This window comes from Myxocyprinus asiaticus, chromosome 1, assembly GCF_019703515.2.
Source record: "Myxocyprinus asiaticus isolate MX2 ecotype Aquarium Trade chromosome 1, UBuf_Myxa_2, whole genome shotgun sequence".
Taxonomy (NCBI): Eukaryota; Metazoa; Chordata; class Actinopteri; order Cypriniformes; family Catostomidae; genus Myxocyprinus; species Myxocyprinus asiaticus.
In genome coordinates, this window is record NC_059344.1 from 31,761,225 (window position 1) to 31,981,088 (window position 219,864).

Here is a 219,864-nt window from a genome sequence, read left to right on the forward strand (position 1 = left end):
TGTACAGTCAGCAAGTAGTTATCGCAGAATAAGCCCCAACAGGGTGATCAGGACTCCGACACGAAGCAGAAGGGTCCTGTATCTGCCCGATGGAGTTTATTTTGCGATTAAAATCCTGCTGACTGTACATTATTCCGCTTATTACACTGCTACTAACCAAATAAATACATGGACATAAAATATTGATTTGCATTGAAATTATGTAGGCTAATTATGTGAGAAAGAAATCATTGAACAGCTGAAATCTAGTTCTGTTGGTGTTTGTGAAAATGACTGTCTGACATATTATCCAGCCTATTACAAAGCTACTTGCCAAATAAACGGACATGAAACATTTGTATTGAAATTGCATTGAAATTATGCAATGATGGGAGAAGAAAGAAATCGCTCAACAGCTGAAATCTACCTCCGGTTTGTGTCAGAGTTCTGTTGGTTTATTTTGTAAATAATTAATGTCTGACTGTTCTTTTTCCAGCTCATTAAAAGACTACTTGGAATAAATAAATAAATAACTGCAAATGAATCATATATTTGAGCTGAAATTATTTAAATAACTTGTAGAGAACGCACAGTGATCCGAGAAGCAGGAAAGATGGTTCGCAAATACCGGAATGGCTTAAAATGAACATGCATTGCATGCGTTAACGCCTTAATTTCGACAGCTTCAATACATACAGTATATATACAGTATATATATATATATATATATATATATATATATATATATATATATATATACACACACACACACACACACACACACACACACACACACACACTTGAAATATTCATACAAAAACATTTCTGTTCCACTCACTTACTGTTCTTGCCTTTGGGAAAGTCAGGCTGAAATGGGGGCCAGTCTAATTGTCTCCCATGCCTGGGCCAGTAGCCCAGAGGCCTCCTACACAAACCATTACATTAAATCTGTTATCCAACCAGCCACAGTGCGCTGTGGGGGCATCTTTAAACAGATCCTCCATTTCCACACGCACATAGACCCACCGCTGCTTCTTACAAACCACATTACACAACCAGACCGACTGAGCCAAACCAATCAGTGCAACCAGACCAAACGCTGTTCTGATAATTAATATATCGACATTGATTTTCAGGTACATTAATGGCCAACAGGGTAAGAGATTCTGTCCACAAAATATCTCTGGCATGGACTGCGAGTGTTATGTTAACTGCAAAACTAGAAGAGGTTTGTGTGGTTTTGTAAAGAGGAAATGTTCTGAGGGTGGTTACTGTGGCTTGCACTCTCAGGGCTGAAGACGGGCCAGTGGAAAGAGAAGTTGGGTGTTTCAGAGCATGAAAAAAGTGAGGGGTGAGAGTGTAATGGTGGGAGGAAAAGAGGAAAAAGTAGAGAAAGGGAAGGAGGGAGGGAGTATGACAAAGAAAGAAAGAGAACAGCATGATACTGGTGGAGACAGAAAAGCAGAAGAGTACAGAAAACAAATGTCTATGGTCTGCCTAATATTCAGGGTGGGGCAGAGTTTGTGGCTATTGTGAATTGCACACGGAGACATAAACTCAGCAAAAAAGAAGTCTTATCACTTTCAACTGCTTTTATTTTCAGCAAACTTAACGTGTAAATATTTGCATGAACATAAAAAGATTCAACAACCCTCCACCTCCAAACTGATCCCGCTCCAGAGTACAGGCCTCGGTGTAACGTTCATTCCTTCGACGATAAGCGTGAGTCCGACCATCACCCCTGGTGAGACAAAACTGCGACTCATCAGTGAAGAGCACTTTGCCAGTCCTGTCTGGTCCAGCGAAGGTGGGTTTGTGCCCATAGGCGACTTTGTTGCAGGTGATGTCTGGTAAGGACCTGCCTTACAACAGGCCTACAAGCCCTCAGTTCAGCCTCTCTCAGCCTATTGCGGACAGTCAGAGCACTGAAGGAGGGATTGTGTGTTCCTGGTGTAACTCGGGCAGTTGTTGTTGCCATCCTGTACCTGGATGTACCGATCCTGTGCAGGTGTTGTTACACGTGGTCTGCCACTGCGAGGACAATCAGCTGTCCTTCCTGTCTCCCTATAGCACTGTCTTAGGCGTCTCAGAGTACGGACATTGCAATTTATTGCCCTGGCCACATTTGCAGTCCTCATGCCTCCATACAGCATACCTAAGGCACATTTATGCAGATGAGCAGGGACCCTGGGCATATTTATTTTGGTGTTTTTCAGAGTCAGTAGAAAAGTCTCTTTAGTGTCCTAAGTTTTTATAACTGTGACCTTAATTGCCTACCGTCTGTAAGCTGTTAGTGTCTTAATGACCATTCCACAGGTGCATGCTCATGAATTGTTTATGGTTCATTGAACAAGCATGGAAAACATTGTTTAAACGTTTACACTAAAGATCTGTAAAGTTATTTGTATTTTTACAACATTATCTTTAAAATACAATGTCCTGAAAAAGGGACGTTTCTTTTTTTGAAACTTCTCAGGGAGTTGTAAGATACATCATATTGTCATGCCCACTGACTCATATGAAAGTGAGAGGCCTGAAAACAACAAGCAGACAACCCGTTTGTACTGTAGATGTGCAGAATAAACACAGACCACCTTTACAAAAAAGCCCTTTAAATGTAATTTGTTTTATTGGAAGAATTCTGGCTATGTTGAAGGATTTATTTATTTTATTTTTTTTGTAAAGAAAAAGGAATAAAATAAATTGTGTTCACGCTTCAATTAAAGGGTGAACAATGAGTGTGTAACACATGGTTCAGATATAAAGATGGTTACTGTTACGAACTCAAGGACTCCTCCTGCTCACCACCAGAGGTCTCCCTCGCACGAGTTTGAGGGCACCATGAACTACAATTCCCAGCATGCCAACCTGGACTGATTACACTCACACCTGTTCCCTATTTCATAGACTATTTAAGCACTGTTCAAACAAGTCATTGCGAAGTCTTGTTTTGCTCCTGCTAACATTTCTGAGCATTTCTCTCCATTTATGCTGCCTACATTTGACTTCTGCCTGTTACCCACCGTTTGATACTCTGCTGACTGACTTGTTTACCTATCTTTTACCTGGACTCTTACTGTGATTTTTTGCTGCCTGCCCTGACCCTTGCCTGTTTCTGACCACTTCTCTCATCTGCCTACGCTGTACTGGTGATTTACCCTGCCTGTCTGTTTATGAGTTGCACATTTACTATTAAACCGCATATGGATCTTAACCTCTGTTCTCCGGAGTCTGATTCAGAAGACTTCCAGATCCAGCGGCTCTCCAGCAATTGTCTACTGAAGTTTTCGCTCAAGCTAATTTGTTGGCTGCCCACCAACAGCAACTCACCCGGCTGACTGCTTCTACGGAGGAATTAGTAAAGATCTTGCAAAACCTCCGCATTCATGCATCGGACCAACAGCCACACACATCTCAACCCATTCCGGTGAATAACCCTCATTCTCTGAACACCTTCACCGCCAACCCATGTCTTGCTTTTCCGGGGGGTTTTTGATGCAGTGTTCGATGTTTGTGAAGCAGCAATCCATGCTATATCCCTCTGATGACAGTCGCATCTCTTTTGTCTGCTCCCTATTAACCGGAAGGGCTTTGGACTGGGCTACCTCTATATGGTCTTGTGAGGGTTCGAGGTTCACCATCTTTGATGACTTTCTCCAGCAATCCCGAGAAGTATTCGAGCATCCTGAGGGAGGAAAGATCACTGGTGAGCTGTTACTCTCACTCCAACAGGGGAAGGACACCGCTACCGAGTATGCGCTTACATTCCGCACTCTTGCCGCTCAGACTGTATGGGTAGAGGAAACCCTCAAGTTGCTTTTCCGAAGGGGACTAAATCTGGAACTGCAATCCGAGCTGGCATGCCGCGATGAAGGGAGAACCCTGGGCCAGTTTATCGACCTAGCCATTCACCTCGATAATCTCATCCACTCTCAAAGACCGGTCCACTTCTCTACTGTCACTTCACAGACCACATCCAGTACTGGTGGAACTGAACTCATGCAGATTGGGCATGCTTATCTGATGTCGGAGGAGAGAGAACGCCGCATGAAGCTCCATCTGTGTTTATACTGCGGTCAGGCCTGACACTCATCTAAACTGGTGGTGAGTGATGTCTTGACTCCGCTATTCACTTCTTCCTTTATTAAGGTACCCCTGACTATAACTGGCTGTCAGAAAATAATCACCACCCAAGCCATGATCGATTCTGGTGCCGCAGGCAATTTTATTGATGAGGGCTTAGCCAAGAGGTTCGAGATACCACTAATCCCTTGTGAATCTCCTTTGGCAGTGGCAGTGTTCGATGGACACCCCCTGGGAACCGGCCATGTTCACTTCACCACTACGGACATCACCCTCCAAACTGGCACTATTCACACTGAAAGAACACACCTCTATATCATTCATACTCCTCATAACCCTGTGATACTTGGATTACCGTGGCTTCAACAACACAATCCTCAAATCTCTTGGTGTGAAGGACAGATTTCCCGGTGGGACTCAACTTGCTGCTTCAGCTGCCTAAAGACCATTTCACCTGTTTCCATCGGATCCACTACTGTCACGGAGGTTCCCTCTTCAGTGCTTAACCTACCCTCTGAGTATGACGACCTCTTTGAAGCCTTTAGTAAGGCCAAAGCCTCTCAACTTCCTCCTCATTTTTCCAGTGATTGTACTATTGAACTGTTGCCTGGCACTAAATAACCAGGTGGTAGGATCTTTCCTTTGTCTGAACCTGAGTCTGAGGCTATGAAAAACTACATTGAGTAAGAATTGGCAAAGGGCTTCATCCGACCATCCACCTCACCCGTGGCAGCTGGGTTCTTCTTCGTTGGCAAGAAGGATGGTGGTCTCCATCCTTGCATTGATTACCGTGCTCTCAACAACATTACGGTAAAGTTCTGTTATCCTTTACCTCTGGTCCCAGCAGCACAGTTACGCGCCGCAAGATACTTCACCAAGCTCGACATCCGCAGTGCATACAACCTCATACGCATCCGGGAGGGGAACGAATGTAAGACAGCATCTCCACCAGCAGTGGCCGTTACGAATATCTGGTCATGCCTTTCGGGCCAACAGTCCTTCGGTCTTCCAGTCATTCATTAATGGTCTTCAGAGACATGCTTAACCAGTGGGTTATTGTCTACATCGACGATATCCTCATTTATTCAAACTCCCTGGAAGAACACATCACCCATGATTGAAAAGTCCATCAGTGTCTGATCCACCACCAACTCTACACCAAAGCCGAGAAGTGTGTTCCATCAGACCTCTGTCTCTTTTCTTGGCTACGTCATCAGCCTAGAGAGGGTCGCCATGGACGATAGTAAGGTATGTGTGGTACTAAACTAGCCTCAACCCACTTCCATGAAGGAGTTGCAATGCTTCCTGGGGTTCGCCAATTTCTACAGGCGATTTATCCGAAATTTTAATTCATTCACTGCCCCACTGATGTCCATGTTAAGGGGAGGGGGCTCCAAACTGTGTTGGTCTGCAACGACCCTCCAAGCCTTCAAGAACCTGAAGTCTCGCTTCACCTCCTCTCCAATCCTGCACCATCCTGACCCCAACACTCCTTTCATGGTTGAAGTGGATGCCTCTAACACGGGAATCTGAGCCATTCTCTCACAATGTCATGGAACGCCCCTGAAACTCTACCCTTGGGCATACTTTCCCTGTAAGCTATCTCCTGCTGAGCAAAACTATGATGTGGGCAACCAAGAACTGCTGGCTATGAAAGCGGCTCTAGAGGAATGGCAACATTGGCTGGAGGGGGTGAGACATCCTTTTCTTGTGTTAACAGACCATCGAAACCTCAAATATCTACGCACTGCTAAAAGACTGAATCCAAGGCAGGCTAGGTGGGCATTGTTCTTTACTCGATTCAGTTTAACCATTACCTATCGTCCAGGTTCCAAAAACTCCAAAGCCGTTGCTCTCTCTCGTCTGTTTGAGTCTGACACTCAGAACTAGACATCTGAACCCATCATCCCCATGTCACTAATCTTGGCTCCGGTTCAATGGGATATTATGACCGAGATCACCCAAGCTCAGATTCAGGACCCGACTCCCCCTAACAGCACTCCTTAGAAAACCTACGTTCCACAACTCCTTCGGGAAAATACCTTATAATGGGTCCATACTACCACCAGTTCCAGACACCCAGGTATCGCAGCCATACTACAACTGCTTCGGAACAGTTTCTGGTGGAACACTATGCAGGTGGAAACCATTGCTTACATCAACAACTGTCCCACCTCTGCAGCAAACAAATTCTCCGGGCAACTTCCTGCAGGACTCCTCCAACCTCTGCCTATTCCCCATCATCCATGGTCTCACATGGCCATCGACTTCATCACTGATCTCCCTGTCTCTCAAGGTAACACCATTCTTACGGTCACTGATCGATTCTCTAAGTCATGTCGATTAATCCCTCTGCCCAAGCTCCCCACAGCCTTCGAGACTGCAGAACATCTAATGCATCAGGTGTTTTGCTTCTACGGACTACCTGAAGACATAGTCTCTGACAGGGGTCCACAGTTTACATCCTGGGTCTGGAAGGCATGCTTTCAACAACTCAACATCAACATCAGTCTCACTTCAGGTTACCATCCTCAATCAAATGGCCAGACCGAACATTTAAACCAGGAGATCACGTGCTTTCTCAGAATGTATTGACACCAGAACCAGGCTGACTGGAGCCGTTACCTGCTTTGGGCCGAGTACACCCAGAACTCCCTTCAGAAGCCATCCACGGGCATGACCCCCTTTCAGTGTGTGCAGGGATTTCAACCCCCTCTGTTCCTCTGGTCTGGAGAACCCACAGAGCTACCGGCCATCAATGACTGGCTTTGGCGGAGCGAGGAGGTGTGGGACCAGGCTCATGTCCATCTCCAAAGAGCTGTTAGGACGCAGAATGAACAGGCTGATCGCCATCGATGTCCCAATCCTGTCTACACTCCCGGCCAATGGTTTTGGCTTTCCACACGTGACCTTCGTTGCCGATTCCTTTCAAGAAACTCAGTCCCAGGTATGTGGGTCCTTTCAAAGTTCTTAGATAAATTACTCTGTTACGAACTCAAGGACTTCTCCTGCTCACCACCAGAGGTCTCCCTCACCCGAGTACTGAGGGCACCACCAACTACACTTCCCAGCATGCCAACCTGGACTGATTACACTCACACCTGTTCCCTATTTCATAGATTATTTAAGCACTGTTCAAACAATAGTCATTGCGAAGTTTTGTTTTGCTCCTAATATTTCTGAGCGTTTACCTCTGTTTATACTGCCTGCGTTTGACTTCTGCCTGTTACCCAACATTTGATACTCTGCTGCCTGCCTTGTTTACCTATCTTTTACCTGGACACTTACTGTAATTGTTTGCAGCCTGCCCTGACCTTTGCCTGTTTATGACCATGTCTGTCGTCTGCCTACGCTGTTCCATTACTGGTTATTTACCCTGCCTGTCTGTTTAAGAGTTGCATGTTTACTATTAAACTACATATGGATCTTAACCTCTGTTCTCCGGAGTCTGTGTTACAGTTACAGTAAATTGTACAGAGAATGGGCAAATGGGACAGGTAGGGATACAGGCCAACTAATTACAGTGAGTGCTAAGTGACTCAAATAACTGGAAATTTGATTTTAAAAAATTCGTCGGCAGAATTTTTGCCCAATTAATTTTCCTGAATGTCGCTCTCTCTTTTTCTCTCTTCAGAGCAAGACAGGCTGGCAACCTTTTGTTTCACATGCCATGCTGGGGTACAAACACAAAACACAACTTAAGCTGGTGACCAGCAATGCTGGATTTTTTTTAGCAGGGTTGTTTTTGGGAGAGAAAAAAAAATCCTCTTCTAAAGCACTAAACCTTGTCCAGTCAGCACTGTGATATTTAGGTTTTTGCAACCCATGTACACTTGCCTTTAACTGATACTCCACCACTCCTATGCCCTTCCATAAATACTTTATAACAAACTACATAAAACTCTTTTCAGTTTGGCTATTTCTACATTGCAGCTGGTCCCTAGAGTGCTGTTCTGTGTCCATGCTTTCTGAAGCTCCGTGTAGCATTGGAAATCACCTGGATGGACTCCAGACTGCTTATCTTCCGCCTGTCTTCACACCTGCCTGATGGACTTGTCTGAGGACAGAGAACATGGGACAGAATGAAATATATGCAGCTTGACAGTGTAGCAGCTGTCAGAACTATACGAACATTGCAAAGAGAGCCAAGAATGACAAGAGATGGAAGTGCACTAGATTAAAGTCAGACATTGTCTTCTGAAAGAAAAAGACTGACAACAGGATCATATTTGTATGCCAGTGATCACCAAACTAATTCACATTTGAATAATTGTTGTGATCCCTGAGGCTGACAAGACTTTAAAGTGGTTCCATACATAGGGTGGCCAGATGTCCCGTTTTTCCTGGAACAGTCCCATATTTAAACACTTTTTCTAGTGTCCCGAATTATTCTGAAAAAATCTTTTGTCCTGTATTTCCCCTCTCCTAAAATTTCTCTATTGCCTATGCGGCTTTCTCAGTCACGTGAGTATTCTAATCAAAGGTAGCCAAGGATACGGCTAGTAAAACCAATAAAATTACATGGTGTTATTTGAAGTACATGATTGGATTAAACTATCCAATCACAATCCCCTATCAATACACATCCAGTTAGTGAACTGATTGAAGATTCAGTTTGAAAGAGCACACAGATGAAATTGTGGCTGGAAAAATGTCAAAGCAGTGTGCATGTAAATTTTATGAGGATCTTCAAAAAGAATTTATATTTCTAAAAAAGGAGTCACAGACAGAGCCTAGTAAAGTGAGGTGTGAGATTTGTGGAGCTCGAGTTTCCATTGCCCATGGAGGCCGCACCGACATCACGCAGCATGTTCATACAAAAAGCATGTGGATGCTGCTAAAATTAAGTGTGCCATACCAAGTGTTAGCAATTTTTTGTGAATCACAGTTCCAAATCTGACAAGGTGCAGGCAAGTGAAGGACTTTTTGCTTGTCATTCTGTTATACATGGCCATAGTTTTCGGTCGGCTGACTCCACTGCGAAATTGATCAAGAAATATTAGAATCCGAATTTTTCTTCTGCCAGTACAAAATCTGAAGCTGTCATATGCAACATACTCACTTCTGTGCAGCTGGACTATCAGAAATTACTGCAGCATGGGAACACATGTTTCCTCTCTCTTGGTCCAGCTCTTGAAAGAATACTACACATTTTCAGTGGTCTGCGTGCATGCTTTCTCAAGAAAATGCCCAAAGTTTCTAAGAGATTTTTTTCAGCGATCCTTGAACTAAACTTTGGATTGGCTTTGCACTCAAGCAAACAGCCACTTAACCGTGCACTGGAGACAGTAGAGCAAGACCACATAACAGCAACAGAAGTGTTTTTGCACATTCACGACCTGAGAAAAGTCTTGCTGGCCAGGCTGGAGGAATCATTCATACCCTCTGACATTAAAAAGCAGTTGGATGCCCTGGTTGAAGCTGGTGACTTGTGAGTGGATGATTTCTTTTGTGCAGTGAGAAACTTTTATTCAGCATTGGTGGATTACCTCCAAAATTGGAGCCGCTCATTGGAGAACACAAAAAAACTTGAGTGGGCCCTACTGAGAGACATTACTTTTATGCTGCCTAAATATGCCTTTTGGACCGTTCAAACAGCCAGAAGCCAGATAGCACCCGTTTACATGCATTGTATGGACATAAATAAATCTCACCTCAGTAGGTCCTTAAAATGTGATCTGACTTTTGAAGCTCCAAAAATCACAGTCAGCATAAACGTCATCGATATGACTTAAGTGGTTAAATTAATGTCTTCTAATGTGACATGATCAATTTTGGTTCAAGTACTTTTAACTATAAACCATCTTCTGGTCAGCAGCATTATACACATTCCTGAGTGGGCAAAGTTCACGCGGTCTCTTGTGTGACGTATTCACGTTACCATGTTTCAGACGTAATCTCACATTTTTCTTTTCGGTTGAGACATACAGGATAATCACACAAATGCACCCATTGTGAGTAAACAGACAGATACAAATGCAGATCTAAATCAAAACCAACAAAGCTTCAATACAGCATTTCTCCTTCTCAGTTGTAAACAGCGCTGCTCCTCTGGGTGTGTTGCACGTGCATCAGTTCTCGCGTATCTCATACCGCTGCTGCCCGAAAGCAACAGGTACTTAAATATTTAAGTACCTTTCAAAATGTAGTTAAAAGGTACTTAAATATTTATCTTCTTTTTACACCAAAAGCGATCGTGATGCTTTTGAAGACATTAACTGCTGGATTCGTATGGATGACGTTTATGCTAACTGTCTGTTCTTTTTGGAGCTTTAAAAGTCGGATCACAATCCGCTTGCATTTTAAAGTCGGCATGAGATGAAAATTCACCCCATCTATTTCCTAAATGCATGTTATTGATCTTATTGTGAATGATTCATCCATGTTTTTTTTTTTTTGTTTTTTTTGTTTTTTTTACTTCGTAATCTTTTTAATCAAGATGTAATGACAGACTTCACTCTGGTGACGTATGCATGACTTCTCCAATAATTTAGTCTGCTTAAACCCTGCCCCTTTCTTATAAATACCACAACCTTGCGTAGAGTTGACCAAAGTGTCAATCGCATCTTGAAGATGGCAAGGTGTATTTTCATCCGTTTTCCTTCAAAACTATCGTTCCTTAACCCAAACTTCCTTGGTTGCGGGTCAGCTGGCTTGAATTTACATTTCAAATGAGGAATAACGGCAAATTCATGGTTGTGTTCGAGACATTTTATGCCTGAATTGCAGAGGAGATCAATAATGAATACAATGCTTCAGATGCCTCAGGAGTTTATTTATTTTTTTTTTTGAATGCAGTTATCTTGGGATGCACAGCACGAGTGTTTTTTTTTCCTTTATATTTAGTGTATTGTGATTCAAAACGTTAAAATACAGGTGCATCTCAATAAATTAGAATGTCGTGGAAAAGTTCATTTATTTCAGTAATTCAACTCAAATTGTGAAACTCGTGTATTAAATAAATTCAATGCACACAGACTGAAGTAGTTTAAGTCTTTGGTTCTTTTAATTGTGATGATTTTGGCTCACATTTAACAAAAACCTAGAATACAAAGAATCTAGAATCTCAAAAAATTAGAATACATCATAAGACCAATAAAAAAAACATTTTTAGTGAATTGTTGGCCTTCTGGAAAGTATGTTCATTTACTGTATATGTACTCAATACTTGGTAGGGGCTCCTTTTGCTTTAATTACTGCCTCAATTCGGAGTGGCATGGAGGTGATCAGTTTGTGGCACTGCTGAGGTGGTATGGAAGCCCAGGTTTCTTTGACAGTGGCCTTCAGCTCATCTGCATTTTTTGGTCTCTTGTTTCTCATTTTCCTCTTGACAATACCTCATAGATTCTCTATGGGGTTCAGGTCTGGTGAGTTTGCTGGCCAGTCAAGCACACCAACACCATGGTCATTTAACCAACTTTTGGTGCTTTTGGCAGTGTGGGTAGGTGCCAAATCCTGCTGGAAAATGAAATCAGCATCTTTAAAAAGCTGGTCAGCAGAAGGAAGCATGAAGTGCTCCAAAATTTCTTGGTAAACGGGTGCAGTGACTTTGGTTTTCAAAAAACACAAATGGACCAACACCAGCAGATGACATTGCACCCCAAATCATCACAGACTGTGGAAACTTAACACTGGACTTCAAGCAACTTGGGCTATGAGCTTCTCCACCCTTCCTCCAGACTCTAGGACCTTGGTTTCCAAATGAAATACAAAACTTGCTCTCATCTGAAAAGAGGACTTTGGACCACTGGGCAACAGTCCAGTTCTTCTTCTCCTTAGCCCAGGTAAGACGCCTCTGACGTTGTCTGTGGTTCAGGAGTGGCTTAACAAGAGGAATACGACAACTGTAGCCAAATTCCATGACACGTCTGTGTGTGGTGGCTCTTGATGCCTTGACCCCAGCCTCAGTCCATTCCTTGTGAAGTTCACCCAAATTCTTGAATCGATTTTGCTTGACAATCCTCATAAGGCTGCGGTTCTCTCGGTTGGTTGTGCATCTTTTTCTTCCACACTTTTTCCTTCCACTCAACTTTCTGTTAACATGCTTGGATACAGCACTCTGTGAACAGCCAGCTTCTTTGGCAATGAATGTTTGTGGCTTACCCTCCTTGTGAAGGGTGTCAATGATTGTCTTCTGGACAACTGTCAGATCAGCAGTCTTCCCCATGATTGTGTAGCCTAGTGAACCAAACTGAGAGACCATTTTGAAGGCTCAGGAAACCTTTGCAGGTGTTTTGAGTTGATTAGCTGATTGGCATGTCACCATATTCTAATTTTTTGAGATAGTGAATTGGTGGGTTTTTGTTAAATGTGAGCCAAAATCATCACAATTAAAAGAACCAAAGACTTAAACTACTTCAGTCTGTGTGCATTGAATTTATTTAATACACGAGTTTCACAATGAGTTGAATTACTGAAATAAATGAACTTTTCCACGATATTCTAATTTATTGAGATGCACCTGTATGGTTCTTTTCCTCACTCGTTTTACAATGCTACAGTCTCTTCGTAAGCAAAGACCGCGATGTGCATTTATGTTGTCAGTTTGATAATAAATGTGTTGAGTTCGCTGCTCAATTTCACCGATAACCGGCTCTGACTCAAGCACAGTGATAGGGGTGTGTGTGTCCACTGCAAACTCTCATTCAGATCTGCCTATGTTCTGCTATGCAATGCCCATATTTTCACAATCCAATCAACAACCAATGGATAAACTCAAATCCCCGCCCTACATTTTTTTCTTGTTTGATAAGCTGTTTCACTCGGAAATATGTCACAATACGGAAATCTGTCTTTAACTAACCCTTTAAAACAACCTATTGGAACAATCACTTCCTCCAGTCCCTTTGCATTCTTGCTCCCTATTGGTTGACTTGTGCTACCCCATCATACCATGTTCAAATAAGAATTTCACCAGTCTGTGAGGCAAGACTGAATAACTTTGAATCCAACTTATGTCAACACTGAGCCTTCCTTGGAAGGGAAACAAACAATACTGTATGAGTTTTACTATAATGTGAAAAAGAAAAGGGATGTAGAAGTTTCAATAAGATTAGTGGCTTTTTGACAAGAACATCAACAATGTTGTCATTGATTTGCTCCATTAAGTTAATTCTAATGAGTTAATTACTTAATGCAATGAACCCCACTAATGCCTACACTGCGACCGTGTATGTTTCCTTAGTTTGGTCTGTTAAATAGTACCATGCTCAGACCATTTGCACAGGAACCACACATTTGTAACTGTCCACTTACCTTTAAAAATGTAGTTATTGAACTATTTAATCTTTTTGAAGAATGTCAACTATGACATTTGACAAAAAAAAAAAATTAAAAAAAAATAGGAAATTGGTCCATTCCTGAACAAGGAAGAAATGCATGCTTTGGTATGCAGCTACATGTAAGAGAAATTAAATAAACTGTGAAATCTCATACTTAAGACAGGTTGACCCCCCCCCCAGAAAGCAAATGTCAGGTGGGGTCGAGATCTAACAGCCACCTGGGATCCATTAGGGTCTCCCATTATATCTGTGCTTCTATTTCTTTCCCAGCTCGCAAAGCCTCTGAAGTGTGAGAGAGTGCCGAGATCACATGCCTGCCAAGGTTGTTAACCAGCAGATATTTGTAATGTCGAGCGGGAGTTGCTTTATTAGCCGAGTGAAATAATCTCTACCAAAGTGGTTGAAATGATGACAGACCCAGATTTATGACCGCTGTAAAAGTCCCAACATCGTGGCTGCTCCAGCATGCATCATGAAAACTAATAAGATGTGGGACTCGCTGCCAATGGTATTAATTCATGCAGATTTTGATCTCAGAACATCTGCAAGGCTAGAATAATTTATGTCATACTCTCCACGAAGGGGTTTACAAGGCCTCTGCTAACTTGTTTTGGTCTGTGTTGTGAAGAACGGTGAGGCCTCAGGTAATCCTCTGCCTCAGGGACAATACCTGTCAGAAACCAATCCAAAAACCACAGAAAACGCACATCAAAAGCCATGAATTCAGAACCGTGCTGAATAGATGCTTGCTTTTCTTTCTAGTGTGTGATGGGATTCTTGTAGCAGAAGGTATCTAATGAAACCTCCTACGATTTGAGTGAAATTATGAATGAAATGCTTAATGACAAAAAGAAACTTGTGCAAATCAGCCAGGAACACTTTCTTTAAAATAATTCTAGTGCATTGAGTCATGAATTCTGCACAAACACCTAGCTTCCTACAGCAAAAGAGGTACAGATGTTGATCAAGCAATTTTGGGAGTATTTACTAGTATTCACACTGCTAGCACTGATCTTTTACAAATAATCTGAGTAGTCTTAATGCCCTACCAAATTACAGCAACTCTCAATCACATTTCTGCTTTCCAAAAAGCTGTATTACTCCTTAATACACACATTTCGCTCCATGTCCCTATCCTTCATGACACCTCTGTGGCAATCTTGTACCACTCTATTTTCAATGCAGTCTGGTTGATTTGAGGATCTCTGCTCAGACACAGTAAATGGTCTGGTATTGGCATTGAAGTTTAAAGGCAACTACAACCCCAGTGTCACTAATTTAACGGAATAGTTCACCCAAAAATTTAAATTGTCATAATTTACTCACCCAAACCCACATGACTTTCTTGTTTCCGCAAGAAACATTAAGGATATATTTCAAAGTATGTTGTGATGTTAGTTTTCATACAGTAGCAGAGGACAGTGCCTCACTTTAAAGCTTAAAAAAGCACTGAAGTGTCAAAAATGTAGTCCATACCACTCGTGCATCATATACCAAGTATGCTAAAGGCATACAATCACTTTGTGCGATGAACAAACTGTAATTTAAGTTGTTAATCACACTCAAATCAATTTAACTATGGTGACACATCAATGAAATTACACCTCACCTGGTCACTACCAAATATTGCATGAAGATAAGCATCACAACATTCTTTAAAATGTATCCTTTTGTATTCAGCAAAAGAAAGAAACTCATATGGGTTTGGAAGAACATGAGTAAATAATAACAGAATTTTCATTTTTGGGTGAATTATTCTTTTAAGACAAGCAATATTGTTTATCATATGATGACCCCTCTCAAACACCCCCCTCATTTCATAGTCCTCATTGATTTTAGGTCAAGTCAGCGTTGTATGCTCAGATGCCCCCCCGCCCCACCCCCACCCCCCTTATTTCTCTGTGGATGCTTTACAATCATTTTAGCAGATGTGGCTGCAGGTGAGCATGTGTAAATATTCAGAGACATTATGACACAAGCTGGCATGCTATTGCCCATCTACAAAGGGGTAGAGTGGCCATGACACACCAGTGCATTCTGTAGATCACCTGCTAACACCTCAGCCAATGAAAACTAAGCATTAAATCACACAAATATTTGGTGATTTCACCTGTGTAAACAGAGATACAGGGCCAAAATATTTACTGCAAAGGGAGCATGAGCTCAGTCTGTACTTCAAGGACACACAGATTAATATCCAAGTATTTTCAAGGTATTCTTTAAATAAGAGCCAACTGCAATTTTAAGGTCATCAGATGGGGAGGAAATTGCTCAAGACGCTGATCCAATTTTTTGTCAAGTCCAAAAACAAGAGGGCAAAAAAATAAAAGATAAATAATGGAAAAATTCTATAAGCATCTAACTCCCTCTCAGCAAATCATTAAAATTAAGAGGTCAAAAAGAAAAAGAGACAAGAAAACACTGAGACAAGAGCCCCATAAATGCAGTGACTCCATGATATGCAGTAGTGACTAGATAAGGGAAAGTTAGAGAGTGAATCTTTGAGAGAATTCTTAAACTCTGTCATTAAAAACATCAAATCTCTGCATAAGATAAATATTTAACACAGGATAAAGCTGAATTCCTAAGAATCCAAAATACAGTGAAGAATTATTTTAGTGACAGATTGACAGATTGTGTGTGTGTGTATACGGTATATATGGATTACAGAACTAGTCAATGCTTGTTTTCTAGAGGCATCACCCACTGTTGCTACACCACCTTCAGTCCTTGCGAAAGGTTTGAAACATAGTGTCGGCCTGCCCTCTTGGGGATGGGAGTGGAACTACATTATAATCTTGCCTCACAATGAAGATATATAAACTCCACAAGGGAGTGCCTTTACATTCATAAATGAATACCGAGGTGTCATTCTGGACCCTAATTCATGCTTGCTCAGATATTACAAGCTCAAGCAGTGATTCAGAGAAGAGAAGTTTACTACCAATAACACATGCATCTCTTGACCATTTAGCCTGCAGAGGCTAACGAGGCATTAGATAGAGAAAATTTAATGGACTGTGCTGGCATGGTAATTGAGGGCAAACAGCAGAATAACGTAGCAGGCATAATGGGGCCTGCCCAGTTATAATCACTTAATGCGATCGAGATCATTATCAAGCCATAATATCTAAAGCCTAAACAAAGGGGGTTAAAAATATTAGGATTAGGTTGAAACTGTACACTAGGAGAAGTGTTACAACTAAGAGAAAAACACTATATAATTTTTTAACATAAATAAATGCATGTTGATTCTTGTATTCCTCAAGAATAACATTAGCAATTGCTTACAGTCGTTATATCATGATCTTTTTTCCTCAACGTCATGCATGTGTCACTCTGACTGGAGCATGTCTGTGCATTGCACTCATCCAATGGACTATACTTTATAGAGCCTGTCAGTCCACTGACTCTCTCTGTGGGTACTGACACTCAGGTTTCAGCTGACTGTTGTGTAGACGACTCAAAGTTTCCTTTTATTTTACTGAAGCAGGTCTGAAAGGCAGAGAGATATGAAAGGCTGGACTGAAACGACCATCCTACAGAGACCCAGTTCATCAGATCTATGCCCCCCACAGGATCCTACCACCTTATCTGGAATCATTCAGACCCTTACCAAATGAACTGGAATCTATGCAGTAAAAAGTGCAGTTTTGTGTAGTACTGCACAATGACAAACTGTACTGCACTTACAATGCTTTTTAACTGCAGTATAGGACAGTGTAGTAGTAGTACTACTACAGTTCAGTAAATCCACATTCCACACTACTATACAGTAACTGCAGTGCATTGCAAAATAATAGCAGTTCAGTGTAGTGCAATTTCAAATCAATGTAGTGGAGCTGTAGTTTATGTAGTTACCTGCAGTTCAGTGCAATTCAACAGCTGTATTGCAGTATAAATTAAGCTGCAATTGCAAATGCAGGTTTCACACTGAACAAAACTGCAGTTCTAAAGAGTCTAACCTGCTTTATATTTCATAAACTTATACAGCAGCATTGTAGTGCACAAACATTGCAGATCAGCAGATCTAGACTACTATGCTGTGGTATCAAGATATTCATGGGATTTACGTTGATTCAAGGCGAGCTGCGATCATTAAATTGCAATCAAAGGCAGACTACTCCAGCAATCGCGGCAACACAAACCTGCAAGAACTGCAGCTGAAAGGGGCAAGATTAGAGAGATTCAAAGGACATTAAAAGGCGTTAAGCCAGTACCTTGCCCTCTGAGAGAAGGGAAAAAGCAATTTAATTAACATCCGGGACAGCAAGCTGAAGGCATGTTAAACTAACACTCCTATGCTAACATCAAAAGAACCTGTCCTTGATTAAAGACAACTTAAAAAATAAAATTCCGTTAAAATTCTGGTATATGAAGATAGGTAGGAGTATTTTTTTTAATCCATTTAAAATTGAAATTTTTCTTTAAATCTGACATTGTAAGGTAACTGGCAATTTGGTAAAAATCACAGATTTCTTACATTAACAAATTAAATGATTAGAAGAATGATCTTGCTTGTTTATTAAATTATTTTAATTACGTTTTAATCAGCCACTCTTTTTCACACCCACAAAGATATGAGCTAGACCGTTTCTACACCACAATAAACTTCTTTGCAGTTTCCAAATCACATAGTATAAATTTTGCTTTCCTTGTTTCTTCTGAAGTGTTCAACGAGGGGTTTGTTAAAGCTTGCCAAATGTGGCTGAATTTCAAGGAAAGACAATACAGATGTAATTTTTCCATTTTACAGCCTGTTTATGTATTGTGAATTCCTTCTTAGGAGAAGGGGGCTTTTATGTCTTAATTGGATTGTGACTCTGGCTTAGACTAGCATATGCATATTTTTGATGCTAATGATCCAATGTCACATCCCTCTGTATTTGCCTACAGCACTTTGACTGTGAGCCTAAAGAGTAATGAATAAACTAATACCTCATGTTCTGTTTGCAGGAAACTGTTCACGAACATTTAACTTTTCAAACACCTCTAGAGCAGCACCTTTGCCCTGCTGCTGGCTACCTGCAGTAAATGTTCAGTGCTTGAACAGTAAATGGCACTCTGTGGTTACCACAAGCAATGTAGCAGAATATAGACTATTTAAAAAAGGGTTCCTAGATCAATAAGCAGACTCTGAGCCCACATAGAAGCAACCCAGTGTTTTCTCTATATAACAGAATGAAGTCACAAATTGAAGTCCTTAACAAAACAAAGGAATGGCAAAAAAGGAAAACATGATGCTCTCCTCACCTTTTCCCTCAATTTACCTCTTAACAAGCCTGTAAAGAACCACAAGCCCTTTCCACAGAGCAAGAAAAGCAGACAAACCATTTGCTTTATAATATTAAAAAAAATGCATTGGTTTTGGCATTGTTACCAAGCAGTCAACCATCAATTCCACTGGCTTATTCTGTTAAACCGCAGACACAGCCACATGTCAGCCCTTAGCAGACATCTGAAATGCAGCCAATTTTCCATTCAGGCCTGGGGAATATTAAGAGCTTGAGTTTGGAAAAGAGGACCACCACATGTTTCTTGTTGAGTGGCAAAGGGGTTGGGAAAAAAACCTAGTTGATATACAAGGCATTAGTGGTTAACCAAGAGCTAATGAGAGAAAAAGAATGACAATGAGCTCAGATGAAACCTTTTAAATGTGCAGTTTAAAATGTCAAGCAAAGATGGCAAGCTTTGGAGTGCAACACCCCCTCTCACATAATTACTTTGCGGTTTAAGAGTCCATTTGAAATTTGCTCAGCAGTATCAAATTTGTATGCTTGCATGATCTAATCAAACTCCATGCCCTCACTCGCTCAAATGAGGACGTTTACATGGACACTTTTTAAAGGATTGTTCTAAGTTTAATACAAGTTACTCTCAATTGACAGAATTTGTGGCATAACGTTTATTTGAAAATAAGAAACAGAAAAAAAGCAGCAGCAAACATCGCAGTTGCAGTTGAGCCTCTAACAATCGAGAAACTTGACAATTCGAGAAATGAGTTGAAATCATTTTCTTTGGCAAGCAACATTGACACAAATGCTGTCGACTGAGATTCGCTTGTCTTGAACCCGGAGTATTCCTTTAAACACCATTTGAATTGGTGTCTATTGTTTATTATAGGTAAAAAAATTTCGAGGCTCATGGGCCACAATGTATGGAACACAATCCTATGTTCCATCTTCATAAATAAAAAAATGAATAACTGATAGAGAAAGCCGTGGCATGGTCCTGAGACTCTCCTGTGGCCAGCCAATAAATCCTATAAAATAAAAGCAGTCTTAATTTTTTCTAACATCTTGTCCTCATCCCAGGTGTTAGATGATGGATGATGAGGTCAGGGAGGCAAGGATCAGAGGAGCTTGGCAGGGTCATGTTGAATCCATCTAGTCAAAATCAACCCCATGTGTCTTCAAGAGCTCTTTTATCCTATAAATGAACTTTATAGACCACAAAGTGCTGGAATCTCTGCAAAAAAAAAAAAAAATGTATGAGGTGAGCAGAGGTGACCAGAGAGGGGCTCGATCCAGAGGTGGCTAATGAGTAAAGATGGAGCTTTCTATGCCATTTTTCTAAAGGTAACATGTTTGTTAATGCAAAAATCACTGAGTACAATCCATTGAGAAAACATGTGAAATAGGTGCAAAAGGAGAACAGCAACAGAGAGCAAAACATTTGCATGAATGTGGAGGAGTTTGTGGCCATATATATTTTAACAAAGTGTGTGAATCATGACTTCCAAGTGAGCAACTAACCACATTAAAGCAGCCTGAACAGGGTTTGCAACCCCGCATAATTAAATTATTTTTATATGACCTTGAATAAAACCTTTATATGAAGTAAAATTGTGTTTGCATTTGTAGATCTTGTTTTGTTTTAAAAGCTATTTGTGAGTTAAACATATGAGAGAGAAAATGGGGCTCTCAATCTTGATCTGATTGTATTTAAAGTAATAACAAATGTGCTCACTTCAAGGAGAGTTAGAGGGTCTGGAAAAGGCCTGCCAAAGGCAAGGTTCACATCAAGACACTCACACTGCTGGGGTTCATCTTTCTTTTTTTTTCTTTTTTTTCACTTGAACAGAGCCAGTTTAGTCTAAAAGAGGCACTTTTATTGATGTTAGACTCAAAATTTTGCAAAACAAAAAGGAGAGATATGTCCATGTAGGAAAACACAAACTAACCAAATCATATGAGCACTGTAAGAATGTAATACTAATAAATAATGAAACTGTAACATTAGTTATCCCCGACAGAAAGAACCAATAGTATCGGTTATCACTCGAGTCAAATGGCATTAGGTAGTGCTTTTTTAAATAAATTAATCAATACTAGCAAAGTCATGTGGTTGGAAGCTCAGTGAGTGCTGTAAATGTTAGAATATCTGATTACGAAATCAATAGGAAACAAGAATTGTCCGACATAGATTTAAAAAAAAAATTGTTGGTAACACTTTACAATAAGGTTCCATTCAGTTAGTTAATGCATTAGGTATCATGAACAAACAATTAACAAAATATATTTTTTTACAGCAATTAATCTCTGGTAATGTTATTTAATAAAAATACAATTGCTAGTTTATGTTAGTTCATAGTGCATTAACGTATGTTAACAACTACAATTTTGTATAGTATATTTTATAGTATGTTAATTAAAATGAACCAAGATTAACAAATGCTGTAAAAGTATTGTTCATTGTTAGTTCATGTTAACTAATGTAGTAAACTAATGTTAACAAATGGAACGTAATTGTAAAGTGTTACCAAAATGTCTACAAAATATAAAGTCTGTCAGTCTACAGTCATGTTCTGATACCTGAACAGTTTGTATTGTGCCATTCTACTCCAGTCCTGCTGAGTTTTGTAATAGTAACCACAAACATGGTGTTCATTAATCAAAAGTAGTACAAAGCCATGAAAAAATATTGATGTATCAGATTCTGGAAGCATCAAAAGGGAGAATTCCAATGCATCACATTCTCCTACACAAAACCACACATCAAACTTGGCCAGCCAAGTCACACCACTAGATGGCAATATCAGCCAGGATAATGAGGACAATGCGAGATAGAGAGTATAATTAAGAGCCTTCAATAATGTTAAATGCTTTGCTTATTCAATTTCATGAGATGTGACCGGTGATGGCTACGGTTACAGGCTCTTATCACTGCAAAGCAATGTAACATATACTAAACACTTCAAAGAACAAATCCATTCTTTATCACCCAACCCAGTAGACACAGACTGACTCTAATACATCTTACGCAGTTGAAACAAGCCATAAAAGTACATAGACATGGTTCTTAGCAAAACTATGGTAAAGCTGCAAAGATATGCTGTGATCTTTCATGATGACTGTGGACCACTAGAATTGTGGGACCCTCTCACAATAAGTGTGTGCAAATGATATTTGTGAAGGTAACAAAGATGAGATGAGAGGACACAATAAAGCTGGTCTGAGATCAGTATTGGTTAAAAGCTGTGCAAGATTGCTCTTATATGAATGTAATAATAGTCTAGTGTTATTCTTTGTATACTGCAGGATATTGAAACAGTATGCAAAAAAAGTGTCCAGGCATTTCATAAAACGTAGTTGGCCGAAGAACAATCTCTGTACCCACCAGTATATTAGAGCATTTTCCAGAGTGATCTGAGAACAGCTTCCTCTAACCAAGTCATTACTGTAACCTTAACAGAGGACACACTAAGACTGGTCTGATATCAGCATTTGTTAAAATCTAACTAAAGGGAAGAGTCCCTCATTAATACACTGCATTCTTAGCTCAGAAGACGAGAGGACACAATAAAGCTGGTCTGAGATCAGTATTGGTTAAAATCTCACTAAAAGGGAAGAGTCCCTCATTAAAACACTGCATTTATAGCTTAGAGGATGAGACTAAAACAGAGGCCATGAGGGTAGAGTGAAGGAATGTTCTTCGCCATCTTTAGAAGACTATAGCCAGGTTATTTCAACATAAAATGAGGAAAATGATTCTCCATCACCGAGTGTGCAGTTTAAATCCATATAGCATACAATATTACTCAATGCCATTAGCTTAGGCCACTAAATCAAGACCTTTTAGCAAATTATAAGAACATTCAGACCACTCTTTACCACCATTATAGCTCACATAGTTAAGCTAATAAGCTGTTTATGTGTGATATAATCTAAATGAATATCTATTGTTTCTCATGTTTACCCTGATCAAAATGACAAAATTTTGTTTGTGTTTGTAGTACTAAGGCTTTAGCGAAACTCTTCTTGCAAGCACTGTCACTGTGCAAACCTATATAAAAGTTAAACACTATTACTTCAAACCTAATCAGTATATTTCAAACTTTTGGACCAAAGCAGTCCAGAGCAGTATCAAACTGCACTGAGCTGAACTGAAGGTTACTGTGTGAATGATGAATTAGAGTCAGTGTAGTGTCAACGTGTTGAGTTCAACACACAAAACCCTGTCTCATTCGGATGATCTGCAATAAGGCAGCCTGGACATCTTCATCCATGTGACCCTGAAAGAAATGACCAGAATTCAGTCTGGATAAATACATTTTCAGAATTCAAATCAGAAACTACAGTTTCTATGCAGCTACAGGCATGTAACGTATTATTGGTGACTATAACAATACTGTAAATTTTTTACGTTATCTGTAGTACCTAGACCACCATACACTCTACATAATAATACACCTGGCAGGTTTTAATTAATGGCCTTGATTTCAAGGGATAGTTCACCCAAAAATGAAAATGTCCTCATCATTTATTCACCCTCATGCCATCCCAGAGGTGTATAACTTTCTTTCTTCAGCAGAACACAAAAAAATATTTTTAGAAGAATATCTCAGCATGTTCATACAATGCAAGTGAACAGTAATCAGACTTTATAGCTCCAGAAATCACATAAAGGATAGGATACATAGAAGTAATCCATAAGACTTCAGTGGATAAATCCATGTCTTCAAAAGTGATATAATAGGTGTGGGTGAGAAACAGATCAAAATGTAAGTCCTTTTTTTAACTCTAAATCTCCACTTTCAGTTTTACATCTGAAAGTCACATGTGGTGCCCATTTAGTTTCACCTTCACATCTGAAAGTGAAAGTTAAAGCAGAGATTTAGAGTAAAAAAAGGACTTAAATATATTTTCTCACCCAAAAAGGACTTAAATAGTTTCTCACCCACACCTATTATATCACTTCTGAAGACATGGATTTAAACACTGGAGTCGTATGGATTACTTGTTTCCTTTACGTGATTTCTGGAGCTACAAATGTCTGAACATCATTCACTTGCATTGTAAGGACCTAAAAACCTTTGTTTGTGTTCTGCTGAAGAAAGAAAGTCATACATATCTAGAAAGGAATGAGGATGAGTAAATTATGAGAGGATTTTAATTTTTGGGTGAAATATCCCTTTAAGTGCATAATAGATGGCAAAAATGGTTTCAACACACATTCAAGCTCAATTACCTGTGCAGCACTAAGAAGATGAGTTCGATAAATTGAAACCACTTCTCTGTGTTGCCTCTCAGCGTCCTGTGTACAAGAAAATGACAAGACATAAATGTATCACGCAGTGTTTTTATAAGTGTCATGTAAAAAGATCTGACAGTGATTAGTGGTCAGTTAGATACTAAAAATTAACACACAGAGCACACAAAATTGTCCTGGAAGTGAAGGTGCAGGAGTTTTCATTTTCAATCCTCCTATAAAATGTTTACACTTTTTATAGTGTTACAGTTCATTTATATTGTTTTTTATTATTATTGTTTCTATTTATGTAGTGGCTTTTAGCCTTTTTAGCAGGGACTAAAAACTAAATGTTTTTCATTTCGGTTCGTTCTGAGCAAAAACTGTATTTTTTCCATTCCGGTTCAGATGTTCCGCAGCCTCTATTCCAAAAGGTTACCGGTTAGAACAAAATAAAAGAACGGTTAATAATGTTCTTTTTAAAATGACAGTACTAAGAGGTGGGTGAAACGCCAATTGCAGTGTTGCCAGATCTTGCAAGAGAAACAAGCAACCTAGTCTGGAAAAACAAAAACAGAAATAGGCCACTTGCCTCAAAAAAATAAGCGAAAATATGCAATTAATGTTTTCCTGTGTGGTAGATTTATCAGCTTAGAAATCATAAAAAGCATACAATTAATTAACAGTAAAGTATCATTTTAATTACAGATCTGCTTCTCAGTCAAAACCAGATGGCATCAAATCTGTGTTATTGCATCATATCTAACAAAAATTCAGTAAAGACTTGGAAACAACTGAGAAATGTACTTTTTACCTCTAATAATGTTTTCCTTGTATCTGGATTAACAGTGCATGTATATGTAGTAATTATACATAGCTGTTAAAAATCAGAACAGGCAATTAAGAAATGTGTGATGCAGCCGTTTCTTTCAGGATCAAAGCACGTGTTTTTACGGGCAACATGAAGTCTTCTAATTCCAAAAATTTACTGTGATAAACCCTTTGTCCTTTGGTTTCTTGAAAAAAAATTATTGGTAAAAAATTAAATGGTTATAACCACTTACCAGCATTTAAAAATAAAGTTTTCACTCCGGAACAATTGAAAATGACTTTGTTCCCATTTTCAGTTACGTTCTGCAAATACATTTTTTCCGTTCCTTGAACCATTTTTAGTCCCTGCTTTTTAGTCTTATAGTTTTATAGTCTAGTTAGACTGAAAAGTGGGGAATGGTATTGGGATAAGTTGCTTTTTTCCATATAATCCTGTTACTGCTGAGATAACCTGAAGGGGAAGGAAATCTGTCCCTGAGGTCATTCTCTGTCCTAGTTTTTTTTATCTTTGTATTCTTATTTATAGGAGAAAAGGGGTTAGGACCCATTTTAAATGCAAGTAACACAGAATCTGTGCAAGCAAAACTCTGCAAACTTAAGCAGAATTGAAACCTCTGTCATTCACAAAGGTTTACACACCACCCACCCCTTGAATCTTTGTTTATTACATGTTTTGGCTAATTGGGGTAAGTTTTCAGTTACCATTAAGACCACATTACTCTCAGATCCATTCAACATTTTCAAAATTTTAAAGCCCTTTTGCAGAGATTTGCAAATTTCCTCTAAAAATAAGTGCAGAAAATGTGGAAATAGTCTGCAGATTCTGTCTGGGCCTGGCTATGGCCTGCTATGTTTGTAAGCAATTAGAGACATCTACTGGTATGAGCCCAGAGCTACTCACAGCCAGCTGCTGCTGGAGGCTCTTGACCTGGGCTTGGAGTGTGTCAATGTGTTGAGTCTGTCTCTTGTTGGGCGTGTTGCCAGCATAAGCCAACTGGGATAAGCCATTAAGAGCCTGTTTCAGCCTTTCAACATCTGCCAAAAGCTCTGCGATCTGAAACAGAAAACACCTTGCTTTTAATCTGACAAAATATCAGACACTTACCGAAAAGGTTCTTTCACATAAATTATCAAAACAACTATCTTACCCTTTTGTCTTTGAGCTCAGTCTGCTCAGAGGAAGCTTGAATCCTCTTCTGCAGTTCTCCAATGGTGCCGAGCGATTTGTCGTATCTCTCTTTCAGATCCCTGATCTCCTTCTCAATGGAGGCACTCTTCACCTGCTGGGCCTCGGTTTCCGCTCTTGCTCTCTTTTCACCCTCTCTGGCCTGGGCTGATTCCCTGTACAGCTCCTCATATTGCTCATCCAGCCCTGATAGCCGGTGGCCAAGTTCATGCACCTCCTCCTCCAGCCTGTGCTTTTCGGCTTTGAGCTCTGTCATTTGCCCCTCCTGGCTGCGGAGGTTATCCAGAGCATGTGTGGCTCTGAGAAGCTCAGTCTGCAGAGTGGCTACGTCCTCAGCCCTCTGCGCACTGGTTTCCTCTTCCTCCTGCAGTGCTAAGCGAAGCTCATTGACCTCATGCTCCAGAGCCACTTTAGCCTGACTGTATTGGGCATTTAGAACATCATCACAGCTGTGATTCTGGAGACGTTTCTCTAGATCATGAACACGCTGGACCTCTAGTCTATGAGCTTCACGGAAGTCCTCACACTCCTTCTGTGCCTCCTGCAGTCTGCCACTCAGAGCGTGCTGCATTGCCTCAAATTGCTCCAGATGGATATACTCATTGTCCAGTCTGTTCTGGAGGCTCTGGAGCTCAGTGTTGCACAAAGCATTTTGTTCTTCGAGCTCGGCTCGTTGGATTGTAACCTCTTTATATTGCTGCTCCATTTCCACCAACTTCAGACTCCGTTCCTCCAACTGGCCCTTGTAGTGATCCTCTAGTTTCTGCTGCAGAGATGCCACTTCTTCTTTAAATTTTTCGTTCTCTTGCCTCTGGCATTCCCCTTTGGTCTTTTCATCATTGTACATCTCCAGCATTTTGGCAAGTTTATCTGACAAGTCCCTTTGGGCAGTGCTAAAATTCATCTCTTTTTCCTCCACAACAGCCAGTGGCACAAACTTTGACTGAAAAGCCTCTTGAATAGTATCCAACTCTTTCTTCTGTGCTTCGATTTCTTCATGGAGCTTTGAGGCATTCTCTCGGGCAGACTGGTACTTTGAGTAGGCATCTCTGGCTCTTCCCTCTGCTTCTGATAAATCATTGCTCATTTTGCTTTTGATCACCTCGTGTTCCACAAGGCTGATATAGTCATTTTCTAACTTTGCCTGCACATTCGCAAACTCCTCTTTCAACATAGCATTTCCTTCTTTAACCTTCTGCAACTCCTCTTCCCGAACTCTACAATCTTCCTCCAACTTGGCAATTTCGATCTTTGCTTTCTGCAAAGCTTCACCTAACTCTGTCTGCACTCTCTCATACTCAGTCTTTAATGATACATTTTCAGCTGCTGCTATCTCAAGTTCATTCACTTTCTCCTGGTATTTATCATGGAGGCTCTCAAGGCCACTCTTCAGCTCTGCGTTATGTCCCAAGAGTGCAGCTATCTCGCTCTCATACTGCTCACAGGGGATGGATGTGCTCCTTAGACTGGTGATGTTCTCACAGAGAAATGCCTTCTCCTCCTGCAACCTTCGCAGCTGCACCTCAGCCTGTTTACTCTTCTCAGTCTCTTCCACTAACCTGACTCTCAACTCCTCCACAGCCAGTCCCATAGACCTCTTCACTTCCTCGTGGTTTTCCAAGGCCACAAACTTGGTCTTTAGATTGTTGCTGAGTTCCTGCAGCTCCTCTCGGAGCAGCTCTCTCTCATCCTCACCTTCCTCCAACTCGCAGATTAATGACTGACACTTTGCAGTAACATCAGCAAGTTTCTTCTTTAGGGATGCACTCTGCTCCTCTAGTGTGGCTCGGACTCGCTCATGCTCTTGAAGGGGGACAGATTCCCGGTCATCCATAGCACGGTGGAGCTCTGCAACTTCTTCCAGCACACGATCATAATCGTCCCTTAGCTCTGCTAACTGTTGCTCTTTCTCATCCACAGCATTGGTGAGAAGGTTCTTCATGTTGTCAAATTTCTCCCCTGGAACCATTGAGGCCAACCTGACCTCTGCCATTTTCACTTGACCTTCCATGTTCAACATAGTCTCTTCCATGTCCTTGTGCTCTTCTTGCATTTCACTCAGCTCTGTAGTAAGCTTCTCAACCTCCACAGCCAGTAGCCCCTCACTTTTCTTATACTCTTCCAAGGCTTTCTCACTCTGCTTCAGGTGGTTCCTGACCCGTCCTACCTCAGCAGATGCTCCCTCATACTTAGCCTTGACCTCAGTTAGCTGTGCTTTGAGATCTTCAACAGCTTGGTTATTTAGATGTTCTTTTACTGCCACCACATGAGCCTGAAGCTGTTTTACCTTTGCCTCAGAGTCTAACATTCTCTTCTGCACATCTCCCATTGCTTCCTCCAGCTCATGTACCTGCTGGTCTGACTCACGCTTGATGGTGTCGCACCTTCTGGTCAGCTCCTCGCACTCCTGGGACTTTCGTGCTAGAGCCATTTGAAGATGGCCTACCTCCACTTGTGCAGCTTCTTGCTGTCTCCGGACAGATTCCAGCTCTTGACGTAATGTCTCGGGATCCCCAGCTATTGGACGTGACAGCTCCAAAGGCCGAGTCACAGATTGAGATGGTACTCTAGGCTGCAAGATCTGAATTCAAATCCAATGACGCATTTACTATTCATTGCATAAAACATTTGAACAGAATTTTCTAGTCTTTTTGCATTCTAAGAGTTTACTTAGCACAATTGGATCATATTGCTTTATAAGAGCCTTACTGTATATGCCTTATATGATCATTTCAGTGTAAGGAGTGTTAGAATATAATTATTTCACAGCTAATACCAGGGATGCACCAATACTGGTCCCATACTGTGCTTGTAATTTTATTTTATTTTTTTATCCCCTTTTCTCCTAATTTGGAATGCCCAATTCCCACTAGTTCGTAGGTCCTCGTGGTGGCATGGCTACTCACCTCAATCCAGGTGGCGGAGGACAAGTCTCAGTTGCCTCCGCTTCTGAGACCATCAATCCGCGCATCTCATCACATGGCTCGTTGTGCATGACACCGCGGATACTCCGCATGTGGAGGCTCACGCTACTCTCCGCGATCCACGCACAACTTACCACATGCCCCATTGAGAGCGAGAACCACTAATCGTAACAAGGAGGTTACCCCATGTGACTCTACCCTCCCTAGCAACCGGGCCAATTTGGTTGCTTAGGAGACCTGGCTGGAGTCACTCAGCAATGTACTCATACTTGTTAAAATGTTCAGATAATGAAAGCAGATGCAGCATATGTTCAATGTTCATTGTATAAACACTGCCACACAAAGACAGAGGCAATGTGAACAGAGAACCTAAGGCCAGTGAAACAGAAGCTCTTACCCAATATACATTTTCTACATAACAATGAATAAATTGTTTCCTATGTTTATTAAATAAATTAAACCAATTGTTACGATTCCCATCTTTGGCATGTCTTATACTTAGAGCATATAATGGTGATAGCTATCTCATCTGTATTTTTATAAACACGCTACCCTCAAGTATCCATCCCACTGTACTGTACTTTTTCTTAACTTTGCTCATATTACTATAAAATACAAGTGAAAGTAAATACCAAAGTGAAAGTATTGGTATGTGCTCTGTTCTGAAAAATTTAATTGTCCATCCATAGCTAATATTTCAATTTTTTGAAGACTACTGCAACAAGAAATTAGGGAACAGAATCTTGACTGGCCTTCAAAGGAGTAAAACTAAATAAAAAGGAATAGTTTCCATCCATTTCCTCCTTCAGGGTCATACTAGGGCTTAATGCTTTTAGAGAGAACTTTATCTAGGTCACTTCCCAAGTCAGATCTGGTCATACTTTTGCAGGTGTATTTTTTCATCCTCTTAAGTGCACAGTGACCTCTCACATAGGTGAGATTAAAGTAGTCTCTGATGCTAATATGACAACAAAATTGCATCCACCACATTTGCCCAAAAGCTTAACCCCCATACAATATGTCCCCTCAGAGATTAGAGATAATAAATCCTTACCCACTTTGATACTGCAGGCTATGAAGTTTCAGGAATAAAGTGAGAGAGCAACTTATTTGGCTGCTACTGCCTCTCCTAAGCTAAACACAGCTGACCCAACTAGTATGCTTAATGCATTACTGGGGATAATTACAAATCTAAAATGCCAAACCTAGGCAGATATGACCATGTGTATTGTTAGTGCATACTTAAATCTGTAGAACCTATGCACGATTTTACATTTAGCATTTTCACTTGAAGTCTGATGCTGATGTTGGATTACAGTACATATGGAAAATGGGATGTGCATCTGTGGCATGACTCAAATTATTAAGCATTATTTTGCACAGAAATGTGCAGGTGTGTGTATGTTACTTTGTTGCTTATATTCATTCATGTGCATATTAATTTTTGTTGCTATTTGGAACAATTTCATACTACATGTAACTAGAAAAATACTAGTTTATTACTTTAAATAATAGTCAATATATAACTAAAACATTCCCTCATCCAAGACACGCTGGATAAAAGCATTTGTTGAATGATACATGAAATGATTATTTCTATTATTATGATTATTATATTTGTTTTTAGTCTCAGTGATAATTTAACAAGTAGATTTTAAAGACGACTTTACCTGAGCAGAGTCCAAGCTGTGTGACTGTCGAACTAGCATGTTTTCTTTTCCTGCAAGGAAAAAAATAACCCAAAATGAACACACACACACACACACACACACACTATATAATGCATGACCGCACATACTTGTACATACAGAGATATGACTAAATTCTTCTCCACACACTTCATTATTTCAATATCATTACACTTTTTTGTATTATAGTACTTAATGTCAAGGGTCACAGTCTAGCAATCCAGATTCTAAAGCAAAACTCACCTTTTATGACGGACTGGCCTGGGTAATCTCCCTGTAAAATAAACATATGCAGATTTATTCATCATTTTATCAGAAACTTTGATCATGAGTTTTTGGATGTGGAGCTAATGAGCAGCAGCCCTCGATGAGCATGTTGCAAAGATTTCCGCTGACCACTAACCAAAAGGCTCCGTTGCTGGACTCTCACAGTCTCCATGGCCCTCGCTCCTTCCTCCTTCTCTTTGGCAGAAAGTAAAAGCTTCAGCTGTTCTCTCTGGTGCACAGATTAAACAGATTCAGACAGATATTTAACGACCAGTAATACAATAACTGAGTAAAAAATAAACCAATAACCTTGCATCAATGCAATGATAGTAGTGTTTGTGTTTTTTTTTTTTTTTTTTTTTTTAACAACTTTTATTGATTCCATGCAGAAAATCACACAGACATAACAGAAAATGCTAAATCAAACCAATCCACATGAAATCATAACTCTCTCTACCCCCCCGATACAAACAAGCACTCCAGTGGTCAATAGCCAACTGACAAAGACACACAAATAGACAAGAAAACAGAAAATATTTAGAGACATAAAAAAATAAATAAATAAAAATAAAAACCCACTAGTCCCTCTCTACTGCCCCTCCCAGAGAGCCCTCCAAAAAGGTCAGATAGCCGCCCCACTTCCTGATGTATATATCCAGGTTGCCCAGCCTTCTATATACCACCTCCTCAAACGACGCCACCCTGCCCAACTCGATGCACCACTCACAAAATGAGGGTGCACCAGACAACCTCCATCCCCTGAGGATTACCTGCCTGCCACGCCGGTCAAGACCCTGCTCTCCATATCACCCACATTCAGGACCACCCCATCACCCAAAACACACAGTCTGGGGCAAAACAAAAACCGAGTGTCAACCACTTCACACACGAAGCTCTGAACCCTTGACCAAAATTCTTGGATCTTAACACATCCCCAAAAATCATGGGTTGTGTCCCCGTCTTTTGATTGGCATCACCAGCAGGTGGGTCTTCAAGACCAAGCCTATACAATCTAGAGGGGGTCCAATAGAATCGATGTAAAATCTTAAATTGCATAAGGCACACCCTTGCATCTCTAGATGCAGACTTGACATTTTTTAGAGTCCTAGCCCACACTCCCTCCTCCAATACCAAGTTTAAATCTTTCTCCCATAATCTCTTGAGAAGTTAAAGCTCCGTCCCCCAGACTCTGAATTAGCAGGGAGTAATACACTGATGCCTCATGACCTCTTCCCAAGAGCAATAATCACCACTTCCAGAGTATCTGCCGCTTTGGGGGGGGGGGGGGCGGGGGTGTATGCTACTCCCAAAAATAGTACAGAGCAGGTGGCGCAGCTGTAAATACCTAAAGAACTGAGATCTGGGAATCCTAAAATGTTGAACCATATTTTCAAAAGATCTCAGCAATCCGCTCTCATATAGGTCACCGAGCGTCTTAATCTCCCTCTGACCATCAGAAAGGGGACTTAATGTGATTTTGGGTTCCGCCATATGCTTGAGGCAACATATAAATAAATGTCCGAATTAAACACTCTGGACACTTTTGTCCATACCACATGCAAATGCAAGATAACGGGGTGTGACTTAACTTCTCTGGTTAGTTTAATAGATAGGCTTTCGAATGGCAAAATAGGGGCAAGAATGTTCTGTTCGATACAAAACCAGGGAGGGGCACTCTCAGGTGGAAGCGACCAATGAGCCAAATGTCTGAGACCGAATGCATAATAATAAAACAATCTTGGGTAGGCCTAGCCCACATTTGTCAATCGGTCTATGTAACTTATTGAAAATGTAATCTGGGATGTTTACCATTCCAAATGAAGGACTTTACTATACTATTAAATTACTTAAAATAAGAGAGGGGGGACACAATGATTGTAGTGTTGAAAAAAAATAATGGTCAGAGAAATTACAGATGAAATTAGAACAGTCAATGTCACAAGGACAGAATGTCTATTTCAGCACAATACAAAAATTACCTCCTTGTGAATGTCCTCCACTGTTGACTTTTCCTAAAACAGGGAGAGGACAGAAAGCCAGACACAAGCAGAGATTACATGCATTACACAAGACATCTGTAGAGCTAGAGCAACACAATACACAGTGCCAGTATGGGCTGTATTTTAGCTTCACTTTAGCGCTGAAAAAAAACAAAACTTAGGCTTGCAGATATTGTCAATTACTTTATTTACTGATAGAAACTGTGTGTGTGTGTGTGTGTGTGTGTGTGTGTGTGTGTGTGTGTGTGTGTGAGAGAGAAAATATGTGCACGCGCGCACCTGGCTGAGCTGCTGCTGAAGCATGTTAACTTTATCAAGCAGTGTTCTCTGCTCCTGGTGGAACTTCTTTAGTGTTTCCTGTTGGCTCTCATTCTGTTTCTCCAGGTCCTAGAAAACACGCACATACACAGTCATTAAATTAACTTACAAACCAATTTACAGCATGTCTACAAATGCAAAATTTGCAAACTATTTTTATTTTTTTTTCCATTGTAAGATTGATGTTTTACACCCATAATAATTCATAGAAATTCTGGCACAAAATAAGACAAGCCGAAGCCTGAGAATAAAAGTGCCACAGAAGATCATTATAGTCCGGGAGCTTAAATTGTTGACTGGAAAAGCACCTGGTTATTGTTTTGACTGGACTGACTATAGCCCTCACCTGTATAATCTTTTCACAGTCAGTCTCCACAGACTGCAACTAACAGACAGAAAATAACACTGGCGGCCAAAGGTTTGGAATAATGCACAGATTTTGCTCTTATGGAAAGAAACTGGTACTTTTATTCACCAAAGTGGCATTCAACTGATCACAATGTATAGTCAGGACATTAATAATGTTAAAAAAATTACTATTACAATTTGAAAAAAAATGATCAGAACTTCTTAAACTACTTCAAAGAGTTCTCATCAAAAAATCCTCCATGTGCAGCAATGACAGCTTTGCAGATCCTTGGCATTCTAGCTGTCAGTTTGTTCAGATACTCAGGTGACATTTCACCCCACACTTCCTGTAGCACTTGCCATAGATGTGACTGTCTTATTGGGCATTTCTCACGCACCTTACAGTCTAGCTGATCCCACAAAGGCTCAATGGGGTTAAGATCCATAACACTCTTTTCCAATTATCTGTTGTCCAATGTCTGTGTTTCTTTGCCCACTCTAACCTTTTCTTTTTGTTTTTCTGTTTCAAAAGTGGCTTTTTCTTTGCAATTCTTCCCATAAGGCCTGCACCCCTGAGTCTTCTCTTTACTGTTGTACATGAAACTGGTGTTGAGCGGGTAGAATTCAATGAAGCTGTCAGCTGAGGACATGTGAGGCGTCTTTTTCTCAAACTAGAGTATCTGATGTACTTATCATCTTGTTTAGTTGTACATTTGGCCTTCCACATCTCTTTCTGTCCCTGTTGTCAGTTGTCCTTTGTCTTTGAAGACTGGAGTGTACACCTTTGTATGAAATCTTCAATTTTTTGGCAATTTCAAGAATTGTATAGCCCTCATTTCTCAAAACAATGATTGACTGACGAGTTTCTAGAGAAAGATGTTTCTTTTTTGCCATTTTTGTCCTAATATTGATCTTAAGACATGCCAGTCTATTGCATACTGTGAAAACTCAAAAACAAACACAAAGACAATGTTAAGCTTCATTTAACGAACCAAATAGCTTTCAGCTGTGTTTGATATAATGGTAAGTGATTTTCTAGTACCAAATTAGCAATTTAGCATGATTACTCAAGGATAAGGTGTTGGAGTGATGGCTGCTGGAAATGGGGCCTGTCTAGATTTGATCAAAAATTACTTTTTTCAAATAGAGATGGTGCTGTTTTTTACATCAGTAATGTTATGACTATACTTTGTGATCACTTGAATTCCACTTTGGTGAATTAAAGTACCAATTTCCTTCCGAAACAGCAAAATCTGAACATTATCCCAAACTTCTGCCATTGTATACATTTTTAGGAACATTTAACAATAAGGGTAAAGCAGAAATTCCCAAGATGAAAAAAATAAATAAATCCCTTTACACCTAGTAGTAGTTAAATAGATTCATTTTATTTACAATTATTCCATAAAGTCTCTCAATACTAGGTCCCAAACTGGATACATAAGCATAAATAAATGTTTTTGGTGCAAGATACCCTGATTAGCTATAGAAGTGAACTTTCCAGCCCTTTCCAGCAAAATAAATGTACCTTACAAGTCTTTCATTCAACACATGGTGGCAGTAGTGTGTAACACTGAAAGTCCCTAAAGCACTGCAGTAGCTCATGCAGTGCAGTCAGATAAGCCAGTGGTTCTCAATCTTTTTGACTCAAAGGCCCTCCACTATCAGCATTTATATTATGTACACTGCTTTTTTTTTCATCTCACCAGTCAAGTGTGCAACTGAAGACAACCTTTAATGAAAGTGCTCATAATGAAACAAATGTGAACGTGCTATTACCTGTCTCCTTTTCTGTTCCATCTTGGCAGCCTCTTTTGCTGTGAATTCAAATGAGTAAAGCTGAATTAGTAATTAATTGCACCGAGACAAAAAATAAAATAAAAAATACATGTAGGTGGAAGAATGAGGATTTAAATGCATAAGGAGAAAAGAAGGGATTGAAAAGCTTTTACTTAAGACCAATTTCATGTATGTGAGGCTCATTTTTACTCTGAAGCAAGAAGCTGAAAAGACACTTCTCTATGGTCTTCCTAGGGAGTGTGCACATCATAATAATAATAATACGGTTTATTTATATAGCACCTTTCCACAAGCTCAAGGACACTTTACCCTCCATATACATTTAACAGGACAAAAGTACATTAATATAAACTCTTTGTGCTTTGATCTCTATACCTTACAATTTGTCAAAGGCCTATTGACACCTAGAGTGATACAACAATGCAATGAGAATCGCATTAAAATTATATTAAAATTATACTAATTTTCATCAGCTCCAATACATGAGTGAAACCAAACTCACCCAGGTCATGCACGTTGTAATGTAAAAAATATATACATCAATTATTTATTTTATTTTATTTTTTAAATTAAACCCACAGCTGAAATGAAACCAGTATGTTATTGTTCTGTTGGACCGGAACAAAGCACCACAACATTAAGGACTCCATAGTAATGCATAGTTCCTTTTTAACAGCTTGATGCATAAACAAAATTTGGAATACTCTTATGAAACCTCTCAACTTAAAAATTGAGAATCTTCACTTTCACTTGACCTTTTGCCCTCTCTCACTCATCTAAATCACTGACTGTCCAGAATATTCTATTGCTTGTATATTTTAAGACTCATAAAAGAAACCTACAATAGTAAAAATAAAAAGGTAATTACAATGCATAATGGCAAAATAACAATTTCAGTAATGAAAAACTGGGGTTGTATTAAACCTCTGTGTAACTGTTGATGGATATCCATGTGGGCGACTGATCAAAACAGGACTTGACTCATTACGTCTCTAAAATGAATGAATGATAGGCAAAATGTGTCTACCTTTTGTTGCAATGTCCAGGTAACTCTTGACAAGAGATACAAGCTCCTGGTTTTTGCTGAGTCTTGCATAGTGATAACTGTCATAGCCAAAACCGTCTATGGCAGTAACATCAGCGGCATTTTTCAACAAAACCTCCACAGCGTCTTTGCACGCGTACTCACAACCCAGAATCAATGCTGTCCTGAGTAAACAAAGTAATACACCTTTTCATTATAAATGGCAAATGGCACCTAAGCAGTATATTCGATAACGCATCTGTGACTTCTTTAAATTATGAAGACTTCAAGGAATTTTTCATTAAAAATAAAACATAGAAGGGCAAGGAAATCAAGAAAAGAGCAAATAAAGACCACTTAATGAGGGATAAAAATTTGATTTTTACTTATTCTGTTTGTCTCTGACTGTGATGTCACTTCCTCGGTCTAAAAGCAGTTGACAGATGTGTGGGTGACACATTTGAGTGGCAAGCACCAATGGTGTTCGACCATCCTACAAAACACACAAATCCATTAACATATTTGGGAACACATCAGCTCAAAAAGACAAGTTATGAAAAATCTTAACCGATAAGGATAAAGCACATTTAAATATTAATTAATAATATATTTCATAATATATTTTTATGTAATAGATTTCTAACTTTTAACAATATAAATTCAGTTTGTTTGATTTATTTAAACTACAGTATAATAAACTTTAAAAAATGAGACAAAATAAACAATAACAGGAAAAGATAAAACCTCTCAAAATAAGGAATATATAAATGCATTAAATGCATATTAACTCACAAAGTCACTGGCATTAACTGATGCTCCACTGTCACAGAGCAGCTTCACACTGGAGGAGCAGCCAGCCATAACTGAAGAGACAAACAATGATACTCCTCAACATTCACCCCGAAACATTTGAATTGGATTCAGTTGACTAAACCTACAACCACACTTCCCCACCCCATCCCCTCACTTCACAAAAAAACAAAACAAAAAAACCCACACAACTCCGTTTGGACATTGAACAAGTACGAAAGCTCTAAATCTTACATGAAAGCCATCTGAGGGAAGGAAAATAATTCCCTGAACTACATCTTATTGATTACGAATGCAGCTGCCTCAAAGAAACCCACTCAAGCGTTTAAATATAATCCACTCTACCTCCTCTTCCATCTCTGCCACATTACTTTTTGGAGAAGAGGGCAAAAAAGAGAGGAGGTGGTGGAGGATGGAAAACCAGGGAAAATGGAGAGTGAACACGGAGAGAGTGGGAAACTACTGAGTGGGGTGGAATATAGAAGACTGCTCAGAGTGTTTTAATCACAATATAAACTCTTGTTCTTACCAGCGTCATGCAGGGCTGTTCTTCCCTGCAGGTCCACGTTTCCCACTGGGCAGTTGTGCTAAAACACAAAACACTGTCACGCACAAAGTCAGGCCTTTCAATGACACTTCATTGCCATTAAGCTTTAAAAAGGTCAGATGTTGAGTCTCTAACTTTTAAACACATCACTGATGACTGACTGGCCCAGAACTGTTACACAGATGTACATACACAAAATGAGAAGACACCAGAATGGCACAGGTGCATTAAGACTCTAGTTTGAATCTTTAAAATGATTCTGAACCCGAGAAGTGAAACCAGGTCAAGCAAGAGAGAGGGTTGCTATGATACTGGCTAAGTGGTCTTCGATCCCACCTTAGACTGTGCTCCCATTTTAAAACCTCTTGTCCTCTCTCTATCTTTGACTCTGTCCTACTTTCTCAACTCAGTCGGCCTTTTCTCTCCCTCTTTTCTCTGCTCCATCTCTAACCAAATAACTCCCCTTGAATTCAGTCACTATAAAAACCCCTTTTGCTCTAGCAACAGCCTCCAAAACCAGTAGCAGGGCCACGTGGCTGGGCTGGCTAACAGTGTCGTGGGAAACTCTATCTGATGAGCTCTAAGAGCCAGGCTCAAATTGCACATGATGATGGCATAGAAATATAGACTGCAGGTTAGAGTGCGGGCAGCCTGTCAACACTGCAGACACACAGCAAACACTCTCATCCAGTGACTCAATGTTGTTGGCATAAGCAGTCCACATTCAGGTTACTGGCAGAGCATTATGGTTGATTACCCACTACATTAGCAGGTGTCTGAATGTGTGGCACCAGTGATTTCAAAGACAAATATTATTTCAATTGAAAACTTTCAATAGAATTGGAATATTCAGACTAAGAAGATAAATCTAATGGATTTAAACAGGACATGACACTTTCAAAGCCAGTTTCTTACATTATTGTCAGTGCACATTAGCGATGCTCATAAACCGAACCGAACTCAGTGCACAGCTGTTCTGTATATTACATACATTGTTAAAGTACGAGATGGAATTAATTTCTGTGCATCGAGCACCGAACCGCTTTGAGAGCGTTATAACATCATATTATTATGTCTTTTCTGAGTATGTGTAACATTACAGATCAGTGCGGCGGACATACGATACTCGTAAACATCTGCGATTCTGTATTTCAGTCAAAGGTGAAACAGTGATTGGTCAGTGCCGAACTTATGAGGAGAGCGTGATTGGTCAGGTAAGGTGAAAATGGACTAAGAAAGAGCATGTGATTTGGTCTATCATCCGTAGACACAGGCTATAATTAAAATGAACGACAATTTGCAACTTTACCTGGCTGATCATTTCTGTTTGCTATCTCACTAATAAAAATCGCAGACGGTTACGCTTAACCGTGAGAGGCAGAAATCGTGATCACGGTTATAATACAATTAATTGTACAGCCCTACAACATAGTATACAATTCAGTAACTATACTGTACATTTTGTCAAAATTGAGTAACAACTGAAATCGGGTATCTTATGATCGGTCTTGCTACATAGGGTTAGCTTCATCCATGTTCAGATTCAGAGAAAACACAATGTGCAAACTGCAGTAACTACAAAATCCACACTAAAACCCAAGTAACTTTGAAGCAATTTTTCTTAGTTTCAGTGTCAGCTTAAATACAGGCTTTCTAAAACTCGTTGTACATAATTAGTCTTCTAAGCTTTTTCTAATTCTGCTTCCATCTCTTTGTGGTACAAGCAATTCACACTTAAAAGAAACAAAGACACTCTTGCTGGAGCTATTAACACAAGCAATAGTCTGACAGAAATCAGTTCCTAGGGCACTATCACTTCATCTCACGACTTTTACCCTCTTACAAAACTTGTTAGTGTATTAAATTGATTAAAATGAAACAGCTTATCAGTAAACAGTGTCTTTCTTGCATTGCCTAAAACCAGTATAATCTTCTTAGAATCAAAATGTCAGTGCAAATGGGAACAAGTTTGTTTATTGGTTAAAAAGAAGTTCTTTGGCAGCATCTTTGACTGGTTTCCCTCAAATACACAAATGCCAATGAAGACTGTAGACAACCCTTTCTCTCACCATCAAGGTACTCCGAAAACCACACATCTACACATCCAAAATTCAATATTTTGAATCACAGGATACAGAAAAAGCATATAAAAGACTTAAGAGCAGACATTTTCTGGATTTCAAAGAAAGAGCACATTCTCTGCACCGCAGACACACACAAAAAGACTTGGTAGTTTCTATGCTCTCCGCACAACAGTGTTGCTTGTGAAAAGCTTTACCTGGAGTAGCTTCTGCACGCAGAGTGACTGGCTATTTCTAGCTGCCAGGTGTAAGGCATTTTTTCCTACAGGAACAAAACAAATCGATATGAGGCATTAGGAAAACAAAAGTGCTTCAGGATTTGCTATAAGGAACAATCTAGATGGTTGTTTGAGAGAGAGGGTCTACATTGCTTTTACCCCCATTTCATGTTCTCAAAGACATCGATCATGCATGCATGATGCATGAGCAGAGCACAAAGTGTGAGGAAGTGTAATCGAGCTTCAAATACATTTATCAAATCGTGAAAAAGGAGTTATATTTTTGGTCTGTTTCTCACCCAAATCCTACAGTATTACTTCAAAAGACATGGATTAAACCACAAAAAGTCATGTTCTTTTTGGAGCTTGGATACAATCACATATCTCCATCAAAATATCTTAATCTGTGTTCTGCGGAAGAAGGTCACATGAGTTTGACATGGCATAAAATTGATTAAATGATGACAGAATTATCATTTTTGAGTAACTATTGCTTTAAACTACACAAACCTAAAGATGGTAAACAAATCAGACACAAATTGTTTCTTACTGGAGTAGTTTTGGAGCTATTGGACACATCTCTCTTGCCATTTGAATGTCTCTCTAAAGGTTCAACATCACACACTAGTTGCCAGTGTGTCACAATCATCTTCAACATTTTCAACAGAACCATTTACATAGTTTTCTATATATTCCAATAAAGTTTTTTCTGTAACTTTACAGTGTGGTGCATTTTTCTGTAACTTATGGTTTGATGCTTGTTAAAGTGTTCATATTTGCAAATGATTTGCAAGAAAGAAAAGATCAATAGCAGATGATCAACAATGTTAAAATATCATTATTCGGAACTGCCTCAAATATCAATGACTCACCAAGTCTTTATAAAACAGATCATGAGAAATTTTAACTTTTAACACCCTTAATTCTCACCTGTGGCATCAGTGGCTGTGACATCCACACCATGATGAAGAATAAGATTCAGGCAGTCAAGATGTCCTCTGGTGGCAGCAAGATGGAACCTGCCAAGAGAAAGAGAATATTACTACTATTATTATTTTGTAATGCATTTTAAATGATTCACTATATTTCAAAACAATATTGGGTCGCAAAATCATATATTATTCTTTCTGGTAAATAGAAAACCTCTCAATGTCTTCATTAAAATAACACGCTACAACATTCAGGGGATATTCTCTTCATCTTTTGGAGAGAAAAGCACTAACCCTGATTTTCTAAATATTGTATATAGTTCGGATATAATTATATTACTTGAGACATTGAGTCGTTTAGAGTCTCAAACTTACACCCCATACTACAGAGTGTTCTTTATACATTCAGTCAAAAACCATGTTAAAAATGGAAGAGATACAGGAGGATATACTTTGGTTTAAGGAGCATTTTTTTCCATTACATTTAACCTGTAAAAAAAAGGGAAAACATATCTGGATGAAACTTAAGGAACTCATTTGTTCAGATGAGGACACTTACCTATGTGCAGTGTATATCCCCATATACAAGTCCCCCTATTATAATGAGGACACCTTACCTACACTACAGTCAGAGATTCAGTTTCAGTCTTTCTGTACTGTTAATGGGGGATTTGAATGCAAGGACTGGAAAGGAACCAGACAACACTTTTCAGCTGGAGATAAATATATTAACAGTACACATATACAGCAGAATCAACTCTTTACTAATGCACGCCAGAGCTATGACAACATGATAAACAGACATGGGAAACATGTCCTGAAGCTGAAAAGGCCTGGGTTTATATATAGTTAATGGCAGGACAAGGGGAGACTCTCTGGGTCGATTTATTTACTGCTCACCTCGAGGCAGCAGCACAGTGGATTACGCTATTACAGATATAGACCACAGTAAGATCAACTACTTCATGGTGATGCCACAGCTTCCTTTCTCAGGTCACATAGTCATTAGGTCTAAACAAGTCAGCAAATTTGCCATGTTCTGATCAGAAAATTTAACTGTATTCCCTCCCCACCAAATTTACATGGAAAAATTACAGTTCTGAATGGTATGAAGCTGAGCTCCACAGCATTCATGTTCAGAAAATGAGACACATTTTTCTACACCAAATTTGGACTAGACAAGAAAATTATCAATTTGGCAACAGAACAGTTAACTACAAAAAAAATTATACAGTGGCCAGCAAAGCCCTGAGAAAAAGAAAAAATTACAGAAGTAAAAAGAAATAGTTAAAGCTGATTGGTCTGACAAAGACTGTCAAACATCAAGAAAGGAATTACGATCATTATCAAATTAAAAACAGAGACCTTGCAAACCAGCACACACAAACCATATATCATCAAACCCTTAAAATGTACAAGTCACTACTATATATGACAGCTAGAGGTTGACCGATAGTGGAATTTACCGATACGATAACTAAGTTGGACAGTACCTGCTGATAACCGATTAATCAACCGATAGTTTTTAAAATTGATACTGAATGAAAAAACAACTCTCAAAAGTAAAATAGTGCTGAAATTTATTACAAAAATAAACAGTACTGACTGAACCATGGAAATGTATTACACTTTATTAAATGAAATAAATACATAAATATGAATATATATGAACTAATATTCAAATTTTAAAGTCAGCTGATTTTTAAATTGACGTTGTTTCCTTAGTCCACAAGAGCACCGTTGCAGAGAGTCAGCAGCTTCAAGTTCCTCGGTGTCCACATCACTGATGAACTCACATGTCCACTGAAGCCGTTGTGAAGAAGGCTCATCAGCGCCTCTTCTTCCTGAGACGGCTGAAAGTTTGGAATGAACCGCCACATCCTCACACGGTTCTACACCAGCACTGTAGAGAGCATCCTGACTGGCTGCATCTCCGCCTGGTACGGCAATAGCACCGCCCACAACCGCAAAGCACTGCAAAGAGTGGTGCGAACTGCCAGACACATCATCGGAGGTGAGCTTCCCTCCCTCCAGGACATATACACCAGGCGGTGTGTGAAAAAAGCTCGGAGGATCATCAGAGACTCCAGCCACCCGAGCCATGGGCTGTTCTCACTGCTACCATCAGGCAGGCGGTATCGCAGCATCAGGACCCACACCAGCCGACTACATGACAGCTTCTTCCCCCAAGCAATCAGACTTTTGAACTCTTGATCTCTCACGATCAAATACATCAGCATTGCACTTTATTACTCTTATTATCTCACACCGGACTGTCATAAATTATATTCTCTCTTAACAACACACTGGCAACTTACTATCAACCGACAGCCTGAATGTCAATACAGCACAATACAACCTACTGTATATTTTATATATACTATTCTTATTGTATAATGTGTATTCTATATTGTGTGTATTGTATACTGTACATTGTATATTATTATTTGAATATTGTGTTGTAATTGTGTATATTAGATATGTAAATTGTGATGTGTAAATCTGTTTATTGTAAATTGGTATATGTCTCATCTATGTCTCATCACTGTCATGACTGCTATGTTGCCCGGAACTGCATCCAAGACTTTAACCCACTATTGCACTTGTGTGACAATAAAAGTGAAGAAGTGAAGAGGGCTCAATAAATACATAACCCATTCAACACAATTATATTATTGCATAGAACATTCCTATCCTGGCTGTTAAAAAGAGCATTTCATTTCCAACTAATGTGCGTAAAATAAATAAAGTTTTATTCTCATATTCTCAAATGTTAAGACAAAAGTAAAATGAGGGGGGAAAACACTTCAATAGACAGTTCACATGGCGTTACACTTGCACTGATTCCTACTAATCCAGACTCAAGCTTCATAATAACAGCAAAATACCACATTGTTTGTTATTTAGTACAATTGTATATAGAGTAGCAATAGAGTACCACACAGATAGCAGTGGTATTTGGCTGAACTCGGTGGTGAGGCGGCTCGGACTACGAGCCCAGACCAGGAACTGTTCAAACAGACGGAACAAAAAAAGATTGGAACTGAACGCGAGAAGAGACCTATTTCCAAGTTCAGCATCTTTCCTGAAAAAGCATTTAAAGAACTCATTGCTTAATCTGAGAAATGCTTATAAGAGAGAGTAAGACGCAATGGCCAAAGACCTCCACAAACTGTAAGGGGCTGTTCACACCGAACGCTTTTGCAACAATCCATTTGTTTTTCTATGCATTCGTTTTTATATGTAAATGTGCGCAAGAAGAATGTCTTTGTTTCCCTTTGTTTTTGTTTATTCAGCATCTCATGCAGAAGCTCTGTTTTTTAGATGTGTCTAATTAAAAATAACTTTTAAAGCATATTGATTAGGAGTCTAACAGTTCTCGGTAAAAAAATAAATCGTATGGTTCGCCACTCACGGTTCGGGAAGCATTGGCACCGTGGGCGGTTCACCTCAAGTTTAATGACGCATCTGGAGCACAAGTTTTGGTTAAAAAAAAAAAAAACAAAGTATCAAACAGACAGGTACAGTTACAACCTCCACTAATGCACCTGAATGGATACACTCTGCTTGCGTTTCACGTGGGTCAACTTGATGACATCACTGTTCTGCACGCGTTGTGTGTAGTTGAAAATGGCAAGCGGAGAAAACGAGCCACTGATAGAGAAACCCTCTGCATTTCTCCTTTCTGGGAACATTTTCTTTTAGCAGTCAATTACAACCAAAACAGGCACTGTTTGCAGACGTTGCTCGACATGAGTGCCGTACAATGGTAATACATGTCAATAATGTGTGTGAGGGTTTATTTAAAACGCGCTCGCAAGTTCTTCCTGTAATCTATCGCGAGCATCAATAATGCGCTTTTATTAAATGGCATTAAGATGCCATTATAGTGATAAATGATTAATCTTTTACACCGACATCACCCAGGGAAAGAGCCACAGGCGAGCCAAAACTGCACACACTCCCTTCCATTTTTAAGCAGGCAGTCCGTGCTAATTCAAACAGACATGAAACAATAACTAAAGCACTTGGGTTGTTCATGTGGGATTTCCATGTATTATTAAAATACTCGAGCAGCATTATCACAACATCCCTTCTCTTATGCATTTTAATAGTAAGGTTATTCCTTTTAGTGTGATGTACAGATTCCGAATATTGAATATATGTTGAGATGAATTTGAAGTGCACTATGTTGATGCATGTAGCGTATTACTGAAGGTATTAAATGAATATGTTTAGTAATTAGAGAATTTATTTATTTATTTATTTTTTAAGTTAAGGACCCTGACAAAAATTAACCATGGTTTTACTATAGTAATATTGTAGTAACCATGACTGCTGTCACCATGGTTTTCTGAGCAGAAATCATTGTTCTGATACAATTAACCATGGTTTTATAACAGTAATATGTAGTTTCTATATAGTAACCATGATTTAACTATATACTGTAACCATGACAGTAACCATGTTTAACTTTATTTTGAAGTTACTATGATTTTACTACAAATAACATGGTTAAACTATGGTTACTGTTGTAAAACCATGATTGTTATTTAAGGGCAAACCTGTTGAAGTGTCTACCAAATAGATTATTCTTTGGATTTGGCAGTGATATTTTTTTCTGAACAAAGCAAATACCAAACCGTACCAAAACCGTGACCCTAAAACAGTGATGCAAACCGAACCGTGAGAAATTTCTGTTAAGCTTTGTTAAAACTGTATTTGTTGCGCTGTGTCTAGCCTTTTTTAGCGCAAGAATGTGATCGATATGAAGTCATCGCACAGTGTAAATCTGATGTTTATTATAGATTGGTATATGTCATCACTGTCATGACTTCTATGTTACTCGGAACTGCACCCAAGACTTTCACCCACTGTTGCACTTGTGTATATATATATGGTTGAGTGACAATAAAGAGATTTGATTTGATATAAGATCAATTAAACCATTTGGCAACCCACATATCATTAAATGAACTGACTGAAAAGATGGAATACCTCAAAAATAGAAAATCTTGTAACTTGGATGGTATATATAATGAGATGCAGAAACATAGCAGCCCCAAACTGAAAGATGCGATTTCTAATTAAAATCAGTACACTTTCCTGAGAATTGGAAGGAAAATCAAATCATCCCAACTTTCAAACAAGGGGACAAGTACAACCTAAATAACTACAGGGCCATTGCAGTAGTTTTGGATTCATGCCCAAACAGAGAACAGCTAGTCATATCTACACACTCCACTCACTTATACAGAAATATGTTCAGCAAACAAAACAAGACAAAATATTTGGCTGCTTCATTGACTTTAAAAAGGCCTTCGATTCTGTTTGGCATAACGGACTCTTCCTTAAGCTCATCCAGAGTGGAATAGGAGGAAAGACATATGATATCATAAAAGACAGGTACAGAGATAATAAATGCTGTGTTAAGATTAATGACAAAAGAACCAATTATTTCAATCAGACGAAGGGAGTTTATCAAGGCTGCAGCCTCAGCCCAACACTATTTAATATTTATATAAATAAATTGGCCACAACCCTTCAAATGTCACCTTGCCCTGGACTGATCTTAGAATTAGAAATCAAATTAAATTAGAAATCAAATGCCTCCTTTATGCTGACGACCTACTGCTGCTGTCACCTAATGAAGAGGGACTACATGAAAGCCTCTCGATTTTAGAAAAAATATAGCAGTTATCGGGCCTTACTAATAAACATGGAGAAGTCCAAAGTCATGCTTTTCAGAGAGAGAAAAAATAAATAAATAAATAAAAAATAAAAAATACATTGCATTATGAACAATAAATATCTTTTTACAATCAGGGAACAATCCTTTATCATGCCAACTGCTATAATTATTTGGGTCTTCCAATCTCTGCTTCAGGATAATTTGATTTGGCAATAAAAGGTCTGACTGTCAAAGCCCGTAAGAAATATTATAGCATAAGAAAATCATTTAAATTCAATCCCCGCCCCCCCCCCCCCGGCAATCATCACATCACATGGGAGCACCACACGTGTCTGTGTGTGTATGTACGTATGTGTATAACAATTTTTTATTAGTATCTGTCTTGCTTTTGTATTGTTTTTGTATTGTTGTACACTGGAAACTCCTGTCACCAAAACAAATTTCTTGTATGTGTAAGCATACTTTGCAATAAAGCTGATTCTGATCCAAATGAGCAGGGACCCTGGGCATCTTTCTTTTGGTGTTTTTCCAGAGTCAGTAGAAAGGTCTCTTTAATGTCCTAAGTTTTTATAACTGTGACCTTAATTGCCTACCATCTGTAAGCTGTTAGTGTCTTAACAACCGTTCAACATGTGCATGTTCATTAATTGTTTATGGTTCATTGAACAAGCATGGAAAACATTGTTTAAACCCTTTACAATAAAGATCTGTAAAGTTATATGGATTTTTACAAAATTAACTTTAAAATACAGTGTCCTGAAAAAGGTACGTTTCTTTTTTTGCTGAGTTTACATACTGTATGTTTTTGAGAGTTGATAAATCTGTACAATGAGGCTCTGTTTAAAAGAGGTGAGAATGTCCATTTGACCTTATAGTCTGAGATATGGAGTGAAGATATGTGCATATGTTCACCTGTGCTTGGGAAGCATTATTTAAGACCGTGTTGATTGTGAAGTCAGACATGTAAACAGACCCTTGACCTGAAGCTCAATGTGTGAAGTTGAGGATAACTCCATACACTGTCCCAAACAGCCCCTATGGACTGACGGATGGATCGTAGTTTTAGATGAGAGCAATGTTGTAAAAAGAAAAACACACTTCTCATGAGGTACAGGGTGTCATGAGTCAGACTTGTTATTATTAGACTTCAGAAGAAAAGCCTTCATGCATTATCCATTCAATGAGACAAGAGGGCCACCTCATTGCTGAAACAAAGACTGGTGCGATTCACTTTCTGAAACTTTGTTGTTTTTATGATGAAAATGTATACAACATTAGCTACGTAATAGCCATTTCATCATTTCCCATCAAAACAACATTTTCCCACTCTTTAAACGACCTGGACAAACGATTCTTTCAAATGAAATTTAAATCTAAAATGAAAACACAATTTTCCAGGCAACTAAAAGGGAGCTACAGTTCAATGCACTTGCAGGTTAGCACAGGTTATTTCCTCCAAATATTATTATTTTTAAGAAATATAAAGAAATATACTTTTAAGAAATCAAACCTGGACAACATTTTATTAAGCATAGGGTAAGGTTGTGGATGTTCTTATGGAAGGTGACCGCTGGTGATTAGAGGAGACTGAAAGGCTCAGATGGTCACGGACACCCAGACATGTCATTCTAGCTTGGCTCCAACTTCTTGACTGACTCGCATATCTGCAGCTCCAAGATACATTATGTATTTTTAGAGGTGCTACAGAGGTGTGGTGGGTGGGCCAGTATGAATTCAAAACAAGAATTCTGCATTCTGTACCCAGTCTGTCACCAGAGCCTTAGCAGTTCAGGAACAGAAGTCATTTCACTATATTTGAATATCTGATAATTGCGGTATGCATTAGAAATTTGAATACCTTTCTTTGGTATTGAAAGAGCATCTAGGAGTAGCCAAACATTAAAGGAATATTCTCAGGTTAATACAAGTTAAGCTCAATCGACCGCATTTGTGGCATAATGTTGATTACCACAAAAGTTAATTTTCTTAAAAAAAAAAAAAAGAAAAAAAAAAAGAAGCAAAAATATGGGTTAAAGTGAGGCACAATGGAAGTGAATGAGGCCAATTTTTAGAAGGTTTAAAAAAGGCAGAAATGTGACAATTTTATAAAAGCACTTAAATTAATCGTTCTGTTAAAACTCATGAATTATTTGAGGGGTAAAGTGGTTTTAAAAAAAAGTTCCATTTTACTGTCATTTTAGGGTTTGTTGACATTAGTCATGGAAAGAAGTTGTAAAATTGGCTATAACTTTACACAGAAAAGGTAAGCAAGTGATTTTATCACACTATAATCATGTTATTAATTATGTATGTCATTTACGTCTTGTGGCTATACTTGGAAATGGTGAGTATTTTAACGTTTACAGAGTGGCCCTATTCACTTCCATTGTAAGCTCACTATAACCCAGATTTCAGCTTTTAAAAAAAAAAAAAAAAAGTAAAGGTGGGGCAGGCCAAAAGTAATTTTCGAGGTAACCAATTTTATGCCATTAATGCGGTCAATTGATCTTAACTCAATATAATCGTATTGAACCCGTAATATTCCTTATAGTAATTCAAAAAGAATATTCTGACCTAGGTACATTTCTGTGCCAGTAAAAACAAAGTCTTTTTAGCAAGTCAGTTCAATCTGCAGCCATCTTTGGAACACTCATGGGCAGCTATGTTCTATGTAAACAGGAGGCATACAGGTGCAGCTCTGATCTACTTGAATGGGCAGAGCGCGAAATCTCCAAAATGGTTAGTCAAGATTGCGATCAAAGAACAAATTTAAAATCAGCAGTAAAATCTGACAACACTAGTATCATAAATTGTGCTTCTTTTCCTCAGACAACGCTAAAAAACAAAATTTTCCCGGCTTGTATAGCTAATCCGCATGCACGATCTAGAGTTCATTGACAGGCAATGTCTTCATCTTTTGGTTCTTTTACCTGTAAGGTGGTACGTCCTTTTCTTCATCCGTTGAGTGTTGGGTGTTCCCATTTCTCCAATTCATTTTAATAGAAGTGGCCCATCTCTTCTAAATAGCTCTGGTATAACACTACTGTATATAAACGTATGCGGGTACGGGTATGAAAAAGGTTAAAGCCACAGCAGAGGCTAGGCTATGTTTCCTCTGAGCTACCCATTCATTAGTAAGCAGGTGTAGCTCATGCCATGCTCTCTTTTAAACACACACACAGAAATCTGCTCAATTCAATCTGTCCACGTGGCCATTTTTTTATTTTTATGAAAAATAAACACTGTACTAACTACATGTTACTGCTTTACCCACCAGAGCTACTGGATGACACTCTAAACGCCCTGTGGCCTATTCACCTGTGTCTATGAGCTATTCTGAACAGTGGGAGGAATAACAGGCTACATGTGGGGTCCTGCTATATATGAACAGATCATTTCCACAAATCCAGAAGTTACCTACCACTTGACATAACTCTGCACAAAAAGGCTGCATACACTCATGTTCAGGTCATTTGGCAGCCATTAGGGTGCACGGACATCCACAAGCACGTTTCATATATCAGGATGGTGTTTATTAATTGAGCTCCGTTACACTATAACACCAACCCGGCGACTCTGCCGGCGGTGAATGCACTTGATTTAGTCCTGAGAAATTCTAGCACCTTATTACAAGTCAAGCCCTTCTCCTCCCAACAGAGCATGAAGAATCTCACACTATGACAAAAATACCCAAAGGGGAACCTTGTGTCTGTAAATGAGGGAACGAAACAAAGCTGTGGTTAAATTGAGCTGAAATATGCCCGTATGTGCCTTACATACACTCTGTCAGAGCAATCGTTAATCTGCCAAGTCAACTGCATGACCATGTAATGTAGTACAACATACTGTATATCAGTGCTATTGAGTAATAAAGTTCAAAGAATCACCTCTATCCCCAAAAATACTTTTTCTTCATTCATCCTAAAATAAAAAGGCATCATCTAAAGTTCTCTGGACTGCAAGCTTTCAGAAGATTAATGGCAGTTAACATGACATAAAAAAAAATAAAAAAAATTCAGTCTGTACACAAGAATAGCTTTAGTCTTATTACTGAAGGCCCACTTCCGGCCCAAGAGGTCCAGGCTGTTTTGGCCACAGCATTTCATACTTATCTCTTGGTCAGACACAAAATGCCTCTTCCGAAAATGGACTCAAAATCAAGCCAATCTGTGTGACTTCTGTAAACACCAAAGCATTTAAATAGATCTAAAATCACAACCATATGCTTCCAAACACAGCAGGCAATGATTCTGAATAGATTGTTTTACTTATTTACTGGCATATTTTTAACCATTAGTATTGCCAATAAAACATGCAGAGAAGAGGTATAAAATCTAAAATGAAGACAAGGGCCCTAGCCCCTAGGGCAGGCCTCCTCTCTGTAAAGACAAAAGCTACAGTCAAAATCCCTACCAATCTGCTCTATGATAAATCTGTGTACACCTGTGATGAAGATCATGGACAGACAATAGAAATCCTGTATCATTCAAAACAACAACAAAAAAACCTTTACATGTGATAACTAGAACAAGTCATTTTTGAAGAGACAAGCAGAACCATAAAAAAAAAAAAAAAAAAAACCATCTAAAAAGTGTGAAAGTATGTGGAAAATGTGAATGTGGCGATTTACGTGTGCAACAGGGAACTTACGCAGAGCGCCCCTCTACATCGAGTTTGGTGGGGATGATGCCTTTCTTGCCAAGCACAGCAGCAACCTTGTCCACCTCCCTCCTCTCCACTGCCTTCATCAGCCTGTCATCATACTTATTCCAGTCTGTGTTCTACAGGAAAGAGAGAGAAACACACAGAGATCTGTAAATATGATGACGTTAAGAAAACTGAATGTACAAAGACAGTAGTGACAACCTCAATAAAGGTGTTGAGATGACATTCATTGTGCATGAATGTCCTGATTATCAGGGTGGTGATAAGAATTGCAATTAGCTGAATGAAGGAATGTGACCAACCCTATTGCACCAACCACATATTCAAACGTACATTAGGATCTGAAAGGCACACAAAAAGAACTAATAAAAGCAAAGCTGATTTGAGAATAATAGAGATTTTTCTAATGCACATTATGTAATGCACATAAAAACTTGGCATAAAAGACTGGGCATCAACAAAAGATGATGATTGCAAAACTGAGTGCTTCAAGTCTGGCATAACAAGTTTAAACATGTTGTTCAAAGACATTCAAGCTCCAAAAATCTAAAATTTAAAAAGTTCACTCTCCAAGAGAAATCTGCAGCATTCCTTGATTCCTTGCATTTATGGAGAAAGCTGTAAGTCACTCTCCCTCACTGTCAGTTCAAAACACACAAATCTCACACAAACTTAAAACAATACCCAAGAAAGTTTAACTTAGTTTAAAAGCAACACTTGAGGATTACGATACCTACAAAGTACATGGAGGTGCATTTGAGCCATTGACTCATCTTGGTGGTCCTCTTGGTCTGGAGAAGTATATATATATATAAAAAAAAATAAAAAAATATTAGTTCTCCTTTCCCCTTTCCAACAAAATGAACACTCAGCCAGCGAGTGTGAGTGTATATCTGTGCGTTTGTGGTCTTCAGTGGAGTCCCCCTCTCCAGCAGGTGACCTGTGCCTCGCAAGGGGATAAAAAACCTCGGCAGAGTCCTCTAACTTCTCCCCAGCCCACAGACTCTCCCTGAGACTTCATCACGGTACGAGAGCCAAGCAAACACAGAGTGAGAGCCGCTGTAGCACAGGGACCAGCCCCGGGACAGCAGCTCCTCCTCCGGGGCTGAGTCTGTCTCTTCTTCTCTCTGTCCTCCTTTCAAAGACAGTCTTCTGTCTGCACAGCCTCTATCTTCTCAAAACTACGCTGCTTTCCACTCTCTCCTCCTGACTATCTGCTGTGTCCTATATGCCAAATGGCAGGGTCGTCCAACCTCTGGAGGTAAATTTGTGATCTTCCAGATCTAAAATATCCCTATAAACAGCACGCAGACAATCCCGTCAGGCTAGTTACCTCTTTATTTTTTTTTGACCCTCAGACCTTTCTCCAATGACTGATTGGGGTAGAACTGCTAAGAATAACCCATCCTAACATATCTGGTCCATGAGTAACAGTTACGTTGACACCCGTGAGCGTGAGAGGAGAAACAAGGCCAGCCAAATGAGAGGATCCTCAGTGCAGTCAACACATATCCCCCCCCCCCTCCCCAACGACACCCGAACAAAGCTAGAAACATTAATCTCTGGGAGATTAAAGTCTCAGATCCAGACCAGGTTATCAGCTTGCAGTCTGAGGCACTTGCAGCCTCACTTGAAGCGCCTGTCCTCACACACATGGATCGGGGCTAATGGACGCAGTGCACAGTAGCAGGATTATGTGTCGGCAAATTACAAATCAGATGTCTGCCGTATGGTCCCCCATTTAAAAATCACCCCCCACCATTTCTGCATCTTCAAGATAAACACTGCACATAAGATCTATTTCCAAAAGGAAGACGTCAGCTTTTAATTTGGTAAGTGAGAGATTTCAAAGGGGTTCAAAAGGCAGCAGGGACGCATTAGATTTTCACACCAGCGCCAGTGGGGGAGTTCAGTTACCCCTTAATGTGCCTCTCGACCCCCACCACAGTCTCTGGCACTGATATATCAGTATACATGTGAGAATACCCACACATATAGCATGTCATGTGAGGGGGTGTAAGGTATCCACCTTCAACCTGCTCTGTCCCATAGAAACAATGAAACTGAAATGGACACATATATAGGGTCTGCTCCCTTAAATAAAGCAATAGTGTTGTGAGACAGACAGACTATTTCTGTTTTTTTCTTTTACGGAGGACATTGATTTACAGCTGAGAGGTGTTTATAGCCTATTCAATCGAGTCCATCTAAAACAAACAGGACCAAATAAAATTATACAACTTAATTACCTTAAAAAAAAAAAAGTTTACCTTAAGGATCAATCAGGAAGCTGTTATAGACCATAGACAAAAAAACTAAAAACATTGTGAAAAATATTGTGATTGCGATTTGAACAGTGATATGATAAACAACAACAAAAAGAACACCAAAAAATAAAATACAAATATTTGCATTCACACTGCACCTGTGCACGGTCTCTTTTTTGTAAAAGGGACTCAGCCCACTTTATTTTTTTAAACCCAGTCAACCTGAACATTTTATTGTTGTGATGCAATGAATAATAATAATAATAAACTAGTAGCCAAGTAAATAAATTACATATGTATATTATGGTACAGTAATAATTGTATTTCTGTAATAATTTCGTAACTTCCACATGGCTTTGCTATGTAGTCAGTTTAAACCCTGAAGTCCTTATTTTGGCAGAAAACTGAAGACATTTGTGTTTGCATTAAAAGGCTGTTGCCAATTCACCTACAGTGAAATGCTCTCATCTCTTTTGTCCACAAAAACCTGGTGTCTTGAGGTTGTTTTAGATTTGTAAAGTAGCTTGTAGCAAACAAACATTTGTGAAATTATGCAAATTTGCCATTAAAGTGAATCTGGAATGCTTCAAATATAACCAGCATGTGTAGCACAGTGAACAGAAAACCAGTTCTTTGTCCTGTGCTACTATTCATTACTGAACGAATGACTCTTTGAGCTGATTCGTTTCAATCTACAGCATGAAACATTCAGCGTAACCAGTGTAGACTCTTTCCTGAAAGAATGACTCTTATGAGCTGGTTATTTTTAATCTACAGAGATAAACATACAGTATAGTAGGGCTGCACAATTAATCGAAATAAAATCAATATGACCTTGTGTATTATTAAATCTTAAATAAATAAATAGTCTGTGTGGCAGGGTGAGCAAGAGACAAACACAGTGGGTGTGGTGTCAAGCCTCGGAGAGGCATTTATTGAAAATAATAAACATAATATGTTCATAAAAAGGGGAAGCGCGTCCATGGGGAATCAGTGTCCAAAATAATGGGGAATCTGTGAATGGGTGAATGGGGCTATGTGAAGGCAGGGAGTGCAAAGAGGGCAAGGTCCAGGTATAATGGGTCTGGCGGCCACAACATGCTCCCCTCGTGGATCCGAGGCACATGGGGCGACGGCTTCACTGGATCGGCCCGGCTTCCCTGGGCCTCACTGCTTGAGCGACTCGCACCAGATCCTGTCCGTTTTGTGTAAGTGCATTACTACAGTGCTTTCAGAATGGTTCTGTGCTCCACAACTCTATCTTGTGCTCAGCATTAAAAAACAGATGTGCAGAGTTTGGTTCCATTTCCCTACATTTGCTGAGTGCGCTATATATTTAAAGCGATCTAGATTCACTTAAATTTCACTTTTGCGTAATTCCAAACATATTTGTCTGCTACAAGTTAATACAAATACAAATAATACACCCCATGGCAGTGGGTATTTGTGGACAGAGGAGAAGCTAAAATAAGGAGCATATTATACAGCTGTTATGAATTCAGCTACACAGAAACATGTTACACTGTATTTTTTTGCCAAAATAAAATCTTGACGGTTTAGAACTCTTTAGCTTAACTGGACCGCATAGCAATGTCCCATCAGTGTGAAGTTAAGATTTTATTACAGAAATATATTACTATTGTATAATACAAATAATATTAATAATTATATTCAAGTTGACTGGGTTCCAAAAAATATGACCCCATGACAAAATGGACAGGTACAATTTGAATACAATGTGAATCTCTTTTTTCTATTGGCAGCAGACCATGGGCAAAACATTACCAAATTTTGTTCAAAAGGAGTCTTTTCTTAATCATATTGCAGTTCAAAATCGCAATATTTTTGTTTAAATCATGATGCCCTAACGTACAACACGACCAGTGTAATTGACTCTTTATGAGCCGGTGCTTTTGAATCTACAGAGCAAGACATACAGCACTACCTCCTGAACGAATTACTCTAATCAGCTGATTCTTTTAGTGAATGTAAAACTTACTGAACCGCAAGTCTTTCTTTTCTTCGTGTCCGACACAAAATAAACCAAGAACTGTTACTGTGTTATGGGAACTGTGTTATGGCTTGTGAGACTTAAATCAGAGTAATTACTGGGTGGTTGTTGATATGTCTAGTTAAAGATACACATTATGGGCCTCATGCATGAAACAAGAGCAGAACAAATCATACATAAAACCATTCTGATGTAAATTTTTGCATTTATGAAAGTTTTCCTATTTTCAAAACGTTAGTTGGTCCTAACAAAATTTACACCTGCTCCCGACCATGCGTAAATCATGTGCAAGACATCCAAATGTGTCGTGTTCTTTCAGGCAAGCTGACATGACTATATTTTGAAAGAAGTGAAATTAAATAAGCAATGAAAATATTAACTAGTAATTAAATGAGAGAATTTAACCTTAAAAAGATAAAATAAAAAAATAAATAAAAAAAGATACCTTTGTTCTGCTTGCATTTTTTTTTTTTCCCCAAAGTATAGTTTTTTCCAAACTCTGCTTTTCATTTTTCCAGCAGTGCTCAACATGGAGTGACAAGTTCATGGTAAGACAGAGTTTGCATTTGATTTTCGAGAAAAAAAAATGTATGCCCTCTAACGTGACTGGATGGACAGTTTTTTTTTTTGTATTCTTTAATTTAGGTTTCATAATTTAGTATACACTTTGGTAAATCGCGTTCAGTTAATAATGTATGGTCAATGCTAATGCTGTTAAACTCATAAATAAACACATTACAGGAAGGTGCGTACACAATAGTACAACGGGGGGCGGGGGAAATAAAAAAAGCCTGCACAGTGTCGTATAGCTTGCAAATCTGTATTATCTTACAGCGTTTCGGTCAAATATCTTTTTCAGGCATTCTATTAATTTCTCTGAAGATTCTTCCAGTTGCAAATATATCACTGTTACCATCATCATTTCCTCGAGAAGATTCATGAATGATGCTGGCGATGCATTGCGAACAGAACCAAAGGTTAATGGTGGTGGACATCCTCCTCCCAGTGTGAACTGACATTTTTTTACACTCATGTCAAACCATTTTTATTGACTTCCTGAAAGGTTTTAATTCACAAAAGAGCCTTTGTCAGCACAAACATGCAATGACAGTAAGTCCTCACTTTCTTTGAGACACTATTGCGCTTGCTAAATAAAAATTAAGATGTGAATGCACTTCATTCATTAAAATGATTTCATCACTGTTCTGCATAGATGTTAACAGCATTTACTAGTGAATCTGGTGCCTTCCATATAACGTTTCCATGGGCGTGAATTATGATAATTGTGAATGAACGTGTACACGCCCCCCATTTACTAATGTTTGGAATTCACTAACATACGCACGTTTTACTAACAAATCTGGTGAGTATGAAGCGTTTTTGAATCCGGCGGAAAGTTTTCAGGAAGGTACATTTTTCTTGCAAATTACTCAGAATTTACTCATATATTTAAGAAAGTTTAATGAATGAGGCCCTATGAGTGGTATTTTACAAAAAATGATGAATGAATAAAATCTCAACTAAACATTCTATGCAAACAACTTTTGCAGGAGTCTGTACTGTTAAAATATTAAATTCTCATTATTAACAGACTGTTGAGTGCAGTAAATCCAATAAGAATTGCACTTCTTATTTCCAAATATTTAATTCTCAAATTATTACAATGATTGTTAATGGGACCATTAACCTCCTAAGACCACAGAACAACTGCTGTGTGCATTTTTCATTTCCCTTTTTGACTTGAAACTAATAGCCCCTAATTGCAAAAAAAAAAAAAAGCAAGAAAATCTTTTTTTTTTTTTTTTTTGAGCAAATAGTTTCCCTAAAAATTGATGTCCACATATCATCAGGACTAAGTTATGAAATTTTAAATAATGCTAAGCTATATTGTCAGATTTTATTTTATTTTTTTTAAATCATACTGTTCATCATGTTTCCAGTAGTGTTTGTTATTCATGTTTAGACATTACAGCTGATTTTCTGTAAAGCTGATTTGGAACAATGTGTCATCCAATCCAGCGTCATCCAATCACTGCCAACCATGTTAAAATAAAATTAAGCATTACAAATTCTGAATCTATGTGCAGATTGTCCCATGCCAAACATGTTGAAAGGCCCAAACATCATCTGCAGCCTGAAACTGAACTTTTGTCAGATGTTAGGAGTGAATGCCCTTGACTGTATAGGAAAGTTGTAGGATGCTCCCTTGCTCCCTATTTAGTTAATAACTTAATCTCTAGTGTGCTCTGTCTGCACTTGTCTAAGAACAATTAGAAATGCACCATATTTTCATCCGAACACCATATAAAGCCTCTGAAATCAACATCTGATGACTCTCAATGTGATAATGCACAGTAAATATTGGCTTTCTAAGAAAAAATAAGTGCTGAAGTACACAGTGTACATCGTGCTTTGCGGTGTTGCATTTCGCAATAAATCGTTCAAATTTTCAAAATGGCATATCGGATGAAACTAGAAACTCTAATCTTTTGACTCAAACAGGTTTCAAATGTAAAAACTCAAGGAATTGTTAAATTCCTCATGATTCCCATTCCTACCCGCAAGTACCCGTAAGTATATGCTTAAGTATTTTCTATACATCCCTAGATATGGGGTCCTTTGGGTCTCTCCAATACATGGGATTTTTGCTTAAAAAAAATAAAAAAATTAAAATGCACAAACATAACCAAACTAATTTTATTCAATGTGCAATACATTGCCAAGGTCTGAAATTCAATAAAAAAATAAACATTTAAATCATGAAATTCTCTATTTGCATCTAGTAATTATAAATAAAAAAATCAAAATCTCTGGCTAGTGGACAGGTCATAAACCTGTATGTAATGCCTGAACAAAAGCAATTTGCATACAAGTGTTTTTATGGGACAAGTGGGAACAGGTTGGTTTGTTTACAAGGTTGTAAGTAATAGGGAGTCTGTAGTGATAACTTAGTGTGTGCCCATGAAATATACACAAAAATGTGATGCACTCTAAGGTGCGTTTTATCCGCAGCAGGAACAGGTTAATTTGACTGACGGGGTATGAAGTGATAAGCTCCCAGTTTGGACGGGGTATCTAGGTTGGATCTTGGCTGCCGGGCAGTCTGGGTGACTCGACGTGCTATAACTCATGTCAACACCTTGTAAAAATGAAACCCTACCCCCAATCCCAAGTCACACACATACACCCACACAAAAAAAAAAAAAAAAAGGTCTTGCCTGGCAACAGCAAACTATGGCACTGTCCATGCCAATAAATCAAAACATACGGAAGAAAGCTATAGATACTTGAGAGCAGATAGATTAAGACAACACACACACACACACACACACACACACACACACACACACACACACAGAGAGACAAATGCCAATAAAGCATATTTGAATTGAATGAGAAATGGAGCAAAACCAAGCAGATATTATGTGTGACAGAGAGAGAAAGCAATCGAATGTGTGTTTCAATACAAAGTTTGGGAAACCATTTCAATGCAAGGTCATATGTTGACAGCTATGAATTATTAATGGCATAAGATGAAAAACAGAAATCTCAACAGTAGCTCACGCAACTGTTTTTCCCCCAATTTACCCTCTCTTGTACCCAACAAGGACATCTGCAGCTAAAAAGGCTAATCGCATGACTTTTACATCTGCTTTCATTTTTCCCCCCTATTCTAAACACAGAAAATCCCTCATCCCACCAGACCTGCAACATGCCATCCACACATCAACAGGTCTGATTTAGTGCCGCACTAACCACAGATGGATGAGTAGTTGCTGAGAATTAGCCCCCCCAGAGGGGAGCAGAGAGCTGTCACACTGAATTTAGAAAGTTCTGGGAGGCAGAGATCACCTTCTGATGCAACTACAGAGATGGTCAGGGGTTGCTGAATGTGAAGGGGGTGTGTGTGTGTGTATGTGTATATATATATATATATATATATATATATATATATATATATATATATATAAATAAAAGATAGAAAGAGGGATTCTTGGGAGTTCAGACAGGATCTCCCATCGTTAATTCCAGCTGGATTTCACAAGCGCAAAGGAGAGAATCCTGATGTAATATCCTCTAAATACCAAAAATGGATGATGAATTATCAACCACCCAAAGTATGCATGAGAAAAAACATCTCAGGTCATATTTTTTGGTATCAAGCACTGCAAACAAACTGCAGACTCTCCAATCCACCAGCTACTCTCTTTGAAAATGGGTAAATTTTTTTTTTTTTTTAGAGAAGCTCTCTGTGTTATGCTTCTATCTATCTTCTATATCTGTCCACCTATGAAAAAGTCTCGAGTGAAAAAAGGTATTGGGGGAGGAATGGATGTTAATAATGCTGTGCAGTACAGGTCATGCCAATCAAATCTCAAATGTAGTTGCTTACCAAAATTTTTATGCAAGTCAGAACCGCCACTGACTATCACATGTACAAAGGACACCCCTCCCTGCAACACTTTTGAAGAAATATTCTTGGTTTAATATAAGTTCAGTTCAATCGACAGGATTTTTGTAGCTTCAATGTTGATTACAACAAAAATAATTTTGACTCGTATCTCCTTTTCTATATAAAAGAAGCATAAATCAGGGTTACAGTGATGCACTTTTTGTAGATTTTTAAATGGCAGAAATGTGAAGCTTATTTTATAAAAGCACTTGCATTTGTTAAAAACTAGCATTTTTTTTTTTTTTTTTTGCTGTAAAGTCAGTGTAAATTTGAGTGTAAAGTTTCCTTGATCTTTTGACATAAGAGGTCATTGTACTATAAAAAACACACTGCAAGTTCTAGAACTGAAAACATCCTTCTGAACTGAAAAAGAGCATTTATATAAACCAGGCTGTTAAAACGGCTCATTTGGAATGTGTGTGTTTTGTGAAGTCAAAGAACAATAAGTAAAAAAAAGACTGCCTCTACAGCAAGACAGCTACACCCACTTTTACAAAGTCACACCCTTGGCCTCGCCCACTGGTACTCTGTCACAAAGGTGACGAGGAGAGAGGACCTGTCATGGGAGATTCATCTACACCAATGGAGATTTACATAATCTGAATTTATATGTTTTTCTACATAAACTTGCACTAAATGAATAGCTTTGACTGTTATCGTGCATTTCACGCCACTTTTAAAAGACGCAATGTCAAGATAGAACTCTAAAAGGGGTCCACTATTCCGATTCATCTTCCATGAGCTTATTCATTCTCTTCCGATTGAGTTTAAAATATTTGAGGGGCTGCACAATGTTGGCCAATCATAACAATAGGCGTTTGCTGAGGCCAAAATCGAGCATTTCAGACAGAGGGACAGAGACAGGGTGGAAAATGATCATATCACCCTGCAACTCTTGCCTGGTTGCCCACTATAGTTAAGCGGGGTTGAGCCTGGCCAGTACCTGGATGGGAGACCTCCTGGGGAAAACTAAGGTTGCTGCTGGAAGAGGTATTAAAAGGAGGCCAGCAGGGGGTGCTCACCCTGTGGTCTGTGTGGGTCCTAATGCCACAGTATAGTGACGGGGACACTATACTGTAAAAAGGCACGGTCTTTGAATTATTGAAAAATAATGCACACCCGAGGTGCAACGGTCACTCCGCTGTGCGTTGTGACCGCATTACCACCTTGGGTGTGCATTATTTTTCAATAATTCAACAGTCCATCATCAATTATTCCTTACATATATATAGTTAAAGTCAGAAGTTTACATACACCTTAGCCAAATACATTTAAACTCAGCTTTTCACAATTCCTGACATCATAGAAAACTTTCCCTGTCTTAGGTCAGTCAGGATCACCACTTTATTTTAAGAATGTGAAATGTCAGAATAATAGTACAGAGAATTATTTATTTCAGCTTTTATAACTTTCATCACATTCCCAGTGGGTCAGAAGTTTACATTTCACTTTGTTAATATTTGGTAGCATTGCCTTAAAATTGTTTAACTTGGGTCAAACGTTTTGGGTAGCCTTCCACAAGCTTCTCACAATAAGTTACTGGAATTTTGGCCCATTTCTCCAGACAGAACTGGTGTAACTGGAGTCAGGTTTGTAGGCATCCTTGCTCACACACTTTTTCAGTTCTGTCCACAAATTTTCTAGCAGATTGAGGTCAGGACTTTGTGATGGCCACTCCAATACCTTGACTTTGTTGTCCTTAAGCCATTTTGTCCAACTTTGGAGGTATGCTTGTGGTCATTGTCCATTTGGAAGACCCATTTGCAACCAAGCTTTAACATCCTGGCTGATGTCTTGAGATGTTGCTTCAATATATCAACATAATTTTCCTTCCTCGTGATGCCATCTATTTTGTGAAGTGCACCAGTCCCTCCAGCAGCAAAGCACCCCCACAACATGATGCTGCCACCCCCATGCTTCACAGTTGGGATGGTGTTCTTCGGCTTGCAAGCCTCACCCTTTTCTTCCAAACATAACAATGGTCATTATGGATAAACAGTTCAATTTTTGTTTCATTAGACCAGAGGACATTTCTCCAAAAAGTCCCCATGTGCACTTGCAAACTGTAGTCTGGCTTTTAAATGGCAGTTTTGGAACAGTGGCTTCTCCCTTGCCGAGCAGCCTTTCAGGTTCTGTCAATATAGGACTTGTTTTACTGTGGATATAGATACTTGTCTTCCTGTTTCCTCCAGCATCTTCACAAGGTCCTTTGCTGTTGTTCTGGGATTGATTTGCACTTTTTGCACCAAACTGCGTTCATCTCTATGAGACAGAATGCGTCTCCTTCATGAGCTGTACAATGGCTGTGTGGTCCCATGGTGTTTATATTTGCATACTATTGTTTGTGCAGATGAACGTGGTCCCTTCAGTCATTTGGAAATTGTTCTCAAGGATGAACCAGACTTGTGGAGGTCCACAATTCTTATATGAGGTCTTGGCTGATTTCTTTTGATTTTCCCATGATGTCAAGAAAAGAGGCACTGAGTTTGAAGGTATGACTTAAAATACATCCACAGGTACAATTCCAATTCAGTACACCTCCTATCAGAAGCTAGTTGGATAATTGTCTAAAGGGTTGACATCATTTTCTGGAATTTTCCAAGCTGCTTAAAAGGCACAGTTAACTTAGTGTATATAAACATCTGACCCACTGGAATTGTGATATAGTCAATTAAAAGTGAAACAATCTGTCTAAACAATTGTTGGAAAAATCTCTCATGTCATGCACAAAGTACAGTACTGTGCAAAGGTCTTAGGCACATAAAATGTTTCACAAAAACATTTGTCTTAAGATGGTTATTTATATCTGCTGTTTTTCACAAGTGCCTAAAACTTTTGCACAGTACTGCGCTGAAATGTTTTTGGGCTCCATCCTTTGACGTTTGTTATCCTGGTCTGTTCCACGCACGTGCACTCTTCAAACACCCATCAGAACGACGATTACGCGTTTCCATGGCCACATTAAGCAGTGTTCTCTGAGAGAAACCTAGGTGTGAAACCGCTTTCTCTTAATCCCTTAAACGGCGTAAGGAAATCAGCGTTCTTGTTTACTTGACGTTTCAAAACACCACTTTCTGCTAAAACCCTGGAATTTTCTTAAGTGCATGTAAATGTTGTCAGTGTGACAACTTTGTTCAGTTTTCTATTGCTATTTCAGTCGAACAACAGTTGTAATTTGTGTGCGTTACATAAATTGGGATGTACAGTATGTTCATATCAATGATTGCCTGGACTGAGTGCTAGGGGATTTCAGGTGTTCAGCATTTAGCTAAGTCAAAGTTGATTACACTTTTCTCATCTTCATTTGCATATGCAGACTTTAGATAATCTAAAAGTATCTAAAAGTGGTCAGATTATGATGCTTATATATTATGGTAATTTGGATTAGGATTGTAATTACATTTTTCACAAGTAATTCGTAATTTGTACTGGAATACATTTTAAAGCAACCCTCCCATCTCTGGCAGCTACTATGGAGCCCCTATTGTGCTTATTTACATCGAGTTAAGGGTCTGACCTGTTATTACAGTACACACTGTTGTAAACTGGGGGCTATTTGAAGGTCTACTACTGTGCTAAGGCCCAGTGTCTGTTGTTGAGTGCAGGGCTGAATGGATGCTTTAATTAGGCAGCTGATCTCCCAAATGGCATCTTGATGATCTCAGCAAAGTGGGTTGTTTATATGTACACTAGTTAATTGAGCCGGCTATTGGCCAAGAGCAGTCTGCAGCCACCATCTGACAGAAGTGGCCATTATAATGACTGACACATCATACTGCTGCCATGGCAACACTGGAAATAAGCTAACAGAGTTAGGGCATCTCCATTTCTCACACATTATCTAATCTTCAGTTAGAATTATAGGAAAGTCACTCAGCTATGACCCCTCTAATGGTGACATTACACTCAGCAAAAACACTAGATGAGAGGTTGCAAATAAACAACTGTCTGAGGTCTTCGTCATGTTATAAGAAAGTCAATGTTAAACAATCCACAAGTTTTTTCTTCTAATGGGCCTGTTAATTAAATATGAGCAGAACAAATTTGTGTATACTGTTTGTAAAGCCCTTGTGGCGTAAAAAGTTTTCATATTTTCAAAATGTTATTTGGTCCAAAATTTACATCTGCTCCCAGTTGTTTCATCACAGACTTCTGTTCTGACATTCGACCCAGTGGTCAAACCACTTCCCTGCTATTTCTCTCTACTTCCGACAGCCGGGTACAGAGAGAGATCAGATTTCTGCTGATCGTTGCAGTGTCTTCTTCAGATCTCATCATTTTGCAGACCTTCACTGCCTAAATCATAGCCTAATTCTCAGCACATCCTAAAAACCTTTGACAATCTAATGCTATATTTTTAGCAGCACCGTTATTTTCCCTGTTGCTCATTTCTTATTTTGACAGCTAACAGCATTAAGTGTTACGGCAGTCTCTTATAAATTTTCAAGTGCTTGACCACCCTTCAAAAAACTTTATTTAGCACTAAAAGCAAGTCGTGTCTGAGAGCAGAGTGGTCATTATTCAACTAACATTGTAAGAATACAATCAGATATGAGTGGAACACTTCGTTGGTATTCCTGAACCCGTGTTCGTGTTACGCACTTCATGAATTCATGAAATTCGCCTGAGGGCAAGATGTTTTCATTAATTAGAATGCAACAAACAACAGCAGAAAGCAAACACTTTCTATTTAATATTCATTTCTTTATAGTGAGGCAAAGATATACCATTATTGAACACTTATGTCACTGCAGGGTCACTGTGCTCAGAATGTTTGAAAAGGACAAGATAAACATTAAATCAGACAGAATGCAGTCAGAGTGAAGTCAGATGCCTTATTCAATCCATCAGGAGGGAGGGAAAGATAGTCAGAGACGAGATACACCTTAACAAGCATGAATAGACTGTGGGTGGCGTAGCATAGCTCAGTAGATTCTAGACAGGGGAGTCATGACTTCTGAGATCATCCTCTGTTGGCCGGCGCCAGTCAGTCCAACTTCTTTATCAAAGCTGAGGCATCTTTATTCCACCAGAGCAGAGTCCTATTACCGCTCTGATGTATGAGAAGGATACATTCTGGACTAAATAACTCCCACTAATATCTCTCACTCTGTCAACCCTATTTAATTTGTATTCTAAACAAATTAAATAAGGTCCCTTCCTGTGTCAAGGGGCCAAAATAAACAGCCTTTACAATTCATATTTTATTGAGGGGGTCCAAGTTTTACATAGCTCTAGAAGGAGCCTCTTTTAAATGTTTCAATGATAGGGGTGGGAGTAAAAAAAGGAAGATTCAGTGATGCATCGCGATTCTTTCTCCAACGATTCTGAAACGATTCACAATAATTCAGAATCGATTCTGAGTTCAGTTTAAACTGCAGTGGTAGTGCGTGCCAGAGACAGAAGCTAGAAAAAAACACTTGTGTATTAAATGTGCATACACTAATGCCAAGTGTACAAACATGACTGTTTGCAATTATAGTGTACGGCAATTCATGCCCGAATGAAACTACGATCCCAAAATTCATTCTCAAACTAACGCACATAGCAATGGGAGAGTTTATTCATGACAACATGTGAACAAACAACATGAAAGACAAGCTTGCACCAGTTATTGCATTTATTTGCACAGAATGGGGGGTAATGCAGAAATAATAAGGCAGCGGTTTGGGAATCGTGGGCGATGTTTATTTTTATTTGTCTCCTGCTTCCCAATGTCTTTCTCTTGTGCACTCTCTACATTATATTGGCTGTTGCTCATTGCCAGTCTCTCACTTGTCAGTGCACACATCTGATAACACTGGTTTGAAATTCATTGTAGCGTTTGCAACAAGCAAACACATGGAAAGCACATAGGAGATGCTTGATAAATTTCTGAAGCAACAACCCTGCTATTTAAACCGCTTTACTAATCACCTATGCTGGTGAGAAGAGGAGAAGCTGACATCTGCACTCCCACAGAAGCAAATAACTCATCCTGCACCAGCAAACTCAGTTGTGGTTGTAGTGAAAATAAAAATGAATAGGCTTGGCATAGATTTTAATTAATAATACTATAAATAAAAATTATTAATGCTTTACACAAACAAAATGAAATATTTTTATATAATCAGTTGAAGTATTTGTAATAGTACTTAAGTGTAGGATAAAAGAAACAATATTTATTTTATTGTGCTTACATTTTTTTTCAAGGTTCTAAAGAAAGAATCTGAAAAATTGAGATACTCTTCTAAACTATAACAGTTTATTTAATTTTATGAACACTGAATGTTCTGTTCACAGCTCACTCATACTGAATGTAAAGGGCCAGTATGTTATTAAAAGAAATAAAGTCATTGTTTATCATTTTTTTCATGACGACGATTCGGCCATACAAAGGCTGTAACTACAACAAAACAGTTACTTGGTTTTAATGTAGATTTTTTTTCTAGTCACTGCAATTTTCTCAAAACAGGACTCTACAGTGTGAGCGATTCACTTGTGTTGGCAAGTGCAAATGATTACGTGTAGATGTGGAAAATTAAGTGGGTGCACACTGATGTGAGTGAGAGCTGATCTAACGCCCCCTGACAGAAGCCTGGCCCCCCACGCACTTAAATTTTTTGTGTGGATTATTTTGACGCACATTTTGGACCGTCAAAAAATGGAGTACATTCACTTGCATTGTTTAGAGGAGGAGGCCTGAAATGAAATCCTAAAAGTCTTAAATTCTGTTTTGATGAAGAAAGAAACTCAGATACATCTTGGATGCATGAGGGTGAGTAAATTATCAGCAAATTTTCATTTTTGGGTGAACTATTCCTTTAAGAATTACCTATATGTAATGGCAAGTGAAAGAATAGGGTCATCAATATACTATTAGTTTATTAGTGGCATAGAAAGGAGATCAGTCAGGACTGATGTTGTTTGGTGCTGCCAGTAAGGTTAATTTAAATGTTAATTTAATAAAAAATAAAAAAAGTTTTTGAAAAAGGTTTGTCAGAGGTGTCCTTTGTTATGTGTCAAGAATCTTTTGTTTATGAAGTCTGTAATCATTTTTAATGCCTGCTTGTGTATATGCATGCTCTGTTGTGATACATTAACAGTTACACATAAAAAATTAGTATTTTTTTTTTTAAATGAACAGATTGTGCCTCTAAATTTTTGACTGTGCCCCTACAATTTTTCACTTAGGGGCATGAGTGCTCCTCATCTAAAACGTTAGCATAGAGCCCTGAAAAATCTGGGCATTGTTGAGCCAGACCTGCGTCACAGGACAAATCACAGTCTAAGAAACACGATTTTGGTCAAAGTGTGAAGTTACTGTGTATTACCTTAACACAACAGAATGATCAATAAGAAAAGAAAAATTATAAATGTATCAATAATAGTTTTGGAATTTAAACGTGACCCCCAGAATCAGAATTGGATTGAATCATGAGGTGCCTAAAGATTCTCACCCCTAGTCATTGACCTAACCATTAAAGTGACTACATAAAAACTGAAGGTTGTAGTATTCTGATATTGTGCAAAAGGCTGATCCTATAGAAATGTCCTCAAAATTAGGAAAACATGGCATAGCTGCAAACCAGACCATCAAAACTCTCTTCTGTTTGATTAAAAATGCATAGCATGGGGGAGAGAACGAAAGTGAGGGGTGAAATATCCGAGAAGCTATTTCAAAGAGTAAAAAGGAAATGGTCTCTTTAATAACAGCCTGGGGAATGCTTTAGATTTTTGGGATTGCATTACAGTGACCTCGTCTGCTCCCATTTCGGTGGATTCTGGTCCATAGCAGAAAACAGCAGAGTGTGACTGCACTTTCTCTCATGCATTATAATTCTTGTCCACAATAACACTGGAGCCACCTAACGGACTAACATGGACAACAGCTTATGCAAGCACACACACCAACCCGTGCCTAAATTACTTGGCATGTATTGAGTCACATATTTTAATATGACCTATATCCTACCCAGATAACCAATGATTAAAGAGATGATTGCAAAACTGCTCAAAGCATTCCAGAAGTTCAATGGGCTACATATTTCATTACAAGTACAACAATATTTGCATGACCTCTGTTACCTCCCTCTAAGTCTCACCAAAATCCCACTGGAAAAAACAAGAGCAAGAATTCTTGAAGTATGTTAATTTGACCCAATATTACTTTGGCCTCAGGACAACACTTGAAACAACAAACCAAAACTTCAGAGCAGACAAACTCTGATGGGCATATAAGAAGAGTTAATCAGTATCATGAAGAACATAAGCACAGATAGGAACACAAGTAAGCGGGTGCGTGAAAGAGACAAAGAAACATCACACTGTTGTCATTATGTGGGACTGTGCCAGATAAAGCCTAGCAACCATCCCATAAGGCTGTGAACGGCAGGTTAGGACACGTCTCACTACACCCTTTAGAAACTCCTCCTCACTCCCCCTCCCCTCCTGACTTACCACACATGCCCGCAGGCTTAATGCCCATTGAGTGCTTCCTACTTAGAAGAAAACTGCATTCTTTGCATTAAGTCAAGCTCACACTACAAGACTTGCAGTCGTCGCTCAGCAACACAGTCTTGTTTTTCATCGTGCTGGTGCGCACACTACACGTCTGATCGCAGACTGGGTGTATCAACTATGACCATTAATCCCCGACTGAGGTCCTCTGTTCACCTGGTATAAAGATGCGTTTTGAGTGATCTGATCACAAGTATACAAGCGAGACACATCACCATTTCACCTGGACGACTCTTGATTACTTGTGTTCGAATTTAGGAGGAGAGAGTTTCTGATTTAATGAAGACATACATCAATCTTTATGTCTGTGTATTACTAAATGTTAAAAGCACAAACTAAACGAAGAGAAAGCGCTAAAAAAGGCACACAGTTTCTCTTCACTACAAGCAAACATGATGTTATTTTAGTGCAGTACCTGTAACTGCTTCTAATGTGCATGCTTCTCATTAAAATTTTCCAACACTTATATCCCTTTAAATCCTCATGTAACCAGCAAAGTTTAAAATCTTGCTTTATTATGCGACGCTCTGCTGCTGTGGCACTATGAGCCTAATGTCTGAATGTGCTTGAAGTGGACAAATCTCAAAACAGTCTGGACCCAGTTACAGCTGTATTTATCATCTATTGCCAAAAACGCATCTTTTAAGATAACTAAATTCATTCAAAAATTCTATTCGTGATAACGTCAACAAATAGAGTGGCTCGCGCCCTTTTTTTGCAATTATTTGCACCATTTGCAAAGGAAAAAGATAATAAAAAACACTAATTAATAAAGACAGCGAACCGGGAGATGTGGGTGATTATTTTCTTATTATTGTTTGTCTCCTGCTTTCCAATACTTTTGCAATCTCTCTCTATACATTTCAATGGCTGTGGCTCATTGTCTGTCTTTTGCTTGTCGAGTGCGTGTGCACACCTGACAAGACGTCTATATATCTAGCTGGTTTGAAATCTGTCGTAGCGCCTGCAAATAGTGTCAGCATGTCGCAGGAGTGCACACAATACACGACCATTTGTCGTGAGATCTGAGACTTCGTGGCAGACCAGTCGCTGACTCAAAACATCAGAAACGATGAGATTGAAGCCCAAAGTATACTTCTCTCAGTCCGTGCACAGGACACGTGGCGCAAATATAGTCATCGTGCTCGAGCACTGAATGTGCACAGTATGCATCTTAGGGCTGGGCGACATGTAAAAAACATTTTAGCGATAATCGCCTTAAATATTACAACAGCCGATTACATCGCCAACCCCCCCTGCAGAGGGTCTGTGAATTTTTTTGCTTTACTGATTTTGCTTTAAAAATGTAATTCATTTATTGAAACACGAAAAATATTTCTAAATTCAAATTGCACTTTAAACTAAATGGAAAAAAAAGCAATAAAATAACAAAGTGAAAAAATAAATAAATAAATCTTATTTACCCACCTCCCCAATTCCAAACGTTTACCGTCTCCAACGGCATCTGTCAACAGGTGGAAAATTACTAATAGCCTACAGATTAAGAACTAAAGACAATTATAAATGTAAAAGACAATAATAATCTAAATAAATAAGCCTAATAAATTCCCTTGTGTTCCCAAAATAATGCTGCCAAAGAAAATGTGTTCTCTTATCGAATTTGTGTTTGTATTGCATTTTGGTAATGCAGTTACTGCTGCCTAAAGAAAAGAAAACTAAATTTTAGGTTCAAGGTGAACGTGTCATATTACTTTATGATTTAATTCCTTTTGTCTTTGTTTCTTTAATACAAATATATAGATTACTGAACCTTCAGAGTTGCATTCACAGTGCATGCTAACCGCACAGCACCTCCAGAGATGATCAAAGATAATTTGCAGCATTCTCATAGACAACATTATTCTTGCAAACAGTTTTCAGATGAATGAAACAATAAAAAAAAAATAAAAAAAAAGTAAAAAAAAATTAAAAGTGAAAACTCTTCACATGTGCTTGTTCCACATGACAGGCTTGTGCTGCCACCTCTGAACAAACAACGAATCAGACACAAGCATTGACTGCTTTTCTTTTGGCTGTTCTTAATATAATAGTGTTTCTCTTCAAGCGCACGTCTTTGTGACTAACAGCATTTCTTGTCATGCATCACTCTGAGACGTCTTACAGGTCAATGAAAATACAAATGAAAAACATTTGGAAGAGGAGCTTGCGAACTGGATTCAGCCTCGTCGCATTTTGCTAGTTTCACACCCTGGCCACTGTTTAATATATTTGGCGACTTCCTAGATCCATGGTTTTGCCATTTCCCGATATTGTCAATCATCGTCTGTTCGCAATTGGCATCGGGATCTTTTATCAGATTACATCGTTCCATCGCCCAGCCCTAATGCGCCTGGAATTTTTCGCACAAATTAGTTGATCCACAAGGTGGTAATACTTACATTTGAGCTGCTGCTGTCACGAAGACATGCTAGAACAGGGGTTCTTAATGGGGGTGGTACCGTCCCCCAGGGGGGCATTCAAAGGATGCCAGGGGGTGCCGAGATCAAATTAGTAGAGAGGGGGGCGTTAGGTTACAAATGGGGGGTGTTTATCAGTCATAATAATCAAATCTATCGTCAAGTTCCTCTTTGCATTAAAATGTTTATCTGGACTTGGAGTATATCAGTTGGTTCTCAATTATAGGGGTTGGTACACATTTGAACCACGGTTCATCTGATTTTGAAATATAGCGATGCATATAAAGTATCTGGTTTAGCAGCATCAAATACACAGGCAGAGGAACAACCCACGCTAATGCACCTGTATGGCTCTGTAGATGGATACGGCTCAATGGACAGAGCAGCGCGAGGCAGAGGAGGAGCGTTTTCACTTGCAGACCAGTTTGAGCTCTTAAACTCACAGCTTTGCGAGAATCAGTGAGAAGCGCGAGAAGCGGAAACCATTTGAATTCGGCACAGAATTCTACATCACCACCCTTGAATTTACTATAGTAACACTAACAGTTTTACTGCCTTTAGGCAGAAATAGATTGATAAATATTATCATATCACTACTTCAGCTCTATTAAATTTGTCATAGGCTACATTAGGGGAGTGAGGGAATAGAATTCATTTTTGATAAAACTTATTTATATTTTGTATTTATTGTTTGTTCGTTTGTTTTTTTTACATGTGTTTAGAGTAGGTCTACTGTATACAATTACAAAAATGCCATAATTTGTTTTATAGAAATCATGTTACATCTAACCACGGTAGTGAAGATCCACGCTTCCATGTGTTTACTATGGTCCTGTTACAAATACCACTGTTAAAACTATAAAAATAATGAATAAATAAATTTTTTCAAAAAGGCTGGGGTAAGGGAATGAAGTAGGGGGGCGTTCATCAAAAAAAGGTTGAGAACCACTACGCTAGATGTAATCGCTGGTAAATAACAGGAGACAAAAGGTAAAAACAACAACTGTCGTAGGGCACATGCGCCAACCGTCTGTGTATGCACGCACAGACAAATGGAGTATACTTTGACAGACTCACGTTCGACTGTATTCACGTCAAAATCGAAAAATACTTTGGGCTTTAGTCATGTAGTGTACACTTGGCTTTAGCGGCTCGACCTGGGGGAGGCATTAGCATTGAATTCTAAATTACAATACACTGGTTATTTATTTATCAGTTACATGAGAAAACACATTTAGCATAAAATATCACTTCAAGTGAACATCTACCCAGGCAGCATAAAGAAGAGACTGATAGATATCTTATAATGGAGTTCTGTAGAAAAACATGAAGGGTTTTGCTGACAAAATTGCACAAGGCAAAGAATTCACTTCCCCATGGGCTGGATTAGTAGGCAAGTAACCAAATGATAAGTAAAACTATGCCAAATGCAAGAAAAAAAAAAAAAAAGGGCAGTGCATTATTGCTAAGAACTTGTATCACCTCTTGGGGGCAGTCCAGATTACTTAAGTTCTTAAACCATTGTTTGAAACCTGAAGTTGATGTCAATTTTTATGATGTATCAGTCAAGTTTGACTATCGCTGATTTGTTAAAACTTCAACATCCAACATCCTGACACAGAAGCAAATTATGTGGCTGTGCTCCCATTAAGCCATTTAAAAACACAGAATCTCAGACTTGTTTGGAGACCCAGTTTCATAATCTCTCCCCCACAATAGCAAGCATCCCACCTGCACCCACAAATCAGTTCAGCCCCAACTAAATGTCAAATGTTTCATAAAGAAGTTTAAAGGAAAGGTTCAACCAAAAATGAGGAGTTCACAAGGAAGTTACATTTTGGCCTTCAAAACAGATCATATGGCTTAAAAGGTGCGCTCAGCGATTCCTGAGAAACACTGTTGATATTTGAACTCAACTGCCAAAACAAACACACCCCTCCCTTCAGTGCTCCTTTGGAAGCTCCGCCCCCCACCAACTCCAGACACTCACAACTCTTCTGCTACTAAATCTAACATCACAACAACAGCATAAATAAGTTCTGTGAAACATAGCAAAATTTGTGTTACCCACCTATCGAGAAGAAACAGCAACTCCTGCATCCGTATTCAAGCCTTTTACCTCTCGGAGGTCTCTCCACCGCTGTAAAGCCTCGTTGATGTTGACGCGGCTCCTAGCCCTCGACTTAATTATAATCCTTATTTTTTTGTTTATATTCGTCAGACCTTTTTCTCTTGGTCTGTTTCTCAGCCATTTGTCCTCAGAGTTTAGAATGGTCGCATCAGCCAGATTTGCTGTCGCTCTTCTAATGAATTTCCCTCTCGCTCTGCCCCCACCCCCCATCCTGTGCACGTGCATGAACCACCCACTGTTGCTGATTGGCTGGTGTAGTGTTGTGTGGATCGGTCTGTTCCAATTTGTTTTTATCCCATTTACAGAGCCAGGGCTGTGTAAAAATTCTAGATGTTTTTTTTTTTTTTCAGCCCACCCACAGAATGGACAGCTAGCAGATTGTGAGGAGATATTTGCAGAATTTGACAAAGTGTATTGGATTAGAATTACTGAGTGCACCTATAAGACGACATGGATTTAACCACTGGAGTCCTATGGATTACTTTTATGCTACCTTTATGTCCTTTTCGGAGCTCATAAGTGTTGGACCCCATTGACTTGCACTGTATGGATATATTCACATCATATTTCTATCAAAATATCTTTGGTTGGGTTCCACAGAGGAAAGAAAGTTGAGTTTGAGACAGCTTAAGTGTAGGTATATGAGGAGACTTAATTTTGGGTGAACTATTCCTTTAAGTAAACAGCACACACGCACACACACTCACAAAACCAATACAATCAATAGTGTGGTCATTCATAAGAAATCCAGATAGCCATTTATTGCAAGAAAGCTGCTTAAGTCTGGTAATCGTCATATGCATTTACATAAGCCAAGTTAGCGGCTTTCCCTTCAATGCCATATACATGCGGCTTGGTCAGTATGCAGCTTTCCACCAGAAAGACTCAGAGACATTAATACATCTTTATGTAGAATTAAATTAATATCTTTGGCATAAGTCCCTAACCGATGGTTCAATGACAGGTAGTTGCATGATGGACCTCAAGATGGCGCCGAGTATGGCTGCTGCGTTGCGAGCTCCGACACAACATAGCAATGTTTCGTGTGTTTTGTTTACAATTCTTATGTTTTTTGTCTTGGATGTTGTCTGCCTTATTGTCTACGACAGACAAACACTTTTGGACATTGGTTCAGCGATCTCACACCGAAAACCGGACTTCACATTCCTCAATGCCAACCCGCTGTTTACAAACACGCCAGCGGAGCCCTTTGTCTGGGCAGCACGGCCGCGGAAACGCAGGAGGAAAAGGGGAAACAGAGCCGGCGTTCTCATCAGAGTAAGACGCCGCGCAAATCAACCCCCGCTACCCACTATTCTACTGGCAAATGTTCAGTCTCTGGATAACAAGCTCTGCGAGCTGAAAGCGCGGATCTCTTTCCAACGAGAGACGAGGGACTGCTGCATTATCTGCCTAACAGAAACTTGGATGTCTGCGGAGATTCCAGACTCAGCCATTGAACCCGTGGGGTTCTCCATGCACCGAGCGGACAGAGCGAAAGACCTCTCAGGTAAAACTAGAGGAGGTGGTGTATGTTTTATGATCAACAAATCCTGGTGTGATCAGAGGAACGTACATTCCATCAAGTCTTTCTGCTCTCCTGATCTGGAATTTCTCATGCTTCTGTGTCGACCATTCTGGCTACCGAGGGAATTCACAGCGGTCATTATCACTGCTGTGTACATCCCCCCACAAGCCGACACAGACCGGGCACTCAAGGAACTGTATGGGAGTATAAGTGAGCAGGAAACCGCGCACCCTGAGGCCGCGTTCATTGTGACCGGGGACTTTAATAAAGCCAGTTTAAAATCAGTCGCACCAAAATATCACCAGCACATTAGTTTCAACACACGAGGGGACCGGGTTTTGGATCATTGCTACTCTCCGTTCCGGGATGGCTACAAATCCCTCCCCCGCCCACCATTTGGCAAATCGGACCACTCTTCCATTCTGCTTCTGCCCGCTTACAGGAAGAAACTGAAACAGGAAGCACCCACCCTCAGAATGATCCAGTGCTGGTCAGACCAATCAGACTCTATGCTACAAGACTGTTTTGATCACACGGACTGGGAGATGTTCCGGTCCGCCTCTGATGACGACTTCGAGCTTTACGCTGATAGCGTAATGTGTTTCATCAGAACGTGCATAGAGGAAGTGATTCCGACCAGAACTGTACGAATCTATCCGAATCAGAAGCCGTGGATCAATAGCGATGTTCGCGCAGCACTTAATGTGCGGACCTAATTAATGCGGAGGAGCATAAACAAGCCAGTTATGCCCTCCGAAAAACTATCAAAACAGCAAAACGCCAGTACAGGAGCAAGATTGAAGGACAGTTTAACACCACCAACTCTAGAAGCATGTGGCAGGGAATTAACATCATCACGGACTTTAAAGGGAATAAAAACTCCGCCATGAACACTGCTGCCTCTCTCCCGGATGAGCTAAATACTTTTTATGCTCGTTTCGAGGAAAAAACACCGCCCTCGCGGAGAGAGCTCACGCGGCTGAAGCTACAGAGGTTAGTTCACTCTCCGTCTCTGTAGCGGATGTAACCCGATCCTTCCGACGGGTGAATATCCGCAAAGCCGCGGGCCCAGACGGCATTCCGGGCCGCGTCATCAGAGCGTGCGCGAACCAGCTGGCTGGTGTTTTTACGGACATTTTCAACCCTCTCTTTGTCGGTAGTCCCCACATGCTTTAAAACATCCACCATTGTGCCTGTTCCAAAACAATCAAAAATAACTTGCTTAAATGACTGGCGTCCTGTTGCTCTGACCGCCACCATCAGCAAATGTTTTGAGACACTAATCAGAGATTACATCTGCACTTTGCTTACCACAACAACCGATCCACTGATGATGCCATTGCATCTACAATACACACTGCTCTCTCCCACCTGGAAAAAAAGAACACTTATGTGAGAATGTTGTTTGCAGACTACAGCTCAGCATTCAACACCAAGCTAGATGAGAAACTCCGGGCTCTGGGCTTAAACAGCTCGCTGTGCAGCTGGATCCTGGACTTCCTGTCAAGCAGACGCCAGGTGGTTAGAATAGGCATCAACATCTCCTCATCACTGATCCTCAACACTGGAGCCCCACAGGGCTGTGTTCTCAGCCCACTACTGTATTCCTTGTACACACATGACTGTGTGGCAACACATAGCTCCAATGCCATCATTAAGTTTGCTGATAACACGATGGTGGTAGGTCTGATCACTGACAATGATGAAACAGCCTACAGAGAGGAGGTGCACACTCTGACACACTGGTGTCAGGAGCACAACCTCTCCCTCAACATCAGTAAGACAAAGGAGCTTGTGGTGGACTTCAGAAGAAAAGAGAGAGAACACAGTCCCATCACCATCAATGGAGCACCAGTGGAGAGAGTCAGCAGCTTCAAGTTCCTGGGTGTCCACATCACTGAGGAACTCACATGGTCCGTCCACACTGAAGTCGTTGTGAAGAAGGCTCATCAGCGCCTCTTCTTCCTGAGACGGCTGAGGAAGTTTGGAATGAACCGCCACATCCTCACACGGTTCTACACCTGCACTGTGGAGAGCATCCTGACTGGCTGTATCTCCGCCTGGTACGGCAATAGCACCGCCCACAACCGCAAAGCACTGCAAAGGGTGGTGCGAACTGCCAAACACATCATCGGAGGTGAGCTTCCCTCCCTCCAGGAAATATATACAAGGCGGTGTGTGAAAAAAGCTCGGAGGATCATCAGAGACTCCAGCCACCCGAGCCATGGGCTGTTCTCACTGCTACCATCAGGTAGGCGATATCGCAGCATCAGGACCTGCACCAGCCGACTCCATGATAGCTTCTTCCCCCAAGCAATCAGTCTTCTGAACTCTTGATCTCTCATGATCAATATACATCAGCACTGCACTTTATTACCCTTACTCTTATATCTCACACCGGACTGTCATAAATTATATTATTATTATTATATTATATTCTCTCTTAACAACTGACTATCAACCGACAGCCTGAATGTCAATACAGTACAATACTGTACATTCTATATATATATATATATATATATATATATATATATATATATATATATATATATATATATATATATATATATATATATATATATATATATACACACACACATACACACACACTTTTTTTTATATATATATTTTAATTTTTAATTTTTATTGAATAATGTGTATCTATATAGTAAAAAACAAAAAAACAAAAACAAAAACAGCGTATTGTATACTGTACAGTGTATGTTATTATTTGTATATTGTTTAGTGTAATTATGTGTATATCAGATGTTTAAATTGTGTTGTGTTAATTTGATGTTATTGTAAATTGGTATATGTCTCATCATTGTCACGACTGCTATGTTGATCGGAACTGCACCCAAGAATTTCACACACCATTGCACTTGTGTATATGGCTGTGTGACAATAAAGTGATTTGATTTGATTTGATGTCGTTTGCCAGAAGAAAACAGCAGGGGCGAGGAGCCTAACCTCTACGGCGGACAGGACCTAGCTGGTGGCGGTGGAGGTCACGTGCACATTCATCATTTAGGTAAGGCCGAGACGATAGGCTAATATAGGACCGGTAAAATGAAAGTAGCAATGCGATTGGATGATGTAAATGAATGAGATGCAACAGGCTTACTACTTGGAGTCTTCCTGGTGGAATCATCACTTAGGCTTCCATTTCTCCATAGTAACAATTTTCGCCTGAAGCTTTCGCTGAAATTTGTGAAGAAAAAACAAAACTATTTTATTCTCTGTTGCTTTGATTTATTTCCAGATATTCCAGAGTTGTTGCCATGTTTTTTTAACTTTCCATTGCGACTTGCAGTGGGATTGCGCTGCAATAGGAGTTTCCCTCTTATGTGAAACTCTGGGATTCCCCCAATGTACTTGAGCGCATGTACACGAATGTTAGGGACAATAGTCAATATTTTAAATTTGGTGTATATAAATGGGTATAGTTTATAGTGTATGTGCTTTTCCCCTTTTCTCCCAGACATATTGAATTTATCCGCTGTGCTGACTTGTTGATATGGTGTAGGGTTCCATCCTATGTTAGTTATCTTCTACCTGCACATGCACACCCATCAAAAACCTGTAAGAAAGCTGCTAATTCATTTACATGGCCACATAAGCCATGTTCTCTGGGAAAAACCATGGTGCATAATGCCGCGTTTAAGAAAAAGCAGTTTAAGGATAAACAGCATTCTCATTTGCATGATGTTTCTGAATGTAGCTTTCTGCAAATGCCCTGGAATAAACAGTTTTCTTAAGTGTATTTAAACATAATCAGTGACAGCCCTACTTGTAAACTCGGAGCATCCTTCTCAAAATTAGTTTATATTTCCTAACATTTCTTAAGGGTTGTTTAAATCAAATCAGCATTTTGACAATTGTAAGAAACACTTGGCACAGAAAATATTCTAAAGCTTTTGGGGTCCCAGCCCTGGCGCCTCTATGCAATACGTCTCGTGTACATGGATACCAGGTCAAATAGCTCAAAATTAATGAGTAATCTGCTCTCTTAGATATTCATTAACACAATCAATGGTCTTTTCGGTGAGGGTGCGAAAGACTAATGACAAATTTTATTTGGAAACCTTGGCTTTTAGTTGTTGTAGTAGTAACACTGGAGTGAGTAAAAGATACATTTAAAATTCTGTTTTGGGTGAAGTTCTAGTCACGAACATTCAACAACATTCGCTGCTGCCGATTACCACTATTAATTTTTCTTTTATTGTACTGGTTGTTTTTCCATGCAATTACAATGAACAGGGACTGAGGCTTTCACATAAGAAAGCAAAAGCACCCTAAATGTAGTCCATATGACTCATGCACTGTATTCCAAGTCTTCTGAAGCCATATGACAGCTTCATGAGAGGAACAGACCGAAAATTGGAATTAAAAAAAAAGGGCCAGCACAATTCAAAATCTCTCCTTTTGAAAAGTAGTGATACACCATAATGAAACATCTTTGCCGACACCGGCACTGAAATTAAAGCCCCCCCCCAAAAAAGGAAACAAAAAAAAGAGAAACAAATTTCTGGAAACTCTAGGCCCAAAACAGAAACCCCAAAATTATTTTAAATTAGACTAGTTCAAATAATTGAACAAACTCTCAATGTTTTTATTAGGGATGCATCCAAACAACTTTTTCTTTAACTACAAATTCCAAATATAAAATGGAGTAGACAGTAGGGCTGGGCAATATATTGAATATTAAGATCGCAATGATTTGAATAAAATTAAGCAATATAATACACTCCTGGGCAAAAACACACACACACACACACACACACACACGCACACGCACACGGCAAAACATTAAGCTTTTAATGGTCTCCACAAAAAAAACATTGGTCAGGAAATTTGCAAGATTTAAACTAGGGATGCACCGATACCACTTTTCCTCTTCTGATCTGATTCCTATATCTGAAATCTCAGTATTGGCCGATACCATCCCGATCAGATACCAAGGTTGTTTTTTTGCAATAATCATATTAGAATATCTACCTCATTGTGTGAAACTTATTGGGGGTACTCTTTAATAAGTAAAGAAACACAAACATCTAACTACACATTATTTCAATATAAATGTACAATTCCAAATGTGTAATTCCAGTGAAAGTCTTCAGTAGAAAAAAATTCTTTCAACTTCTATCCGTTTTTAAAAGGATTCAGATCTCTTTTTTTTGTTCAATTTAGTTGTAAGATATCAGTCCACTTTTCATTCACTTAGTTATTTTTTGGATTTCAGTTATTTTTTTGGAACCCATTCAACTGTTATAATTTGTAAACAAATAATAATGATAATGAATATTATTATTATTATTATTAGGGACCAAGCACTGAAAGAGCAGAGACCCTATTGTTCTAAGGATTATTATTATTATTATTATTATTATTAGGGCCCAAGCAATGAAAGTGCGGAGGCCCTATTGTTCTAATGATTATTATTATTATTATTTATTATTAGGGCTCAAGCACTGAAAGAGCGGAGACCCTATTGTTCTTCTAAGGATTATTATTATTAGAGCCCAAGCACTGAAAATGCAGAGGCCCTATTGTTCTTCTAAGGATTATTATTAGCACCACCTAGAAGATGGGCATGTTCAGGGGGCTCTGTAGCACATCCCTTTTGAGCTACAGTCACCAAACTTTGTACATATATAGATCTCATCAAGCCGACAGTCATAAGATCCACCCAACAGGAAGTCAGCCATTTTGGATTGTTTGAAAAATGCATGCTCTGGAATTTGAAATACTCCTCCTAAGAGGTTCATGTTACAGGTACCAAATGTTCGTGACATCATGACAAGACACTGACAATGCTAAATTGCAAACAGATTTTTGATATATCGAATGGTGTTGCCATGGTGATGCGATAAAATAATGTCAAACAAATGGGACACAGGAAGCATCTCATCTTCTGTGTGCATCGTGTGATTTACATCAAAATTGATCACACTGATGTGGCTATTGTGGGTCACGGTCGGAGCATCACCAACTGGTGGAAGTGTGGCACGTTTAACAGACTTTGAAATATCCCTCTTATGTTTACCTTAATTGCTTAAATTTTGAATAATGTCAAGACAGTGCAGAATTAAAATTCTGAAGGGATTTTTGATATCTTAAATAGTGTTGCCATAGCAATGCATTAAATGTCATTATTCCTTTTTAAGTATATTCATGTTTTTGAGGTACTTGACATGCTTGAATTTTTATATTTTTCACACACATCAGAGCTGTCAGCCATTAGGCCTGGGCAAATGTTAACACATGGGCATAGCTGGAGAGCTCTGTAGCACCACCTTTTGACCAAACTTGCTACATATATTGTGCTCATCAAGCCAGACAACTTTCAAAATTACAGTCATTAGCTCCACCCAACAGGAAGTTGGCCATTTTGGATTGAATATGCATTTTTAGAAAATTGCAGGCCCTGAACTTTTGAATACTCCATCTAGGGGATTCATGTGATTGTCACCAAATTCAGGCAATATTATGCAAAGACATTGAAGATGCTAAATTGTGAACAGGTTTTTGATAAATTGAATTTTGTGAATGACCAACATACTTGTCCAATGGACAAGCACATCACAATGCTTAATGTCAAGCCCTGCATGTCATCTGTAGAGAATGCCATAAACAGGTTGCATCCAAATGTGGAAGCACTTCAGATCTCTTCCACCATTTACACCAGCACCATAAACTGCAGTACAAAGAGTGTGTTAAACTTTGATCTGCTGCAACCCGAAAAGTCTTCTTTCTGCCATAAATTACACAAGATAATTCCTCTGGATCGCTCCAAAGAAAATGAGAAAGGCGAGCCCATGTAAATCTGAAAACCTCACACTATTGCCTGCCAGTCAAACCATTACTAGAGATCTACTGGCCGGATTAATCTAGGTAAATAGCCAATGTGCATTTGGTAATACCACAGTGTGTCTGATCAGTGTTGAATGAGAGCTCTGGCTGTGAATCACAGATCAAGGTGTGGGTGGGCTCAAATTACTCAGAAGAGTCCACAGAACAAGGGAGAAACCAAATTTTATAGCATAATTAGTATCAATGTTTTATTTAAATGAGACATTTTTTATTACATAACAAATATAGAGGATCAGTGGGGGGGTTTTCCCCATTTATTCCCCATTTTCAATGTTTTGAATAAAATGGTTGAGTCCATTTTGACCAGTGGACCCTCACATTAGGCTCGTTTGAGATGTCAAATGCCTCGCCTTGAAAGTAGACGAGAGCAGGTTGGTCCAGATCACAGGGATTACTTTGGAAGTTAAGAAAGGTTTATCATAAAAAAATAAAACTTTGGAAAAGAAAATCTGTTATGTCCTTAACCTATTTATTAACTATATACTATATCTATAAATGTAGATGGTCAAAGTTGATATCACATTTTGGAAATTTTAGTTTGAGCTCTATCAGTATCTTGATACGTTGGAGGGTGTAAGGAGCACCAAGGCAACAAAGACTCTGGACTGTGTAGAGCCTTGAACTTTTACCCATCTTAGACACCCCTGCATCTAAGGCTCTTGAATATTCTAATAGTTATATGTTTTTGTTATTCTCTTTCTTTGCTTATTTTTTTCCTTTACTTCTGTTATGTGAACTGTTATAATAAAGCATTAAAAAGAGAGAGAGCAGGCTGGTGCAGTCAGGGGAGGAGTGAAATAAGAGCTGTCAAGTCAGACAGTTCTCAATTTTCACAGTGGATTAGCCGTGACGAGATCAAAGGCAGATATTGCGTGATTCACGTTCAAGTGCTCTGTTGTTAATAAAGTGGATGCATTTTAAATTCTGTTGCTTTTAAATGAAAATAATATCTGTTATTTAATTCCCCCATAAGACGTGTCTTTCCATAAATTTTTAGTAGAATAAAAGACATGTATTTTAAATATTTCAGAAGTATGATTCCAATCACATATCCCAAACAGAAACTGCACTGTCAGAAAGTTGGGAATATTCACATAATCTATACACATAAAAACATAAGAGATAAAAAAAAAATATCAAACATTTTAAGAGAACATTACGGTTGTTTAAGCCATGTGCAATACCATGCAATTGGCTTAAACAATTTGCTGTGTCATCAGCAATTCATTTCCCATCATGCTTGCAGTTTGCACAGCTCGGAAAAAGCAACTGTGCCACCTGCCTGCTACAACTTCGGCCGCCTCACTCTCACGGGACTATTTTTGACATATGTGGTCATGATCTCACAGCAAGTCAGACAGATTTCTAACTGGCATGCACCTGTCCATGATCATCGGTGATCAGTTCAAACGAGCCTAATGAAATGTATGCTGTTTCTCAATAACTGGATCGGATCAGAAGCAGAGAACATGAAACATACTGCTCACATGTCGCATGTTTTAAAAAAATTCACTCTTAACATATTCAAATGTTTTTCACTGTAATGTTCTAATTGCAAATTAGACTGCAGAAAATAGTTAATCAAAAGCATTTGTTTTATAGCCATACTCAAATGGCCCACCTGTTGGCCAGTGACAGTTAACAAGTTTAAAATGGGTGTGTAAGGATGTTTTCTCACTTGAGTCCTCTTTAAAAGGACCAAACTCAGACCCCTTTTAGTGGACCAAAAAGTGGACCGAGTGAAAAAGGACCCTGTCCTCTTTGCATTCACACTGCCTGAGAGCTAGTAAGTGGGCTCAGATCTCTTTTTGGTCCACTTTACCAGTTACAGGGTCTCAGTCCTTTTTGCGTCACACTCTGGGGCTTTCACACTGGGCACGTTTGCTGCGGTCCGATTCCGAGTGCGATTGTTCCCGGTGCCCCCCACAGCTTTGGTCTGGTTTCACATTCACTTGATTCTATCAAACCCCGGTCCATTTGCGTTCATCTTACATCATCACAAACACGCATGGACAACACAACGCGACTCATCATACTTTGTTTTTTTTGTTATTTTGGTGCCATTATGCAGAGTGAACGACAACTGCGTATATATGCGCTTCATGGTGTATCTCTTCAGATGTCCAGGGGAAGGCGGCTTGCTGCTGCTCGCAAACTGCGTTTTTGAGGAGACAGCTGATTGCAAGGAATTAATTTGCATCTTTGTTTAAACTACACGTTTACGCTCGTGTCCAAGGTGAAGTTATTGCCACTGTCATCTCCTATTATACCCTATATTTATAACCTATAATAGTATTTATATATAGTATTTATAAGGTGTATTGATAGATAGACATCGTCATCGGCTAAAATGCATGCACTGGTTACTTCCTGAACGAGTGCGCACCCGAGTCGGAGTTGCTTTCATATTCACGCGAATCGCGCTAGAGTTCCACTGCAACCGAACTCAGACCACCTCCTACAGGTAGTCTCCGGTTCGGTACCACAGTGCGCTCCCTGGTCCGCATGACAGCTTTCACATTACCAATTTTTCATGTGAACCGTGCTGTGTTTCAAAGTAAACTGCCAGTGTGAAAGCACCCTCTGTGTCATTTGTGGGACCAAGCCCACTTTAAAATATATTGTATGTATTACAATTATTAGGGCTATATTTAATGTTAAGAGAACAAATAGCTCCAAGTATTAACTTAAGATAATATAAACATATTTAATGCTCTTAAAATGAATAAGCAATGGCTTTATGGTCATACAGTGCATTCATATTCAGACCCTTTTTCACATTTTGTTATGTTGCAGCCTTATGATAAAATGCTTTAAAAAAATAAAAATAAAACAAATCAATCTACACTCCATGCCCCATAATGAAAAAGCAAAAAACAGATTTTTGATAACTTGGCAAATGTATTAAAAAAAAAGAAAAAAATACTGAATCGCATTGACATACAGTAAGTATTCAGACCCTTTACTATGACATTAGAAATTTAGCTCAGATGCATCCTATTCATCTGGATCATCTTTGAGATGTTTCTACACTTTGATTGGAGTCCACCTGTGGCAAATTCAATAGATTGGACATGATTTGGAAAGGCACACACCTGTCTATATACAGTTGAAGTCATAAGTTCACATACACTTAAGTTGAAGTCATTAAAACTCACTTTTTAACCACTCCACAGATTTCATATTAGTAAACTATAGTTTTGGCAAGTTGTTTAGGACATCTACTTTGTGCAGGACACAAGTAATTTTTCAAACAATTGTTTACAGACTTTTAATTGACAATTCCAGAGGATCAGAAGTTTACATACACTAAGTTAACTGTGCCTTTAAGCAGCTTGGAAAATTCCAGAAAATTATATCAAGCCTTTAGGCAATTAGCCAATTAGATTCTGATAGGTTAACTGGCTAATTGGAGTCAATTGGATGTGTACCTGTGGATGTATTTTAAGACCTATACCTTCAAACTCAGTGCCTCTTTGCTTGGAATCATGGGAAAATCAAAAGAAATCAGCAAAGACCTCAAAAAATAAAAAATAAAAAAAAGTGGACCTCCACAAGTCTGGTTCATCATTGGGAGCAATTTCCAAATGCCTGAAAGTGCCAAAGTGTACAAACAACTGTATGCAAGTATAAACACCATGGGACCACACAGCCATCATACCGCTCAGGAAGGAGACACATTCTGTCTCCTAGAGATGAACGTAGTTTGGTGCAAAAAGTGCAAATCAATCCCAGAACAACAGCAAATAACCTTGTGAAGATGGAGGAAACAGGTAGACAAGTACCTATATCCACAGTAAAATGAGTCATATAGACATAACATGAAAGTCTGCTCAGCAAGTAAGAAGCCACTGTTCCAAAACCACCATAAAGCCAGATTACAGTTTGCAAGTGCACATGGGGACAAAGATCTTACTTTGAGAAATGTCCTCTGGTTTGATGAAACAAAACTTTAACTGTTTGGCCATAATGACCATCGTTATGTTTGGAAGAAAAAGGGTGAGCCTTGCAAGTCAAAGAACACCATCCCAACTATGAAGCATGGAGGTGGCAGCATCATGTTGTGGGGGTGCTTTGCTGAAGGAGGGACTGGTGTACTTCACAAAATAGATGGCATCAAGAGGAAGGAAAATTATGTGGATATTTTGAAGCAGCATCTCAATACATCAACCAGGAAGTCAAAGCTCGGTCGCAAATGGGTGTTCCAAATGGACAATGACCCCAAGCATACCTCCCAAAGTTGTGGCAAAATGGCTTAAGGACAACAAAGTCAAGGTATTAGAGTGGCCATCACAAAGCCCTGACCTCAATCCAATAGAAAATTTGTGGGCAGAACTGAAGAAGCGTGTGCGAGAAAGGAGGCCTACTAACCTGATTCAGTTACACCAGTTCTGTCTGGAGGAATGGGCAAAAATTCCAGCAACTTATTGTGAGAAGCTTGTGGAAGTTTACCCAAAACATCGGACCCAATTTAAAAGGCAATGCTACCAAATACTAACAAAGTATATGCAAACTTCTGACCCACTGGGAATGTGATGAAAGAAATAAAAGCTGAAATCACTCTACTATTATTCTGACATTTCACATTCTTAAAATAGTGATCCTAACTGATCTAAGGCAGGGAATGTTTGCTATGATTAAATGTCAGGAATTGTGAAAAACTAGAGTTTAAATGTATTTTGCTAAGGTGTATGTAAACTTCTGACTTCAACTGTAAGGTCTCACAGCTGAAAATGCATTTCAGAGCAAACACCAAGCCATGAGGTCAAAGGAACTGCCTGCACAGCTCAGAGACAGGATTATGTCGAGGCACAGATCTGGGGAAGCCTACAAAAATATTTCGGCTGCATTGAAGGTTCCCAAGTGCACCGTGGCCTCCATAATTCTTAAATGGAAGTTTGGAACAACCAGGACTCTTCCTAGAGCTGGCTGCCCAACCAAACAAGAAAGGCCTTGGTAAGTGAGGTGACCAAGAACCAGATGGTCACTCCGTTTGAGCTCCAGAGATCATGTGTGGAGATGGGAGAAACTTACAGAAGGGCAACCATCACTGCAACACTCCAAAGATATGGGCTTTATGGCATACTTTCCTCAGAGCAAGACACATGAAAGTCCGCTTGGAATTTGCAAAAAAGCACCTAAAGGACTCTCAGACTGTGAGAAACAAGATTCTCTGGTCTGATGAAACAAAGATTGAACTGTCTCACCTCAAATCTAAGCGTCATGTCTGGAAGAAACCAGGCATCGCTCAGGACCTCAGACTGGGCCGAATGTTCTCTTTCCAAAAGGACAATGACCCTAAGCACACAGACAACGCAAGAGTGGCTTAGGGACAACTCCGTGAATGTCCTTGAGCTGCCCAGCCAGAGCCCGGACTTAAACCCAATCGAACATCTCTGGAGACACCTGAAAATGGCTGTTCACCGATGGTCCCCACACAACCTGACAAGAGCTTGAGAGGATCTGTAGACAAGAATGGCAGAAAATCCCCAAATCCAGGTGTGCAAAGCTTGTCGCATCATACCCCAAAAGGATGGAGGCTGTAATCACTGCCAAAGGTGCTTCAACTAAGTACTGAGTTAAGGGTCTGAATACTTATTTCAGTTTTTTCTTTTTAATAAATTTGCAAAGTTATCAAAAATCAATAAAACATTTTAGCATAAGGCTGCAACATAAAATCTGAAAAAATTAAGGGGTCTGAATACTTTATGAATGCACTATATGCGATTATTATATGCAAAAGGCTGTGATGAAAGACAGATCAACATGGTCTGTGCATACTTCAGAAGCCATATTGCCCAGCCCCAGTAGACAGAAAAGAATTACATAAGTGTAGCCTAGTATAAAATAATAATAATAATAATAATAATAATAATAATAATAATAATAATAATTAAACATTGTTGACAATTTTTAGAATTAACAGCAGTTCCATCAAAAATCTTTGAAAAACAACAGAGCAGCGCTTATTCACTGAAGCGTGAAGACTACATATTTACATAGTAAATGCATCCTATGCAATTCACAATGATTGTATGGCTTCGAGAGACTTCGAGTTTGAATATAATGCACAAGTCATATGGACTACTTTAAAATGGCGCTTGTATGCTTCTTCAAAGGAATAGTTCACCCAAAAATTCTCTCATCATTTACTCACCCTAATACCATCCAAAATGTGTATGACTATCTTCTGCAGAACACAAACAAATATTTCTGGAAGAATATTTAAGCTCTGTAGGTCCATAAAATGCAAGTGAATGGGTGCCACATTTTTGAAGGTCCAAAAAGCACTTATAGCCATCATAAAAGTAATTCATATGACTCCAGTGGATTAAATAATGTCTTATAAAGCTCAGTGGTAAAATACGCTGGCTACCACCCCTGGAGTTCGCTAGTTCGAATCCAGGGCATGCTGAGTGACTCCAGCCAGGTCTCCTAAGCAACCAAATTGGCCCGGTTGCTAGGGAGGGCAGAGTCACATGGGGTAACCTCCTCGTGGTCGCTATAATGTGGTTTGTTCTCAGTGGGGCGCATGGTGAATTGAGCGTGGTTGCCGCGGTGGATGGCGAAGCCTCCACACGCGCTGTGTCTCTGTGGCAACGCGCTCAACAAGCCACGTGATAAGATGCGCAGGTTGACTGTCTCAGATGCGGAGGCAACTGGGATTCGTCCTCCGCCACCCGGACTGAGGCAAATCACTATGCGACCACGAGGACTTGGAGCGCATTGGGAATTGGGCATTCCAAATTGGGAGAAAAAGGGGAAAAATCCCCCCCCCCCAAAAAAAAAAAAAAAAAAATATTACTAAAAACGTTTGCCTCCGGCCGGCTGTGGTATGCACGTTCACAAGGGGGGAGTTCAAACTGCCTCTCGCACAAGCATATTGGCATGTCGATATCGTCGGATCCCTCAGCTGGTCTGAAATCAGCAGGGGAAAATAGTTCACTGCACACTCAATATTTTGAATGACTCAATGGGTATATTGAGTCAGCAAGTAGCCATAGCTTCAGTCGCTCAGGATCAGAATAGAAAATCTGTGAAAGTTAATCTTTCCTCTTGCGAAGATGCCCACAGATGTAATCTAACGTTTTTTTAGTAGGTTGAGGTATCCAGGACAAGCAATATTTTGAAAAAGAACCAGATACAAATACAAATCTATTGCAAAACCAATTCAGCTTCAGTCCTCCTCTGTTGTAAACACTGCGCTTCCATATTTTTCGTATTTCATGTCAGTTCTCAGTGAATTGCCCAACGCACTTAGATCACGCGAGAGGCTGCGTGAACGTGCATACCTCTTGAACGTGCATACCACAGCTTGGCAGAAGAAAACATTTGATCACCAGTCTTGCCAATGGTCCGTTCAACTACTGAATACTTAATTTCCATTTTACCAGGCTATTCCATGTCAAGTCAGAGTCAAGTGCGCATCACAGATCATCTTTATTCAAAAGCTGTATTTGACCTCCTGCTGGCAGATTACTGTTGCATCAGCGATCCAGTTACACACACAGAGTTGAAGTCAGAAGTTTACATACACCTTTGCCAAATACATTTAAGCTCAGTTTTTCACAATTCCTGACATTTAATCGTAGAAAACATTCCCTGCCTTAGGTCAGTTAGGATCACTACTTTATTTTAAGAATGTGAAATGTCAGAATAATAGGAGAGAGAATTATTTATTTCAGCTTTTATTTCTTTCATCACATTCCCAGTGGGTCAAAAAGTTTACATACACTTTAGTATTTGGTAGCATTGCCTTTAAATTGATTCAAATGTTTTGGGTAGCCTTCCACAAGCTTCTCACAGTAAGTTGCTGGAATTTTGGCCCATTCCTCCAGACAGAACTGGTGTAACTGAGTCAGGTTTGTAGGCATCCTTGTTCGCACAAGCTTTTTCAGATCTGCCCGCACATTTTCTATCCGACTGAGGTCAGAGCTTTGTGATGGCCACTCCAATACCTTGACTTTGTTGTCCTTAAGCCATTTTTCCACAACTTTGGAGGTATGCTTGGGGTCATTGTCCATTTGGAAGACCCATTTGCGACCGAGCTTAAATTTCCTGGCTGATGTATTGAGATGTTGCTTCAATACATCCACATAATTTTCCTTTCTCATGATGCCATCTATTTTGTGATGTGCACCAGTCCCTCCTGCAGCAAAGCATCCTCACAACATGATGCTGCCACACCCATACTTCAAGTTGTGATGGTGTTCTTCAGCTTGCAAGCCTCACCCTTTATCCTCCAAACATAACGATGGTCATTATGGCCAAACAGTTCAATTTTTATTTCATCAGACCATTTCTGGAGACATTTCTCCAAAAAGTAAGATTTTTACACTGATAGTTCGTTTATTTGGTAAATGATTTAACGCACTGCGCACTTATGTAGTTTATATAACAACACCCCACAGCAGAATGTTTATTTGTAGTAACAAGAAAACTTAATTCCATGTCAAATTACAATGATATTAGTTTTACCAGCAATACATCTCATCTGCGATCAGATTTTCAAGAGATCTGGCCAGACGTGTGGTCCACCAATAACATTAGAATGACAGCAGCAGGAATGCCCAAGAGCGACTTCACAGTACAAAGACTAGCGACAACATCAATCAATAAAGTCGCTGCATGTGTTTAAGGGCTTAAAGACCAGATAAGTCGTTACCCAGGTGTGAGTCTTTATGCTAGCGAATGTGTACAGGGAAAGTGACATAAATTTAGTCATCAGCAGAGTACATGAACACCGTACATGTGTGGCCAGATTTTTTATAACCGCACATACTCTGTACGGCTGGAATTATTTGCACTAATTAGTGGGTCCACAATGTGGTAACACTTACCGTTGGACCATTGCTTTCACAAAGTAGTGCTAGAAGACGATGTAAAAGGCTCAAGAGAAAGTCCAGTCTCAAAGCAGTCGTAGTGTGCATGAGTCAATCGCATGTGTATATGTGCACATTTAAATGGAGTTTGGTCTAGGACTTTGAAAACCCCTGCAATAGATTAAGTGACAGTGCCATTAGCTGGCTAGAAACCCTAACACACTGGTCCCAGGCCAGCGGATCATCCTTACTGTTGAATCCTGAAGTGTTTTCTGAAATATGAATGTAATCTGAATGAGAAAGACAGAGAAAGAGAGTCCACTCTAGGGAGATGTAGAAAGACAAGAGGGTTCATGCTATACCAATGACTTAAAATAATGCATCAAAGTTTCGTAACAGTGTTGTTTGTAAGTGTTTGTGAGCACATAACATATACGGGCAAGCATGGGAGTATGGCTCAAATGTAAAAAAAGTTGCTCAATGTAAAAACATTGAAGCCCTCAGTAGTGACACTTTAGGAGAGATGAGCCCTCTGTCTCTTAAGAAATCAAAGACTGGAGAAAACCATTGCAACAAAACAGACCATGCCTGCTATCACACACCTCTTTAGTGAACAAACCCATTCCAGACAGGTATAAGTACTTCTCTCCAAAAACACTGGGGTGGTGGGGGGTGGTGAAGAGATAAAACATGCCAGATGTTACACTGTTTACGGCAATCAGACACTACTAGTGCAACATCTGGTATGCATATAAACACATTTCTCTTGTGTTAACATCCACCCCATCAAAAATGAAATGAGGAAAAGTGACAAAGTTGCAAACAACCAAAAGTCTTTTGCTTATAAGCAAAAGAATTAACAACTTGAGCTACAGTTACTATATTATAGTAGACAAAAAAAACAAAACAAAAAAAGATTAACAAAAAAAAAATTAACAAGTCACGACTGTATGTTGAGGTGCAGAGTTGCTTCAATTTACAGTAGTGAAAACACATTTGAAAAATGGCAAACACTACAGAGTGATCTGCATCAGAAGTTTCTTCAAGCATGGGAGCACTATACTTAATTAGTGATGTCAAAAGTACCAAGTCGATACAAAAATAAAAAAAAATAAAAATAAAAAAAAACGATACCAGGGTTTCTGCAATACCAGGCAATTTAGTCCCCTCGCACTGTCTGACTGATACACGACTACTTTCAATTTACATTTTTATAATTAAATATACTGTACTGTACAATGTAGTATTTAGTGTAATAATAATAATTATTATTATTATTTTCTCAAGCAAGAGTGCTATGGTACTGAACAGTAGTTTTTATAAATTTTTTCATTTATAATGTGATGCTCAGTTGTGCATCTTTATTTGACAAAAATAAGACCAATTTTATGTTTTGGATTATGCTGTGAGGATCGTTACCCGTGCAGCAGAGGGTGAGAAACAGATCAATATTTAAGTCCTTTTTTTTCTATAAATCTCCACCTTTCACATTCAGCCATCTACTGGTCAGGGCTGTTCAAAAGTGAAAATGTAGATTTACAGTAAAAAAGGATTTAAATATTGATCTGTTTCTCACCCACTCCTATCATATCACTTCTGAATATATGGATTTAACCACTGGAAGCTCATGGTTTACTTTTATGCTGCATTTATCTCCATTTTGGAACTTCTGTGTTCTGTTCAACATTCACTTGGATTGTGAGGAACTACTTGGGATGGGCACGAGTACTCGGGTACTCGGACATGGCAGCAATGATCGATCATGAAAACGATGACCGATAGTGATCATGCATGATGTGACTTTTCACTTAATCCAAAATTCAGTGACAATTACCTGACAACTTAACACAAACGTGTCAAAGAGGAAGCTTATTTTTAATTTTGAGATTGATTACATTGTGGTTTTGAGAGGTACATTGATTGTCAGAAACATCTCATAGCAACCAAACTGATACAACACTGCAATGCTATCGTTACGATAATCAAAAGAGTAATTAATTGTGTTTTGAATGCCCGTCTCTGCAAAACGTTTGTTAAACACATTTTATTGTCATTTCATGTAAGAAATTTGACTCGTTAATTGATATTATTTAATAAAAGTAAATGTTTGTCACTGACTGTAAACCTTCCTGCCCTGCGTGAAGTAACACACCTGCATCTCGACGAAATGGGAGTTGAAGATTTCTGCACGAGTTTCCAAGTTGTCCAATATAAATTGTCATTCCGTTGCACTTTCCCCAGTTGAAAGGTGGAAATTCAGAATCTCCGAGTTGAATGGAACGCTTCATGAATCACAGCAACAACAATACAGGACATCGCGGCTTTCCTCACAAGAGCGAACATTTGGGGACACACACACACACCAGGCGCGTGTGGCAGTGGACTCAACGTGCAGAAGCAACGCATATACAGCAGGCAAGTGTTTGAAACAGCTAGACAGAGCTCAGCTAAATGGAACACAATGCAGCGTCTACAAACTGAACTTCAATTTAACACGCATATTAAAAATGCAATGGTTATGGTGTCTCCTGTTATTTGAAAATAGACGGTTCAGACAGTCACTAAAAAAAAAAACTGGTACTTGCTTACTAAGGTTACTACGGTAACCTGAAGGAAGGACAGACAGACGTGCGTTGGGCACATTCTTTCAGAGTTGGACAGCGAATCTTCACATAATGATGAAATATGATGCATTACATTTTGACTCTTTTGTACATTTTGTAACAATTTTATATCAGCCTATAATAATGAATAGACAATACACTGGAACACCAAGGCACAATGCAGCAGCCATAGACATTTGTCAGACAAGTTATTATATATACAGTTATGAACATGTAATCGTCCCTCGAATACTCGACAAGTACTCGAGTAGACAAAATAACCAAAATGCCCATCCCTAGGAAGTACAGAGCTGAAATATTCTTCTAAAAACCTTCATTTGTGTTCTGCAAAATAAAGAAAGTCATACACATCTGGGATGGCATGAGGGCGAGTAAATGATGAGAATTTTAATTTATGTTTGAACTATCCCTTTAACTTTGTTAAATAGGCTAAAGGAGTGTGTTCAATAGCATACTTTTTGTTGTATCAAAATTGGTATCAAGATTCATGACATTTTACTGGTATTTGTACTGACCACTGAAATATTGGTATTGTGACAATATTAAACACTTTAAAGAGGGTCATAAGCATATCATTTGATGTGGCCAGGTTGCCTTGTCAGGTGCTTTGATAGCAAGTGCACGTACATTGCATTTTACCCAAAACTATATATAAATTATAATATAATTATAACATTCATGTTATCAAAAAGGGCACACACAACTTTACATGTTCAGAACAATGTAAGAGCACAGAGGGCTTTCAAACAGATTTGAATCTGAATCACAATGAAAACACTTAAATCATTTATATTTGTAGACCATTTTTGTTTTGCAGTGATTGATTCATAATTATCTTGTGTCCTGTGCAGCAAATGTATTGGTCCATTAACCTGCTTTATTAGCCCATTTTCTTTTCAACATGAATAAACTATGACCTCAAGACCTTTTTTGACTTCATTTGCTCTTCCGTACAATAAAATCAATACTTTGACATCAAAGTTTATACCAATTCTTTTTAAAGAATAAAGGGGAAAGCGGACACTGCTACAGTTCAGAGGAAACTTATTTTATTGCAATAATGTAAACTACGCTGTGTTCTGATGACAGGGTTCCGGGTTCCGACCTTATGAGCTGTGCACATAAGCCTGAAGGCTTTCAACTACAACACATTACCATTGCCTGTAATCCCCAACCATTTATTCATCCAAGGATAACCTTTAATCCTCACTGTCAGTTTCGCACTACACTGGGGGCCCCAAGCTTAACACAGCTAAGCTTTCAGAGAGGCTCAGTGGGTACTACAGACAGAAACAGCCAGGCTTTCAGACAGGCACAGCAGGCGCAAACACTGATACACCATATTTTTATACACTTCTGTACTCCTACCGATCAATGTAGGTTATAAAAAAATAAATTCCCATGTCAAATTACTGTACAATACTACAAGAGGACTGACTGGTTAATTCTTTACAAAACATTTTTTGCAGATGGTAAAACATTTTTCAAAATGAAACAAACAGTTTGGTCAGGTTAGATTTCTGAATTTGCACTTTCCTAATGGAATGTTGTATTAAATAACAGAGCAAATAGAAATGTTACTCTAAACTGAGTTTTCCAGTTTAATCGTTGGTCTGGTCTTACGTTAGGACTTAAGATAGCCTCACAAGCTAGACTTTTGACCATCTGTGTATTCTGGTCAAGTCACACCCACTTAGACAGCCCATATGACTGACATGACCAACCACAAAACTAACTGAAACTAGCGCCTAAATAAAGTGGCCAAAGACAAGACAAAATTAACAATTTATGCTCCATTAAAAATAAACAATTGAAATTGTACACCAAAATACATAAATGGTTAATTCTTGTGAATTGGTTCATCCTAAACTGTCTTCATTCTATCATACTACAACTGGAAAGTCTGACTCATTCTAGTGAATTAGTTTGTTCGATCGAAAACCATGTCATGCGAAATTTTTTGTTTAATTACTCTACAAAAGGAATCAAATCTACTCAAATACTCTTAAGTGCCCATTCACTCGTGCCATCTGCAGCCAAAGCCATTCACACATCTGTCCAAATATATGCCTATCATCATGCTTTTGACTTCCCATTTGTTTCTGCCCATTAACTCTTTTACACACACCCCATCATTCAGTGTCTTCATCAGTTACAATAACAGTGTGTAACTGGTGCATATTATGGCCTCGTACAGCACGTTAGCACATTAGTGTCATGAATTCAGAATGTAAACAAGACAAATTATGTATGTTTTACTGCATTAATTACTTTAAATCATTATCGGGTAGTTAAAACACTGATCTCATGTAAATTCTATTCATAGAATGAGGCATTAAGTCATTGATAACACATTTTAATAACACAGTAGTTAATGTTTTACATGTAGTCTTAGGTGTCCTCATATTAACATGCTTCTCTAAACACCTCCCACAGCAGTGCGGTGGGTGTCTGAATGTTCACAAACAGTATGTCGTTGCTCAGCTATTTCAAACTTCATTTTGGCTCTGAATGAAGAACATGTTTCTCCATGAGTGTGCTGGGGCCGAAATTGTTCTGTCCTCTTAGGTAGCTTTAATGTAGGTAGCTACTTTTTGTTAGTAGCTCAGGGTAGCTAAACTTTTACAAAAGAGTAGCTTGCCTGTAGTTTGAAGGAATATTCCGGGTTCAATACAAGTTTAGCTTGATTGACAGCTTTTATGGCATATCATTGATTACCACAAATTTAGGCTACTTCAACTTGTCCCTCCTTTTCTTAAAAAAAATAAAAAAAAAAAAAAAAAAAAGGAAAAATCTGGGTTACAGTGAGACACTTGGAATGGAAGTGAATGGGGACCAATCCGTAAGCATTAAAATACTCAGATTCAAAAAGAATAGACACAAGATTTGAACAATATGCATGTTAACACGATCTTAGTGTAGGGCTGAAACGATTATTCAACATTATCGACAACGTCGACAATAAAAAAAAAAAAAAAAAATTAAATTGTCGACAAAAATTTCCATTGTCGAATTGTCGTTTGATCTCATTTAACGTAACATGAGATCATATTAAACTCTAATGATGATAGCGCGTGAGAGCAGCACTGCAGTTCACGCCTGACTGAGGAGAGAAAGAACACACAGTCCAGATGCACTCTAAACTTTTACAGCTTCAGGTGATGTAGATTGCAAAGTATGAGAGAATTATAATGAAAAAATACAAAATAAGTAAATACAGAAGCACTTTCGTTGTGGAATAAACGTAGCCGGAGCTCCGGCAACAAGGAAACACCCCGCCGTTACATCTTAAATGCAGTTATATTTAATGTGTTTAAGCTTTATTAAAAAGTTCAAATAATACGGAAGCAGATCATGTAAATAACTACAAACTCCAAAACTGGCATTTCTCTGTGCGGTCAGCGCCTCTTCTATGAGTTGCACGAATGTCCCGATCTAAGGGGGAGAGATTGAAACTGCACCCGGCTAAGGCACACTCTGTGGCGGGGACGATTGTCCCTCGGGCACGCAAGCTTAATGCAGCTAGATTATAACATGATGGCTCGCGACTTACTGAATCATTATATATGAGTCACCGTGCATTTATTATCGTGAAGAAAATTGGCAATAAGCAGCTTTATTAATAAGAGAGAGTTTGTTTTTTGTGAGTTAAAGATGGATTGAAGTGAACAGAAAGGTGAGAGAGTGTAGTCTTCGCCCCATTATACACTGCAACAAAATACATTTTTTATTTGTTTTTGTTTTGGCTTGTTTTCCAATATAAATATTTAAAACTCCTTTAAAACAACGTACATTTACTTTAGCAGCAATACTGCAGAATATATATATATATTTTTTTTTTATCTGAGAATGTTGAATATTAAAAATACAAATATTTTAAAATATCTAAAAATCCTTTAAAAAAAGATGCATTCCCCTGAGAAGCAGCATAAAAGATATTTAGACTTGCTTTTAGAGAATAGATCTTGAATATAAGTGTATTTTGTCTTTACTGCACTCGCAGAAGTATAACCAAGAGAACAAAAAAACAATTTTTTAATTTAAAATACACTTATATTTAAGATACGTTCTCTTAAAGCCAGTCTAAATATTTTATATGTTGTTTATCAAGTAAATGTATCTGGTTTTAAGGATTTTTAGACAATTTTAAATGGAAAACAAGACAAAAACACTTTTTGCCGTGAATTTCTTTACTTAATTAAACTTGAAAGTATTTTTTTTTTCCTTTAATTCAGTGAATGTCATTTAGAGGTATTTTTAAAAGATGATTTTGTCCTCATTATTATTAAGCACATTTAATACAACCTTTTATGTCAGGGCACAAGCTGAATAATCGGTTAAGAGCTAATGATTTATCGTTGCAATAATTGCTGAATAGTCGAATAATCGTTCGATTAAAGAGCACTTACTATGGTTTTTCAAATATTACCTTTCATGTAGTGTGTTATATAGCTGTTTATGAATGTAAAAAAGTCTGCAAAGTTTCAAAAATAGAAGTGCATGAAATATGGAGTTATTGACTCCCAAAAGAAAGAACCGATTCTGAACACCTGAAACGAGTCGTTAGTAATTCCAGACTTACTTCCTGTACTAACCTACGTAATTTGGTAACAAAAAACCCGCCTCTGGTCTGTTTACATGTACAGCCAGTGCACACTGTTAGCTGTTAGCCTCTGCTAACCGGTTAACTCACGTTATTGTTAAACTACATATAAACTTACCACTGAGAAACATCCTGTGCTCATCGTGCTTGCGATGGTGGTTCGGGTTGATCTTCCGATGTATCACTATCGGACTCGGGCTCAAATTGGTAAGGTAAAACAGACATTTTTTCAGATGGAGCTGAAACTCCGATACGGTAGTGGCCGTTTCCTTTCCAACACACGCTGTAAGCGGTAGACCAATCACAACAGACTGGGACATCTGACCAATCAGAGCAGAGTAGGCTCTCTGAAAGGAGGAGTTTAGAATGAATCCTTTAGAACGGATCATTGAACGAGTCGTTTGAGACACTGGGGAAAAAAAAGGTAATGCTGCAATTTAAATTATGAGCAAATTGAAGTGTTTTTTTTACCTTGGATGCATGTAAATCTATTGTATGAGACCTTTAAAACAAAATTAGGCACGTTTAAAAACCATAATAGGTGCACTTTAATCGATTATCAAAATAATCTTTAGTTGCAGCCCTAATGCAGATTAGGCAACGGCACAAATGCGCCGACAAACTCGTTGCTGATTCTTTGCACGATTCTGAGCGCTCTATAGTGGAGGATGCAGCAGTCCACTGTGATTTGTAGGGGTGTAATGGTACACAGAAGTCACGGTTCGGTACTTACCTCGGTTTTGGGTTCACGGTTCGATTCGAGTTCGGTACAACAGGAAAATGCAACAAATCCCAAATGCTAGGATTCTTTTCATTTATTTTGAACATACAGTAGTGCAAATTACAGTTTGTTCCACCTAGCGGCATTTAGTCCCCCCCTGAGGTAGTTGGTACAGTACAGCCTCCTTTAGTGTATTAAGCACTAAGCAGTAAACAGAATGCACTCTTGTATAGGCCATATTTTTTTGTAGGGTTGATAAAAAAAAACAAAGGTATTTGGTCACAATCAGCTACAAAACTGAAAAGCATCTCGTGTGTTATAAAAGTACAAAATAAATAGAACAATGAAAAATAAAACTTGTGCATTAGGAGAAGCCATTATTGTTTTGGGTTGGTTATGGTCTCTTCCTCTTCTGCTCGTTTTCCTGTTGTGGCTGTTAGCAAACAGTGTTGCATTACCGAGTGCACCCCCTTCTGGATTGGATCGCCTGTGACTGACTCAGATGTATTCTTCTTCTGACTGCATACACCGAACCGTGACGTCAGTACCGTGACGGTTTGGGACAATTACATGTACCGTTACAGCCCTAGTGATTTGACACACTCTGCTGTGCAGCGTCACTGTGATCTAGATTCCTGGATCATCTCTTTAACATGCTGAGGAGTGCTTGACTACAGCACACATCTGTACTTCATCATCTGATTAAATATTTATGATATGATCAATAAAAAAGTCAAGAAAATGAACGGGAGCTTGTTAATAAAACAGGTGAGACATTTGTGGTGTAGGTTCACAAAAGACTAGGGCTGGCCCCAACCAAAGATTTTCCTAGTCAGCTAGTTGGCGTTAGTTTAAGCCATTAGTCAACTAGTAGTCGCAGGTTTATGATATTAATTTAATTACTTATTATTATGGCTATTATTATTATTATCAAATTAATATTACAAATAATTTGCCCGTAGACACACAGACACGCGCTTGAAGAAACACACTTTATTATCTTATTAAGAACAGATGACAGAAAAGCGACTATGCGCATGTATGACACGCTGTTTGTACGGAGGTGTGCAGTCTCGTGGAACACGTGCATGTTAAAGGTTCTTACTCTCTTTGTTTCGGTCTTTTTTTTTTTTTTTTTTTTTTGCAAGAACAGTATCGTCTATGAGTGCTGTAAATGACCTCAGACATCTCAGCTCAGGAGGTGCTTTGAGTTCAGTTCACTTTATTTCCAGAGCAGTTTATTGTGAACGCAACTCTGCAGCCTATACTACATCTGTGATTAAAACATAAAATAATACAAAAACACCTCGAACCATGATTTATATTTCAGTGATTATCATCATAATTATTTTTACATTTAAAAATGTTATGTCTTCATTTGTGCAAGTAATTTTCCGCCTGCATGTTTAGACGGATACTTGCCTGACGGTAAATGGAAGAGAGGTTACATACACATATTATATATATATATATCTCACTTCATTATTTAAACTGCTTTTTTGTTTCATTTGGAGTCCAATTTGAATTTAGAAATGTATATGATTTAAGTTTTTTTAAATAAATTTTATTTTCAATTCAAAATCACTAAAAGCAAGAATATTCACGGATCCCTCAGGCCCAAAGTTTCCGATGTAAGTGGATATTGCGATTATATATCATGAAGGAGGGAACAAAACGAATGTATTCACACACAAGATGTATTTTCCTGGACAATGAAATACCCATCCGGTAGAGAATGCACAGATGAAGTAGGTTCTTTGCCAGAGAGATGTTGCCCTTCACAACTGTTGTAAATCCATCTTTCAAAAAGTTGAATAACACGCATTTTAATTGCACTTAATTATTTTCCAGTTTCATTTGAATTTTTAGTTACAATAAATACATTTAAAAAAAAGTTTAAAGTTTGAAATCAAGGTGTCTTGCTTTGTGTAGGCTTAACCCTAACCCTGCTTAACGAAAATTACCCCATAGTACCACCTAGTGTCCAACCAGCACTAATACCGGTGTTCGGTTTCCTGTGGAGTTTTTTTTTTCTGCGACCCACCGACCAATCAAAACTTGGTCAACCAAGACTCTTCTCATCGACTAACCTTTGGTGACTATTAGGGGGCAGACCTACAAAAGACAATACAGATTAGAAAAAGTGTGTCGCGGGACGATAATCACTTGTGGTAATACAAACAATGCGTTTTAACACTAAATGAAGCACGCAAAAGAATATTATGAAAGCCAAAAGATGTGCTCCACATTCATTCTCTCTTTTTTTATTATTATTTTTTTGCAAGAAATGTTTAAAAACATTAGTAATTTATCTTCTGCAAGACATGTTATTTTCATTGTGTTTAACTAAAAATTATGTAATTTTGTCACTTCGCTTTGAAAAGAGCTACTTGAGGAAAGTTTATAATAATATTGGTCAACAACATATCAGACTGAAATGTGGAATAATGTGAAATTGAGTATTATGGTGAGGTTGATTTAAAACAGTGTTTATCTTTGACTGTTTGTCAAGTTCTAAATAAGAGAAAATGATATTCAAGGAAGTAGTTAATTTAAAAAGTATTTTTTCACTAACTAGATTTTCCCAAAATAGGCATTACAATATGGAAATGTATTACGTTAAAAAATTACTGTATCGCAATATACTGTATATTGTTATCGTGATATAAAATTACTCATTTCGTGACATAAGATTTGTCATATCGCGAACTCTTAACAGTTATTTGGCTCAAGATTAAAGAATACTTATTTAGATAGAAGTATGAAACTTCACAGAAAGAGTTTATCGTGCTGACCGTCTAACAGCATAACACTGTCGGCTAATTCCTACCCTTAAATGTCAGGAAACACTAAGCTACATTTTCTGAGATGTTAACGTGTTGCACATGACAGAAGACAATCTTAGCATTTGTTAATTTTAGGAGGAAAACAATTAAGGGATTTGTTTGAGCAATTTTCATCTTCCGGGTTTAAAATCAACAGAGTCAGCGTTGTTCCACACACTATAGTGCATCATCGCATCAGCAGTGTCTCATAATTATTCATAATTCATAATTATTCTGACATCACGAAGAAGCCATGTAGCCTTGAACACTCATGGCCTGATAACAACTCGCTCACTGAAGTGCTCAAGTTTGAAGTGCTGGTCTAGTGTCACATCGTGTCATAATTGTTCATGAGACTTCTTGGCCTTATCCTATGAGAAGGCGCTATCTCAAGATCATTTATGACACGATGTGATACTAGACCAGCACTTCAAACTCGAGCACTTCAGTGAGCGAGTTGTTATCAGGCCATGAGTGTTCAAGGCTACATGGCTTCTTCGCGATGATGTCAGAGGGACAGGGTTTCAATCAAATGGCAAAATCTTTGAAATGTTTGTGCAACACGCATTTATTACGTGAGAGTTTTGAAATATCTGGTTATGTGGACTAGAGACTCACAAAAATGCTATCAATCCATTCATCCTTAATGTGAGTGTGTTGTTAAACGATCTAAGCATTTACATTTGTTAACCAACATCAAGTCTCAAATCCCTAATGGGAGTGTTTTAACCAAAGCACATATTTGTGAATCAATGTCGTAAAATACGTAAAAAAATAAATAAATAAATAAATTAAAAAAAATAAAAAAAAATTTACATATTCTCAATACATATTACAACAGCTTGGCATCTATTTGCACATTATAGATATAAAATGACAAGTGCATTTCTGTGCAAAGTACAGTGAGATTACAAAACAGTGTATAAAATATTTGTGCATTTTGTTATGCGTAGCCATGAGAATCTTTGATGCTGACAATCTTTGAATTGCACTAGTGAAATAAAGCTGACTGGATCAGACAGACAGTTTGTGTTCTCTCCCCCTTTCTCCCCTCCACTCCGATGCTGACCACGCCTACTTTCCCTGGTATTTTCTAAAACTGTGGTGGGAGCTCAACTGTGCTGAAACAAAAAAATAAAAAATACACAGAAACCATATTGCATTTAATTCTAATGGACTAATGAAAAACATGTTGGATTGACTAAAAATTTTAAATGTTTGCCAATAGCTTTTCGTGCTGCAGCCAATGAGTTGCTCTGATGCTGAATCTTAAGTCACCAGTACACTTTGTGTATGCAGGAGGAAAGATAGCAAACACAATTGTAGTTTTTAAAGGGAGTTGCTCCTTTAAGCATTTACTGCTTGCCTGCATTGCGTTTTGGTGTCAATGCACCATTTACTGTTGGAGAACAAAGAACCCCTTAAATTGGTCATTTGAAATGCAAACAAGACTAGCAGCTACTGAAACTCATCCAAGTAGTCAAATCACGATATAGCCTCATTTTTCTAGCCATCACCAACCAGTAGCCAACCTTGAAGACAATCTTTGAAAGTGTACTGAATGCCCCATAAAGCCAAAAGTAACTACGGCAACAATGAAACAGAGAAAATGTCTTCAAAGTTCTTCGACTGTCTAGCCACATTGGGATTCGAAATAAACTGATTTCTCTGAATCTGAGCACTGTTGAGCCAAACCTGTCTGTCATAGAACAGATCAACGTTTAATTTTCTTTTTTTTTTTCGGTTCACACTGCAGTAATTTGCTATTATGTCCATATTTGTTGCCATAGTAACAATGCAAACGTGCATGTTCACCTTAAATGAGTGTATAGCAATGGATGTTGTGCTATTATGTTTTTAATGAGGGCATTATCCAAACAGTAACACATTCATCATAGACAATGGCTTAAACAGAAGAGGTGGCATAGGCAGTGTTTGTTACTGCTAGGGTTTACAACTGTTACGTTTCAGCCAGGACTGCGCGTATTCTGGCCAAAATTACGACATCCTGTATGGGATGCTTATTGTCCTGTATTTTAGCAGGCAGCAAAATGTCCCGTATTGAAGCATAAAAGGGTTGGACACAGAGAGACTCTTGAAAAGCCATTGAAGTGTTTAAAATGCTCAAGCGTATCGTATTTGCATAAGACATTCAATACTTTATCGCATTGTGATGGCTCACAATCGGTGTGTTACCGCATCTCTTTGGCTGGGTAAAGCCAATGTCTGTATTATTTAAGAGGCTTGCGCTGCTTCGGTTGCCATTTGACGTAAACATATGGGTGTATTCCATTTAGAAGTGGTCATTCCTGGGGGGCCTGGGTAGCTCAGTGAGTATTGACGCCGAGTTCAAATCCAGGGCATGCTGAGTGACTCCAGCCAGGTCTCCTAAGCAAACAAATAGGCCCAGTTGCTAGGGAGGGTAGAGTCACATGGGGTAACCTCCTCGTGGTCACGATTAGTGGTTCTCGCTCTCAATGGGACGCGTGGTAAGTTGTGCGTGGATCATGATGAGAGTAGCATGAGCCTCCACATGCTGCGAGTCTCCGCGGTGTCATACACAGCGAGCCACGTGATAAAATGCGTGGATTGACTGTCTCAGAAGCAGAGGCAACTGAGACTTGTCCTCCGCCACCCGGATTGAGGGGAGTAACCACGCCACCACGAGGACTTAAGTAGTGAGAATTAGGCATTCCAAAATTGGTCATTCCTATGCCCTGTTCCCCTCAAATACTTAACCTTCCACTGTGACGGTTTCAGAAGGCAGAAAGGTTTAATAAAACGGTTATTCTGAACTCAATTTTTAAGGAAGTAATTTTTACTGAAAATTTCAGTTTGTAATGATTCTACAGTGTGGTCATCAACAATCTGTCATTAACAAAAATCTGATTTTATTTGGATTCCAAACCACTTGCAAATATGGTTTAGATCAGGCTTGTAAAAATTGGATTTTGTGTTTTTGTCCTGTTTAGATTACAAAAACCTATATGGATTTAAAGGGACAGTTGACCCAAAAATGAAAATTCTCTCATCGTTTACTCACCCGCATGCCATCCCAGATGTGTATGACTTTCTTTCTTATGCAGAACAGAAACAAAGATTTTTAGAAGAATTTCTTAGCTCTGTTGGTAAATTCAAAGCAAGTGAATGGTGATCAGAATTCTGAAGCTCCAAAGCACATAAAAGCAGCATAACAGTAATCCATAAGACTCCAATGGTTAAATCCATATTTCCAGAGGTGATATGATAGGTGTGGGTGAGAAACAGATCAATTTTTAAAATCCTTTCTTATTAAAAATTCTCCTCCCTGCCCATTAGGTGGCGATATGCACAAAGAATGTGAATTGCCAAAAACAAAAGAATGAGAAAGTAAAGATTGATAGTAAAAACGACAAAGATCTGTTTCTCACCCACACCTATAATATTGTTTCTGAAGACATGGACTAAACCACTGGAGTCGTATGGATTACTGTTATGCTGCCTTAATGTGCTTTGGAGCTTCAAAATGTTGGCACCCATTCACTTGCATTGAATGGACCAGAAACAGAGCTGAATTATTCTTCTAAAAATCTTTGTGTTCTGCAGAAGAAAGTCATACACATCTGGGATGACATGCGGGCGAGTAAATGAGATAATTTACATTTTTGGGTGAACTATTCTTTAAGTCATTTATATAAAACAAAAAAAAACGGATTTTCTTCTGCCTGTGTGAAAATACCCTAAGAGACCTGGGGCCTCATTTATAAAGATGTTCGTAAAATGATCTTAAATGAGAACGTACAACAATTTCCAAAATGTTCTTACGAATTTATAAAACATTCGTACGCACGAAAAAATGTTCCTATAGTAATCCCGCTTTATAAATCACAGTTCATCTTAAAAACATGCACGTAAATGTGCATATGGATCACCAACAGAACGCCCATAAATATCCTAATGTGATAAGACAGAATACAATAAATATGCATGCGCAAGTTAATCATTTGTTCATTCTTTCATATGAAATGTTTTTGTATGGTAGGTAAGGTTTTCTAAAAAAAATAAATAAAAAAAAAAAGTGGCTACCGGTGTCTGCCCATAAAATGCAGTCTATTCAACAACTCGTCAGCAAATAATTTTCATTATCAACAATAAATCCATTGATTTACCATGTTAACTGTAAATTCACACCATTCTTCAGCCAGTGTCCATATTCTTGCTAAACCTGAATTCCAAAAAGAGGTTTACATGCTCATTTACATAATGAAATATGCATAGTCTACATGGCAGTCATGTTCTGTATAAACTACATGCACGTTATTTTCCTGCTGTTCTCTTCTGCTCGCTCTTGCCATTGATTACGCTGCATTTTCTTCAAATCATGTTTTTATGTCCTCCTCAACAACAGAATGAGACTGTTGCGGTGCTTTTTAATCATCTGTATGTTGATTTAGCTTTGTTTAACTATAATCTCTCAACCTCCTCACTCCAAAAACATGCTTGACATATTACATACATACTGTATATTACACCTGCCTGTTATCTTGTAGGTTTCAAAATGTATTTATGGAAATGTGAAATTAGATATAAATCAATATTCTGCTCCAACAGAAAAAAAACATTTACATTACGCATACATAGTCTGAATAACACCACTTTATGACTCATTGAAATATTCTTGTTCACATAAACGTGAGCACTCTTTTATTAATAAATTCAGTCAGTCACTGATTCCTAATTGCATCACTAAAAATAAAAACAATGTCAGTGCACAATGGCACATAAGCACAAAAAAAAAAAAACTTTCGAACGCATGCTTGTCAGCTGATGCAAGCAAAAAAAAAACATTTTAACAAGGGATCAAATCCTCAAATCTGATCGTACTTATGTGTTATAAATGAGGTCCCTGGTTTCCATTATAACAACCTCAATTCTGTCAAAATGTGCAGTTACTACATTTTGTCTTAGCAGGGCATCATAATAACACCAGCAAAGATATTAGAGAAAAACATTCTGTGGTTCAAAGTGGCAGTAAATGTATGAAGGTAAATCAGTAGCAAAACTCGAGAGCTTGCATATTTGGATTTAAGAACTTGTACAGTAAATATTTGTACTCGTAAGCTGTAATTTACACTTGACCAATGAAATAACTCCACTTGCGATTTACTGCTCTGACAAGTGTAATTGCCAGTTCCCATTCAAACCAATGTCCCACGTTAACATAGGTAACCATGTTACCCTGTAAACCATTAAAATCCCTCTTAAATTGTGTCAAATTCATTAGAACAGACATCAATGAAAAAAGCGGGTTAATAATGTTACCAAAAAATTTGTATAATGTGCAAAACATCTTTTCATTGCTCCTTGGCAAATCACATTGAACGAATCTGCTGAAAATGCAAGCGAAATTATTCAGATGCACACGCACATCCCCAGTTGATCCACAACACCAGCTCTGCATTGCCTAACAAAAAGGCGTGGGCTGGTGCTGTGGCGTGACGTCATCGCGTACAAAAACATCCTATTTAATTGGCTAGGCATCAACCAATAAATGACTTCACTGACCGCTCCCCCACCAAACACTGGTCTTGCTCTCTCGCATTAGGATTTTACAAGTGCACAAGTGAATTTTGCTACAAGGTTTTCCGCAAAAGTAGTTGCAAAAGTCAAGGCGTGAAGATTTAAAGTTGCAGTGCCAGATTTGAGAGGTTGTAAGTGCCGATTTGTGGTTGTACTGCAAAAATGAATTAAAGTACAAAAAAGTTAATGTGTAATACTTGTGTCTGTGGTTGTATTTATATGAATGTCATTTTACACATTTGTGACTACTTGTCTGCAACTGTGAATTCAGGACACAGACTTTGAATTATTGTCTGAGAGTGCAGATTCAACTTCAAATTTGTATTTTACAAGTTTTAACATCGGTGCTGTAAGTGTAAATTACAACATAGGAGTACAAATATTTATTGTACAAGTTCTCAAATCCAAATATGGAAGCTTTCAAGTTTTGCTACTGATTTACCTTCAGATATGTTACATTCAGAAAAAACCCAACTGTCACCAAAATTAAACTCAAATAAATTTAGAACAAAAAGTTTGAGAAATGGATCTCTGGTTTGATAGTTTAAGGTAGTTTGTTATTTGAAATTTATACTGAAAACTACAGTGGCCGTGAAGTGCAAAACAAAACAACAAATCTAAAAAACACAATGGCAAATCCAAAGACAAAATAACAATTCAGAAACTCATCAACAAATCATAAAACAACACCAAATCCAGAAACAAAACAACAAGTTAGAAAACACAACAGCAAATCAGTCAAAACGGAAAGGGTTGGTACCATAGCTTCTCACCTGATTGGCTGTGTGAATGAGACCTAGTGCTTTCTTCAGGATTGGTTCACTGATATATCAAAATCCATGCTAAAAGGTCACTGACTGAAAAACTAAATTATTTGGAGTGTTTTCTCTCTCGGGAAAACAGTAACAGGAAACTTTAACAGAGTAAAAACAGCAAGCGGGAAAAGTTAGTTTTAGGTACGATGTTCATCTATGGTCTCATGGTTCATCTAGTGCATAAGGGACCATGTTAAAGTCCATAAACTGTGCTAAAACGTTGGTGGCGTCCAAGCGTTCATTCAATTTGCATGTTCTAACTTTTTAAGTTAGAACATTTTAAACACTGTTGGTTCAAAAAATACATTTAATCAATTATAAAGGTTACGGTTGCTGCCAATGGATACATTTTCCAAGTATATCTAATTATATGGATCCAGTATGCGATTAGTTTAGAAAAAACACTACTAAAATTAATCCAGGCCGCCAGTGGTTTGAATGACTAACTTACATTGTTTTTGTTTTTATTATTATTATTATTATTATTATTATAAAAAAAATAATAATAATTTGAATACTGTACAATTCCACATCCTAAAATAATTGAACACTGTACTCATAATTGGACATGCTGTCTTCAAATGTAGAAAGTGAGCCATCACGCTGGCAGTCTATTCAAAACCTTTAGAACGAGAAAATGAATGAACGCTTGGACACCTGCATTTTACAGCAGTTTGTGGAATTTTTAGACTGACTTTTCCTGCTTGCCGTTTTTGCTCTCTGGGTTATAAAGTGTCCCATTAGTGTTTTACTTTGTGACAATCCACTCACAATTTTCAGTAATTGAGCATATGGAATGGATTTTGAAATAGTTGTGCAAGTGGGCAGTGAACCAGTCCTGAGGAAAGGACTAGGTATTCTCCACACAGCCAATCAGTTGAGAAGCTATGGTACCTGCCCTTTCCATTTGGACTGAATTGCCATTGTGTTTTAAGGTTTGTTGTGTTGTTTTGCACTTCACGGCCACCGTAGAAAACGGAAGGTGTTCACGTCTGGTACTGGGACACTGTGCATTTAATTCAGGCCTCGGGCATGCCTCAAGGGCTCCAAAGAGTCAGAAACACAACTGCTTTCACACTATGACACTGAAGGAGACAGACATAAGTAGAAAATGTACATGGATAAAGTGTGCTGCACTGACACCAAACATTTTCACCTTTCACAAAGCCCGAATATAGTAAGATTTAGGTAAGAGTAACAACAAATTATTCATGTTTAGTCCACACATGTTCCTCTTTCACAGTGTCAGTGATTACTGAAAGAGTGAACTCCATCTTTTGGATGAATATAGAGACGAATGCTGCTTGTCTGAAAACAGATTTTCACAAAAAGACAGGGTGTGCTCCCATGGTCTTTTGTGCTCTGTTAAATCAAAGGGCAACCAGTGACAATTGTCTGGCTCCAAGAGGGTGTGGAAATACTTCTTTCCTCATGTGTCAAAGGATGGATCAGTCAAAACAGAGCTTATATGGTAAAAGAGCACATGATACTCGTTGGGTCTACGTGACATCATTTCCTTTGAATCATCATGGGCAGTGAGACCCCTTCATTTTAAAGGCAGTCCAAAACAAAACCCTTGAAAAAGCTCTTCAATAACTAACCCCCATGCTGCCTCCCACTAGTCTGTGTGCCAGGCTCTTTCAAATGGAAATTTAAAAGAGAGGGGGGATGAAGATTTCAAGTATCTGTTGCCATCAGCTGCTTCTAAATGAACGCTGTGTTTGTGTTGGTTTTGATATCATCTTCTACTTGTTTTCCAGCATTACTTCAGAAACTCAGTTCTAATAGATGATCACGGGTCTCATCTCACAAGTTTTAACAACAGAAATGAAAGGCGAGATTAATTAAAGTTCAACAGAGTTCGGCATAAATGTTCATTCGGTGAATACAAAAGTAAATCGAAGTAAATATCGTCTATTGAGTGTTGCTCTGGTGTTTTCTTGGATGTGACACAGGACACAGACGTGTCAAAAGATTTGCCCTCATGATCCGAATACAGCCTAAGCAGTAAATGGAATATCAAGTTATTAAACCGTGTCCAAATATGAAAAGTGTGCGACTTCGACTCATGAGTGTTCATACAACAAAACAAGTAAATCTGACTCGTAACTTACTGTGATGGTAACTTCATGCTTTTTCAGTCGGTACTTCAAACTCTTCATGTTTTCGCTTTGGTTGAATAAATGAACAGTAGAGTGTAGTTTAGTAAATGAATAAATAATAACAACAACAGTTATGTTTTACAGTTTCGTTTGGTTATACAAAACAGCTTTTAACGTCTGACAACACACTGCGATTTTCACCTGACGCGAACCACTACCAGGCTTATCATGACCCGTTGCCCGAATGACAACTCCATCACCCAATAGTATGAAGGAATATTGGAATAAATTAATTTTGGACCAATCGAATGCTAGATAGGGCGGGACTTCCTCGTGGTCCCAGCAGCGTTTGAAAATGCAACTGGGAACAACAGGAGATGCTGCTGGGTGCTGACGTCAACCTTACCTGGAAAAGGGATGGACTTTTTCCTCAGATTGAGGGCAAAAGAGAGAATTTAGAGAGTGAAAAATGTTTAATTGATATCAACGCCTGAATAGTTTTGGGTGAAGCCATTCAATTCAGAAAATAAAAATGCTAAGCACTGACAACCTATACATAAAACATAGAATAATTATAAAATGAAACTGTTTAATTATGTATAAAATCCATTTCAAAAAAGTGCTTTTAAACATGCATATATTGCCATTGGTGCAAGTGATATTTTCATAGTTTAATAAACAGTTGGTGCAAAACACACAAACAAACACACACACACACAACTGAATTGGCTGGGGGAGTCCATGCATTTAATCATTGGTTATTCACATGCCACTCAAGAGATCTGTTGCCCTCTACTGGTCTTGAATAGAACAAATGAACTGACAGTTTTAACTATTAATCCACTTTTACATTGAGGACATTGCTTCCCAAAAGTATCTGCAGGAAATATTTCCATGTTAATAATTTATAATTGTTTGAAATGCTTTGAAATGGAATATTAGAGTACCTCAACCTGGTACCATCTTTTGCAATAAATTAAGTGTATTTAATTTTGTTCCACTTTCATTTTGCACATCTGCAAACATATTACATTCATATAAAACGACGGGTTGCCTTTTAACAAAAACGTGGGTCATGGGTGTAATGATACATTGATACTGTAAAGCCTTCTGTCTAATTTTAAATAAAATTATAATGCCTTATATAAAAAAAATTTTTTTTTGATCTTTGTCTCGTTATATGCTTGGTTGCCAAACTTGGTTACCATGGGTTTTGCTGATATTCTGTTCAGGAAGTGAGTCATTCAGAGGAAGGGGCCTAATTGCCTTTTATAAACTCTCAGGTCTACCTTATACAGTGATTTAGGAGGAAATTTCTCTTTCTCACTCCCAAATTTGGGTTCCTGGGCCAACGATAATAATAACTAAACAATTTACATTAATGTTAACAAAATTAGATATATGTAAATAATAATCTGCTTCTGAAATATTTTTGAGGTAAGAATTGTTGACACTCATGTATTTTAATTCATAATCATATAATAAATATAACACAGAAAAAATGAATTATGTAAACAAACATTCACCCTGAAGTTGCTGTAAATGTAAAGGTAGCGTTACAGAGAAAATGTCATCTCTTATAATTACAACACTCAAAAAATATGCATATTTACATTGACGCTCATATATTTTTATTAGACGTTACTTATAATACATTGCACACATAATGTACTTTGCAATTACCAGGACATGTGGCTGAGAATAAATGACACATGATAAGCTGGGCTTCTAAAGCCAAGAAAAGACACAATAATTGCAAATTTGCAACAGTCTATAGCCATGAATCGACCAGAGCAAGAACAAGGAACTGATTAGAATAGTGGTTGAGGAAGAGTATTAATATTATTTTCCCTGTGTTGTATGAAGCAGGCAGGTAGTTCTGCTTATATGGCCAACAAAAGATGGCAGGTCATCCACAGTAGTATGACAACAAGTGTTTCAACATTTCTGGAGGCAACATCTGTGTGTCCTTCAACTAGTAGTGAGAAATTCAGCGAGGTTCTTAGCTGGGAGGAAGAGTAGTTCAGTCTTGTCTAGATTAAACTTGAGGGGATAGGCAGACATCCAATTTGATTAGTCACAGAAGGATGCAAAGGTCTGTCTGAGATTGCATATGGGGAAACAGAGGGGATGTATAGATGAATGTTGTCAGCAAATTATGAATAGAGGAATTCAACTCGTTCAACAGCAATCAACATGAAAGCGAGGACCGAGTCTGGCTTGTAGGCAAGTCTTGTAATATGGCGCTAGCAACATCAAGGTCATGGGTTCCCAGGGAACACCCATTCAGATTAAATACCATGAATGCACCTAAAAATACAGTGCATCATTTTTGAAAGCCACTTTTTAAGTGTATTCCACTTGGAATTTTCAGCAACAAACTGCGCCATGCTAACAAATAAATGTACGTTTTTCACCATACGAGTCTAGGTTCACCCCACTAATAATTTAATATTCATTCAACATAATTACTAAATTCATAACTATCTTAAGTGCTAGAAACTTTAAATTTTGTGACATAAGATTTAACTTATAAACTCAAGCCCAAGCTCCACTCTTCAATACAACAGAACATTAAATACAAACAAGTCTCCCCCTTTCATTCATCTTGTACAAAAACACATACAATTCACATTTAACTTCAACATTTACTCCCACCATTGAGTCTCATACAAAGCATGCTGGGAACTACAAATGCCCTGTCCAGTTTCAGTTAATGCCAACAAAAAATATTAATGTTGTCCCAACACAAATGGATTAAGTAAACTTATATTTTACAAAATGAAGTGGATTTTACTCAGTTATGCTTTTATGTTGGGTTTACTAACATAACTCCAGACTACTGTCGACTTCCCTCATTTTCATTTTTTTGAGTACAGCATAAACTCAATAACTTTTGTCACAAATATAGCGTCAAATTACTGTAAGCAAAGTTCAAAACATAACTTTTTAGTCAGATCTGTTTATATTTATAAACAATTCAAGGCAGGAATCATTATTTATTGTGTGTTTTGGATAAAAGCATCTATCAAATACGAAAATGAAATATAAATGGCCACATTATTTTTGAAAAGGGATGTGAAGTCCTCATTATTGTGAATGGTGGAGAATGTGAGAGAGGATCGATTTTGTATTCATTTAGAAACAGAGCTCTCATCTGCCTATGCAAATAAAGTCAAGCTTAATTAGTCTCTTAATTATCTGAAATAACGTTTGTGTGCAAATGGCCATCACACAGAACAGATAAAGGAAATGATTGTTTTGAATTTTGAAAAATTCTCTAAACTGATAAGAATTCATTATTACTTACTGTGACACTTTGAAGTATAACTGCAAAGATGAATAAAAAACACACAGACATGATTTAATGGATTTCACCTTTCATTTAAAAGGGTCAACCTTTCAGGCTTGATAGTAGGCTAACAATAATCAATAACTGGACGAAAAATAAAAGCAAGCTAAATGCATGGAAGTACAATCCATTTTTACTTACTGTATGTTTTGCTTAATAAATCCAAGTGCAAAGAGCAACATCCTTCATATCCTAGAGGGTACCCTATTAAATTTCTAGGTTGGAGACATTTCAAATAAACATAATGGGAATATGCTGATCACATGCATTAGAAAGTGACTTGTAACCTAGTATAACTCATAGTTCCACTCAGTAATAGGAAACCATCTCCCCACAGGAAATCCTGTAAACAGTGGGGATTTGATTACATTAGCACACTCAGCGGTATACCAAAGTGAGTTTTCTAACATTGACAAACATCCATTCGCAATCTGCTAAATTTGTATACGCACAGCACATTTCTGTAAATAGGCAAACCCTGGATATACGTAAGTAAGTAAGAGCATTATAGCAAGTATAGGTAGTCTATACCTGTGCATATGTGAACACATGTAAACTCAAAGTACATAGAAAGTTTATTATAGATTGTAATGTAGTAGCAGCAGTCATAATAGTGCTATGGTCACCAACTCATGGTGCTGCTCTGAACATATGCAGTGAGTACATACACAATACAGTACATGGACATGCATGATATGTATACAAACAAGACTTTCAATGGCACATATCAATTTTTTGTTTGGTTTGTTCTGTTTTTAAACATACAAATAGTATTCAAATGACATCAAACTGTACACACATAAAGAGAAACTAGCAGAGTTATAGTAGAGTTTTTAATGGATACTGGTTCTTTTGGTAGTCTTTGTTGCAAGAATATTTGTATACAAAAAGAAAGAAAAAAGAAAGAAAGAAAGAGATTTACTACCAGACTGCTGCTCACAGTTTGTTTCTATTTACAGACTGAACACACAGGAGTGTGATGTGTCATAATGAACAGAACATCGTCAAGAGCATCACGTCTGCTGGGTGTCCATTAGAAGGCTCCTGTGTATGAGTGACTGTAAACAGCAACAGATGTACTGTCTTTTCAAATCTTCCAAATTGCCTGCAAATGACCATCATTACCTTTCTGTCCTAGTGATATAAAGCAACCACAATTTAACGAGACGTAAAGCATTCACGTTAGTTATGACCCTGATCGCCCCTTTCTGGGTAATTAACTGGACGCTGCAGTTTGATGCTCGAGTTGTCGTTTCTATAGGATGCAGTGTGCGGAGGGACTGATATGAGCTTGCCTGACAAAATGGTCCTCACAGTATTTCAGCCTGGCCTAGCTTTGCCCAATGTCTCCTTGAATGCTTTAATTAAAAAAACTCTGCATGAGGATGGATGGTGTCTTGGCTAAGAGCCTATGGAGGTCACTGTCAGTGCTGCTAATTGAGAATGAGACAAGACTAATAGTGAGAGAGTAGCCCACTCTGTTACAGGAGAGATAAACAACACAGGGGTGACAGAAAAGCAGAATAGACAAATCAGAAAATAACCTTAGGCTTTGCTTTTGTTTAACCAATATTAATGTCAACATCAAATTAAGTATTATCTAAAGCACACTTGGTAGTGTCCAATTAATGTAAAGTAATGCTCTGAAAAAAAGTGCTGGGAAAAAAAAACAAAAACATAGCCACACATATGTTGTAAGTGTGTCATTTACATATTTTTTGGAAAACATGAAACGGTTATAGATTTGAATTTAGCTACCATTCATACAGACTCACACACACACACACACACACACACAGCGCGGGAATAGAATGCACAATGCTTCTTTTAACAATGCACAAGTCGCGGTTTTATTCTTCATTGCCTCCATAGAAATTATTTTAAGTATACGTACATATAATATATGGAAATTGTGTACCACAGGAATGACACGAAAAATACAGAGGAACAAATCGATGAATTCTTTCAAATCGCGCAGTTAAGATGCTTGAGTACCACTGTATTACCGCTGTTTATGGTCATTTTCAAGAAAAGGACACAGAGGGGGTCACACGGGAAGAAGCGCGCGGCCAAAGTGCGCTCAGACCCGAATAAACAGCTCCTTTAGTTTTTTCCTGAACTCTTTACGCATCAGACAGTAAATTAGCGGGTTTAAACAGCTGTTTGCGTGCGCAAGGCACACAGTCACTGGAAACACGTAGGTATGAACGATATAGTAAGACTTATCCCAGTACACGGCGTTGAATTTAACCAGCACGCCCCAAAACGTTATGGCGTGATTGGGCATCCAGCAGAGGAAAAACGATAAAACCACGATGGTGACGGACTTGGTGACTTGTGTTCTTCGTTTTGAATTGCTCTTCATGCTGCGCTGTCGGATGAGCCTCAACAGCAATAGGTAACTAATGGAGACTATTGCCATGGGTAGAATAAAGGCAATCAATATTTTCTGGAGATGATAGACGGCCAACCAGTATTGTCCGTCAGGGAATCTCAATAAACAAAGTTTCTCGCCGGCCACATTGGTGACTGTTGAGAAGATGGATGTTGGCGCCGTGGCTACAGTGGCCAGAGACCAGAGGATGACACTGACCCATCTGATGGAGCAGCTGGTCTGTCTGGTCCGGTCCTTGAGCGCTGAGGCCACTGACCAGTACCGTGTAACGCTCATTGCGGTCAGGAAGAAGACGCTGGCGTACATGTTCATCACAGTCACCGACAGGACGATCTTGCACATGGCGTCGCCAAACGGCCAGCTGAAGTCAAGTGCGGTGTCCACGGCCCAAAAAGGCAACGTCAACACAAACTGAAAATCCGTGACGGCCAAATTGAGGATGAAGAAGTTGATTTTGGATGTCCGACTCTCTTGTCTTACGCGAATAAAGAAAAAGACCAATAGGTTCCCAATCAGACCTACGGCGCAAACTACGGAGTACGTGATGGAAATCATGCACCTCAACACCGGGCTCCCATCGGCGGTCACATCGATGTCTTCCAAGCTTTTGAAGCGCTCCTGATCACTGATTGATCTGTTAATGACACCACTCTGATTGCTGTCGCCCATTATATCCACCGATTTCACCACTTCAGCGTTGCCCATGGCGAAAAGGATAGCCTAATATAGGCAACTTACTGTATACTTATTTATTCATATGTACTAATTTATTTGACTTCATCTTAGGCTATTTGAATGGATAATTGACAGAATGTAGTCCATCCACCAAAATATCCCCGACCTCGGAGAAAGCAGTACAAGTCGCTGAGACTGCACAGCACACACACACACACGCACACACACGCACACACACTGCGACGCGCTCTAGGAATTTATGTCGAGCGCTTTTTAAGTGCCCCGCCCCTCTAGCGCACCGATTCATCCTTCCGTTTGATTGACAGATCGACCAGTTAAAGCGTTCAGGGTGATTATTATTTTTTTAAATATTTTTTTTTAATAAATGTATAGTCAGAACTATCTCAAATAAGTACCTAATTTCACAGTTTATCATTTTCACCTGATTGAACTTGACTGCAGTTTTCAACTTCGCATTTTAAGTTGCAAATACTGTACGTGTGAAGCTGCTGTTTAATAAGATATTAACATTCGAGCAATATCGTGACCAAATATATAGATATTATTTGTTGAATGAAAGCTTTAAATGTGTGGAGGGTAAGTTTCAAGAAACTTGGCATCTTGGTAAGCTTTTACTGCCATCTGGTGTTTACTTAGTGGATGTAAAGGGAATCAAAAGACACCATCCGTATAAAATGTAGCATGGTAATCATAGTTTACACCAAAATGGCAATGTTGTTACTAGTTCACCAGCTACCCTTCTGTAACATCAAATTTAGTGCTTCTTTAACTCTTTCAGATCTCATTATTTTTAAGGGACAGAGATACATAAATATGACCATGCTTTATTTCTAATCTAAATGCAGGCATATATGATAATCAATAAAAAAAGTTTGTGATAATTGTTTTAATAAATATTGCAGTGGACATTGCTTCTGAACAGGGGCAACATCTAGCTAATTAGGCTATAGATTTTAGGAAAACTTTTATAGAATATTACAATTGATGTTTATTCTAAAATTGGCTGGGTTAAAAATAACTGATTTGTCAACCTGACACTGGATAAATATTGGACAGAATACACGTTTGGTTAAATTGGCCCAGCAAAATTTAGTGTTGGAAGCAGATAAAGTTAAACAATTATAACTGTAATAGGTAAACCACTGTAAAATCATTACAATGCAATAGCAAGCAAAGAAATAAAAAATATTGCTGCAAGCAGCAATTATGGGGCCTGTAGCATGTAAACTTACTACAGGAACAATCATAGAGCTACCTGTGGTTTTGTCCCTTGCTTGTGTGTACAATGGCTCTTATCGCCTTTCAGTGAATTGCTCAGGTCAAAGCTTTTCACTGTGCCACACCACCCACAAAGACATGTTTCCAAAGACACAACAGTGAATGTACATAAGCATTGCTGAGATACTACCATATGTTGCTGTTACAGGCTAAATGTTTTTAATACAAAATATCCATTTGCTAACTTTTATCAGGCTTTGTCTGAAGATAATCTGACTCAGTTTTGTTGAAGAATGCACTGTAAAAAAAATCCTGTTGTTTTTACCAAAAAAATAAAATAATAATAATTATGTAAGAAATACAGTAAAAATGTAAACAACTTAACAGAACAACCTGTAAATTTTACAGTTTAAAACTGTTGTAATTTACATGACCACGATGGCACTGTAAAAAAAATAAATCTTTTAAATTTACAGTAAAAAAAAAATTCATAAACTTGATATTAACCTTCTGAAACTGTAAAAATCTGCTTTTCACTTTATAATGTATTGTTAATCACCGTAGTAACTACAGAAGAGCACATGATGACATGAAGTTCATCAATAGTGACTCTTCCAGGAGCAATGACCAATAAACATGTAGAGACAGCGCTCAATGTCACTCACACAAACACTAAACACCATCAGGGTAACACATGTGAAATTAAAATAATGCAATAAACATTAACTAAACTACATCAAATATAAAACAGAACACCCCAATGTACATAACTGATATTAAAAATAAGAAGAATCATAACTATTCCCATAAAATATAATGAAATATGATGGGTCATGCAGAGAATTGTGGGAATTCTGAAATTTTACCAATAATTTACTGTAAAAAGTACATGTACTCACTTGTTAAACAATGTAAATTTTTTACCATTATACAGGAAAGTCATACTTTTTACATCTAAAAAATGTAATTTTTACAACATTTTATTGTAAAAACTACTGTATTGTCTTTTAAAATATATTAAAAAAAAGTTACTGTATATTTTACAGTTAATACACATTAATCAATTAACGTTTTGTTTCTGTAGCATTTTTACAGTCTTTTACTGTTAAAATTACAGACATTTTTTACAGTGTGGATACAATTTGTTGGAGGATTATTTCTGAAATCACATCTAGCAGTTTTGCATTTTTACAGTATTTTGCTTATTAAGACACTGTCCTTCACAATGAAAAAAAAAGTAAATAAAAAAGATAATTGACTTCAATTCTGATCTGTTTCTCACCCAAACCTATCATATCACTTCTGAACATATGGATTTAACCACTGGAGTCTTATGGATTACTTTTATGCTCCCTTTATGTGGATTTAGGAGCTTCAAAATTTTTGCACTCATTCACTTGCATTTTACGGACCTACAGAGCTGAAATATTCTTCTAAAAATCTTCATTTGTGTTCTGCCGAAGAAAGTAAGTCATCCACATCGGGCTGCCAGGAGGGTGAATGAATGAATGAACGTTACATTTATATAGCGCTTTTCTGACACTACACTCAAAGCACTTTACACGGTGAACAGGGGACTCTCCTCAAACTCCACCAGTGTGCAGCACCCACCTGGATGATGCAACAGCAGCCATAGTGCACCAGTACACTCACAACACACCAGCTATTGGTGGAGAGGAGAGAGTAGAGTGATTCAAGAGCCAATTCAAGGTTGGGGTTTATTAGGAGACCATGACTGAGAAAGGCCAATGGGGGGAATTTGGCCAGGACACCAGGGTTACACTCCTACTCTTTATGAGAAGTGTCCTGGGATTTTTAATGACCACAGAGAGTCAGGACCTCAGTTTAATGTCTCATGTGAAGGACAGAGTAAATCATGAGAGAATTTTCATTTTTGGGTGAACTATTCCTTTAAATCTGTCTTCCAGTTTGAGTATACTCCTCCAAAGATTTTAAGTTCAAATACCTATTGCTATTCAGCACAGGTGTAAATAAATGAAACGAATTAAAAGTAATATATCCATACAGCATACCTCAAAACATTCAAGTACAGTAACCATGTATCAAAATGTGACAACTTTGTCAAGAAAAAAAGAAAACAATGTTAACTCAATGCATTTTATTACATCTAAAAGTCTCTACATAAACACGTAACATTCAATAGGTAAACAATTTCTTTCAATGCATGTAATAAATATTTTCACTTAGTACTATATACAAACTGACATTGGTCTACTGTACAATATATCTTCCACATTTTAAAAATCTGTTTTTTTTTTCTTTTCATAAAACATGCCACATAAACAGAAAGTGGATGAAGTTTAAGGCAGTGAGCATAGATGTCAGCTTAATGAATTGGAAAATGAAATAAACACGGACTTTGACACCAAGTCCGCCCAGAGCACAGTTCTGCATTTAAAATATATAAATTAGTTTATTGTGATGTTTCAGATCCCACTTGAACACATAAATGCACATCACTGGAACATCCAATCTGCACAATGGTTGCCTTACATAAAAAACAAAAACATGCACACATACTTGCATACATTCATACACATACATAACCTTTCCCTTTGTTGATCATTACCAAAATCGAAAAGTTTATAAAAACTTGCATTCTATTTATGTCATTGAATCCAGCTAGTATATCCTTGGTAACAAACCTTGTCAATAATATATAAACATATCAAAGACAAATTGAAAATCTTTTTAATATTTAATTTTTATAAAATTAATTCATAAACTCTGGTAGAGATCTAACAAATAGTCAATTTTGTAATTAGACTTTTGCAATATCAGCATCCATATTTTTGACTCTTTGATAACTTTTGTCATGTTAATAAACCAATTAAGTTTCAAACCAAACTTATAGTCAAAAGGCAATCAACTGATAAACACACCGCATATATTTATTTTCAGAAATAATGTGGGTTAAAAGGAGTTTTAGAGGGCAATGAAAACAGAGTGAGACTCACCAGTCTATCAAACTACGCAAAACGTGATAGCTAGATTTTGTCACACGCAATTACCCTAGTCACAAACCCAATTAGGCTTTGAGAGAAGATCTGTTCAGCACACAGGCTCAGAGACCTTAAGAGAGCCACAGCAGCAAAGGCTTAGTGCTAAACACACACACACAGAGAACTTGGATAGCTTGTTTCATATAAGTAGAAATAATAATATAGGCTTACTTGCACACAATAGCTCTCTCATGCTTTTCAAATATTTCACTAGTTTGAAAAACGTACACACACACACACACACACACACACACACACACACACACACACACATATTGCGACTAATTTCCTGTTAACCCCAAGCAGCATCTGAATTATTTGTTTGCAAACAGTCTTTTTCCATATCTGATGGGTGCAATGAGCAACAGCCTACTACAGGCTAACTAAGTACAAGAAAATACAGGTCCAGTCTTTCATGCGCCTAAAAAACACTTACACTTACAAACAAGGCACACGTGACAAAATGGCAGAAGAAATGAGAAGTGGCTTAAGGATTTCTCAGCCTGAGACTACACACACAGTATCAAACACAGATGACTCAACAGACAACAACTGAACAGGAAATGAAATGGGGCTGGGGAATACTGTTAACTCCTATGACAGTACAGGTGCTAAGACCGACCGTAGCTGTCAAACAAACATCTATGAGCAAGTACACGATACACGCCAACACCAAAGATATCACAGCCTCCTCACAATCTTGGCCACTGTTGAACCTCCTAATAATTCATTCTTCTTGGAAAATTTTAAATTTAAGGAAGGAGAGGAAGGAGGAAAGGAAGGAAAGAACAATCAAGCATGGGAGCCACAAAGAAAGAGTAAATGCTTACTTTCCAAACATGGTGTACGTTTAAGTTCACTGAACTCACAAGCTCTCACTCTAGAAACTTCGACACGAAACAGAGTTCTTTTGGCATCGAGCAAGAAAAATATGAACAAAGTGGATGCAAAATTGTTATAGAATTACATTTTTTTTTTAAAAGTCATATTACGTTTCACATAAAAATGATGAGGTCACATATTGGTGTAACAATGCTTCTACTCCCAGTTGATAGCCTGAAGGTGAAGGAATGCTTCTTAATGACCCATCTGCCTCACATAACTTAAAAGCATTATATAAGATAATCCTGCATGTTTGAGGGAAACATGCAGCCATTAGTAACGGAGGGTCAATGTGGTGTGAATTGGCAAAGACATGTCAAGTTTTGCACGGAAGAGAAAAGAATCAAGAGTCAGGCATTGTGCCCTGTGGAATCAGACATAATACCGAAGACTACAGAATATGGCAAGGAAAGGATATAAAAGGTGTTCATATCATGTTAAAGGGGTTGAAAGAGAGCTGTGAGGAAAAATATCTTCAGTTTCCAAGGAGATAAACCCAAACTAACTTAGCAAGCCAGGAAAACAACTCTTTCAAGTTTACATATCCATTAGATAGCTAGATACATAGGTATATACAAAAGTCAAACAAAAAATATATTTGTTCTCTGTACACGGCAACGGTTATCATCGTTTACAAAAACACCCTTCAGTCATCCTGTATGTGTCCCCTTTTTTCCCCCAATATCTGAAAGTCTCTTCAGTCTATTTCCTTTGTGAGGGTCTGGTCCTGGGTCAGTCTAATGAGATGACGTCTGGGATGGGGCCGTAGATGGCAGATGTGGGGGCCGATTCAGATGTGGGCCGCGGGGTAGGCGGGTGTCCGAGGCTGTCCCGTAGGCTGCTGGTGGAGACCAGGCTGTTGCCAGTGCTGCTGCCGTTAACGTTCATGGGAGGGAGGGTGCTGCTTACGGGGGTGGAAGAAGGGTCCAGGAAGAGCTGAGATGAGCCGTACGGGAGAAAACGACTCAGGAAGAGCTCGTGATCTTCAGATGCTGATGCAGCAGCTGCCATCACCATGTTGTAGTGCTGAGAGATGCATACCAAGAGAGAAAGAGTCAGGCAAGGAGAGAGAGACTGACAGGGTAGAAATAATAGTATTATCGTACTACATCACACAAAGTGTTTAAAGTTGCACTCAGTGATTTTTGGCTAATTGATAGAATTTTAAACAAAAATAAATGAACAGTATTTGTGAAACATGCTTAAAATTATGATCACTCACATGAGATGAGGACTCATTTCATATCAATCTTAGAGAAAAAGCAGCTTTATATGGTGCTGGGCACACATTGTTGAGATCACATGACCAGCTGAATATTACTCTCTTGATATCTTGATAACCCCCTGTAATTCAACGCTGTCACTTGCGGAATAAATTCATCATGGCTCACTATGAATAGATCATTTCTGCAATGGCACCTGAATTTACACCGCTAGGTGTCAACAAACAAAACAATTACTCAGTGCACCTTTAAATACTCAGCCATAACACTTTGAAAGACATATGTTACCTGATGATTCTCCCCTTGTAAAAAAGGGAAAAAGTTGAGATCTGTGAAAAGTAACAGACACAATCAGCACAACCGTTTTTGCTTAAATGTGGAAATTTTGACCTCTGAAAATGTTTGTGTGTTGTACCTGATAGGTCATTGGGTGTAGGGTAGTAGTGGCGGTAGTCCTGAATTAGGGGGGGAGGTGGGGGAATGTAATTGGTATCCACTTGAGGCAAGCTGGGAGTTCGACTTAGAGGTGATGCTTGTCTATGCAGATTTAGCACTCTACAAACACACACCAACAAAGCGCACACACACACACACAAAAAGAGAAGACACAGCAAATATCTTAGAAACGATCTAACAAACTTAGATCAAGATGAGGTCACTTCTGCATATGGACAGAAGATAGATATAAATTACAATAAAGTGTTATCTAGCTTCAGTTAAACATTTAGCAAAAAGGAGTTGTTGAGGCTGTTCAGACCAAATGCATTTCTGAATTAAAATTTTTGATGCAGCACAACAAATGAAACAGAATGCAGGAATGCTGGAGACACTCGCATTCTTAAAAGTTGAAGTTCTTTTAACTTGACGTGTCATCTTAAAAACGTAGCACTCCAGTGCGAGATGCTGAAAAAGCAGCAAGGCTGCGCAACGGTTAAAGATGTCAGTCTAGCATGTTTACACAGATTTTTTTTTTTTTTTTAAAACAGCCCCTTAGAGAAGAAAGTGCAACTGATATATGTAAAAGAAGCTGAAAAGGCTTTGACAAATTTGGGCCTAAAGATTTTACTGATCCTTTACCCTTTATCCATCTGAGGAGAGATGCTGGACAGTGAGGGGCAGCTTCGTTTCAGAGGAGGCTCTTCATCCTCCTCATCTTCAGATGAGCTGTCAAGAGTCAAATCGATCACCTCCACTTTTTTGCTGCTGCCTCCATTGTTGCCATTTGTTTGGGAGTTCTGCTCCGGCAATGCCTTGCGACATCCACCTGATTATACACACAAAAGACACAGAAGAACACACTGGTGAACAAAGACATGGGTCCATAGAAAGCAAAAACAGTATTGCTGGTCTAGTGATTTACAAATCATTCAAATTGGAACTAGATTCAAAGTAACCAAAATGTTTAAATCAGTCAATTGACACAGCAGAGGGCAGCAGAATTGGTAGATAGTTTTGAAATATGGGACTGAGTGCGTAATAAAGCGAGAAAATAGTTTCACGGTGTATATGTGGTTAAAATAAGCATGGATTTGTATCAGTGTGTGAGATTAGAGTGAGTGCTGTTACACACATTGATTTTTTTCTGGTTTTATTATCTGCTGTTTGTAAATATAACTGGGATATAATACACATCACCTGTCCGTGAAGTACAAAAGCTTACAACACCACCAAACAGATTTAAAATATGTTAATTTCATTGAGTGGAAATCTATGACAAACCAAAACTATTAGGGGATTTATGTTGCCTTGGGCTGATTCTCAAACACCAAGATAGGAAAAACCTGAATGCAATGAAAACTTTTCCTGTTGCAGTTCCACAACAATATGGGGAAATGATCAGCTGTAACTGACATTTACCATCTATGCCATTGTACGAAGCAGAAACTTCCTGCACTTCCTTTTTTGACCTCATGGGGGCCCAGCTGCCATCCTCTTTGAATTGGATTTCATCACAATCTAAACAGCTGTTCAGAATCTCCATAAACAACCTGAAGGAGTACACAAAAGAAAAGGGATAGAGACATTTACAGAAATAGAGAAAAGGGGAGAGGGAAAGAGAATGAATGGAAGGAAGGAAGGGAGGGATATTGGGGAAGAGAGAGTTTAGGGATCATTTACTCACTGATGCACTGTTGGACAATTTCATGCAAATGTGAAACTTTTATGGGAAAGATCTGAGCTTATACATTGTTTAGGTCTGAATATTACTGCATTTAACATCCATGGTCAAATGTTAAGTCAATTAAATTGCTTAATTATTAAAAATGAGGAATGGACTCAAAAAAACAAAAACAAATGTTTCTCAAGAGTGATCAAGGGACACGTATTCCTTATTATAATATCACTGAATATTATCAATAAACCTTTTTATTAAAGGCACAAGGACCAACAAATATTTGTACCATTAATTTGTCATAAACTGCCAATTGCTTTATTTGTAAAAAAACAAAAAGAAAAAAAAAAAAACAATGAGGTCCCATAATAAAGACAGGTGATGAATCTGGCAGGTTTTGGGACTGATTGGAGGTGATGGATCCTGAACAGAACATAAATGAAAAAGAGTGCTTAACACCCCATCAGCAAAAACGAAGCCATAAAACTGCCTCAATTATTCATATTGCTCAAATTAATCAGTCATTGCATTAACATAATTAATAAATTAAGTCAGGCTCACATTTATACTGTATGAGATAACTTTACAATATATTAAATATACACAACAGAGCACTAAACAAAAACACGGGAGTATTATCTTGTTCTGTTCTGTAATTTTATACATGTACCATGTTATGCGTACCCGTCAATGATGAGGTGTTCATAGGGTGCTTTTTTGTCACAGACAGGACACACCCATGTGGGCTTCTTTTCATTCATCTGAATGTAGAGCGTGGCATCAAAACACTGCAGGTGTGTACACGTCAACGCCCGACATGGAATCATCAGCCGCATCTTTCCCAGCTGCATAATACACGCAACAGCATAGACAATCAGGGAGGAATTCACTCACACGTACAGACAGATGTGCATGCAAAGACATAAACACGGAAAGCAAAAAAAGGGATTCACAAGTAGACAGACACGCAGGCGAAACATCCCGCATGGAAAAAATCCACATACACACAGATGTGGGTTTGGAAACAGATCAAGGAATGAAAAGGAACAGGAGGAGAAATGTAAATAACACTGATATAATCATGGCAATATACACCGATCAGACACAACATTAAAACCACGTGCCTAATATTGTGTAGGTCCCCCTCGTGCCACCAAAACAGCACCAACCCACATCTCAGAATAGCATTCTGAGATGCTATTCTTCTCACCACAATTGTACAGAGCGGTTATCTGAGTTACTGTAGACTTTGTCAGTTCGAAACAGTCTGGCCATTCTCTGTTGACCTCTCTCATCAACAAGGCATTTCCGTCCACAGAACTGCCCCTCACTGGATGTTTTTTGTTTTTGGAACCATTCGGAGTAAATTCTAGAGACAAATTCTAGTTTTGCGTTAAAATCCCAGGAGATCAGCGGTCACAGAAATACTCCAACCAGCTCGTCTGGCACCAACAATCATCCATGCGATTATCTAATGAGCCAATCGTGTGGCAGCATTGCAGTTCATAAAGTCATGCAGATACGGGTCAGGAGATTCAGTTAATGTTCACATCAACCATCAGAATGGGGAAAAAATATGATCTCAGTGATTTGGAGCGTGGCATGATTGTTGGTGCCAGACGGGCTGGTCTGTGTATTTCTGCAACCGCTGATCTCCTGGGATTTTCACGCACAACAGTCTATAGAATTTACTCAGAATCGTGCCAAAAACAAAAAACATCCAGTGAGCGGCAGTTGTGCAGATGGAAAGGCCTTGTTGATTGGTTCGAACTGACAAAGTCTACGGTAACTCAGATAAGCGCTCTGTACAATTGTGGTGAGAAAAATATTATCTCAGAATGCTATTCTGTTTTGATGGAACAAGGGGGACCTACACAATCAGGCAGGTGGTTTTAATGTTGTGGTTGATCGGTGTACATCTGACATTAAATATCATGATTGTTGTAGACAGATAGATTTATGACTTATAAGCAAAATTTCAATATATTAAACTCCCTGAATCTGAATCTGTGTTTGTTCTGTGAGATCTTTAAAATAACCATTCATTAGAAATCAAAATAGTGTATTATAAAGCTTTAGTTCTTGACAGATTTTTGTAAGGTCCCAGGCTAAAACTAACATGTCTAGACATGCAAAAACTTAAATTACAGGATGTATGTGTATATGTTTGACTGAGTGATCTGAAAAATAAGGTGCTTACCGGACATAATAATGAAACTCTAAGACTGGTGGTTGCGATTTCACTGTCAGGGTCTGCTGTTAACTTTTCCTTTACTGCAGGACATGAGAAAAGCACACATGTAAGAAGACATGTAACACACAAAGACATTCGGAAATATTTACAACTGCATTACTATTTATAGAAGTCTGTGAGTTATTAATAAAACTGGAGAAGTGTAATTAGAATCCACATTTAACTAGGCTATAATAAAGAACCAATTACATTACAATACATTACAGTATATTCACACACACACACACACACACACATTTATATATCATGTGTTATCAATGGACAAACACAATATTTACAGAAAAGAAATAATATTGATTATGCACTGACATGGCACTACAAAATAAACCAATCATAACAGAACACAATCCTCCTGAAACACTAAGAATGAATCTGTGTTTCTTAAAATAATGAGAATAAATGTTCGGCTATGCTGAAGAATTTGGTTAAGCTAACTCAGGCTGGTGTGCTGTTAGCCTGTTTACAACAGGGGCGATAGGGGCATTCTTTCAGCATTAACAAGCCTCTTCAGGCAGTTTACAGGTAGCTGTATTAAGTCTGAAAGTATCATGGAAACTCTGAGAGGCAGACTGGAACAAAGACTGGAACAATCTGTGCAAAGTAAACCTGTTGAATCTCTCTCAGTGTTAAGTCAGATAAATTCTAAAACAAGTCTGTTCTATCACATTATGTACTGTTATATAAGCTACAAAAACGTAACTAATTCTGTGCTTTACTAATATGACAGCCTATATCTATTTTAGCACTACTTAGTCTTAAAAGGTTTAAGAAAATGATTATGAATTAAAGTCCACTGAGCAAGGCTTTTTATTGGATGAAATAAGACAACAGCAATTTACAAGGCCACAATATTGTTAGTCGCAGTTCTGTTTAAATCGAACTACAGTTAAAAGGTCTCTACAAACATACACATAAATGATAAGTGCAAATCTTAAGGTTAGATACAAGACAAAAACAATGAAACTTAATTTCTAAGGAGAGCTTGTATACTTACTGAGTGCTCTGGAGTGATCTGGGTTCCTGATGCCTTTGGCTCGTAGTCTCTGCAGCAGCACTGTAGATGACAGCTGCTTGACCAGGTACACCGCCATAGAGTAACTCTGAAACATAGACACTAGACATTACTAAAGAAGACTTTAATATTCCATACTGCAATCCAAGCAACATCATTCTCTACATCTCAACATCAACATCTAAACTCATAAAACAGTATGCAATGTACACATTTTGCGAATCAATATTTGTTACATTCAAGAGAAATCTAAAGACACTTCTGTGAACACTAGACTCACAAATTTTTCTTGAACTATTCTTTCACTACTCTATCAGTAGCTGGGTTTCCATCCACATATTTGTATGCCCATTTTGTTATTTTGCATAAATGGATTTGCATAGGGTGGCCAGATGTCCCGTTTTTCCTGGGACAGTCCCATATTTAAGCACTTTTTCTAGTGTCCCGAATTATTCTGAAAAGATTGTGTTTTGTCCTGTATTTCCCCTCTCCTAAAATATCTCTATCACCTATGCGGCTTTCTCAGTCACGTGAGTATTCTAATCAAAGGTAACCAAGGATACAGCTTATAAAACCAATAAAATCACACTGTGTTATTTGAAGTACATGATTGGATTAAACTATCCAATCACAATCCCCAATCAATAGACATCCAGTTAGTGAACTGATTGAAGAGTCAGTTTGAAAGAGCACAGAGCTGAAATTGTGGCTGGAAAAATGTCAAGGAAGTATGTAAGTACATTTAATCAGGATCTTCAAAAAGAGTTTACATTTCTAAAAAAGGAGTCACAGACAGAGCCTAGTAAAGTGAGGTGTGAGATTTGTGGAGCTCGCTTTTCCATCGCCCATGGAGGCCGCACTGACATCGTGCAGCGTGTTCATACAAAAAAGCATGTGGATGCTGCTAAAAGTAAGTGTGCCATACCAAGTGTTTTTTGTGAAGCAAAGTTCCGAATCTGACAAGGTGCAGGCAAGTGAAGGCCTTTTTGCTTATCATTCTGTTGTGCATGGCCATAGACTTCGGTCGGCTGACTGCACTGTGAAATTTATCAAGAAATTGTATGATCCAATTTTTTCTTCTGCCAGCACCAAATCTGAAGCTGTCATATGCAACATACTCACTTCTGTGCAGCTGGACAATCAGAAATTACTGCAGCATGGCAACACACGTTTCCTCTCTCGGTCCAGCTCTTGAAAGAATACTACACATTTCCAATGGTCTGCGTGCATACTTTCTTTCTCAAGAAAAATGCCCAAAGTTTCTAAGAGATTTTTCCAGCGATCCTTGAACTAAATTTGGATTGGCTTCGCACTCAAGCCAACAGCCACTTTTAACCGTGCACTGGAAATACTATATGTGCAAGACTACATATCAGCCACAGAAGTGGTTTTGCACATTTATGACCTGAGAAAAGTCTTGCTGGCCAGGCTGGAGGAATCATTCATACCCTCTGACATTAAAAAGCAGTTGGATGGATGGTTCCGGTGGCGCCATGCGAGGGTCGGACATGTGAATGGTGAGCTCTGCGCACTTTGCTAGTTTTGTTACTATTTGTGTCATAAACTGGTGAGATTTGATACACCCTGATTCTTAACTGTTCTATGAAGACAATATGTCAAAGAATTCAAAATCCTCAGGCTCTGGAAATATTAAAAGACACTTACATGCTCAAGCTGATACCCCAGACAGGGCCACAGACCAGGGACTCCATTTGGACGGTGCGGTGGGAGAAATCCAGCATCAATTTTCCAGCATGTCGGTGATGCTGACGAAAGTTGTAGCGGATTTGGAGGATCTTGCTGTAATACGTTGATTGTTTAAGGCCATTGAGTCGAAATACTGAGTTGGTTACAAGAAAGGGGGACATCGAGAAACGGATAAATTATCTGGAGTCATCGGAGAGGGAATTAGATGCTAATCCACTAGCGACCAAGGTGGATTTGCAACGCGTTTGGGAAAAACTGGAGGATTTGGAGAATCATAATTGACGAAACAACGTCCGAATTGTTGGAATTCCTGAACATGAGGAAGGCCGAGATATGTTAAAATTCCTAGACGAGCTCTTCCCAAGTCTGCTTGACATAACAGGCCATAAGCTGGAAATCAAGCGAGCTCACAGAGTCCTGGCTTGGAGATCCATGGAGGGAGACAGGCCCCGAATAATTCTGGCCAAATTTCTGAAATCATCCAATAAAGATCTGGTGTTACCAGAGGCGAGGAGTAAAGGAAAGCTTTCTTGGAAGAACCACAGCATTTTCTTGTTCCCAGACTTTGCGAATTCTACAAGAGAGAAACGTGATCGATTCAAGGAATGCAAAAAAGTCTTACATCAATGGAAGGTCGAATTTGCTCTGATGTTTCCGGCCAAATTGAGAATAGATACTAAGGATGGATGTAGAGAATTTACATGCCCACAGCAAGCAATGTCCTTCATAAAAACATTGGAGTGAGTAAGCCATTTGGTGACTTTCATGTTGCTGTTTAGTTGGCCTGACTCATTGAACATTCTCTTGACTGTCTGAGGAAGCTGGGCGCCTTCTTTCATCTCTTTTTGTGCTGGTTACACCTAGCGGATGGAGTTTGTTTTGTGCAATATAATTTCTTCTTTGTTTTTGTGCTGGTTCCGCTAGGATGAATCTACACGTTTTTTGTGTTTATTCTGTTTATTGGCTGGAGTTTGTTTTATAGACTATTTTTTGCTGTGTAATTCTGTCTCACAAAATCTGTATAGAATCACCAGTCTTGAGCAATCTGATGGCAAAGTTGCCCCTTCTGTTTTTTTTGTTTTTGTTTTTTTTTTCTGGGGGAAGTTCGGAGGTTGTTTGTTGCACTAATGGAGAATGTGGTCTTTATAATTTTATTTTTGACACAATCTATTTTTTCTAATATGTCAAAATGTCAAATGTTAATATGAGTGGATTGTCTCTCTCCATGTGGAATGTGAATGGGTTGGGGCACCCCATAAAAAGAAGGAAGGTTATTTATTTTCTTAAACGTAAGAAATATGATATAGTGTTTCTTCAAGAAACGCGTCTTTCCCTGCATGAAGCTGAAAAATTTGGGAAGATATGGGGTGGACATGTTTTCTTTAGTACTGGCTCAAGTAAGAGCAGGAGAGTCATTACACTGATAAGTAAACATCTACAATTCAAACAGATTAAAGATGAATTAGGAAGAGTCATTATTGTTTTAGCAGAAATTCAGGGGCAAAGGTTGATTTTGGCTAATATTTACACACCTAACGTTGATGATCAGGGCTTTTTTATAGATCTTGAAGGGATGTTGCAGGCCGCTGGCACCCCTCAATATTGGGAGGAGACGTTAATCTTTTGATAGACCCTCAGTGCTTGATCATAGTGAAGCAAAAGTGTGTAAGTCCCCCAGAGCAACATTGATGCTTCACAGGATGTGTAAATATCTTGGTCTTACAGATATTTGGAGACTTTTGAACCCATCGGGTAGGGACTATACATTCTTTTCATCAGTCCATAAGATTTATTCTAGAATAGATTTATTTATATATATCACTATATATAAGTCACTCTTCATCTGTTGTTGATTGCTCAATTGGAAACATTTTAGTCTCAGATCACGCCCTGGTGTGTTTAGAGGTGTTGCCACATATGGAGAAAAAGAAATCATATAGTTGGCGCTTTAATATATCCCTTTTGCAAAATTATGATTTCCAACAAATGTTAAAGGCTGAAATCAATGTTTATATGGAGACCAACTGGTCCTCATTTAAAGTGGTTCTTAGGGGCCAGATCATACAGTATGCTTCATTCAACAAAAAATCCAAAGCACGATAACTCGTGAAGTTGGAAGGGAATATTAAAAGTGCTGAGGCAGAGCTGAAGTGCCGAATGTCGTCTGATGGCCTTAGAGAATTGACCCAATTGAAATACAGATATAATATTATTTTGTCACGGAAGGTTGAGTTTTGGCTATTCAGGACAAGACGGTCATACTTTGAGTGGGGGGACAAAGCAGGGAAGCTTTTGGCTAGATATATAAAGCAGAGAGAGTCTTTTTCTACCATTCCCTCAGTGAAATCTGCTGGTGGTGAAATGTTTACCTTGGCTACTGACATTAATAATACTTTGAAAGTATTCTATCTTGATCTCTATAGTTCCACGTCTTCATCTACTGATGAAGATATTAGAAATTTTGTGGAACATTTAGAACTCCCTAAATTGACGACTGAGTTAAAAAATTCTCTTGATTCTGAGATAACCTTAGAGGAGCTTGGAGAGGTAATTAAGGCCTTGCCTACAGGCAAGGTTCCGGGGCCAGATGGCTTTGCCGCTGAATTTTTTTAGATCTTATGCTACAGAACAAGCTCCACATTTGCAAGAAGTTTATACGGAATCATTAAAGAATGGAAAGCTTCCACCAACCATGACACAAGCCCGGATCGGTCTGATTATTAAAAAGGACAAAGATCCGAGCGAGTGTAAGAGTTACCGTCCAATTTCCCTGATCCAGCTAGACGTTAAAATATTGTCAAAAATTTTGGCCAATCGATTAAGTTATGACATCTCTTATACATATAGATCAGGTGGGGTTTATTCAGGGCCGCAGCTCTTCTGATAACATTAGGCATTTCATCAATATCATTTGGTCAGTGGCGAATGATCAGACTCCAGTCACTGGCATCTCACTTGACGCCTAAAAGGCATTTGATATGGTACAATGGGATTATCTTTTTAAGATTTTGGAAATGTATGGGTTTGGGAGTATGTTTATTGGATGGATTAAGTTACTTTATAGACACACGGCAGAGGCGGTACAAACAAATGGATTAATTTCAGATTATTTTACTCTGAATAGGGGCACCCGGCAGGGTTGCCCTCTTTCCCCATTATTGTTCTGTCTTGTCCTGGAACCTTTAGCTGCCGTGATAAGAAAGGAGGATGATTTTCCAGGGGTGATGGTGGGAGGTGTGGCGCATAAGCTTTTGCTTTACACAGATTATATTTTATTATTCGTCTCTGACCCTTCTAGATCTATGCCTTGCCTCCACAGAATTATTAATTCCTAAGTTCTCAGCATACAGAATCAATTGGTCTAAATCCGAAGCTTTAGCTCTGACAGCGTACGGCCCAGTAACGGCTTTTCAGCCGGGCACCTTACAGTAGCCCAGACAGGGCATTAAGTATTTGGCCATTTTAATCCCAGCAAATCTGTCTGATTTAGTTAGAGTTCATTTCAATGCCTTTATAAAAAGGTTTTCGAGTGATGTGGGCAGGTGGGCTTCATTACATTTATCTATGATTGGGAAGGTTAATGTTATTAAAATGAATTGTATTCCAAAATTTAACTACCTTCTACAATCTCTCCCTGTAGATGTCCTCCTCTCTTATTTCAAGCAATTTGATAGCATAGCGAAGTCCTCCATTTGGAATGGTAAGTGTCCCAGATTACATTTCAATAAGTTACACAGGCCGATTGACAAAGGTGGGCTAGGCCTACCCAAGATTTTGTTTTATTATTATGCATTTGGTCTCAGACATTTGGCTCATTGGTCACTTCCACCTGAGAGAGCCCCTCCCTGGTTTTGTATTGGACAGGAAGTTCTTGCCTCTATTTCGCCATTGCAAAACATTTGTCAAAATTATCGGAGAAGTTAGGTTGCACCCCATTATCTCGCATTTGCACGTGGTACGGACAAAAGTGTCAAGAGTGTTTAACTCAGACATTTATTTAAATGTTGCCTCGAGCATATGGCAGAACCCAAAATTATGTATTAATAAGTCCCCTTTCTGCTGGTCAGAGTGAATTGTGAGGGAGGTTAATACACTCGGTGACCCATATGAGAGTGGAGTGTTGAGATCTTTTGAAAATTTGGTTCAACATTTTGGGATTCCCTGATTTCAGTTTTATAGGTATTTACAACCGAGCCACCTGCTATGTACTATTTTTGGGAGTAGCATACACCCCCCTAAAGCGGAAGATACTCTGGGAATAGTGATTACTGCTTTTGGAAAAGGTCATGAGGCATCAGTGTATTACTCCCTGTTAATTCAGACTCTGGGGGGTGGAGCTTTAGCTTCTATCAAGAGATTATGGGAGAAACATTTCAACTTGGTATTGGAGGAGGGAGTGAGGGCTAGGATTCTAAAAAACGTCAAGTGCGCCTTATGCAATTCAAGATTTTACATAGATTTCTTTGGACCCCCTCTAGATTGTATAGGCTTGGTCTTAAAGACACACCCACCCGCTGGCGATGCCAATCGGAGGATGGAGACATGGCCCATGTTTTTTGGTGGTGTACTGAGATCCAGGAATTCTGGTTGAAGGTTCAGAGTTTTGTGTGAGATGTGGTGGGCACGCGGGTTTCGTTTTGCCCTAGACTCTGTGTTTTGGGCGATGGGGCGGTCATCGATGTGGGGAATAGTCACATAGAGAATTGGGTTTTGACCAGTGTGATGATAGCCAGGCGTGTGTGTGTGTGTTTGTTAGCTTTTTTTGTGCATTTGCTCATGTGTGACCACAGGGATGTTTGTCGGGGGTCGGGGCGGGGTTGGGGTTTGCGAGGGGTGATTGTGGGGTTTAAATGTTGAATATACATATATATATATATATATATATATATATATATATATATGTGTGTGTGTGTGTGTGTGTGTGTGTGTTTGCTTTATTATTGTAAGAATTAATAAAAAATGCTAATTACCAAAAAAAATAAAATAAAAAAAAGCAGTTGGATGCTGGTGACACACGAGTGGATGATTTCTTTTGTGCAGTGAGAAACTTTATTCAGCATCGGTGGATTACCTCCAAAATTGGAGCTGCTCACTGGAGAACACAGAAAAACTTGAGTGGGCCCTACTGAAAGACATCCCAGAGTGGAAAGACATTCAGAGCACCCTCGAACACTCCTACTCCAGAATCCCCGCTCTCAGTTTGATTGACGAAACCATGCTTTTTGATCAGTGGGCTTGCGCGAAAAACATTGTCACTTGTCGCATCACTGAGCGGAACATGTCTGAGAGATGGACAGACGTTTTTCGTGAGCTGGAGAGCAAGACCATCAACTTTGGAGTCTTAGCCAAGGTCATGGAGTTTGTTTTATGCTTGCCTGAGACATCTGCATCTGTGGAGCGTGTGTTCTCATTAATGAACGCAGCATGAACACCGGATAAAACCTGACTCGGTGTAACAGTCATGAAGGCAATGTTAATCTTAATTTTGGACTGGACTGCTCAACATTTTACGATAAACTCTTGAAAGACAAGTGCACACTGAGAAAAATTGCTGCCAGCGAAAAGTACAAGGTGACAACAGAGGGGGCTGTTCCGCTTTCCACAAGCAAAAATCTGGTCACCCTAGATTTGCAACACCAAGATGCAAATAAAGTCTCCAAAATGTGCATCAAAAACATCTTCGCTCGCTTGAGGTGGATACATTTTTTACTTGATAAGAAGAAATGCGCATGATGGAAACACATTTACTGAATACATTCCTACTGAATTAATTAGGAATACAATATGCTCATTAAAAAATTCATGTGACTGAATAACTCATTCATAACTGGACTAACCAGCGGACCAATCATCACATCTGAAATGTTGCTCTGGTCATACTGAAATTCGTGTTTTCACTTTGAAGGATGCAGCGCATGCATTTATTTAATTAAATCGTATTCTTTTGAAGTTTGATAATCACATTAGGTCATATCACGATTAAGACTTTTGTTGTATCATCTAAGATTTTTAAGGCTTTTTATGACCTTAAATTTTGGAAAACTGAATTTAAGATATTTTAAGTCTTTAAGGATCCATGGGAACCCTGGTTAGCAGACCAAATAAGTCGAAGACAAACTTGAACTGGGCTGGATAGCAGGTTTATTGACACTTTTGAAAAATATCTGTTGTTCCCAGACATGAGACAAGTTCTTTACAGTGTTTTGTCTGTTTGCTCTTAATCAAGTATTTTCTTAATAAAATAGTCTTAGTGGCTACAACTTCCCCAGACATGCTGATTTTGTTCTTTTGAACACATGGGATGGAAACGCGGTTTATCTGCGTTTTTGCAATATTATGGTTTTTAGCATATATTTAATTGGTAACTTGGATGGAAACATAGCTATTAGTCTCACTTTTATCTCTGTTCCAGACAGCACATTTCATAGCAATATTGAAACTAACATTAATTCCTCTTTAGGATGAATAGTTTATTTGGTTGTATTCTTCATTTGTAAGTCACTGGACAAAAGGAATCAGTTCGGTGCAGGGAAGCATCCTACAAAGCTGTACTTCTGGGTATTTTCTATTTATATTTTCAGGTCAGTGGTTACATCTTGCTTTCATATGAACAGGTCCGGCAGCTTCAGTGGAAGGGTAAAACTCATATAATTCGCTCACGCTTCCTGAGCAAGAGTGAACATTTTAAGGAATCTACCACAGAGATAGTCAGAATTACTATTTCTTGCTGAGGCATGTATTACAGTAAGAAATGGCATCATTCTTGAGGGTGAATTTTATATGCAGGTGCAGTGATGTTTTATGTGTGACAAGGTAAGTTAGCTTATAAAACAAATGGAATCTGTAGACTAAGTAATAAACTCCTGTCTGCCTTTTTTTTATTATGCATTCAATGCTAATAGACGACAAACCATTCATTCATCAAAATGCATTCATGCACATATCAAACTTAAATTTTCACAAAGATATTTCATTCTTTTTTACTATTTCTGATAACGTACGAATCTGCAGGGAAAGGTACGTTTAGCGCAGAGCACAAAACAGAACAGACAAAAAGGATTTTAATTTCTGAAATGACACTCTCTAATGAAATACAAGTGATATATTTTTATAGAACGATTACCAAAAATGTTGTTCCTCATTCCGATGTATGACTAGCCCTTAAATATTTAGTTTCATCTGAAGATACGCCATCCCTCACATTGTCATACAGACATACTACACAAATGTTGAACTTTTCACAAATTTTCATAATAAATAAATAAGTTAAATCAAACTCTATACTTCCCACAGTATCATACTGTAGAGCCGAGGAGGGCGGGGCCGGGCTGGAATGACGCCCGGTCCCCAATCAGCCTCATGGGGCGTGCGAGGGATAAAGGGGGCCAGGGACGACAGTTCGAGAGAGAGAGAATTACAGGCAGCTGTGTGTTTATGGTTATGTGTTTAAGTTGTTTATTAAATTATTATTTAAGTTGTCAAGCCGGTTCTCGCCTCCTCCTTTCCACTGAACCCCCTTACACTGGTGCCGAAACCCGGGAAGGAGGAGGGATTCCCGTCGCAGAGTCCTCGACACTGCCGTCCACGCAGGGGAGCGCCGCTGCCATCCGACGGGGGACGGAGTAGCCCGACCACCCGGACGCGGGGAACGGCCGCCGTCCGCGAGGCAAGTGGGGACGGGACTCCCCGACCGCCTGGAGTGGTAGGGCCGCTGCCAGGGGCGGAGGAGTGCCCTGCCGTCCCCCGGGAACGCGGAGGGGTCGAGAGAAGACCGCTGTCCGCGGGGGGAGGAGGGAAGCGACTCCCCTACCGCCTGGAGTGGTAGGGCCGCTGCCAGGGGCGGAGGAGTGTCCCCATGGGACGCCGGGAATGCGGAGGGGCGTTCTGTCCGCTGGGGGTCGGAGGTCTGACTCCGGTCCACCCGGGGAGGAGCGGCTGCCGTCCACCTGAGAGGGTGGAGAAGTGATCGAGGACCACGCGACGGCGCATCAGAGAACCGGTGAGTTTCTTTTTCTCTCTCTCCTCTCTCTCTCTCTCTGTTGCTCCGTGTTGGCCTTTTCCTCGCCTACTTTGTTTTGTTGTTGTTTTTCCCCTCCTGTCTCCTCCCAGGTCGAGGAAGGCGGGGATGACCCGCCGCCAGTCTGGGCGCAAGGCACACCCCCCCGAAGAGGAAGGGGGGATGTACGTCATGCCGGGGGCTCCCCCCGGCCTGAGGCAACGCCGGGAGGAGTGTAGAGCTGAGGAGGGCGGGGCAGGGCTGGAATGACGCATGCCCGGACCCCAATCAGCCTGATGGGGCGCGCGAGGGATAAATGGGGCCGGGGACGACAGTTCAAGAGAGAGAGAATTACAGGCAGCTGTACTGTGTGTTTATGGTTGTGTGTTTAAGTTGTTTATTAAATTATTATTTAAGTTGTCAAGCCGGTTCTCGCCTCCTCCTTTCCACTGAACCCCCTTACTCATACCTTCATGATAATCTTGCATTTCACACACTGAATTCTTTAATATAAATGCACTGAAATTAAGTATTATCCTACCCGTCCAATTTCTGAGGTCCAAGACACTACAATGGTGTTGGGAACAGTTGTGGACAGTCTGACAAGTGAGGTAATGTTGATGGGTCTGCTGGGCCTCTTTGGTTCCACGCCATTTTTGGTAGGAGGGAGATATCCCTGTTAAGAAACAAAAACAAGTCAGGGAGGGACTTATGCACCAGCAAATTATTACCAAGTTTAAAATATTTAATAAACATAAGAAATAGTTTTCTTTTACAAAGGTCCACACAAGCCAAAATGCGAAATATGAAAAATTATATTTAACTATGAGGTCAACAGTTTGAAGGATTAAATAATTCTTAAAAATCAAAAACAAAAACAACAAAAAATGCTTTTCCACCATCAGGCAGACCAGCTACTGTTGCTGAATTTTGTCATTCTGTACCGATCCAGGCTCGTTGACATGGTTATGGTTTATTTTTTAAATTGTAGTGCTGCGAAATCAGGATAAGAATGGACAGACAGGGCAAGTGACCAATCGTGAGTCACCATGTCACTAAAGGTGTTCCACCAGCTCGGTTCTCTGCACTGAGTGCAGTTAGCTAACAATGCTGATAAACCTGGGCCACGAACAGTTTGTAATCATATCATAGTGTATGTTATTTTAATGCAAATGCTACTGGAACTGTTACTGACCGTGCTCAGAACTGTCCGGCCCCATGGTGGAAAAGCAGCTAAGTAAAATAGATAATTTGTCTCAGTTCAGAGTGATAGATAGATGGAAAATAGACTGTTTACTTACTGGGAGATTACATGGTTTCCCATTGACTTTAACACAGAGATTAGGGGGAAAGTGGTCCTCCTGAGGGCAGCTCGTCTCTGATAGACAAAACCTGGAAAATTGCATATTTACTAGGGATTTGACGATTCAATCTGACAACGATTAGATTATGATTCACTACCTAAAAATTACAATGCATCACAAAATCTGAAACCAGTAATTACAGATGAAATGTCATGTGCAGGCAGATACGATCCAGGTTTTAATGGAGCAGGCTCAGCAGGGTCATAGAATGAAAAACTGTCTATTAGTAGCATGTTAAAGACCTTAGTAAAGACAGTTTGCAATTTGAAATTCAGACTTCAATTGGCTATAAATCCACTATGCGCTGTGGTAGACATGTAAATAATGTTTAAATGCATTTTAAATGATTTATGAATTCTGATGACATCATCCTCCACTCCGCAATCGGTTATTTACATTTTTCGACTCTTCATTTTCTAATCCAAATAGCTCCATAAATTGAACACCTGGAAGACTGAAACCACTCTCATCTTGACCAATCTGATTTGAGTTTTTTCACAGCAGTTTGTTTTCCTGTCAACCCTTTTTAAGTCCATGTGTCGGGAAGGTGAAAAAGCGCTCTTCACTTTTAATGGCTATTTCCAGCAAATACACAGTGTGGGTTCATGCAAATTCACTTGTATTAGATAGAGCCTGATTTGTCAAAACATGTAAAGGCGGTAACATGGGATGTGGTAATCGTGATTTCCCTGTTTGTTTTGGGATAGGGAAAGAGGCGCCAGGCAGCTAAATGGAGACGCCTCTGCTTGTCAAGCCCGTTCACGAGAATGATATTGCATTTTCATGCTGGACTGTTAAGATAAAAAATATATAAAAAAAAGTGTTCTTTTTTTTGCGGCTGTCGCATGTCAGTATTCAATCACAGGTGACTGTAATCAACTGGTTTATACCCCTCAGAACAGTCTGAAATCGCTCCCTATTCTACAGCATTCAATATAAAGAGAATTAATTAACGAGTGACTGTTTTCCTTCAAAGTCAATGTGTGCCCACCAGTCAAATGTATTTAAACCAAGTTCTATTCATGGTTAAACTGTTTTATGGAAAAATTACACATTTTATGGAGATACAAAAGCAATATTAACATATCGCAATCGAGTAAGAAGGCAACAACAATGAACTTACGTTGGTCAATGGATGCAACAGTTTTGAATAATGGCACAGAAAGCCAAACTATCTATCTACAGTTGTGCTCAAAAGTTTGCATACCCTGGCAGAAATTTTGAAATTTTGGCATTGATTTTGAAAATATGACTGATCATACAAAAAAACTGTCTTTTATTTAAGGATAGTGATCATATGAAGCCATTTATTATCACATAGTTGTTTGGCTCTTTTTTAATTCATAATGATAACAGAAATCACCCAAATGGCCCTGATCAAAAGTTTACAAGGTTGGCCTTGTTACAGACACACAAGGTGACACACACAGGTTTAAATGGCAATTAAAGGTTAATTTCCCACACCTGTGGCTTTTTAAAATGCAATTAGTGTCTGTGTATAAATAGTCAATGAATTTGTTAGCGCTCACATGGATGCACTGAGCAGGCTAGATACTGAGCCATGGGGAGCAGAAAAGAACTGTCAAAAGACCTGCGTAACAAGGTAATGGATATTTATAAAGATGGAAAAGGATATAAAAAGATATCCAAAGCCTTGAAAATACCAGTGAGTACCGTTCAACCACTTATTAAGAAGTGGAAAATTCAGGGATCTCTTGATACCAAGCCAAAGTCAGGTAGACCAAGAAAGATTTCAGCCACAACTGCCAGAAGAATTGTTCGGGATGCAAAGAAAAACCCACAGGTAACCTCAGGAGAAATACAGGCTGCTCTGAAAAAAGACGGTGTGGTTGTTTAAAGGAGCACAATACTTGCTGACCCCTCTCCAAACATAAGCTTATGGTTGTGACCATAAAGCTCTATTTTGGTCTCGTCACTCCAAATTACAGCTGTGAGACATGTCAAGGTGTTGTCGGGCATATTGTAACCGGGCTTTTTTGTGGCATTGGCTTCTTTCTGGCAACACAACCATGCAGCTCATTTTTGTCCAAGTATCGTCGTATTGTGCTCCTTGAAACAACCACACCATCTTTTTCCAGAGCAGCCTGTATTACTCCTGAGGTTACTTGTGGGTTTTTCTTTGTATCCCGAACAATTCTTCTGGCAGTTGTTGCTGAAATCTTTCTTGGTCTACCTGACCTTGGCTTGGTATCAAGAGATCCCCGAATTTTCCACTTCTTAATAAGTGATTGAACAGTACTGACTGGCATTTTCAAGGCTTTGGATATCTTTTTATATCCTTTTCCATCTTTATAAAGTTCCATTACCTTGTTATGCAGGTCTTTTGACAGTTCTTTTCTGCTCCCCATGGCTCAGTATCTAGCCTGCTCAGTGCATCAACGTGAGAGCTAAAAAACTCATTGACTATTTATACACAGACACTAATTGCAATTTAAAAAGCCACAGGTGTGGGAAATTAAACTTTAATTGCCATTTAAACCTGTGTGTGTCACATTGTGTGTCTGTAACAAGGCCAAACATTCAAGGGTATGTAAACTTTTGATCAGGGCCATTTGGGTGATTTCTGTTATCATTATGATTTAAAAAGGAGCCAAACAACTATGTGATAATAAATGGCTTCATATGATCACTATCCTTAAATAAAAGACGTTTTTTGCATGATCAGTCATATTTTCAAAATCAATGCCAAAATGTCACAATTTCTGCCAGGGTATGCAAACTTTTGAGCACAACTGTATATCCATCCATTGATTCTATCTTATCTTATACAGGTTCGTGGGGTGAACTCGGCTGCATAAATGTTCTTTATTTCAAAGTGCGCTTTCTTTCCCTTTAATCTTGTATGCTCCGTTCTGTGTCTGTTGCAAGAAAGTCAGTGTAATATGAGATGGACTCATTGGGTATTAATTTAGAATGATAATCGACTCTTAAATTTCATAATAGATGCATTGAAATTTCTTTAATAGATCGATGCACCGTGATGCATCAATGCATTTTTCCACCCTTAATATTCACAATATAATGTGAAAATAGGAGGTCAGTGCTCTAGAGCACTTCAGATGTCTAAGATACATGTAATAATGTTTCACTGTATTAAAACATGAATATCTTACCGTAACTGTACTTGCACTGTAAAGTCACATTTGGTCCCTGATATGTCCCTGTATAGAGAGAAGGTCACAACAAACTCTATTATTTATTATTTAAAACAATAAATGAGTTCGACAACCAAGCATACAAGCAAGGCTTTATGGGAACCTCTTTTCTTATTTTGAGCATATGCTTTGCTCATCTTTCCTGGAGAACATATTATGAATAAACCAACTTACATTGAGCTGCTGACTTGTTGGACTTGCTGTGGTGTCAATGCAAATGCAAAACATGTTTCCTGAAACCTCTGGCTGTTATCTGAAGCTGCGGAGACACAAAGGAAAAGATAAGAGAAAAAAATAACTAAACTGGAATAAACTTAATATTAAACTTACAAAACATAACATTTTATAACTATTAAATAGTGTTTTCTGTGAACAATACCCAAAAATATTATAAGCAAAATACATTATAAAAAAAACAGAACATGCATGAGATGTCGTGTGATAGTTTCATATGCGGGCTCTAAAATATATAAGTCAATCTTAATTAATTTAAAAAAGTATTTCAAAATTTTAATTCTCAATAGCCAAACAATATTTTTATCCACATAATTTCACCCATACTGTATGTGAGGGGATTACAATCAAAGCTCAGAGTAATGTTACACTGGTTTCCCCAACTCTGATCCGTGTCCAACTTTAATAACATTAATATTCCTTGAAAACACGCTTTTCTGGGAATTCTATCTCAAGTGCTCAAATGATTTCCACTGTCAATGAAGGGAGAGGCCCATGCTGTTTTTCATAGAGTTTTTTGAGTTCAAAGACAAGATAAACAATGTGTCAACTGTTACAGCTGGCAATCTGAAGCAATTGCTACCAGAATCATGACATACTTTTTGAACGCATCAGATTATGTGAGCATTGTTATTGATTGAAAAAATGTGTTATTGCACTACCAAATTTAGCCTGCATCTAGTCATGCAAGTCATTTCAAACTTTGCTTTTAATTAGACTCAGTTATTAAAGGTACATAATAACTGACTGAAAATCACAATGACAGACCAGCATCTATTCAATCTTTTGAAATGCTGTTTGGGTGAAGCACAGACCCATTCTACATCCAACAGCAGTACATAATAAAAGAAAAAGAGAGAGACGTGGCTGGTTTCTCCGAGCACTGACGTCTTGCACTTGACCAAATTTATGACCCATCATTTTATGATTTGCAGTGGCTTTCATTATTTTCTCATGTCCTTCAATTTGTGGCTTACATATTTTCATTCTTAGTGACACTTTCTAACTGTTGCCCTTTTCCAGGGAACACTCAGGACTTTTTGCAAACTCTTTGCTTAATACAGTTCCTATGAAGATGTTGTTGTAGTTACTATGTAGTTACAGCCTTTGTTTGGCATGACTGCCATCATAAAAATGATAAACAATGATTTTATTTATTTTATTTCATTGACAACGTGGCCGTTTAAATTCAGTATGAACAAGCTGTGAAGAAAACAAGTAATATAAATAAAATTAAATAAACGCTTTTTTAGTTTTTTCTTTACAACTTTTTATCAAAGAAATCTCTTTAAAGCACAAGAAAAAAAAATCACTGAAAATAAATACTGATTCTCTATCAAAGCACTTTAAATACTTCAACTGAATATATTTAAATACATTTGAGTTTAAATTTGTTTAAAACATTGATAATCATTTTATTTAATAGCATTTAATTGGTAATTGGTATTAGAAGTAATCCATCCCAATTTGATTCATTTTTTATTTTGTACTTTAATCCCAACTAAACTCAGCAAAAAAAGAAATGTCCCTTTTTCAGGACACTGTATTTTAAAGATAATTTTCTAAAAATCCAAATAACTTTACAGAAACTTTACAGATCTTTATTGTAAAGGGTTTAAACCATGTTTTCCATGCTTGTTCAATGAACCATAAACAATTAATGAACATGCACATGTGGAACGGTCGTTAAGACACTAACAGCTTACAGATGGTAGGCAATTAAGGTCACAGTTATAAAAACTTAGGACACTAAAGAGACCTTTCTACTGACTCTAAAAGAAAGATGCCCAGGGTCCCTGCTCATCTGCGTGAATGTGCCTTAGGCATGCTGCATGGAGGCATGAGGACTGCAGATGTGGCCAGGGCAATAAATTGCAATGTCCGTACTGTGAGACGCCTAAGACGGTGCAACAGAGAGACAGGAAGGACTGATCGTCCTCGTAGTGGCAGACCACATGTAACAACACCTGCACAGGATCAGTACATCCGAATATCACACCTGCGGGACAGGTACAAGATGGCAACAACAATTGCCCGAGTTACACCAGGAACAATCCCTCCTCCATCAGTGCTCAGACTGTCCGCAGTAGGCTGAGAGAGGCTGGACTGAGGGCTTGTAGGCCTGTTGTAAGGCAGGTCCTTACCAGACATCACCGGAAACAACATCGCCTATAGGCACAAACCCACCTTCGCTGGACCAAACAGGACTGGCAAAAAGTGCTCTTCACTGACGAGTCGCAGTTTTGTCTCACCAGGGGTGATGGTCGGACTCGCGTTTACTGTCGAAGGAATGAGCGTTACACTGAGGCCTGTACTTTGGAGCGGGATCGATTTGGAGGTGGAGGGTCTGTCATTGTCTGGGGCGGTGTGTCACAGCATCATCGGACTGAGCTTGTTGTCATTGCAGGCAATCTCGTTTTTCATGTTGTTTGTTGACTTATCACAAATAAACTCTCCCATGCTATGTTCGCGAGTTTGTGAATACATTTCAGGATCAAAGTTTCAGTCAGGGATGAATGGTAGTGTGGTTGATATACCCATTCTGCAGACAATCATGTAGTGCATGCTTGGCTTCAGTAAATGTGCATCTTACCATTTGTTTCTAGCATCTTTGTCTCTGGCACACACATAGGTGCCACTGCCCTGCAACAGTTTACGCTGAATTCAGAATCAATTCTGAAGATTTGAGAATCGATTCAGAATAGTTGGAGAATTAATCGCAATGCATTTGTGAATCCATTTTTTTCTCCCAGCCCTAACACACACGCACACTATTTATATTTATAATGTAATCATGTCAAATGGCTATCAGTTATAACGCTGACTTATAAACAAATAGAGGGCTTGACATTAAGCTTTTCCAGGCACTTGTTATTCGGACTGGTTTACTTGTCAGAAAGCTTAAGTCACTTGTCCAAAAACTACTTTTATCAGTACAGCTTCAATAAATTAAAAGTATTTGCAGAATGGAATGAGGAATGTTGTCGGAACGACAAAATCAAAATCAAATCACTTTTACTGTCACACAACCATATAAACAAGTGCAATAGTGTGTGAAATTCTTGGGTGCAGTTCCAAGCAACATAGTAGTCGTGACAGTGATGAGACAGTACCAATTTACAATAAACATCAGATTTACACAACACAATTTAAAAACTAATATACACATAATTACACATAACACAATATTCAAATAATAATATACAATGTACAGTATACAATACACACAATATAGAATACACATTATACAATAAAAATAGTATATATAGTATATATAAAATATACAGTAGGTTGTATCGTACTGTATTGACATTCAGGCTGTCGGTTGATAGTAAGTTGCCAGTGTGTTGTTAAGAGAGAATATAATTTATGACAGTCCGGTGTGAGATAATAAGAGTAATAAAGTGCAATGCTGATGTATTTGATCGTGAGAGATCAAGAGTTCAAAAGTCTGATTGCTTGGGGGAAGAAGCTGTCATGTAGTCGGCTGGTGCGGGTCCTGATGCTGCGATACCGCCTGCCTGATGGTAGCAGTGAGAACAGCCCATGGCTCGGGTGGCTGGAGTCTCTGATGATCCTCCGAGCTTTTTTCACACCGCCTGGTATATATGTCCTGGAGGGAGGGAAGCTCACCTCCGATGATGTGTCTGGCAGTTCGCACCACTCTTTGTAGGGCTTTGCGGTTGTGAGCGGTGCTATTGCCGTACCAGGTGGAGATGCAGCCAGTCAGGATGCTCTCTACAGTGCAGGTGTAGAACCGTGTGAGGATGTGGCGGTTCATTACAAACTTCCTCAGCCGTCTCAGGAAGATGAGGTGCTGATGAGCCTTCTTCACAATGACTTCAGTGTGGATGGACCATGTGAGTTCCTCAGTGATGTGGACACCCAGGAACTTGAAGCTGCTGACTCTCTCCACTGGTGCTCCATTGATGGTGATGGGGCTGTGTTCTCTTTCTCTTCTTCTGAAGTCCACCACAAGCTCCTTTGTCTTGTGCTCCTGACACCAGTGTGTCAGAGTGTGCACCTCCTCTCTGTAGGCTGTTTCATCATTGTCAGTGATCAGACCTACCACCGTCATTTCATCAGCAAAGTTAATGATGGCATTGGAGCTGTGTGTTGCCACACAGTCATGTGACAAACCCCTTACTTGCATCAATGTGCCCCATCTCTTCCAAGGGCAGCTCTTAAGCCAGGTCCACAACTGGAATGGGCAGGAGAGGAGGGGCGCAATGACTATCCTCGTTTGGCAGCGTGTGATGAGGTGCACCTGAAGTTAATAAAGCCTCTGAGTGGGTCTCTCCTCTAGAGGCCATCTATAGTTGGATCCTTGCAGGTTCAGGAATGGAGCATATGAAAGCTGGCACGAATGAGATGTGTCTGCCATTCCTTTCACATGCCGTGAGCCCAGGGAAGTTGTGCAGCTAAAGAAGCCATCACCCCTCATGTCCTGGACCAAAACCTCTTGTCACTCCTGTAACTTCATATAGCCCTATTGCACAGCAAGGACGCCAGATTCCCATGTACATTTTGGACACAAATTACCCATGTAGAGTTTTTCACACTTTTTACCTTAATGAAAAACAAGCAATCTATCAGTATGATAATGATGATGATTATTACTTTTAAAATTAGAATCTTATTACAAAAAATTATATATTTCTGTCCTGATATCATCACTTTCAATTATCCCTCAACCATAATGTCATCGAGAGTATAAAACCCTGGAGATTCCTTCTAAGCCTTGCTTAAAGCGACAGTATTCACCTCGTCTAGTTGCATCCCTGCTGCTCCCAGGTATAGCCTCGCTGCCTAAGGAAGTAACACACATATCTGAACTTTGGCCATACAATCTCCATCTCGCTGGATGAGCCGAGATTCTCCGTGTTCCACCGAGTACGCTAACAGATCCAAAGGAGACCGCCGAGCAATCCGCGTCTCACCCATTTGCCTGCAGAAGTGAAGACTATTTCTCTTCCTTCTTCAACAGAGTCGACATCACTGATATCCCACCGAGAATCAGCCGCCGTACAGTCCGCCGACAGAGCAAGGAAACGACCTCCTGTCATCACCCAAGCTTCGAGGAGCCGAGTCAAACAACGGATAAACACACATTCTACCCGCGTCCTCACGTGTCTCAAGTAAGAGGTTTAAGTCTGGGCAGAGATAGGTTATTATAGTGTGTTATTCTTGTGTATCAAGGTTATTGCTTGTACAGTTTACGGACCACCGAGTCCGCTCATTGCTGCTAATACTACTCAAGGTATTACTGTAAATTACTATTACCATGAATGAGATTTGCTGTGTTGTTGTCCAACCACGTTGGGTTGTTTGTGCATTTCCGCCATCACGGGTGAGACCAGCACACTGAGTTTATCCATTAAAGAACCAATGACCGTGGCGGATGGATTACGAGCCCTTCACCGCATCTCTGAGTGATAAAACTAACGGTTGCCATCTCTCCCACAATCGCTAAACCAGCTTCGGTGCCATCACCCTGTTCTCTCTCTCTCGTACTAACCGCACACACCCACGACCCCACACAAACATACCAGCACACACATTTGGTGAACAGATAACTTGGCGATAGAGCCCAGCTTTGTCCCGAAATTATCGTACCAGCAGAGACACGTGTTAAACAGGCAGATGCCATTAACCAGTCTCTCCACCCACATTTGCGGCCATATTCTCTGGCCGGAAACCTCACGTGACGCACTCTCCACAAGAGCCACGCCCGCCATTTTGTGCACTCCTTCTCTCCTTACACACACACACATACAACCATTCACACACACACACCTCTACCCTCCTCTCATGTATTACAGGCTTATCTGTTACCATATCTAATCATGTTACTGTTTAGTTTGTAGTTGGAGGTCAGAAGTTTAACAACTGCATTGTATTGATTATTAATTGATATTACTGCAACAATAAAATTTGTTATACTTTAAAGAGAAGTGTTTTGGTATTGTTCTGCAAGCACCTGTGCCAAGGGCTGGAAGGGGATTTCAGTTCTTAGATTCAAGCCTTCATTGTTTACCTTTTGAATGTCGACTTTCCTAAGAGAACAATCCTATATCGAGACTGCTATACTGTCTGGTTATTAGCATACCCTGGCAGAAATTGTGAAATTTTGGCATAGATTTTGATATGACTGATCATGCAAAAAAACTTTTATTTAAGGATAGTGATCATATGAAGCCATTTATTATCACATAGTTGTTTGGCTCCTTTTTAAATCATAATGATAACAGAAATCACCCAAATGGCCCTGATTAAAAGTTTATATACCTTTGAAAGTTTGGCCTTGTTACAGACACACAAGGTGACACACACAGGTTTAAATGACAATTAAAGGTTAATTTCCCACATCTGTGGCTTTTTAAATTGCAATTAGTGTCTGTGTATAAATAGTCAATGAGTTTGTTAGCTCTCACGTGGATGCACTGAGCAGGCTATATACTGAGCCATGGGGAACAGAAAAGAACTGTCAAAAGACCTGCATAACAAGGTAATGGAACTTTATAAAATGGAAAAGGATATAATAAGATATCCAAAGCCTTGAAAATGCCAATCAGTACTGTTCAATCACTTATTAAGAAGTGGAAAATTCGGGGATCTCCTGATACCAAGCCAAGGTCAGCCACAACTGCCAGAAGAATTGTTCAGGATACAAAGAAAAACCCACAGGTAACTTCAGGAGAAATACAGGCTGCTCTGGAAAAAGATGGTGTGGTTGTTTCAAGGAGCACAATACGACGATACTTGAACAAAAAAGAGCTGCATGGTTGAGTTGCCAGAAAGAATCTTTACTGCGCCAATGCCACAAAAAAGCCCAGTTACAATATGCCCGAACAACACCTTGACACGCCTCACAGCTTCTGGCACACTGTCATTTGGAGTGACGAGACCAAAATTGAGCTTTATGGTCACAACCATAAGCGCTATGTTTGGAGAGGGGTCAACAAGGCCTATAGTGAAAAGAATACCATCCCCACTGTGAAGCACGGTGGTGGCTCACTGATGTTTTGGGGGTGTGTGAGCTCTAAAGGCACGGGGAATCTTGTGAAAATTGATGGCAAGATGAATGCAGCATGTTATCAGAAAATACTGGCAGACAATTTGCATTCTTCTACACGAAAGCTGCACATGGGACGCTCTTGGACTTTCTAGCACGACAGTGACCCTAAGCACAAGGCCAAGTTAACACTCCAGTGGTTACTGCAGAAAAAGTTGAAGGTTCTGGAGTGGCCATTACAGTCTCCTGACCTTAAAATCATCGAGCCACTCTGGGGAGATCTCAAACGTGCGGTTCATGCAAGATGACCAAAGACTTTGCATGACCTGGAGGCATTTTGCCAAGACCAATGGGCAGCTATACCACCTGCAAGAATTTGGGGCCTCATAGACAACTATTACAAAAGACTGCACACTGTCATTGATGCTAAAGGGGGCAATACACAGTATTAAGAACTAAGGGTATGCAGACTTTTGAACAGGGGTCATTTAATTTTTTTCTTTGTTGCCATGTTTTGTTTTATGATTGTGCCATTCTGTTATAACCTACAGTTGAATAGGAATCCCATAAGAAATAAAAACAATGTGTTTTGCCTGCTCACTCGTGTTTTATTTAAAAATGGTACATATATTGCCAATTCTCCAAGGGTATGCAAACTTTTGAGCACAACTGTGTGTGTATATATATATATATATATATATATATATATACACACATATATATATATATATATATATATATATATATATATATATATATATATATATATACACATATATATATATATATATATATATATCCCATTTCTTTCTCCCAATTTGGAATGCCCAGTTCCCACTACTTAGTAGGTCCTCATGGTGGCGTGGTTACTCACCTCAATCCAGGTGGCGGAGGACAAGTCTCAGTTGCTTCCACTTCCGAGACCGTCAATCTGTGCATCTTATCATGTGGCTCATCGTGCATGACACCGCGGAGACTCCGCATGTGGATGCTCATGCTACTCTCCGTGATCCACGCACAACTTACCACACGCTCACTGAGAGCAAGAACCACTAATCACAACCAACAGGAGGTTACCCCATGTGACTCTACCCTCCCTAGAAACCGGGCCAATTTGGTTGCTTAGGAGACCTGGCTGGAGTCACTCAGCACACCCTGGATTCAAACTCGTGACTCCAGGGGTGGCAGTCAGCTTCAATATTCGCTGAGCTACCCAGGGCCCCGGTGCCCCGGCAATATTATTTCTTATTAATATTCTATTGATTTTAATAATTAATAATTATCTTTGATAATTATTAATTATTGCTAACAACCAAACCCACTTGTGAATGAAGCCCCAACATTCTTTTTAGATACGGATTTACGATAATGTCAAAATAAAGTGAACCTGGAGTGCGTGAGAGCGAACCGGACCACAAACTAAAAGAGAAACTGATTACAACCACCCTTTTATCATTTATGTTTGATGCATTTGCTCCGGTGTGAGCAACTGAAAACGGCATGCATGTCATTTAGCATTTGCCACTTCTGTCACGCAAGAGGCAGCGTGAACTGATTCCCCTCATGGTCGTGCATTGTAGAGAGACCGGAAGTAAACAATTATAGTTAAAAAGGACTTAAATATTGATCTGTTTCTCACCCAAAGCAATCGTAATGCTTTAGAAGACATTAATTTAACCACTAGAGTCGTACAGTATATGAATTACTTTTACCATGATTGTCTGTGCTTTTGGAGCTTTAAAGTGCTGATCACCATCCACTTGCATTGTTTGGACCTGCAAACAATATTTCAGAGCTGAAATATTCTTCTAAAAACCTTCATTTGTGTTCTGCAGAAGAAAGAAAGCCACACACATCTGGGATGGCAAGAGGGTAAGTAAATAATAAGAGAATTTTCATTTTTGGGTGAACTATTCCTTTAAATCATCTGACTGCCACCATTAGCAATCAACATTTGAGCATGCATTACACTGTTTCCAGCAATCGTGATTCCCTTTGTGCCTCATTTTAAAAAGTCAGTGTCAATGCATTATTTCTGTGCCATGTTTACAGTGCGAACCCACATTTTCACTGTCTACAATGTTCATGTACGACTGTTGTATTTCTCCCCCTAGCTGTGATGAACTTTCAATTTGCTCGCAATAGATTGTTTTTTTTAAAAGGGAGAAGGCACATGTGAATCACTATGTCAGGCACTCAGTCCCTTGAGATATAAAGAAAGATAAACATTTTTTGAATGAAGCTTTGAAGAAAGTTATTAAGGTTGTTTAATTATTATTACTATTTATTGTTATCACTTTGATAATAAAAAATAACAATAAGCCTAATAATAATTCAGTAAATACGGAGTACACATTTATAATTATTTTTTAAATATGAAGTTTTTACATGTACAGAAAAAAAATTACTCATGTACACATCAGACATTTACTTACTAATGCCTTTTGTGATATATCTGCAATGTAAATGATCATTTCTGACCTCCATATTCATGAACTTTCAATTCGTTGAAGGAGCAAGCATTTAGAATAAAGTTTAGGACAAAAACTGTTGACAGTTCTCACTTCGTGTTCATAGTTTTGATTGGAATACATAACATTTGGTCTGACATAAGCATACGGGTCAAGTCAAATTAAATCTGAAAATTCTGCAGATGGTCAGAACCCCACTCAGCCCCCATGCGACACTTCATTAAAAATGTCTGACTTTCCGTCTACTGTCTGTTGTTTGTTGGATGCAGTGAAAAGGCAGCTTAAAGACTGACAACCTCATTTGGCGTTTCAGTTGTAAGTTTTTTTGTTGTTTTGTTTTTTGTTGTTGTCCCGGACAAGAGTTAATCTCGAGTCCTGAAATAGATGCAAAGCTTGACATGGTATATGTTTTTGAAAACTTTTAATGAATATTAAGTAATATTCATATGACAATCCTAAACTATAAAGGGGAATGTGTGAGTTTTACGATGAGCAGGTGGTGTTATGTTCTTTTGATGATGGTTGTCATGAACATCTTCAATAACAGTACAAAATGTTTTAATTTTCTTCTTATCTAGTTTTTACTCTCATCCTCCCCAACTGCTTTCATTTTCTCAATTGCCTTCAATCATCTTTTCCTGTCTTTCACCCTTCCAATGCATCATCCTGATGACAGGTCTATTGACTTTCCTCTATTTTTTCTCTGAATATACATCTGTGCCTGGTGTCTCTGAGGTATCATTATGGAGTTAATTGCTTTTCATTTACTATAACTAATGATTGACCAGGACTGGGCTGATGAAAGGCCAAACAGGTGCCCCTATACACCCACCTATCTGCTTGTCCTTGCTGTACCTTCCTTAGTCTCTTTCTTTCCTGCTTTGCTTATATTAAAACTGTCTCTTGTTCTCTCCTATGTCTTCATCAAATCTCTACCTTTCCATAACAGAAAACAGCAAGGGTGAACTTAGACCTGGAGAATCGACTCGAAGACACATACAGTAATTAGCCTGATCTCTATTCTCAATCAACACAGGGGATGCAAGAGACGAGAGAGAGAGTCTAAAAAAAGAATGATGTAGAGATGGAGAGAAGCAAAGGGAGATTGACAAGGAGAGGTGGATGGGATATAAAACAGAGAGAGACACAGACAGGGAGAGAGAAAGGAAAAGGGAGGGAGAGAGAGCGCAAGCACAAGTTCCCTCCCCCGTGTCTGCTCTAAAAATAGCACCACCATCTTTATCATCTGATTTGCTACAACACTTGGATGCAAAGGAGACGTGAATGCCTGTGTGTTTCAGTTTATTTCTGACAAGCTATACAAATCTACCTCTTTATCTCAATGCACCAAATTAACAGAGACACAAGTTCTTCTTTGTAGCCTTGTACAGGGGTTTCTATTAGATTATAAAAACATGCAATCTAAAAACAAACACAAACCCAAATTAAAGCCACATCCACACCAATACATTTTTATTTTGCTATGTTTATTTCTCTCATCCACACTGGAACAGCATTTTCCTCCACCAAAAATTTAGATTTTAGAAAATGCTCTCCAGTACCACAACCTTAGGAAAATGATTTTAGGAAACTGAAAACAGTTTTTAAATAAAAATGTATTAGTGTGGATGTGGCCTAACTACAGAGGACAAAAACCCCATAAATAAGATATCCGTTTTATTTTTCTGTAGGAATAAAAACAGCTGTGTGGATATCCTAACAATGTTACTCAGACTTTCTTGTTTGTGAGGTCATTTTTTGTTGTTTAGACAGAATGGCCTAAACAAGCAATTCTGCAGACATTTTTAATTTAGGTTTCATCTTAGCTCTCTTTCAGAGGTGGGAGTTGTGTAAGGCTTGTGGATTAGATCTTTCATTGTGTTGACTGCAGGGCTAGCTGTGTGCTATGTGATTTATAGTGATGTCTGTGTGCTGAGATAAGTGTCTTTCACTGCTTCAGAAAGACATGATTCTGGAAAGTCCTGATGAGAGAGTCATGATTCTGGAAAGACTGAGTTAAATAATTGTTATCCTGACACATACAGTGGATGCTGATCTAAAAGTGCGGACTCCAGATTTCTGTGAAAACCAACAGCTGTAAACATCTTTCGACAAGGCAGAACGCTAACACACTTCGTTCATGTTGATTATTCAATTGAGTCATAGAGATTAATATTTCATATTGGTGAAACTCCTGACCACCTCAGTGTATGTTGATGATCACTACCGAAATACACCCATTTGGCCAGAAAGAAATGCGTGCTTGAAGCGAATAAAGGAATTTCGAGTGTTTTTATAGATATTGTGAGGGTAGAAAATGTGAGGGTATGGCTTAGCCTACTGGGCAGAGGATGCATGTGCAGTGGCTTTAGTGTGCACACATATGCAAACACAGCACCATAATAAGCCCCTGTAGATCATTCATCTTAATGAAAACACTGCTCAGGATACAAGCCTTACATACAGGCCAATAAAAATTTATCTCAGTCTTAATGCAGAACAAAGAGAGGGGAAGAAAATGAGAAAGAGAGAAACAGAAAAACATTTGAGGTTTGTTGAGTTGATGCAGGGAAGTCAGTTCACTCGGCAGCCATATTCATTTTAGCCCCTTTCACACAGAGATCCTGGAATGAATCCTGGAGAAGTCATCCCTGGATCTGTTCTGGGACTGCGAGATTTTGGACATTCACACTTCCCGAGCTTTCCCGGAATCTGTGCTCGCATTCACACACATCCCGGGACAAATCCCACGACAAAAGTGACATCACGATATGACATCTAATGTACAGCATCTTAAGTTCACTGATAACCCGAGTTTTTTCGTACCTTACCACAAAAAAAAGAAAAAACAAAAAAAAAAACAACTAACGGTTAATTTCATCATCTACACTGATCGTCCCGGTGTGAGATATGCATGATAGCCAATTTTATAGATTTTATTCAGTTAAGACTACTTTTATAAATAGCTAATAAGATAATTTTTATATTGTTTGATGTAAATTGTTTTTGGACAAGGACAATTAAGATTGAAAGTGAAACCTGTCAATGTATACTTATATACAGTTGAAGTCAGAAGTTTACATAAGCCAAATACATTTAAACTCAGTTTTTCACAATTCCTGACATTTAATCGTAGAAAACATTCCCTGTCTTAGGTCAGTTAGGATCACTACTTTATTTTAAGAATGTGAAATGTCAGAATAATAGTAGAGAGAGTGATTTATTTCAGCTTTTATTTCTTTCATCACATTTCCAGTGGGTCAGAAGTTTACATACACTTTGTTAGTATTTGGTAGCATTACCTTTAACTTGGGCCTTCCACAAGCTTCTCACAATAAGTTGCTGGAATTTTGGCCCATTCCTCCAGACAGAACTGGTGTAACTGAGTCAGGTTTGTAGGCCTCCTTGCTCACACAAGCCTTTTCAGTTCTGCCCACACATTTTCTATCGGATTGAGGTCAGGGCTCTGTGATGGCCACTCTAATCCCTTGACTTTGTTGTCCTTAAGCCATTTTTCCACAACTTTGGAGGTATGCTTGGGGTCATTGTCCATTTGGAAGACCCATTTGTGACCGAGTTTTAACTTTCTGGCTGATGTCGCTTCAATATATCTACATACATTTCTTTCCTCATGATGCCATCTATTTTGTGAAGTGCACCAGTCCCTCCCGCAGCAAAGCACCCCCAAAACATGATACTGCCACCCCCTCATTTAGAAGCCTAGAGGCAAATGTCAAGGTATTGTTTTCATAATATTATTCTATAAGCTGTAAAATAAAAATAAAAAATAAAAATAAAAATCATTTTCAGAAGAAAACCAGAAATTTTAGATCTCATTTATAAAACAATAATTATTTTCTGTATCGTTATGTTCTGAGCAAACAGTTATTACAAATATTTCTAAATGTTGACTACTGTATACGGTTGTGTAACTTATTTAAGGTAGGTCTATAATTTATTAGCCTATTTACAATTATATTAATCTTCGCAATTCCTCGGGATGATGCTCATGGAGATTGTACTTCAGGTTTGGAGTTTCCTGCATGAGACGGCTCTTTTTTTGACTCAATTTGGGTTACCATCATGAACATTTTACATATCCAAAGTATTCATACATCGTGGACTTTAACAACACCTTACTGCTCCGATATTGGGTGTGCAGTGCTTTGAGTGACAAAGGAATTTATTTGATCATGGTTTGTGATGCTGTAATTGTAGACAATTGTTTCTTTTTTTAACGGATATTTACAATGGAAACATTAATTCCTTTACTTGGATTTTGGGGGATTTTACTTGGACTGACTTTAAAAACTGACTGAATTTTTAGACCTCTCCGACTCAAAATGTTTTAGTGACTTGTTGCATCTACATTTTTCATTTGACTCAATGACAGTTCTGTGAATTGAATATTCTCTATTGCGTCAACAGTCTTTTAACATTGGCTCAATCAGAAATTATCTGTTGAGCCAATGGAAAAACTTCATTTTATCAAAACATCTTGTTTTGGTTCATTGACATATATTGAGTTGAAGTAGCCATATTATTTTAGTAACAATGAAAAAAAAAAAAAAATGCAATCCATGAAAAACTAAATCTCTTTTTAACATACTCTTTATTAACATATTACCTGCACAACAGAATATTGTTTGGAGACAATAATTCATCTTAGATTATAGAAAGACAAAAAAACACTTCACAGAAAAAATAGTACAGTTACTGCATGTTGTATACAGTGCATTCAGAAAGTATTCAAACCCCTTCATTTTTTTCACATTTTGTTACATTGCAGCCTTATGCTAAAATGCTTTAAATTATTCAAGTTTTTTTTTTTTTTCACATCAATCTTCACTCCATACCCCATAATGACAAAGCAAAAACCAGATTTTTGATAACTTTGCAAATTTATTAAAAAACAAAAAAAAAAAAAACTGAAATATCACACTGACATAAATATTTAGACCCTTACTTTGGTACTTAGTTGAAGCACCTTAGGCAATGATTACAGCCTCAAGTCTTTTTGGGTATGATGCGACAAGCATTGCACACCTGGATTTGGAAATGTTCTTCTCTGCAGATCCTCTCCAGCTCTGTCAGGTTGGATGGAGACCGTCGGTGGACAGCCATTTTCAGGTCTCTCCAGAGATGTTCTATTGGGTTCAAGTCCGGGCTTTGGCTGGGCCACTCAAGGACATTCACAGAGTTGTCCCTAAGCCACTCTTGCATTGTCTTGGCTGAGTGCTTAGGGTCATTGTCCTGTTGGAAGGTGAACCTTTGGCCCAGCCTGAGGTCCTGAGCGCTCTTGACCAGGTTTTCATTAAGGATATCTCTGTATTTTTCTGCATTCAGCTTTCTTTCAACCCTGACCAGTCCCCCAGTCCCTACCGCTGAAAAACACCCCCACAGCATGATGCTACCACTACCATGCTTCACCGGTGGGATGGTATTGCGCAGGTGATGAGCTTTGCCTGGTTTCCTCCATACATGACACTTCAATCTTTGTTTCATCAGACCAGAAAAAATCTTGTTTCTCACAGCCTGAGAGTCCTTTAGGTGCTTTTTTCCAAGCAGGCTTTCATGTGTCTTGCAATGAGGAGAGGATTCCATCTGGCCACTCTGCCATAAAGACCAGATCGGTGGAGTGTTGCAGTGATGGCTGTCCTTCTGCAAGTTTCCCCAGTCTCCACACATGATCTCTGGAGCTCAACCAGAGTAACCATCAGGTTCTTGGTAACCCCTCTTACCAAAGCCCTTCTCCCCGATTGCTCAGTTTGCCCAGGCGGCCAGCTCTACTGTGCTCTTGGGAACCGTCAATGCAGCAAATATAATTTTGTAGCCTTCCCCAGATCTGTGGCTCGATACAATCCTGTCTCTGAGCTCTGCAGGCAGTTTCTTTGACCTCATGGCTTGGTTATTCCTCTGAAATGCATTTTCAGCTGTGAGACCTTATATAGACAGGTGTGTGCCTTTCCAAATAATGTCCAGTCAATTGAACTTGCCACAGGTGGACTCCAATCAAAGTGTAGAAACATCTCAAAGATGATCCAGAGAAATGAGATGCACCGGAGCTAAATTTCAAGTGTCATAACAAAGGATCTGAATAAAAAATTTTCTTTTTAATAAATCTGCAAGTTATTAAAAATCAGATTTTTGCTTTGGGATATGGAGTGTAGATTGATGTGAAAAAAATAATTTCAATAATTTTAGCATAAGGCTGCAACATAACAAAACATGAAAAAAATGAAGCGGTCTGAATACTTTATGAATGCACTGTATATTCAAGATGAATATGAGAGGTAGGTCCATCGAATTGCTCCATACACTTTAAACATAATAAACATCTGAAAACACATGGGACAAATATTTGCAGAACTGGCAGTGCATCTTACAGAAGAAATTACAGCATAATCATGAAACTGATATAACTGCGCCCCCCCCCCAAAAAAAGAGAAAATATATAGTACATAAATTTGAAGTCCATGTTATCCTCTTTCCAAAGAAGACAATAGCCTAGTTTCCATCCACTTTTTGCGCTACTTTGTTATCGAAAAAGTGAAAATGCGTAAAAAAATTTTTTTACAAAGTGAAATTTGCCGTCTTCTGCCTGTTTCCATTCAAATGGCCTTTTATCGATTAAATGGTGTGCATGATGATGTCATGCCTAAAAAAAACACTAAGTTTGTGTAAAGAAAAGGCATAGAATCTAAAAATATATAAATTTTTTAATTTGGTAATTAATTATTTTATTTAATGCTTTGTTCACCTTGTAATTTATTTAATTTAATACAGGGAATTTTGCTGCCATTTTTTCAAAAGCTAAACAATAATTTAATATAATTGGACTATATGTTAGTGTTCCAATAAAGCACACTGAAGCTTTTCTCCTAGTATTGTGTATTTATTTTTAATTTAAAACATCTTTGTACACAGAAATTATATGTTTTTTTTTTTGTATTGTGGGCTAATTCAATGACTGCCGTCTATTATTTTGAATGGTGTGGAAAAGCAACTTTAATAAATAAATGGATGGTTACCACGATTAAATTAATCACAAACAGTGGCCATTAATTTGTTCTCTGTGCACTTGTCAATGTGCATGTCTTGATACGAGATATTTGTGTTGGCACTCCTGGAAGTGTCATGTTTGCAGTGATCGGATCTTTATGCCGTTCAGATCAATCCATAATCACGTACAATAAATTGGCTTACAAGGATGGATGCCTTGTCATCATGATTAACACAGGCTAACGATTGGGTTAAATTCGGTCATGTGACACTAAATTTTTGCGTTAATGCCAATTTTCTTGACAAAAAGTGTTTCCAAACCAGTTTTTCGCGACATCAGAAGTATCGACACGAGTTTATGCACTAGAGTTAAACGGAAAAATATTATGTCGACACTTGTGAAATTTTAGTGATAATTTGTGCTTCCATCAGCTTTATTTTGATGCGCTAAAACTTTTTCAGCAAAAAAAAATCCTTGGATGGAAACTTAGTTAATGAACGTATTAGTAAAGTCTCCCACGTTATCCATAACCACCTACTATTCCAAGACAACTGCAACATTGACCACATTGGAAAATTATCATGATGTTGATGGAAATATTGTTGTTCACCACTTCAACTATTGCCATTTTTGTGCTGCTTGTGTGGTTCTCCCATGCCTCAGTATTCTGTAGAATGAATAAAAAAGCAGTGTTAATACAGAGTCTATATAATGAATAAAGCCAGAAAAGCCAGTCTTCAGTAATACAGTACAAAAAAATAAAATAAAATAATATATATATATATATATATATATATATATATATATATATATATATGTACAGTTCACACATGCACACTGTATATTCTCCCACTTCCTAGCTTTTGCTACTAATGTGTATTTGTTTCAGTGGTTTCAGCTTTTATCACTGTACACTTTAATAAAAGAAATTACCTGAATGGTCTTTGAAATACAGCCCTGCTCTCTCAAATTCAAGATAAGACCCCGAAGAGCAGTGGACCTTCTCTGTGCTGTCAAGTCTGCCACCTGTAATAGGGGGAAAAGTGTGAATAAAGACATAGTGAAGCACAATCTTAAAATTGTAATTTTTTACACATACAGTGCTGTAAAAAAGTATTGGCACCTTTCTGAATTTCTAAGTTTGTGCATATTTTTTAACTTTGTATGTGGTAAGATTTTATTGGCCATTGTGGCAGTAGATAGAGTGAGTCTGGTGGTAAAATTGACACAAGTTTGATCTTTCATTTCTTTGGTGTTCAAGGTTTAGTGTTTCATTTAGTGTTTCACCTTGACATACCTTTCTTCAGAGTAATTTCAAGGAGTTCTGAAGATGGAAAACCTGCCAATAAATAAATAACATTAATTTCAGTTAATGTTAACATTGTTTTGACAGATGGAAATCTACTGAATTACAAGTTACCATTTCTACTCAAGTTCAAAAATCACTATGGTAGTAGTTCTTTTTGAAAATCTTAGCTTGAAATCCTGCTTTATGTGGGCACAGTACCATTTAAATGGAGGGAAAATTAAAAAATATATTCTGCCATCATCTGTTAAAATGAGTGCTGTGATTGAGTGCAGTCTGTTACTGCTTAACTTACCACAGATACTTTTTTTCTCACTTCAAAACTTGTGATACGCATTCATTTTCATGCTAAATAAACAAAAAATCTATCTACTCGGCTATTCAGTAACTATTCGACCATCCCTATAGAGCTTATTACTCTGTGTTTTATATGGTCTCAAAGCGTCTCTGATTGACCCACTCCACACAAGCACCATGTCATATAAGATCTGAATTTAATATAATGTAAAAGGATTGTACTGGGTGAGTATAAAATGCGTGGAGGGTGAACCACGCGAAAATTCTGCGGGCCTGCTAACGTTTTCTCTGGTCTACCTAACTTATGTTAAAGTTACAGAATGAGAACTGCAGTTAGCTCAGACAAGGTCCTTAATACTTACCGCTCAATTTATGAAAGTCAGGACGACGGTCTTTCTCTTCTCTTGGGACCGACGTTCATTCGTATCTTTGGACTTTGGCACCGCTTGCGCTCTCCACCCAGCAGCACCAGTCTCCAACAACCGCACGTGCCTTTTCCAAAGTACTACTGTTGTTTTCTCAGGCGCATGCGTAGTCCGTTTTAAGCATTCTATGATTTGCTCAGCCAAAACAAATTTTTCAGTTCCACTTGACATTAACCTGAACACATTTAAATGTTTACGGTGAATATAGTATATTTTAAATTTTAATGGAAAACATCGAGCTGCTATCACCACAATACATATTTCTGTTTTAGGGCAATTATTTGCATGTCTTTTATTGAGCCAACATTTAATTATCAACTTACTAAATTTTCCAAAATAGACATTTTTTACAGTGTACAGACTCTCTCTTTCTCATGATTAATACATCATCACTACAACACACATAATTTCCGGTATCGGCTCTGCCTTTTGTTCACACAAACATGTGGGATTGATCCCGGCAATGTTACTAGGGTCTGATCCTGGGACCAAATTTTCTGGCATTCCGGCTCCGGCTTCCTTTCACAAAGAGGGCTCCCTGGCATTGACCCCGGCAATATCCTGGATCAGAGCCCAGTGTGAATGAGGTATATTTGCCTCCATAAAAAAAAATTTTTTTTTGACTAATGTGCATGCATGTTCTTGTGCAAACAAACAGGACTATTTAACTCTAAAGTAGGGGCGGGAATTGCCACAGACCTCCCGATTCAATATTACAATATTTCCAAGCCAATTCTATATGTATTGCGATATTGTAATTCTGTAAGTATATGCAAAACTACCAATTTCTGAGCTAGGCGTCTAGTTAGTGCAAAGGAACCCATGTAGTCTATAAGGCTGCATTATGTCCATTTGTATTCAACAAATAAATATAAAATATATCATTTTAACTTATCAAACTATTATTTTTTTTATTTTAGAATATACAATATAACATATTACCATAGACCATTACTATTATCATAATGATAATTTTGCAACATACAAATGGAGGCTAAAGAGTAAACTTGTTCAAGAACCATTTCTGGGGCTGTACTGAATTATGACACACATGACATTTCACCTGTAGTCCCAGTGTCGTTGCATGTTATTTGCATATGCATCCTGAGATCTCCCAGATGACTGACAGAGAAAAAAAGTGAGAACTCACAATTTGCGTATGTTCCACGAGACACAATCGTGCTGTGGGCATTGGAGCCAAAGCGCAAATTAAGTTATGAACAAAAAAAGCCAATCAGACATGGGCATCTCAGGCATTTCTTTCATCTGTTCTTCAAAACATTATCAGGTGTATTTCCTCAAGCACGCGTCACATTATTCATCAACAGTGGCAAGTAAATGTATGAAATTGCCCGCCACTGCTCATAAATACCCTGGCTGTTAGATTATAAATATTGCGGGGGTGCGACATGTAGTTTACGGCATCCAAAAGTTTGATAAGCCTTTTTTAACAACTAAACTATTTATTAAAGCAGTGACAGAAAGAATCTGCAGAATGAATTCTGACAAACACTCTCCACAACACCTCTTAAATAAACTTGTGGATTATGCATAATAACAGGAACACTGATCAGAGCAGAGGATTTTGAGGCCCGACAGTGAACAAATGGCATTTGATGGCTGTAGCAGTGGTGCATTAAAGGACTAAACATAAAGAATTAGAGACAAAACTTCTCAGAGAGAAAACCTGCTATGTGGAACTCTGCACAAATATAGCTTACTATATTTATCTATTAATCACTGTAGCATTAAGATGAACATGTTTTTTATTCTTAAATAACAAAAAGATTTTCATCAGGGAGTCGATTTTAAAACCATTTGGCTCAAAAATCGTGATTTGTAAAAGAATTGATTTTTCCCCCTACTCTAAAGGTTCAGTCACATTTACATTACCTTTGAGAAATTACATGGGGCGAAATACAGTCCCATTACTCAATGGGAATCAGCACGATGAGGAATTTTGTCTGATGTACATTCAATGGAAACAAAATTTTACAAAGCAAATTTTGGGTGGGTTTCAAGTTTGATGAACTGGACACGTGAATATTCAGTGTTGACCAATAGGGATTTACTAGGTTTGGCGGTGACCTCTTGGTGGCCAGTGCTTCATACATAGCTACACTGAATATTAACAATAGATGAGGAAATAATTTTAGCAGCGAGTTTCTTTGGAACACTTTCCCAGAGTATAAAGTATAGCATAAAAATGTAAAAAATGAGACTGCTTGACAAGTAGTTTTTGCATGTTTCACAATCGATTAACATCCACCTACAGAATTTCACCATGCAGGGTTAAAAGTGCCAAAACCTTAAGGTGGGAAATGCATTCTTACAGAGACCATATAGAGTGCTGCAATGCCTCTTTCAAAAAGGCGCATGGCTCTTTTAAATAAAAGGCAGGACTACAGTTTAGTGTTATGATTTCTCTAATTCAAACATACGCCCAGTCTCCTCTTATAATGTCTCTAAATGATGTGCCTCCTAGACTTGAAATTCTAGGTCTCTCTTTGTTGGTCATAACACACATTACCAAGGCACTTCCTTTGCATGTAGCTCTAGCATCTTCTATACTATTTAACACATGAAAGCATTCTTCCCATATGCATGTTGCAGTTTTAATTTACAGACTGGGATATTGTATGGCTCTTAACTGAGGGATACACACAGCACTGCTGATATTGTGTCGAATACATTCATTCTGGCTCTGAGTGAGCAGCAAGACACATCTTTGCTAGTTAATAAAAGACAGACACATCCTTTATATGTAAAAAATGCATCTAAAAATGGTCTCTAAAGGCCCCTATATGTCAGCATGCCAGAGAGTGATTGAGATAATGGCTTACGCATGCATAGTACCTGGCTTGCTCCAATGAGAGCACAATAATGATTGAACATTATGATAATGTGATTGACAAATTAAATAACATCATCTTGTGATGTAAAAGGAGTATGGGAGCAATGCTCTATAACAACATTCAGGGGTAAATGTGCAGTAAACCACAAAAGGGAAATCCTGTACACAAAATAACAAGGGGGCAATGGAAGGCCACAGAATTGAAGATTATTCATTTTGAGATTTTTGAGATTTAATTCTCCATCAATCACTCGTAATGTAGAGGTGGGTGAGGTGGAGAGACAAAGGTAGAGAAAAAGACGGGAAGCGAATCAGTGTGCACTCTCAGTCATTTTTAAAAATATTTTGTCTTGGACTTACACTGACACCTAGGGGCGTGGTTGCAACATCATTCAAATGCAATAGCTTTTAGTTACTGATGCTGTTGTAGAATTTATCTACTCACAGTCTGCCATGATTAATCCATGAGTGAAAATATCTAATAACAGGGTGGTTACTAAGATTAACTAAGCAAGTAGTATTTGGCCGGTAATGTGATCCTAACATGGCAGCCCCCATGAGGGGACCCTGTCTATGTAGAATAAAACAGATTTAATAAGGTTACTGATATGACTGGAGTCTTTATCTCATTAGAGTGGCTATGACTTTATTTAAATGTTTCAAAATAACAATTCCTTTCTTTAGAAGTAAAACTTTTTAAATAAGGAAAATAATTTCAGTGCACCTTTAATCATAACCAGTGAGATTGCTCTGTTAGTGTGTGCTATGACCCTACAACTGTAACAGTGTGTTTCAGCATCAATTATAAACAAAACAAAGGCCTGTTCAACAGATATAGCATTATAAAAAGAAAATAATTTTTTTTTAAACTCCACTATATAAAAGAAAACAGTGTACAGTCCTTCACATACCAAACATTTAATTCATCAACCTACATGCCCAACAAGGGCATAACTGTAAAAATAGCATCAGAATGTAATCAATAGCCGCTTTCCACCATTGGGCCGAACGGCTGAGCACAGTATGGAACGGTTACAGTAGCATTTCCACTTGAGCACGGTTCGGCACGGCGCAATTATAAACCATTCTCTGCCCGGAATTCTCGGCACGGTTAGCTAACCGTACTCAACTGTTCTCAAGCATGCTGGTTGAATGGCTTTAGTACATGGCAACTCGTTTAGTTTCTACATGCCTTTTTCATCAGGGAAGTAGATTACTAGCTCATTTAACTCAAAATACATCAAAATATTTTCATATACTATTTTTATATAATACTTGTATAATAATTTGTCAATAAATATCATTTTTAGCTAGTCTGTAATCTTCTACCTTTCTGCATGTTTGTGTCCGGTGGCACTCAGTAAATGATGGTAAACCTCTTGCCTTTTTTTCTTTACTTTCCTTCTTGTGGCACAGTCTTTGCTGTTTGATAGGAGAGTAAGTAAAACCAGGGAAAAGGCAGTCCTAAAAACTGGAATTTGCGATCCTCCTCCATAGCGCGCAGCACTCACTCCAGTGCTTACCTCTTACTTATGCCATCGCCAACAGACGGATCTGTTACATGCATTCTCCCGATTTCACCACACCACAGAGGAAAAAGAAACTGTAACCATGCCAACTGTCCAGGATCATCACGTAACGGTATGGTTTTCGATGAGAACTGTTCAGCCCGATGGTGGAAAAGCAGCTTTGATTCAATAAAGATCATGTCACTGCGTTGACCAGTTCAGCATCCTCCCAGCATCCACCCAGTACTCATTCTTCATAAAACATTTTAGAACGAATTTGTGTTCAGCAGCGTGTGCTAGGGCTGGGTGATATGTAAAAATTATTTTATCAATAATCCCTTTAAAAAAACATCACAATATCCGATTACATCATCAACCCCCCTTGCTGAGGGTCGGTGAATTTTTTTGCTTTATAGATTTTACTTTAAAAAATGTATTAATTTATTGAAACACGTAAAACATGAAGAAAATACATTTCTAAATTCAAATTGCACTTTAAACTAAACGAAAAAGCAATAAAATAAAGCGATCAAAAAAATCGTATTTAACCACCTCCCCAAATCCAAACATTGACTGTCTCCAACGGCAGCATCCGTCAACGACACCAGGTGGAAAATTACTAATTGCCTACAGATTAAGACAATCATAAATGTAAAGACAATAATAATCATAATAATAAAGCCTAATAAATTCTCGTGTTCCCAATATAGTGATGCTGCCTAATGTGTGTTCTTATCAAATATTGTTTGTATTGCGTTTTGGTAATACAGTTAATACTGCCTAAAGAAAAGAAAATAGAACTAAATTTTAGGTTCAAGGTGAACATGTCTTGTATTATTTTATGATTTAATCACTTTCGTCTTTGTGTCTTTAATACAAAGATATATATTACTGAACCTGCAGAGTTCACAATGCATGCTAACCGCGTGGAAATAAAGCGAACTAAACTCACAGCACCACCCGAGATGATTGGAGATAATTTGCAGCATTCTCACAGACGACATTATTTTTGCAAACAGTTTTCAGATGAATGAAACTGAGAAAAAAAAAGAGTGAAAACACTTTACATGGGCTTGTTCCACGAGACAGGCTTGTGCTGCACGCCTCTGTACGAACAGCGAATCAGACACAAGCATTGAAGGCTTTTCTTTTGTCCGTTCTTAAAAATATAATAAAGTGTGTTTCTTCAAGCACGTGTCTTTGTGACTAACAGCATTTCTTGTCATGTGTCACTCTGAGACATCTTACAGGTCGCCTGCATATTGCGGGTAGATGAGCAAAATTACCCATGCATGAAATACATTTGGACGAGGAGCTTGCGAACTCGATTCAGCCTCGTCGCATTTTGAGGGTGGCGGGTGCTAGTTTCACATCATGGCCACTGTTTAATATATTTGGCAACTTCCAAGATCCATGGTTTTGCCATTTCCCAATATTGTCTGTTCGCAATCGGGATCTTTGTAAGACATCGTCGATATCCGATTACATCATCCTATCGCCCAACCCTAGCATGTGCTACAGAACAGCCTGGAATCATTTGTGACCGTGTATGCTAAGTGTTCATCACAGTGTGCTCTAGAACAGTGTATACAGTATATCTGTGTGTATTAAGGGTGTCTGGGGCCTTACTTTTAAAATGGGAATGTGTCTAGGGAACTGAGGTGTGTGTACTCATGACTTCAACACTCTGTATGCAAATGAGAGAGCGAGAGAGCGAGAGAGAGAGAGAAAGAGAGAGAGAGATCACGGAGAGGGAGAGAGAGAAATGGGGGGGACAATCTGTTTCAACAACTCTCCTCAGGCAAACAAATGTACACTGATGCCAAACCAGCCAAAACCATTAAAATGCTAATGTAAGGAAATGTTGCTCTATGCATCGCTACAACACAGATCTCTCAAAATGCAAGCACATCTTTAGAATTAAAGAAAAAAAAGAAAATGTGCATGAATACAGTATACATTGATCAGCCACACCATTAAAACCACCTGCCTCATATTGTGTAGGTCCCCCTCATGCCACCAAAACAGCTCCAACCCGCATCTCAGAATAGCATTCTAAGGTGATATTCTTCTCACCACAATTGTACAGAGCGGTTATCTGAGTTACTGTAGACTTTGTCAGTTCGAAACAGTCTGGCCATTCTCTGTTGACCTCTCTCATCAACAAGGCGTTTCCGTCCACAGAACTGCCACTCACTGGATGTTTTTCGGATTAAATTCTAGAGACTGTTGTGTGTGAAAATTGCAGGAGATCAGCAGTCACAGATATACTCAAACCAGCTTGTCTGGCACCAACAATCATCCATGCGATTATCTAATCAGCCAAATGTGTGGCAGAAGTGCAGTGCATAAAATCATGAAATCTCAATGATTTTGACCGTGGCATGATTGTTGGTGCCAGATGGGCTGGCTTGAGTATTTCTGTAACTGCTGATCTCCTGGGATTTTCACACACAACAGTCTCTAGAATTTACTCCGAATGGTGCCAAAAACAAAAAACATCCAGTGAGCGGCAGTTCTGTGGACGGAAATGCCTTGTTGATGAGAGAGGTCAACAGAGAATGGCCAGACTGTTTTGAACTGACAAAGTCTACGGTAACTCAGATAACCACCGCTGTTTTGGCGGCACGAGGGGGACCTACACAATATTAGGCAGGTGGTTTTAATTTTGTGGCTGATCGGTGTATGCTATCACTCTAAAAGACATCAAACAGCTCATATAGACACATTCTATCACACATAAACATCCTCACACTCACCGAGACTTGTTGGTTTAATGAGCTCATCCAGCATGTCGTAAAAGGGCAGCCGCTGCAGTTTGACATCAGGGTGTACGGGATGCAGGTTTGTATGGAGGTGAGGCAGGCCCAGCTCATGTTTGGGCCCGAGGAGGGAGATGGGGAGCAGAGGGGATGGGGGTGCTCCATGCCCATCAAAGCCCAACTGAGTGAGGCCAGGGGGCAGGGAGGTAGCAGCGGGGTGGACTCCAGGCAAGGCCAGCTCCGCCGGGGACACCAGCTTGGTGGGGAAGCGTCGTCTGTAGAGCTCCTTGATCTTCATTTGGACAACAGGGCTGCAGTCAGCTTTAAGAAGGTGTAAGGCTGATGTCAAGAGCTCGTGTTTTCGCCCATGTTTGTTTCTGCCGGCGTAACCCAAAAGAACCTGCAGCTCTGACACCCGCAGGCTCATCACCATTTGCTAGAGGAGAGAAAGAAAGAGAAAGAAATTGATATGCACATTTTGAGCCAACTCAAAACAACATCACACTTTCAGTGGTGCATTGGCCAGACTGTTAACAGGGCAAATATACACAAACTTAACCGATCAGCCACAACATTAAAACCACCTGCCTAATATTGTGTAGGTGCCCCTCATGCCACCAAAACAGCACCAACTCACATCTCAGAATAGCATTCTGAGATGCTATTCTTCTCACCACAATTGTACAGAGCAGTTATCTGAGTTACTGTAGACTTTGTCAGTCTAGCCATTCTCTGTTGACCTCTCTCATCAACAAGGCATTTCCATCCACAGAACTGCCACTAACTGGATGTTTTTTGCTTTTGGCACCATTCGGAGTAAATTCTAAAGACTGTTGTGTGTGAAAATCCCAGGAGATCAGCAGATACAGAAATACTCAAACCAGCCCATCTGGCACCAACAATCATTCAGTGAGTGGCTTGTGGATAAAAGAGGTCAACAGAGAATGGCCAGACTGGTTCAAACTGACAAAGTCTACGGTAACTCAGATAACTGGTCTGTACAATTGTGGTGAGAAGTATATCATCTCAGAATGCTATTCTGAGATGCGGGTTGGCACTATTTTGAAGGCAAGAGGGGACCTACACAATATTAGGCAGGTGGTTTTAATGTTGTGGCTGATTGGTGTATACAGACAGTGATACACACATCTATAGACACACAGCACAAAGCACAAAGACACACTCAAATATAAACACACACCCACAAAACACATCTTCCGTTGTTCTCTCTTCCAACTTTCAATTCTTATTCTCTCTCTCACACACATGCATATATATATTTTCCCTCAGGCTAGGATGGTTCAGTAATGGTCTAAAGCTATGAAATATGCAGAAGCACAAGACTGAAACACAGTCCCATTCTCACACACACACACACTCATACACACTAGCAAACAGACACACATACACACAAACACACCACACACACACAACGGAAGTGTCACATTCCAGAGGTTTGAAAAGGAGACAGAGAAAACAAACATAAGAGGGAAAAAATGCAGAGTAAATATGTGCAGCACACTATAAACACAAAAGCATAAGAGATAAAACCTTTTAATAAAACATTCTTCTGTAATATTGCATATAACCACATACTCTCTAGTACAGTGAAGTGTGTTTCTAGGTTGGAGTAAGACTATAACCAGTCATTTTCTGCACAGTTCTGGTCATAAATTATGTCTGTCTTTGTCTATACTGATTCATTCCTGATTAAAAATTTCTTAGCTTGTCCTTTAAAGAGATTTTAGCTTATGATTAACCAGACAATAAAAACCTAACAATATACTGATTAAAAACTTAATCCTGAAAACAAAGGAGAAAGTAAATCAGAACACAGCTATTAAAACTAACAACCTGCCAGACACTGAACTCTTACGTTCCTGCATAAAATACAAGATTGATTTCTGTTTTTAAAATGACAGAACAGGAAAGAGGAGCGGAGAAGAGCTTGGCTTAGAAGAAAATGGCAGTGGGCATGAGAGAGAGTGAGACAAAGAGCAAGAGAGAGTGAGACAAAGAGCAAGAGAGAGTGAGACAAAGAGCAAGAGAGAGAGTGAGACAAAGAGCAAGAGAGAGAGTGAGACAAAGAGCAAGAGAAAACAAGTGAGAGCCAGAGAGTGAAAGAGATGGGGGAAGGGCAGAGAAATGAGCTGCTCAGCTTCCAAAACAAATGAAACTGAACAAAACAAAACATGCGCACACACTCACACAAGCGCACACACAACCACAAACACACGCAGCTCCAGTAAAAATATTTAGCAGGCACTAGAGTCTGTCAACAGAGGTGACTGCAGCTTACAGGAATGACTCTAATTTCCCATTTAATGACCCATGACAATCCAATCGGTCATTAATTAACTTCCTGATGATCAGTCAATTCTATATTCCAACAAGTGTCAGGAACAAATGCAAAAACAATGACCAATAATTGACCCTTCGCTAAGCCCCGACATAAAAGTGCTTCTGACCAATCCTGTCTTAACAACTGTTGCCCTGCCACTATTACTCTGGGTTCACACGTCCTTTGCATCCAGCCCGACAGCCCATAAATTATTAAATAGGTAATAACATTAAAATAATGTTTTTTGTTGTTGTTGTTGTTGTTGTTGTTAAAACACCTAAAAATAAAAAATAAAACAATACAAATAAAAAAAACATTACGTAGGTGTGGGTAAAATTATTGTTTTTCCGATTAAACACAATCTTCATTTGAACAATCTTGAAATCGATTCTTAAATCCCAAGATCGATCTTTCACTCAATGCACAACCCTCTACTACAATGAGAGAAAATTATTTGCATTGCAACCAAATTTCACACTATGCAACTAAAGTGAACATATTTGTCAACTGGCTGGTAAATGTTTAAATTTCACTCAGTAACTGTGTAGTTTAGTGTTCAGCAGCGAGATCCTTTCAAGTTGTTCCGTGTAATGTGTGTCCAAGAGCAGATCCACGCAACCCATTTGCCATTAAATACGGTCTCTTTTAATACCCTTTCTGTTCTTTACAGTCAGTTGTTCATAAAAAAACAACTACAAAAAAACATTTAATTCTAATCATGCATCGCACAGATGAGGTAAAGCCATTCGAGTCATCTAGTTAACATCTTCTACAGACACTCTTTACAGAAATGCTGTTTTTTTTTTTTTTTTTAAAGAGACAGTACTGGTTTAGCATGTGTTCAACAAATCAGTGTAAATACTAGTAAATAGTACAAATTATGCAATTTAACAATAAATATGTTTCAAAAATATCTTATTTATTGATTGAACACATTTATTTATTCATTTTCACATGCAAAAATTTGACCAAAATTATGAAAACGTAATAAAATATAATTAGTAAAATTAATATTTTCCTAGTTAAAGGGTCCCCAGTTTAATTAACAGCATTAGCCGGGAGATAATTTATTTTAGATGTAAGCGACATTATAACTGAAATAAACACATATGAATCGATATTGAATAGAATCGAAATCGGAATTGAGAGTTTGTGAATCGGAATCAGGAAATCTGTTTCAATACTGATCCCTTGTAATGTAGACATGAAGGCATACTGTAAATTAAAACACTAACTTACCATCTGCACAAATCTGCTGAAATGTTTGGCCTTGTTACAGACACACAAGGTGACACACACAGGTTTAAATGGCAATTAAAGGTTAATTTTCCCCCCCTGCAGTTTTTTAAATTGCAATTAGTGTCTGTGTATAAATAATCAATGAGTTTGTTAGCTCTCACGTGGATGCACTGAGCAGGCTAGATACTGAGCCATGGGGAGCAGAAAAGAACTGTCAAAAGACCTGCGTAACAAGATAATGGAACTTTATAAAGATGGAAAAGGATATAAAAAGATATCCAAAGCCTTGAAAATGCCAGTCAGTACCGTTCAACCACTTATTAAGAAGTGGAAAATTCGGGGATCTCTTGATACCAAGCCAAGGTCAGGTAGACCAAGAAAGATTTCAGCCACAACTGCCAGAAGAATTGTTCGGGATACAAAGAAAAACCCACAGGTAACCTCAGGAGAAATACAGGCTGCTCTGGAAAAAGACGGTGTGGTTGTTTCAAGGAGCACAATACGATGATACTTGAACAAAAATGAGCTGCATGGTCGAGTTGCCAGAAAGAAGCCAATGCCACAAAAAAGCCCGGTTACAATATGCCCGACAACACCTTGACACGCCTCACAGCTTCTGGCACACTGTAATTTGGAGTGACGAGACCAAAATAGAGCTTTATGGTCAACCATAAGCGCTATGTTTGGAGAGGGGTCAACAAGGCCTATAGTGAAAAGAATACCATCCCCACTGTGAAGCATGGTGGTGGCTCACTGATGTTTTGGGGGTGTGTGAGCTCTAAAGGCACGGGGAATCTTGTGAAAATTGATGGCAAGATGAATGCAGCATGTTATCAGAAAATACTGGCAGACAATTTGCATTCTTCTGCACAAAAAGCTGCACATGGGACGCTCTTGGAGTTTCCAGCACGACAATGACCCTAAGCACAAGGCCAAGTTGACCGTCCAGTGGTTACAGCAGAAAAAGGTGAAGGTTCTGGAGTGGCCATCACAGTCTCCTGACCTTAATATCATCGAGCCACTCTGGGGAGATCTCAAACGTGCGGTTCATGCAAGATGACCAAAGACTTTGCATGACCTGGAGGCATTTTGCCAAGACCAATGGGCAGCTATACCACCTGCAAGAATTTGGGGCCTCATAGACAACTATTACAAAAGACTGCACACTGTCATTGATGCTAAAGGGGGCAATACACAGTATTAAGAACTAGGGCTGAAACAATTAGTCAACGTTATCGACAACGTCGACAATAAAAAATTGTTGATAATTTTCGTTGTCGAATAGTCGTTTGATCTTAACGTAACATAAGATCATATTAAACTCTAATGATGATAGCGCGTGAGAGCAGCACTGCAGTTCGGCAAGACTGAGAAGAGGAAGAAAACAGCTCACAGTCCAGATGCACTCTAAACTTTCCAAACAGCTTCAGATGATGTAGATCGCAAAATATGAGGGAATTATAATGCAAAAATACAAAATAAGTAAATACAGAAGCACTATTGTTGTGGAATAAGCAGAGCCGGAGCTGACGCTCAGTTAAAGCAAAACCTGCATGTCAAGCGTCTTTAAAGAAAACACTCCGGCGTTACATCTTTAATGCAGTTATATTTAATGCATTATAGCTTTATTAAAGTTCAAATAATAAGGAAACTGGCATTTCTCTGTGCGGTCAGCGCCTCTTCTATGAGTTGCGCAAAGTGTCCCGATCTAAAGGCGAGAGATTGAAACTGCACCCGGCTGAGGCACACTCTGTTGCAGGGACGCTCATCACTTGAGTGCGCGCGCTTAATGCAGCTAGATTATAACGTGATGGCAACTTATTGAATCATAATATATGTCACTGTGCATTTCTTATCGTGAAGAAAATTGACAATATACAGCCTTATTAGTAAGAGAGAGTTTGTTTTTTTGTGAGTTAAAGATGGATTGAAGTGAACAGAAAGGTGAGAGGGTAGTCTTCGCCCCGTTATACACTGCAACAAAATATGTTTTTGATTTGTTTTTGTTTTGGCTTGTTTTCCAATATAAATATCTAAAACTCCTTTAAAACAACATACATTTACTTTAGCAGCAATACTGCAGAATATATATATATATATATATATTTTTTTATCTGAGAATGTTGAATATAATATTAAAAATACAAATACTTTAAAATACCTAAAAATCCTTTAAAAAAAGATGCATTCCCCTGAGAAGCAGCATAAAAGATATTTAGACTTGCTTTTAGAGAATAGATCATGAATATAAGTATATTTGGTCTTTACTGCACTTGCAGAAGTATAACCAAGTGAAAAAATACACATATATACAAAATACACTTATATTTAAGATACGTTCTCTTAAAGCAAGTCTAAATATCTTATATGTTACTTCTCAAGTAAATGTATCTGGTTTTAAGGATTTTTAGACAAATTTAAATGGAAAACAAGACAAAAACACTTAATAACAATAGGATTTTTTTGTAGTGAAATTTTTACTGAATTAAACATAATAAAAAGTCATTTTTTCCCTTTAATTCAGTGAATGTCATTTAGAGGTATTTTTAAAAGATTATTTCGTCCTCTTTATTGTTAGCAGGCATGTTTAATACAACCTTTTAAGTAGGGGCACAAGCTGAATAGTCGGGTTAGAGTTAATGATTAATCGTTGCAATAATCGCCCGAATAGTCGAATAATCGTTCTAATAATCGTTAGATTAGTCAATTATCAAAATAATCGTTAGTTGCAGCCCTATTAAGAACTAAGGGTATGCAGACTTTTGAGCAGGGGTCATTTCATTTTTTTCTTTGTTGCCATGTTTTGTTTTATGATTGTGCCATTCTGTTATAACCTACAGTTGAATATGAATCCCATAAGAAATAAAATAAATGTGTTTTGCCGGCTCACTCATGTTTTCTTTACAAATGGTACATATATTACCAATTCTCCAATGGTATGCAAACTTTTGAGCACAACTGTAGTAAGGCCCATACATCCCTATACATTAACAGGCAAAAGCAATGTAGTTTATTTATTAATTCTTTTTAGTTCATTTGTGTTTGTTTGTATGCAGATTGTAGTGTACTGTAGGTTCGGCTTAAATATTTTTAGTTTGATTTTGGTTATTTTCTATAATCTCTTGATTATTTTTTATTTTCTTTACCCAGAGTCCAGAGTGAAATTGGCTCAACGCTCAAACTATCCGCTCACTGACGCGTCACCTCGTGACTCACAGTGTAAACGGTGCCATCTGTTAATATGGGTGCCGAAAAGAAAACGCGCATCTCATACCTCGCTCACACCCCAATCACGGAGGATGTATGAACCCAGCGTTACTCTGACACGTGCTTGCTATTTTCCAATGACACCCTATGGAAATAATGTGTTTGAGTACTTTTAATCAGGATTTTATGAAAATAATAATAATTTAAAAAAAATGTAAGACACGTTGTTGCTGGGTCATTTGTTAAAGAGACACAAGTTACCCAGAGAGGATACCCACAGTGTTTTTCTTTATTTAAAAAAAATAATCTTTAAATAAATCTGGAGAAGAGCATGCTATGGATTAAACTGTGTCAGCCCTCATTCCCAAATGAACATAACATCTGCAATGACACCTACATTTGCTGTAAGGTAAATTGAGCATTTATGTATTGATTCTTGTCACAGTAAAAGCAACAGTAAATAAAAAGTTCAAATCAAAATGAGTGTTATGAGATGTTATAAAAGATTTTCTCTTTTCAAGTGACTGTAATAATCATTTGCCTTGATTCTGATTCACAGTCTCCAGTTTTTAATCAAATTACTGTGTAATTTAACCATTTCTTTTATAAAAAAAAAACTTCAGTGAAATATGCATTACAATGTTTCTCTTCATACCAGCCCACATAAAAATATTATCCATTCCGTTTATGAGAATATTTAGCCAGAAACTCTGTCGTTCATTCCAATGGGGAGTTCTGCAGAGCTTGTCAGAGCGAGCAACCATAACCAAGGGGGGCAGAGCTTAGCAAAGGGTCAATTTAGCTTTTAAGGTGAAGATCAGTATTGTGCAACATGCATCACAACTACACCAGATTCAGACATTTATTCTTAAAAAAAAAAAACTTATCACTCATTAACAGGTGATGTGTCACTGGTCTGGAACATCTCACAAATATGATATTGTCTCGATGTCTATATTGTTTGACAAAAAGAGCATTCGTACATTATAGTGTTGTCAAAAGTACTGGTACTTCGGTACCAAGTCGGTACTAAAATAAAAAAAGATGTAACGATACCAATGTTTCTGCAGTACCAGTAGTACCGACTCTGTCCGGTATCAGCGTGCAATATGACTGACACATGACAGCTTTAAAATGCTCACAGGCTTATTTTGAACGTGGGCTCTGTTACTCCTTTTACACTGAAATGGACATTTAATCCAAGTGACATGTCCTGTTGTGATTTATTAAACCGCTGAAGGCTGCAATCTTAGCATGGATGAGCTGCGTACTTTAAATGAATGTATAAATCCGACCGCTCATACTCTGGAAACTCCACAGACATTAAGAATAACTCACGTTGTATCAAATGACAGAGCAGAGCACTAATCCACTATGAACCATGCAGCACATGTAAACTATATATTTATATAATTAAATCACAGCATTTGCGCTTTAATCTCAACTAGGGCTAGATATAATCTAACGATTATTAGAATGATTATTCGACGATTATTGCATCGATTAATCACTAGCTCTTAACTGACTATTCAGCTTGTGCCTCGACTTAAAAGGTTTTATTAAATGTGCTTGCTAACAATATAGAGGACAAAGTCACCTTTTTTATTATTATTATTTTTTTAATCCCCCTTTTCTCCCAATTTGGAATGTCTCAATACTCACCTCAATCCGGGTGGCAGAGGACAAGTCTCAGTTGCCACCGCTTCTGAGACCGTCAATCCATGCATCTTATCACGTGGCTCATCGTGCATGACACCGTGGAGACTCCGCATGTGGAGGCTCATGCTACTCTCAGTGATCCACACACAACGAGAGCGAGAACCACCAATCGTGACCACGAGGATGTTACCCCATGTGACTCTACCCTCACTAGCAACCGGGCCAATTTGGTTGCTTAGAAGACCTGGCTGGAGTCACTCAGCACACCCTGGATTCGAACTCGCGACTCCAGGGGTGGTAGTCAGCGACAATACTCGCTGAGCTACCCAGGCCCCCGGACAAAGTAATCTTTTAAAAATACCTCTAAATGACATTTACTAAATTAAAGGAAATAAAATACTTTTTATTAAGTTTAATTCAGTAAAAAAAAAAATAAAAAAAATAAAAAATCACTGCAACAAATCCTATTGTTATTAGGGGTGCACCGATCGATCGGCCACCAATCGGAATTTCAACTTTTGATTTTAAAAATGTATTAGTATATGTTGTAACTAACATTAAGTTCATTAGTTCATGTTAACTACAATAATGTTGTTAAATAATATAAACAAATTGAACCATTTGTAAAGTGTTACTGTAATTTTACTGTGTGGGGCATAAACATAACTGCAGCATATAACTTGCAAAAGTGTGGCAAAGGGCACTTTAAAAAAATCAGTATTGGCCGATCTTGGTGTTATCGGTAACACTAAAAATCGGTATCGGCTACGTCATCTGTTGAACTCATAACAGCCGGCTCACTGAACACATCTGAACGGTTTTATATCAGCTGGAATTTGTTTTGTGGAAGATCACACCTTTGAGACAGTTCTGTGAATGAATCTACACATTTCTTGTGTTCATTCTTCCTATTGGCTGGGGTTTATTTTACAAAGTATTTTCTGTTATGTAATTTTGCCACAAATTTGTGAGGCAAAATTGAGCAATCCGATGGCAAAGTTGTCGTGGGGGCTCGTGGGCGTTCATGGACCTTTTGAGTTTAGAGGGATTGTCGCCGGTTGGCGCTTTCGTGCACGGGGTTAACGCGCACGTTTTTCTTTTTTTTGTTTGTTTTGTTCGGGGGGGGGGGAGTTCGGGGTTTGATTGTTTCACTAATAGGGAATGTGGTCTGTATAATTTTGTTTTTGACACAATAAATTTTTTCTACTATATCAAAAGGTCAAATGTTAATATGAATATACTATCTCTCTCCACATGGAATGTAAATGGGTTGGGGCACTCCATAAAAAGACGGAAGGTTATTACTTTCTTAAACGTAAGAAATATGATATAGTGTTTCTTCAAGAAACACATTTCTCCTCGCAGGAAGCTGAAAAATTTGGGAAGATATGGGGTGGACATGTTTTTTTTTTAGTGCTGGCTCAAGTAAGAGCAAGGGAGTCATTATACTGATTAATAAACATCTACAATTCAAATGTCTCATATAGATTAAAGATAAATTAGGGAGAGTCATTATTGTTTTAGCTGAAATTCAAGGGCAAAAATTGATTTTGGCTAATATTAACGCACCTAACGCTGATGATAAGGGCTTTTTTATAGATCTTGAAGGGATGTTCATGATATAATATTGGGAGGAGACTTTAATCTTTTGATGGACTCAGTCCTTGATCACAGTGCAGCAAAAGTGTGTAAGTCCCCCAGAGCAACAGTGACGCTTCACAGGATGTTAAAATCTTGGTCTTATGGATATTTGGAGACTTTTGAACCGTTCTGGTAGGAACTATACATTTTTTTCATCAGTCCATAAGATTTAATCTAGAATAGATTTTTTTTTTTTTTTGATATCCAAATCCCTCATTTCATCTGTTGTTGATTGCTCAATTGGAAATATCTTAGTCTCAGATCATGCCCTGGTGAGTTTAGAGGTGTTGCCATATACAGAGAAAAATAAATCATATAGTTGGCGCCTTAATGTGTCCCTTTTGCAAAATCCTGATTTCCAACAAATGTTAAAGACTGAAATCAATGTTTATATGGAGACCAACTGGTTCTCAGTATCCTCTGTGGGCGTGGCTTGGGAGGCACTTAAGGCGGTTCTTAGGGGTCGGATCATACAGTATGCCTCATTCATCAAAAAATCGTAGAGTTGGAAGAGAATATTAAAAGTGCAAAGGCAGAACTGAAGCGCCGTATGTCAGCTGATGGCCTCAAAGAATTGATCCGTTTGAAATATAGATATAATACTATTTTGTCGTGGAAAGTGGAGTTTTGGTTATTCAGGGTAAGACAGTCATACTTTGAGTCGGGGGACAAAGCAGGGAAGCTTTTGGCTAGATATATAAAGCAGAGAGTCTCTTTCTATCATTCCCTCAGTGAAATCTGCTGGTGGTGAAATTTTTACCTCAGCTATTGATATTAATAAAGCCTTTAAAGAGTTCTATCTTGATCTTTATAGCTCCACGTCTTCGTCTACTGATGAAGATATTAGAAACTTTGTGGAACCATTAGATCTTCCTAAACTGACAATTGAGCAAAAAAAACTCTCTTGATTCTGAGATAACCTTGGAGGAGCTCGACGAGGTAATTAAGTCCCTACCTACTGGCAAGGCTCCAGGGCCAGATGGTTTTGCCGCACAATTTTTTAAATCCTATGCTACAGAAATGGCTCAACTTTTGTTAGAAGTTTACACTGAATCATTAAAGAATGGAAAGCTTCCTCCAACCATACACAAGCCCGGATCAGTCTGATTCTTAAAAAGGAAAAAAATCCAAGCGAGTGTAAAAGTTACCGTCCAATCTCCCTGATCCAACTAGATGTAAAAATATTGTCAAAAATGTTGGCTAACCGATTAAGTAAGGTTATGACATCTCTTATACATATACATCAGGTGGGGTTTATTCGGGGCCATAGCTCTTCTGATAACATCAGGCGTCTCATCAATATCATCTGGTCAGTAGCGAATGATCAGTCTCCGGTCGCTGCCATCTCACTTGACGATGAAAAGGCGTTTGATATGGTAGAATGGGATTATCTTTTTAAGATTTTGGAAATGTATGGATTCAGGAGTACATTTATTGGTTGGATTAAATTACTTTATAGACACCCTGTAGCAGCGGTACAAACAAATGGATTAATTTCAGATTATTTCACTCTGGATAGGGGCACTCGGCAGGTTTGCCCTCTTTCCCCTTTATTGTTCTGTCTTGCCCTGGAACCATTAGCAGCCCCCCCCATCGCGATAAGGGGGGAGGATGATTTTCCAGGGGTGGTTGCGGGAGGTGTGGCGCATAAGCTTCTGCTTTACGCAGATTATATTTTGTCTCTGAACCTACTAGATCTATGCCTTGCCTCCACAGAATTATTAATTCCTTTTCCAAGTTCTCAGGATACAAATTAATTGGTCTAAATCCGAAGCTTTGGCTCTGACAGTGTACTGTCTGGTAACCTTCGCCTTCCAATGGCCCAAACAGGGCATTAAATATTTGGGGATTTTATTCCCAGCAAATTTGTCTGATTTAGTTAGTGTCAATTTTGACCCTTTAATAAAAAGATTTTTGAGCGATGTGGGCAGGTGGGCTTCATTTAATTTATCTATGATTGGGAAGGTTAATGTTATTAAAATGAATTGTATTCCAAAATTTATCTACCGGCTACAATCTCTCCCTGTAGATGTCCCCTCTCTTATTTCAAGCAATTTGATAGCATAGCGAAGTCCTTCATTTGGAATGGTAAACGCCCCCCCCCAAGGAGGCAGATGCTTTGGGAGAGGTGATTGCGGCTTTTGGAAAAGGTCATGAGGCATAGGTGTACTACTCCCTGCTAATTCAGAGTCTGGGGGATGGAGGTTTAACATCTATTAAGAGATTGTGGGAGAAAGATTTGAATTTGGTATTGGAGGATGGAGTGTGGACTAAGATTCTGAAAAATGTCAAGTCTGCATCTAGAGATGCAAGGGTTCGCCTCATGCAATTTAAGATTTTACAAAGATTTTATTGGACCCCCTCTACATTATATAGGCTTGGTCTTAAAGACACACCCACCTGCTGGTGATGCCAATCAGAAGTTGGAGACACAACCCATGTTTTTTGGGGATGCGTTAAGATCCAAGATTTTTGGTTAAAGATTCAGAATTATTTCCGTGACATTCTGGGCACTCAAATTTTACTTTGTCCCAGACTTTGCATTTTGCATGATGGGGAAGTTATAAATTCGGGCGACAAACATATAAAAAATTGGGTTCTGACTGGCGTGATGATTGGTAGACAAATTATTTTAAGGGGATGGAAGTCAGACGGAGCGCCACCATTTCCGGAGGGGTGTGCGGAGATGGGGATGGTGGCGGCTTATGAGCAGATGATAGATGGAAGGCTGGGGCTGGAGGACTTATTTTTCAGGAATTGGGGTAGGTATTTGGCCGTTTTGGAGGACTCTAGGGGAAGGGACGAGGAGGGAGACGTTTAGTTTAATTATGCACGTTTATTATATATATATATATATATATATATATATATATATATATATATATATACACACACACAGTGGTGTGAAAAAGTGTTTGCCCCCTTCCTGATTTCTTATTTTTTTGCATGTTTGTCACACTTAAATGTTTCAGATCATCAAACAAGTTTAAATATTAGTCAAAGATAACACAAGTAAACACAAAATGCAGTTTTTAAATGAAGGTTGTTATTATTAAGGGAAAACAAAATCCAAACCTACATGGTGCTGTGTGAAAAAGTGATTGCCCCCTAAACCTAATTACTGTTTGGGCCACCCTTAGCAGCAACAACTGCAATCAAGCGTTTGCGATAACTTGCAATGAGTCTTTTACAGCGCTGTGGAGGAATTTTGGCCCACTCATCTTTGCAGAATTGTTGTAATTCAGCCACACTGGAGGGTTTTCGAGCATGAACTGCCTTTTTAAGGTCATGCCACAGCATCTGAATAGGATTCAGGTCAGGACTTTGACTAGGCCACTCCGAAGTCTTCATTTTGTTTTTCTTCAGCCATTCAGAGGTGGACTTGCTGGTGTGTTCTGGATCATTGTCCTGCTGCAGAACCCAAGTTCGCTTCAGCTTGAGGTCACGAACAGATGGCCGGACATTCTCCTTCAGGATTTTTTGGTAGACAGCAGAATTCATGGTTCCATTTATCACAGCAAGTCTTCAGGTCCTGAAGCAGCAAAACAGCCCCAGACCATCACACTACCACCACCATATTTTACTGTTGGTATGATGTTCTTTTTCTGAACTGCGGTGTTACTTTTACGCCAGATGTAATGGGACACACACCTTCCAAAAAGTTCAACTTTTGTCTCGTCAGTCCACAGAGTATTTTCCCAAAAGTCTTGGGGATCATCAAGATGTTTTCTGGCAAAAATGAGACGAGCCTTAATGTTCTTTTGCTCAGCAGTGGTTTTCTTCATGGAACTCTGCCATGCAGGCCATTTTTGCCCAGTCTCTTTCTGATGGTGGAGTCATGAACACTGACCTTAACTGAGGCAAGTGAGGCCTGCAGTTCTTTGGATGTTGTTGTGGGGTCTTTTGTGACCTCTTGGATGAGTCGTCGCTGCGCTCTTGGGGTAATTTTGGTCGGCCGGCCACTCCTGGGAAGGTTCACCACTGTTCCATGTTTTCGCCATTTGTGGATAATGGTTCTCACTGTGGTTCTCTGGAGTCCCAAAGCTTTAGAAATGGCTTTATAACCTTTTCCAGACTGATAGATCTCAATTACTTTCTTTCTCATTTGTTCCTGAATTTCTTTGGATCTCAGCATGATGTCTAGCTTTTGAAGATCTTTTGGTCTACTTCACTTTGTCAGGCAGGTCCTATTTAAGTGATTTCTTGATTGAGAACAGGTGTGGCAGTAATCAGGCCTGGGTGTGGCTAGAGAAATTGAACTCAGGTGTGATAAACCACAGTTATGTTTTAACAGGTGGGGCAAACACTTTTTCACACAGGGCCATGTAGGTCTGGATTTTGTTTTCCCTTAATAATAACAACCTTCATTTAAAAACTGCATTTTGTGTTTACTTGTGTTATCTTTGACTAATATTTAAACTTGTTTGATGATCTGAAACATTTAAGTGTGACAAACATTCAAAAAAATAAGAAATCAGGAACGGGGCAAACACTTTTTCACACCACTGTACATATATTTTTATTTTTTTTTTTTAATTTGTTATTGTTTGTGTGTGTGTATTATTTTATGTGACCACAGGGGTGTTCTTTGGGGTAAGGTAGGGTTGGTGTTTGGGGATGGATGTTAATGAGGGTTAAATGTTGATTTGGTGTGTATATGTTGTGTTTTTCTCTGTTGTGTTTTTTCTTTGAATAAATAAAAAAAGTTTATTACAAAAAACAAAAACAAAATCGGTATCGGCCTCAAATTTCCTTATCGGTGCACCACTAGTGCTTAATATGCAGTTGTTGCCTCTAATTTCACATAGCTACAGATATTTTTTCATTTAAGGGCAGTTTGGCCTGTAAAAGAGCAAATAAACATCTTTTTGATGAACTCTTTCATTTTTTCTTGTCTGTTGCTTAAAGAAAAAAAACAACGGCAATTGGTATCGGAATCGGCCCATTTGCTTGTAAAAAATTGTGATCGGTGCATCCCTAATTGTTATCAAGTGTTTTTGTCTTGTTTTCCATTTAAAATTGTCTAAAAATCCTTAAAACGATACATTTACTTGAGAAGCAACATAAGATATTCTGACTTGCTTTAAGAGAATGTATCTTAAATATAAGTGTATTTTGTATATATGTGTATTTTTTCTCTTGGTTATACTTCTGCGAGTGCAGTAAAGACAAAATATACTTATATTCATGATCTATTCTCTAAAAGCAAGTCTAAATATCTTTTATGCTGCTTCTCAGGGGAGTGCATCTTTATAAAGGATTTTTAGATATTTTAAATATTTGTATTTTTAATATTATATTCAACATTCTCAGATACATTTTTTTTCTTCTGCAGTATTGCTGCTAAAGTAAATGTACGTTGTTTTAAAGGAGTTTTAGATATTTATATTGGAAAACAAGCCAAAACAAAAACAAATAAAAAACGTATTTTTTTTGCAGTGTATAATGGGGCGAATACCCTCTCACCTTTCTGTTCACTTCAATCCATTGTTAACTCACAAAAAAACAAACTCTCTTTTATTAATAAAGCTGCATATTGCCAATTTTCTTCCAGATAAGAAATGCACAGTGACATATATTATCATTCAATAAGTCGCGAGCCATCGCATTATAATCTAGCTGATTATCTAGCTGATTATGAGTGTACATCAGCCGGGTGCAGTTTCAATCTCTCCCCCTTAGATCGGAACACTTCGTGCAACTCATAGAAGAGGCGCTGACCGCACAGAGAAATGCCAGTTTTGGAGTATGTAGTTATTTACATGACCTGCTTCCTTATACTTTAATAAAGCTAAAACACATTAAATATAACTTTTATCGAAGCTCGACATGCAAGTTTTGTTTCAGCAGAGCAGCAGCTCCAGCTCTGCTTATTTCACGAGTGTGCTTCTGTATTTACTTATTTTGTATTATTCCCTCATACTTGGCAATCTACATCACCTGAAGCTGTTTGGAAAGTTTAGAGTGCATCTGGACTGTGAGCTGTTTTCTTCCTCTCCTCAGTCAGGTGCGAGCTGCAGTGCTGCTCTCACGTGTTATCATTACAGTTTAATGTGATCTCGTTACGTTAAATGAGATCAAACGACTATTCGAAAATTTATGTCGACAATTTTTTATGTTAATGTTGTCAATAACTTCGACTGATCGTATCAGCCCTAATCTCAATGATTAAATTAAACTTCAAACATGTTATTAAAATAACTATTAAATTATTAAAAATAACTTAACTTATGTGTTCAATAGCACATTATCATATTAGCATATTATTGCTGTGGTATTGAAATTGGTAATGAGAACCGTGAAATTTCACTGGTATCGGTATCGACTAATGAAATTTTGTTACCGTGACAACACTAGTGCATTTTACTGCTAATTTCATTGTAGCTGCTATCAAAATATTTTAGTTGAATGTTAAAATGCTTATATTAGTGGGCCTGGGTAGCTCAGTGGTAAAGACGCTGGCTACCACCCCTGGAGTTCGCTAGTTCGAATCCCAGGGCGTGCTGAGTGACTCCAGCCAGGTCTCCTAAGAAACCAAATTGGCCCGATTGCTAGGGAGGGTAGAGTCACATGGGGTAACCTCCTCGTGGTCGCTATAATGTGGTTCGTTCTCGGTGGGGCGCGTTGAGAGTTGCGCTATGTCTCCGTGGCAACACGCTTAACAAGCCACGTGATAAGATGCACGGGTTGACGATCTCAGACGCGGAGGCAACTGAGATTCGTCCTCCGCCATCCGGACTGAGGCAAATCACTATGCGACCACGAGGACTTAAAAGCACATTGGGAATTGGGCATTCCAAATTGGGAGAAAAAAAAAAAAAAATCCTCATATTATGTGGCTTCTCAAAAACAAACTTATATGCCATTATTTTTGTTTCAAATAAACAGAAAAAACTTTAAGCCCAATTATTAATTCATTGAATTCTTTATTGAGGTCCAATCATAAAATAGGGGTTGGTTGTGGATAAATAACATTCAAAGATGTTTTATGTGTCACTTTAATTATGAAACTCTCCTAACTATTAGAGTATTTCGTCATTGGCACATTTAAAGCATTGTTGGCATATGGCACTCAGTACTCTATAAAAAAGACCAAAGATTCACCCAACTGCATGAAATAAAATATGGCATTAAATCATGATAAAACAGTATTTTTCATGTCACACTATAATATAAATCAGACACTCCAGAGTATAGATTGTAGTAGAGGTCGACCAATAGTGGATATTGCCATTAACGATAACTAAGGTGGTACTAAGGTGGCAAGATAACGAAGGGGGTCTCACACCGGACATGTCTGGCGACATGGCGCATTCTAAAATTCAATACAACTGTTTTCAATGAAGGAACACACACCGCCGCCACTCAGCATCTTTTGGCAGAGCCCAGCTTCGAATCCAGAGGCTGCTAAAATTTCTGCCGCAACCACAATTCTCCATTAATTTCGACCCAAATCATTATCAAAGGTCATAGATTATGTACTCTAGCACTGTTCATTCTTGAAGAAGGGAAAAACCTTGGTGACTTTTGTATGTACTGTCTGCCACCTGAACCGCATCGACGTGCCGTGTTTGATACCTGTGCCGTGTCCTAGCCACGACACTTCTCGTCCAGTGTGCGACCGCCTTAAGGTGATAAAGATAACGAACCAATGTCTGTGCTTCCAGCTCACGCAAACTCACAAGGGAAACAAAAAATGCACTCTTATAATCATCTACAATGTATTCAGATAGAAAGTAAATAAAGTAAACATTGTCATATGGGCTAATAAATACTGTATGAGCAGTAATTCATCAATAGTAGATCATCTTTCATTAATAGATCATCAGCGACTGCTTGTCAATTGTCGTGTCTTTTTTATTCACATTTTGCATTAACAATAAACGGTGATGATGATAGGTTTGGCTCTGTTAGAGTGCTCTAAACATTCACCATATCAAACTTTTTGTAGCCTATAAATTCACCAAATGAAGGGGCTTGGCCACAGAAGAACACTAAGGAAAGAATATCGCCCACTATCAGAGTCGTTTTTGCCGATAACCAATACTTCCAAAAAGCATTTACTGGCACCGATTAATCGATAAAACCGATGTATCAGTCCACCTCTACATTGTGCAATCAAAATAATACAGAAAACAACATGTGCATTAATGCAATACAATCTTGGGCATTTATCCACTTCATAATTCAATTGCTTACAATAGATGAACGATTTTAATACAAAAATTAGCGTGTTTCCTCAAGTACAAAAATACAGTATATTTTTATTTATATATTTTTTTTAATGTAAAATAACATACTTTTAACATACCTCATGACCGTAAAATCGTTTAGCCTATAACAATATAATACAAATTAACCTGTTATAAAGAATTCACCAATACTGCATCTTTGTGAGCAGACAAGAGTATGATTGTCATGTTGTGTACTAGGATTTTATTCCCTAGACTTTTCTTGCTAAAAAGTCAACCACCCACATTTACTCCCTCTCTCCAGCATTCAAACTCCTCTCCCTCATCACAGTGGCCAATTAGAACCAACTAATAAAGCAAAAAACTGTGAAACACAAACTTAAATTGGTCTTGCCAGTGTCAACGTCAGATATGGCCACCCAGCTGAGGTTTTCTTGCACAATATGTCATATGAGTGGAACTCATCTTCCACTCTAAACTCGCAGGACAGAAAGTGAAAAAAAACAACAACAAAAAAACAGATAGAGGTGTACTTAATGTCTGCAGATTAACAGTCAGATTAATTCAAAAGGGGTAACTGCTAAATTGTAAATGATTTACTTATCTAATGCAAATGTATGGGTTGGTGCATTTGCCTAGACTGCACAGAAAGAAAGACAGGTGCTTGTTTCTTATTTCTGCTGAAAGCAGTTTTCGAGCGCAGCATGTGGGACTGAGGTTAACACTTCACTGCAAGCATACGCACACGTGTGTATTTTGGCTCCAGCTGTTTAGGGTAAATCTGTGCCAGGTACATGCTCTAATGTTGCTTGACGTGGGTGATCAAGCCAAACAGTCTTCAAGGTCATGCTGAATTTTTTTACTTCGCAATAAAAGAGGAAGGATGAAGTAACATGCAACATGCATCATATACACCAGGAAAAAAGGTCAAGGTGTAGCCTAAGTGACTGGGTGTATGAATTTGGCTTTGCTCTATAGCTGGAACACAGAGGCCATGTTCCAGGCTCAGGTGTGTATGAACCGATGATGATCTTTCCTGAAATGTAATTTCAGAGGATAAAGATGACAGAGACTGAGTGACTAACAGAGCACAGCGAGAAACAGTGTCCCTCCATCTCCTCTTACATGCATCTGCTGCTCTGACTAAACCCCAAAGCATATTTCAGTCAGATGCGGACGCTCAGGAAGTGTAACGCAAATCTCGTCATCAGCAGAGTGCTCGAGCAATGAACGCGTGCAGCAAGATTTTTCTAACCACTCATACTCTTAATGTGCAGAATACGCATGCACCTTGAACACTTTGTACTAATTAGTGGGTCCACAAGGTGGCAACACTCACAGTTGAGCCTTTATTGTCATGAAGAAGCACAAGAAGATGTAATCGCCGCTAAACAACAGGACACAAAGGTGGAAACAACAACAGTGGATGTGCCCGTCAAGAACGCATGTGTGAGGAGGTCAGGAGATACCTGAATTTGTATAACTCAAGTCTGAAGGACTATAAAGATATCTTCATGGGTCTAAACTCCTGAAGAGAAATAGTCCAGTATTTCATAGCAGTCGTAGCATGCATGCACACAGTAAAATGGAAGTATACACTGAAAGGCTAGTGTTCGACTGTATGCATTCACTAAGCTTTCGTGTCAAAACTGAAGTATACTTTGGGATTAATGGGCCAACAAAGATTTGATGGGTCACAAACATACACATACTTCCCTATCCTCAATTTCATTTGCATGCACACTCTTTCTCTCTCTCTAGCTAAGAGCCTAGAATACAATTACTGTGCCAGCTTCCCTTCCAAATCTCTCTCTCTCCCTCTCTCTCTCTGTGGTCTGCCCCTCCCCCACCATCTCAAGCCTGGAGCTCACTGGCAGTAGATCAACACTCACATACCTCAGTGCTGTGTTACAGCGGTGAGCACGCACACAAATGGACAGATCTATGAAACCATACTATTATCCTATGATCTAAAGGCACCAGATATGACAAGAATAAATAGCAGAATGTCCCCCGCAGAGCCTCACAAAAGTCTACACACACAGAGAGAGCTATAGAGGGTTTGTGGGTGAGAGTGTGTGCTAAATCAATAGCGCTCTAAGAAGGAACAGAGACTGATCATGGAAACAGACAGCCAAAAAAAAAAAAAAAAAAATGTGGAGGGTGATGAACAGGTGTCATTGTTTTAGCAACATTTAAAGTAAAATAAGCACAATGTTCTGTTTTCAGTACTCAATATTTTTGATTGGTAGTGGACAGAATGGCAGCTTGATTCAGTGGGAATTTTGTGCCATTAAATTTTATGGTACTTTCTTATTTAAAAGGGAAGCCAATTACACATTTGTTTTTATTTTATTTTTCAACTTATAAACTAGTTGTTTTTCACTGCAAAAACAGTCACTATTTTTGGAGACCATTTTCCATCCTCTTTCTGATCCTTCGAATGAGAAACAGCACTTTGCTGTGATGTTGAATATAATTATTTTTTTACTGCCCCATTCTACAATAATAGCCTTTTATTCCAAGCCGCAGACAGAAATGATAAGGGACCTTGAGCACGTTTAAATGCACAATCTTACACCGATTAGGGATGTGCACGATTAATCAATTATTCAAGTTATCGCTCTGCACCAGCTAGTCGACTATAAAAAAATGCTATGAATATCGCAAATTCATTTTCATTTCCGCATTTGCGTGCTGTATACCGTACTGAATTACACTGTTCCCACTGAATCTCTCACCAAATCTCACATTTACAATTGAGTCCACTGGGGGCCGCTGTGGGTGTGTGTTGTTGTTGTACTGGATGAGAGAAGACATGATGGCATCTGTGCTTTCAAGCAAATCCAAGTGTGGCCATACTTGTAATAATTTGATTCTTATTGAATTACTCTATTGGTATTTCGTTCTGGTTGGAGATATGCAAACCAATGGACGAGGATCTGATTTTATGGTGGAAAAAAACAGTGTTACGTGAAGTTTCTCAGAGCAGTATGTTTGAAAGGAGGTTAAGTCTCTGAATACCGACAAAGAACATTTTATAAAAAGCCAACTTTCACCACTTATTTTTCTGAATAATTACATGTGAAATGATAAAAATGTTACAGCATCAGAGACTATTTAGCAGAGACAGGCCACTTGTATCAAAATGAATGGGAGAAATTGGAACGCCCAACCAAGAAGCACTGAGTGCCCAACGGTCTACGGATGTAGAAAGGAAGTCCCGCCTTACAGGTAAAAGAGCCAATCACCTTTTAAATACAGAAATCACCTGTCAATCAATTAGAGAACGTGCATGCGCATAAGCTATACAAGCCGGGAAAACTGCGTTTTTTAGCGTAATATGAGGCAAAGAAGCCTAATTTATGATACCAGTGTTGTCAGACTTTACTGCTGATTTAAAATATGCTCTTTGATCGTAATCTTGACCAATCATTTTTGAGATTTCGGTCTTTCTCTATTCAGGTAGATAGGAGCTGCACTGTCATGACTGGAAATAACCTCCCGAGAGCATTCCAAAGATGGCCGACAGTGGACTGACTTGCTAGAAAGACTTTGATAGCATGTAGACAGTAGACTTGAAGTTTATACTACAGTATATGTGCCTTACCCTAATGCCGTCAGTAATTTGTTTCTATGTAAGCTCCAGGCAAGGGCAAATGTTTTTTATTCAAATTTTATTTATGCATACTGTTGATTTTAAATTCCCCCCCCCCCCCATAATTTGTTGAATTTATATTATTTTGAAACCGTCCTTGGTAACGTTTGTGAAAATTACATCTAAATTTCATGTACGTGTCATACTTGTTATTTTTAACTTACATTTTAATTGTATGAGTAATTGATTACTTGTTTTTTGTAAGTTAGAGTCCCCCACTACAAAATTACTCAAAAAAGCCCATCCCTAAAACGGATTATGCTTAAAAAGCTAACAAAATGTTGGTAATGGCATCTCCAGTCAAGCCAACTGTGGTTAATACACGGTTCAGCCAAGCCACAACAAAACAGTGGTGCACGCTTATTAAGACAGTTACGGTAACATGTGACAAGCAGAGAGACAACCTTTCTGAGCAATCTTTCGAGTTAGCCAGTGAGTCTTCACATAATAACAAAATATGATGCATTATATTTTGATTATGCCATCTTTTGTACTTTTTGTAACAGTTCACATTATAACAGCCTATATTAATGAAAAATGAGATGCAACGCAGAAGCCAAAGATGCATGTCAGACATATATTTTCATACATGTACATTTCTGTGCCCCACGAGTCCTCGGGTAATTACTTCAAGAACAAGAGCAGACAAAATGATCAAAATGTCCATCCCGAGTTTTTGCAATAACAGATAATACTTCCTCTGTATTATCAGAAAGATGCTGCAGTATAGAATGAGCCACTTTTTACAGCTTAGTTTAAATAAATGATCTTTTCTCACTTGGGAGGATGTTTGAGTTCTGTGGGTTACAGAACATTTTTGCAGTACAATAAACCTTTTTTTTTTTTTTTATCTCAAAAGATAAAAAAAAAAAAAAAGATTTGATTCCTCAAGACACAGCTGCTTTAAGATTTGTAAAAGTATTATTGCTAATTAAGTAGTATTATTGAAAGGTTTGTCTGCAGATGAAATCCTTTTTAACAACATCACAATCTGTCACACACAAAAAATAATTGGGTCCCCAAGTTAATTACATTAGATTTTTAACATTTCAATATTTGTTTTTTTTTTTACAGGAAGGCGGAGTAGGTGGCCTTGAACATTTGCCAGATTGAAATCTAGCTGTTAATCGCTTACTGTTTGCAAGCTCAGTAACAAGCAAATATATAAAACCAAACAAATAATGTGCCAGCTTTCAGAGCCCACCTGCCGGGACACACTCTTAGAGACTCTTTGTTGACAAAGCAGATGCAAAGACACTAATCATAATCACAAATACATTTCCAAACAAACTCTTCCTGACTTAAGTTGTGATTTAGAGAGCAATACCTTAAATGTCTTGCCATAAAATGCCCCCTTCAGACTCTCAGGCTCTGTTTACACCTGATATTAAAGGGATAGTACCCAAAAATGAAAATTCTCTCATCATTTACTGACCCTCATGCCATCCCAGATGTGTATGACTTTCTTCTGCAGAACACAAATTATGATTTTTTGAAAAATATTTTAGCTCTGTAGATCAATACAATGCAAGTGAATGGGTGCCAAAATGTGTATGCTCCAAAAAAGCACATTAAGGCTTCATAAAAGTAATCCATACAACTCAAGTGTTTTAATTCATATATTCAGAAGTGATATGATAGGTGTGGGTGAGAAACAGATCAATACTTAAGACATGCTTTGCTAGAAATTCTTCTTCCTACCCAGTAGGGGGTGATATGCATGAAGAATGTGAACCACCAAAAACAAAAGAAGAATGTGAAAGTGTAGATTTTTATTTTTATTTTATTTTTTGAATATGTGCGCCTACTCTCTATACAGCGCTCATTTCTTGTGGTGAATGCACCTATGTGCGTGCACTTTTAAATGCACTTCTTGACCCGATATGAATGTCAACACTAGAGGTGTAATGGTTCTCAGTAAAAAAAATAAAAATAACCGTACGGTTTGCCACCCATAGTTCGGTAAGCATTCGCACTGCGGTTCATCTCAAGTTTAATGATGCATCTGGTTCATAGAGTTTTGCAAGGAAAATAAAGCGCAAAATAGACATGCGCAGTTATAACCTCCGCCAATGCACCTGTATCGCTCTGTAGATGTCAGCTGAGTGGAAGCTAATGAGTAAACATGTATTACCAAACTGTTTTGTTCAGGATTCGCAGTTTGGTACCCCTTCAACTGAACAATTCCAGTCGTTGCATTTACAAAATGTAATTTTTAAAAGTCTGGTTTTCCAATGGAATACGGTGTAACACCACTGCCGCTGTTTATCTCTTGACTCGGCAGCAGCGAACCATGAGTTAATGTTTGTGACTGTTTTGTTATACATTAACAGCGAAATATTGTTGTTGATGTTTTAATATGCAAGAAAACTGTACTTTAGTACAATTTAGAGGTACTGGTACTTTACTGGAGTATTACCATGGCATTTTCTATTACTTTATAATTCCACTCCACTACATTTCAGAGGGAAATACTGTACTTTTTTCAATGTTGACAACATATAATAATAAATGTCAAATATTCTTTGATAAAAATATGTTTAAGAAAGCAGCCTGCTGAGTACCTTTGCATAGTCATATCGGTGCACAATCCACATAGAAAAGGTCTGTTTTCATTCCAGCTCAAAAATTAACTATATCAGCCACCATATTGGTAATCGGTGAATTTGCCCCCCTCTAAAATCGGTATCGGCCTCAAAAATCCCATATCGGTCGGGCTCTACTATTTATGCTGACATCACCCGAGAATAGATAGCGCGGCACTCACAGAGCCACAGGCGAGTCTGAAACTGCACACACTCCCTTCTGTCTTTAAGCAGGCACTCGGTGCTAGTTCGGACAGACATTAAACAAGAACTAAAGCACTTGGGGTGTTCATAGTTCATAGTTCAATACTGTAGTTTCCATATTGTAACCATGATTTTACTATAGGTTAGTATAGTCACCATGTTAATTTTGTGGTTACTTATATCTATAGGCCTTAATTTTATGATTTTACTACAAATACAATGGTTAAACTAAGGTTACTGTAGTAACATCATGGTGATTTGTAGTGAGGGCAAATCTCTTGGAAGTGTTGGTTACCAAATAGAATATTTTTACTTTGGATTTGGCAGTAATATATTTTTTCGGAACATAACAAAACCGAACCGAAACCATGACCCTAAAACTGTGATACAAACCGAACCATGAGAAATTTTAACCGTTACACCCCAAGTAAACAGACGTTAATGTATTACGGGAGTGTTAAAGGAATATTCCGGGTTCAATACAAGTTAAGCTCAATCGACAGCATTTGTGGCATAATATTGATTACCACAAAAATGAATTTCAGCTCGTCACTCCTTTTCTTTAAAAAAGCAAAAATCGAGGTTACAGTGAGGCACTCACAATGAAAGTGAATGGGGTAAAATTTTTAACGTTAAACTACTTTTTTTTCAAAAGTTTCACCACAAGACATAAACAATGTGTGTTAACATGATTTAAAGGTGCACTCAGTAATTCTAATCCAATACACTTGTTGTCAAATTCTGCAAATATCTCCTCACAATCTGCTAGCTGTCCATTCTGTGGGTGGGCTGAAAAAATCTAGTATTCATTGTTTTTCCTGGCTCAAAATGAGGCAGAGGTGGGACCATCCTGATCATGTGCACACATACACTTGTACCATGCCTTCCACTGGCTGAAGCAAACACTTACAAGCGACATATTTTAGGTATTCTAATAATTAAATGATTGAAGAAAATTACAATTATCAACTTATAGCATATTTAATTAAAAAAGCTAACCTGTTCAACATTAAATTAAATACAACATAACAGCTAATGTGTTCATTTATAGTTAACAAGCAGCAAACTTGATTAACCTCTTAAACCGATAATAAGATCATCTCTGATCTCAGGTATGTGGGTGGTATGGTGGGAAGGGATGATGTGTAGAGACCAATTGGCCACTGTTTTACAGCTTGAATTGGACTGATTGCTTAGATTGACAGGTCTTGATTTACCATTCGCACAACTGAAACAGTGCTGGATCTTATTACTTGTTACTTATTCTGTGTAATTATGTTTCTGGTTTATTGTGGCATATACAAATGTAAGTAGCTCTTAGGTTCAGTAAAACGCTCAGATCACTTGTTTGGGGAGTTTTTTGGACTTCTGATCAAAAAGGCTACCTTGGTTCCAAATGCCATAACTTGCTTTGAGATAACAATAAAACATTTTGCCCAGATACAGTTGACATGATTATAGTCATCAAGCATGAATAATTAACAAAATGAATAACTAAACTGCATCACTTTCTCAGCAGTGTTGTAACATAAGAGCCTCCAAACATGAGATGTACATGTTTGTATTTTTGAGAAAATCAAGATTATGCATGGTTAGTAATTTTTAAGTCACTGAAATAAAGCCATGAAAACACATAATAGAAACTCCAGTTTTCGCTCACAAAATTAACTTTTGTGAGACACTTTTTGTGTTAGGCCGTATCGGATCACGCTCTTCTTCTGAGGTAAATTCACAGCGTCTTCTTCCAAAAATGATAATGAGCTCAAACGGGAAAGACTGTACCTCTCATTGGTTTCATACGGATTACACAATCAGAGAATATTTGTTTTTTATTTAAATTAGTTCATTTAAAAGTAGACAATTCAAGCTTTCTATAGACATATTTCTCATATCTGCGAGGCAAGTATACGCTGAGTTTCGGTTCATTTACGTGACACGCTCCAGACAGAAGTTCACGGAGACCGAGACGGCAGAACGCGCATCCTGTATGATTTCCTTATTTTACAAAACCACAACATTTTGCTGTTATTGTGAGTGTACACAAATAAAAGTAAACCCTTTATAGTTTCAAATGATGTCTTACTCTTATCTGTATGACCAAAAATGACGGAGGATTTCTTTCTGCTGTTATCAGGGAAAAAGTCAGGTGATCACGCCAGTGCCTCCGGTGACCACAGAGGATTGACTATGTTATGCTATCAATATAAAAAAAAAATTAAAAAAACTCAAACAGGAGCAATTCAAATATAGAATTTGGGGGGCATTTCCGACCCTGCACGACGCTATTCTGAGCCAGCGCCTGATTAGCTTGCTTGCTGTTAAGCTTAATGGAGGACTTCTGCTGGCTCTATGGAGATTTTTTTATGGTGATTTCATTTCACAGCACCACTTGGGGTCTATCTGTGCACGTGACTGCCTGCCTGAGTTTTGTTGACAGTCGGAGGCGGCACAAAATTTGACATAATTCTCTATGCAGGAAAAACCATGGTATTTGTATAGTATTTTGTGGCTCTGTAAATGGGACAAAAACAAAGTGGATCAGACCGATCCACACAACACTACTCCAGCCAATCAGCAACAGGGGGTGGTTCTTGCACGTGCACAGGATGGGGGGAGGGGGCAGAGCGAGAGGGAAATTCATTAGAAGAGCGACGGCAAATCTGGCTGATGCAAACTTTCTAAACTCCAAGGAGGACAATTGGCTGGGAAACAAACCAAGAGAAAAAGGTCTGACGAATATAAACTAAAAAAAGAAGGATTATCATAAGTCGAGGGCTAGGAGCCCTAGCGTTTCAAGGCATTAACAGATCATCACTGATCTCGACCGGATCAGCAAGGCAGGAATCGGGCAGTTTCATCTTTGTGAAGGACGCATGAATCAAGACACATACAAGGTTATCCTGGAAGAAAACTTGCTTCCTTCTGCTCTGACAATGTTCCTGTGAAAGACCTTTGATCGTGTTGGAAGAAGGAAGTGGGAGCCGGGTGCACATCCAAAAGTACAACATTTATTTTTACACTTTCCAGTGTCATCACAATCACACAATGCTTTTCCAGCAGCACGCACCCTAGTGGCTTTCCAGCTCACTGACCTCTCAGCCACTCTGCTTATCAGCAGCAGTTCTCAATCACACACAAACACACAGCTTTGTTGCATCTCTCTCTCTCTCTCTCTCTCTGTGTCTCTCTGTGTCTCTCTCCCAACTGCAGCTCTGGTCGTGGCTTTATCGCTCAACCGCTAACACCGCAATCACCAACAGCTGGGTAATATCACCCACCCCAGGTGCCCATCCCAGCCTTGCTCCGCAGTCATCGCTCGGCCCCGCCCACCACAGTTCCCCATCTCTGAGGATTGGTTTTTCCAGCAGGACAGTGCTCCATGCCACACAGCCAGGTCAATCAAGGTGTGGATGGAGGACCACTGGATCAAGACCCTGTTATGTTCAGCCCCATCTCCAGACCTGAACCCCATTGAAAACCTCTGAAATGTGATCAACAGGAAGATGGATGGCCACAAGCCATCAAACAAAGCCGAGCTGCTTGAATTTTTGCGCCAGGAGTGGCATAAATTCACCCAACAGCAATGTGAAAGACTGGTAGAGAGCATGCCAAGATGCATGAAAGCTGTGATTGAAAATCAGGGTTATTCCACCAAATATTGATTTCTGAACATTTCCTAATTTAAAACATTAGTATTGTGTTATTTAAAAATGAATAAGAACTTTTGTTTTTTTTGCATTATTCGAGTCTGAAAACACAGCATCTTTTTTTGTCATTTCTAAATGACTATTTTTATTTGGAATTTGGGAGAAATGTTGTCAGTACTTTATAGAATAAAACAAAAATTCCCATTTTACTCAAACACATACCTATAAATAGTAAATCCAGAGAAACTGATAATTTTGCAGTGGTCTCTCAATTTTTTCTGTAGAAAATGTATATACACCTGAATGATGCAACGGCAGCCATAATGCGCCAGTACGCTTACCACACAACAGCTGTTGTGGAGAAATGTGATTGTCACTCCCAAAACTTTGTAGTGTGCCAGTCATCAAACTAGATTTTAAGTGCTTTAAAGGAAAAGGAAAGAAGACAGAAGAAAGGGGATCACCAGAGAAGCCCTCATTCTCCCTCTGTGTCAGGAGTTGCGATGACTGACAAGTGATAGCCTAACCATAGCAACGCTGCAGCGTCACACGCCTGTGAACAACACAAATGAATGCCACAAATTTAACCCATTTTATGTTCGCTATTTTTGAGCAAAGTGATTATCCACAAGAGAAGCATTATCATTCAGCAATGTTTAGTTGATGGCTGTCAACAGAATCGCTGCATTTTGTTTATGCGCGTCTAAGAAGCTGTAGTTAAACATTACGAGCTTTCTCTAAACTGTACAGTAATGGTTACCCGGGAGTGCAGGGCTGATGAGAGAAACTACAGTGGAGAGAGACTGGAATATAATAATAAGTGAAGACACATACCTCTGTTTGCCTCATTTATACCAGGAGAATATGGACACATCTCACACGGGCTATTGATTACTAGCGATGTGCGGAATGACTAATTTCACTGACGTTTAAATGAAAATTTGAGTCAACTAGTCTAATTTAGATCGACTTAATCTATTCCAAATCCAACGCTAAATTCCCCTGAAAAGGGGCATTTATCTGGGACATGCTCGCCTTGCATTATCGTCATTGTACATTAAATATAGAACAGACACGCATTCACCTTTAGCAAACACAGGTTTATTTATTGAAAACAATTGTATGAACAGTGCAGGACCAATAAAGCAACCCTAATAGCCCCTTCTAAACGGAATTCACCAAGTAAAAGTTACTTAACATATTAAAACAGTCAGGACAGGGGCCTGGGTAGCTCAGTGAGTATTGACGCTGACTACCACCCCTGGAATCGCGAGTTTGAATCCAGGGCATGCTGAGTGACTCCAGCCAGGTCTCCTAAGCAACCAAATTGGCCCGGTTGTTAGGGAGGGTAGAGTCACATGGGGTAACCTCCTTGTGGTCGCGATTAGGGATATATATATATATATATATATGTACACACACACACACACACACACACACACACACACAGTTGAAGTCAGAAGTTTACATACACCTTAGCTAAATATATTTAAACTCAGTTTTTCTCAATTCCTGACATTTAATCGTAGAAAACATTCCCTGTCTTAGGTCAGTTAGGATCACTACTTTATTGTAACTAACTTTGTTAGTATTTGGTAGCATTGCCTTTAAATTGTTTAACTTGGGTCAAACATTTTGGGTAGCCTTCCACAAGCTTCTCACAATAAGTTGCTGGAATTTTGGCCCATTCCTCCAGACAGAACTGGTATAACTTAGTCGGGTTTTTAGGCCTCCGTGCTCGCACATACTTTTTCAGTTCTGCCCACACATTTTCTATTGGATTGAGGTCAGGGCTTTGTGATGGCTACTCCTATACCTTGACTTTGTTGTCCTTAAGCCATTTTGCCACAACCTGAGGTATGCTTGGGGTCATTGTCCATTTGTAAGACCCATTTGCGACCGAGCTTTAACTTCCTGGCTGATGTCTTGAGATGTTGCTTCAATATATTCACATAGTTTTCCTTCCTCTTGATGCCATCTATTTTGTGAAGTACACCAGTCCCTCATGCAGCAAAGCACCCTCACAACATGATGCTGCCACCCCCATACTTCACAGTTGGGATGGTGTTCTTCGGCTTGCAAACCTCACCCTTTTTCCGCCAAACAGTACATTTTTGTTTCATCAGACGAGACGACATTTCTCCAAAAAGTAAGATCTTTGTCCCCATGTGCACTTGCAAACTGTAATCTGGCTTTTTTATGGTGGTTTTTGAACAGTGGCTTCTTCCTTGCTGAGCAGCCTTTCAGGTTATGTAGATTTAGGACTCATTTTACTGTGGATATGGATACTTGTCTACCTGTTTCCTCCAGCATCTTCACAAGGGCCTTTGTTGTTGTTTTGGGATTGATTTGCACTTTTAGCACTAAACAACATTCATCTCTAGGAGACAGAATGTGTCTCCTTCCTGAGCGGTATGATGGCTGCGTGGTCCCATGGTGTTTATACTTGCATACTACTGTTTGTACAGAAGAACGTGGTACGTTCAGGCATTTGGAAATTGCTCCCAACGATGAACCAGACTTATGGTTCATCCTTGGGAGCAATTTTTTTTCTGATGTCTTGGCTGTTTTCTTTTGATTTTCCCATGATGTCAAGCAAAGAGGCACTGAGTTTGAAGGAAGCCTTAAAATACATCCAAAGGTACACCTCCACTACAGTACACCTCCTATCAAAAGCTAACTGGCTAATTGTCTAAAGGCTTGACATCATTTTCTGGAGTTTTCCAAGCTGCTTAAAGGCACAGTTAACTTAGTGTATGTAAACATCTGACCCACTGGAATTGTGATAGTTAATTAAAAGTGAAACAATCTGTCTGTAAACAATTGTTGGAAAAATTACTTGTGTCATGCACAAAGTGCTATGCACACTGCTATGCCAATACATTATCTGCGGCCCGGTTCTGATGCTGGGGATGATGACGATGTCATGACTCTCACTGCATCAGGCGAGTGGTCAGTGGATGATGCTACTGCCCTTTCCCCCAGCGAAGAGTGTGTATGCACCAATGACAATGAGATGCTTCACATCCTTTCAAGGGTGGTCGAAGAGCTCGATATCGAGTGGTCTCCTCCAGAGGAATCTACACAATCACGCCTTGATGAATGGTTCCTGCAGTCCAGACACTGTCAAGATTGCCTGTCTTGTAGATCTGCCCCATTCTTCCCTGAAGTTCATAACAAACCGTCAAAATCCTGGCACGTGCCCTATTCAGCTCACCCACGCAGCGATTACATCCTCTTTAATGTGGATCACGTGGAAGAAAACGCTTATGCCCAACTACCCCCTGTGGAAAAGGCAGTAGCGGCACACCTCTGCCCAGCGAGTAGCAGGGTATGGAAATCATGCCCCATTAATCCTTCCAAGCCCTGTCGACTGACGTCCGCACTGGCTTGAAGAGCATACTCCTTCAGGCTGTCTCTGGCTCCTTGCACGTTCACAAAGTGTCTCGATGAGGTTCTCGCCCCTCTGAAACTAAGTGGCGTGCGTATTTTGAACTACCTCGACGATTTGCTGTTACTGGCCCAATCAAAGGCTCTGTTATGCTAGCACAGAGACTTACTGCTTCAGCATCTAAACAGCATTGGCTTCAAATGTCAACTGGCCAGAGAGCACGCTCTGCCCCAGCCAACAAATCTCCTTTGGGAGCCCACCTTGAGCAGGCACACGCACCTCATGAGCGAGTACGTTCAGGTTTCTACACTGTTTGTTTCAGTTCAAACTGGGGAGAACACTTCCACTGAAGCCGTTTCAAAAAGCATTGGGGTTAATGGAGGCGGTATCCACCGTCATTCCATTAGGTTTTTTACACATGAGACCTCTTCAGTGCTGGCTCAAGCGCTGTGTGCCACGACATGATTTGCACCATGGGTGCATGCGCATCACTATATCTCGCCACTGTATAGCTGTTCTAGCACCTTGGAAAAGCTCCTGCTTTTTACCAGCGAGGTGTCACACTGGGGCAGATTTTCAGGCAGAAAGTGATGACTACGGATGCTTCCAACACAGGTTGGGGGGTGGTGTGCGACGGACGCCTGGCTTTCGGCACCTGGTCAGGTGCGAAGAGGGCGTGGCACATCAACCGCCTAGAGCTATCAGTTGTATTCCTAGCCATGAAGGCTTTTTCAGTCAGAAACAGCGAACTGTAAAGTTTCGCTCAGAAAACATGACCGTTGTGGTGTATATAAACCGTCCATGCGGAATTCATTCACCGCCATTAATAATACTGACGCGTCACCTCTGCCTGTGGAGCGAGTGTCATCTCATTTCCCTGAGAGCGACATGTGTCCCAGGCCATCTGAGTTATGGTGCGGACCTATTGTCACTCCAAGGCGTGATACCGGGCGAATGGAGACTTCATTGTTCTGTTTTGAGGATTTGGGAAATATTTAGACAAAACAAAAATTGATCTATTTGCCTCAGTGGAGAACACCCACTGTCCCCTCTGGTTCTAGAAGTCCCAAGCCTCACTGGGAGCGAACACAATGGCCCAAAAATGGCCGGCGAAACGCAAATATGCGTTTCCCCTGGTGTGCCTAATTCACTCTGTCATATACAAAGTCCGAGAGTACAAGGAAACGATTCTATTGGTTGCACCAAAATGGCCTATCATTTCCGGAAATGACAGAGATGTTATACAGCTTGCCATGGGAAATACCGCTGAGAAGGGATCTCCTCTCTCAGGCACAAGGCACAATCTGACATCCCCAGCCCAAGCTGTGGAACCTGCATGTGTGGCCCCTGGACAGAGCACACTAAACACACCAGAACTGACATGTCATGAACACCATTTTACAGGCCAGAGCGCCATCCACGAGATGCCTCTACACGCTAAAATGGAATGTGTTCACTGATTGGTGTCTTACACATGGCAAAGACCAAGTAAACTGCCCTATACATGAAATTCTCATATTTCTTCAAGAGCACTTAGACGCAGGACTCACTCTGTCAGCGTTCAAAGTTTATGTGGTGACTATATCTGCATATCACGCACATGAAGCACTATAGGCAAACATAATTTAGAGGAGCAAGACGATTAAATCCACCTCAGCCTGCTACAGTCCCAACTTGTGACCTATCTTTAGTCCTAAGAGCGCACGCAGGGGCCCCCTTCGAGCTTTTGGCTCTGTTGATTTGTGGATGCTCTCCATTAAGACCGCACTACTGCTGGCTCTGGCCTCAGTAAAACGGGTCAGTGACTTACATGCACTATCAATTGACAATTGATGTCTGGAGTTGTCTGAGTTTGTCAAACCCAGGAAAGGCTATGTGCCTAAGGTTCCAACCACGCCCTTCAGAGCGCAGGTAGTTCACATTCAAGCCTTCTTCCCTCCTCCATTTATTTCAGATGAGGAACAATCCTTGCATTTTTTATGCCCTGTGAAGGCATTAAACGCATATGTTGAGCGCACCCGCCAGTTCAGACTGTCTGATCAGCTCTTTGTGTGCTATGGAGGACACACGAAAGGAATGTCCGTTGCCAAGCAAAGACTTTCTCACTGGATCGTTGATGCGATTGCCCTGGCTTACGAGCTGCAAGGTAAGATTTGACCAATTGGTGTTAAAGCACACTCAAATAAAGGCATGGCCTCCTCATGGGCATGGATGAATGGTGTGTCTTACAAGACAAGTAAGACACATACAAGTTTTGCAGCAGGATGGTCTTCTCAAAACACATTTGCAAGGTTTTACAACCTAGACGTAATGTCTCTCTCTTCACAAGTCCTCTCTGTTTAGAACGGTTGCCAAACATATACTTATGCCCCTCCCTTTAAGTACAGGCTCGCCTGCATTCAGGCCATTGTAATTTACCATGAAGTCACAAGCACTTTCATTATAAACAAACTCCCTTCCCAACTGGGTTTGTGAATGGGTTAATTCAAACTATATGACTATAGTTCATATATCCATTCTGAGTGCTCTGCCCAACATAAGGGTCACTCACTTGTGGCATACTCATGTCGTTCACCATCCCGCGCGACTGCGGCGTCATGTTCCTCTCTGGAAGGTTATGTCGTGTAGTGCGGCATGATGGGATTCTTTTCCACATATGCGTTAGCAAATGCAATGTCAAGTGTACTCAGTCGTAAGGGAACGTTTCGGTTACGTACGTAACCTCAGTTCCCTGAGCCGAAGGGAACGAGACATTGCGAACACTGGCTGCACTACAAGACTCAGAGTTCTTTTGAGGTGTGAGCAATGTGCTCCTTGACCTTCATTCAGAAAATTCAGAAGAATGGTGTTTGCGTGCCTGCTTTTATAGCGGACAGCTTCACGCCTAAAAAGATGCAGCTCTAACACCATAGCAAATATTAGATAGATTAGTTTTTGTAGAGAGGTTTCAACTAGGTCGTGTGGAAGGACACTCCCCATATGCGTTAGCAAATGCAAATGTCTCGTTCCCTTCTCAGGGAACCGAGGTTACGTACGTAACGTGACGTTTTCTTGTCTAGCCAGAGGACATTTTCCGGCATGCTCTGCAAGTGAGAGAGGGAGGAAGCATGCACAGCCTGAGGTGAATTGTACTGTAAATTATAGGGCTGGGTATTGATACAGATTTCCTGATTCAATTAGATTCCGATTCACAAGCTCTCGATTCGATTTCGATTCAATAGATTCATAAGGGTTTATTCAGTTATAATGTCCCTTTTGCTTACACATAAAATAAATTATCTCCCAGCTAATGCTGTTAATTATACAGGGGACCTTTCATCTAGGTACATTAGGAAAATATTAATGTAATATATGTATTAAATCAATAAGATATTATATTTCATATATTACTATAACATATTTATTATTAAATTGCATAATTTGTACTATTTACAAGTATTTACATTGATTTGTTGAACGTGCTAAAACCAGTACTGTCTCTTTAACAAAAAAACAGCACTTCTGTAAAGAGCATCTGTAGAAGATAGCACATTAACTAGAGGACTCGAATGGCTTTACCTCATCTGTGCGATGCATGATTAGAATTAAATGGGTTTTTTTGTAGTTGTTTTTGATCAACAACTGACTGTAAAGAACAGAAAGGGTATTAAAAGAGACCGTATTTAATGACAAATGGGTTGCGTGGATCTGCTCTTGGACACACATTACATGGAACAACTTTTACTCTCAACACACTGTGAAAGCATCTCGCTGCTGAACACTTCACAACTAAACTACACAATTACTGGTGAGTGAAATGTAAACATATACCAGCCAGTTGACAAACATGTTCACTTTAGTTGCATAGCGCAAAATTTGGTTGCAAATGCGAGTGATTTCCTCTCATTGCAGTAGAGGGTTGCACAAGTGAAAGATCGAGTGAAAGATCGATCTTGGGATTTAAGAATCGATGTCAAGATCGTTCAAATGAAGACTGCGATTAATCGGAAAAACAATATTTTTACCCACCCCTACTTTATTATGTGCGAGGTTGTGCAGTGTGAGCTAAACCCCCTTGAAATTAGTACAGGAGCTAGTGCCAGGTAGGAGAACATCTGCTGAAGGGAGATATGTTTAACACACACACCCACACAGAAAATCCCTACCTTAATCATATCTGTGTTGATGGAGGCTATTTGTGTGGCCAGAGTTAGCTGGATAAAGCCTGAGGGGCAATGTGCACATCAGTAAGAGAGAGCGTGAGTGTGTATGTTAGAGGGAGAGAATGAGAGAAAACATGTCTTTAAATGGATCTCATCAAATGGATAAAAATATGAAACTATGAATGTGTGTTTGTGTGTACACACATACTTATTGTTCCTTTGGGCTGATGTACAACAACAAACAAGAAAACATCTGTATTTTCACAACCATTAATTCCTGCATGTATAACAAGATTTAAATGACATACATTCAAAACAGCTTAATTACCAACTGTGTTGTCTAAACTAGGGATGTGCAAAACGACTAATTTCACTGATGTTTAAATGAAAAATTTGGAGTCGACTAGTCTAAAATGAAGGAAACACAAATAGTCAAAAAACACTGCGTTTATGCAACCCATTTAAAATACTTCCAACAGCCAAATCCGAAGCTAAATTCCGCTGATAAAGGGGCATTTATCTGTGATGTGCTTGCCTTGCATTAACACCATTGTAGGCTACACTAAATATTAGGAATGGGACAAAATATCGAATTTCGATATATATTGCGAACCAAAAAATATTACGAACCATATCGAGGCAAAACTCGATATTTTCGTGATGAGTGACTCCAGCCAGGTCTCCTAAGAAACCAAATTGGCCCAGTTGCTAGGGAGGGTAGAGTCGCATTGGGTAACCTCCTCGTCGTCGCTATAATGTGGTTCTCGCTCTCGGTGGGGCGCGTGGTGAGTTGTGCATGGATGCCACGGAGAATAGCGCGAAGCCTCCACACGCGCTATGTCTCCGTGGTAACGCGCTCAACAAGCCACGTGATAAAATGCGCGGATTGACTGTCTCAGAAGCGGAGGCAACTGAGATTTGTCCTCCGCCACCCGGATTGAGGCGAGTCACTACGCCACCACGAGGACTTAGAGCGCATTGGGAATTGGGCATTCCAAATTGGGGAGAAAAAAAAAAAACAACTTGATATTTTGAAATTTGAGACTTTGCTTTCTGTCCATGTGATCATAAATGAAATGATAATGCTCGCCTTGCATTATCATCATTGTACATTAAATATAGAACAGACACGCATTCACCTTTAGCGATTGAAAACAATTGAATGAATAATGCAGGACCAGTAGAGCAACCCTAATAGCCTGTTCTAAATGTAATTCACCAAGTAAAATTTACTTAACATATTAAAACAGTCAGGACATTGTTGAAAATAATAAATTTTACGAGAGAGAAAAAATGCGCTGAAAAGTTGCACATATTTCACAACGTGCAGTCGTGCATTAACCATTGATCTAATATGACAGCTGTTCGGTAAAGAACGTTAACCAATAACAGTTACGATGTAAAAAAAAATAAATAAATAGCTATAGGATAGAAAAAAATAGGCCTGTGATGTAGCCTACAATAAACCTAATGTATTCTAAACATGACGTGCACACAGAATAAAAGATAGTTTAACCATTTAAGCAGTCGGCACATCGTTGAAAACAGCCCTGTTGATCAGCAGGGTAAAAAAATAGGCATACCTCTAAAAGTCATTTGCTAGGCTAATTACTCAAAGCATACTTTTTTGATGAGCAAAATTAACATGTCGACCTGGTCCAGTGAAAGACGGGACCTGACTCACCTGAGGCAAATATCCTGCTCTTGAAAAAGCTCACTTGGTGGGTAAATAATTTTAATTTCAAATGTGAAAACATCCTTAGTGACTTTCAAGCCAATATGTCTAAAATCCACTTCCCACACCAACACCGAAGTGATTTTCATAGCTAATTTGCTGGTCTTATGAGAGAACATTTTCCCCTGTGTGCCAAGAGTGACAGAGGGAAGAAGCACGTGCGGCCTGATGTGAAATGAAACTTTGTACATCTGCTCCAGATATCCTCTTTTTTTAAATAGTATTTGTATTATTAATTATATTTAAAATGTATAACATTAACATGACAGTGCTTTAAGCGCAGTCTTTGTAAAAAATATAAAGCCAAATGTAAATGTGTATAAAAAATAAATAAATAAATAAATAAATAAAAAAACAGATTAATGGGGAATAATATTAACTGACTAGTAATTCCAGTGTTGACTAGCAGCATCAGAACCATTTAGTCGACTAGTCCCACACATCCCCAGTTTAAACACTACAAATCAGTACTGGAAATGAATATGACAAATATTCATGTTCCTGTAAAATCTTGAATCTTTCATTCTAATCCTAATATTCACTTACACTGCAACTCCACTGACTAACTGCATCACAGTAAACGAATATGAGAAATTCCTCTGCTAAATAGATAAGTATTGTGATCCATGAGTCAAATTTCCAATCTGGGATTAGTTCAGTTTTATCTAAATGGAAATTATTTTTAGAAATTAATTTTTGTATAGTGTTGGCTAGGGGTGGGGGAAAAAATCATTTCAGCGATGCATCGCTATTCATACTCAAACGATACTGAATCGATATTCAAAAGAATCAGAATCGATTCTGAGTTCAGTTTAAATAACGGCAGAGCAGTGGCACGCGCCAAAGACAGATATAGAAACAAAGATGCGAGTTAAGTGCACACACTAAAGTCAAGTGCACAAACATGATTGTTTGCAGACCAGCTGTATCAAACACATGACCATTTGTGCCCGAATGAAACTACAACCCCGAAATTCTCACAAACCCACGCACATAGCAACGGGAGAGTTTATTCGTGATAACAAGCCAACAAACAAAATGAAAGACAAGCTCGCACCAATTATTGCACTGATTTGCACACAACGGGGGAAAACACAGAAGAAAATAATGATGAGGCAGTGGTTCGGGAGATGTTGATGTTTTCATTTAATTCCTTATTTTATTTTTTCCCGATGCCTTTCTCTACTCTTGCACGCTCTCCATTTCATTGGCTTTTGCTTTATTGACGGTAACTCGCTTGTCAGGACAGTGCGCACACCTGATGATAAAGGTTTGAAATCCATCGTAGCTTTTGCAACAGGGTCGTGCGATCTTCTACTCGCAGAGCAAACAGATGGAACAGTGCATACGAGATGCTTGATACATTTCTGAAGCAACAACTGCGCTAACTAAACCGCTTTACTATCACCTGTGCAGGTGAAGAGAGGAGAAGCTGACAGCTGCACTCTCATAGAAGCAGATATATCTCTCATCCTGGACAACTTCCAGTTGTGGTTAAAAATTTAAATGCATGGCATAGATTAATTTTAAATAATTAAATATTATTAAATGATTTACAATGCTTAAACAAAAATAAACAAAATAATATAATCAGCTGAAGTAATAGATGGATAACCAATATTTTTTTTCTTGTGCTTTTTTATAAGGTTCTAAAGAAAGAAACTAAAAAACTGAGACACTCTTTTAAACTATAGGACCATTTATTTAATATTGTGGATGTTCCATGTTTTGTTCACAGCTCATACTGAATGTAAAAGGCCAGTTTATGTAATGTGACTCGTTCTGATTTTTTAAAACAGCTGTTAAATAAAAAGTTGAAAGGGAAAAATATAGAGTAAAAAATCTATTTTGAGAAAGAAATTGAAGGACAAGATGCATCGTGATGCATCGAGAATAGTTTTATAATCGAATCATTACCCTTTGAATCGTAATCGAATCGTGAGGCCAGTGAAGATTCACACCTCTAGTCTTGGCCACAATCCACCATATCAGTCCTGAAGAAATTCAATTGAGGTTCCGGGGAACATACCTTGAATCTCTGTAACATACAAATCACCCTGACATATAAGTAAAAAGAACAAGAAAGGACTGCAAAGATACTGCAAAACAGAGGAATTTTTATAGCGCCACAAAGACCCAGAGTTCACAGCTTTCTAGAAAATGTACCTATGTACCAACTTGTAGATGTCTGTGCATATTAATTGATTGTATAGCAGAAGGTATTTTAACATCAAAAAAAGGAACACAATTCAGCTTAAAGTTACTGCTCAAAACTGCTTTGTGTAAATTGCTATCTGGGTGAAGAGAAATGCTTCAAACAGATAACTTCATCATTCTTATAAACCTGTTACATTTCTCATCACCATCTCACTGACGCTCCATCTGACATATACAGGTATGTGAATCAGTCAGTTTTAATAATATTAATTTATTAGGCCTATGTACCGATGTACATAATATAAATAATATATTAATTAGGGATGCACCGATCAATCAGCCACTGATCTAAATCGGCAGATCTGCATCTTAAGTCTGTGATCGCCGGTCGGCCGATCATGCCTAGAATCAGGGCTGATCTTTTTTGCAGGACTCAGGGAATAACACATACACTGCTACTCTAATGAATGAGTGCTTTTTCAGCCCTTGATACATGACAGTGTGGCCTCTGGAGGGTGAATTGTTTATTTCTGACCCCCCGTGAGATTTAGGTGAGCTTGTTGTAAAATTTTGGACGTTTTAGTGTTACAAGTTTTATTTAAAAAAAGGATATCTTGAGAAGATGTATACAAAGTTGCATTTCACATCAGGCCATGCATGCTACTTCCCTCTCTTACTCTTGCATGTGCAGGAAAATGTCCTCTTGCAAGACCAGCAAAGTAGCTATGGAAATCACTTTGATGGTGGTGCGAGAAGTGGATTTCCAAAACACTGGCTTGCAAGTCCAGTGTTTCCCCGAGGATTTTTTTCAGCAGCGGTGCTGCTGTGCACGCGTCCATGAGCCTGCGAGGCCGGACCCGCATTTATCATCTCGGTAGAGTAATAACTTAAAATGAGTTTATGCTTAGAAAGTGTTTATTATTTACTGGGAGCTTTTGACACTTGAAGTGCACATAAAATCACTTTCACTATTTTTATTAAACATAAACACCAATAGAAATTATAAACCTATCTAACATGTCACAACAGGGCTCCAGACTAACATATGGGAGCGGTGGCACTGGTGCCACCAAGTTCTACAGATGATGGCACCAGCACCTGATTTAGTAGTATAATAGTATAATTTAGTAATAATAGAAATTAATAAAAATAGTGGCATTTATATTATATCATCACTGAAATGCACATAAGACAGTATAGCATTGATTTTGACACTGATGCAACAGTAACATCTGTAAAAAAGTTTATATATAGGCCTACCTAATTTATATTGGGCTACATTGAAATATTCTGCGTGTGATACTACTAATTAAGTAGTCATCTCTTTGAATTTCTCAAAGCAAACAAAGCCAGTTACTTTTTTCCTACAATCAAAGAGCAGATTCTAGAACAGATTTTACACCAAAGAAAAACTGATTGCTTGGTCCATAATAATTATGAAAAGTTGCCATAGTTCCTCCATTAGTGTCCATAGTTTTAACTTTAGTTTAACTACTAGTGATAACTGTAACTAGATCACAGGTAGTAACTGGTAAAACCAAGCATGGCTCCTCACTACAAAAGTAACTTCAACAAAACAAACTATGGCATTTTTGTTATGAAATGACAAACAATACATTTAGAAACTATAAAAACAAAATAGAAACATTTTGAACCTGACATAATTGTAACAAATGTATTATTTAATAGGACTATATAAATAATATACAAATATATAGTATGAATAAAACACATTGCACATCTGCCAAAATACTCATTGTTAAAGAGCCCATATTATGCTAATTTACAGGTTCATGATTTTATTTTGGGGGTCTACTAGAATAGGTTTACATGCTTTACTGTTCAAAAAACACATTATTTTTCCTCATACTGTACATTTCTGCTAAACCTATTTTCATCCTCTGGCTCAAACGCTCTGATTTAGGTCCTGTCTCTTTAGAGCCCCCCTTTCCAAAAAGCCCAGTCTGCTCTGATTGGTCAGCTGGCCTAGTCTGTTGTGATTGGTCAACCGCATAGAGCATGTGTCAGAAATGTAATGCCCCTTACCATAAACGAGTTTCAGGCTTCCTTAGTGCATCTAAGTTAGTCATCTTTTGCTGGAATTGGTGTAGCCAAACTTTTTTTGCCTGAGATATGAACGGAGAACAGAGGCTTACTCCTGTTTGGACATTACCGGGGGTATTAAAGAGTTAGTGAGCAAGTTAGCCGTGGACTACCGTGGATAGCGGCTGTAACATTACAGCTTGTAATTATAAACTCAGCAAAAAAAGAAATGTCCTCTCACTTTCAACTGCTTTTATTTTCAGCAATCTTAACCTGTGTAAATATTTGTATGAACATAAAAATATTCAACAACTAAGACATAAACTGAACAAGTTTCACAGACATGTGACTAACAGAAATGGAATAATGTGTCCCTGAACAAAGAGGGGGTCAAAATCAAAAGTAACAGTCAGTATCTGGTGTGGTCACCAGCTGCATTAAGTACTGCAGTGCATCTCCTCCTTATGGACTGCACCAGATTTGCCAGTTCTTGCTGTGAGGTGTTACCCCACTCTTCCACCAAGGCACCTGCAAGTTCCCGGACATTTCTGGGGGGAATGGCCCTAGCCCTCACCCTCCTATCCAACAGGTCCCAGACGTGCTCAATGGGATTGAGATCCGGGCTCTTCGCTGGCCACGGCAGAACACTGACATTCCTGTCTTGCAGGAAATCATGCACAGAACGAGCAGTACGGCTGGTGGCATTGTCATGTTGGAGGGTCATGTCAGGATGAGCCTGCAGGAAGGGTACCACATGAGGGAGGAGGATGTCCTCCCTGTAACGCACAGCATTAAGATTGCCTGCAATGACCACAAGCTCAGTCCGATGATGCTGTGACACACCACCCCAGACCACGACGGACCCTCCATCTCCAAATCAATCCCACTCCAGAGTACAGGCCTCGGTGTAACGCTCATTCCTCTTCGACGATAAACACGAGTCCGACCATCAACCCTGGTGAGACAAAACCGCGACTCGTCAGTGAAGAGCACTTTTTGCCAGTCCTGTCTGCTCCAGCGAAGGTGGGTTTGTGCCCATAGGCAATGTTGTTGCCGGTGATGTCTGGTAAGGACCTGCCTTACAACAGGCCTACAAGCCCTCAGTCCAGCCTGATGGAGGGATTGTGCATTCCTGGTGTAACTCGGGCAGTTGTTGTTGCCATCCTGTACCTGTCCCACAGGTGTGATATTCGGATGTACCGATCCTGTGCAGGTGTTGTTACACGTGGTCTGCCACTGCGAGGATGAACAGCTGTCCTTCCTGTCTCTCTGTTGCACTGTCTTAGGTGTGTCACAGTACGGACATTGCAATTTATTGCACTGGCCACATCTGCAGTCCTTATGCTTCCATGCAGCATGCCTAAGGCACGTTCACGCAGATGAGCAGGGACCCTTAGCATCTTTCTTTTGGTGTTTTTCAGAGTCAGTAGAAAGGTCTCTTTATTGTCCTAAGTTTTTATAACTGTGACCTTAATTGCCTACTGTCTGTAAGCTGTTTGTTTCTTAACGACTGTTCCACATTTGCATGTTCATTAATTGTTTATGGTTCATTGAACAAGCATGGAAAACATTGTTTAAACCTTTACACTAAAGATCTGTAAATTTATTTGGATTTTTACAAAATTATCCTGTCCTGAAAAAGGGACATTTCTTTTTTGCTGAGTTTATAATTATATAAGGCTCTTGAGATCGACCATTTTGTTACAGTTTTAGGTAAAAGCCGGCCCACAGCTGAATCGTAAACCCTTACCAAAACATAACATTACATAGCAAGTTAGCCGAGCACTACCGTGGATCGCAGATGTAAAATTAACGCTTGTAAAAATAAATTTATCTCCACTTGTTCAATATTCATGATAGTAACGACAAACAATCTGCATAATTCAACACAATTGTAGGTAAAAGTGGGCCCGCAGCTGATTAGCAAAACTATTTCAACACAATAACATTAGCTAGCAGGTTAGCAGAGGCCTACAGCTGTGTACACCATAGCTACAACACATAACTCCAAATTTGAACTCTTGGTAGCAGATAAATCCACAAATAATCAAGCATACTAACAGGTTGTGATCCTGAAGCGCCAGATTGTCCCAACAAAGTGGGAACTGCACCATCTTTCAGGAGTAACCGTCTTGAAAATCCGCCATTGGTTGTGGTTGTACTGCTAAACAATTAAAATAAACTTTTTATTCTTCAATTTGCCTTTGGAAGTCCAAAAAAAGAAGTTTAGCTTTCGCAGCGAAGAAAACAGCGTCTTCTCGACATGGCGACAACACTAACCCAACTCATCCTCGGCCATAACTATGTTTGTATGAGGGTGGGCCAAAGTAGCCCTTAGGTGGGCATTATGCAAATGTGTTAAATAGCGATGTAGATACTTTACGGAAGAAATGGCTGGACTACCATCCAGCCATTTCTTGTAGTTCTTGAGCAGTGTTGTCTGTGGGAGAGAAAAACTCCCTTTTGCATGGACTTTGTGCTTGGAACTTTGCAGACCTTTTACATGCACAAACAGCTATATTACATTATTAAAGGAAAGGTAAAATCCCAAAAAGCATAATATGGCCTCTTTAACACTGTAAGTGTTACTACAGTAAATCCAAGGTACAATTTTGTTAGGGTGGTGATGTGTGGTTTGTACAGCCTTATAATTTAAGTTCTGGTCAGTGTTGTTTATAATGGTGTGCCTTTAAACATGGTTTAAACTCGTTAAATCACCAAGGCAAGAGACACTAAGGGTTTTTATAGGGTTTTTCCACAGCCAAATTTGTTTCACGCCACATTTCTCACAGCGCCATTTATAATTATTTGCGCTGCGTGGGCGAGACTGCTCTGCACTCGCGCTGCTCTGTTCATTTAGCCGGCTGATCATTGATCCGGGTAGTGGCTAGTGCTGTTATGTTCCGTTTTTTTCATACAAAACAGAATCAGATGCTTTGCGCATAATCAACAAGAGTTGGCAAACTCTGTAGTTGTACCGGTGTGACCTCTAAAAAAAACGGCGGGACAAATTATTGCAAGATGCGACCATTAAGTCACAGTCTGGAGCCCTATAATTCTACTACCTTTGCCAAAGAAGTTACCAGAGTAAAAGGCTTTACGCTAGAAGAGGTACCATGTCGGGTCTCCTGCTTCTCTGTTGTGTGTGTATACGCACTCGCGAAAAGCATTTGATGGGCTGTTATACGATGACAACACTGTGAATATGTGCGTGTATATGGTGGGGTTCCTTTCGCTTCATACAGATGTCCCATTTGACTGCACGCAGCATAAGCATGCAACTGACTGGTGCTGGCATGTGTTATATTGTCATGTATATTAATGAACCATGTGAAATGTCAATAGATAATAGCGGAGCATATAATCCGGCAGCGGCGCAGCGCCGCTCCTGAATGCATATATGGGAAACACTGAAGTTGCCATGGATGTTTTTACATTTGAGTCTTCTTTAAATCTGTGCACGCTTGCAAGTAATTTTCCTGCCAAATGGGCATTTTCAAGTGCAGGATAATCACCTCCGGTGAGTCAGGTCCTGTCTTTCACCGGACCATGTTGACATGTTCATTTTGCTTATCAAAAATGTAGGGATGCACCAATACCGGTATCAGAATCGGGTCTGATACCACGCTCACATACTTGTACTCGTAAAAATGCTCCGATACCAAAAACCGATAACATCTGACGTACAAATGTCATCACGTAAACATTCAGCACACAGATTAAAATCACTTCATGTCCTAGTGAGATTATTTAACAGCAAAAGCTGCGAATTAATGAAATAGGTTGTTTGCACGTGCAGCGTTTTAAATGTGAGTGCTTGTGAATGTGTGGAGCCGGTGTTGTGCTGACATAGACACACAAACTGCTCATACCTTTAGAGATCCTTGGCTCATATATGGAAAACACTATTATGAGCATCACAAGCTCCGTTTGTAGCAGATGACAGCATGCAGAGCGCTAATTCACTTTTTAGCACGAGTCAAATACTGACTACAAATTTATTTATTTATTTAGTAGCCTTTTGTGGATTATTAATTACTGTGATTCACGTAGTGACTTGCTTTTCCGGATTGGGAATCTGCCATCATTACATCAGAGCTCCTTGGTTTAACAACACAGAAACACTTCAAAATAAAAGTTCAGCCAAAATAGAAGCTCAATTTAAATGAAAAAAGTATGACAGAAATAGATCACTACTATATAGTTATGTAAATTCACTGTTATACTAATAAATCAATAGTAACTGTATTGTATTTGAGCAATCTCTCACATCTGTCGTGCTCTATTATGCAGCACTTTATTTGACAAAAATAACTCCAATGTTGTAGTTAGGACTGTGCAGTGAGGTTCTATACACAATTTTTGATAAACATTTGATAAAAATAATACAATTTCATGTTGAAAATATATTGTTAAACTTTCATTTGATTAAAGATTTATTTATTTAAAGACAATATTGATGATAAAAATGACATAAATGGGTGATATTGAGTTCAGAAAAAAACAAACAGGTATCAGACTCGGTATCGGCGAGTACTCTTTCTCAAACAATGGTATCGGAACATCCCAACAAAAATGTATGCTCTCAGTAAGTTGCATAGAAAATTACTATTTTAGGCTAGGTATTTTATTATTATTATTATTTTTCCCTGCTGATCAAGAAGGCTATTTTCAACGATGACTGCTTAAACAGCTTCATTTTATTCTGAGTGCATGCCATGTTTAGAACAATACATTTGGTTTATTGTACTGTACATTTCTCACAGGCCAATTTTTTTTCTTTCCTAGATATTTTTTTTTAACTGTTATTGGTTAACATTCTTTATAAACAGCTATCATATTAGATAATTGGTTATAGGACTGAAACGATTAGTCAACGTTATCAACAACGTCGACAATAAATAATTCTGGACAAAAAGTTTCGTTGTCTAATAGTCGTTTGATCTCATTTAACGTAACATGAGACCACATTAAACTCTAATGATGACGCATGAGAGCAGCACTGCAGTTCGTGCCTGACTGAGGAGAGGAAGAACACACAGCTCACAGTCCAGATGCACTCTAAACTTTCCAAACAGCTTCAGGTGATGTAGATCGTGAAGTATGAGGGAATTATAATGCAAAAATACAGATGCACTCTCGTTGTGGAATAAGTGGAGCTGGAGCTGCCACTCCGTTGAAGCAAAACTTGGGTGTCGGGCATCTTTAAAGGAAACAACCCGGGGTTACATCTTAAATGCAGTTATATTTAATGTGTTTTAACTTTAATAAAGTTCAAATAACACAGAAGCAGATCATGTAAATAACTAAAAACTCCGAAACTGGCATTTCTCTGTGCAGTCAATGCACTTTTTAAAAGATGATTGCTAGTAAGCACGTTTATTACAACCTTTTAAGTAAGGGCACAAGCTGAATAATTGGTTAAGAGCTAACGATTAACCGTTGCAATAATTGCAGAATAGTCGAATAATTGTTCTAATAATCGTTAGATTAATTATCAAAATAATCTTTAGTTGGAGCCCTAATTGGCTAATGCAGTTCCTGAAATACGCACAACTTTTCAACGCATTTTTTCTCTCTCAGATTTGGCTTACCTTTTAATTATTTTAACAATGTCCTGACTGTTTTAATACGTGAAGTAAATTTTACTTTGTAAATTCTGTTAAGAACAGGCTATTAAAGTTGCTCTATTGGTCCTGCACTATTCATTCAATAAATATTTCTGTATTCGCTAACGTTGATTCATCTTATGCATGTCATGTTCTATATTTAATGTACAATGTTCACAAAAGACATGTGGGCAACAATCTACCTTTCATCTACAGGGCACAATAAAAACACCTTCAGCCAATCTGTGCTGTAATCTACCTGTTATTCCAACCCAAGGGAACATTTTGTGAAGCCGATGATTTACCACCTTAACATAACTAACTATTAAATATATCTGTGGGAAAAATGTAAAAGAGACTCTGTAAAATATCAGGTTATATGCAAGCCAAATCTACAGTAATTATAGCTTTGATTTTGCTCTCTAAAGGCTAAAGCCTCAAGCATCAAGCTAGTGTGCCTCTTGAGGCCAGGGGAGTGAGGTTTACACACACTGCACAGTTTTCACGTACCAGCTGGCTCCCATTACACAAGATATTAAAGGGATAGTTAACCCAAAAATGAATATTCTCTCATCATTTACTCACCCTCATGCCATACCAAATGTGTATGACTTTCTTCTGCAGAATGCAAACAAAGCTTTTTAGAAGAATATCTCAGGTCTATAGGTCCATACAATGCAGGTCAATGGTGATCAAACTTTTGAACCTAAAAGGCACATATAGGCAGCATTAAAGTAATCCATATGACTCCAGTGGTTTAATCCAAGACTTCTGAAGCAATCCAATTGATTTTGGCAGTATCACTGGCGATCATGGTTTCAAGATGGAGTACACTTCCTATAGCGCCATCTAGCGCTCTGTGCGTGCGCCAAGCACAAAGAAGTGTAATCAAGCTTGAAATTATGATAGCGCCTAGAGATTGCAATGGCAAGCTGTACAGTGAAAAGGAAATTACATTTTTCTCTGTTCTCACCCAAAATCAACTAGATTGCTTTAGATGACATTGATTATACCACTGGAGTCGAACAGATTACTTTTATGCTGCCTTGATGTGCTGAAAGTTTTGGTCACCATTCACTTGCATTGTATGGACCTACACAGCTGAAATATTCTTCTAAAAATCTTCACTTGTGTTCTGCAGAAGGAAGAAAGTCATACACATCTGGGATGGCATCAGGGTGAGTAAAGGATGAGAGAATTTTCATTTTTGGATGAACTATTCTTTTAAAAATGACAAAACAGGACAAGATCACTAGATCTTGCCTACTTTTGTAGAAAGCAAAAAGACTAGATGAAACCTTGAAGGAGAAAGGATGACAATTCTCAACATAGCCTAGCTTTCACTGTAAGCACATGCATTTAAAAACAAACATTTAAAACATTGTTTAACTTCCTCTTGTGAACTGGCCAACAATCGATCATTCTACAACGAGTTTTAGTTTACATAGACAAATCAAAACGAGCTTTCATGCACACTCAAAATAGCCGTTACCTGTCATTAACCAACCACATGACTGCTTGTTGAGTCTCACAGCTACAAGACTAATAAAACCATAACTTAGAGCAAACTAGACAGCATTATAATCTACCAATACTGGACAGCCCCTGCTCTTAATGAAGGGGTGAATGCTCTTCCATCCTCGTTCCTACAGAACTCTGCTAATGCTGCATGAGGATGGTGAACTGAATTGTTGAATCGGTATTTAAGTACTGAAGTCTAAGTGAAGCTGGTGATAAACTAAAATGGTCAGACGCTGAAAGCAGCTTTTCAATGCACTTCCTCTCACTTGATTGACAGCACGTCAACAGCGCTCGCGCCCTGCACGCGAAGCGATGGAGCGTTCTAGCTATTCACAAATACAGGCGAGCACATCGCACATTTACATCATAATTCGCATAGAAGATCTAACAACAGATGTTAAATTAGCACGAGTCTGTCAGTGATCTGCAACAGATGGCCTGAGCGTGACTTATTAGGGAGAAAAGGAGTTAAAGTTGGTTATTCCCCTGAGGAGAGCGGTGCACAGACAGCTCCCTCTACATCAACAGTAACACGCTGAAAGCTTTCTACAAGAGCTCCACAGCAAAAACACTTCACGTGCAACTTCAGCTAGGAAAACTGGGGTTAAATACACCATAACGCCCTCTTAATATAGCAGGTAAGCAGTGCGCGCACTTCTTGCGGCACAATAAAATCTCCCTGCTCACTATCCGACTAGAAATCGAGCGCAGCGTTTTACCTTTAGTTCGGCACTCTCCGCCATCTTGTGACTGCTAGCGCAGGCGTGACGTAGACGGGTCATGTGGTGTGCACGCGCGCGCAGCTCTGTGCCGGCTTTTTGCCGCTCACACGTTTTTCAAACAGTAACAACAACTGAAGTTCAAAAGTTTGTTTGTAGCCTGTTTTCAGTTGGTCAACCCGGTAATTCCATTTCAACATCTGAACTCGACCCAAAATAAACCCTGCTATCAGTGACCACGGATGCCCGAATCCCTTCATTCAGGAAGTAAGATTTTATTTATATAGCACCTTTTTAAAAAAGTGCTTTACAGAAAACATAAAATCATACAAGTGCCACACGCGTAGAATAATAATAAAAATAATTTTAAAAAAAGATAATACAATTGAGACATAATAATGAGTAATAGAATACACAGAATAGTGAAGAAAAAAAATAAATAAACATTTGGGAGAGTAGACAGTTAAATTGTTGGGAGAAATTACACAGAAAGTTACCAAGGCAATGACAACCGAAGACTGAGAGAAAGTATCCATCCATGACAGACATGCAGTGTTGTCGCGAGACATACCAGATCACTTTTCATGAAAAATGACGTTATGACACAGGAACATGGTCCCAATGATGAGATGAAATTCTGCTGGGCAAATGTCACTCTCCAAAATTATGTGCTATCCTTTGGAAGATCTTTCCATGTGGTGTGCACATGCTACACAGATTATTCAGCAGAGACGGGCCACTTCTATTCAAATGAATGGGAGAAATTGGAACGCTCAGGCAAGGAGCTGTAGCGCTCAACAGTCAATGGATGACAAAAGGAAGTCCCGCCTTACAGGTAAAAGAGCCAATCACTGTGTAGATACAGACATCGCCTGTCAATCAACTCCAGGACGCGCATGCGCATTAGCTATACAAGCCGGGAAAATTGCGTTTTGTAGCGTTATATTGGGTGAAGAATCACAACTTATGACACCAGTATTGTCACATTTTATTGCTGATTTGAAATATGTTCTTTGATCTTAATCTTGACCGACTATTTTTGAGATTTCGGTGTTCCCCCATTCAAGTAGATAGGAGATGAACGTACATGACTGGAAATAGTCTCCCGAGAGCGTTCCAAAGTTGGCCGACAGTGGACTGACTTGCTAGAAAGACTTTGGCTACACTGCTTGCACTGATTCAATGGAGGGTCAAATGATACACTCAGTCTGCAACATTGGGATATTTAGAAGAAATGCTGCTTGTGAAAGATCTCGTGACACCATAAGTAAAGAATGATTAAAGTACACAAAGGAGCGACTGTAATGGACGTTGGGGAACAATGCTCTGATTTTATTATTTACAAATGTACATAAAAACCATTGCTCTAAGCAGAAGAAGAATGCATTTGCGGAGAACGCTCTAGTCTAGAACAAGTTCTGATGACACGTTCGTTTGTTGAATGAAAACGTTGTAGTGAATGAGCAACGGCGCTATTGCGCAATCTACAGCTTGAAGCGCAAACACATGTTCAGCACTAGATGGAAGTGTTGCATTCACAAAGTGAGACTTCGATGTTCTTTGAAAGCTCAGTGGATTAGGGCTTTTATGACGTGCGGTTTTATATAGTACACACACACAAAAATTGTTACTGCACACGGTAGTAAATTTGCAGAAGGGTGAATACAGACCAGGCTTGTTGTCACAAGGGAAGGCTATTATATATCTCAGTAACTATATGGTTATTGGTCAAAAGGCATATTACACAAATGCGTTTTCTTAGCAGTGGTTTCGTATTTTGAGTTGAAACTCCCAGTTCAAACCCCTTATTTATTAGGTGATTATGTTGGATGGATGATACTTAAATGTCCACTACTGTCCAGATGCGGGTTGATCATACTCTGTTTACTGAGCCACTAGACAAATAGGATTTTTTTTTAAAGGATCTCTTCACTTTGTCTTCTGGAATCTGTAAACTCAAATCTACTATACAATTGTTTGTGAACAGTATATCTTCCGAACTGAAATTTCAATATCATCATATTTTTGCTCCAGCTGTTTTTTAAAAACTGTAACAATAAAACCACAAACAGGCAAGGGTCAACAACAGTCTATAATGAATGTAGATTTTTAAACACTGGTTTAAAAGGTTGAACTGTGTTCTCATGAGGGATTTATTTTTAAATAAATGTCAGGTTGTTACATCTTTATTGGGTCAAGTTATGTGTTTTGAGTTATTAAATTTAAATTGCAATATTTGTTGTGCAAAACAAACTTGACAATTCAATTCATGCATTTCATGATTTGTTTTGTGTTTATACTTGGGTTTCATACTTGTTTGGCTGAAAAACATACAGGCTGTTTAATGCTCATACCCCACATAGTTTGACAGTTTGCCCCATCTACGTTTGACCTGTGAATGATATATTTAAGTGTAAGTGATATATGGGGTTCAACAGTCTGATACTGAATCTCAAAAGACCTTTAAAAGTTTTAGGATATAGAAAAATGTAAA

At 38.8% G+C, this 219,864-nt stretch overlaps 3 protein-coding genes and 1 long non-coding RNA gene across 7 annotated transcripts; all 4 read right to left on the bottom strand.

Annotated features, from left to right (window-relative positions):
* Positions 1-17,814: 17,814 nt before the first annotated feature.
* LOC127445140 (uveal autoantigen with coiled-coil domains and ankyrin repeats protein-like) lies at positions 17,815-109,570 on the bottom strand. Of its 2 annotated transcripts, XM_051704974.1 has the most exons (19): positions 109,407-109,570; positions 51,127-51,257; positions 40,786-40,874; positions 39,835-39,899; positions 37,539-37,596; positions 36,992-37,062; positions 36,586-36,692; positions 36,203-36,384; positions 35,155-35,192; positions 32,989-33,096; positions 32,689-32,721; positions 30,846-30,938; positions 30,686-30,716; positions 30,425-30,474; positions 25,793-28,411; positions 25,546-25,698; positions 23,814-23,879; positions 22,740-22,857; positions 17,815-19,811 (listed from the first exon to the last, which is right to left on the bottom strand). In XM_051704974.1, exons 1-18 carry the CDS (start codon positions 109,452-109,454, stop codon positions 22,786-22,788), a joined length of 4,014 nt encoding a protein of 1,337 aa, XP_051560934.1. In that variant the 5' UTR covers positions 109,455-109,570; the 3' UTR covers positions 17,815-19,811; positions 22,740-22,785. The 2 variants fall into 2 exon arrangements, with proteins under 2 accessions (XP_051560934.1, XP_051560925.1); XM_051704965.1 differs by lacking the exon at positions 17,815-19,811 and having other exon boundaries at positions 20,436-22,857.
* A 3,264-nt stretch (positions 109,571-112,834) lies between these two features.
* On the bottom strand, positions 112,835-116,027 carry LOC127442697 (relaxin-3 receptor 1-like). Its single transcript, XM_051700897.1, has one exon. The coding sequence runs from the start codon at positions 115,844-115,846 to the stop codon at positions 114,827-114,829; it is 1,020 nt and encodes a 339-aa protein (XP_051556857.1). The 5' UTR covers positions 115,847-116,027; the 3' UTR covers positions 112,835-114,826.
* Positions 116,028-119,159: 3,132 nt separating this feature from the next.
* LOC127449093 (E3 SUMO-protein ligase PIAS1-like) lies at positions 119,160-217,420 on the bottom strand. Of its 3 annotated transcripts, none has more exons than XM_051712379.1 (15): positions 217,371-217,397; positions 207,239-207,359; positions 167,678-168,116; positions 141,980-142,064; positions 141,764-141,811; positions 138,567-138,657; positions 137,807-137,941; positions 127,545-127,650; positions 126,497-126,570; positions 124,981-125,141; positions 124,041-124,171; positions 123,261-123,447; positions 122,599-122,738; positions 122,472-122,512; positions 119,160-121,986 (listed from the first exon to the last, which is right to left on the bottom strand). In XM_051712379.1, exons 3-15 carry the CDS (start codon positions 168,111-168,113, stop codon positions 121,693-121,695), a joined length of 1,929 nt encoding a protein of 642 aa, XP_051568339.1. In that variant the 5' UTR covers positions 168,114-168,116; positions 207,239-207,359; positions 217,371-217,397; the 3' UTR covers positions 119,160-121,692. The 3 variants fall into 3 exon arrangements, 2 of the variants coding, with proteins under 2 accessions (XP_051568339.1, XP_051568255.1); XR_007898683.1 differs by lacking the exon at positions 207,239-207,359 and adding an exon at positions 122,183-122,393 and having other exon boundaries at positions 121,852-121,986; positions 217,371-217,420; XM_051712295.1 differs by lacking the exon at positions 207,239-207,359 and having other exon boundaries at positions 217,371-217,420.
* On the bottom strand, positions 156,322-166,600 carry LOC127449612 (uncharacterized). Its single transcript, XR_007898766.1, has 4 exons — positions 160,494-166,600; positions 159,826-159,867; positions 159,462-159,554; positions 156,322-159,195 (listed from the first exon to the last, which is right to left on the bottom strand). It is a non-coding gene; the product is annotated as an uncharacterized LOC127449612 (long non-coding RNA).
* Positions 217,421-219,864: the final 2,444 nt, after the last annotated feature.

Excerpts from the sequence above, each read along its gene's own strand:
- LOC127442697 (XM_051700897.1), bottom strand. The coding sequence starts at position 115,846 with ATGGGCAACGCTGAAGTGGTGAAATCGGTGGATATAATGGGCGACAGC.
- LOC127445140 (XM_051704974.1), bottom strand. The coding sequence starts at position 109,454 with ATGAAGAGTTTGAAGTACCGACTGAAAAAGCATGAAGTTACCATCACA. Across the intron at positions 37,597-39,834 it reads GCGTGCAGAAGCTACTCCAG|CACAACTGCCCAGTGGGAAA; the intron begins GTAAAGCTTTTC and ends TTTGTGTTTTAG. Across the intron at positions 30,475-30,685 it reads AGGCCAGTCCGTCATAAAAG|GAAAAGAAAACATGCTAGTT; the intron begins GTGAGTTTTGCT and ends TTTTCCTTGCAG.
- LOC127449093 (XM_051712295.1), bottom strand. The coding sequence starts at position 217,394 with ATGGCGGAGAGTGCCGAACTAAAG. Across the intron at positions 123,448-124,040 it reads TTCGTACAATGGCATAGATG|GTGGATGTCGCAAGGCATTG; the intron begins GTAAATGTCAGT and ends GTGTATAATCAG. Across the intron at positions 122,739-123,260 it reads TCTCCTCAGATGGATAAAGG|AGTGCTAAATCTGCATAGAC; the intron begins GTAAAGGATCAG and ends GTGTGTTTGTAG.